This window comes from Elephas maximus, chromosome 20 (assembly GCF_024166365.1).
Source record: "Elephas maximus indicus isolate mEleMax1 chromosome 20, mEleMax1 primary haplotype, whole genome shotgun sequence".
Classification (NCBI taxonomy): Eukaryota; Metazoa; Chordata; class Mammalia; order Proboscidea; family Elephantidae; genus Elephas; species Elephas maximus.
Window position 1 is genome coordinate 54345752 of NC_064838.1, and position 241924 is coordinate 54587675.

At 47.8% G+C, this 241924-nt stretch overlaps 5 protein-coding genes and 1 pseudogene across 15 annotated transcripts; 5 read left to right on the top strand and 1 right to left on the bottom strand.

Moving 5' to 3' along the window:
• Positions 1 to 3371: 3371 nt before the first annotated feature.
• RBM6 (RNA binding motif protein 6) lies at positions 3372 to 109815 on the top strand. Of its 4 annotated transcripts, none has more exons than XM_049861755.1 (21): positions 3372 to 3456; positions 20725 to 20836; positions 24414 to 25683; positions 28478 to 28567; positions 29694 to 29763; positions 48907 to 48980; positions 91870 to 91944; positions 95330 to 95390; positions 97041 to 97310; positions 97707 to 97867; positions 98658 to 98755; positions 99437 to 99479; positions 99676 to 99757; positions 100007 to 100092; positions 100631 to 100777; positions 101908 to 102003; positions 103173 to 103433; positions 104967 to 105041; positions 105758 to 105855; positions 108636 to 108765; positions 109555 to 109814. In XM_049861755.1, the coding sequence occupies exons 2-21, from the start codon at positions 20793 to 20795 to the stop codon at positions 109678 to 109680; spliced, it is 3357 nt and encodes a 1118-aa protein (XP_049717712.1). In that variant the 5' UTR covers positions 3372 to 3456; positions 20725 to 20792; the 3' UTR covers positions 109681 to 109814. The 4 variants fall into 4 exon arrangements, with proteins under 4 accessions (XP_049717712.1, XP_049717713.1, XP_049717716.1 ...); XM_049861756.1 differs by lacking the exon at positions 3372 to 3456 and adding an exon at positions 3612 to 4043; XM_049861759.1 differs by lacking the exons at positions 3372 to 3456; positions 24414 to 25683; positions 28478 to 28567; positions 29694 to 29763; positions 48907 to 48980 and having other exon boundaries at positions 20751 to 20836; positions 109555 to 109815.
• Positions 109816 to 119411: 9596 nt separating this feature from the next.
• Positions 119412 to 141809, top strand: RBM5 (RNA binding motif protein 5). Of its 3 annotated transcripts, XM_049862454.1 has the most exons (25): positions 119412 to 119542; positions 120857 to 120946; positions 122465 to 122630; positions 123766 to 123921; positions 126623 to 126692; positions 127182 to 127255; positions 129699 to 129782; positions 130581 to 130641; positions 131081 to 131146; positions 131403 to 131563; positions 132026 to 132123; positions 132740 to 132827; positions 133004 to 133081; positions 133162 to 133237; positions 133906 to 133991; positions 134400 to 134484; positions 134695 to 134786; positions 136786 to 136947; positions 137387 to 137536; positions 137617 to 137688; positions 138301 to 138480; positions 138765 to 138839; positions 139907 to 140004; positions 140082 to 140211; positions 141151 to 141809. In XM_049862454.1, exons 2-25 carry the CDS (start codon positions 120930 to 120932, stop codon positions 141274 to 141276), a joined length of 2451 nt encoding a protein of 816 aa, XP_049718411.1. In that variant the 5' UTR covers positions 119412 to 119542; positions 120857 to 120929; the 3' UTR covers positions 141277 to 141809. The 3 variants fall into 3 exon arrangements, with proteins under 3 accessions (XP_049718411.1, XP_049718410.1, XP_049718412.1); XM_049862453.1 differs by lacking the exon at positions 141151 to 141809 and having other exon boundaries at positions 140082 to 141144; XM_049862455.1 differs by lacking the exons at positions 119412 to 119542; positions 120857 to 120946; positions 122465 to 122630; positions 127182 to 127255; positions 141151 to 141809 and having other exon boundaries at positions 123902 to 123921; positions 140082 to 141144.
• Positions 141810 to 142088: 279 nt separating this feature from the next.
• Positions 142089 to 142207, bottom strand: LOC126064441 (uncharacterized; annotated as a pseudogene).
• A 16828-nt stretch (positions 142208 to 159035) lies between these two features.
• On the top strand, positions 159036 to 202194 carry SEMA3F (semaphorin 3F). 3 transcript variants are annotated; one of them, XM_049862529.1, is made up of 19 exons: positions 159036 to 159145; positions 175770 to 175931; positions 190158 to 190318; positions 190422 to 190484; positions 190593 to 190712; positions 191454 to 191546; positions 193118 to 193211; positions 194482 to 194601; positions 194815 to 194954; positions 195074 to 195188; positions 195351 to 195420; positions 195592 to 195736; positions 196585 to 196807; positions 197410 to 197498; positions 197614 to 197655; positions 197841 to 197998; positions 198208 to 198275; positions 198544 to 198677; positions 199362 to 202194. In XM_049862529.1, the coding sequence occupies exons 2-19, from the start codon at positions 175820 to 175822 to the stop codon at positions 199770 to 199772; spliced, it is 2358 nt and encodes a 785-aa protein (XP_049718486.1). In that variant the 5' UTR covers positions 159036 to 159145; positions 175770 to 175819; the 3' UTR covers positions 199773 to 202194. The 3 variants fall into 3 exon arrangements, with proteins under 3 accessions (XP_049718486.1, XP_049718485.1, XP_049718487.1); XM_049862528.1 differs by lacking the exon at positions 159036 to 159145 and adding an exon at positions 171324 to 171826 and having other exon boundaries at positions 199362 to 202193; XM_049862530.1 differs by lacking the exons at positions 159036 to 159145; positions 191454 to 191546 and adding an exon at positions 171326 to 171826 and having other exon boundaries at positions 199362 to 201372.
• Positions 202195 to 203927: 1733 nt separating this feature from the next.
• On the top strand, positions 203928 to 208278 carry GNAT1 (G protein subunit alpha transducin 1). The gene is made up of 9 exons (XM_049862388.1): positions 203928 to 204033; positions 205917 to 205959; positions 206066 to 206207; positions 206305 to 206462; positions 206548 to 206676; positions 206924 to 207053; positions 207383 to 207536; positions 207624 to 207815; positions 208201 to 208278. The coding sequence occupies exons 1-8, from the start codon at positions 203928 to 203930 to the stop codon at positions 207812 to 207814; spliced, it is 1053 nt and encodes a 350-aa protein (XP_049718345.1). The 3' UTR covers position 207815; positions 208201 to 208278.
• Positions 208279 to 214375: 6097 nt separating this feature from the next.
• SLC38A3 (solute carrier family 38 member 3) lies at positions 214376 to 229548 on the top strand. Of its 4 annotated transcripts, none has more exons than XM_049863030.1 (17): positions 214385 to 214445; positions 222446 to 222616; positions 222727 to 222882; positions 222988 to 223069; positions 223210 to 223325; positions 223909 to 223982; positions 224062 to 224154; positions 224246 to 224327; positions 225284 to 225366; positions 225462 to 225520; positions 225710 to 225871; positions 225953 to 226032; positions 226308 to 226408; positions 226640 to 226764; positions 226852 to 226996; positions 227955 to 228058; positions 228148 to 229548. In XM_049863030.1, the coding sequence occupies exons 3-17, from the start codon at positions 222782 to 222784 to the stop codon at positions 228250 to 228252; spliced, it is 1512 nt and encodes a 503-aa protein (XP_049718987.1). In that variant the 5' UTR covers positions 214385 to 214445; positions 222446 to 222616; positions 222727 to 222781; the 3' UTR covers positions 228253 to 229548. The 4 variants fall into 4 exon arrangements, with proteins under 4 accessions (XP_049718988.1, XP_049718987.1, XP_049718985.1 ...); XM_049863028.1 differs by having other exon boundaries at positions 222446 to 222549; XM_049863031.1 differs by lacking the exon at positions 222446 to 222616 and having other exon boundaries at positions 214376 to 214445.
• Positions 229549 to 241924: the final 12376 nt, after the last annotated feature.

Below are 241924 nucleotides of genomic sequence, written 5' to 3' on the forward strand. Positions count from 1 at the left end.
CAACAGTTTCTGCTTCATACAAATATAACAACATACCTAATGTGAAGGATTCTGAGCTAATGAGAAGAATAGCCAGCTCTTCCCTGGAAATTTTGAAGTGGTCTTCTGTCTTTATCACTTTGGAGTACGTGGTAAGGTAGCTGGTGTTCCTGCTGTGTTGGAAAATTTCACCTGTGGTCTTGTATCATCTGAATGTGTCCTGGTCTCTGTCTTTTGATTTTATCTTTGATCGGGTCTATGATGATTAATTTTATGTGTTAACTTGGCTAGGCTAGGGTGGCCAGTAGTTTGGTCAAACGCTAATCTAGATGTTGCTATGAAGGTATTCACATGTGATTAAAATTTAAAGCAGTTGACATTAAGTAAAGCAGATTACCCTCCATAATACGGGTGGGTCTCATCCAATTAGTTGAAGGCCTTAAGTTTTGCTAAAACTGAGGTTTCCCAAGGAAGAATTCTACCAAGGCTGTAGACATCCTGCTGGATTTCCAGCCATCTGCTTGGTCTACTGATTTCAGACACAAGACTGCCAGAATTTCCAGCCTGTTGCCTTGCCAGCCCCAACTATGTGCACCAATTCCTTAAAATAAATCTTTCTCTGTGTTGTGTTAGTTACCATCAAGTTGGCCCCTAGATCATGGAGACCCCATGCAAAATGGGATTGGATCATTGTGATCCACAGGGTCTTCAATGGCTGGTTTTTCAAAAGTAGATCTCCAGGCCTTTCTTCCTAGTCTGTCTTAGCCTGGAAGCTCAGCATTACAACAATACACACTCCACCACTGACAGATGGATGGTTGCTGCACATGAGGTACACTGACCAGGTATGGAACCTGGGTTTTCCACGAGAATTCTACCACTGAACCACCAATGCCTCACTCCTTTACTAAGGGAGCTATCACCTGGTCATTGTGAGGATTAAACGAGATAACAAATGAAGTACCAGCACAATGCCAGGCACATAGTATGATGTTATGTGCTGTTGTGTCAGTTCCAGTTCATAGTGACCCTGTGAGTAGAGCTGCCCTATAGGGTTTCCTAGGCTGTAATCTTTATAGGAACATATAGCCAGGTATTTTCTCCTGCAAAGCAACTGGTCGATTTGAACAACCAACCTTTGTGTTTGCAGCTGAGCGCTTAACCGTTGTGCCACCAGGGCTCCTTCATTTAAAAAAAAAAAACTATTGCCATGGAGTCAGCTCTGACTCATAGCGACACTATAGGACAGAGTAAAGGGTCCTTCATGATGGGTAGTAATTTTTGTTATCCAAGGAGATTGGGCATATGGTTGACCTCTCTAGAAAACAAAGTACTGTCTGATAAGGGGAGACCTACCAATAATGGCCCAGTTTGAGACGCAAAGTCAAATTACCCATAGTTCAGAGTAGCTGCTGTTTTTAGCCTCCTTTGCTCCTTCCTCCTCTTCTCTGGAACCTCTTAGTGGTGGTGTGCCCCAGGGCTCAGGACTCAAACTCTGCTTTCCTGTCTACACTCACTCCCTCATTCCCTTGTCATCTCATCCAGACCCATGACTTTAGGTGCTTCTCTAATTCTTAATGGAGCCCTGGTTCCTTAGTGGTTAAGAACTCAGCTGCTAACCAAAAGGTTGGCAGTTCGAATTCACCAGCCACTCCTTGGAAACCCTATGGGGTAATTCTACTCTGTCCTATAGGGTCCCTATGAGTCAGAATCGACTCCACAGCAATGGTTTTTTTGTTTTTGTTTTTGGTTCCAGCCTTGAACAGAGGAATGTCATAACCTGACTTTCATGTTAACAGATTCCTTCTGGCTATTGTGTGGAGAATAAACTACTAAATACAAGGAAGGGCAGAAGCAGGGAAGCTGGTTAGGAGGTCTTTGCAATAATCCAGCCACAGGAGGATGGTGAAACAAATGAAAACAGTGAAACAGGAGGATGGTGAAACAGTGAAAACAAGAGACATGTTGCAGTGGGATGACGGAAGAGAGAAGAATGCAGGAATTGTGTTTTTTTTTTTTTTTAATTGTGCTTTCAGCAAAGTTTACAGTTAGTTTCTCATACAAAAATTTATACATACATCCTTATGTGACCCTAGTTGCTCTCCCTATAGTGTGACAGCACACTCCTCCTTTCCATGTCCATTCAACCAGCTCCTGTGCCTTTCTGCCTTCTCACCTTGGGACAGGAGCTGCCCACTTAGTCTCATGTATCTACTTGAGCTAAGAAGCACACTCTTCACAACTAACATTTTATGTCTTATAGTTCAGTCTAATCTTTGTCTGAAGAGTTGGCTTCCGAAACGGTTTTAGTTTTGGGCTAACAGAGAGTCCCAGGGCCATGTCCTCTAGGGTCGCTCCAGTCTCAGTCAGACCATTGTCTGGTCTTTTTACTAGAATTTGAGTTCTGCACTTTTCTGCTTCCTCAGGGACTCTGTTGTGTTCCCTGTCAGGGCAGTCATTGGCAGTAGCCAGGCACCATCTAGTTCTTCTGGTCTCAGGCTAATGGTTTATGTTGCCTACTGACAGGGACACCAGGTGGGCAGGACCAGCAAGCCTTTCCACAGTGCAGAAAATCCACCTGGGAGTTTGAAGCTGACCGTTTGAGCAACATTAGCTGAAAGGAGATGCTGAAAGTGAGCTACAAACTGAAAGCTGTGGTTGTCCCACTTTCCTCTAGATGGATGATTTGCAGTTTTCTTCCTGCTCCTGTGACCTTACACGTCATTCTTGGCCAGATTTACTGAACCTTTAACACAGATGATGTTCACCGGCTTTTCTTGAGCTGGGGACACCTAACTTGGAATCTTGTCAGAGAAAAAGGTGACGCGCTTCCCACAGTGCTTTTTTAGTTCAGGTGCTTCTTCTGCATTTCTTCTAGGGCTTCAGTGGAGGGTTCAACTCCTTGGGATTGGGGGGCCCCGGAGCCAGGCCCTCCTGTGGGCATACGTAGCCCCGCCCACTGACGGTTTAGGCGCGAGGAGACTCCCTTCCATTACCCTCACACTAACGGACAATAAGGAGGCTTCAAGCTAGGCAGGCCAGGGCCGTACCCGCACACCTGGCGGGGAGCGAACCTCTAGCAGGCCAAGCCACCAACAGATTGCATGCCGTGCTCCACACCGATCAGTGCTTTGGAGGACGGCTGGCCGTAACGCAGAAGCCAACCACAACCCCCGAGGAAGCTCCGCGGGCCGGGGCGGGGCGCCCTCCCATTGGACATCGGCGAGCAACGGGCCCTCACGCCCCGCTCCTAAAGCCAAGCCCCCCCCCCACCTCCCGCGCGGGGCACGGTGGGATTGGAGTTGATCCGACAAACTGCTGGACTCCATCTCCCGGCGGGCTGAGCGCGGAGGCCGCGGCGCAGCGCCTTTGTGGAGGCAGCGGCCGGCGCGGAGGAAGTTCCGGTCTCCGCGGCGGTGGATCGGTGGCGGCGGCTGAAGAGAAGGAGGAGCGGGCCTGGGGGGCTGCGCTGCCTCGGTAAGGGCTCGGGGCCGGGAAGAGGGTGTGTCGTAATCCGTGGGGGAAGAGCCTGCTGGCAGGGCCGCTGTTAACATCGGGGACCCGCGCGGCATGGAAGCCGCGGCGCGACCGAGGAGCTGCGGCTTCGGCGTCGCGGGGCGGCCGCGGCCTCGCTCGGGAAGAAGAGGGCTAAGCGGCGGTGTGATGTGGGAGGTGCAGCTCGTGGGAGGAACGCCCCAGAACGGTCACGGGCCCTGGGCGGGGCTCGGCGGGGCGGTAGAATTACCCGTCTGGCCGTCGGGCGTCCGGCCGAGGGGTCGCGGCGGCTCGTGGTTGCGGTTCGGTGCTCCCGGTCTGTGGAGTCGCAGGCGGGCCTTTTCTTCCTCCTTTTTTCTCCGGAGACTCCTGGAATGATGGCAGGCTTTGTGTGTCCCCCCCCGCCTTGGTGCTTTTGCAGGAATCTGATCCAGCCCCGAGGCGTAGCTCGAGAGGGAGCCCTTGTTGGACTTAGCGTGTAGCCTCACTGTCAGGGCTGGACCAGAGGGCGCGAGCGCTCGAAGCCGGTTCCACCGAACGATAGAACCTGGAGGTGGAGGAGTGGTCTGGTGGGTTCGGCGTCGTTGGGCGATGTAGGAGAGGGGCGTTGCTTTGTATTCACGCTTTAAATTCCTTTTGGCGTTGCAAATTTGTTTTTTCTTTTAACTTGAACGTTGACGTTCTGCTTTGGATTCAACTCTGGGAATGCATGGTTTAAAGAAAGAGTACTTTATTGTAGGGTGTATAAAAGTAAGGGTAACTGTATTTTTTGCATACTGCAGGTTTGCTTGTGAGGGTCAGAGTTGCTGGATCTAAGTGAAGGAGTTCAGTAGACTCCGAGGCACCTGGTCAACTGGCTTATTATTCCCAACTATGGATTGTGTCCTAGGTTTGTTAGTTTCCAACTTCGTGTTGAGTAATGCCACGTGTAAATAATTTATGTCACTGTTAGCACGCTTGTGAGGACTGTAGGGAAAGGTATGGAGAACTGGTGAATGGTAGAACTGACAATGTCAGAAGTTACTAACGGTGTAGTACCATTTTGTTGAAACACAGAAGTTCAACCTAAATCTTGTCTTCATATCATTTAAGTAACTGACCTGAAGAGTAGGTACCAGAGCTCTCTCCCTGGACAGCTGTAACACTCTTCCTTATAGAATTCTGTTATCAACCTTGAGCTTACTTTTGTTGCTTTTAGATGTTAGGTTCTTGTAGCTTTTTAGAAAAAGGAGAATTGTCGGGGGGAGGAGGCTATTAAACATTCCCATCTTGTGGCAGACACTTGGGCAAGTTACACTCTCCTGCCACCATATTTAAGGAGGTGTGGTGGCACAGTGGTTAAGCACTCAGCTGCTAACTGAAAGGGTGCTGGTTCGAACCCACCACCTGCTCCACAGTAGAACGGTGTGGCAGCCTGCTTCCATAAAGATTACAGCCTTGGAAATCCTATGGGGCAGTTCTACTCTATCCTAGAGGGTTGTTAGGAGTCAGAATGGACTTGACTGCAGTCAAGGGGGCCACCATATTTAAATGTATGAGTTGATGTTAATCTGATTCAGAGTTGTATTAAGATTTAAGCTACTGGAATGTTATTTTAAAGGTCACACATTGTTATTTGATGAAATATTCAAGCTATATACCAAGTATGTAGAATTATTTTTTCTGTTAGGCTCCCACAACACATTGTTTTTATCATTCCCTTAGTTAACAAGTATCTTTAGAGTGCCTTCTATAACTTCTGTCATGCTGTGAAATTCTGTATAGCAGAGTAGATAACTAAAGGAGCTCTGGAATCTGTTAAGAGTTTGAATCCCTGCCTTCTCTATTCAGTGACATTATACAAATTACAGGTAGTCCCTGACTTACTACAGGGTTCAATTCCTACAACTCCGTCATAAGTTGGTTCTGATGTAAGTTGAGTATATCTTTTTTTGGGAGAAGAGGAGTGTTCATTATTATTGCCTTTTATTATCAGTATCTGCGGTGCGATGGATCACTTTAATATGGTCTTTCTCCCCATGGTCTTGTAACTCCTACCAAATAATTGGGCTGGACTGTGCAGATAAGGTGCTGTGGCCCACCAAGGGGATTGGGCAGTTTGCTGATAATGCAGATAAGGTGCATGGCACCCTTATGGTGTTGGGACCATGCAAATAAGGTATATGGAACCCTAATGAAGGGATTGGTTAGTTTTGCCATTCCGCTAGGCTTAGAATGAGCCATCCCAGAGGTGGAAAGGGGAACCTTACTGCCACCAAGAAGATCCGGGAATGGAGTACGTCCTTCAGACCCAGGATCCTGGCACTGAGAATGAATCTCCTAGACCCAGGAGACAGAGAGAGCTGTTACATCAGAGACGGTGAGAAGCGGTGGCAGAGAAACAATGGCAGCAGAACCAGGATACTGGTGCATGACGGTATGGTTGGCTTCCTGACCCACGGAGCAAAGTAGCTATAGTGGGTGTGCCAACCCACTGAGGTAGAGAGCTGGGTGCTTTGGGGCCGAGGCTTACTGGTGGAGTGGGGCACATTCAGGCACTTATTGGCAGAGCTAGAGAGCTTTGTAACACTTGCCAGAGCAGGGCAAAGGCCAGGCTGAGGGGCCAAAGGCCAGAGAGAAGGCTGTCTGCTGGCATGGCTGAGAAGCAGTCTTGATGGAAAAACTGTATCCTGAGTTGCTTCTAGTTCTGAATTGTAACCCATTACTTCCTTAACACACCCCATAATTGTAAGTGTTGTCTGTGAGTTCTTTGTGGCCGTTGCAACGAATTATCGAACCTAGCAGAGTAGTGGAGAGTGCCCTGGTAGGGACAGCTGGTGTTAGAATTGGTGAAAAATTGGAGAGAGGAGGTATGTCTGACCTCTACCTCATAGCAGTCAGTCTTGGGCTTTTGATGCTGATGGTGATTCTCCCCTTAGTGAAGTTAGAGGAGGCCAGGTGCCCCTGTGCCATTTTTGCAGTATCTTTATAAATCCAGTCTTTATTTGCGTTTGGGGGTTGGAAATGTTACATCTGAGAATGATAATATCAGCAAGTTATCCACTGCAGCATTGTATGCAGTACATACTATTAACGATAAGATAGATGTACCAAAAAAACCCCCCAAAACCGGTGGTTGTAAGTGTGGGTCATCATAACTCGAATACATCATAACTTGAATGTATTGTAAGTGGAGGACAACCTATACCTAATCTCTCTGAGACTCAATTTCTTTATTGGTGAAATGAGGTTAAGAAATGCAGCAATCTCATAGGTTGGTGAAGTTTACATAATATATGTAATACCCTTAGAACAGTGCTTGGTGTGCAGAAAATGTTTATTAAATATTGTTTTTGTTAGTTGCCATTGAATTGGCTCTGACTCAGGGTGACTGTGTAATGGAGGTTATCTAAATGTTGCCATTACTATTACTTTTATTAGTTTTTATTTCCATAGCCTCCCTCATTAATAATTAACTCACTGAGGTTAGGGACTGTTTCTTACTCATTTTTGCTTTACCACCAGCAAGCTCTATACTTGGCATATATATGGGCATTGAATATAGTTTGAATTCAGTACAGGATATTTTTCCCCCAATGGTAAATACTACATTGTAATGGTGAAGTTGGATAGTAGTGACATTTTACCCTCATTTTCCCTTCTTGCTGTCCCTCTGCTAGATAAGTGGGGCCAATTTCATTCCTCCTTATCAAGGCCTATCTCACAAACTCCACACATCAGGCTTTTCTGACTCCTTTCTCTGACACTCCAAACTGGACCCTCCCAATTCCTCAAGTCCATTGCCTCCCCGCCCCCCCCCCCGCCACCGCCGCTTTGTAGCACTCACGTAAGTTGAATACTTCTTTCCCTTATTATAGGGTCTCTGTGAGCCCGAATCAAGTCAACAGCAATGGGTTTGGTTTCTCTTGTTACTAGATAATAAGCACCCCAAGGGGAGGGTCTTATTTCTTTTCCCACCATCTAGTGCTTTACACATGAGATCCTCCATGTGATTTAATTTCCTCACAAATTGAGGCCTCTGTTTTTGGTATGAACTAGTGCTAAAATCCTGGGTTCTGCAAAGAAGGGCATTACTGCTGACAGCGTTTTGAATATTTTTTTTTTTTTTGTACTTTGTAGGTTTACAGAGAGAACTAGTTTCTCATTAAACAATTCACGTATTTTGTGACATTGGTTGCCAACCCCATGACATGTCAACACTCTCCTCTTCTTGACTGTGGGTTCCCCATTACCAGCTTTCCTGTCACCTCCTGCCAGCTCATCCTCGCCCCTGGGCTGGTATGCCCATTTAGTCTCATTTTGCTTTATGGGCCTGTCTAATCTTTGGCTGACTTCATTACTGAGCTGTAAGGGTGTCCGGGAGCCATACTCTCGGGGTTTCTTCAGTCTCTGTCAGACCAGTAAGTCTGGTCTTTTTTTTTTTGGGAGCGAGAATTTTGTTCTGCATTTTCTGCAGCTCTGTCTGGGATCCTTTATTGTGATCCCTGTCACAGTAGTCGGTGGTGGTAGCGGGGCACCATCTAGTTGTGCTGGACTCAGTCTGGTGGAGGCTGTGGTACTTGTGGTCCATTAGTCCTTTGGATTAATCTTTCCTTTGTGTCTTTGGGTTTTTTTTTTTTCTTCATCGTTGTTTCAGATGAAATGAGACCTGAAAAATCTGTAACACGAACAAAAGATTATTCCTTTGCTATTGTTTATTCATTTATGAATTATTTCTAGTGATAATTGCAAAATATAGACCTTTAGGGAATTGGTGCCAGTGAATAGAAAATATATATTCTTTATTTTTTTAATTGTACTTTAGAGGAAGGTTTACAGAACAAACTAGTTTCTCATCAAACAGTACACACATTGTTCTGTGACATTGGTTAACAACCCCGTGACATGTCAACACTTCCTTCTCAACCCTGGGCTCTCTGTTACCAGCAGAAAATATATATTCTTACCTTCTTACCTATGAACATGTTTTCTGTTGCAGGTTTTTAAAATAACTAATTTGGAACATTGATTCCCCCCCCCCCCCGAGAATTAAATGAACGATTCTGAAATTACTATTTAAAATAAGTCAAGGGTATTCAGAAGGGTAAATGGGGGCTCCTGCACTTTAATATTGTTAAAGTAGAAGAAAGATATGTTAAGTGGTTTGATCAGGCTGGGGCCCCATCAGAGATATTTAAACAAGAGAAGAGACTTTATATATTTATTTAAGAGCATTAGCTTTTGAATCAGATGGTCTTGAGTTTGCATTGGCTTAGTTAGTTACATTGTATTGAGACAAGTTACTGAATTTATCTGAGCTTCAGTTTCATGTCAGTGAAGTGGAGATAGTAACACAATTTACTCTGTGGCATACTTGTGATGATTAAATGAGAGAACCTATGTAAAATGCTTACCTGTGGCACAGAGAAAACATTCAGCTATGCTTGTTTTTATTACTGTTATCTAGGAAGAGACATACCTAGGCGGGTTCTTTCCAGCTTTATGCTGATATTAAACACCTAGGCATAGTAGTAGTAATAATAATATATGATGCATTGTTGCTTTAAATATTTTTTAAAAGTTTTTTTTGAGGCATAATCTACATACCATAAAATTCCCATTGTAAGCATACAGTCTGATGCAGTTGTCACCACTGTTTAGGTTTAGAATATTTCGAAAACCTCGAAAAGTTTCCTGGTTCCTGTTTGAAGTCAATTTCCACTCCAGTTATAAGAAAGAGCCAGTACCCATGTTTCTTATCTTATGCATGATCTCATTTACTCCTTCTAGTAATCCCGTCAGATGGTACCATCCACTATTATCCCCATTTTATAGGAGGCATATAAAAGTTAAATAACTTACCCAGTTGAACACAGAGAAAACAGTAGTTTCAATTCAGCCCGGCAGTCTGATTCAGACACATGCACTAGGCCAGTTGTCTTGAAAGCCTCTTACTCTTGGACCCCCTAAGAGAATTAAATTTTTTTTAGAAGAATTTTGAAAAACTTGTTTATAGTCTTGGACAGTTTTAATTGACATCTTAACATTTCTATCATAAACGGCTGCATTTTCTGGCATATTACGTATTGTACATGTACCTTAAATATATTTTTGTCAAAAGTTTGGAGCTAGAGATTTAACTTGATCAGTTTATGGAAAATGTCTGCCATGTAACCTGATGGGCAAATCAGACTCCGTTGTCAACCAGTTAGCCAAACTAGACTGAATTAACAGGAATGCATGCCAAATCCCATTGATTTTTTTTTTTAATAAAAATTGGAAATAATAGTGGCATTTTCTGAGCATTTTATATATTACTGTTTTAACGATTTATATTGTCATTTTATCGTGATAACTCTATAAAGTAGAGATCTTTGTTTTTGTTTTACAGATAAGTAAACTGAGGATTTTACAGATTTAGGTAAACTGAAGTATAAAGTTAAATAACTTAAGTTCCCACAGCTGGTTAGTGGCAGAGCCAAGATTTGTCTCTGAGCGGTCTGGCTCTGAACCCAAGCAGGGTATGTTCCGAGACTGACCCTTAATCCTCTATTACCACACTGTACTGCATTATTAAGCCCACTTCTAAACTGGGGACCTGCTTGTGATTCATTGGTATAAGGGACCAGGAAGGAGCCCTGGTGGTGCAATGGCTGTAACACTTGGCTGCTAACTGAAAGGTCAGCAATTCAAATCCACCAGCAGCTCTGCAGGAGAAAAGACCTGGTGATCTGCTTCCATAAAGATTACAGCCTCAGAAACCCTATGGGGCATTTCTCTTCTGTTATTTAGGGTTGCTATGAGTCAGAATTGACTCGACAGCACACAGCAACCACCGCAACCACCAGGATATAAGAATAATTAAAATCGGGGCAATTTCTACTCATAAGAAAAAGCACATAACAATATGTATATAAATTTTTGTATGAGAAATTAACGTGAGCTGTAAACTTTGATCTAAAGCACAATTAAAAAATAGCTCTTGTGATGTATTTAAATGTCTCCCTACGGTAATAAATTCTATTTTGTACATGAGTTTGAGATTCCTATGGGGTAGCCAAGTGGAGATTTCTGGCAGGCATTCGAACCTCACAGGCGAAGTCTAAGGAGCAGTCTAGGGAAGTCTAGGCAGATCATAAGCATAGAGTTGGTAGTTGTGGTGATAAATTCCAAATGGATCAGATTGCCAAGAGATGGCATGAGGATCAAGAATGGTGCTGGGGAATAGTGTAGAGCCCTGAGGGATTAGGAGTATTTAGTGGACATTCTTTTATTCATTCAGCAGATATTTAAGGGGGGTGGTGTGTATGTTTGCATGGGAGAGACTTGAATTTGTTTATAAACAAAAAGGAAACAATCAGCAGTGTGAAAATATATGCAAAAAGAAAAAAGTGTTAAAGCAAGGTCTTCAAGGTCTTTAGGGATGTACACAAACTTTCCAGGGAGAATGTGGCCTTGGATGTTTCCAAAGGAATCAATATGCAAATTCTCAACTTCATACTCTTAAGAATGGGTCTCGTTAATTCTTTTCCACCTCCGCTTTCCTACTCACCCTTCTCCCATTTTACCAGAGAAACACACCTTTCATGAGGCTTGTGAGGTACACTGCTCCAGGAAGAGAAACTCTTGAGGACAGAGACATGTTAAGAATGTTTATCTCATCTCCGGTTGAAGAATATTTGGGCCTTTTTTTTTTTTTGCTATTATGAATAAAGCTGTTGTGAACATTTTGTACAAGTCTTTTGTTTTCATTTCTCTTGGGTAAATACCTAGAAGTGAATTACCGCGTCATAGTTTTTTTTTTTTTTTTAGTGTAGTATTAGGTCCCTACCAAAACCAAACCAAACCCTCTGCCCTGGAGTCGATTCCAACTCATAATGACCCTATAGGACAGAGTAGAACTGCCCCATAGAGTTTCCGAGGAACGCCTGGCGGATGATGCCGACCTCTTGGTTAGCAGCCGTAGTACTTAACTACTAAGCCTCCAGGGTTTCCATTAGGTCCCTAGGAAGTGCAAACTGTTTGCTCTTGACTGTTAACCTAAAAGTTGACAGTTTGAATCGACCCAGTGATATGACAAAAGGAAGGGCCTGGTGATCTATTTCCATTAAGATTGTTGTAGTTAGTTGCAGTCAAGTCTGTTCTGACTCATGGTGACCCCGTATGTGCAGAATAGACCTACTCTATAGGAGTTTCAAGGCTGTGACGTTTTGGAAATGGATTGCCAGGGCTGTGTTCTGAGGCTCCTCTGGGTGGGTTTGAACCACCATCCTTTGGGCTAGTAGTATGTTAAGATTACACCCAAGAATACCCTATCTAGCAGTTCTACTCTGTAACACATGGGGTTGCCATGAGCTGGAATAGACTTGATGGCAACTGACAGCGACAAGGGTAGTATTTGTCAGATCAGTTTCCAAAGTGATTGTACTATTTTGTGTTCTCTACAGCAGTGTATGAGAGTTCTGATAGCGGGAGATCCTCGTGCATTTGTTTTGGTGAGTCTAATTTTAGCCATTCTAGTGGGTGTGTACTGGTATTGCAGTTTTAATTTGTGTTTTCCTTGTGACTAATCATAGTGAGCTTTTGTCAGATATGATGCGTTGTGAATATGTACTCCAGGCTGTAGTTTGCCAGTTCATTTTTTTAAAAAACAGTATCTTTCGAAAAGCAGAAGTTTTTAATTTGGATAAGTTTTTTTTCTTTTTATGGTTAGTGCTTTCTGGATCCTGTCTTAGGGGATTGTTGCCTACGCCAAGCTCACAAAGATTTTCTATTTTTTTTTTAAATAAGCCTGATAGTTTTAGCCTTTACCTTTATGTCTGTGATCCATTTTTAATTAACTTTTGAGTGTGGTATGATGGTAGGCAAGGCAAGTACCATCAATAGGGAATCAGGATTCAATTCTGGAGATGAAGCTTGAGAAACTACCACATCCAAGGAAAGCAGTAGGCACACAAATTACCCATTCCAGACCTGGAAAAGCACCGTAATTGGAATGAATACACTTTAAATCCTTTAATGAGGATCTCTTGATGTGCAAGGGTATTGCTAGCAGCCACTAATTCCAGCTCCAGTAGCATATATTAAAATTGCTACAGTGAAAAAGCTTGTAGTTGCATCTTGGAAGTGGTATGTGGGCATACCCAACTACACGTATCTGTGCCCCTTGCCTCTTTCTTGGTGCCCCTTTGATGTTCTTAACTAAGTGTCCTGTGGGTCCTGAAGTATTTACTTTGAAAAAAAATTAGAATGTTTAAAGCAGGCTCTAGCTGCAGGATACTGGAGCTAAAAATATGAGAATAGGATCCTTTGTTTCTGTTTTTTAGGTTTCTGGAACTGAAGCCATGATTAAGAGGGGGTATTAGTATTGTGCCACTAGAGTTGAAATTCTTGAAACTATGCAAGATGGACCACAGCAAGAGCATTTACAAAGAATGTTTTCATTAATTAAGAATGAAAGGCAGAAGAGGTTCAAAAACCATCAACTACCGTCATAATTCCAACCATAAAGGGTGCTGACCCATGATGGGGAGACTTTATTCCCATAACTTGCTGGTTAGCTTCCGGGAAGCCAGTCTTTGGGTTCTGGGGGAGTGTGGTTGCAAAGCTGAAATTTAAGGGATTGATGGAAGGCCATTACCTGGAGTGGAGCCTACAGCATAATGTGGCATGTGACACTCACCATCTCTTAGGACCAACTGAACCGTGTTCAACTACTGTTTACATGGAATTATTTTCCGCTTCAGCCATCAAGGGTTTTATTTGAATATTTGCTACCACTCCCAAGATCTTCACCTGCAGTAGCTCCATCTGGGCCTAGGTTCTAGGCTTCAAAGCTCACCAGAGCAGCCCTTCTACTCATTGCTGTGTAGCACTTGTCGGGGTGCGGTGGTAGGGATGTGAGATCTGGGCAGTCAGGCAGCAGGCCGTTCTCACTCCCCCTTGAGTGTTAACTGCCAGCCATGGCTGTATATGGGATTGATGTTTTAGTACCATTCATTTTCAGAGCAGTTGATTTGGTAGATAAGTTATTATGTACTCTTTGTAGATTTTGACTTTTATAACCCCTGTCCTGCCCTACTGTATATATCAGCCAACACGTTTCCTGGGGTCTGATGAGCATCAGCATTGACTGCCTTGACTTGGCATTTGGTTCATCCTGCAGCACCAGTATTGCTTACCAAAAGTGGTCCTGGCTCCATCCAAGAACTCAGTGTTTATTGTCTATTAGATGAAGGTTTACAGAATGAACTAGTTTCTCATTAAACCGTACACATATTGTTTTATGACATTGGTTAACAACCCCATGACATGTCAACACTCCCTTCTTGACCTTGGGTTTCCTATTAGCAGCTTTCCTGTCCCTCCTGCATTCTAGTCCTTGCCCCTGGGCTGGTGTGCCCCTTTAGTCTTGTTTTATTTTATGGGCCTGTCTAATCTTTGGCTGAGGGGTGAACCTTGGGAATGACTTCATTACTGAGCTAAAAGGGTGTCCGGGGGCCGTACTCTTGGAGTTCCTCCAGTTTCTGTCAGGCCAGTAAATCTGGTCTTTTGTTTGTTTGTTTGTTTGTTTGTTTTTTAGTTAGAATTTTGTTCGCATTTTTCTTCAGCTCTGTCCTGGTCCATCTACTGTGATCCCTGTTAGAGCAGTCAGTGGTAGTAGCTGGGCACCATCTAGCTGTACTGGACTCAGTCTCGTGGAGGCTGTGGTAGATGTGGTTCATTAGTGCTTTGGACCAGTCTTTCCCTTGTATGTTTAGTTTTCTTCATTCTTCCTTGCTCCTTCCCGAAGAAGTGAGACTGGTGAAGTATCTTAGATGGCTGCCTAGGACCACAGCCTTCAGTGTGGATTGCACCTCAACATGACGAAAACAAAAATCCTCACAGCTGGACCAATGAGCAACATCATGAGAAATGGAATAAAGATTGAAGTTGTCAAGGATTTAATTTTATTTGGATCCATAATCAACAGCCATGGAAGCAGCAGTCAAGAAATCAAAAGATGCATTGCATTGGGTAAATCTGCTGCAAAGGACCTCTTTAAAGTGTTGAAGAGCAGAGATGTCACCTTGAAGACTAAGGTGCACCTGACCCAAGCCATGGTATTTTCAATTGCATCATATGCACGTGAAAGCTGGACAATGAATAAGGAAGACTGAAGAAGAATTGAAGCCTTTGAATTGTGGTGTTGGTGAAGAATACTGAATATACCATGGACTGCCAAAAGAACGAACAAATCTGTCTTGGAAGAAGTGTGGCCAGAATGCTCCTTAGAGGCAGGGATGGCGAGACTGTGACTTACATATTTTGGACGTGTTGTCAGGAGGGATCAGCCCCTGGAGAAAGACATCATGCTTGGCCGAGTACAGGGTCAGCGGAAAAGAGGAAGACCCTCAATGAGGTGGATTGACACAGTGGCTGCAACAACGAGCTCAAGCATAACAACAACTGTAAGGATGGTGCAGGACCGGGCAGTGTTTCGTTCTGTTGTGCATAGGGTCACTATGAGTCGGAACCGACTTGACGGCATCTAACAACAACAACAACAAGCCCAGGACCCATTTAAATTTTGAGAATAGTTTGAGATCATTTCAGTCCCAAGACCTGTAATCATTGCTTTGCCAGATTAAACTGCATGTTTGCGAGCACTCCAGCTATTCTGAGGAAAACTTTGAGGGAGCCACCTACTAGAAGGTTTGATAAGTCTTGTTCCAGATGACAGATTGTCATATGCTATAGACCTCCAAGAGAGTTTCCTCTTGCTTTGCCCTTCTCAGGAATAGTGCAACATATTTTGGATCTTAGTATGCACTTACGCTATACCTGTCTAGCACTACATGTGAAACAGAGTGGTGGTGTGAACTTGCATGGACTGGAGAGGTCTCAGGATTTATACCCTGCCCTTTACCTTCCTTGTGCAGATTTTTTTCTGGTGAGTGCTTGACTCATACACTTGTTCGATTGCTTGGGTCCTTGTTTCAAGAGGGGTGTGATGAGTAGCTGCCAGCACCTCCCCAAGCCTATGAGTTTGCTTTGCTTCATGGAAATGTGGAAAGGTGACACCACTTGGGGCTCTTTTGAGCCTGGCCTCACTTTAGGAGTAGTAGTCCTGTAGTGGGGACGGTCTGGTTCCCCCTCCACCCATGCATCTCTAGATCCTTTGTGAGCTGGAGGGTCTAGGGAGGAGAGCATACTGTGATTTCTGTCTCTCTCAGCCCCTGGATTCAGAGATTGCTGCTGTGGAGTTGGAGGGAATAAAATACATTTAGTGAAAGTGAACTCTGGTAGCAACTTGGACAGCCGTATTTCAGCATACACTCTTGCGGGCAGTGCTTTCCCTGCATGGTACCCTCATCCTCACGTTCCCTCTCCGGTACTGTTTGGGAGAAACCACAAGGTAGGTGAAGGTCAGAGGCCAAATGGCACAATGGAAGTGCTAAGATCTCTACCTAGGCAGACATGGGCCCCCTGGTGGGGAAGTAGGGTTGAGAGGGCATGTGGCTAGGTATAGGACAGGGTGGGACAGGCCCTGCCCAAGAACTCTCAGCCAAATGCCCCAGGGGATGGAGGTGGGGTAGGGATTGTCTGTCAAGTGAGGATCAGGTAAGTGTAGACCCAGGAAGAATCTGGGGCTGCAGGTTCCTTCAGGTGCTGATGTTCAGTGTTTCTATAGATCAGTTTGGGAGGAATTGGTATCGTAACAATGTCTAGTCTTTTAAATCCATGAATATGGTATATCTCTGTTTATACTTAAGATTGAGATTGCTGAGTTATACGGTAGTTCTTTGCTCAGCTTTTTGAGGAACTGCCAAACAGTTTTCCTCAGTGGCTGTACCATTTTATATTCCTACCAGCAACGAATGAGGATTCCAGTTTCTCCATAATCTTGCCAACAGCTCCTGTTTTCTGTTGTTTTTTTTTTTTTTTTTTGCCATTTGTCATGGTTTGAATTATGTCCCCCCAAAAAATGTGTGTATCAATTTGGCTGGGCCATGATTCCTGGTATTGTGTGATTTTCCTATATGTTGTAAATCCTGCCTCTATGAGGTTAATGAGGGAGGGTGGGAGGCAGTTGTGTTAGTGAGGCAGAACTCAGTCTACAAGATTGGATTGTGTTTTGAGGCAGTCTCTTGCAATATAAAAGAAAGAAGCAAGCAGAGACGGGGATCTCATACCGCCAAGAATGTGGCATTGGGAGCAGAGTGTGTCCTTTGGACCTGGGGTCCCTGGTCCTGAGAAGCTCCTTGACCATGGGAAGATTGAGGACAAGGACCTTCCTCCAGAGCTGACAGAGGAAGAGCCTTCCCCTGGAGCTGACACCCTGAATTTGGACTTTTAGCCTACTTTACTGTGAGAAAATAAACTTCTCTTTGTTAAAGCCATCTACTTGCGGTATTTCTGTTATAGCAGCACAAGATCGCTAAGCCACCATTCTAATGAGGGTGAGGCAGTATCTCATTGTGGTTTTAGTTTTCATCTCCCTAATGTCTAATGATCTAATGATGGTGGACATCTTTTCATATACTTGAGCTTTTGAAATGTCTGTTCAAGTTCTTTGCCCATTTTTTTATTGTGTTGTCTTTTTATTGTTAAATTGTGGAAGCTTTTTATATATTTTGGATATTAGAACTTTATTGGATAGGTAGTTCCCCCAAATTTTCTCCAAGTCTGTAGGTTGTTTTTTTACTTTTTTGGTAAAGTTCTTTGATGAACAAAAGTGTTTAATTTTTATGAAGTTCCAGTTAATTTTTATGAGGTCCTGTTTATCTGTTTTCTCTTTTGCTATTCATGCTTTTATTGTCATATCCAATAATCCATCATTAAAAACTGGTACCCAAAGCCATGCCCCTGTATCTTCTTCATAATATATTTAGATATTGTGGATTAACCTCTCCCTCTGACCAGTGAGGGCTCCTCAGATTATTATTTCTCAAAAACTTTCTAGCTATTCTTATTTTTTTGTAGGCTTGTCTAATGCCAGGAAAAATCCTACTCCTGTTTTTAGAGATCATATTAATTTATAGATTAACTTCGGTAGAATCCAGTCTTTAAAATGTTTTCCTGTCTAAGAACTTGATATATTTCTCCATTAGCTTATGCCTTTGGTATCCCTTGGGAAGTTTTTGAAGTTTTCTTCATTTAGGTTTTTTTTTTTAAATCGAGGTAAAATACATATTTAAAAAGTTTGTCATTTTAACCATTTTTGAGTATACAATTCAGTAGAATTAATTTTATTCAGTGTTGTGAAACCATCACTGCTATTGACTTCTAAAATTTTCATCACCCCAAACAGAAATTCTGTACCCATTAAGCAACAACTCCTCATTCATCCCCTTAACCTCCCATCCCTGCCCCCTAGTCCCTGGTAACTTCTAATCACTTTCTGTCTCTATGAATTTGCCTATTCTAGAGATTCATATTTCACTTAGCAGAATGTTTTCAGAGTTCATACATGTCCTAGCATCTATCACAGCTTCATTCCATTTTATGACTGACTAATATTCCACTGTATGTATATACTACACTTTGTTTATCCATTCATCTGTTGATGGATGCTTTGAGTTGTTTCTGCTCTTTTTTTTTTTTTTTTTTTTGACTGTTGTGACTAATGTTGCTGTGAACATCTTGGACAATATGTGTTTTCAGTTCTTTTGGGTAAATACCCTGGAGTGGAATTGCTGTGTCATATGGTAATTCTGTGTTTAACTTTTTGAAGCTCTTCATTTAGATTTAAGTTTATCTTTTGGTTGGTTGGTGTTTGTGATCAGATCTTTTCCTCCAGTGCCTTTTCACTGGTTATTGTTTGTATATTTGAAGGCTCTTGATTACTGATTTTTCTGTTTATATAAGTTTTAAATTGGTTTTATTGGAGTTTCTTGGTAAATAATCATTATATGCAAATTATAATGATTTCCCTTCTTCCTTCTGGTTTTTAATATTTTTCTTCTTTCTTTTCTTTATGTTGCCTGGCGCTGTTACGCATTGCCATTGAGTGAATTCTGATTCATGGTGACCCCATGTGTTAGAGAGTAGAACTGCACCATAGGATTTTCTTGGCCGTAATCTTTATGGAAGATGTTTGTCAGGCCTTTCTTCTGCCTCACTGCTGAGTGGGTTTGAACACCAACCTTTAGGTTGACAGCCGATTGTAAACCGGTTGCACTACTCAGGGACCTCTAGTACTATGGTGGTTTATTTTATACGTATGACCCTTTCTTGTGCTTCGTGAGTTGTGTGCCTCCTCAGTTTGTTTATGCTGAAGTGGTGATGAGGTGCTTTTCTAGACCACTATGGTTTCATAAGTGATAATGACACATCCTCTCCTAATTAGAGATTCCTAGCACTTCCACTCTAGCTTTGTCTTTTACCTTCATTTGGTTTTGACTATGATCATTTTAGTAGCCAAAATAGTAGAAGTGGTGTAGACAAAATTCCGGCTGGTTCAGTGGGCATGTTAATGGAAGAAATGAATTACTGCTTTATTTTACTAATTTTTCCTGCTTGGGAAAATAAGAAAATAAGAAAGATGTCTCTTCTTATTTTGGAGACATTTTTCATAGAGTACTGAGTAGTTAGGAGTCTTGAAGGGAATTGTTGGGTCATGTAACTGAAAAGTGCAGGGTTGGGGGATAGAGCTGGCTTCATGCGTGGGTGAATTCAGGGGTACAAACTGTCATCAATCCCTTGGCTCCTTGTTTTTACAACTCTCAGTTTTGCTTGTCTATGTGTTGGGTTCACTCTCGGGAAAAGTCTTTGCAGGCGACACATATGGTATCCTGGGCAACCACAAGTTTCTTAGGTCCCTAGTATTTGTGATCTCAGGGAAATGGCCCCTTTTTTCAGTAGCTACAACAAAGGTCCTGGGGATAACTTCTTAGCTTGGCTTGGGTCACATACTCCATCTTCAGAGCAATTACTGTAGTGAGGGTCATAGTCTGTTTTGATTGCCCAGGCTGGATGCCGTGAAATCAGCCGCATTGACTGAGGATGGCGTTAATGCCAAGATGCTGTTTCCAGAAAGGAAGGAAGAATAGGTGCTGGAAGATTTAGTAAATACTTATTTAGTAAATGTGAAATATTCGAAGTACATTGGAAAAGTTTATGGTGCCCAGAGTATACATTTTTAATTAAGGTTTATTTTTCTTTTTACACATTCATTTGTGGATGTTTAAAAGGATCTCCAAAAATAACCTTGCTGATGTGGTCTCAGATAAGCCAAGCAGAAGAAAACTAGGTTAGCCACTACTTCATATTCTAGTGTACTAACTGTTTTCCTAAATTTTACTTATTTTGTTGTTGAGAATATACACAGCAAAACATACACCATGTCAGCAGTTTCTAGTTGTACAATTTCGTGATATTGGTTACATTCTGTGAGTTGTACAGTCATTCTCACCCTATTTTTCTGAGTTGTTCCTCCCTCATTAACATAAACTCGCTGTCCTCTAAGGCTCCTATTTAATCTTTTGAGTTGCTGTTGTCAATTTGATCCCATATAGATAGCTCTTAAAAGAGCATAGTGGTCAAGACAGGCCTTTTTTTTTTTTTTTTACAAGTTAAGCTAAACTGTTGTTTAATTTTAAGATGATCTCAGGTGATATTTTTGGTTTAAGGTTTAAAGATTATCTCAGGCCAGTAGCTTCAGGGGTTCATCTACCCTCCATGGCTCCGGAAAGTCTAGTCCATGTGAATTTGAAATTCTATTTTGCATTTTCCCCAGGATTCTTCTGTGGAATCTTTGATCAAAATGTTCAGTAATGGTAGCCGGACACCATCCAGTTCTTCTGATCTTACGGCAAAGGAGGCAGTTATTCATGGAGGCAATTAGCCTCCCCCTATTCCTGACTTTCCTTCTTCCTCTGTTTCTCCAAGTGAATAAAAAAGATACCAGTTATTGTGCCTTGGATGGCCACTGGCAAGTTTTTAAGACCCCAGGCACTAAGCAGTGAACTAGGAGGTAGAACAGAAGCACTAAACATGTTATTAGGCAAATTAACTGGAACGTCCTATGAAACCATTTCTCTAAACCTCCAAGCCAAGGAACCAAATCCCATAAAGTGTTTGGTTGTACATAAGCAGCCTCAGCAGCTACCTTTTTTTTTGTTTTTGTTTTCGTTGTTGTAAATATATCTATCACACAGCCTTTGCCAGTTCAACTTTTTACAGGTGTACAACTTATTGACCGCAATTGAAATAATCAGCCGTGCAGTCCTGCCCTTAATTTGATTTTTTCATTCTAGTGTACTGATTTTTGTCTTTTGTTTTATACAGGTACAGCTATAACCAGAATTTGGTAGAACAAGGATCTACTTATTGGAGCCCTCTTGACACAGAAAGAAATGTGGGGGGATTCTCGATCTGCTAATAGAACAGGACCTTTTCGGTAAGTCCTGGAATTTGAATATTTGGATTGTCAGTATTTTAATGATAGAGACAGTATATACAAAATTTTTGGACTACCATAAAGGGAGTTATTTTCTATATGGAGAAATGCTCTGATTTTTTAAAAATAGAAACTATAAAAAAAGTTTCTAGTCATTTCCAAAGTGATCATGAAACTGAATACCCAGCATGTCAGGTTATTTTATGTTGTAACATCTTTTTAAACATTTAAAAAAAAAAAGACTAAATCTTTTCTTTTTTATATCTTGTTAGCAAAATAATACATACTTAGTGAAGAAAACAAGCAAAAGTGTACATACATGTTTATAAAAGTCCCATTAAGTTCACTAATTTATATCTGGAATTTAGAGCTGTGTTTTGCCCGTGGCAGGTTGTTAAACCATAACTACTACAAATAGTTCTGAAAAGGAAAAATGACTTGATGCAATTTTTTAAGCTGCATTTCAGTTTTACGGTTCCTAGATACAAAGATGAGTGGAGAAGGTGGTAGCATTCAGTTGTAAATGGATTATTTTTTTAAATTTGTAGGGAGTTAATTTTTAACATAGCTAACGTAATATACACTGATAGTATTTTGAAAGCTTTCGTGTTGAGTTTACATTTCATAAAATGCTATTAGGACTGATTTTTACAGTTTTACTTGGTGTAAAGAAATCTGATCTCTAAAGTTATTTAGAAATATTGCTGTAGTTGAAACTTCTATTTCTAGTACATTTTCGTTTGGATTGACAGTCTGTAAGATTTTATTGTATAAGTTCAACAGATGCTCTCATTCACTCTTCTTATCTTGGTGTTCTAATAGGAAATTTTGGGTCGAGAGCTGAGTTTAGAAAATCCATATTATGTTTAGTAAAGCTAATATTTTATAAATGCTTTTTTTTTTTAAATGATAGGGGTCTTTACTTTCTGCTCAACGATCTTTAAATTAAAGCTATGGTGGTGATGCTGGGTATGTTTTTCCTTTCAAAATACTAAGGTCTTGATCAGTAGTTAGTAAACTATGGCCCACAGTGTAGTTTTGTAAATAAAGTTTTATTGGAACACAACCACACTTCTTCTTGTATGAATTGTGTGTGGTTGCTTTTGTGCTGTAATGGTAGAGTTGAATAGTTGTTACAGGGACTGTATAACTTGCAAAGCCTAATATATTTACTTTTGGCACTTTACACAAAATGTCTGCTGATCGCTGGTGTAAGTCAGTGGATTTATACTATAACATTTTTTTTATAACATTTAGATTGTAATCTATCCTCTTACTGCTTATATTTATGGATAGTTATTTTCTAAGTGAAGCTGTTTCTTACAGGATTAACTTAAGATGACTTAAGTAAACATTCCGAAATTAGGTAAATTTAGCTGTATTGCACAGTATTTTTTCTATTTTCAGAATATTTTTTCTTTGATCCCATTTTATTATTTAAAATTGTGTATCCCCAACGTTAGTTTAAATATCAGTCTCCCTATTGCCGTCTAGTTGATTCCAACTCATAGGAACCCTATAGGACAGAGTAGAACTGCCCCATTGTGTTTCCAGGGAGCACGTGGTGGATTAGAGCTGCCAACCTTTTAGTTAGCTGCCGTAGCACTTAACCACTATGCCACCAGGGTTTCCAAATATAAGTCATTACATGCTATTTTTTTAAGATCCTTGACCAGAAGGGAGACATATTTTATACAGCGTTCTGTTCTCTTAGACTAATTTGGCCAAAATATATCTTGCAGGAAAATGATTTTGTATTTCATTTGAGTGACTTTCCATCTTAAGTTTGTTTTTATTTGACTGAAAATGATTTTTTATAGCCATTGATATTTTATACTAACGGAATTGTTTTTTGTATAAACCAACCAAAACCAAACCCATTGCCGTCAAGTCGATTCCAACTTATAGTGACCCATTCTCTACAGTCTGTGTAAATTATAGTTCCAAGAACCCTAGCACAGTACGTAACTCTAGATGTATTCAATCTCAATTTAAAAGGGTAAGATAATCCTTAGGGGAGCATTCAAAGGCACTATTGAATGTGTTCTCGTTAAAAGACATGTAGATTTAGATTTAGGTACCTCAATGCTCGTCCCACAGATACCTGATGAGGCATAAGTCATCCTGCAAGCTAACTAGGACTGGAATGATTTAATTATATTACTTGTGAAGAACACTTAAGCTGACTTCTGATGAAGCATATAAACATAACTAATGTTAACGGGAGCTTGTGGAGGTCATCGTGTTTTGAAAATTTATTAAATGCACATCATTCTAGTGTTTAGATTAATGTTGTTAAATTCCCACTATAACTGTTGCTCTTGAACTGAGTAACCCAGAATCCTTTGATTCTTTCTTTAGCGAGCTCAGAAAGGTCATATAATAGAACTGGCATGTTCTGGGAGAGTGGGAGGAGAGAACTGAGTTAGTTGGGCTTGATCTCTTTTTGTTTTACTGCTAAGTAGCAGATAGCCCCTCAGAACTCTTCATGTTTTCCTTTTTCCCTATTCTATGCCCCAAATCAGGATCCCATGTGCCTAAATACCTAAATTCCCTAATCTCTTATTAAAAAGCTGAAACATGTAAAATGGTCTTGAGATTAGGTGAAGGGAAGAAGTGAGTGGGGTAGTATGAGAGATTGGGCCAGCTTTTAGAGTCGTCCTGCTATGCTTATTTTTAAATAAATTTTATTACCATAAAAATGAGCATGTGGCATTGGAATCTGGAATATCAGCTGCTTCATTTGGAGCATGGGAATAATGCTTGAAGGCCTAATGCTCTCTCTAGGTCCCTTTCACCATTAAGTTCCTAGATGCTGTTGCTTAGTTTAGATGACTTACGCATGGCTTTGTGGTATAATTCATGCTGTCTTCTGTGACACCCTTGCGTAGTTATAATAATAGGACCCAGGTGAGAGTGGTTCTAGGCCTAGTGGTGTAGAACTGGGATTTAAGTGCAGCCAGGGCTTATGCTCAGCTGGTAGATACTGGTATATTCCTGCTGCTGATTCACAGCCTGGGTCACTTTGTTTTGGGCCGGCATCCATCCTGGTTGGGTGATGTCTGTGCTACAGCTGTAATCAAATATTTTTGAATGTCACCCTTGGATGCAGCAATGAGAACGACACCTCCTGAAACTTACTGTAAGAAATTTACAGTGCATTGATTTTTCTGATGTATAGGATTCATCATGTTGACCTTGGAATTCCAAGTTCCCTGACTGTAGGAAATGAAAATTTTTGTAGCGTGTCACCATTGCTAGCTTATCTGGTGTTGCGGATTTTCCCTGTTGCAGGACTGGGTGAAAGCTTTTTCTGCAGCAGTCATGTTGAAAACCTTGTGTTGACTTTCCTCGTGTTCTGAAATGGGATCATAAAAGTTTACTCCGCCACTTCGTCTTAAAATAGCAAAACATTGCTGTTCTCTGCAGATCTAGGACCTTGTTACAGAACTCTGCCAAAAAAAAAAAAAAAAAAAAATGTTTACAGAAGAATGTGCTGTGATTAGAGAAGAATATGCTGGTGTGTAGATTTCAAACTCTCTGGACAATATGAGTAATACTGTCTTTGTTTCTACAGTGGGAGCCAAGAAGAAAGGTTTGCTCCCGGGTGGAACAGGGATTATCCTCCTCCTCCCCTTAAGAGTCATGCTCAAGAGAGACACTCTGGCAACTTTCCTGGCAGAGATTCACTTCCCTTTGATTTCCAGGGGCATTCGGGGCCTCCCTTTGCAAATGTGGAGGAACATTCTTTCAGCTATGGAGCTAGAGACGGACCGCATGGTGACTATCGAGGAGGGGAGGGACCTGGACATGGTTTTAGAGGGGGAGATTTTTCATCCTCTGATTTCCAGAGCAGGGATTCATCACAGTTGGACTTCAGGGGTAGGGACATACATGCTGGGGATTTTCGGGAGAGAGAAGGACCACCTGTGGACTATAGGGGTGGGGATGGTACTTGTGTGGATTATAGAGGTAGGGAGATATCTCACATGAACTACAGAGACAGGGATGCGCACACTGTTGATTTCAGAGGTAGGGATGCTCCTTCTGACTTCAGGGGTCGGGGTGCTTATGATTTAGATTTTAGAGGCCGGGATGGAGCCCATGCAGATTTTAGGGGAAGGGATTTATCAGATTTGGATTTCAGGGCCAGAGATCAGTCCCGTTCAGATTTTAGGAATAGAGATGTATCTGATCTGGACTTCAGGGACAAAGAAGGAACACAGGTGGACTTTAGAGGCCGAGGTTCAGGTCCTGCTGATCTAGACTTTAGGGACAGGGATACTCCACATTCAGATTTCAGAGGTAGGCACCGGTCCAGGACTGATCAGGATTTTAGGGGTAGAGAGGTGGGATCTTGTATGGAATTTAAAGATAGGGAGATGCCCCCTGTGGATCCAAATATTTTGGATTACATTCAGCCCTCTACACAAGATAGAGAACATTCTGGTATGAATGTGAACAAGAGAGAAGAATCCACACATGACCATACAACAGAAAGGCCTGCTTTTGGCATTCAGAAGGGTGAATTTGAACATTCAGAAACAAGAGAAGGAGAAACACAAGGTGCAGCCTTTGAACATGAGTCGCCATCAGACTTTCAGAACAGCCAAAGTCCACTTCAAGACCTGTCACAGCTTTCTGGAGGTGAACAACAGAGTTCAGATGCTGGTCTGTTTAAAGAAGAAGGTGGTCTGGACTTCCTTGGCCGGCAAGATACTGATTACAGAAGCATGGAGTACCGTGATGTGGATCACAGGCTGCCAGGAAACCAGATATATGGCTATGGCCAGAACAAGTCTTTTCCAGAGGGCAGAACTGCCCGAGATGCCCAACGGGATCTTCAGGTATGTTTATGGGATGGATTTCTTTTTCCTTTTTCATAAGGCTTTTCTGAAGGATAAAATGTAGAATCCAGGACCTTTAGTCCTGGGTCTTCACGCACAACCATTGAAAAGAAAAATTGGTGTTCAGGAGTGAATATTAATCTCTAAAGAAGGGACCTTCAGCTCAGATCATTTTTCTTATTTGTGTCTCTTCACTGTTTTCTTTTATAATATTTTATTGTGGTTTCAGTGAAGGTTTACAAAGCATTTTAAGTTCCATTCAACAACTTTTACACAAGTTGTTCAGTGCCATTGGTTACATTCTTCACGATGCATTATTTTCTCATTATTTCTGTACCAGTTGTTCTGTTTCCACTAGTCTAGTTTCTCTGACCCCTTTACATTCTCATCTTTGTTTTAAAGTAATCGTTGACCGCTTGGTCTCATATCGGTGACTTTTTAAAGGAGCACAGTACTTACAGGTGATAGTCATTATTTTTTTGAGCCAGTCTTTTATTAACCTACAAGGTGATCTCGGGGGTTAGTTTCAGTTTAAGATTTGAAGAGTATCTCAGGGCAAGAATCTTGGGGAGCCCTTCAATCACAACCAGTCCAGTAGGTCTTTTTTTTAGGAATTCGAGGTTCAGTTCCATGTTTTTCTTCCATGTTTTTCTCCCATTCTACCAGGGTCCATCTGTTGTGGCCCTGAATCAGGGCATCATCTAGTTCTTCTGGTCTCAGGGGGGATGAGGCCATATTTCCTGTAGACTGTTAGCCCTATAGACTAGTTTTTTTTTTTCTGAGACCAATACTTGTATTTTAGATGGCCAGTTGCAAGCTTTTAAGACCCCAGACACTACTTACCAAACTAGGATGTAGAACATAACTTTGTGAATTATGTCATGCCAATTGTCCAAGATGTTCCAGAAGACTATGGTCCAAACCTTCAAACCCAGAAATTCAATCCCATGAGGTGTTTGGTTATGTCTAAGCAGTGTCCATAACTGTGTCACCTATGTGCTTTATTATGCGTATGAATATTTGTGCATAACCAGTTGCCGTTGAGTTGATTCCGACTCATAGTGACCTTATAGGACAGTAGAACTGCCCCATTCGGCTTCCAAGGAGTATCTGGTGGATTCGAACTGCTGATCTTTTGGTTAGCAGCCGTAGCTCTTAACTGCTATGCCACCAGGGTTTCCATTTGGGCATAGTCACATAGGTACATATACGTATGCGAACACCTATGTATATACACATATGTATATATATACACATATGTACATGCCTATACATACACACATGCCTATGTACATATATACACTGTATTTTTATGCAAACAACGCATGCCTTCTGCATTTGTTTGCTGACAGTATCCACCCCCCCCACCCCCCGTTGGTCGAAGTATTTTCGTAGGCACAGTATGCTAGTTGTTTTTTTTTTTTTTTTTAAGGCAACATGTGAAAGAGGATTGGCATGGTGGCGCTTGTGATGGTGCCTCATGGTGGGGGGAAGCGCGGCTGGCAAACAGACGCAGAAGGCGTGTGTTATTTACTTAAAAATATGGGGTGTGTGTGGATATATATATAATATATGTGTGCCCAGACATACACATATATCTCTGCGCCTTTTTTTTGGTTCCACTATTTTTTCTTTATGGTGCTGATTTAAATGAGCTGGAATAAGTTAGTTTATCTATCTTTGGGAGTTGGTTCTTGCAAGTCATACGTAGACAGGTCTTGTGGCTGTTTAGGATTCATTTTCTTACTTAAATTTACTTTCATAAACGTGGAAAATGCAGATTTTTCTAAAGGTTATACTGTTCTTCCTTTCTTATATACTTGGGGAATTTTTGAATAATTACATTATACTCATTCAACATTTTTGCATACCTGCAGACCTAGGAGTGTTTCCCTTGGGATGAGGAGGTGATTATGTTACAAGTGTCCTCTTGCAGCTAATTTAATTGACTTAAATGTTAAATTTGTTATATATGTAATCTAAGCCAGGCAGGTTATGCTTAAAAATTGGACAATGAGAATATTTTAAAGTAGATTTTACCCATCTCTACTCTGGTTTCTATTATTTTGGACAGTGATACTAAGACAGTCTAACCAGTCATGGGTTTTGAGAGTGTAGAAGTTGGGTGACATATAATTTATTGCCCAAATCAGAACACTTTCAAGAGTGTAAGAGGACACTATTAATAATTATGCCAGCACAGTAGGCATAACTGGGAGATTGTAGGAGACTTTTTCTCATAAGTTAAAGTTTTTTTCATAACTTTTGAAATGAAAGGGGATCAGTTGGAGCAGAGACTTTGCTAAATATGGAAAACATGGATTTTTCTGAATTATACCATTGTATGGCTTAGATGACTCCTTTTGCTTTTGTTCTTAAATTTGTTTATAGATGACATCTTTGATAAATGATATCTGGCTTATATTTCTTTATTTGCTATTGGTTCATTGAGGAAAGGAAAATTATCGTTTCAGAAAAATGTTTTACCTTTCATTTTAATTATGATTGGGAGGATATGTTAGGTTTTTTTTCCCCCGATTATAAAAGTACTATTCAGTGCTTTTTCTCTTAACGTTCTGATTTACTTTGTCAAAAGCCTTGGTCTTATCACACTTCCATTCTAAGGATTTGCAATAAAATTTTAGGACTCAGAACAAAGTTTGTTATTTTTCTTATTCTCATGTGATGGAAGTCATTTTCATTTTTGATCCTGAGTATCTGTATTCCATGTGCAGTTTCATTTTGTACACTAAATTAATATTTGTTTATGAAATAATTTTATCCTGAATTCAAGGATCAAGATTACAGGACTGGCCCGAGTGAGGAGAAACCAAGCAGGCTTATTCGATTAAGTGGGGTGTCTGAAAACACCACAAAGGAAGAGGTGAGGTACTTTTTTTTTTTAATCAATTAAATTTGTTTCTTTTACTTTTTATATTGAGAAATTCTATAAGTCACAGTGTGATACAAAGAAGTGTGCAGGGAAGTCTTATGCATTCTTTACCTAGCCTCCCCCAGTGTTAACATCTTGCCTAACGATAGTACAGTATCTAAATCAGGAAATTGACATTAGTATAATCCAGTGAGCTTACTCAGTTTCCACCAGTTATATACTTATTGAAGTGATGAAGATGTAGGTTATTTACATTAGTAAAAACTGGGAGCTACCTAACTGCCCAGTGTTCAAGGAATGGCTAACTAAATTATGGCTGAAGTTAACAGACGAATTGGTCAGAATATTATAACAATAAGAGCTAACAGATTTTGTGTGCTTGCTCTGTGCCAGGCATTGTGTGATACTTACAATCATTAGTTCTTTTGATTGTTACAGTATCCTATGAATAGATATTCTTCATTCATTCACTCAAAGTACTAACGCTGCTGTGTGCCAAGCATTGTTCTAGGCACCAAGTGATATAACAGTGAACATAATAAAGGTGGTACTTCCATGGATAATAAAAAGTAAGCAAATAATAATACAATTTCAGGCAGTGATGAATGCTTTTCAACTAAGGAGTTTAGACCAGCAATGGTATAAGGGCTATTTTAGATTGGGTGGTTAGAGAAGGCATCGTTGAGGAAGTGACATATGAACTCAACCCTGAATGCAGTGAGAACATTTGAAGATGAGGAAAAGAACTGACCAGGCCAAGGGAGTTCAAGTGCCATGGCCCTGGACTGGAATAAACTGAAACCAGGTACTGAAAGGTTAAGTAACCTGCCTAAGGTTATGTAGCAAGTGAGTAGGAGAGCTTGGGTTTGGAATACAGGCAGTTTGATTTCAGAGCTTGAAGGTTATGCTATTCAGCCTTTTTCATGTACATACTTGGGAAATGTTGAGTAATTACAATCATTCAACATTTTTGAATGTCTGTAGTGTGCTTGGCTTGATTTTTGCCTTTATAAAGTATTGGTTTTAAATGACATAGACTGAAAACCAGTAGGGAAAATATAATATTCAAGGTTTGAGTCTGATTTATATCATTAGTATAAACACTTTGTTCTTGCAGATTCTTAACGCCTTTCGGACTCCTGATGGCATTCCTGTAAAGGACTTGCAGTTGAAGGAGTATACCACAGGTGAGGTTCTATATTTGCATGTGGCCTTGGGTTTAGGAAGGGTCTTTATCAGATCTCTACAACATGTGCTACTCAGAATTCTTAAGAAACCACCATTAAGATTTCCAGAAGCCTCCAGGTGCCTTCAAGTAACAGCCAGCCGTAGTCTTAGCTGTGGTTCGTTGTGGATGTTTATCCACACGTGAGCAATGAGGATGCGTGTTCCAGTTCTGAGTGCCTAAGAGATATAAAGTGAGTGTTGCAGCGTTTGTCCCTGAGTATATTTTATGTACTTAAATCATTAAATTTGCTCTTTATATTCTTCATCATAGTCGCATATTTAACCCTAAGCACAGTAGGATTTAATAAACTTGCTGTATTTTTTACATTTCATTGCTTTAGAGGGAAATTGACACCTTCCCAGAGAAAAGATACAAATTACTGGCTTCTTGAGTTTTCAGTCTTGTTCCGAGAATGGGGTCCTGCTGTGGCTATTTTGTTGAAATCCATGAACAAATCCAGAAGAGCGTTCTCTTTGACCGCTGCTTTGCGGTCTGAAATCACAGGTCACGCTTTCAGAGTATTCTGCTAGTATGTCAGAGAACCAAGTTCAGTTAGCTCCTTTAACTCTTACTCTAGAAAAGGTAGTGAAAAGGGAAATGCCAAGCACTGAAGGTTTTGGTCAGTTCTTTTAGGACTCCATGATGTGAAATGGTTTTTTAAAAATCAATATATTAAGTGATCTAATTTGTAGAATTTTAAGTTGAAGAAAGCACATTATTTTTTTTCATAGAACTTGGAATTTTAGTAACTCTGTTAAAGAAATCTTCAACGAAGAGCACGTCAGTATATGCTTTTAAGCAGCTTACCGTGGAATAACATTTTTGTCTTAACTATATAGCTTCTCCTTCAGTTTGTTTCTGCAGAGGGAGATTCTCCACAAAAATAATTTTTTGTGCTTGAAAGAATCTGGTCTTCATGTTAAGCACAGATTCTTTTTTTTTTTACACAATTTGAGAAGAAACAGAAGCAGTATTTCTCAGACAGCTAATTATTTCTTTGTTTTAAAAGCATCAACTCTGAATTTGTGGAAGTATGACTAAGAGTACTTATATTCTTGTATACCTCACTTCTGTTGATTACTCTCATGCTGATGGTGCTCCCCCCCACTGGAAGTTAGAAGTACAGTAATGTACTTTTTTTTTTGCATGTGCCTCATACATACTTTATTTACTTTGGAAACTAAAAGTAGACTTTACAGGTGGGAGTTGCATTTTAACTCACAGGGTAATAGCCTCATCTTTGAGTTTGTTTCATGAACTGTGCGTTCACTGAGTATTGGTGTATTTCGGAAAGAGAGGTCTTGATGTTTAAGTAGCAGCAATCTGAACTCTTTGGCTTCTTTTAAGTACTCATTGGATTGACTTTCAGTTTGTATTGTCAGATTTGTCAACAGAGTAAAAAATATATTAATGTGTAGGGTCCGAAGAGGAGGTTCTTAAATTTGCTGGCTGTGGTGGCTGTTTGAATGGTAATTGGCAGACCAAAGACATGGATGCACATGTGAAATCTTTAGGACAGTGGTAAAAGAAAAGTACACCTTTCAAGAAATGCAGTCTTTTCTTGGCATTTTATTGTATGAAATAAAGGGTATTTTAGGTACTTAAATATATATGTGGTTATTCTTTTTTTTAACGAAAGAATTGAATTACCAGCCCCATGTTATCTATATTACATCTCTGTGCAGCAAGTAGAATGCACTTTTTGGAAATATCAGTCGGATCATGTTATTCCCATGTCGAAAATACTCTTTTTTTTTTTTTTTTTTTTTACTTTTTTTTTTTTTCTTTAATCATTCCAATTAAGGTTAACAGGGTTTTGTTTTTTTTTTTTTTTTTTTTTATAATAACTTTTATTAAGCTTCAAGTGAACGTTTACAAATCCAATCAGTCTGTCACATATAAGTTTACATACATCTCACTCCCTACTCCCACTTACTCTCCCCGTCTTGAGTCAGCCCTTTCAGTCTCTCCTTTCTTGACAATTTTGCCGGCTTCCCTCTCTCTCTATCCTCCCATCCCCCCTCCAGGCAAGAGTTGCCAACACAATCTCAAGTGTCCACCTGATATAATTAGCTCACTCTTCATCAGCTTCTCTCTCCCACCCGCTGACCAGTCCCTTTCATTTCTGAAGAGTTGTCTTCGGGGATGGTTCCTGTCCTGTGTCAGCTGAAGGTCTGGGGAGCATGGCCGCCGGGATTCCTCCAGTCTCAGTCAGACCATTAAGTTTGGTCTTGTTATGAGAATTTGGGGTCTGCATCCCACTGATCTCCTGCTCCCTCAGGGGTCCTCTGCTGAGCTCCCTGTCAGGGCAGTCATCGATTGTGGCCGGGCACCAACTAGTTCTTCTGGTCTCAGGATGATGTAGGTCTCTGGTTCATGTGGCCCTTTCTGTCTCTTGGGCTCTTAGTTGTCATGTGGGCTTGGTCGAAAATACTCTTAATAGCCTTCAGTCTCACTTAGAAGAAATTCTGAATTCCTTATTCTGATTTACAAAGCTCTGCATGAGCTGACCCTTGCCTGTTTGATCTCATCCCACACTGCTCTCCACCTTACCTATTATGTTCTTGCCACACTGAGCCTTTCTCCAGTCCTTGACCAAGACAAACATCTTTCTGTCTCAGAGCCTTTGCACCGGCTCTTCTCTCTGATCTTTACTGGTCTTACGAAGTTTTGTTCTGGGCTTCATTTTCACCTCTCAGAGGCCTTGCCTCACCATCTAGTCTAAAATCACCTCTCGCTTTCCATCTTATCCTATTTTCTCCTTGTAGGATCTGTCACTCTGATATTTTTCTCAGTGGTTTTGTATGTCTTATTCCTCCCATTAGAGAGTTAGTACCATGATAGCAGGAAACTTGTCTGTCTTGTTGGCTGCTGTTTCCCCATGCTTGACACTCTGCAGGGCACTTGGTAGGTTCCCAATATGCATGGAATGAATAAATGAGTGTATGTTTGTGATGTATATGGAGAGCAGTTGTGATCTCTTCTCAGATGAGGAGCATTAAAGGGTATTGTAGGTTTTACAGCAGTGCAGTTTTTAAATATCTCCTGAAGAATATGCCTTGGAACAATAAGGTGTACTGAGAACTTTAGCATTTACTTTTTAAAGGATTATGTATGAATTTCAGTGGAAAAGGTAAAACTATCATAAATTTAAAGTGCCCATTTTTTTTCAGTCTGGATGATAACCTGCAAAGACCATGCAGGATGGACACTGCCTGTGACATGGGGATGTTGGGGTAGAGTTCATGCTTTCATTTGATGTAATGGGGAGCTGATCTGTAACAGAGAAAAGATTAATGCCTCTTTACTGACTTGAATAATGTACTAATTTAACTTTTACCCCCACAACTTTGGTCTAAAACCTGTGAGTCAGATGAGTTTATGAAATTTTCTGATTTAGAAAGGTACATCATAAAAAAAAAAAAGTATTTTTTTTTATTCCCCCCAGTGGGAATGCATACTCAGACAGAGTAATACTTGTGCAGCAAAATATATGAACAGTCTCACTAAGAGGACTAAATAAAGATTATAAAGAGACTCTGTGTAGTGTAGGTCAGGATTTCCTTCCAAATGACTTCGCAGCAAATTTACCAAAAAGCTCTGGATATTTAAGGGCTTTTGGATTTTGAAATTGCAGATAAGGGATTGTGAACCTGCACATGTTCTTTTACTTGAGTTTTTCATTTGCCAGTTGCAAATATAACCCCAGTAGTTGTAAATTACCCTAAATTATATGATTATATTCCCGGAAAAAGGAGTAAAATGTCTTTTGGTGAACGGACAAACTCTGGTATATCCATGCAATGGAATACTTACTCAGCAATAAAAACGAAGAAACTACTCATGCATGTAAAAACATGGATGAATCTCAAAGGAATTATGCTAAATGAAAAAAAGACAGACTCAAAAGGCTATATACTGCCATAAAAAGGAATGAAGTGCTGGTATATGCTCCAACATGGATGAACCTTGCAAACAAACATGCTGGGTGAAAGAAGTCAGACACAAAAGGCCATGTATTGTGTGATTCCATTTGTATGAAATATCCACAATAGGCATATCCATGGAAACTCTGGTGGCGTAGTGGTTAAGTGCTACAGCTGCTAACCAGAGGTTTGGCAGTTCGAATTCACCAGGCGCTCCTTGGAAACTCCATGGGGCAGTTTTACTCTGTCCTATAGGGTCGCTATGAGTCAGAATCGACTCGACGGCACTGGATTTGGTTTGGTTTTGGTTAGGCATATCCATAGAAACAGAAAGCAGATTGGTGGTTGCCAGGGGCTGGTTGAAGGGGGAATAGGGAGTAACTGCTTAGCTGGTACAGGATTTCCTTTTAGGGCGATGAAATACTATGGAACTAGATAGTGGTGATGGTTGTTACAACGTTGTAAACATGCTAAGTGCTCTGAATTGTACACTTTAAAGTGGTGAATTTTATGTTCTGTGTATTTTACTACAATTTAAAAAAAGGCTACATAGTATATGATTCCATTTATATGACATTCTAGAAAAGGCAAATTTATAGAGATAGAAAACAGTGGTTGCCAGGGTGTTGAGGAAGGCATTGGCTACAAAGTGGCAGCATGAGGGAATTTTGGGGGATTGTGGGACTGTCCCAGATCTTCATTGTGGCAGTGGTGTATATCAGTGTTAAAGTCACTGCAGTTGTTAACTACTGTTGGTGTAAGAGAACATCTGTATTCTTAGGAAGTATACACTGAAGTTTTGGGGAGTAAAGTACCATGAAATATGCAACTTTCTCTCACATGACTTAGAAAAATAGATTTGATAGATACGGAGAAGGGAGTAAGAGGGTAATGATAAAGCATACAGGGCAAAATGTTATTAATAGGTGAATCTGGGTAAAGGGCATGTGAGTGTGTTCCTTGTACTATTATTCTTCTAACTTTTTTGTAATTTTGAAATTATTTCCAATGAAAAGTTGAGCAGCTGACATAAAGCTAAGGTATTGTATTTTTTTAAACAGTCGGCCAGAAAGCTTACAAGTTGAAGACCACAATGAATAGCTTTGGCCAGCAAGTACCCTGTTATAGAGCAGTGGTGCTCAAAGTAGTCCTGGACCAGCAGCATTGGCACCACCTGGGAATTTGTTAGAAATACAAATTCTTCCCCCCCCCGCCGCCCCCAACCTACAGAATCAAAAACTCTAGGGGTGGGTTCCAGGAGTCTGTGCTTTAACAAGTCCTGCAGATGATTCTGATGTGCCCTGAAATGTGAGGGCCGCTGCAGTACATTGTTCAGATGCCTTATTCTGGAACTTTTTTGCTCAGCTGGAAAGTGACTTAATAAGTAGAAAAAGCTAATGCTTGTGTGTCTTGAGAGCCCATGCCAAGCACATGCCTTGCCTATCATATCTCAGTTCCGCTGCTGTACATGGCAATGGCAGTAGCTGGAATGGTGTTATTTCATGTCCTTAGTTGTCCTTCTCTGCTTGTATAGTATACTTCTTCCAGAGATCTCAGAATGGTTGTGAATCTTCTCATTCTCAGTGTGTTTCTGTGAGATGTAAATGCAGACAAAATTGCTTTTGGTTTTTAGATAGACTTGCATGATATGTAGTACATAGCTTGCTGTGATTTTATTTTTTCCCCCAAAAGGGATTTATAGCATTTAGACAATTTAAGTAAAAATGATACAGCTTCTGGATTATGTTTCCTAATAAGTCTCAAACATTGGAAGTTATTCTGTAGTAACTGAAGTACTACAGAATTATTTCAGTACTTTTTCATTAACTAGCATCATAAAGAGGATTACTAAGGTGGTATTAGTAGACAGAAGCAATATTTTGCTTTGATTCTATCAGTGTTCACATGGTGAATGGGCACTGTGCAGCTTCTGTGGCACTGGGAAGAAAATTTCTTCTTAGGAAGTGAGTATTTGCAGATTACTTGATCGCCTACCCTAGCATTTGGGTATACTGATAGTGACATTGTGTCAGAGGCCCCATACTCTGCATTTCTTAAGGGTAAGAGGCTCATATCTTTTCATTATTCACAACTGAAATGGTCTGAGTTTTTTACCTCTGTGCTGATTAAACAAAAGTACCTTAAGAAGAAAAACTGAGAGAGAGTCTTTCAATTTAGGGGCAAAAATGCATTGTGTAATTGGAGAATTGACATTAATGACTCAAAACAGGCATAGTTTATGGCATCCCAAGTGGAGTAGCTAAGAATACAATAGCTTAACACTATTTGGAAAAAATAAAGTATAATTGGAAAATGTAAGTACACCTTTTTGCAGTGTTTTTTGGCATTTACAGAACAGATGCGTAAATATTTTTAGTTTCCTAGGAAAAACTGGCCATAGGCTGATTGGAAGATAACTCATTACTTGTCACCTCTTCTAAAACTGCAGAAGGTGCTGTTTTCAACCAAGAGTCTTATCAGGTTTGGTACCACATTTGGGGAGGATATTTACAGATGAGCCTTAAGGAAAGGTGGCTGAGCTTAAAAAAATAAGAATGTCTGGGAAGCCAAGAGGCATTTTTTAGGGCTGGGCGATTCTCATGGAGGCAGTGGATGGACCTGGTGGCTGAATGGAGACCAACACGCCCAGCGAAGAACCCCATGATGCGGTGCTGGAGGGATCAGGTGAGACTGGGGAGAAGTACTGGAATTAGGGTTAATTTTGATCACCTTTGGAATTACCTATGATTTGGCTTATTTACTTCCTTTTTAAAGTTTGCAACCCCAAAGATTTTGAGTAGAGGGTTAAAGAATATGGGTATTTTGTGACTCCCACCCTAATTTTAAGAAATTACCTCTCATATGAGAGTGCCTTGGTGTAGATGGTGAGAATGAAAAACTTGGCTAAGTACCTTGAGCAGAGACATGAGTGAGTTGCCTCTGGTCATGATATATTCGAACCTCGCTAGGTGGTGTGGCAGTTGCTGCAGAATAGGGGTTCACTGGACTCTTGGGTCCCTATAGACCCTGTGAGAGCAGTAAAGCACTAAGATATAGTGTCCAAGGGGAGTTGGAGGTTCAGTTGTGCCAGCTAGTGAGGGGAGGGACGGCCTAAGAGAGAACAAGTATCTTTCCAGAGCTTGCTGCTGCCTTTAAAGGAGAATGTCAGTACTGTCTTGAAAAGCAAGGCTTTAGGATTATTGATTTAACTTAACTCAAATAGCTCCCCCCCCACCCCCCCTTTGGGGTAGTTAGCCTTTCTGATACTTGAGATGAAACTCACTTTCTGTACTGGGAGTTTGACTTTTTCGTCAGTTTGATACTTTTTGTTGAAACCCCTTAAGTTAGCAAGAATGGCTAGTGGTAGTTTGCAGTGAACAGCTTCTGTCAACAAGTACTCTATAGAGCAGTGGTTCTCACTGATAGAGAACTTTTAATATCATCATTGACTTTTGTTGGACTATGTGCATGCTGCCTTTCCATGGGGATTTTGGATATAGAGTCCCATTCTGGATCTGAGAATGGGACATCTTTACAACCCAGGGGCATCACTATTCAGAAATGAGGACCACCAGCTTGGAAGATTTTAGTTAGTATACTATATAGCCTTGGGGGATCCCTGCCCAAACCATACATAAGATCCAGAGGTAGGACAGATAGCCATTTTGAGAATATAGCATGACAATGATGAATAAATGTTGAATAATATGTTTTTCTATTAAAATTCTTAAATTATAGACTGTTTTGGAGGATGGGATGTTTTTCTGAGTAGGAGTTCCAATGTCTCATGCATTTGATTTGAGTGTGAGTAGAGGGTTTTAGAAAAGGGACTGTCTTGTACCTTGGTATGCCCCCCTCAACATTCTTCCTTTTTCCTGTAACTTGTTGCCGTCAAGTCAATTCTGACTCATAGCAACCCTAAAGGACAGAGTAGAACTACCCCGTAGGGTTTCCAGTGAGTGGCTGGTGGGTTCCAACTCTTGACCTTTATCTACAAGAATATCCCCCGAAGTTGCAGGGAATAATTCATGTTTTATTATAGTAGTCTTGGATGGACTGTCTTAAAATACTGCTCTATTTCTGATTGCTTTGCTTGCCTTTTAGAGGGACAGAGAGGAAATGCTTAAATTCAAGAAGTCTTTTGGCCTGCAGCGGAGGATACTTCTTTCCCAGGGCCTTTCTAACATTTTGTACCATATGATGATAATCTAGGTTCTTAGAGAAGGTGGGGGGCGTGATGATAGGAAGCAGGAGCATACTAAATTTGGGTGGGTTTTTTTCCCCTCAGGTAAAATTCAACACCCATGGGCTAACCTCTTGAAGTCTAGATTTGGGGCTACACCACAGAATGTGGTACTGACCCTAAGAAACATGATTAGGGATAGGCTTCAACAGGGCTCAGGTCATGGCGAGGCATAACAGAGATGTTTTGGGACAAGATTTTGCCCCTTGTCCAGACAGAAATGTAGCAGGGAATCTCATTAAATGTAATAGTGTTTCCTGGGAGAAAAGGACTAAGTTCAGCCAACTGCCAAGGGTGCATGGTCACAGTGAAAGATGGACTGTGGGTGTTATTTAAAACAAATTCTAAGGGAAAAATTGTGTGGGTCAGCCTTACTGTTGAGGAAGACATGGCCTCGGGCATGAGAACCTTGGCAGTTGATAAAGCCAGGAGAGCACTTAAAGAAGTTTCCCTATTTTGTATCTTCTGGAATATGAATTTTGGGACATACGCAGGTTATATCCTCTTCTCCAGAACGAGTTAGCAGGAATGGGTGTTGGACTTTATCAAATGCCATTTCAGCGTCGACTGAAATGATGTTATGATTCTTTTGTTTCATTTATGTGGTAATTGCCCAAGAATGATTCAGTTGAGATGGGGTTTGCCTCTCTGAGATTGGGGAAGGTATTTGAACTCTTGTTTATAGCCCTCTTGTCAGTTCCACTGCCTTGTTGAGTTCCTTGCCCTTCTCTTGGCTTCGGTAGTTCTCTCTTGTCCCTTTTGTCAGATACTCAGGTGACTGTGGTTGAGTCTAGGTTTGATAAAGCTGCATGGAGCTTTCTGTACCTTTTGGTGGTTAGAAGAATTCACTGAAGAGTTTCCTCTGCTGGAGTAGCAAGAAGAAAAGAAAAGGGTCATTAATCAGTCTGTAGAGTATAGGGGCCTGCTTGACTCCCATCTTCAGTTCAGGGAGGTGAAGTCCTTTATGTAATTACCTTAAATGGCCAAAAGAGAGAGGCCATCCATTAAAAACTATTTGCAGGATTTAAAAAATACGATGGCTTCTTTCTTTACCCTTTTGTTTGTACCAGAACATCTGATTTGTGCTCAGTCTTTTTAGCTTACATTCCCTACCCTTAGAATGTCAACTAAAACAATTTTTACCTGCTTCTGTGGTTCTTGCTTAGGTTATCGCTTTAGTCTTCTACCTGATTTAAATATAAGTCTAATTGGAATTATCGTGGTGATGGTTGCACTACTTTGCGAGCATACTAAAAAACCCACTGAATTGTGTACTTTAAAAGAGTGAGTTTTATGGTATTTGAGCTATATCTTAAAAAAAATAAGCCTTGAAAATTGGTTGACATGTCATATAAAGATTGAATATAGATAATGTTCACAGAGGTTTAGCACAGATGTTAATGGCCTTCTGATCTGTGCTTACACCTTCCTGGTAGAGTTCATAATTGATTGTTCCTAGTCTCAGTTCATTATGCTATGCACAGAAAACGTTGTTATATTTTTATCTTTTTAATAAAATAGCAATCCATAACCTTGAAAAACTTCTGATTCATTCTTTGGCGTTACCTGCCAAATACGTTCCATTCTGATTAGTTTATGATTCTATGATTAAAACTATGGGCCAGTGTTACTGTTTATTGATTGATTCATTCAGTCAATATCTTTGTAGTATTGAGATGCTAGAGATATGTTGGTAAACATGAGTGACGTAACCTTTGCCCGTCTTAGGGGTTCAGTTTTTGTGGAAAATGGTTGTCTGGGATGAGTGTTCTGTATTGCTCTTCTGAACAGGCAGCAATGTCTTGTAATTTCATTTTTTTAAAGGCACCTGGGAATTCTCATACTTCATGAATTTTTGGGGGGTAAAATTTTGAAGAACTTGACTACTCTGGATAACCGTTGACGAAAAGTGTTTGGTCGTTTCTAATCCTAAGGTCACTAAAAAAAAAAAAAAGGTCACTAGAGAATGGCAAATAGTAGGAGACAGCCAAATTAAAAGAAAATAACACATAAATGAATGTTTGGAAGTAGTCATCGGTCAAAGATCAGCAAATAATTGTTTTTCATGTTCCCTGAGTTTCAGAGAGATAAAATAAAAGAAGCTGTGCATCTCAGGTGTGCTATAGGAAGAAGTACAACTAGAGTGCTCCTTAGAAGCAAGGATGGCAAGACTCCGTCTCACATACTTTAGACATGTTGTCAGAGGGATCAGTCCTCGAGAAGGACATCATGCTTGGTAAAGTAGAGGGTCAGTGAAAAAGAGGAAGACCCTCAATGAGATGGATTGACAAAGTGGCTGCAACAGTGGGCTTAAGCATAACAACGATTGTGAGAATGGTGCAGGACCGGGCAGTGTTTCGTTCTGTTGTATATAGGGTCACTGTGAGTTGAAACTGACTTGATGACGCCCAAGAACAACCACCTAGGAAAAAATAGGGAAGACATAATGAAAAATGCATATAGATGGATCTAGCTTATTTCGTGTGTGCTTTGGAAGAAGGGCCATTGTGCTACTGTTCCAGTGCATACTTTAAAACAAGAATAATTTCAGCCTCTAAAATGCAGTTGGGTTGCAAGAATTTGTAAATTTTCAGAGAGGAGCTATTTCGTTCAGTCTTGCTGGAGTGTGTGGTAGACCTTGGAAGATCTTGAAAGGTTTTTGTTGTTTCAGTGTTGGAGAAGGCTCCGTATCATTTCTTCTTCCTCAAAGAGGGCGCCTTTCCCTTCAGATGAATTTTAACATGACCAAGAGCACTTTGAGGTGTTTAGAGCAATCTGAAACCTGATTTCCAAACCATCTCAAAATGTACGTCCGTAATAACCAGGGCAAGGAAGAACGGCTGCGATATTTCATTTGTAGAACTTAGTTTTGACCCAATCGAAAGAATGTTAGTTTTTGTTGTGGGATTTCCTGTTCTTTTGACTGTGTCGGGCCTACTGCTAATTTTTTTTTTTTTTAAATCATTTTTTACACTACATTGGGCATGGAATGAAAAAAAAAGATATTCATTGGCTTGATCTATATCTTCAGTGGTTCATTCAGTTGCTTAAGGAGGGAGGCGGGGAGCAGGGAAACCAAAGTAAATAAAACAAAATATTCCTTTTGTCCTGTGTTTAGTTTGAATGCCCACAGGTGCTCTTGCATTTATCAGAAGTGAACGTTGATTGTCATAGTTGTCAAGTGCATGTTAGAAAATTTTCAGGTACAGGAGCTAGGGAAAGGGCAACGGAGTAGCACTTACAGCTATGATGAGAGAAGGCGACTAGATGAAGTCATTTTAAAAAAATGAATCAAGTGTCCCTTAATGATAGTGACAGGGTACGAAAATCATAGCATAAGCTTTGTGGTTTTTTTCTAGTAACCTATCAACTAGATTTGTGCCACAGACCTTAAACGATTCCCTGCCTTTGTCTCGAAGCCAAAGAATATTAGCCAGGTTATCTTACATCATCCTCCAGGCTACAGAAATTTCTGGCAGTGATGGTATTGTGTGAATTTGTGGTCAGATCATATTTGTTTAAGTATAGGCATATGCTTCTTTAACTCAAACATTGGATGAGTAGAACCTTCGAGAAATTTTCCCCATAAAGGTACCAACTGACTTCATTTTAATTTCTACAATGGTGTTATGTTGAAGGAGTAGAGTTTTTGATTCAGTTGTTCATATTGTTATGACTAATTAAAAATTCTATATCAGAAATTTTAGAAATTTCTTTTTAGCTTTTGGATTAACACGGAACCTTAGAAAGTGCTCACCTTGTTTGTCAGACAATGAACACGTTTGACAAATGTACAAGTGTATCTGATGAAATGAATTTTTTTTTGTGGTGGGGAACCTTAACAGAGGATAGGCCTGTATTTTAAAATGGCTACCTGCAAAACAAGTGTTGAGGAGCACCCCACCTTGCCTTTTTTTTTTTTTTTTTTTGGCACTCTTTGCACGAGGGTCAAGGCAACGGGAAAAAAATGTTCCTGGGCCGTATTTTTCTTTCCAGTCAAAATGAAAATAGTTCTGTGACCTATAGGGCAGGTATTCTTAGTATACAGTAGAAGTCAGTGAATGAATTTATGCTGCTAAAATGTTGATACTGGGGCAAGTAAGCACAGAGGTGCTGTGCTTATCTCATTTTCCCCTTGAAACCATCCTAGAAAAGATTTGCCATCATTGCTAGTTTGCATACAGGATAATCCAGGCCCAGAAGGAAGTGGCTTGCCTGAGAACACCTGGTGAGGTAGGTGAGCTAGCTATAGCTTATGCATATAAAGAGAACTACAGAAGTTACAGACCCCTGGTGGCACAGTGGTTAAGAGCTTGACTGGTAACTAAAAAGGTCAGCAGTTTGAATTCACCAGCCACTCCTTGGAAAATCTATGGGGCAGTTCTGTTTTGTTCTGTAGGGTTGTTATGAGTCAAAATCAACTCGAAGGCAATGGATTTGAGTTTTTTTTCATATAGAAGTTACTGGTCTTATATGCTGTAGATGTGAACATACTCATTTCATTTGATGTGACATTGACTGAGCACCATCATGGCCAGATATTATGCTAGGGTTAGGGATACAGAAATGGAAAAAAAAAAAAAGACACCTCTCACCACACATGCTCCTAATCTGGGACTCCTGTTGTTTTAGGATCACCTCTCTGTATGGGCAACTTGCTGTAGCTTTGGTGCTGCTCTTGTCCTGGACGATCCCTTCTGTCACTCCCAAGCCTCCTTTCCTGCCAGACTGGAATGTTCTTGCCTGGGCAAAGCAGATCTGCACGGGCTCTTCTCTTACTCCTGATAGTTGCACTGTGGGGTTCGTTTTGTTTTGAACCTAATCCCTTTGTATTATTTGAACAAAAATTGAATTAGATTGCTACCTCTGTAAAGAGTAACTACTCCCTTTTGCAACTTACATAGCACCTGAGGTGGTCAGTATCTGTCAGTATGTGTCATGATTCTTCCTTAGACTGAATTCTGAGGGAAGAACAGTGCCTTATACTGCTCAGATAGCACTGCTAATGCTAGTGGAATTGAAGTGAATTGAAGTTTCCTAATAAATGTTATCCTGGGTCCAGAAAACCATCATAAAGTGACCCTGGAATTGGATTTGGACTTTCAAAACTACTTGAAAATTTAACCCCCCTTCAAAAAAAAAAAAAAAAAAACTGGTTGGCACAGATAGAGAACTAATTAAAATAGAATAGCGTGCAATTTTCCAAGTAATTGTCATACGGCTTCCTTGATTCATCTGTTTTACCATAAGCTGTTTTCATCGTTGGCTGCTGTTGAGTTGGCCCTGGATTCATGGTAACTCCTTTTGCAGTAGAACCAAACACTGCCCAGCCCTTCACCATCCCCATTGTCAGTTGTGGATCAGACCATTGTGATCTATAGGGCTTTCATTGGCTGGTCTTCAGCAGTAGATCACCAGGCCTTTCTTCCTAATCTTAGTTTGCAAACTCTGCCAAAAGCTTTACAGCATTGTAGCAACAGGCAGGCCGCCACTGACAGACAGGTGGTGGCTGTTCATGAGGTGCACTGACTGGGAATTGAACCCACGTCTCCCACATGGAAGGCAAGAATTCTACCAGTAAACCGCAAAAACTAGCAGACCTTATATGCTTAGTAGGAGGGGTAGAGAATTGAAAGTGCTTATAAGGTGTCAAAGTGATGTATTTCATGTGGGCCAGTTCATCCTTTCCGGACAGTAGTCGGTGTATAAATCAGATATTTTCCTAATAGAAGCTGCCAATGTGTATTCATTTGAGGTTTTAACAGAGCAAGTACCTATTGGAAATCTTGCACACAGACCTCATTTGTTCATTTCCATTGATAGAAATTCAGATGCCTGCATCAATTCTGTTTTTGGTTTTTGCTAAAATCTCTAACTTGATGTTAATATTTTACTTTTTTAAAAACCTCTGTCTCCACTCATGGAATTAGGAAAACAGGACCTATAGAATGAAACCCTCTTGAATCTCTCTTAAGACTTTTCATGGTGCTTTTTATATTCGTAATGCTTTGTTCCTGCAGAAATAGTACTCTTTGTTTACAGAGAAAAAAGCTGTGTTTTCTTTTCCTTCAAAAATACCCAGTAAAATAAAGAAGCCCTTCCCCCTCCGCCCCTTCTGTGTCCTTTAAAACCCTGATCCCCATTTGCATTTTGTAGTGTGTATATTCTGGGCTTTTTCAAAGTCAGCCAATACTTACCTGGTAGGAAATTCAGCAGAACTTTTTTATGTGTTATTTGGGCTTTTCTAGATTAGTTTGAAAGTAGGGCTGCCCATCTTATTTGCCTAAATATTGCTGTGTAATTGCTACAAAAGCTGGGCCTGGTGTGGACTAACAATTGACTTGAACGATCTGGGGCCATGTTTGTTTGTCAGCTTGTCATCACTGTCAGCTTGTAGAGTTTGTAGGGGTAGAGGCTGAAGAGTTAGTTCTGGGATTGGGTATTATCCATAGGACTTCGTTTTCTATACCTTATTCCCCCTTAAGCACCTGGTTAGCTTCCATCACAGATGCCGTTTAGGAGAAAGGACCAACACATGGTTAGTGAAGATGGAGAAGAAATTTTAATGTTACCTTTATAGATTTTTCTTCCCTTGCTCTATTCTCATCCTTCTCAGCTACCTAAAAATGTTTAAGGACCACTCACATTTCTATGACAGATTTATATATTACAGTTAGAAAATGGAGTTAGGTATACTTTTGATAGTGATATGAATAAGTTACAAAGACCAATCTGCCTACCAGGCTTCTTCCCAGCAAATGTACAGAGCAGGAAATGGTGTTATATAGACTTTTTGTTCATCTGTTTGGGTAAGGATCTGCTAAACCCTTACCTAAGGTAAAAACTGAGTTTATCGTCTTAATGATTTCATAAAGCCAAAAAAGAAAAAAAAAAAAAAAAACAAAGGCGTTGTCATAAAGTCAACTCTGACTCATAGCGACTGTATAGGACAGAATAGAACCGCCCCATAGGGTTTCCAAAGAGCGCCCGGTGGATTCAAACTGCCCACCTTTATGGTTGGCAGTTGTAGCTCTTAACCACTGTGCCGGCAGGGTTTCCAGTGATTTCATATGGTTCCTAGCAATTCTGAACACAAGGTTGGTTGTCCATTTTCAGAACGTTTGGGTCTGGTGGACTGTCTTCTATGCCTACTAGCACTTTTTCTCTGAATTATGAAATTACATTTGGGAAATAAATTAAAAATCCTCGATTATCCCATTATAGTAATACAACCACTGTAATCATTTTTGCATACAGTTGTGTTGCATTACGTGCATTTCAGAGTTCTGAATACTCACCTGTACTTGCTTGACCCTCCGCCATCCCACATCCTGTTTTCCCTCTCACGGAGTGAGCTTGGAAGACGAGGATGTGACTGCTGCGGCTTCTGTTTCTGAGCTTCTGTAAGGGTGAGCATCCACTGTGGTGGCTGTGATCCTAGTGTTTAAGGTGATTTTTTTTTTTTTTCACACATTGTGGCCCTAAAATGCAAGCGAACCTCTTCGTCTGGTGTCAGTCAAAGAAAAGTGATCTGTTGCAATGCGAGAGGAAAAACTGCCTGTGTTGGACTTACCTATGTTAAGAGATGGTAGGTTGTTCTTCACCTTGGGGTCTTCAAGTGTGATTTTGACAATGCGTGATTTTCATCTCACATGCTGAGTTTTGTCTCTAACCTCTGAGTTAGATGTGACGTCACTGAATTTAATTCCAGTCCTTTTTCCTGTATGCATTTTACATAATTGTCTTCAAGGCTATGTTTATTTTTAAAGCTTTAAAATATACTGTATCAAGTATCTTTCCATATTGCTCCATAATTTTTTATAACCATCCTTTACTACAAGACTTTTTAGTTATTGTCTTTTCAGAAGAATTTTTTTAGCCGGTATAGTCAGCCCAAACAGTAAATGCTTTCTAACTTGCCTGCTTGGACCCACTCGTAATGGTTTTGCCATGGGTATTTTAGAATAGGAAATATTTAGAACTGTCATGCTACTAATTTCAATACTTCTTAACTATAGACGTGTTTTTGGCTGTACTCAGGCTTGTGAGACCCAATTACATAGTAATTGGGCTCTGTTGAGTGTGGAATTCAGACTACTTAAATGAGCCCAAGATCTTGGTAAATGGGGAGAAGGCTGTACAGCGTAGTCGTTAGTAGCATTAATTTGGATCTGGACTGCCTGGGTTTGAAGTCTAGTTTTGCTACTTACCGTTGAGGTGACTTTGAACAAATTAGTTATTCTTTCTTTGCCTGCTTCACTATGGGTAAAATGGGGTTAATAGTATGTACCTCATGAGGTGGTTTTGAGGATTAAATTAACATATGTATTTAAAATAAAGCCTCATACCAGCAACTGCTATATAAATGTTACTTAGCATCATTAATATTGTATGTTGGCCATTACTGAAAATCCTTACTGTAAACCATGAGTTTCGAACACACAGAATGCCTGGGATCAAGATTGGGTCCTTTAAAAAAAAAACTTTTGGGCATTAGAATTTAACCTTAAATTTCTGTTCTTGTTTGATAACTAAGTTCCAGGCAAAAGAAATTTGAGTGTTCAGCTTGTGAGCTTCATATTGAATCGGAAGCGCCTTGTTAACATATAGTACTGCAGAGTTGATGTACAGAGATGCTGTCAAATGCTCTTAATGTTTTCTGTAGACTGTATCCTTTCCCTTCCGGTGCGTTTAGTATCAAAGTCTGTCCTTGAGCGAAGTATGAGTGTTATCGTGAATCTTCTCCACCTCTGTCCATAGATTCTGTAGGTTCCTCTGAGCCACTGTAGGTACTTCTTTAAGCACAGAAAGGAAATTCAGGGCTTTGCCACCTTGGTATTAGTTCCCTGTATTTTTCATTTGGCAACTATGGAGAGGGTTTCTTTCCACACACCTGGACATTCCTTTGAGATAGTTGGCCCATTGCTCTGGGCTAGCCCTTTCTGATTGTGCACATGTATTTGAGTATTTGCAGTAGATATTTGGTGATGAAAGGCATATTAGTTGCTTCTGCTGTTCTACAGTGTTTGCCAAGAACATTCTGAGTGGTTTATAAAATTTATGTATCAGATGTTCAGAGTTGATACAAGAAAATTCACTTGAAAGCAGTTAGTGGCAAAACAGTTTCCATTGTTAGTAGGGTATATACAAATAAGTATGCCGTCTCTCTAATGTAGTTTTAATTTTTCAAATAGACTGATCCTGTGGTAAATTTAAACAGAAGTTGGAGGAATTACTTTTAATCCATGCTGGTCAGAGTTGTGAAACTAGGATAGAAAATTGGTCAGCCTAAGGTGGTGCTGAGATTTCTAGTGGCCTTCATTTCTTTTCCCCAATCAGTTCCTAAGACTCAAAGTAAGGATCAGCGTATATAATTGTAACATTCCGTAAGGAATTTAAGAGTATTTAACAGGTCTTAAAGTCAAAGATTACGATGTAATAAGGACATTTCAGACCATTCATTTCATGTGAGCAAGAAATCCAGCCTATTCACCAACTTTTTTTTTTTAAGTTTATGTTTTTTATTGCTGTGTTTTTAGTTTTTTGGGGAGGGGCTTTGATGTCTTAAGGGAGCCCTGCTGGCACAGTGGTAAAGCACTTGGCTGCTAACCAGAAGGTTGGTGGTTCAAACCCACCAGCCACTTTGTGGGAGAAAGATGTGACAGCCTGCTTCCATAAAGATTTATAGCCTTGGAAACCCTATGGGGCAGTTCTACTCTGCCCTATAGGGTCGCTATGACTTGGAATTGACTCAGTGGCAATGGATTTGGTGTTTGTTTGTTTTTGATACCTTGATTGAGTGATTCCAGTTTCCTATTTTATGTACTTTGTGCTCAGAATTGTCATAGGTTTTGTGTTGTTTCTCTTTCCCTAAGTTTTGGACGAATCACACTTTTTTTCTTGTTTTTCGTTTGCACAGTGTCACTCTTAGTAAGGTTCTTTATCCTATGAGGCAGTGGAGAAAGGATGGAAGCCACTTGTGCAGCATTGCATTGACAAGTCTGATTTTGTAGTAGTGTAGGGGCAGTATCAGGGAAATTATAGGATGGGTTAGTGTCGGAGTTCAGCAGGCTATAAATTCCATGACCTCCCGTTCTCATGGGTTGTGAGAGCTGCAGCCTGTGCTGCAAATGACATTGCTTGGGAGAGAGGTGAAGGTATTTTATAACTCTAATGGTATGTACAGTTTTTGAATGTGGGTTCATTGCTAACAACTGCTGTATCCCAGCCTACCCCGCCACCAGTCCTTGTGCATAAGCACAATTTTGGACCCAAATATTTGTACTTAATCATGCTTTTACACCTTCTTCCTTTCATAAAGATTTTAGCTGGCTTATGACTTGAGTTGAAATGAGGAAAAAAAGAGGAGACCTGAAATGGTCTGTCCCCTGCCAACCAGAAGCCTCCTGTGGTATCCAAACAGAATAGTTGCCTCAGTGTATCAGCACTTCTGTCTTTGAAGGTGGTTTCTGCTTAAAAAGTGGTGACTCTGTTAGCATAGCTTTGGGATAAATTGTTTCTCCCTCTTCTCTCAGGATATGCTTTTTTCCAGATACTTTCCTGCTCTTATTGACTCTGTTTTTCCAGAAGATTCAGCCCATGATTAAAATGTTTTGGGTCCCCACTTGAACTTTCTGTGGGATTACTCAATTCTGGGCCACCCTCGCTGGATCATCAGTGCTAAAAGAGGGCAAAGGATCTTCCTGGTTTATAGAAAAAGTCATTTTGGAATAAATCTCAAAGTCCAGAAACATCCAGACTTTCTTCATTGTTTTTTTCTATTTGGGGTAGCAGCTTTGCCTAGTGTAGGGGAGGGAGGGGCTAGTTGGGAGGGCTTGTGTTTAAGGGGTTCAGAGGCAGGGGATTTAAGTGTATCTTTTGTGTTTGCAAGGCACTAACACCACTCCCGTCTGTATTTAAATGCTGTCCCCAGGTTACGACTATGGCTATGTCTGCGTGGAGTTTTCACTCTTGGAAGATGCCATCGGATGCATGGAGGCCAACCAGGTTGCTTTATACTTCGGTCAAATGATGCTGGAAGGATATTTTTTTTATGTATGGGGAGGGGAGGTTTCAAATGATATCACTTTGGAAAGGTAGGAGAAATCTGTCTTTGGAGCATACCACAGTCCAACCAAAAAGTGGTTGTGAGGAGAAACTTAAAAGAGGCTGGGAAGGTTTCTCTTATGGAAGGGTTAATGGGTACAGAGTGTATATTTAAAACTAGAGCCCAATTGCAGTTGGACTAGATTCCAAAGACAATAGATGGGAAAAAAATGACAGATCTGGAGTGCTTCCCTTGGGGATGCAAAGAATGATCTTTGACTGTGACCCAAGGAGCTGCCTGGCACAGGGATTCTAGCTTGATACTCACACCCAAACGTAGGTTGAAGACCACTGATGGCAACTCCCATGGCACTCAGGTCCTGCCTGTGTGTGCCACTTTCACAAGAGGGCCATGAGGGAGGAGAGAGATGCAGATTGCTTGTGTCTATTGCATTTATTATTGTTCTTTGCCAATTGGAGTTGTGTACTCAAGTCCTTGGCTGCATATAGTCAGTGCTGGTGAATCTGAATCTCTTCTTATGTTTGAACCATCTAGAGGTATTCAGCTTGCCACTAGTCCTCTCATCTGGGTCTTTTATTAAACCCTGCCTGGTAGTTGCGGGAGAAGAATTACTAAATGGATAGAATCCTTCTTGTCGTGGTGTTCCCATTGAAAAATTAGTTTTCTCTCTGTTGCTTTCATTTCTCTATCTGTAAGGTAGAAAAGGAAGCTTAGTGATATAGTTGCATTTTTATGTATCTACTGCCTGTACTTAACAGTGTGAATGCAGTGAGCCAGAGTCTCAAAAGAAGGCTCTGCCAGAGAAGAGCAGTATTACTTGAAAACTCTTCCTCTTCTGTAGCTTAATGCCCTTTTCTATCCTTTGGCTATGTTCTCCCCTTATGGGCATGGAGATGACATGCTGTCAGTGTGTTGGGAGCAAGCACTAATTAGAGGAAACTTTGATGAATCCATAGCTATTGTTGGTATTATAAACACTGCCATGTCCTCAGGGAGTGTTTGGGTTGGGACCACAGCCCTTTGATTTGGTGGGCTTCTCGTAGACTGATTTACGCAGTGTACACTGAGTCAGTCGTTTAACAAACACTAATTATGTGCCAGAAACTGTGCTGCCTGCCAACTTTGGAGAGAAGAATGAAGATCCCAATCTGTATGCCTGTAACTGATTCCATTCTGACAATCTGTCCTAATTTGAGAGTGTTCATTTAATTCTTAAGCATCTTGTTCTTATCAGTTAAAGGTCATTAAGGCCTATGCCACTTTACTAAATACTGTGAGTGGTGGAAACATAAATAGAAGAGCCAAACACCAGTACTACCTCTTAACTGCCCTTTCCCTCCACCCCAGTGAAAAATCTTGCCTAAAGTATCCCTCCCTCTAGAGAGTGGTCTTACAAAGAACTTTGGCAGCCTTCTTTAAAAGCAAGGCTATCCTTAGGCAGGTCTTCTCCTGGAGCCACATCTGGGCAAATGCTCATTTACTCAAGCAGTGGAGACAGAGTGACTTATAGACATTCCTGATGCGTGGTCCTTGCCCAGTGAATGGGACATGAGAACAAAGCAGAAACGGGGCCGGAATTCTTCCAGGTGTGAGATAGAGAGTTTTACAACAAGTAGCCATCCTCATGCATAGGGTACCATGTGGCACTCTCTGCAAGAGTACAAGTAAGAGACAGTCCCTACCTTCTAGGACTTTATAATCTCAGACCAAGAAAGATGACAGCTTATATGGTACTGATGGATCACATAGGGTGTTCTCTCAAATAAACGAGTTTTTGTCTGCCCTCATTTTCAGTGTCCCCTGGAGTTATTCCTTAATAAGACACCTTACATATCCTTATTCTTATTGAGTCAACCCCATTTTCTAGATTTTTATTCTCCCCCTGGCCATGGGACAGAGGGCACACTGCTAGCATTGCCATACAACAGAACCACTCTTGCAGAACTGCACAGACTTCGTGATCCATTAAGCATTCTCTTAATAATCTTTAGCACAACTCAGGGCATGTGTAAATCTTTTTGATGGGAAGAATTTTTGAGAATGGGGATCTCCAGGGAAATTGTTTTCTTTTGTAGTAAAATATGCACAAAATAATGTTGTTTTATCCAGTTTTAAGCATATAGTTGAGTGACATTAAGTACATTCGTAGTGTTGCGTAACTGTCACCATTTCCAGAATATTTTCATCATGTTAATCTGGGAAAATTTTTGTACTTTGATAGTATAGCATAGAAAAGAAGAGTGCAGATTCTGGCATCAGATGTTACTTCCTACCTGGATTACCTCTAGCAAGTTTTTTTTTTTTTTTTTTTTAACCTCCTTCAACCTCAGTTCCCTCTGTAAGAGGGATAATGCTGGTACCTTCTTCATGGGATTCTGGTGTGGATTCAGTGAGACTATTTATTCATGAGTACCTGCTGTGTGCCAGTATCTTTCTGGGTGCTGGGGATATAACAGCAGACAAAACAGATTGTATAACTTTTGTTTTAACGGGAAAAGACAGGTCAAAAGCAAGTAGAAAATTAAAAGTAATACAATATATTATAGTGCTAAATGCTGTAAAGAAAATGAAGCAAAGTATTGAGAGAATATGTGATGAGGGGCAGTTTTAGACAGGGTAGTTCGCAAAGCTTCTTGAGAAATGACAGTACATTTGAGCAGCGACTTTTGGTGAATAATATATGTACAACACTTGAAATTAAATGATTGTCTCCTCCCCCTCCACTGTGGCAAGTAATTTCCAGTCATAATTCTAGGAAAATAAATGTATTTTTACATCTGGAGTTTATGAAAACTACTTCTTTAAGGAAATGGATGTAGATCAAACTCCCTACTACAAAGTAGTTCAGAATCTTAGGAGAGACATAAGAACGTGAGGCAAGAAGCCCTGACTCCGCAGAGTAAATAAAGCAAGTTTTTGTGGAAGATGGTTGTCAGTCTATTCACCCATTTTCCTTCCCCTCCAAGTTTTCCTTTCACATTCTCCACATTCTTCAGGCCAAATTGGTACAGATTCCCAGTTGTCAGGATTTACTGGGCACCGTGGAGTTGAGTCTACATGATTGTGTGTATACGTATGAGGAGGTTTCTTTTGAATGCTTTTGGGTTGGTTTTTTTCATAACTCTTTGTTATCGTGACTCGTAATGTGTATATATCTTTATTATTGACTGATACTTGGAGGTCTAGTGGGAAGGGAATGAAAGAGCCTCCTGCTGGCTTGGTTCATTAAATATTGTGGGTCGTGTATGCTTTAGTGAGGTTGCTTGGGACAGTAACTGAGGCCCCTCCAGCCCTTTCCCAGCACCTGTTTGGAGGTATCAGTACTGAGCATTGTGGCCAGGGAGAACCATCAGGGCATCACTTAGCCAGCAGCTGTCTGTCTGGGGGAAGTATTTCCAACAGAGGCCTGTCAGATCATATGTACACCATCTCTGACCAGGAGAAGGGGACAGCCAGTGAATGGTGTGAAGCAGAGCCTTTCTTTGTACCCTAAAGTATTTCTAGTAGTGTTGTATGCCCTTGGCATTCTTCTTTGTTGTCCAGTCCTTGGGGATTGAAGGTGAATATCATCTCCTTTTCTCTGTGTGTGCCGTTGTACTGGGATTAGAAATGGTGAGAGAAATAGAAGTATTCTATTTTTTTTTTATTAGACTATCAATTCCTTTCAGTGGTTGCCCAGCTGTGAGTACTAGGCTGGCTCTCTCATGCTATTGCCATTCAGTCTGCAGGTATGAGGCATTTTATTTTCTCCTACTTCATTCTTAAATTTGCAGGGTTGCTGTTTGTTGCTTCCTCCTAATTGGCTAAGTATTCACTAAAATGCCCTCCTGAAAGATAGCTCTAGGAGAAGGATTCATTTCTCTGGAATTTTTACTCAGCTTGCTTGGCATCAGTGGTCTTCTTTAGCTAAGGCTGAGTTGATTGTGACAAAATCGGACTGACATTACAAAGTACAAAGAAAAGGATACTGTTAACACTTAACATGAAAATTCTTTCACACACTGGCTTTTAGCTGATATGGGGAATGCAGGCTGTGGAATATTCATGAAGTTTTATGAAGTGGTGTTTTTTGTGTTAGCAAAGTTAAGAGAGTTTGGATTATTGAAGATACCAGAATTGGCAGGATGTTTGTGAAGTTATGTGAAGGAAGCCAAATCTTAAGTGTGGTTTATCCTTGTGATTAAAATTGGAGCAATAGGGAAAACTTATGTTCTTGGGGATAGGAAGACTATTTGTGAGGCCATAGTGGAAAAACTGGATGAAGACCCAGTTTGTTGGAAACTTACTCAAGTTGGTAATAATGACATAAGGCTGTATGAAATACTTCAGTACTTAAGTTGTATGCATTCCAAGTAACAAAAACCAGTAATCTTTATAAATACGTACAAGGTTGTAGTGTTGCCTGAACAACACTTATTCCAAAATTACTTCACTGAGGAGAAGTGGCATCCTGGCCAGAGCTCACTTGTGTAACTTGTGGCTTGACTTATGCCATTCTTCTTGGAAACTTCCATTTCAGTACCTCTTTCTGATTGCTCTCAGTAGAGACATTGGTGGGAAACAAAGGAAAATGCATTAGAAAATGAGCGCTCGCAAAGGGCTATTGAAGATCTCACTCACGGGAGAGTTGGGATATTCAGGAGGATTGAAGATGATTTTAAGGACTGATGATTTGATTGTGCAGTTTAGTTATCCATCCAGCAAATGACTGTGCATGATGCAGTATAACATAGTTAAACTCAGGGCTCTGGAGGCAGTGCGCCTGGGGTTGCATCCCTGCTCTGTTACCACCTGCTAACTGTGTAACTTGGCCAAGAGGCTTAACCTCTCTGTGTCTGTGTCCTCACATACCTCTGGGGATTAAATTTAAAGTGGTTAGAACTGAGTCTAGCACACAATGAATGTTGAATATATGCTTGTTATTATCATGACATCTCACCTAACTGCAACAGAGTTTCAAGTTACAGCAACTCCGATCTTGGCTTCAGGGAGCATGCAGCTGAAAGAGGATTTGGTGGGAGTGTGTGGAGAGGGGTTGTATCGACAATACTTCTCATTTAAACTGTTGACTTGTACTGTCAGGGGACTGCTTTCAGGCCTCTTTAGGGATTTCTTTTGCCTTAGTCTACAAATCTTAACACTAAGAGAGGATCTCTTAAGAGAAAGAGGAGACAGACAGCACCACACGTGGGGCATGGAGTGCGATTAGACCACACTGGAAGCCTAGCTTGTGACTTTGAAACCCCAAGCTCTGATACCAAGCCTCTGGCAAAGCTTCTCTGCGGTAATTATAAGACGTGCTCTAAACTGGATTCAAATAAAGATTTATCATTTGACAGTTTTAAGGAGACCTTCCAACATACCTCTTACGATGACGTTTATAATTATTTTTATCATACATAAACCATGGTTCATTTCTGTGAGTTGGATAATTTGGTTCTTAATTTGTGCTAATTGGAAATGTGCCTATATATTTTAACCTTGTGCTTTGATAATGTCACGTTCTTCTTTCAGCTTGTATTTTTAGTTAATGATTGACTTTGTATAAAAACGGGTTGTGTGTAGTGTTAATTTTCATAGTCTGGCCTTTTGGAACTTGATTACAGATGGTTATTGAAAAAGGATGCAGAATAGGTGTAATTCTAGTTAACTTGCTCGGGGGTTATGCAAAAATGTGATTCAGTTTGTGAATCAATCATATTTTTGCATAACCTATGTATACCTCCAGACAGTATAGGGTTGGGAGCACAGAAAGGTTTAGCAACCCAGCTTCATTAGTTCCTAGCTTTTTTGTAACTTCTTAGTCTAAGTTTCCTCATCCGTAAAATGAGGATAATCATAGTATCTACCTCAGAGCAGTTATGAGGTTAAAGTACATAATGCATGTAAAGTGCTTGGCACAGGTTAGCATGTAGTAAAATGTGGTTTGATAACACTGGTCTCAGCTTCGTTGTACCAGGTCCTCCTTTTCCTGGGCTGAGGACTGAGAGATGCCTGGCAAGTGGCAGCTCTGCTTTGGGTGGCTCTCTTGTATCCAATCAGGGGCTCATTTAATTTTTTTTTGGTAATGATTTTAGATGGTGGCAGTAGTTCTTATGGGGGAGGGGGATTCTGACATCTTCTTCCCCCTCTCCTCTACCATCAGACATTTGGTAGTGTCTGGAGCATTTTGGTTTTTATACCTGGGAAGGCGTGCTACTGGTATCTAGTGGGTAGAGGCCAGGGAGGCTGCTAAACATCCGACAATGCACAGGACAGCTCCCACAACAAAGAATTATCCAGCTCAAAATGTCAGTAGTGTTGAGATTGAAAAACCCTGGTGTAAGAGGACAAGAGTTGTGGTTAGACCAAGAGAGGATGACTCAGTTTACCATGGATTATCTTATAATGAATTGTCTGTCTCCTCACCTTTCTCTTGGTCCCAGCACAGGGGGAAGTGGTAGTGGGGTTGGGAGTGTAGTGAGAGTGGAGAACACAGCTCCTGCTAACCCCCCAGACTATCAGAGTCACAGCCTGGCCTCTGCCCTTGGAGTAGAAGCTTTAAAATGAGATTGGTTTGATGTATGAACCAAAATAAGATTCCTTAAATAGGCAAAGGTGTCAGATTGTAATCAGTCTGAGATAATCATTAAGGTAGCCTACTATCTAGCAGATGAGGGTGGGTGGGGGTCAGCAGATCCTACACATTGGGTAGCAGTTACTGGAAAAATCAAACAAGTTGGGATTTCTCAAAACAGATGGTACTTCACATGTCAGATACTTTTCTAGGGACATCCTTAAATGTGGGTGCTGGTTTTCACAGCCCTGGCTGTAGTGTATTAAACATTTGAAGTCTCTGTTGGAAGATCTTTTCATGGGTTTTATTTTAGAGGAAGGTTTCACAGAGCCATGTGATTGGGATTGGTAAAAGAAACATATATTTTATCTCAATATAGTAGTGCTTTGCTATAAATGAAACCTACATTGTCATGGAATGCTGTGTCATACTGATTGGTCTGTCTGGAATCACATTGGAAGGATGAAAACCAACTCATTTTTTTGTGATACAGTAAATGCTAAGCACCTCCTCTGTGCGAGGCCCTTGGCTAGGTGGTATGCATTTATTAATGAGTAAAATGAACATGTCTCTTAATGTTCTAGTGGGACATAACTACTTAAAATTTTTTAATTATTTTAAGACTTTTCATTTTGAGATAATTTGCCTTTAAAAATGCACAAAAATAGTAGAAAGAATCGCATATCTCTTTCGTTCTTATGCTTCATAGTACAGTTATCAAAATCAGGAAATTATCATTGATCTAATATTATTTAATTGACAGAACTTTCCCAAATTTTTCCTATTGCCCCAGTAATGTTCTTTTTCTGGTCCAGAATCCAATCTGGAATAACATATTGCATTTAGTTGTCATGTCTCCATTTTCTGTGACAGTTCCTCAGTCTGTCTTTGTTTTTCATGACCTTGGCACTTCTGAACAGTATTGGCCGTTATTTTGTAGGATGTCTCTCAGTTTGGGTTTGTCTGATGTTTCCTCATAATTAGATTCCAGTTATGCGTTTTGGGCAAGAATACCACAGGAGTGATGTTATGGCTTTCCCGATACATCATCAGGTGGCACATGGTTCTGTTCGTGTTCATTGCTGTTAACTTTAATCACTCTGTTAAGGTGGTGTCTCCCAGATTTCTCCACTGTAAAGTTATTATTTTCTTCTTTGTAATTAATAAATACCTTCTGATCTGGCTTTGAGATTATGAAAATATCCTATTTCTCAACATACCTTTTTTACTTAATAATTCTAGCATCCGTTGATGATTCTTGCCTGTAACAGGTATTACTGTAGGATTTATCTGATGGTGACTTTCTATTTCCATCATTCCTTCTACATTTTTTGGAGTTCTTCCATAAGCAAGAGCTGTCCCTTCTCCGTTATATTTTTAGTTAGTTATTTGTACCAGTGTAGATTAATGAATTTTTACTCTATGGTTTGTATCCTGGATTGAGTTGTGTTCCTCAAAAATATCTGTCAACTTGGCTAGGTTTTGATTTTCTTGTATGATTGTCTACCATTTTTATCTTCTGATGTGATATCTCTATACGTTGTAAATCCTATCACTATGTAGATTAGTGGCAGTTCTATTGATGAGGTCTACAAGACTAGATAGTGTCTTGGAAGCCAGTCTCTTTTGAGATATAAAATAGAGAAGCGAGAAGAGAGACATGGGAACCTGATACCACCAAGAAAGCAGTACCGGGAACAGAGTGCCTCCTTTGGACCTGAGGTTCCTGCTCTGAGATGCTCCCAGACCAAGGGAAGACTGATGACAAGGACCTTCCTCCAGAGCCGACAGAGAGAGAAAACCCTCCCCTGGAGTTGGCACCTAGAATTCAGACTTCTAGCCTACCGGACTGTGAGAGAATAAACTTCTCTTTGTTAAAGCCATCCACTTGTGGTATTTCTGTTATAGCAGCAGTAGGTGACTAAGACAGAATGTAACCCATTACTATCATTATGTATTCTGTTACTAAAATTGTCCTAAATTTGGCCATTGGGTGTCTTTAAATTAGCTGCTGAGTCCTGGTAGCATACCTCCATCTTTCTTTGTTTAAAGCATTTCCTTACTTCTGGCACCACAAGCTGTTCCAGACTCATTCTGTATTTTCCCTGCTCCAGTCCTTAAGTCAGCCATTTTTCCATAGATCCTAGGTTCCTTTTGTTGGAGAATGATACTTAGAAATCAAGATCTGATGATACTAGGTATACTGATTGCTACAGGGGTGTCATTGTTCCTAGGTTCTCTCAGTGGACAGAACAAGAAATATATATATACACATATACATGCTTAAACCTGTGTCTGTATCTGTGTATGTGTGTATATACAGGTAGTCCCTGACTTACTGACATATTTGAGTTATGGTGAACTGCACTTATGACCATCTTTTTTTTTTTAATCTTATCGTTAATATGTACTACATACAGTGTTGGCAGCATGTGATTTGCCGATGTTATTGTTCTCACGCCAACTTCCCCAAAAAATAAAGATCGGATTTGTAAAGATATTAGTAATGAAAGGCAATAATAATGAAAACAAAAAAAGCTGGTATTTGACTTACGACAGAACTGACTTATGATGGAGTTGTTGGAACAGACCCCTGTTACAAGTTGGGGACTACCTGTATATACTAAAAGCCACAATTTCATACTGGTATCTCCAATTCCAGTCTGACACCACAGAATTCATTCTGGCTTTCCCTGTTTCCTTATTTAATTCCTTTCTCCAACGGTGAAAAACCTAGCTCACATCCACAATATACTTATTTGCTCAATCCTAGAGTATACATTGTTTCAGAATTGTTAATTCATACCCCTATGAAAAACTAGAGTACAGTATTTGGGTATAGTTTATAGTTCTTTTGTCTTAAGGTCCCTCTGTGGCACAGATGGTTTGCCTTCTGGGTATTAACTAAAAAGGGTGACGGTTCGAACTCACCCAGCAGAACCATAGAAGAAAGGCCTGGCAATCTGTTTCCATAAAGATTACAGCCAAGATAATCCTGTGGAGCGCAGTTTTACTCTGTAACACATGGGTTCACCATGAGTTGAATTTAGCTGAACAATGGGTTTTTGTCTTTAGCCTTAGAATAACTCGTTGTTGTTGAATCAATTCTGACTCATAGCGACTCTATAGGACAAAGTATAGAACCGCCCTGTAGGGTTTCCCAGGAGTGGTTGGTGGATTCGAACTGCAACCTTTTGCTCTTAAGCCTTAGAATATATAGTCAGAATATCATTTTCCAAAGTTATTCAGGTTACTCCTTTACCACCCTACCCACTCTTCGATGTGGTTATGTTATTCGTTCTACTGTAGATAAAGGGGAAAATACAGGTTTAAAAAAAAACTCTGTGCTGCTACCACTTTGATGTATAGCTTTCCTGATTTTTCTATGTATATATCACCTGTAGTCTATATATTTACAAAATAAGACAGTCTACACAAATGATTTATAACCTTTTCACTTCAAATATTGTAGAAGTGTTTCCTTGTCATTAAATATATTTTATCACATCACTTTTAATATCTCTATAATGCTCCATAGTATAGATTACCATGCTTTATTTAACTAGTTCTTCATTTGACATTTTGAGGTTATTTCTTTACTATTTTAAACAATGTTGTGGTGAATGTCCTTGTAGCTAAATAGTCAGACATCCTTAATTACGTCTTTAGAATTAATTCCTCAAAGTAGACTTGCAAGATTGAGAGGTAGCATATTTTTATGACTTCATAAATGTAGTCAAATTGCCATCAAGAAATTTCCTGATTGACTCGTTTCATCAGCGTTGTTTTAGAGTACCTGTCTTTCCAGCATCGCAACCAGTGCCAAGTGTTATTTAACAAAATACTTGTACTGTATAATGGTACATGAGTATTTGTTGCTGTAGTCTCTACTTTTCTGTCTGTTTGAAATATGTTATAATTTTTTTTAAATATTGCCAGTCTGGTGAAGAAGGGAATGTTTTAACTTGCCTGTTTGTCTTAGGTTATTAGTGAGGTAGAATATTTTTACATTTGATTACTAGCTATTTGTATTTATTAATATATATTCAACTTGCTAGGGTTGCTATGAGTCGAAATCAACTCAACAGCAACGGGTAACATAAAGTTCTTAAAATATGTTGAACCAAAAGTGAAGAAACCATGACACCTTAGTCAGCCTGTCTAGTCTTAAGTTACAGCTCTTTGAATTGTTGAAAATAAATACATTACCTGAATATGAGATGAACTTTACAAAAATTTATCCATCAAAGAGAATTTTTTTTCCAAGTTTTTATAAAGTCTTTGCTATTCTAGAGCGTTTTCTCAGTTACTTATTTTGAACCACAAACTGTTATTTGAGGACGATACATTAGTCAGTGACCTCAATCCACGCTAGCTTTGAATGGTTATAGAAGTCAACTTTATAAACCTGTTAAAAAGGGGGGGGGGGGGCAAAGAAATTTAACACCATTTCTGTAATTATTCTGGGGTTATAATCTCACAAATAAAATGTTGGATGACATTTTAATAAAACAAGTACTCAGATTCACTTAAAGGACCAATAAAAGAGTTGGCTATCATAATACAATGTCAAAAGGTACTTATGCCTTAGGATAAACATCTCCACAATGAATGGGATTATTCACAGATTCAAAACGTGCTGTACTGTAAGCAACTTAGGTGGGAATTAAAGTGACGTGCTCTAGAAAATTGCTAGATGACCTAAAATGGGTCTACAGATGATAGTCCTGATGACAAAGCAGCATGTGAAGAGCTTGAATAAAATAGTCTCAAGGAGTATACACATGGAAAAGAACAATATTTCTAAATTATTTTTCTTTTGAAGTGTTGTATACATACTAGAAAGAGCACAGACCATAGTGTACTGCTCGTTGAATTATCACAAAGTGAGCATACTGTATCAAGAAACAGAACATTGCCAGTTCTCCAGAAGCCCTTCCTGCCCTCCTAGTTGTTATCCTTTCCATTCTTCCCAAAGGTGCTACTCTCCAAAGAGTCCTTTGACTTGCTTTTGAGCCTTATGTAAGTAGAACCACAGTTTTTATATGACTTACATAAATAGAATCACATTTGTATATGACGTTTATACTTAGTATCGTTTTTGAGATTCATTCTGGTGTAAGTGCAGTATTTTCATTTACATTGCTGTACAGTTTCCCAGGGTAGGAATATACCACAACTGATTCATTGGTTCTAATGTTGGACCATGATGGACATGTGTTATTTTCCATTTGGAACTATTTCAAATGATGCTACTGTCAAAATTGTTATTTTCTTTGGTGAATAGGTGTACTCATTTCTGTTAATATACACCTGTGAGTGGACTTGTTGAATTTGGTGTGTATCTTTAACATGTCATCTAGTAGTTCAAGCTTTTATTGATTGCTGCCTAAATACGATCATTCAATAGCTATTATTTTTTACTGTGTTTATGTGCCTGCCAGTGTGTAGGCATTGGGAATACAGCAGTAATTAAGACCAATTATTTTATTTTGTAATTTAAATGGATAAGACCAATTAATAAATTAAATACAAGGAGACATTTAACTGTTTTATTCCTATCCCTAAAAGTTTATTCATTCCAGGTGGTCAAGCAGGAAAATGGATGTACCCCTCTATTCAGAGCCCTTTTATTTTTTGGTGTATATGGTAATTGAGAACTAGAGCTTTGAGCAGAATTGAGGAGTGATAGGGAACGTGAATGTGGTAGTGGTATGCACAGTTATAGAAAAGGCTCACTAAGTGACTTTGAGGGGGGCAGGTTAAATGGGGCTCATCTGGGCCAGGGTATGGCAGAGAGGAAGGAATGACATAACTAAATGTCTGCTTTGGCAGTGATCTTTCAGACCTGAAAGCTTTTTTAGTTTGTTTGTTTTATTTGAAGTATAATTTGGTTTTCGGTTTATTCACAAAATTGTGCAACTATGATCACCGTCTTAAATCCAGAACATTTTCATCACCCCCGGAAGAAGCCTGGAACCCATTATCAGTTACTTCACATTTCCCTCCACCCTCCACCCTTAGCCCTTTGTTGTTAGCTGTGCTAGAGTTAGCCTCCTACTGAGGTCAGGGTGACCCCACACACAACAGAAGCACCAGACAACTGCTAATCTACTTTCTGTCTCTATAGATTTGCCTCTTTTGGATATTTCATGTAATGCAATCATACAGTGCCTGTGTGTCTGTGAGACTGGCCTCTTTCACTTAGTGTAATGTTTTCAAAGTTCATCCATGTTGTAATATGAATCAGTATTTCTTTCCTTTTTATAGTTGAATAATTTGTGTAGATATATCGCATTGGATTGTTTCCACTTTTGGCTGTTGTGAAAAGCGCTGCGTATGAACATTCATGTACAAGTTTTTGTGTATGCATATATTTCAGTTCTCTTGGGCATAATCCTAGGAGTGGAAATACTGGAGCTTTCTGTTTTTGACCAGGAACTTTGCTCAAATGGGAGTGGTATGTGGTATTAAAAACATGGAGTACTCAGACATTTGAAATTCCAGGTTTCAGTTCTGATTTAGAAATTCATATTGCCATTTTGAATTCTCCCTTGGGCTGTGGGGTTTTTTGGTTATTGTTTTGTTTATTTTGACAAGATGCCTTAGATTATCCAGACCTGGATCAGTCTTTGATATTTGTATTTTGAGCATATCTAGGGCTAGGTTTTGCAGTTGACAGTTGAAGAGCTACTTCTTGTTGTTTCTTTTGCTCAGAGTCAGCCATTAAATGGCACGTTTATTGTTTCTGCTTGTGTGTCTGTTATTGCCTGTGTTGTCTAGTTCCTGAGATATTTTATAGTTTAAAGCAATAGGGAAAAGGTCATTTTTTTTCTTTGACCGGATTCCGGTATACTGTGAATCCAAACAGTGCAAGATAAAATGTTGGGTTTCCTAGAAACTGGGGGAGTCTCAGCTCAGAGACAAGTTTACATCTGCTCCTGTCAAGATTCCAGGCTCAGCTGGAGCTCTTTAAAGCAGAGAGCATAAGTTTGGGCGCATTGCCTAGGAAAATTCCTTGTAGCCCTTCCTTGTTGGAACAACAATGGACTCAAACAGAGCAACAATCGTGAATATGGCACAGGATGGGGAAACGGTTCATTTTGTTATACAAAAAGTCACTCTTAGTTTTAGTCAACTCAACAGCAGCTGACAACGAAAATAAGCCTTTCTTCCTTGGTGCATGGGATGAAGGGAGCTCTTCATTATCAGGCATGGAAAGGTAATTTCAAGGTTGTATTGGAACCCTGAGAGATATGAAATAAAGGAATAAATGGCTAAACCCAGCAAGGTGACTAGGTAATGACAAGCAAACGTACAATAAAGCAGATGTGGTCACCAGATGTCATTAAATGTCACTACACTGAAAGGTTCATGACAGCAGGTACTGTTTCCCCCCTTCTCCCATTTTTTATTTCTACTTTCACTTTTTTTTTTTTCTACCATTATTTCTTTACTGGTTATAAGGTTTAGAATTGTACCTGGCAGCATATGACACACTAAAATACATACTTAACTGGATTAATAAATATTGAATAAAGTGGCTTCTGACTCCATTTCTTCTTCATAGTCCCTTAGCAATCTTTTTAGTCTCTGCCAAATGTAGAAGGCTCTGATCCTCTCAACCTGGACAACCTCCTGACTTCCCAGATTCTGATATTTCTATTAGATCTTTACCCTGTAATTTTCTATAGCAAATTACTATTTCTATTTTGGCAGAGCTGGCCACATATTCTTGTTTTGCAGTTTAGCTTCCAAATTACTCTCTGATTCTTGTCCTCATACCCTAGGAAGTAGTGATTGGAATGACTTGGAAAATTCTAGGTACGCCAGACTAGGTTGTCAAGGGCCTTGTATTTAGGTTTTTTTTTTTTTTTTGTGCTTTAAGTGAAAGTTCACAAATCAAGTCAGTCTCTCACACAAAAACTTATATACACCTTGCTACATACTCCCAATTGCTCTCCCCCGAATGAGACAGCCCACGCCCTCCCTCTGCTCTCTCTTTTTGTGTCCGTTTCGCCAGCCTCTAACCTCCTCTACCCTCTCATCTCCCATGCAGGGAGGAGATGTCAACATAGTCTCAAGTGTCCACCTGATCCAAGATGCTCACTCCTTACCAGCATCCCTCTCCAATCTATGTATTTAGTTTTTAATTCGAAGGCATGGGTGAACCACACAAAAATCAAAATGATACAGTAGGGAAGCTCCTCCTGTGCTAATGTGTGAACTTGACTAGAGAGGAGAAACTGCAGAGGAAGAGGTCCCTTGGGATCTAGGGCAGCAGTTGAAATGTGAGGAGATGACGGCTTGCACCAGGGGGTAGGAGTAAATACGGAAGGGAAAGGTCAGGTATGAAAGAGAACTTGAGCAGAGAATCTCTGGGATTTGGAAACATTGAATTTGGGGGATTAGGGTTTGGCAGGAGGAAGAAAGGAGAAGGCAGATTCAAGGGCCACTCTCAGAGTTCTTGAATTAGGAGAATGATAATACCTTCAACAGAAATAAAGGATGTGCGAAGGGAAGCCATCTGGAAGGATGAGGTGGCAACTCAGGGATACAGAATTGGAGGCTGGCAGAAAGAACACGAGATTTTTTTATTGTCATTTGTTATACCTTTTGTTCCACTGCTTAACTAGTTCATTCTTTAGCTTTCTGTTTATTTCATAGTCTTTTTGTTGTTGTTGATTTTGGTGGTAAAATATATGTAGCAAAAAAATTGCCATTTCACCCATTTTTATATGTGCAATTCAGTGACATTATTTACATTCACAGTGTTGTGTAATCATCACCACTGTTCATTCCCAGCAGTTTTCCATCACCCCAAACAGAAACTCAGCATCTCTTAAACAATCACTCCTCATTCTTCCCTCCCAGACCCTGTAACCACTAATAAACTTTTGTCATTCTTCAATGGCCTATTCTAGATATTTCATGTAATATCATTTAATATTTTTTCTTTTATATATGACTTATTTCATTCCGCATAATGCTTCTAAGGTTCATCCATGTCGTAGCATGTTTCAGAATTTTATTTCTCTTTATGGCTGAATAATATTCCATTGTATGTATGTACTGGATTTTGATTATCCATTCATCTGTTGATGAACACTTGGATTGTTTCTACCTTTTAGCTGTTGTGAATAGAGCAGCTATGAGCATTCATGCACCAGGTTTTATTTGAACCCCAGCTTTCAGTTCATTTGGGTATATACCTAGGAGTGGAATTGCTGGGTCATACAGTAATTTTATGTTTACCATCCTTTACATTCCCACCAGCAGTGCAAAAAAGAAAAAACCAAACCCATCGCCGTCAAGTCAATTCTGACTTATAGTGATACTAATAAAACTGCCCCATAGGGTTTCCAAGGAGCGGCTGGTGGGTTTGAACTGCTGATCTTCTAACCAGCAACACGAGGGTTGCGCGACTTGAAGAATATAATCACTGTTACTAAATTGTACATGCCGAAACTGTTGACTTGGTGTATGTTTTGCTGTATATTCTCAACAATAACAAACCAAATAAATTATAGAGGAAAAAAAAGAGCTATTAAGCCATGAAAAGACATAGAGAAATCATAAATGCATATTACTAAATGAAAGAGGAAACCCCGGTGGTGTAGTGGTTAAGTGCCACGGCTGCTAACCAAAGGGCCAGCAGTTGGAATCCGCCAGGCGCTTCTTGAAAACTCTATGGGGCAGTTCTGCTCTGTCCTATAGGGTCGCTATGAGTCGGAATCGACTCGACGGCACTGGGCTTAGGTTTTTTTAAGTGAAATAAGCCAATCTGAAAAGGCTACATGCTGCGTGATTCCAATTGTTACATGACATTCTGGAACAGACAAAACCGTGGAGATAGTAAGGAGTCCCTGGGCGGTACAACCGGTTAAGTGCTCAACTGTTAGCTGAAAAGTTGGCGATTCAAAGCCACCCAGGAGCACCTCGGAAGACAGACCTGGAGATCTGCTTCCGAAAGGTCACAGTCTTGAAAACCCTATAGAGCAGTTCTGTTCTGCATACACAGGATCACCATGAGTCAAAATTGACTGGATAGCAACTAACAACAACAACCTAGAGATGGTAAAAAGAGCAGTGGATGCTAGTGAAGCATAGGGAATTTTTAGGACAGTGAAACTGTGATAGTGGTAACATGACATGATACGTTTGTCAAAACCCACTGAACTATAGAATGCAAAGTATGAACTCTAATTGTAGCGTCAGTTGTAACAAATGTACCATAGCCATGAAAGATGTTAATAATAGAGGAAAAAGTGGGCAAGGGGAGAGGTGGTATATGGAAACTACTTAATTTTTCTGTAGACCTAAAACTGCTCCAAAAAATAGTCCCTTTATTTTTAAAAGCCTTACTCCTTTATCTACCACCTCCCCCTACCCTAAAATCACATTGGCTATACCAGGATATATATTCTTCATTCAAAAACAAATACTTTCTAAGCAGTTGACCAGGCATGGAGGTTTTAGCAGTGAACAAAACCCAGTCCTACACTCATGGAGATTACGTTTTAAAGTGAGAGGACAATAAAAAAATAAATAAGATGCCCATATTTCTTTCATTTTTTTTTTGTTGTACTTTAGAAGAAGGTTTATAGAACAAAACTACTTTCTCATTAAACAGTTAGTGTACATGTTGTTTTATGACATTGGTTAACAACCCCACGACATGTCAACACTCTCCCTTGTCAACCTGGGGTTCAGTATTACCAGCTTTCCTGTCTTCTTCTGCCTTCTAGTCCTTGCCTCAGGGCTGGTGTGCCCCTTTAGTCTTGTTTTGGCTGAAGAGTGAACCTGAGGAGTGACTTCATTACTGACTGAAAGGGTATCTGGGAGCCATACTCTCAGGATTTCTCCAGCCTCTGTCAGGCTGGCAAGTCTGGTCTTCTTTTTGAGTTAGAATTTTGTTCCACATTTTTCTCCAGGTCTGTCTGGCACCCTGTCTTGTCCCTGTCAGAGCAGTCAGTGGTGGTACACCATCTAGTTGTGCTACACTCAGTCTGGTGGAGGCCGTGGTAACATGCACACACTTCTGTCTGAAATTCTTACCAGTAAAAGTACAGAACAGATGAGTTCTTCAACACTGCTGAAAATGAAGAAAGACAAAAGGAGAATGAAAAACTTTATGCCGAGAGGTAAGCAGTGTTGATCACCAGATACAAAGTGTACTATGAACTGTATGTACAACGAACCACGTTAGCATCAAAATGGTTGTTGTTGTTAGCTGCCATCAAGTCAGCTGCCAACTCAAGGCGACCTCATGCACAGCGTAACGAAATGCCGCCCAGTCCTATGCCATTACCATCGTTAGTTGTGGACTGGACAGTTGTGATCCATGAGGTTTTCGTTGGCTGATTTTTGGACATTGATTGCCAGGCCTTTCTTCCATCTTAGTCTGGAATCTCCGCTGAAATCTCTTCCATGCCATAGCAGCATACAAGCCACCACTGCCAGATGGGTGGCGGCTGTGCATGAAGTGCATTGGCTGGGGGTCAAACTCAGGCTTCCTGCATGGAAGGAGAGAATTCTACCACTGAACCATCAAAATAGTAGCACTTACACAAATCATTACAGAGAGCAGTTCTCCCAGTAGACCTTGTAGGTCCCCAGCAATCTAATTCTCTCTCTCTGATAAACCAAAGGTTTAACTGGATATGACCCATACAGGAGAAAAATCATAAACCACACTTAAGAAAAATGAGAGAACCTAGATGCAAATAAGATCAAGACATAGTCTTATTCTTGCTAAGATAGGCGTGGCAGAAGTGCTGGTACTTTCAGATAGGAGGCATTACACCTCTGTCCTCTACAAATCTTTATATTTACAAGTTTCCCCTGCTATCCAAAAGTAAAGAGTTCCTATGAAACCTTTCATAAGCTGAAATGGTGTAAAGTGAAGAAGCAGTTACTGTTAATTCATACAGGAAGAATTTTTGAGTGTTCACAGACCCAAAAAATAACCTACCAAATCATACTAAATAACACATAAAATGCTTATGAGCTCCCTTAAACTTTCTGATACCTCAGGACACATCTTGCTAATGGATGCACAGAGTAAGTCGAGATAAAGCACAGATGCTCACGGGCACTGTCCAAATCTATAGTGGCTTGATGCTGAGATGCTGAGTGTAGTTCCCTGGGAAGGAGCTTGGCGATGCCACGCTTGCTGTTCAGGGTATGAGCTGCCTCTTTAATGACTTGCTGAAGGCTATTTCCGCTTTTCACCTTTTTTTGTAAAAGCGAAAATCCTCTTTGAATTTCTTTCTGTTAGTGAAAACAGGTACTAACGTAGGTCTTTTGTAGAAGCGAAGTGGTGTAAAGCAGACTTTCAAGAAGTGGGGGATACTTGTATATGTAGTAAGATTTAGAATAACTCATGCAGAAAAACTGCATCCAAAACTGCCCAGGAAAAACATGGACTTTATTATACTGTAAATTCTCTAGCTTTTGAATCATTCACCCTTCTACTGACCTTGTGTTCAAACTTGAGACATTGACACCAGTGCTGGTCTGTTCCATAGCGTATGTTTTAGCTACTAGTCATCAGTCTATTCCTATATGGGTCATTTTAAAGGATAGATACAAGTCCAAAGAATACATTTTTAATTATATTTTATTTACATATTAAAAAAACCCTGTTGCCTTCAAGTCGATTCTGACTCCTAGCGACCCTATAGGACAGAGTAGAACTGCCCCGTAGAGTGTCCAAGAAGTGCATGGTGAATTCGAACTGCCAACTTTTTGGTTAGCAGCCATAGCACTTAACCACTATGTCACCAGGGGTTCCTATTTACATATACATATATACTTTTTCATTATACATTTATTTCTTATAAGAATAACTACCCTGACAGGGAACACATCAGAGAACCCCTTACAGAGCAGGAGAGCAGTGGGATGCAGACCCCAAATTCTCATAAGAAGACCAGACTTAATGGTCTGACTGAGACTAGAAGGACCCCGGTGGTCATGGCCCCCAGACCTTCTGTTGGCCCAGGACAGGAACCATTCCCAAAGCCAGCTCTTCAGACAGGGAGTAGACTGGACAGTGGGTTGGAGAGGGATGCTGGTGAGGACTGAGCCTCTTGGACCAGGTGAACACTTAAGACTATGTTGTCGTCTCCTACCTGGAGGGGAGATGAGAGGGTAGAGAGGTTTAGAAGCTGGTGAAATGGACATGAAAAGAGAGAGTGGAGGGAGGGAGTGGGCTGCCTTTTTAGGGGGAGAGCAATTGGGAGTGGGTAGCAAGGTGTGTATAAGTTTTTGTGTGAGAGACTGACTTGATTTGTGAACTTTCATTTAAAGCACAATAAAAATTTAAAAAATAATAATGTTTGGAGAAACAAATTCTATAACCTTGAAAGAATTTGGAATCTGGTTCTTAAACTGAAAAGTTAAGAGACTTTTAATAGTCTTCTAATACCTATTTGCCTTCTTTTCCTTGGAAGCAAATCCCTGATTTTTAACTGAGCACTTGGCTGCCAGGAATAAAGAAGTTTCCCAGCCCTCCTTGCAACTAAGTGTGGCTATGACTAAGTTCTGATCAACTGGACATAAGCAGTCATGCTTGCAAAGTCCAGAAAGTGTCCTTAAAGGTTGGGCCGTGGCTATTTTCATCTTGTCTTCCTTCCCGTTGCCATTTCTACATCTCATTCCCTCTCCGCAGGCCTCCCTATTCCCTGAGACTTGATAATATTGAAATTAGACCAGTTAATAACCCTACAATGGCCTTGAAGCGTTTGAGTGAAATGAAGGGTTGCACTTCTCCAACTTTAAATCAAAATCTAGAAATGATTAAACTTAGTGAGGAAGGCATATCAAAAGCCAAGATAGGCCAAAATCTAGGCCTCTTGTGCCAAACAGTTAGCCAAGTTGTGAGTGCTTTTCCTGAAGGAAATTAAAAGTGCTATTCCAGTGAACAAATGAATAATAAGAAAGCAAAACAGCCTTATTGCTGATACGGAGAAAGTTTTAGTGGTCTGGATAGATCAGACCAGCCACAACATTCCCTTAAGACAAACCCTAATCCAGATCAAGACCCAACTCTCTTCAATTCTCTGAAGGTTGAGAAAGATGAGGAAGCTACAGAAGGAAAGTTTTAAGCTATCAGAGGTTGGTTCATGAGGTTGAAGGACAGAAGCCGTCTCCATGACGTTAAAGTGTAAGGTGAAGCAGCAGGCACTGGTGCAGAAGCTGCAGCCAGTCGTCCAGAAGATCTGGCTAAGGTAATTGGTGGAGGTGGCTACGCTGAACAGCAGACTTCCAATGTAGACGGAACAGCTTCATGCTGGAAGATGCCATCTGGGGCTTTAATAGCTGGAGAGAAGGAGTCAATGCCTGGCTTCAAGGCTTCAAAGGACAGGCTGACACTGTTGTTAGGGGCTAACGCAACTCCTGACTTTAAGTTGAAGCCAATGCTCATTTATCATTCTGAAAACCCAGGGGCCCTTAGGAATTATGCTAAAGCTACTCTTCCTGTGCTCTGTAAATGGACCAGCAAAGCTTGGATGACAGCACATCTGTTTATAATATGGTTTACTGACTATGTTAAGCCCACTGTTGAGACTTACTGCTCAGAAAAAAAGATTCCTTTCAAGATATTACTGGTCACTGACAGTACACCTGGTCACCCAAGAGCTCTGATGGAGATATACAAGGACGTTAATGTTCTGATGCCTGCTAACACAACATCCATTCTGCAACCCATGGATCAAGGAGTAATTCTGACTTTCAAGTCTTATTATTTAAGAAATACATTTCACAAGGCTATAGCTGCCGTAGATAGTGATTCTTCTGATGGATCTGGGCAAAGTAAATTGAAAACCTTCTGGAAATGACCCACCATTCTGGATGCCATTAAGAACATTCATGAGAGGAGTAAGCTACTTGGATCAGATGGACACTTGAGACTGTGTTGGCATCTCCTGCCTGCAGGGGAGATGGGAGGGTATAGGGGCTTAGAAGCTGGCAAAATGGACACGAAAAGAGAGAATGGAAGGAGGGAGCCGGCTGTCTAATTGCGGGGAGAGTAATAGGGAGTATGTAGTAAGGTGTATATAAGTTTTTTATGTGAGAGACTGACTTGATTTGTAAATTTTCACTTAAAGCACAATAAAAATTATTAAAAAAAAACATTTTACAAAAAAAACAACAAGAACATTCATGATTCATGGGAAGAGGTCAAAATAACAGCATTAACAGGAGTTTTGGAAGCAGTTGATTCCAACCCTTGTGAGTGACTTTAAGGGGTTCAAGACTTAAGGAAGTAACTGCAGATGTAGCGAAAATAGCAAGAGAACTAGAATTAGAAGTGGAACCTGAAGATGTGACCAAATTGCTGCAAAGTGGTTTCTTGAGGTGGAATCTACTCCTGGTGAAGATGCAGTGAACATTGTTGAAATGACAGCAAAGGATTTAGCATATTACATAAACTTAGTTGGTAAAGCAGTGGCAGGATTTAAGACAATTGATTCCAATTTTGAAGTTGTACTGTGGGGTAAAATGCTATCAAACCAGCATTGCATGCTATAGAGAAATTTTTTGTGAAGAGTCAACTGATGTGACAAACTTCATTGTTGTCTTATTTTAAGACATTTCCACAGCCAGCCACCCTGATCAGTCAACAGCCATCAGCATCGGGGTAAGACCCTCCACCAGTAAGAAGATTATGACTCACTGAAGGCTCAGATGATGATTAGCATTTTTAACAATAAAGTATTTTGTTAATTAAGGTATGTACATTTTTTTTAGAATAATGCTGTTGCACACTTAATAGACTACAGTTTAGTGTAGTCTGTTATGCACTGGGAAACTAAAAAAAATTGTGTGTTTCACTTTATAGCAATATTCACTTTATTGCAGTGGCCTAGAATTGAACCCATAATACCCCAGGTATGCCTGTATTCGATTTTTAGATGACTTTAGGAAATATTTTTGGTTTCAGGTTTAAAGATTATCTCAGGCAATAGTTTAGGGGTTCATCCACCCTCCATGGCTCCAGAAAGTGTAGAGTCGGTAAGAATTTGAAATTCTGTTTTGCATTTTCCTCCTTTTAATCAGGATTCTTCTATGGAATCTTTGATCAAAATGTTAAGTAATAGTAGCTGGGCACCATCCAGTTCTTCTGGTTTCATGGCAGAGAAGACAGTTGTTAATGGAGGCAGTTAGCCACACATCCCATATCCTCCCCTTATTCCTGACTCCCTTCTTCCTCTGTTGCTCCAGGCGAATAGAGACCAATTGTTGAGCCCTGGATGGCTGCTTGCAAGCTTTTAAGACCCCAGGCACTAAGCAATGAACTAGGATGTAGAACAGAAGCACTAGACACCAAATTAGGCCTTACTGGGATGTTCCATGAAATCATGACCCTAAACCTCCAAACCACGGAACCAAACCGCATGAGTTGTTTGGTTGTACATAAGCAGCCTCAGCAGCTACTGTATTTTTTTTTTTTTTTTGTCATTGTAAATGTATCTATCACACAACTTTTGCCGATTTAACTTTTCACAGCTGTACAACTTACTGACAACAATTAAAATAATTGGCTGTGAAGCCCTACCCTTAATCAATGTGATTTTTCCATCACCATTCACCTCTCCTTTCCCCTCTCTTCCACCCCCCATAACCACTGTAAAACCTTGATCTCTATACATTTGCCTCTTTATATATATAAGTGAAGTCATGCAATATTAGTCCTGTTGTGATTGGCTTATTTCACTCAGCATAATGTCTTCAAGTTCCATCCCTACTGTGGCATGTAGCAAGACTTCATTTCTCCTGCTGGCTGATTGGTACTTCATTGTATGTAGTATGTACCATATTTTGTTTATACATTCATCTGTTGCTGAGCATTTAGGTGGTTTCTGCCTTTTGACTATCGTGAATAGTGCTACAATGAACTTTGGTGTACAAATCTCTTTTTAAGTCTCTGCTTTCAAGTGTTTTGGGTATTTACCTAGGAGTGAAATTGCTGGGTCATATGGTAGTTTTATTTTTAGTTTTGAGGAACTGCTGCAGTGTTTCCCACAATGGCTGTACCATTTTTTATTTTTATTTTTTATACTTTAGATGGTTTACAGAGCAAATTAGTTTCTCACTAAACAATATATTGTTTTGTGACATTGGTTGCCAACCCCATGACATGTCAACCTTCCCCCCTTCTTGACCTTGGGTTTCCCGTTACCAGCTTTCCTGTCACCTCCTACATTCTCCTCCTAGTCCCTGGGCTGGTGTGCCCATTTAGATTCATTTTGTATGCCTGCCTTCTTTTTTTTTTTTTTTTCTTTTTTTATTAACTTTTATTGAGCTTCAAGTGAACGTTTACAAATCAAGTCAGACTGTCACATATAAGTTTATATACACCTTACTCCGTATTCCCACTTGCTCTCCCCCTAATGAGTCAGCCCTTCCAGTCTCTCCATTCGTGACAATTTTGCGAGCTTCCAACTCTCTCTATCCTCCCATCCCCCCTCCAGACAGGAGATGCCAACACAGTCTCAAGTGACCACTTGATATAATTAGTTCATTCTTCATCAGCATCTCTCACCTACCCACTGTCCAGTCCCTTTCATGTCTGATGAGTTGTCTTTGGGGATGGTTCCTGTCCTGTGCCAACAGAAGGTTTGGGGACCATGACCGCCGGGATTCCTCTAGTCTCAGTCAGACCATTAAGTCTGGTCTTTTTATGAGAATCTGGGGTCTGCATCCCACTGATCTCCTGCTCCCTCAGGGGTTCTCTGTTGCGCTCCCTGTCAGGGCAGTCCTCCGTTGTGGCTGGGCACCAACTAGTTTTCCGGTCTCAGGATGATGTAAGTCTCTGGTTCATGTGGCCCTTTCTGTCTCTTGGGCTCTTAGTTGTCATGTGACCTTGGTGTTCTTCGTTCTCCTTTGCTCCAGGTGGGTTGAGACCAATTGATGCATCTTAGATGGCCGCTTGTTAGCATTTAAGACCCCAGACGCCACATTTTAAAGTGGGATGCGGAATGTTTTCTTAATAGAATTATTTTGCCAGTTGACTTAGAAGTCCCCTTAAACCATGGTCCCCAAACCCCTGCCCTTGCTCCGCTGACCTTTGAAGCGTTCATTTTATCCCGGAAACTTCTTTGCTTTTGGTCCAGTCCAGTTGAGCTGACCTTCCATGTATTGAGTATTGTCCTTCCCTTCACCTAAAGCAGTTCTTATCTACTAATTAATCAGTAAAAAACCCTCTCCCACCCTCCCTCCCTCCCCCCCTGGTAACCACAAAAGTATGTGTTCTTCTCAGTTTATACTATTTCTCAAGATCTTATAATAGTGGTCTTATACAATATTTGTCCTTTTGCCTCTGACTAATTTCGCTCAGCATAATGCCTTCCAGGTTCCTCCATGTTATGAAATGTTTCATAGATTCATCCACTGTTCTTTATCGATGCGTAGTATTCCATTGTGTGAATATGCCACAATTTATTTAACCATTCATCCGTTGATGGACACCTTGGTTTCTTCCAGCTTTTTGCTATTGTAAACAGAGCTGCAATAAACATGGGTGTGCATATATCTGTGTGAAGGCTCTTATTTCTCTAGGGTATATTCCGAGGAGTGGGATTTCTGGCTTGTATGGTAGTTCTATTTCTAACTGTTTAAGATATCGCCAGATAGATTTCCAAAGTGGGTGTACCATTTTACATTCCCACCAGCAGTGTATAAGAGTTCCAATCTCTCCGCAGCCTCTCCAACATTTATTATTTTGTGTTTTTTGGATTAATGCCAGCCTTGTTGGAGTGAGATGGAATCTCATCGTGGTTTTAATTTGCATTTCTCTAATGGCTAGTGATCGAGAGCATTTTCTCATGTATCTGTTAGCTGCCTGAATATCTTCTTTAGTGAAGTGTGTGTTCATATCCTTTGCCCACTTCTTGATTGGGTTGTTTGTCTTTTTGTGGTTGAGTTTTGACAGAATCATACAGATTTTAGAGATCAGGTGCTGGTCGGAGATGTCATAGCTGAAAATTCTTTCCCAGTCTGTAGGTGGTCTTTTTACTCTTTTGGTGAAGTCTTTAGATGAGCATAGGTGTTTGATTTTTAGGAGCTCCCAGTTATCTGGTTTCTCTTTGTCATTTTTGGTAATGTTTTGTATTCTGTTTATGCCTTGTATTAGGGCTCCTAAGGTTGTCCCTATTTTTTCTTCCATGATCTTTATCGTTTTAGTCTTTATGTTTAGGTCTTTGATCCACTTGGAGTTAGTTTTTGTGCTTGGTGGGAGGTATGGGTCCTGTTTCATTTTTTTGCAAATGGATATCCAGTTATGCCAGCACCATTTGTTAAAAAGACTATCTTTTTCCCCAATTAACTGACTCTGAGCCTTTGTCAAATATCAGCTGCTCGTATGTGGATGGATTTATATCTGGGTTCTCAATTCTGTCCCACTGGTCTATGTGCCTGTTGTTGTACCAGTACCAGGCTGTTTTGACTACTGTGGCTGTATAATAGGTTCTGAAATCAGGTAGAGTGAGGCCTCCCACTTTCTTCTTCTTTTTCAGTAATGCTTTGCTTATCTGAGGCTTCTTTGCCTTCCATATGAAGTTGGTGATTTGTTTCTCTATCACCTTAAAAAATGACAGTGGAATTTGGATCGGAAGTGCGTTGTATGTACAGATGGCTTTTGGTAGAATAGATATTTTTACTATGTTAAGTCTTCCTATCCATGAGCAAGGTATGTTTTTCCACTTAAGTATGTCCTTTTGAATTTCTTGTAGTAGAGCTTTGTAGTTTTCTTTGTATAGGTCTTCTACATCCTTGGTAAGATTTATTCCTAAGTATTTTATCTTCTTGGGGGCTACTGTGAATGGTATTGATTTGGTTATTTCCTCTTCGATGTTCTTTTTGTTGATGTAGAGGAATCCAAGTGATTTTTGTATGTTTATCTTATAACCTGAGACTCTTCCAAACTCTTCTATTAGTTTCAGTAGTTTTCCGGTGGATTCGTTGGGGTTTTCTGTGTATAAGATCATGTCATCTGCAAATAGAGATAATTTTGCTTCCTCTTTGCCAATCCGGATGCCTTTTATTTCTTTGTCTAGCCTAATTGCTCTGGCTAGGACTTCTAGCACAGTGTTGAATAAGAGTGGTGATAAAGGGCATCCTTGTCTGGTTCCCGTTCTCAAGGGAAATACTTTCAGGTTCTCTCCATTTAGAGTGATGTTGGCTGTTGGCTTTGCATAGATGCCCTTTATTATGTTGAGGAATTTTCCTTCAATTCCTATTTTGGTGAGAGTTTTTATCATAAATGGGTGTTGGACTTTGTCAAATGCCTTTTCTGCATCAGTTGATAAGATCATGTGGTTTTTGTCTTTTGTTTTATTTATGTGGTGGATTACATTAATGGTTTTTCTGATATTAAACCAGCCTTGCATACCTGGTATAAATCCCACTTGGTCGTGGTGAATTATTTTTTTGATATGTTGTTGAATTCTATTGGCTAGAATTTTGTTGAGGATTTTTGCATCTATGTTCATGAGGGATATAGGTCTGTAATTTTCTTTTTTTGTAATGTCTTTACCTGGTTTTGGTATCAGGGAGATGGTGGCTTCACAGAATGAGTTGGGTAGTATTCCGTCATTTTCTATGCTTTGAAATACCTTTAGTAGTAGTGGTGTTAACTCTTCTCTGAAAGTTTGGTAGAACTCTGCAGTGAAGCCGTCCGGGCCAGGGCTTTTTTTTGTTGGGAGTTTTTGATTACCGTTTCAATCTCTTTTTTTGTTATGGGTCTATTTAGTTGTTCTACTTCTGAATGTGTTAGTTGAGGTAGGTAGTGTTTTTCCAGGAATTCATCCATTTCTTCTAGGTTTGCAAATTTGTTAGAGTACAATTTTTCGTAATAATCTGATATGATTCTTTTAATTTCAGTTGGGTCTGTTGTGATGTGGCCCTTCTCGTTTCTTATTCGGGTTATTTGTTTCCTTTCCTGTATTTCTTTAGTCAGTCTAGCCAATGGTTTATCAATTTTGTTAATTTTTTCAAAGAACCAGCTCTTGGCTTTGTTAATTCTTTCAATTGTTTTTCTGTTCTCTAATTCATTTAGTTCAGCTCTTATTTTTATTATTTGTTTTCTTCTGGTGCCTGATGGATTCTTTTGTTGCTCACTTTCTATTTGTTGAAGTTGTAGGGACAGTTCTCTGCTTTTGGCTCTTTCTTCTTTTTGTATGTGTGCATTTGTCAATATAAATTGGCCTCTGAGCACTGCTTTTGTTGTGTCCCAGAGGTTTTGATAGGAAGTATTTTCATTCTCGTTGCATTCTATGAATTTCCTTATTTCCTCCTTGATGTCTTCTATAACCCAGTCTTCTTTCAGGAGGATATTGTTGAGTTTCCAAGTATTTGATTTCTTTTCCCTAGTTTTTCTGTTATTGATTTCTAGTTTTATTGCCTTGTGGTCTGAGAAGATGCTTTGTAATATTTCGATGTTTTGGATTCTGCAAAGGTTTGTTTTATGACCTAATATGTGGTGTATTCTAGAGAATGTTCCATGTGCGCTAGAAAAAAAGGTATACTTTGCAGCAGTTGGGTGGAGAATTCTGTATAAGTCAATGAGGTCAAGTTGGTTGATTGTTGTAATTAGGTCCTCCGTGTCTCTATTGAGCTTCTTACTGGATATCTTGTCCTTCTCCGAAAGTGGTGTGTTGAAGTCTCCTACTATAATTGTGGAGGTGTCTATCTCACTTTTCAGTTCTGTTAAAATTTGATTTATGTATCTTGCAGCCCTGTCATTGGGTGCATAAATATTTAATATGGTTATATCTGCCTGATCAATTGTCCCTTTTATCATTATATAGTGTCCTTCTTTATCCTTTGTGGTGGATTTAAGTCTAAAGTCTATTTTGTCAGAAATTAATATTGCTACTCCTCTTCTTTTTTGCTTATTGTTTGCTTGATATATTTTTTTCCATCCTTTGAGTTTTAGTTTGTTTGTGTCTCTAAGTCTAAGGTGTGTCTCTTATAGGCAGCATATAGACGGATCGTGTTTCTTTATCCAGTCCGAGACTCTCTGTCTCTTTATTGGTGCATTTAGTCCATTTACATTCAGCGTAATTATAGATAAATAAGTGTTTAGTGTTGTCATTTTGATGCCTTTTTATGTGTGTTGTTGACAATTTCATTTTTCCACTTACTTTTTTGTGCTCAGACGTTTTTCTTAGTAAATTGTGAGATCCTCATTTTCATAGTGTTTGACTTTATTTTTGCTGAGTCGTCACGTTTTTCTTGGCTTTTATCTTGAGTTATGGAGTTGTTATACCTCTTTGTGGTTACCTTAATATTTACCCCTATTTTTCTAAGTAAAAACCTAACTTGTATTGTCCTATATCACCTTGTGTCACTCTCCATATGGAGTTCTATGCCACCTGTATTTAGTCCCTCTTTTTGATTATTGTGATCTTTTACATATTGACTTCAGTGATTCCCTGTTATGAGCATTTTTTTTTTTTAATGAATCTTAATTTGTTTTTGTGATTTCCCTATTTGAGTTGATATCAGGATGTTCTGTTTTGTGACCTTGTGTTGTGCTGGTATCTGATATTATTGGTTTTCTGACCAAACAATTTCCTTTAGTATTTCTTGTAGCTTTGGTTTGGTTTTTGCAAATTCTCTAAGCTTGTGTTTATCTGTAAATATCTTAATTTCACCTTGCTATTTCAGAGAGAGTTTTGCTGGATATATGATCCTTGGCTGGCAGTTTTTCTCCTTCAGTGCTCTGTATATGTCATCCCATTGCCTTCTTGCCTGCATGGTTTCTGCTGAGTAGTCTGAACTTATTCTTATTGATTCTCCCTTGAAGGAGACCTTTCTTTTCTCCCTGGCTGCTTTTAAAATTTTCTCTTTATCTTTGGTTTTGGAAAGTTTGATGATAATATGTCTTGGTGTTTTTCTTTTTGGATCAATCTTATATGGGGTTCGATGAGCATCTTGGATAGATATCCTTTCATCTTTCATGATGTCAGGGAAGTTTTCTGTCAGCAGAACTTCAACTATTTTCTCTGTGTTTTCTGTCCTCCCTCCCTGTTCTGGGACTCCAATCACATGCAAGTTATCCTTCTTGATAGATAGAGTCCCACATGATTCTTACGGTTTCTTCATTTTTTTTAATTCTTTTATCTGATATTTTTTCCAGCTATGTTGGTGTTAATTCCCTGGTCCTCCAGATTTCCCAGTCTGCATTCTGATTGCTCGAGTCTGCTCCTCTGACTTCCTATTGCGTTGTCTAATTCTGTAATTTTATTGTTAATCTTTTGGATTTCTACATGCTGTCTCTCTGTGGATTCTTGCAACTTATTAATTTTTACACTATGTTCTTGAATAATCTTTTTGAGTTCTTCAACTGTTTTATCAGTGTGTTCCTTGGCTTTTTCTGCAGTTTGCCTTATTTCGTTTCTGAGGTCATCCCTGATATCTTGAAGCATTCTGTAAATTAGTTTTTTATATTCTGTATCTGATAATTCCAGGATTGTATCTTCATTTGGGAAAGATTTTGGTTCTTTTGTTTGGGGGGTTGTAGAAGCTGTCATGGTCTGCTTCTTTATGTGGTTTGATATCGACTGCTGTCTCCGAGCCATCACTATAGTAGTGGTTTATTCTGTAATTGCTCACTGAGTCTTATCTTGTTTTGTTTTCTTTCAATATATGTGGATGGGCTACTAGATTGTGCTGTCTTGATTGTTGTAGCCCTTGGCTTACTTATGACCTATTATTAGCTGGTTTGGGCTGTTGCCAGATATATATGCCTGAGTCTATTCACTATTCTTGAGTAGAATCTGATTTTGGGTCATCAAGTGTGTGCCGCACCCTAACACCTATCAACTTCGAGAAGTAGTTGTGATAGTTGTGTGCACCAGATTCTATTAGCAGCTGGGGTTCACCCTCCAGGGGGGGCAGGATGCTGACAGGCTTCCCCCAAGTGTCAGTGAGGTAGGTGTGTCTCTATTCCTGTAGCACCTTGGTGGGAGGGCACTGCAGCTGTACTTTAGGCCCCCCATGCAAGTACTTCTACTGATTGGTAGGTGTCACCCTCCTTAGACCCCTAAGGCAAGAGGCTTGGTGGTCTGGGGGGAGCTTCAGCCCTCAGTTCCCTGTTGTGGGTCAGTTAGGGCTCTGTTGAAAAAGCAGAGATATCAGACCTGGGAAACTTGTTTTTCCAGAAAATCCGCTAAAAAAAAAATGCAGTCAGATCCCTGTCAGAACTGCCTTTGGATTATAACCGCCACCTTGTTCCCTGTAAGGATGAAAGTCTGAGATTTGGATCATATATGCTTGGCTGTAGCTGTTTCTGTGTTTTTAGTCCAATTAGGGATGGATTTTTGGTCCCTGGGTTTTTTGTGGTTCCTTCTCTCAGGCCGGAAGAATGGGTTAGGAAAAGACCAAAAAAAAAAGGGGGGGGGAAGCAAAGCTGCCGCGGAGCCGGAGCCGTTCTCCCTCTGGCTCGGGAAATTCCAATGTTAATGAAGCCGCCTGGGAAGGGTGGGGGAGGGTTCAGAGAAACAGGAGAGTAGCACCCCGGAATATAGCCAAAGTTGCTTATCTTGCTTGGAATGACTATTTTATCTGAGATTCCCGAGGGGCGTGTCGCCTATGTGTCCTGGCTGTGTGGAGATTGCCCCCGAGGGTCTGGCCCGCTGAAGCCACGGTCAGATCCTCCGCTGCCAGTCCAAAGCCCAGCGTCAAGGTTCCCCTGCTGGGACGCTGCACTCCCGGCTCCAAAATCAGTCGCTGCCTCCCGGGGACTTCTCATCCCGCCAGCCGCGTCGCCGTGCCGCCTCCGCGGACTGGATGGGCCCCCTCCCAGGGTTAGTTCAGGGGAGTAGGGATATGCCCTGTGCTTGCGCCATGACAGTGCCCAGTCAAAAGCCCGGCGCCAAGGTTCCCCTCCTGGGGTGCTGCACTTCCGGCTCCAAAACCAGTCACTGCCTCCCGGGGACTTCTCCCACCAGCCGTGTCGCCACGCCGTTTGCACAGACCGGCTGGGCCCCCTCCCGGGGTCAGTTCAGGGGGGTAGTGCTGCTCCCCTTGTTTGCGCCGTCACAAGATTTTGAGTTCAGCTCCCCTGGGCCCAGACCTAAGCCCGGTGCCAAGGTTACCTGACTGGGACGCTGGCTCCAGGGTCCGAAAACAGTCACTGCTTCCCGGTATTTGTTCATTCTCCGTCTCTAAATCTGTGTTTGTTGTTCAGGGTTCGTAGATTGTTATCCTGCCTTCTTTTTGGCTGAAGGGTCAACCTCAGGAGTGACTTCAGTACTGAGTTAAAAGGGTGTATGGGGGCCATACTCTCTGGATGTCTTCAGTCTCTGTCAGACCAGTAAGTCTTTTTTTTTTTTTTTTTGTGAGTTAGAATTTTGTTCTACATTTTTCTTCAGCTCTGTTTAGGACCCTTTATTGTGATCCCTGTCAAAGCAATCGGTAGTGGTAGCTTGGCACCATCTGGTTGTGCTGGACTCAGCCTGGTGGAGGCTGTGGTTGTTGTGGTCCATTAGCCTGGCTGTACCATTTTTCATTCCCACCAGTAATGGATAACGGTTCCAATTTCCCCACATTATCACCAACACTTGTTATTTTCTGTTCTTTTAAAAAAAAATCTTAACCATCCTGTGAAGCCTTGGTGCGGTGGTTAAGAGCTCGGCTTCTAACCGAAAGGTCAGCAGTTCGAATCCACCAGCCTTTCCTTGGAAACGCTATGGGGCAGTTTTTTTGTTTGTTTGTTTAGTCGTCCTAATGGGAGTGAAATGATACCTCATTGTGGTTTTGATTGGCATCTTTCTGATGGTTAATGATGCTGAGCATCTTTTCATGTGTTTGGTGGACATTTGAATGTCTGCTTTGGAGAAATGTCTATTCAAGTCCTTTGCCCATTTTATGATTGGTTATTTGTCTTTTTGTTGTTATCGAAGTTTTGTGTATATTTTATTAGATTCTTGTTGGATGTATGATTTCTGAAGATATTCCCAGTTGGTAGCTTGTCTTTTCACTTGTTGATAAACTCTTTTGATGAACAAAAGTTTTTAATTTTTATGAGGTCCCATTTGTTTATTTTTTCTTTTGCTGTTTGTGCTTTTGTCATTATGTTAGATAATCCATTGTCAAACGGTAGGCCTGACAGCATTGCCCTCTGCTTGTTCTGCCAAGAAAATTTATGGTTTTAGTTTGTACGTTTACGTCCCTAAATCCATTTTGAATTTGTTTTTTGTTTATGGTATGAGGCATGGGTCTGGTTTAATTTTTCTGCATGTGAAATTCAATTTTCCCAACACCATTTATTGAAGAGAATCTTGTTTCCCCCGTTGAATGGATTTAGCACCCATGTCAAGAATTGGTTGACCAATGTGTGGGTAGCTCATTTCTTTTTAATGCTGAATAATCTTCCATTGTATGGATGTAGTACAGTTTATCCATTCACCTCTTGAAAAATACCTTTTTTGAGTCAATTATGAATAAAGTTGCTATGAAAATTTGAATGCAGGTTTTTGTGTAACGTATGTTTTTAACTCATTTCGGTAAATACCAAGGAGCATATTTGCTGAATCATATAATAAGACTGTTTAGCTTTGTGAGCAACTGCCAAACTGTCTTTCAAAGTGGCTGTACCATTTTATATTCCCACGAGCAATGAATGAGAGTTCCTGTTGCTCCACATCCATACCAGAATTTGATATTGTCAGTGTTTTAGATTTTAGCCATTCTAATATGGATTATACCTCAACATAAAACAAAAATCCTCACAACTGTACCAATAAGCCACATCATGATAAACAGAGAAAAGATGGAAGTTGTCATGGATGTCATTTTACTTGGATCCACAGTCAACACCCATGAAAGCAGCAGCCAGGAAATCGAAAGACGCATTGCATCGGGCATGCTGTAAAGGACCTCTTTGAGGTATTGAAAAGTAAAGATGCCACCTCGAAGATTAAGGTGCGCCTGACCCAAGCCATGGTATTTTTAGTTGCATCATATGCCTGTGAAAGCTGGACAGTGAATAAGGAAGACCGAAGAAGAATTGACGCCTTTGAATTGTGATGTTGGTGAAGAATGTTGAATATACCATGGGCTGCCAAAAGAACGAACAAATCTGACTTGGAAGAAGTACAGCCAGAATGCCCTGTAGATGTAAGGATGGTGAGACTGCATCTTACATACTTTGGATATGTTGCCAGGAGGGATGAGCACCTGGAGAAGGACATCATGCTTGGCAAAGTACAGGGTCAGCGGAAAAGAGGAAGACCCTCAATGAGATGGATTGACATGGTGGCGGCAGCAATGGCATAACAACAATTGTGATGATGATCCAGGACCTGGCAGTGTTTTGTTCTGTGGTACAGAGGGTCGCTATGAGTTGGAACTGACTCTGTGGCACCTAACAACAACAATAGCAATAGGTGTGTTAAGAGCTCGGCTGCTAACCAAAAGATCAGCAGTTCAAATCCACCAGCCACTTCTTAGAAACCCTGTGGGGCAGTTCTGCTCTGTCCTATAGGGTCACTATGAGTCAGAACCAACTCAAGAGCAAAGGATTTTGAACAGGGGGGTGTTGGTATATCTTCTTTGGTGAGCTGTCTGTTCACATCTTTTGCTCATTTTCAAATTCGGTTGTTTTAGGTTGAGTTTTAAGAGTTCTTTGTCTATTTTGGATACAAGTCCTTTATCAGTTATTTGTTTTACAAATATTTTCACCCAGTCTGTGGCTCTTCTTCTCATTCTCCTAACAATCTATAAAAGTCTTGAAGACTTCCCACAAGAAGAAATAAATCTCAGTACATTGAATTGAAATCTTTTGGAGGGGAACTAGCTGTGTATTATTATGTAAATGTACATGTTGACTGACTTTCCAAACCTCAGATTCATTTACACTGCCCTGCCTGACACATAGCCTTTCAACAGGACAGAAAATGAAGTTGGAACTATTCAGGAAGATGCAGATAAGCAAGCTGTTCCCTATAATAGAAACCTCAACATGTTCCCTAATATCATTGAAGGCTGTCCCTTGTTAAACTGTTTTTTTTTTTTCCCCAAATTTTGCTTATAAAGGGAAAAAATTTTCAATTATATGATCGCTTTCATCTCAGTAATTTTGATAGCTTCAATCTGAAGGGGTTGTCAGTATTCCTTTTAATACACTGGATGGTATGTCTTAGGTGAGGGTGTCTAATGGCATCCAGGGATTACGTCTGTGATAGATTGCCCGGGCAGAGAGCAAATGTGTGCCAGATCTGATTAGGGGTTTCCTGATGGCTGTTGCCTATGCCTTTGTATCACTTTGGAGTACGTGGCAGCAAATCTAGCTGAGCATTGTTAGTGATTTCTTGGCTTTGCCTTTTCTGAAACTCCTGGATTACCACAGATTTCTGCCATGTACAGGGATCGTTCCCTTACTCTCTATATGTATCTGCAACAGTGGCATCCATTATATCATAGCTCAGCAAATGTTTCTTTCTAAATATGATTAAATTGAACGTGTCTTAAGTGTGAAAAGCCACCTCTTTTTTTATCAGGGCTGGAGTTGGATAATTCTATGTTATTCGCGTATGAGAATGAGTAGACCTAAAAGGATTAGAGACATAGACTTCTATCCCAGTGGACCTTTTCTGACTTGAAGACTCAATTCTCAGTCTCGTAGCTTCTGTCAGAGTGGCATTGGGTCTATAGCTTTTTGTCTAAGAAAAAAAGAATGGCAGGTGGTATCGTCCTAAAATGGTGACTGAACAGTATGTGTTCAGAAATCTGGCAGCTCAGTATTTTTTTCATTTTTTTCTGGGTACTGTTTCTGCAGAAAGTAAGTCAGCAGGGCTCTCTGAAATGTCTCAGTAAGCATATTGAAGCCAGAGGGGCTAAATGGAGACAGCCTTTAAGAGAACTAAGGTTCTTGGGTGGGAGGTTGTAGATAAAGAGCCAGTAGAAATATTATCTGTTTTCAGTGGTGAAGAATAGTTGCTGGTTCCTATGCAGCCTTTGTGGTGGGCTCAGCGCAGCAGCCTGTGCAGTGTCAGTGGACTTACGTGCCTCTTGGCTGTACCACCTCCCACCGTCAGTTCTCTAAGAAAGAGAAATAGTTAGATTATGGTATTCAATAAACAAAGCAAAGTAAGAAGCTTTTCATTTTCCAGTTGATTTCAGAAACTCCCTTTTTTTTCCCCACAGCGATTCCATTTAGAGACCTAGACAATGAAGCATGCATCAGTATTGAATTTAGGGTCCACCTTTACAGAAGAAGAAGGCCAGGGAAGCTAGAACAGCAGTCCTCTCAGAACATGAACGAGTGTCATAGGGATGACACAAATTCACTGCCTTGCACCTGTGGGGGAAAATGATCCTGATTGCAATAGGAGAGAAAATCTCTTTTATCTGGCACTAAAAACCCCTGCCCTGCATACCTTACAGTCATTTTAGGGTCATCTTAGGAAAGAACAAACTATATTGGTTTGTACGTCTATATTCTACTTCATGAGTATTTTGATTTAAAGAAGAAAAAAAAATAGGATGTAAGTTACAGAAACCTGAATCCCGAGGCAAATTCTGAGGATGTATCAGTAAGAAATGTTCAAAAGTAGCCTTCTACTTCTGCTAAGAATGAGGTCACATCTTTGTTTGGAGATAAATTATGATTAACCAGGATATCTTAACGAGGCAGAGGTTCTTATAAATGTATGGTGAAACAACACTCTAAAAGACTGAAATTTTGACAAACTGAAATACTTGTATTTTAGTGGGTCACAGGTTGGTCAGTTATTGTAAAATGCTAATAGATGTTATTAGGTGCTGTCAAGTCGGTTCCAACTCATAGTGACCCTATGTACAACAGAACAAAAAACACTGCCCAGTCCTGTGCCATCCCCACAATCGTTGTTATTCTTGAGCCCATTGTTGCAGCAACTGTGTCAGTCCATCTTGTTAAGGGTCTTCCTTTTTTTTTTTTTTTGCTGACCCTCTGCTTTACCAAGCATAATGTCCTTTCTTCTCCAGGGACTGATCCCTCCTGATAACATGTCCAAAGTATGTGAGACATAGTCTTGCCATGCTTGCTGCTAAGGAGCATTCTGGCTATACTTCTTCCAAGACAGATTTGTTCATTCTTTTGGCAGTCCATGGTATATTCAGTTTTCTTCACCAACACCATAATTCAGAGGTGTCAGTTTTTCTTCGGTCTTCCTTATTCATTGTCCATCTTTCACATCCATATGAGTCAATTGAAAGCACCATGGCTTGGGTCAGGCGCACCTTAGTCTTCTAGGTTACTTTAAAGAGGTCTTTTGCAGCAGATTTGCCCAGTGCAATGCATCATCTGATTTCCTGACTACTACTTCCATGATTGTTGTTTGTGGATCTAGCTAATAGCTAGAGCTTGTAAAACACTTCTTTATGTCAGTGGTGAAGGAATTTGCTGGATGCCATGTCTGCCTGGCAGTCTCAGCCTTTGTGATAAAGCCTTATCTTCTCACATGGAGAGAAAGGTCCCTTTGGCTGTTTTGATTATTTACTGACTTGCTTACCCATTTATTTAGTTTTGCCTTTTTGTTCCTGCCACAATATGCAGAGAGCCTTGTGGATCCCCTAGTTGTTGTTGTTAGTTGCCTACTCATGGCGCCCATGTGTGCAGAGTAGAACTGTTGCATAGGACTTGCAAGGCTGTGACCTTTCGGAAGTAGATCTCCAGGCTTGTCTCCTCAGGTGCCTCTGGGCTGGTTTGAACCAACCTGTCAGCTAGTAGTTGAGCAAGTAGTTAACCATTTTCACCACCCAGGGACTCCCGAATCCCCTGGTAGGCAAATCTATTCTTTCTCAGTCTCACCAGGACTGAGTTAATAGAATTGTCTCCAAAATTGCAGATCACTGGAGGCATTTTCTGGGGGAAGTGGCTTTACACTTAAGACAGGCAGGGAGTGGTGGTGGAGGGAGTGGAATATAGTCTCAGTACCAGATGCTTTTAAAATAATGACGTTGCCATATGCCAGGGCTCTGTCTGGAGTGTACTGTGTTTTTTTTGAGCTTGAGACCCTGGCTTTGGGCAGCTTTGAGCCTGGTGGGTGAGGCTCAGTGGGACACAGGCCATCCATCTTTCTTCAAAGAGCACAAATGAGGTTTTAGCAAGATGCTGGTTGTAGAAAGTACCAGATAAGCTGATGAGGTAGTTATAAATGTTATTAAAGAACATTTTTTAAAAAGTTTTTGTTGTGCTTTCATCTGGGCAAGAAAAATAGTCTCGAGATAAGAAATTTCATTTGAGAGGGCATTTGTGTCTCCTTACCCTTCAACCTTAAATCGGACCCCGAATGAGATTCTCCGATGGAGATCCCGTAGGGCCCTCATCTTGTGGGTAGCTCAGAGGGCAGCTTAGATCCTGTTGAAAGGCCAGTCTAAGCAGAGGGCATGGAAAAGGTCAACAGGCTAATGAGCTGGAGAGCTGCCAGAGAGCCGTGTGTTTCTGGCCTCTACTTCCCTCCTTCCTCCTCCTTCTCCTTCCCTCTTTCTGTCTCGTTTTGATATTTGGAAATAGTGAATTTTACACAATTTTGAACTGTAACATAATCCTCCTACCATAAAGAGTGCACCTGACTGCTTTGCAAAAGATTTCTATAAAAACTACCCTTTCGTACTAAGAGGAATGACATCGGTTTTAAACCTGTTACTTTGTTCTTGCTTCACTCTTTCCGCAGGTGCATTTGATTGTTGTGGTTATTGAAACTCCTGGTGGCAGCCATTTACTAGCAGTTCTCTTTGTCTTAGGCACAGTGCCTGGAGTAATTGTAGGTGCTTTAAGAACTTCAAGTCCACCTTTAGCAGGCCAGCTTGGGGTATTGACAATACTGTTAAGAAACGGTGCCTTGATGGCAGTCTCTAAAAACTCCCAGTGAGTCTGGTGTCTGTGTGTTGCTTTAGTCTTTACCTTGCACAGCTTTTCATCAGAAGCCTCTTTGGTGTGGCAAGTGTGGGTTGGCTGACTCCCTGAAAGTTTAAAAAAAAAAACCTGGTGAAAGGAAAACTTGGCTTTTAGTCTCACATGTGTTGCTAATGTGTGGGCTGCTCCAGATACCTCAGCCATACTTTCCTATGTGTAAATAGGTCTTATACATGCCCCGCTTGGGAGGATTGAGTAAGATGACATTTGTGAAGAATACCTTTGTAAGCTATAAATTGCTTTGTGAATTAAGACTACTGTCTCTTATAAACAGCACCAGTTCCCAGCCGTGATTAACCGGACTCTCTCATCCTGTGTTTGGAAGAAGCACAAACCTATGAAGAGGGATTACTCATTTTTCCCTTTGCTTTGTATTCACAAGGCCCACATACCTTTTCCTTGCCTTTTGATCCTGTTTCTCTCTCCTTTCCCCCTCTTCCTGTCACCCTCTCTTCGCTTCCCCTCTCCCGCCACCCTATTTTAATGGGGAGATCTATTATGTTGCATTCGCAGTAGAAAGTATAACTGTGCTTGTTAGAGATCATCCACAGATGTTGCAAAGCTGCTGGCCAGAAATGTTCTTTCTTTTCCAGTTTTTCTTCTGCCTCTCCAGTACCTTAAGAATCCTTGAGGCTTGGCTATGAGTCAGCTGAAGCATATGGTAGATTCTAAATTCTCTGACCCAAGTCCTTCTTACAAGCTGGCAGTCACAAAATAGAATCGTGATGTCTCCCGGAATAGTAGCTGAAAAGGGAAATGGAAATGTGGATGTTGAATCCAGCAGCCCTCAAGCCAAGAGTTTGCTCCTCTGTGGTATCCCTGAGGTGCAGAGCAAGAGCTTTTTGCCGTTTCACGTTAAGACCCCTTGACATGTACTTAGGAGCACCTATGTGTGACTTCGCCAAGGGAGGACTTTGGACACAGGAGAATTTTATTTAGCAGATTTTAATCTAACTTGGAAACCCTGGTGGCATAGTGGTTAAGTGCTACAGCTGCTAACCAAAGGATCGGCAGTTCGAATCCGCCAGGTGCTCCTTGGAAACTCTGTGGGGCAGTTTTACTCTGTCCTGTAGGGTCGCTATGAGTCAGAATCAACTCGACGGCACAGGGTTTGGTTTTGGTTTTGGAACCCCGTTGAGAAAGGAAGTGTCTTTGGTTTTACTTTCCAATACATGGTGCCTTATTAGAAGCCAGACTCGTGGCCTTCATGGTACCTTTGCTTTTTTTTAGTAGCTTAATAAATAATCCAGTAATCCAAATGATGAATAAAAATGAAGTTGGTAAATAGTAGACAACCACTAAAAGTGATCAGATCACCCTACCTATTTATTAATCCAACTCTCCACAGATCACTTCCCTAAGAGCCACTGGCAGAGCTCTACTCCAGAAAATCTGGAGCAAGGGCATGGAGGGGGACAGTGTATATCACGCCGGTGCTTGGTATATCTGGGCTGCCTGTGTATGGTAGCTGCTAAGGAATCAAACTGTAGATAAACCTGATTGTTTTAAGATTTTTTTTTTTTTTTTTTGGTGATTATTATTAAAACAGTTGGCTGTTCTTCAACAGTGGTGTTAAAACCATTTCATATTCTTTAGCAGTGGTCGCTGGTGATCTTATGCTTAGCCATGTGCAGGTTGAAAAGAGAAGGCCATTTGAGTTGTAGGGGAATCTGAAGAATAAGAAATAATTGACTTCGTAACATATTCAGCGAAGGTAATCTTTTCAAAATTGATATGCTGATGGGGACTACAAGCAAGGGGAATTCCCCACCCTCAATGTAAGGTCTTTTGCAGCCCCTGGAACAATGTATTTACTGTCTGAGAAGTCTAAAGTGCTCCTTGCCTTAGAAATTCTGGAATCTCCTGATGCTTCCATGTGGTGAAATCAGAATTTACAGTTTTCTACAATTCACGGTAGTGCCATGTTCTGGTGGCACTGTTCAAATGGCAGCCCACATGTTTTATGGATAGGGTACACAGATGTACAGTATGACAGCAGTACCTCCCTCTGGGGCCACTGTGTGCTAGGCACTCTGGTCCTCCAGGGATAGTTGGATCCATTCAGTCTCTTGTTCATTCAACAAGTGCTTATTAAGCTCCTTCTCTGTACCAGGTTATTGCACTTGGTGCTGGTAATTTAGCAAGATTTAGCCTGGATGCTAAGATCTGGCCCAAATCACACTAAGTGTTATCATGAAGATACAAGTTCTGACTTGCAGTGACCATTCCCTGTGAAAGCTTAGTCTTTTAGTAAATTGAAGTGGGTTATGAAATACTACTTCCTGGCAAGCAAGTGAAGTGAAATGAATGGGAATTTGATTCTGTCTAGTCTCAGCTTCTGATACCAGTTCTTTTCTAGCACTTACGGCTCAAAGTAATCATTTATTGAGCCCTTACCATATTCCACGCTAAACTCTTTACATGTATTAATTTATTGAATCTTCACAACTACCCCATGAATTAGGCACTGTTATCCCTACTCTGGACCCCTGGTAGCGCAGTGGTTAAGAGCTTGGCCGCTAACCAGAATGTCGGCAGTTTGAATCCACCAGCCACTCCCTGAAAGCCCCTTGAGGCAGTTCTACTCTGTCCTGTAGGGTTGCTGTGAGTCGGAATTGACTTGACAGCAGTGTTTTTTTATTTTTTATTTTTTTATCCCTACTTTACAGATGAGGAAGCTGAAGCACAGAAAAGTTACAGACCTTGTTGTAGGTCACAGAGGCAGGATTCAAATTCAGGGAATCTGACCCAGAATCCATGCTCTTAAATAATTTACGGTCTCTGGGTAGAAAGGGACCATCTTGACCAATCTCCTGCATGGGTCACTTCCCTGACCATCCCTGCCTGCAAAGCTTTTTTCTTTCCCAGATTGGCTCCTGAGGGCATATTGGCCATCCCTAACTCTGAGTAGGAATTGACAAATGTGGCAGGAGGTCCTGTCTCTACAGCCCCTGATGTGAATGCAGCTGAGTGACCTTTCCTCTCTGAGCTTGTTTCATTACACGTAAAATGGAGATAACGTTCCTTCATAGGATCGTTTAGGGGGTTAAATAAGATAATGTGCTTAGCAGTTTCTGGCTCTGAATAGCGCTTAATAAATATTAGCAATTTTTTATTACCATTTCCCTCTGGCCTCAAAAACAAGCCAGGAAACAGGTTCCGAGAGTCCATATTGTAGGACCCAAGTAGGCAGGCAGTTTTCCTTTGCTTTTGACAAGACAATAATTTTATTCTGTGTATTTCTCTTGACTCTTTTGGTATGAAAAGCAGAGAGGTAAAGCATTATTTGACAGATGTATGGATTCAAGCAAGAAACTGAGGTCCAATTGCAAAGAAATGCCTTGTATAACTCAGAGCCCTGTCTGAGGAGACACAGAGGACCCTAGAGGGCGGAGGACGAACACAGCACAGGGGCTAGTTCCAGAGTCGCAGCCTCGGTTAGTTTACATAGAAGTGTGGATGAGGGTCCCTTGTTCAGTAGGCAGAAGTTTTTCTCCTCTGCTCCAACAGGTATCTGCTGACTAGTGTTATTAAACAAAACTGATTTTCTTGGTATGAAATAGAGTTCATAACTTGTCCAAAGTGAAGAGGTAACTACAGGTGTGTTGAGCCCTTTTCCCCACCTGTTCTGTACCAGACCTTCCTTAAGGATTCATTTGCCACTGGTTGCTTCTCAGGTCTCAGGGTCAGCTCACTCTGCAGGCTCCAAGCCAGAGTGATGCTCCTGCCACCGCTGCTGCCACCACCACTGCTACTACCACCAGCCATTTACAGTTTCCTGCTATAAGGATGTGATCAGCTGTGAAGCTTTCAACTTTCTCGTCTCTAACTGTCTTCAGTATTGTACCTCTTTCTTCTGGTGCTTTTGCCATACAGCCAATGTTTCAAAGAAAATGTTCTGGCACCAAAGTTATAGCCCTCACTGCCTCTCCAAGGAGATGTGAGTTATCCATGGAAAAGAAGATAATTGAGAGGGCTTCTGTCCCTCTGTGCTGCAGAAGGAAGAGTTTGCTTCTTGATAGTGTCCTAGCACCCAAGCCAGACGGGAGACTTTGAGGCACTCATGAGAGAGACTGGACCTAGCCTGCCCAAAGACAGTGCCCCAACCCACAGGCGCCAAGGCTGAAGACCAGTTCCGCCTTCTCCTGTTGTCCTTCCCTAAGCTTAAGCTTGCTCTGTCACACTGCCCCAAGTCTGTGGCTTTAAACAGCCATTTCCTTTTGTTAGTGAAAAAGCTCCCTCTTCTTTATAAAATGTTTCAGCAGCTTGGGGACTGGAAAGGCCCTCTGTGCCTTCCTGTCTCTCTCCATCTCTCAGGGGTTGATGTTGATGATTTCTGTCTTTGTCTTCACAGGGAACTCTAATGATCCATGACAGAGAGGTTACCCTCGAGTACGTACCAAGCCCGGATTTTTGGTACTGCAAACGGGTAAGTGCCAAGAATTTGTTTCCTTGGAAGTAAAGATCTAGCATTATAGCCTCTCCACGTTTCCAGGAATGCCGCCTGGTGGTGTTTATTGTCAAGGGCAAAAGCCGCCTTCCTCTGTTCACTTAGATAAACCGGAGGTTAGGGCAAGATTATAACTCAAGCTTCCCAGCTGCTGCCTGTGGCCGTAGAGGACTTGGACCTACCATGGAGACACTTCACGGAGGCATGTGCTTTCTGCTGATTATGAACTAAAAGAATACTAGTCCCTTGACTTATAACCTCTTCCTGGCTACCCTTCCTAGGTGTGGTCACAGGGGGTTTGGGGTTTAGAAAGGTGGATTTGGGGAGGCTGGTTCTGTGGGCGGTGTATACTCTGGATGTTCAGGAATCCTAAAGGTATAGAACTGTAGGCACCATGGCATTTTACTTGGGAAAACTCCATATTCTCTTTTAAAATGGCATATTTAAAGATTTTAGCTCTTGCAGGTTCATTTTAATTGCAGTGAGCATGAAATATAGTTTTCATGTTCATTGCTACTGCCTAGCTTTAAAAATAATTATGAAAAACATAGAATTTCTAAAACATGATTCATTAAAAATGTTAAAGCACTTGACAAAATTCAGTTAAAAATTTAGTTTGACATTTTTATTAGTCTTAATGAAATCCAGTTTGGATAGCTGTGGTTGTCATCTAGCCAAAGCACTCACATTTCATGAGTATACTGCTTTACGAGGAGTCTCTGGGTGGCACAAATGGTTGAGCACTCAACTGCTCACCGAAGGGTTGGCAGGTCAGACCCATCCAGAGGTGTCGTGAAAGGGAGGCCTGGTGATACTTAAAAAAAAAATCACAGCCACTAAAAACCCTGTGGAGCACAGTTTTGCTCTAAAACATGGAGTCACCATGAATTAGAATTGACTCAGCACAGGTGGTTTTATACTGCTTTAATATGTTAGTTTAGGAAAACCTTTAATTTTTTATTACTATTATAGTAGAACATACATAACAAAAGTTGCCATTTTTGAATGTACAATTTGGTGGCTTTAATCACATTCACAATGTTGTGTGATTATCACTATAGTTTTTTTTTTTTCCAGATCTTTTTTATCATCACAAACAGAAACTCTATACCCATTAAACGTAACTTGCCATTTCCCTCTTTGTTCCCTCTATTCTACCTGTCTCTATGAATTTGCCTCATATAAGTGGAATCGTACATTGTGTGGCCTTTTGTGTCTGGCTTCTTTCACTTAATGTTTTCAAGTTTCATCCATGTTGTGGCATGTATCAGTACTTCATTCCTTTTAACCACTGAATAATATTAGTATCACTTTTTGTTTATCCATTCATCAGTTGATGGACATTTGTGTTGTTTCCACCTTTTGGCTATTATCAGTAATGTTGCAGTGAACTTTTGTGTATGAATTTTCACTTCAGCACCTGTTTTGAATTTGTTTGGGTATATACCCAGGAGTAGAACTGCTGGATCATATGGTAATTCTAAGTTTAACTTTTTGAGAAACCACCAAACTTTTGCAAAGACAACAGCTGCATCATTCTACATTTCCACCAGCAATGTATGAGGGTTCCAATTTCACATCCCTACCAACACTTATTTTCTGGGTTTTTTTTTTTTTTTTTAAGTAGCCATCATAATGGGTGTGAAATGGTATTTCTGTGGTTTTAATTTACATTTCCCTCATGACATTGACTTGGGGCCACAGTGTTTAAGCACTTGGCTCTTAACCAAAAGGTTGGTGGTTCAAACCCACCAGCCACTCCATGGGAGAAAGATGTGATTATTAGACACTAATCAGATTAGCATAAATTTTCTCCTCTTCTGTAGATTGTCTTTACACTTCTTGATAGTGTCCTTAGAAATACAAAAGTTTTTAATTTTGATGAAATACATTTTATCTGTTTTTTCTTTTGTTGCTTCGGCTTTCCGTGTCATATCTAAGAATTTATTGTCAAATCCAAGGTCATAAAGATTTACACTTACGTTTTCCTCTAAGAGCTTTATAGTTTTAGCTCTTACCTTTATGTCTTTGAGCCATCTTGAGTTAATTTTTGTATATGGTAATGGGGTAAGAGTCCAACTTCATTCTTCTGCATATGAGTATACAGTTGTCCCAGCACCATTTGTTGAAGAGAATATTCTTTCTCTATTGAATTGTCTTTGCCCACTTTTGAAAATCAATTGACAACAGATGTGAAGATTTATTTCTGGACTTTCAGTGATCTCTGTATCTATCCTTATGCCAGTACCACTCTGTTTTGATTTCTGTAGCTCTGTAGTAAGTTCTGAAATTGGAAAGTATGAGTCCTTCAACTTTGTTTTTCTTTCTCAAGATTGGTTTGGCTCTTCAGGGTTCCTTGCAATTCCACATGAATTTTAGGATCAGCTTTCCCAGTTCTGCAAAAAGCCTATTGGGATTTTGATAACAGTTAATATTTTAATCTTGGTGATTGCCTCAATGTCACGGGATCATGAGTAATCTCCCCTCCGTGCCAAGTATACTTAGCATATTAGCTATAACGTCCAAGTATTGTTTTTTTTTTTTTTTTTTATAATCAAAGGTCGAGAGAGTTAATGTTAAATGGAAAATTTTGAACTTTCTTTTCTATTAATGGGCAAAAGGCAAAAGTTGACATTTGATATCAGAGTTAAACAGCTAGAGCCAAGGCCATTGCTTTGTACTTTCTGAGCTTGTAAGAAAATAGAGGTGCCATCCTGCATATGCAGCCTCAGTCAGTGCACTGTGATGTAGATTGCACTTGATTTTTTGTTCACAGAGTTAAGCTGTGTTCGCACTACAAAGTGTCTCTTCCCTTGTTTTGGACTAATTAATGTTCCTTCCCCTTTAGCATAATCAGGGTACCTGCCAAAAGCACTGATTATGTATATCTTTCTCCTCCTTCCTTGCCCCTTGTTATCAATGTTTGAGAAAGGAGTTAATAATTGAATTCTCCTCAGTTCCAGCCAACTCTGAATGGGGGTTTCATAACCAGTTCAAGACCGAGTTTTGGGTGCAGAATGGTGAAGGTTTTGGTGCAATAATATTCTATACATCACTCAATGGTCCAATTTTTTTGGTTAAGTTCATTGCCTATAAAAATTCTTGTTCAGGACAAAGGAATTTTTGGCTCCTCCAAAATGCAGATGTCCTCCCTGTTAGAAGGCTGCTCTCAGAAGCTCATTAGATCCTGCCTGCCTGCCTGCCAGCTCTGATTAGTGAGAGGGACTTCAAACCCATCAGGCTTTGAGGTGTTCTGGGGTATGGCTTGTTTGTCATTTTTAGCAGGTGTTACTGTGTTGGATACGCATAAGGTTTTTTTTAGAAGTTTTGGTCAAAGTGAATTCTTTCTCACTGTCCGTTGCAGTGTAAGGCCAACACTGGTGGACTCCGATCTTCATGTTCGTTCTGCAAGGGCCCAAGGGAAGGTGAGTGGTAGTGGTTTTTTTTTTTGTACTGGGTAAAACATATTCTGTGCTTTCCTTGACTTTAAAAAGTTGTCATCCCTAAATACCAAGTCTATCTGAAAGCTTTTAAAAATGTGATGTCCAACTTCACGTAACCTGTTAGTGAACAATTTTGGGTCTCAAGAGTCCCAGCAGGGGAAAGAGATGGGATTGTGGGTTCCTCAGGTTGGGATGTTAGACTGGGGAAGAGTCTACATGGTGTCAGCCTGTGTGATGCCACCACTCCCCTCAACACACACACACACACACACACACACACACACACACACACACACTCACACACACTCTTCTTTCAAGTTACTAAGAATCATTTGCTATCCATATTGTTCGCTGATTTACACTCCACCTAAGTATTTCAGAAGGCTTCAACAAGAAAACATTTATTAAAATATAAACAAGAGAAAATAATTAGGATTAGGAGAATGTATTATTATTATTATAGAGAAATGAACCTACATGCTTTATTCTTCTATAATAATATTACAAATTTAATAATATTATTAACTGCTTGAGTACTTAATTTTAAAGTATATTTCTCCCAAGAGCCTTTAGATAGACAACTTTGAAGAGTCTATCAAAGGCATCCCTAACAGCAGTCTTGTAGCAAAGGCTATTATATGTCTATTTCTGATATTATCCCTTGAGGAAAGGTCTGGGCATGACTGAAGAATACACAGGTGAGTGCAGGAATTCAGATTGCCTTCTAAAGGATCTGTTTCATATGAGGTTAGAAATTAGTGTGCCTACAAAGAATTTCTTAGCTGGGCTTTTAGCCTACAGTGGAGATTCTACTGTAGTGATGGCTGTGAGGTAGGTATTCTGAAAATCTTTGGAGAAAGGATAAAGACCAAACCAATGTGTAGGTTGGTAAGATGAGTATAAGTGAGCTATACGTAGATAGATCTGTTTCCAGCTTCTAGCCAGAAAAGAGGGGGTCTGAAGTCTTACAAAGGAGCCCTCGTGATGCAGTGGTTAAGCACTCAGCTGCTAACCAAAAGGTCGGTGATTCATACCCACCAGCCCTTCTGTGAGAGAAAGATGCGACAGTCTGCTTCCGTAAAGATTTATAGCCTTGGAAATCCTAAGACGGAGTTCTACTCTGTCCTGTAGGGTCGCTAGGAGTCCGAATCGACTAGATGGCAGCGGGTTTGGTGCGGGTTGGTCTTACAGAATTGGAGATGGCTGTCTTAGTACCGTAACACTGGAAGAAGCAAAGCTTCAGGATATGTTTCTACCGAACCCCTAGCCAAGGCCATACCTTTGGTTATTTTGTACCCACATCTGTTCTTTCATGTTTGTAATAGGTCCAGGGTCTCATGAAGGAGTTGTTTATATTTAAATATTTGGAAAGTGATAGAAAGCTCATAAAATTAAACTTTTTAGATGTTTCGTTTCTTCTGTGAACTATTTCATGTGCTGCCTCAATAGCCTTGCTTAAAGCCTTTTGCCAGGAACTGCCAGGGGACTTTTTTGTTCCTGTATTCCTGATACAATATCAAAAGCATTTTAGTATGAGTATCTCGTGGCAGGTAAGGAGAAATCTCAGCAGTAGTGTTTTTATTGTATAAAGCCTGATGGGTCTCTTTTCTGTTTCTGTTTCCCTGGTTACAGAGGTAAAGCAGGAATTAATATCCTACCCTCAGCCTCAGAAAACATCTATACCGGCCCTATCAGAAAAACAGCCCAGCCAGCCCCCAAGGTCAGCTGATAGGGAACCTGAATCCAAGAAGCGGGAAGAAGGACAGGAACCACGCTTGGGGTACCAAAAGAGAGAAGCAGAAAGGTATCTGCCTCCTTCTCGAAGGGAAGGGCTTTCCTTCCGAAGAGACCGAGAGAAGGAGTCATGGTGTGGGGAGACACGCCAGGATGGAGAGAGCAAAAGTAAGTGATTTGTCAGGGCATGTACCAGTTGTAGCATAGATGGCCTATGTTGTGGCTAGAGGCCAGCCACTTCCCCACACCGTAATAGAACTACATTCAGCCTGACTATATAGGCCATTGCCTTCTGTGGGGCTTGTCGTACTAGTTGAAGGAATCTATACCCTCTGAATAGCAAGTGGCTGTACTATACAGCAAGTCGTAATTTTAGATTTCTGAGTATTGGTTGATGAAAAGGAAAGTATGAAATATTTGACTAGCATTTTATAGAACCAGTCTTGCTAGCACAGAGTGCATCTACAGTCACCTGTAATAAAAGATGACAGTTACGGTCTTGGGACTTCAAAAATTCACCTTTCTTTTTCCTTGCTCCTCTCCCGTTTACGCTTCGTTCATCAGCAATCATGCTGAAACGCATCTATCGTTCCACTCCACCTGAGGTGATAGTGGAAGTGCTGGAGCCGTATGTCCGCCTTACAACTGCCAATGTCCGCATTATCAAGAACAGAACCGGCCCCATGGGCCACACCTATGGCTTTATTGACCTCGATTCCCATGCGGTGAGTTTCCTCCACCTTGAAATGATCTAGCAACAACTGGCTATAGAACTCTCAAGAAGGCTTGAGGGACTTCTTTATCACTTGAATTCTGACGTATTACCTGGTAACATAACCCCTCTCGTTCTCTCTGTTGGGTTTAACCTTCACTCAGATGCAGTAACTGCCCTGTAAGTTAGAACTCTGAGTGGTTTTCCAGTACCATTTTTGTTTTATGTCATTTGCAATTTGCCTTTAAAATGAAACGAAAACTTCATTACTTGTCAAGTGTTTTAGTGCCGAACGCTTTAAAATTTTAGTGGATTTTCTAATTTCTTAGGCTTGTTTTTCCCAGTCACTGGCAGTTTTATATTTGATGATAACAGGACATTTCCTCTTCTTCCTCAAAGTATTGCTTTAATAGATTTTCATGGCTTGAATTTTTAGCTGTGGGCCCTTTTTCCGTGGAAATGAAGTAAAGATAGTAATGAAAATCCTTGGCATTTCTTAGATTTCTTGCTCAAAAATCACACGGGATTTTGTAAACCTGATCTGATTTGATGACAATTGCAGCCTAAAAGAAGAGGATTTGAATTTCTCAAATTTGTTCTGGAAACTGACCACCTGTCTACTCTCTTGTCAGTCCTTTGTTAAGAGTTGTCAGTTTTTGCCAATGTGCTCTTACTGTTAAAATTACGACCAGAACATAACATGTAATAAATTTCTCCCTCTAAAGAAAAACCCACGCTCGTTTCTCTTTCAAAGGACATGGCCTTTTCTCTCTTTGGGTTCAAGTGTGTTTTTGATTCCCCAGGAAGCTCTTCGTGTAGTGAAGATTTTGCAGAACCTTGATCCACCATTTAGCATTGATGGGAAGATGGTAGCTGTAAACCTGGCCACCGGAAAAAGAAGGTAAAGCAGAGGGCTGAGGCTCCCTTATGCTGCCCCTACTTGAGTTTTTGGAAGAAAACTCCCATTCCAACTGAAGAGTCAGACATGATGCCTTCCCAGTGTGAGGTTCTTCAGATAAGTGATTATGCATTTTCTTTGTCTGAAGGTTGCCTTGGTCTGACGCTAGATTTGTTTTGCTTCTTAAATAATGGTGGCAGTTACTTTAGTCCTTTCCTTTTTGACTGGTATCATTGGACCCCAAATGATAGTGCAGTCTTGGATGTATAGAAAATTCTTGATATGGAATCCTAAGAAAATGCAGACCTGAAATTCCACTTCCTGACCTTGTTCATACCTTCATAGCACTGGGAAATTCAGTTCCTCTTTACTCCTCCATTCATCATCCCAGGAGTGATAACTGGGAAGCAGTTGCATCAGCTTGGCTAGCTGGCTTACAGAGATTGGGCAGATCTTGCTCTGTCACCCTCCACTTGGTCACTTATGGCTCTGGCCAGTGGCTTTGTAGGAGTCTCACTGCTCTCCTCAGATGTCACCATACTTGTGTGATTATCTGGGTTTGTTCCTTTCCCTGCAAAATGGGTAAAAGAGTTTCTCAGTCAGTCTGTAGAGTTAGGGTAATTTTAGTCACTCCTTAAGTGCCTTTTGGTAGCAGGCTCATGACAGATTATGTTGTTGTTACAGAAACGATTCTGGTGACCATTCTGACCACATGCACTACTATCAGGTAAGCTTTAACAGATGGGGAGTGAGCTGTTAAAATCCTCAAGTGACTGAAGGAGTGGTCTTGAATTCCCTTCAAAAATTGACAGCAGTCAGTAGTGGGTGATTGTTGAGGTTAATGGCTGTTGGATAGTAGCTTTTTTTTTTTTTTAATAGTTGACTTTTGAGTTCCATAATTTTCACTCGCCTTTCTGTGGTAGGGCAAAAAATATTTCCGAGATAGGAGGGGAAGTGGCAGAAATTCAGACTGGTCTTCAGATACAAATCGACAAGGACAGCAGTGTAAGTGAACTTCGTTTTATTTCTATTGTTATCTTTGGCTTGACTTGCTACTCATTACTTGACATCTCTGTGGTCACAAAGTTGGCAAGAAATGCTATTGACTGGGGATACACATCCAGAGAGTGTACCACCTGTGGGTTCTTTGGCTATTTTGTTGGCCAGCAGCATTCTTGGGCTGTTCCTAGTGAGCCCTCAGTAAGGACTTCATTGGATGGGGACTAACATTACCCCTGATTTCATTCCCTCTAGCATCGTCTGACTGCTACATATATGATTCTGCTACTGGCTACTATTATGACCCCTTGGCAGGAACTTATTATGACCCCAACACCCAGGTGAGTTTTGGCCTTTGTTTATTTTGTCAATGATTCTTTTGAAAAAAGCATCCATAATTTGTTACTTCATGGATTTTTTTCCCCCTGGATTCTCTGGATGCTCATTGCATCAAAAGTGGAAAAGTTTAAATCTATGGAAACTTAATATTTCTCCATTCCAGGTAGCTGTTCTCTTGCACTATCCGTACCTCATATCTAGTCTGGTGTTTTTAAAAGCCTAGCTCTTGTATTGAGTTTTATTTATTCAGGTGGATTTTAAAGATGATGACCTTTTGTTAACTGTAGCCTATACGGAAAATCCATGCCTTGTGGCATTACAGGCAAGAGTGGTGCTGCTCTTGGAAAAGTGAACATTGGGTGGTCTGAATGTGTCCTGGGCGCCTGGAGTGAGTTTTTAGATTCTCTGACATAGACTCTTCTTCAGCTTGTGATTCGGATAGCTTTTCTTTCCCTCAGAAGGGAACTGTGTTCCTTAGACCTGAAACTGCTGGGAAAGTGAAACATCCTGTAGACTTACCTGTTTCTACCTGTACCACAGCAAGAAGTCTATGTGCCGCAGGACCCTGGGTCACCTGAGGAAGAAGAGATCAAGGAAAAGAAGCCTACCAGCCAAGGAAAGTCAAGTGGCAAGAAGGAAACATCTAAAAGAGATGGCAAGGAGAAAAAAGACAGAGGTGTGACAAAGGTAAGAAGACGTGTGAGTCTGCTGTCTTTTTACCAGATAATCACAGGTTAAAATGGAGTCATAGACAGAGGTGATCCAGGTTTGAGGCATAAAGTTGCTCAAAAAGTACTGTAATTACCTGGTGCAGGCAGTTCCTCTTGTCTTTTATGGACCCATGCTTACTCTCTCCCTTTCACATCTGTGAAAACTGTGGGGATAGTAGAACAAAGTACCTCAGCTCAATCCCTACCACCTCAGCACCACACGTTTTCATTTTCCCACATCCCCTTCTTAGTGCTTGCTTTGTATACACATTTCCATAGGTGTAATCCTTTATTCAGTTGCATTTTATTGTAAATATTTTTCCATGTTGATATAATATCCTTTACAAGTATTATTTTTAACACTTGCATTGTAAAAATCCACAGTAAAACTGTGCCTTTATTTTCTTCATCGTCTCTCTCTCTTTCTACTCTTACCTTGTCATAATGCAGCACTGAGCGTTTTATTTATGTTTTTCCTTTTAAATTACTTCCTTATATTTAAGATCAAAGATGATGAACATTTTTACATCTCCTGATATAAAATTAAGTTATTTTCCAAAGAATTATATTGATTTACCCTGACACCAGTTATACGGTATTAAAAATGGATAAATTTATGGTTTAGTTTATAACTTACCTTTGTTTTACCTTCTATTATTGCTGTTTGTTTACGTATATATGTAGAGAGAGGATCTGTGTGTATAAAAATATAGAGAGCATATATATATGTGTGTGTGTATCTCTCATCTTAGACTTTAGAGTCATACAGTCTTAATGGGTGGATTCTGGTTCTGCCACTTAATCTTTCTAACCCTATTTCTAATCGTTTGTAAAATGAGGATATTAATGCCTATCTGGGAAGATTGTAGTAAAGGCTGAAGAAGATAGTGCATATGAATGCCTCATCTGGTGACACATAGTAATCACTCAGTGTATACTAAATGTTAATTTTTTTAAGGGTTCTGTATTTCAAAATCCCCGTAGCAACATTACAGATACTTTACAGACCACGAGGTTTGGAAAATCAGCCTCATTTCAAAGGGAGTAACTCTTAACCCAGTTTTTATGACTGAATATCATATAAGAATTACCTCTGGCTTTGATCAGTTTCAGGAAAATGCCAGTGAGGGGAAGTCTCCCCCAGAAGATGTATTTAAGAAGCCTCTGCCTCCAACTGTGAAAAAGGAAGAGAGTCCGCCTCCAGTAAGCCTCTCCTGATGGCCTGTGGTAGGGGTGGGGGTGCTTACAGGTGGGATGCCTCACCCCGGTATTGGTCTTTTAGCTCCGTCTGTCTCACCAACAAGAACTCCTCTTGAGTATAAGCATGAGGTAGACGTTCCTGGAATATTATTGGTGAATCAGAGGCGGTTTTCCGTCCTCTTTCTCTTACCTGCGTCATTCCCTCCAGGGAACACTTGGCCCTTATTAAGTTACAGTCTTGGTCCTGTTAACTTTTCTCCTCTGAATGACCAAGGAAGCCTGTTTCCCTGTTCCTGATGTTTCCTGCCTTTTGATGCTCCATGAGGATCCGTTAGATGTGGAGTGCATGAGTAGTCATCTTTGTAATTTGCCTGCCTGCCCAGAACGAGTGATGCTAACATTGGTACCCATTTTTTGGATGCCTTGAAGTGATAGTCTCAACCTAATCACAAGTGATTCTGAGTGAATACAGATATACAACAATAATGACCATATTTTATTACTATTATTATATTATTTTTAAATTTGATTGCTCATAGCCCAATGACCATGCGTCATTATTTAACAGTTCCAATAAGCTACTGGTAAATTCTCTCTGCATACTCTGCATTAGTAATTCAGCTCATTGTAGCATCTGTCAGAACCATGCCTTAGAGTTTACCTTACTCAGGAGCTGGGTCTGTCTACCTAAGTGCTTATCCTTCAGTTGCTTTTAGTCCCTCTCCTAAATCTCCTTTGCTACAGAGATTCCAGTGGCCTTAATGAAATCCAGTATAATTTGACATCATCAGTAGCAGTATTATGATAGCTATCTTTCCTTCCCTCCATGGATCGTAGTGACTTAGAGGTGTTTGTTACCTCTTCCTCTGTGTAACTTGTAACTTCTTAGCTCTTTTCCTATTTTCTATGCCAATTCCCTCTTTTCCTTCTTTTGATAGAATAGCTCCTAAGGAAACCTCTCTGGCTTATCTCTCTGAGCAGGGAGCAGGGTTAAACTTGAGGCATGTTGCTTCACCTGGGAAATGAGCAGTGGATCATGGGGCCGTTTAGAACCCAGTTCTCATTCCAGCTAAAAGCAAAAAGAAATGAGATACCAAATATCAGAATATCCAGAAAACTGGCCCCAAAATACAGGTTGAGTTTGGTGTTAATCCCTGTCCTCCTTCTTCCAGCCTAAGGTGGTAAACCCACTCATTGGTCTCCTGGGTGAATACGGAGGAGACAGTGACTATGAGGAGGAGGAAGAGGAGGAGCAGACCCCTCCCCCGCAGCCTCGCATAGTGCAACCCCAGCAGCGAGAGGAGCTGACTAAAAAAGAGAACGAGGAAGACAAACTCACTGACTGGAATAAACTGGCTTGTCTGCTGTGCAGAAGGCAGTTTCCCAACAAGGAAGTTCTCATCAAACATCAGCAGCTTTCAGACCTGCACAAGGTATTAAGGGGAAGGGTTCCTGGCCTTTCAAACTTTGGAAACTTTGATGAGTATTGCAGGGAATGAATTGCTCCTGTACGTCTTGTTCATGAGTTGCTCTACATTTAGAGCTGTGCCCACCTTCAGAGAGCTTCAGTGTGTAACCCAAGGCAGGCAGCACAGCTGTGGCTGGGACACCAAACACGAAGGGTGTGCTGAAGACGGGAGAAAGCGTAGTGAAGTAGGATGCTCATGCATCTGTTGTCTTAGCTCTGCCATTAGCCTAACAATTTAACCTCAGATAAACCCCTTCTCTTTGGTACTTGGTGCCTTACATGGTTTCATCCAGCTCTGATGCTGTGCAAAACCCTGGAAACCCATTGCTGTCTAGTCAGTTCTGACTTGTAGTAACCCTGTAGAACTGCCCCCATAGAGTTTCCAAGGAGCAACTGGTGGATTCGACCTGCTGACCTTTGTTAGCAGCCGAGATCTTAACCATTATGCTACCAGGGCTCTTGACAGCATGCGGTTTTCCCCAGAGGTAGGTCAAATTCTGCCATCTCTTCACAATAGCTATTCTTGGGGAGTCAAATTGATATACAGTGGCTCTCCCCTGCAGGCTGCTAACCAAATGGTCGAATCTACTAGTTGCTCCATAGGAGAAAGATGTGGCGATTTGTGTCCAGAAAGACTTACAGCCTAGGAAACTGTATGAGGCAGTTCTACTCTGTCCTCTAGGGTCACTGTGAGTCAGAATCATCTCGATGGCAATGGGTTTGGTTTTTTGGTTTAACCAAGGAGCGAAATATGGACAGATAAAGCCCCTAGATGAACCCATGTTCTCAGGATAAAGTAATTTGTTTCATACTTACTCTTCAGCAGATACTACAAGAGCAGGGGAGGGGATTGGATTTAGGCTTTCTCTCAATACAGAAGCCAAAGTCTTATGGAGCTAAAAAGCTGAGAAGCTCTGCTTTTGGTAGTATGCATACCTCTTCTCTCCGCTGCCTCTGAGGAGGCTCTGCAAAGCTTCTGGGACTCTGCTAAGATACTCCTGACAGTCCCTGGAACAGACTAGTTGCCAAATCCCTTTGACCTTCTGTGATTCTCAGTCATCAGACTGACATATTTGAGTTTCTGCTTTCTAGAGAAAATGCTGGTAAATAACTAAGGAGATAAAAGATAGTTGTCAGAAAGAAGGAGCCAGAGATCTGGTGAATCCACAAACTGAATTAGCCCTAGGACAGTGGGAAATGGACTGTAGCACTTTTCCTTTCCTTGGAGTGATGCAGTGCAAAGAATCACCTCACCATACAATAGCTGCTATGGGCTCCTAATCTGTGTGACAAGCTAGCATTAGAACCTGGGCTCCCACTGGTAAGCCTAAAGCAAGATCAGTTGGGAATTGTTGCTTGTAGGGTACAGGGATTATTTAGGAGGGTGGGTCAGTGAAAAGAACTAAGTACCTAAAGCAGCCATCAGGAAAAGTCTAGAGGCATTTCTAGGACCTGTTTTTTTTTTAGATCTGTACTCATAGAACCCCTCTCTTCTCAGCAAAACCTGGAAATCCACCGGAAAATTAAACAGTCTGAGCAGGAGCTAGCCTATCTGGAGAGAAGAGAACGGGAGGTAAACCTTGGTAACCTGTTACTCTCTTGACCCCAACTCCTTTTGCCTCCTGGTGTAGAGTTTACAGGCTATGCTAACTCTTCCTCACAGGAAGACAGAGAACAAAGAAGCCCCAAAGGTGGTGTATACATTTCTCAAAACTCATCAAACACTACATTAAAATGGGTGCATTTTATTGTTTGTAAGCTATACCTCGGTAAAGTTGATGTTAAAAAACATGGCATTGGGTTCTCCAGGTGGGCCCAATAAATAGCAGTCCTTTTTCTCAGCTTTTGAATCAATTGAGAAAATCAAGGAGTAGCATGGAGTGTTGTCGGGAGGATATTGGCTAGGGTTGCTGAAAGACAAGTTTGAGGGAGTAGCTTAACGTGACAGCCAAATGAACTTGCTACCTAGACTACACAATTAGGCAGACACACCTGCCTGATCACAGCTTGGGGGAGGTCTTCTGTGATGGTGAAGAACCTGCCTGTTGGAGAGCCTGCCTCTCAGTGGAGGATAAAACAGCTGAGTCAAGCATGCCAGCTTATTCTTCCCAGTTTATTGGAGAAGTCACTGGTTTCTCAAGAACAGTGCATGAAGGGGCAAAAGATTCCAGTAGTTAGACCAGTTGAGCTCCCTTCATATTGAAAGAAATAGCAGAAATGGGTTAAAGCCTCCACATCCCTGCCCCTTGCCAAAGGGAAGCTCAGGTCTGCTCTTCTGCTTACCAACAGGGTAGGTTTAAAGAAAGAGGAAATGATCGCAGGGAAAAGCTCCAATCTTTTGATTCTCCAGAACGGAAACGGATTAAATACACCAGGGAAACTGACAGGTAAGCCTGGAATCTTCACTCAACCTAGGCCTGAAGGCCTAATGGTGAAATCATCTCCCTCTCCAGCTGTACTACTGCTTTGTCCCTTGGGGAGATAAGGTTAGCAGAAACAGGTTCTGACAACTCCTTGAGCATGAGGTCCACCCCAGCCTTTTAACTACCTGTTTTTACACAGGGAATGTGTGTGTAAAGATTGGCTGGCTGGTTCAGCTGCCCAGAGTCAGGGCTGGAGTGGCCATAGTCCGGAACCCTTTCTTTCCTCATTGGTAATGCTGTACCCTCCTATAGGGCTGATAAGAACGTAACACTTCTGGGATTTTTTTCTAGCGAACCTCCATTCTCACACAAGGGTGCTGAATCCACAGTTGGTGCTGATACAGACATGTGATCTCAAGCCTCCTGTGCTTATTTCCAGTCAGACAGTTCCCAAGTGGTGAGCCCAGAGTTAGGTAGAATCTGTTGATAACCCACTGCATGCAGGCACTACACTAAGTGTAAGGAATACTTAGGTATATGAGATCTAGATCATCTTTGAGCGCAGAATATGGAAGGCTTAAGTGATGCTGTGTCTCCTAGGACAAACATAGAGATCCAGTGGGGAAGGGGAGAACATTTCAATTAGCGGGAACTACATACACCGTGGATGAAAGGGAGAGCACTCCAGACACATTTGAGGAGTTGCAAGTAGCTTGATTGGGCTGAAGGTTGGGGGTATGGTCCAGCAGGCGGGGCTGGTTTGTGAAGCTCATACACCTCGAACGACATGCTGTCATCTTGAATACCATGCTAAGACTATTTTAAAGGCAGTGGTGGCTCATGGAATGATTTTAAGCTGGGTAGAGATCATAGCTTCACATTTTGGAGAGACTAGTAACCGTGGGGAGGACAAATTTGTAGAGAAACTAGTTGAGGCAGTTTTGGTTGTGATTCATTCAAGGGAGAGAGCGTGATTACCTGAGGGAAGGCTGTGAGTATGGGAAGGAGAGTGGTTTAGAGAAAGTTATCTAATTCACCAGTCTTGGTGGTGAGTTAGTTGTCTAGGGAGAGGGAGAAGTCACTGATGATGCCCTGGTTTCTAGTGGGTGACCAGGAGGATGGTAACAGGCAATAAAGGCCTTGAAAGGAAGAAACAGGCAATGAGAGAGTGTAGAACAGGAGGAGGAGGTGTGATAGTTCACAATGAGAGGACTTCAGTAGGTTTACATTTTGATGAGCCAAAGAACCAGTAACCAGAGGAGTTTGTACCTGTGGGGAAGGGGGAATGATTGAGGAAGCAAGGCCCCGAAGGAGGCTGGACAGGGTCTAGAGCTCTGGCATCCCAACTGACTTGACCACAGCCCACAATAAGATATATTTTTGTTTCATGGCCCAGTAATCAAGTGTGTGTGTGTGTGTGTGTGTGTGTGTGTGTGTGTAAAAGTCTTCATGAAATAATAACTTTCTTACTATGTGAAATTAATTCTGTTATTTCTATTCTAATCTAGTCTATTTTCATTTTTAAGAAGTGCTAGGGTGGGACTACCGAATTGCTAAAACACCCTGTTGGGGCATTTTTTGTAATTTGACAGACACTCAAGTAAGGCAAAGGTGCCTTAGGAGTCAACCATAGGCAGGAGGAAAAAGGCTACCTTAACCCCCGGTCAGTGGGTCGAGGCTTAGGCTGGATGCAGATAAAAGACCCTTCTCCATTCTCAGCATCCTTCACAAGCACTTCTTCTGGCTTTGCTCCTTCTCGGTTTTCTTTCCTGCTCCTCTTCCTTTTCTGGGTAAATCCAGGTGTTCACCAAGACTCTGCCCTCGGTGCTCCTTTGTTCTTGCTGCTGTACCCTCTGACCTGGACTGTGTAAAAGACCTGTCACCAACAAGCTAACAAATCCTGTGGTTCTGTCCCCATCCCAAACCAGATGTATGTTTTCTGAGCTCTCAGTCTGTTTTTCCATTTGCCTCCTGGGAATCTCCTCTTGGAGTCCAGACCTGCTAAACCTCTTAGGTTTGTATTTCAGATAAGTGACATCATAGCATCACTGCATACCTGGTCTGACCCAGTCCTCCTCCTTTCTCTCCTATATCCACTAAGTGGCAAATCCCTAGTTAGTTTCCTTGCCCCCCATTCTAGCTTGCTTCCACACTGGGCTTTTTACTCCCAGTTTTTACTTGCTCTGTTTTTCAGTTCATTCTCTGCCCTGCCACCAAAGCCTTTGTAAGCAGAAATCTGATCCTGTCACTCACCTCTCGTGCTCGTATACCTTGCCTAGAGGGAAGCCTGGGCTCCAGAGTTTCTTTGCCTGAAAGATGAAGTCCAGAGGCATGATTTGCCTTGTTCGTCCAGGCTTTTCACAGTCTGGCCCCAGGCATCCTTACCTTCTTCAGTTCCTCTCACTCCTTTCCTGGACAGATCGTGTTCTTTCATTCCTTCTTGCCCCTGTCCCCATTTCTTCCCACTCTTTTTCCTGCTCACAAACTCCTCATTTGTCAAGACCCAATTCAGATGTACCCTCTTGTTGGAATTCCTTCATCTTTGGTAATGTGCTTCAGAGTTTGTGTTCCCACTGCAGATACCCACTGTTCTGAACATCCTTCCCCACAAACAGGACCAAGTCTTGGTCATCTCTGTATCCCCAGGACAAAGCCCAGTACATAGTTCGCAGGCACTTCAGAGGTGTCGTTTAATATACCTTGCAGGAGGCAAATCTGAACCAAGAGAACAGAGGTTTTTATTAGGCTCACAAGTAGGTCACTTTGAAAGTGATGGTATCTAAGTATGTCTGCTTCTTTTGCAGTGATCGTAAACCTGTGGGTAAAGAAGGTATCGACAGTAGCAGCAAAGGAGGCTGTGTCCAGCAGGCCAGTGGCTGGAGGAAGGGTACAGGCTTGGGATATGGCCAGCCTGGCTTGACTTCAGCAGAGGAGGTGAAATGGTTTCCATCTTGTTGGGGGTGGCATGAACCTTGAATATACTTTTAACTTCTCTCATTCCGTGGCCTAGGGCAGTGTAGCTGGGCTTTTTCCACTGAGAGTATAGGATATGAAAGCATAGGAGTCTGCTGTCTGTCTTCATTACTGTGTCATAGCTAAGCATGTGCAGTTTGGTTGGCCGTGGTGAGAGGGAGGAAGAAGTTAGAAAGGGGCTCCCCTTATTCTTAAAGAGCAAGCATGGGCAGTGTGGGATTCAGGCAGATTGAGACTGAAGAATTGTTTGGTAGAAAGGACCAGGAAACCAGCAACAGAGGTGATAGCTAAAATTTGAGGAGCATAAAGCTAAAGCTAGTCTGGGATTCCAGGAAAGACTTTGCCCCTCATATTTCAAGAAGAACCTCTAGAGAAGATGATAAGGGAGAGATTGGTTTCTCTCTTTCCTACAGACTTTCTCGTATCTTTGATATTGAAGCCTATATCCTGTATTCATGGTGTCACCATTCCGTTTACTCATCTTGGGTATTTGTGTAGTAATTAAACATTTCAAAAATTTCTCCTATAGGAGAGTAATTGGGAGTGTGTAGCAAGGTGTATATGCGTTTTTGTGTGAGACACTTGATTTGTAAACTTTCACTTAAAGCACAATTTAAAAATTATTTAAAAAAAAAAAAAAATGCTCCTATATCCTGATCTTTATTGGTCCAGAAATGCTTGCGACCAAAGACCAGCCCCGAGGCTAGTTAATACATAGGGCCCACTTCACTGTTTGTCTTTGTTTTTCAGAATGAAGGCCGAGTGAAGGGGCCCAATGTGGGGACCCCAGGAAGAACTAGCAAGAGACAGTCCAACGAGACTTACCGAGATGCTGTGAGGAGAGTCATGTTTGCTCGGTATAAAGAACTCGATTAAAAAATGGAGACCAGTCCCACAGGACACAACCTCCTTCTTGTTTTGTTTGTCCGTCTCCTTTTGTTTTGTTACTGTTCTTGCTGCTAGAACTTTTTTAAATAAACTTTTTTTCAATGTGATAATTTTTTGTTAAATTTTTCTCCCAAAGATGGGTGGGAGATGAAGCTGATGGTGGGAAAGAGGGAGTACCTTGATATGGGTTATTTGCATTAATGCTGAAATGGCACCAAGTAGTACACTGTGCCCTGCTGTCAATGTGAGTGGTTGGGTTGCAGTGACCTTTGAACCCTAGCTTTTGTGAATGCTGTCAGATTTTTTTTAATTATTTTTCTAGTCTTAACAGTGAAAATAGCATCTCTTTATTGTTTGTTTTTATTTCTTTGATAACTGCTGGGGTTGAACATGTTTCCATGTTTGGTTTACTACTCATTAGACCTTTGAAAGTCCTCTTCTGACATCCCTATTGTTATGGGGGCAGTGGGACAACTTTTCCTGAGTGCCTGCTGAGTGCTCAGTGCTTTTACACATTGTGATCATGGCATAGTAGGCTTAACCATTCCCTTCCAGCCACTGCCCGAGCTCCTCCTCCCTTCGTAGCTAAAACTCTCTAGAGGTGTTTGTGCCCTCTTTCTCAGTTTCCCCACCATCATCACGCATACCATTTTGCAGAATTTCCTTCAAGGTGAGGTTTTTTTTTTTCTCTTTGCAATTAAAAGGACCGTATTCTGTGAACCTATTATATGTATATTTTCCAGATAATTCCTCAAGGTAACGTTACAGTAGTGAGAACTGTACTTTGCAGTTGTCTCAGGAAAAATGTTTCTTAAGAAGAGAACTGAGTGTTTAGAAGAGCATCTTGATGGTGTAAATTTTTCTCTAAAGGGCCAAAAAGTCAATATTTTGGGCTTTGCGGGTTAGATGATCTCTGTCACAACTACTTAGCTCTGCTGTTGTAGTACAGAAGCAGCCATAGGCCACACATAAACAAGTGGTTGTGCTCCAGTAAAACTTTATTTATAAAAAGGGATAGCAGGCTGGATTTAGTTGGCCAACCCCTGGTCTAAGAGCATGATCTAGATACAGAAAGGCAGGACTAAGGATTGAATTGTACTCTTAAAAAAGAGAAGGAATCTTTGGCATTTTTGGAGGGAGATGGGTGGGGCAGTGAGGAGTGGGAATATGCCAAGGGGAAAACGTGGCCAGTGAGATATTTCTAGCAACAGGAATGACAAATGTGTATTAAATTGTTTACCATGCCCAGATATAATCCTTTTCTCTTAACCTTTAATAAACTTGTTCGCCCCTCAAAAAGGAAAAGAAAACCAAAAAAAAAAAAAAAAAATGAGAGCACATTGGCTTGGAATTGAGAGCCTCAGGGGGTCTGGGCTAGCTACAGCTAGTGCAGCCTTGCAGAAGATGGGCCATTTGAGCTGCTCAGCCCCAGACAGGTGCACTTCAAGAGTCCTTCTGGCTCTGATCGATGCTCTGCAGGTGCATTCGTGGTGGTCTTCTATCTCATTACTTTCTGTCTGCCCTTCACTGTGTAGGTCAAAACCCTTTTTGGAATGTGGTCCAGTTTTGTACTGAACCCAACAGTCTAGGTTTTTCTTCTAACCCTGTGTCACCCTGCTGGGCCTAGAGTGAGCTCTGGGATACATTCTTGAAGACTCCTGTAGAGGGTACTTAGTTGGCCCAGGCTATTGGCAGCTCAGCAGAGGTACCATCAAATTATTAAGTGTTAATTCTATAAATGTTTTGAGAGCCTTCTCTGTTTCTCACTGGGGTTTATAGTAAGGTCACTGTTTGTCTCTGTGTCTGTGGGACTCTGTCCACTGGGGAAGATGGATATTGAACAATTATTGACGTGATGGGAGCCTTGAGGAAGAAGTGCAGCAAGCTATTAAGATGGCATGATACAGACTTGACCTTGTTTGATGGCAGCAGCGTCTTTCCTGAAGGAAGTGTTTAAGCTCAGACCTCAGAGACTGAATTGGCCCATTGCCTAGTTTTTTTCCTACTTTGGTCTTAAAAGTTTAATAAGAGATTTTGCTGTTGCAAATAAGGTCTAAAGTAGGAGTGGGTGTATAAAAAGTGTGTCACCCTATGATGTCCTTGGTAGTTCCTTGAGGCCTTTGATCAGAAGGCCAGCTACATGAGGGCAGGGATCTTGGGTTGTTTTCTTCACTACTGTATTACTAGGGCCTGGCACCGGGTGTAACATGGTAGGTGCTTAATAAATGAGTTAATAATGCTGAGCTCATATGCCTATGGGAAATATTTGTTTAAATTTAGATTGTATATCTATTTCAGTTCATCAAAACCCATCTATGAGAGAAGAAATTAGTTTATTGTACAGGTAAGAGTTCTTTCATCAATCTTGTTTCTTTATATTCTGTAGCAGTAATTTCCAGCCTGGGACCAAAACATGTGAACCAGTTTTTTATTTTGCCAAATGGTGGGAGGTTTTTTTTTTTTTAAGACCTATAATCATTTTATCCAAAAAAAAAAACTTTTTTACATCAAAAGAGTTTATTCTATATTGAACATACATGGCTTCATTAAAACACAAACCAAAAAAAAAAAAACCCTCATTGTCTTTGTTTTTCTTAGTGAGGGGACTTGTTACGCTTTTCCAGACCCATATCAGCCCCCATACAGATGTTTGGGAGCACAACTCAAGCACAACAGCTTTTCCTTGAGGTGCTTGAGCACCAGGGCCGTGTCCACACAGAATTAGCAGCCAGAGGCAGTTTGGAGGATGGCACTTCCCTCTGGATGAAGGCCATCCTTTTTTCTAGGGGCCTCCCTGAAGTTTGTTTTAGGAATGATTTTGTGCCATTTATGAACAGCCATATACCTTTTATAGCTGGTAATGAGACCAGCTCAGCAAGCAGTGAAGGGCTGCTCAGAAGTGCTTGTTGAACTGCTTTGGGGAACAAGATAGTCAACTGCTTTTCGCTGTTCAGTCTAGTGGGTTCTGGATTCTTGACATCTGCATCATCCACTGTTTAACTTTTTTCTTTAAAGAGTTGAGTGCCTTCTGTGGTCAGATACATGAACTTTTTTCTGATTATAAAAGGTTTACATATATATACTTCAAAGTTGTGTACTCCCTTTATAGATAGACAAGTGATACAGATGAAAAAGTGGAAGTTTGTATAGATAGAAAAGTAGGCGAAAATACAAATATATATACATACCAAACCAAACCCGTTCCTGTTGAGTCAATTCTGACTCATAGCAACCCTATAAAAACCCGCTGTCATCCAGTTGATTATGGCTCATAGTGACCCTATAGGACAGAGTAGAACTGCCCCAATAGAATTCCCAAGGAGCGCCTGGTGGATTTGAACTGCCAACTCTTTGGTTGGCAGCCATAGCCCTTAACCACTACACCAGAGTAAAACTGTCCCATGGGGTTTCCAAGGCTGTAAATCTTTACAGAAGCAGATTGCCACACCTATATCCCATGGGGTGGCTGGTGGGTTCAAACCACCACCCTTTCAGTTAGCAGCCAAGCTCTTTAACCACTGCACGGCCAGGGTTTATATGTGCATACAGGTAGAGAAAATAAATTACCTATCATTCCAGAATGCAAAGAGATTTCTACGTTTCCATCTAGTGTCATGTGTTAGTTTCTATAAAAATGGTGTGGCAGAGGCGTCTGATTTCTAACTTCGTGAGCGGGAGAGAATCAGCATCAACAGCCCAAGGCTGAATCCTGTGAAGGGGAGATCAGATATAACTCCTCTCTCCAAACTTTTACCAATTTCAACACCAGCTGTCCCTCCGTGGTTCTCTCTTCTTCTCTGCTGGATTCAATAACTCGTTGCAATGGCCACATAGAACTCACACAATATGATTATGGGGTTAGGGAAGTAATGGGGTACAATTCAGGATCAGAAAAGACTCAGGATACAATGCTTTGATCAGGGCAACCTCCTCTCAGCCCTGCCTGCAAGCAGGCCTCTGGCTCTTGGCCTCTTGGCCTCACGGCCTCGCCTCTGCCCTGCTCAGGAAAGTGTTAACAAAGCTCCTAGTTCTTGAGTCAGCAAGCCTTATCGCAGCTGTCTCCCATTGGTTTCCTGGTTCCTGTCATCTTGTGCAGCTATCACTTGCTACTGCTGTGCCGCCATCTTTGACTGTCTTCAGTGTCCTGTTTCCTGCGTTTAGAAAGTTCTCAGCACAGGGACCCTGGATCCAAAGGATGCCCACCGCTCCTGTCTCCTCTTGGTAGTAGTCAGGTCCCCTACCCCCCACCTCTGGAGTGGCTCATTTTAAGCCTGGTGGGGTAGCAAAAACTGACCAATTCCCTTGTTAGGGTTCCATACACCTTATTTGCATGGTCCCACCTCCATAAGGGTGCCATGTGCCTTATTTGTATTATTAACAAGCTATCTGTCATGAATTGTGTCCCCAAAAAAATATGCGTCAACTTGGTTAGGCCATGATTCCCAGTATTGCGTGGTTGTCCTCCATTTTGTGATTGTAATTTTATGTTAAAGAGGATTAGGATGGGATTGTAACACTGTTACTAAGGTCCTGTTCCTGATCCAGTATAAAGGGAGTTCCCCTGGGGTGTGGCCTGTACCACCTTTTATAAGAGATAAAAGGAAAGGGAAACAAGCAGAGAGTTGGGGACCTCATACCACCAAGAAAACAGTGCCAGGAGCAGAGCGCGTCGTTTGGACCCGGGGTCCCTGCATGGAGAAGCTCCTAGTCCGGGGCGGGGGAAGACTGATAAGAAGGCCAGCAGAGAGAGAAAGCCTTCCCCTGAAGCTGACCCCCTGAATTTGGACTTTTAGCCTACTTTACTGTGGAGAAGTAAATTTCTCTTTGTTAAAGCCACCGACTTGTATTTCTGTCGTAGCAGCACTAGATGACTAAGACATTATCCAGTCCCCCTTGGTGGGCCACAAGCACCTTATTTGCGTAGTCCAAGTAAGTTACAAGACTATGGTGAGAAACACCATATAAAAGCGATCCATCACACCACAGTTACCCAAAGAGTTTCCAATGTCAGACATTTAATGCCCTTGATATGGAAGAATAAGCCATAGTTAGGAACACGTTTAAAAATGCTTTTCCAAGAAAAAGATCTTATGGAACAGTTGAAACTCCTGATTTGGAATCTCTTCACTGTTTTTCTTTCACTTCTTGAGAGGTTTCTTCTTATCTAGAAAGAAAGGGAAGAGAGCAGTATAGGTGTGGTTTTCCATGACATCTTTCTGCCCTGTCATGGTCTAGTTTTTCAATCTGTGTGACCTGAAAAATCACTTATTAAAATAATTTAAATAATAAATTATTAAGTTGATAAAGTTATATTTATAAAATCATAAATGTATATAATGTCAGAGGGCAAATTATACTAGCTGGATGCATAAGAAAACCACCAATCTCACTGACCAGTCAGGGTCCAAAACATCCAAGGGTCCTTACTTCTTTACACCACAAATGTTAAACTTTCAGCTTTGGTAGTAGATTCATTTGCTCATCACATATTTATTGAGTGCCTACTATGTGCTACGTACCAGTAGAGGCACTAGCAATATAGTTGTGAACTAAATTGCAGTGCAATGGGTCACTTTTATGTGGCCTTCCTCGCCATGGTCTTGTAACGCCTACCCAAGTGTTTGGGTGGGACTGTGCAAATAAGATAATTGTGACCCACCAAGGGGATTGGTCAGTTTTGCCATTCCACTGGGCTCGAAATTTCCCAGTGGCAGGAAAGAGAGGACCCCACCACCACCAAGGAAAGACAGCCAGGAGCCAGCATGTCCTTTGGACTCAGGAATCTGTACTGAGAAGCTCCTGGAACCAGGAGAAAGCTGTAACACTGAAGGCAGCAAGAAGCAGTGGCAGAGACCTGACAGCTGAAACCCGGAGGCAGGAGATGGAGTCTTGGGCTTCCCAACCCACGGAGAGAGAAAACAGAGTGCCTTCAGGCAGAGGATTAGGGCCAGGAGAAGAGTGCCTGCGAGCATGTCTGGGAAGAGGCTGTCTTGTTGGAAGGACTGTATCCTGAGTGTTCCTGAGCCTGAATTGTAACTGTTACTTTCCTAATAAACCCCATAATCATGAGTATTGTCTGTGAATTCTATGTGGCGATTGCAATGAATTATCCAACCCAGCAGAGAAGTAGCCAGTGCCACGGAAGGGAGGGTTGGTGTCAGAATTGATAAGAAAAGGTTGGAGAGGAGGCATGTCTGACCTCTGCCTCATCGGAATCCACCTTGGGCTGTTGATCTTGATTCTTCTTCCCCCTTGTGAAGTTAGAGGAGGTCAGATGTCGCCCCACACCATTTTTGCATAAGTAAACAGACAAAAGTCCTGCTCTCCTGGAGTTTACATTCTAGTGGCTGAGGGCCCAGACTGAAACCAGATTTACTGTGGTCATGTGCTCCATAACATCCATTTGGGCAACATTCAGCTGCATGTACAATCGTGCTCCTGTAAGGTTATAATACCCAAAAAAAAATCAAACCACACCCATTGCCGCCGAGTCGATTCAGACTCACAGGCACCCTTATAGGGCAGAGTAGAACTACCCCATAGGGTTCCCAAGGAGCAGCTGGTGGATTTGAACTGCCAACCTTTTGGTAAACAGCCATAGCTCTTAACCACTGTGCCACCAGGGCTCCAAGGTTATAATAGAGTCCAGAAGTCCCAATCAGAGAATGGGACAATGGGACGTGGCAAATGTAACTGGACATAGCGAATGCAGCAGCTTTCTACACGCAACATGTGTACCTCATGTCTCTTGTATACAAAACGATTGTGCTGCCAGGAGTATAATGGTTGTGGTGCAGTGAATTACTTAACATGGCCCTTCTAGCCCATAGTTTTTGTAACTCTCACCAAATGATTGGGTGGAATTATGCAAATGAAGTACTTGTGGCCCACCCAGGGAGTTGGATAGCTTGCTATTAATGTAAATAAGGTGCATGGCACCCTTGTGGGGCGTGGGACCATGCAGATAGGTGTATAGAACCCTAACAAGGGGATTGGTCAGTTTTGCCATCCTGCTAGGTTTAAAAGAGAGCCAATCCCAGAGCAGAGGGGGAACTAACTATCACCAAGAAGAGGCAAGAGCCAAGTTCATCCTTTGGACTCTGTATCCCTGCCCTGAGACCCTCCTAGAACCAGGAGACAGAGAGAACTGTAACATGGGAGAGAAGGCGGTGAGAAGCAGTCACAGAGAAACAGCGGCAGCAGAGGCAGCAGAATCAGGGCACCAGCAGGAGACAGCATGGTGAGCTCCCAGCCCACAGAATGAGAAAGTTGAGTGCCTTTGCACAGGAGGTTTGCTGGCCGAGTGGGGTGCCTCTGGTGCCGTGCCAGAGCTATGCTTGCCGACTCAGAGCAAGAAAGCTGAGCACCTTTGGGCTGAGGCTTACTGGCAGAGTGGGGTGGCTCTGGGCACTTTTGGCAGAGCTAAAGAGATTTGTAAGACTTGCCCAAGTAGGGCAGAGGCCAGGTCAAGGGGCTGAGGGCCAGAGAGAGGCCTGCCTGTGGGTATGGCTGAGAAGAGTCTGTCCTAATCGAAGAACTGTATCCTGAATTGTAACCTGTTACTTCCCTAATAAACCCCATAACTGTGAGAATGATCTCTGAGTTCTGTGTGGCCATTGCAATGAATTCTTGAACCCAACAGAGAAGTAGAGAGTCTCATGGGAAGGACGGTTGGTGTCAGAATTGGTAAGAAGGTTGAAGAGGAGGCATGTCTGACCTCTGCTTCATAGCAGTCAACCTTAAACTATTGATCTTGACTCTCCTTCCCCCCTTGTGAAGTCAGAGGAGGTCAGACACCTCCTCCGCCACACCATTTTTACAATGGTACAGGACATATATAACCTGTGATACCTATGTCTTGATAATCATAATAAATGCCTATGTTGCTGGCTTCTGTATGTACTGTACTTTCTATTGGTATTTTAATGTGAATTTTCCCTACTTACAAATAAAAAAGTTTACCTTATAACAGCGTATGCTTTGACTCATAGACAGCAGCATCCAATCTCGTGTATTATGCATGTCTTGAGTATTGTAGCATTACCTATGTAATTTTCTTTAAAAAATGTGCTTACCGTGAAGTGCGTCGTGGCTCCCCAAAACAGCAAAACCAATCCTGGTGATAGCAGCAGCAAAAGGCAAAAGAGAAGTATTGATTTGGAAGTGAAACAAAAAGTTATTAAACACATGGAGGTAGAAAATCAGTGAATGTTATTGCTTGCAATTTAGGTAGGTTTGTACAACATCCGAATCACATAACATCCTATTGCACAGAATGTATCATGGATATTAAGGGACACATGCCTGTAGTTCATATCCCAGCTCCACCACTATTAGCTATGTGACTTGTTTTTGTAAAACTAGTAATGATGGCTTTAACTAGGGTGGACAGCAGTGGAGGCAGCTAGAAGTTGTTGAATTCTGGGTATCTTGGAGGTAGAGTCCACAGGTTTTCTGGCAAATTAAGTGTGAGAAAAAAGGAGTCATAGATGACTCTTACGGTTTTTGTCCTCAGTCAACTGGAAGCGGGGAGTTGCCATTTTTTTACTGAGCTAGGGAAATCTATGGAGGGAGACATATTGGGTTCGGCTGTGTTAACTTTGAGATGCCAATTCAACTTCCAAGTAGTAACTGTTAAATTGTTGCCGTTGTGTGCCATCATGTCAATTCTGAATCATAGCGACCCTATGTGACAGAGTAGGCTGTAATCTTTATAGGAGCAGATCACCAGAGTCGCTGGTGAGTTCGAACCTCTGACCTTTGGGTTAGCAGCCCAGAGTTTAACCATTGTGCGATCAGGGCTTCTTAAGTGTTAAATTAACGCTGGAAAATTACTTTCCAGAGCCCTTTCCTTAGAGATGGAGCCCTGGTGGCGCAGTGGTTGAGAGGTCGGCTGCTAACCAAAAGGTCGGCAGTTTGAATCCACAAGCAGCTCCTTGGAAACCCTATGGGACAGTTCCACTTTGTCCTATAGGGTCGCTGTGAGTCGGAATCAACTCGACGGCAGCGAGTTAGGTTTTTTTCCTTAGAGATTATCAATGGAAAGGGGCCCAGACACTCTGAAAACCTGGCTTCAAGAATTGTCTTTATTTTCATACACCTCAGTTTTTTTATCTGCAAAATGGGTTTAATATCCATCTTATAGATTATGAAGATAAAAATAAATGTAAAACACCTAGTACAGTAAAATCACCTGGTGTCCAGTAACGCAATAGGAAATAAACGTTCCTTCTCCTGAAGCCGGATTAAATGTGTTTAACATTGTGTCAGTGAAAGTAAAATGTGCTGTCTAAGGTTCTTACAACAAAGGCAAAGAATTACTCTGCCTAATAAAGAGAAGCTCTCTTCAGGGTCTGCAGAGGGCAAATTGCCAACTCTGTCCTGGTTCGGAAACCCTGGGGGCGTAGTGGTTAAGTGCTTCGGCTGTTAACCAAGAAGTTGGCAGTTTGAACCCGCCAGGCGCTCCTTGGAAACTCTACGGGGCAGTTCTGCTCTGTCCTGTAGAGTCGCTATGAGTCGGAATCGACTGGAGGGCAGTGAGTTTTTTGGGTTTGGTCCTGGTTCAGAAGAGAATAGAAACATGCAAGAAATAAACACTGGGCTTAGTGACAGGACGCCTTGACGACCACACTTCCCGGCAGCCATCGCGCAGCCAGGCTCCTGCGCTGATTGGACGCCTTCGACAGGAGGCGAGTGGCGAGGGGTGAGGAAGAGGAGGGAGGTGCGAGGTACTGTGGGTAGGAGACGGCCGTCGGAGGCGGCGCCATTTTGTGGAGCGGCTGAAACCTGCTGGAGGTTCCGGGACGCTACTGGAGAATCGCTCCTGCTGCTGCTTCGGTCCCTCTCGGGGGTAAGTGCGTCGGCCGCCCATAACGACCGGCGGCTCTTGCCATTGTGGCAGGCCTTTGGGTTGCCCTGTCAGCCGCGGGCGGCGGCCGACCAAACCCAACCTAGTCTCTAGGGGCTATGAGACCCAAGGCGTTGGAGGGTTGCGCCCCTTCTCTCCCCCAGTGCTGTCAGTTTCCGGAGGGCGCCTCCAGCCCGGCCCCGAGCCCGCTTCTTTTCGGGCTCCGAGTCTGCCCCTGCCGGGACACGTCCCTGGAGGCCCAGCCCATCTGAACAGCGGAGCCGTCGCCCGTCCCTCGGGCACGCCTCGGGGGGTGTCCCGGGAGTCTCTAGCCGCCATTGCCCCGCAGCTGTGGCTGAATCCACTCTCTCCGGAAGGCTGCTTGATGAAGGCGGATCTGCGGGCTGCGAACCTCTGGGAGGGGTGCGGGCGGGTGCAGGAAGAGAGGGCGGGCTGGACGCTCAAGTCGGGCGCGCAGGCCGTGGCGCCGCCATCTCGACCGCGACACCCTACGGAGGTGGGTCTGCCCCCCTCTTGGGGCGACAAGGGGAGGTACTAGCGATTCCGCCCAAGGCCTTGTTTCCCCCGATAGTTCTCTTCCATTTCTTAATTAACAAATGTTCGTTAAACGCCTACCCTAGACCAGGCGCCGGGAACGGCTGTTTGTGGTGACTCTGTTCTCGCAGGCATCAAACGCTGTTGAACTGGGCGAGGTTTTATCACCGCTAGGAAGCGGCGGGGCCCAGGCTGGCCACCATTTGGTGGACTGTGGTGATGAGGCCTGGCTCAAGACGGGGTGGTTATTGTTACCGAGTAATTAAAATCCTGTCTGGTGGAAATAGGTTTGAAACAGCTGATGTGTTTTAAATGGAGTAGGTTTCAGTTAGCTTAATATGCCGGTTTCTAAGAGATTGTAAATTTTTCATCAGAAATTTTTGGATGTTGTGTTGCTACTTGTATTAATAAAGACACTGTGATTAATGTTTTAACTGTCAACTACCACAGCGGGGTTGCTTTGATTTAAAACGCAGAGAACTGATTGCAGCTCTGCCCTTTTTTGCTTTGTAATCCTAAAGAGCAAGGAAGGAGTCTTCTGCCTGCACCCTTTTACTAGACACTATTGAATATAGTATCTACTATTTTCAAGTTTTTCATCTTCCTGCCGTGCTCTTTGTTTTTAAAATGATAGCATGGTTTTAATATTTACTGACAGTCCCCGTTCACCCCCCTCCCCCACCTTCGTCACTATGAAATTTAGTCTTCAGTAGTATCCTATTGTATAGAACGATTGACTTAAGTGATTTCTCAAATTCACAGCAACCAGTCTTATCTCCCAGAAAAAACAAAATTTGAGCCTTTTGGAGCAGTGTGCTAGATCTTCAGCAGGACAATGGGTTCAGACAAACGGTAAGTAACTGCAGTACATGTTGATGTCAACATTTCAGGAGGATTGAACTATTCGTTCAAAATTGTTAATCAAATAAATATTTGAATGTGTTTTGTGCCAGGCATTGCTAAACACTAAGAATTAAATAATGAGGGCCTTTATGATCCTGCTCTCACAAGCTTGCTATCTAGTGAGAGAATCAAAGTACTCTGTGACCTGTGCTGTAATGAAAGAAGTGTAGGGTGCTGTTAGAATACATAAGAAGCATTTGTTTTCCTGAAAATACCCAGAAAACCTTCCTGGATAATGTATTCTCTGAGGTGAAACCTGGAAAATAAGTTAGAATTAAGCAGATGAGTGAGTTGGAGTGGGTTACTAAGGGTTCCTGGTGTGAACAGCAGCCTATGCAGAAGCCAGGAGATTGTTCAGTCTAGCACCTAAGTACAGTACCTCACTATAGTAAGCACTCATGAATGCCAGTTCTTGTTATCATTCCCTAAATAGCAAGACAGTTCAGACTTAACGGATCTGAGAAGCATAAGACTACGGGTTACCTGGTAGGAAAAAAAAAGAAACAGAAAAAGTGTTAGAGTTACTGGGGAATTGAGGTGAGAGCATTTGGATACTCCCTCTCAGACCGTGTGATTTAAACACACAGCCTTTACTTATCTATCCACCTGCCAGTTTCAGTGATGGACCAAATTGATGGCCCAGACTTGGGAAATGTCTAGGTCATGTGGTGTTATTGTTTTAATGCAATATCAGCTGTCTGTGGTTTCGTATTACTTATTAAATTAGCATTTACCCTTTTAGGATGTCACAGCCACATACTGCGTGTCATCGTGTAGTTCTAAACTACTTGTTTCCTGGTTTATTTTTATTACATTTCATTTTTATACTCTAAATGAGGCCCTTATAAGCCTTTTCTTTGTCTTGTCCTTGCCCAGTAGTTTTATGAACCTGGTAAACAGTTTATGAAGGAACTATTTGTACCTGTGGTGAAATGGGTTTAGCCTCTTGTTATTAGATTTTTGGATGACCATCAAGTTATTTTTAACAAGTGAAAAAAAAATTAATTTAGCTCATCCAGGTTGTTAGTCCATTTCCCAATAGGTGTACTCTTGAGGGTGGATGAGCCAGGATGCTCTGTCTTGTGAAATTCAGCTAACTGCTTTCTTCCTGTCTTTGGTCACTAAGAGCTGAATCGGGAATGAAAGGGGTGATGTGTAGACCACCAGCTTGAGGAAATGCGGGAATAAACTTGGCCAACCTGGCCCTTTCTCAAAACTATTTGATAGCTGTATTTTCAGATTCAGCATGAACTTCCTGAGAATTATCTTTGCATTTAGGGCTGTGGGTGTTTTCCCAGTGATTGTCTTTGTAAACTGGAATTTGATAATAAATTGTAAGAGGTACATTAAACTATTTGGATATATCTTATAAAGTGAGCAGTGAGGTCTGCGTATTTGCAAACATGTTTTCTAAAGGTACAAAATATAATTTACTTTAGATTAAATGAGAATTTTTTTCCTTGGCAGAGTAAGTAGAACAGAACGTAGTGGAAGGTACGGTTCCATCATAGACAGAGATGACCGTGATGAGCGTGAATCCAGAAGCAGGCGGAGGGACTCAGATTACAAAAGATCTAGTGATGATCGGAGGGGTGATAGGTATGACGACTACCGAGACTATGACAGTCCAGAGGTGAGTGACCAGCATCTGTTTATGCAGTCGTTAGAATTATGAATTTCATGCTGAAAATCTGCCAGCATTCTTGAAATAAGTACACCAAGTGTGGAAATCTTTTGCAGATACGCAGATTTTTGTCTCATACAACTGTTAAGATTTAGTTGACTTGAGTAAGTGACCCCCGTTCAGCATTATATTCAAACGCTCTATTATTCTGAAATATGTTTCAGTTGATTAATAACCCCCAAGGACAAACTGAGCCTTATAATAATAGAAATAACAGCCAGCATGTATGCTGAGCACTTGATTTCCATGAACTCAACCCTGGTGGCATAGTGGTTAAGAGCAACAGCTGCTGACCAAAAGGTCAGCAGTTTGAATCCACCGGGCACTCTTAGAAACCCTATAGGGCAGTTCTACTCTGTCCTATAGGGTCACTATGAATCGAAATCGACTTGATGACAATGGGTTTGATTTTTTTTGGTAACTCTACAAAAGAGCCCTGGTGGTACAATGGTTAAGCCCTAAGCTGCTAACGGAAAGATCGGTGGTTCGTACCTACCAGCTGCTCTGAGGAAGAAAAGATACGACCGTTTGCTTCCATAAAGATTACAACCTTGGAACCCTATGGGGCAGTTCTACACTGTAGGGGAGCTATGAGTCAGAATTGATTGGGCCGCAGTTGGTTTGATTTGGTAACCCTACAAGGTAGGTGTGACTTCTATTTTAAAGATGAGATAGTGGAGTCATAATAATATAAATATAAGGTATAGTTCCAGTCGTCTTAACATAGCTTTTTTTTTTTAATTCCTTTCCATATACACACGTAATTTTGTTTAGATGTAATTGTTCTGCCCATTAACTTTGCACTGCTTTTTTTTTCCTTTGTCCACTTAATCGATGACTTTTTTCTGTGCATGTAGTCTTCATAGTGTAACAGGTAATGATATTTCATTGTGTTTTGGTATACTGTACAGTGACTTATTAAACCATTCTTTGAAATAAATGTTACTTTTTTAAAAAAATAAATAAACACTGCAAACATTACCGTAAACATCACCAAAGGGTAAATTCCTAGAAGTGGCGGGCCTGGATCAAAAGGTATAAACTCAGTGTGATTTTAATTGCAGTTTTGTTTGTTGTAAATCAGAGGGAGCGCGAAAGAAGAAATAGCGACCGATCAGAAGATGGCTACCATTCAGATGGTGACTACGGTGAGCACGACTACAGGCATGACATCAGTGACGAGAGGGAAAGCAAGACCATCATGCTGCGCGGCCTTCCCATCACCATCACAGAGAGCGATGTAAGGGGAGACAACAGTGTTAATGAGGAGTCAAGTAGGGACAACAAAGTTCAAGCTGCTACCATTATTTTCTAATGTTACTGTTTTACTTCAAGCTAATATCTCAGCCAGTGTGGTGTATTTCTGTCCTTAGGGTAGAGTTCTCTCAAGTTGGTTCGGAGTAAATTCCCATTTATATTTAAGCCTTGAGGGTCATGTAGGGTTTTCAGAAGTTCCTTGAATACAGGGAGTAGATCTTATTCTTTCAGGAGCCTGTAGAAGGAAGTCAGTACATTTTTATCGAATTGATTACTTACTAGGTGGAGATGTATTGATTAAAATACAGCATTCTCCAAAACCTGGCCACACTTTGTTTTGATGATAATTATACTGTCCATTTGAAACCTCTGAGAAATCCATTTGAAAAGGAAGACTCATTTCCTAGCTCCGCTCTCCTCAGTCTGTCATTGAAGTCGTTGGTTTGCTGGGCCCTACCTGATCTCCAGCAACATCTCTGGTCCTCATCCTTTCCTTCTAGCCACGTCCACTGCCTGCTTGCCCTTTGGGCCACTTTGAGTGTGTCCATCATTCTTCCGGCATGCCTTTTTCTACTTGGAGGCTCCTTTTACGTAAGGCTTTTCTTGATCTACCAGGCAGAATTTCCTCTTCCTTATTCTATTTCCAAAGCATTGTATTCATGATGTTCATTGTATTCATGACAGCTCACCATGGTTGTGTACACACAGGTCTTATTTTCTCCACCTGTCATCTTTGTGTCCCCTAACCCCTGAACACAGTAGGCTGCTCAGACTAGGCAGGTTTGAATTATGGAGGGAAAGAATGATAGTGGGTAGATGGGGAGGCCAGAGGTAATGAGAGCTGAGCTTGGGTAGCAGCAGCAGTGAGCATGTGGAGTGGAAGAGGTAAGGAATCCTGCAGGTGTGGATTCAGGAAGGCTTGCTGGTTGATGAATTGTCCCATTGAGGAAGAATCTATTAGGCATGTGGCCCTGGGAACCCACAGAGGAAGGGGTGGCATAAGGACAGCATCCTAGCTGACTTTTGGGGGCTACCCTGCCGGTAATGAAGCAGAATTACACTGCTTGCCTATTTTAGGCTTTCTTTACGGAAACAGAAGTGCCTATTCCAAGTAGAATTTCTTGTCAGGATGTTAATATTAAAACATTTTACAATTACAGTATTTAATCTCCTGAACTTCAGTACAGTTGGTCCTCCATATCCGTGGGTTCCACATCCGCAGATTCAACCAACTGCAGATTGAAAATATTCAGGGGAAAAAAAAAGTTGCAAAAAGCAAAACATGAACTTTCTGCGTGCCATGCACTATGCTGAATCCACGCGAACAAAATGATATGTAGGCATACCCTGCTGTAGCCTCCCACCATTTCACAGATCCTTCATCTCTCTCCAGCACTCATAGGTAGGCCTGTGATGGTTGTGTCTGTACTGGATATGTTTAGACTTTTTATTCTTTTCCCTAAATAATACAATATAACCACTATTTATATAGCATTTATATTGTATTAGGTATTATAAGTAATCTAGAGATGATTTGAAGTATTCAGGAGGACATGCGTAGGTTACATGCAAATATTATGTCTTTTTGTATAAGAGACTTGAGCATCCGAGGATTTGGGTATCCACAGCGGTCTGGAACCAATTCCCTGTGAATACCAAAGGAGGACTGTGTATCACCTTTGGTATTGTTTCTTCTTTCAGTTTAGTCTTCCACTGACCTATAAACTCTTAGAGTAGCAATCTTTAGTTATTTTATTACATGTTTATATATGTGTGTATATGTAACTTGATGTATCTTACTGTATTACTACTCTTACAGTAGCTATCTTTAGTTACTCTGGCAACTGTCTCTTTTAATTAGTATGTTACCAAGCATGAGCATCATCTTCTGGTGAGGTTTGGCTCAGTGTAGCACTTATGTGAGAGGAAATGGGTACATAACCCTGCATCCTTTGCATCTGACTATGGAAATAGGGTGCTGTTAAGAATCTCTGTTTCACAAATTTGGCCCTGTTTTTCCTGGGTGTAGTGGTGCCTGCTGTGTATGATTGGTGAAGAGACAATATGGGCTTAGTCTGACATCCACAACAAACCTACTAGCCAGGATACTTTGTTCTAGGCCCAGTTAATGTTTATTTTTATTATTAGGAGCCTAAGTATGTTAATGCATTTTGTTAATTTCACCATTAGTGTAAATGTGAGAGAATTGTCTTAAGATGTTGTGCAGGAAATGTGTATCTTCAGGGAAGCCCTCATTTTTTGACTTTTGATTTTCGATCAGATGTACTTCAGAGGTCAGTGACAAATCCTCTGCCTTTTTTAAATTTCATTTTCCGGCTTAGTCCTTTAGAACAAAAGAACCATAAGATTCAACTGAAAGAGAGGCTTGCGGGACCTCACACCATGAGCAAGATCATGTATCATAACATACAGACACTTGCACCTGAGGGAAATTCCCAGGTGGCGTATAATGAATGCCTTCAAGGCTGTGGTACATTAATTTTTATGAGAAATGTTTCCTCTTTCTTTCCATTTATAGGATAATTGTATTTGGTGATAGAAGTTAAAAAGTAGAAACATGACTAATTAAGCAGTTGGTATAATCTCCAGTCCTTCAACTTTCTTTGGTGTGGAATAGCATGTGGCTGAAACTTTTAACTATAAATGTGTAAAACCCTGTGCAGATTCGAGAAATGATGGAGTCCTTTGAAGGCCCTCAGCCTGCGGATGTGAGGTTGATGAAAAGGAAAACAGGTGAGAACTTGATTAGTTCCTGCTGCTCTGGTTCTCTTCCCCATTCCCACCTCAGTCCCTAAAGAACATCCTGATCCCCCCAGTCTTCAAGCACATGAATCAGAATGAAAGGTTTGCCATGGCTAAGGAATGTGACTCTTTGAAAACGATGTTAGAGAGCATCTGAGGAACTTTTTAAAAACTTTGTTTTTAGGGACTTTTTTTTTTTTCCCTTCGGTAAGTAGTGGTATTATAAACTACTTGTTTGACTGTAGTTGTTTGCATGGTTACTTTTTAAGCGTGGAATCAGATGGCGTGGCATTTAGTTCAGGCGGCTTGGTTCCTTGCCATGGCAAAGTATCAAGAAGATCCCCAAGTCAAGTCACATTTGTAAAGCTGCTTCCCAATTGGCTTTGTCATGCAGTGTTGAAGCAGTGGGAGAGAGATTCACCTGTTATAAAGGAACTGACTAACACGAGTATCCCGTCTATATCTGAATGCTGTCTCTAGGTGTAAGCCGTGGTTTCGCCTTCGTGGAGTTTTATCACTTGCAAGATGCTACCAGCTGGATGGAAGCCAATCAGGTTGCTTCACTCACCAAGTCTAGATATTGATGAAAATGGAACAAGTCTGTACAATTAAAAAAAAAAAAAAAAAAAGGTTGAAGGAGTGGTTTGTTCCAAAGGAGTGACTTAAAAAAAAAAAAAAAAGCTTTGTATATATTAAAATTGACATTACTAGACAGTACCAAGGACTGGGTTGCAGAAATTTGCTCTGCCTTTAAACATGGCTACCTGGCAGGGCTGTGTTAACCACTGAATACCTGTCTGGTAATTACCAAAACATCTTGATGTTCCCCTTTTCTGTACCTGATTATATTGTATTCATTATGTCCATTGAGAGTAAGCTTGGAATAGCAAACTCTGTTTGATAGTGAAGAGACCATAATGGAAGTTTGTGGCAGACTTTTTTTTAAAGTAATTCCTTATTTCTGCCTGGATTCCACCAGCCTCCTGGAGGCACAACTGCTCAGATGGACTTTAGGAACTTTGTAAGGAACTAGTGGAATTTATGAACAGTAATTCCGATGAGCTTAGCCTGGGAGCCCATCCGCTTCTGACTTTAATCCAGTTAGAGTGGCATTAACTTTCTGATCTCCCTGAGAATGCCTTCTAAAGTCTCTTCAAAGCAAATCATTGATGGTTCTTTGATGTAGCATTAACTGAAGTGTTCTTCAGTTTGCCAAGATAATGTTCAGTTCTTGGCACTTAAATAACATTTTTTGCAAGGACTCTAACGCACAGTATTGAATGCCCTAAACCAAATGCATCTAGAAAGTTTACATAAGTCATTATGTTGCTTTTCTGCAGCATTTTATGATGTGAGCAACCCAGAAATAAGAGTTATATTTGATTTGTAACAAACTGCCATTTACAAGGGACTCACTAATGAGGGTATCATTTTGATTGACCTGTCAGATTTTTAGGCTTCTCATTTTCTTAACCCACAACCTGGGTAGAGCTTTCATTCATTTCATACTGCGGGCACCATCCTAGTAAATACACAAGTTTCATGTCAGTTAAGTTCATATACAAGCGTGAATTAAATTCATGCTTTCTTAACATGGCAGCGTCATTTGATGCAGTGGATGTGTCAGAATGACTTGCTTGGGAGTTTAAAACTCCTAAGAATTTAATATTTATAAAACATTAAAGATCTTCACAATTTTAATGTATACAAAGCTATATTGATGTATAATACTTTATTACAATTCAAATTCACTCCAGAAATAAAAGACCAATAGGATTAGGGATTCAGTGGTAGTTTGGCATCTCCCCCAGCACACATCCCTACTGGTGGGATGACCTATTGACATATATCCCAGCTACTTTATTTTTGCTTCTGTGCATCACAGTGAGTGGATGGCCCTTCAGCTTTTTCCCTTTTGGCCAGACACGCAGTCTTGCCTTTAGATACTACAGAGACAAAATGCAGAGCACATCTTAAATCTAGGATTTGCAAGAACCAAATACTCAACAGTATGTATGTTTAAAGGGGTTAGGCGCCTTTTAAAAATGTAGATGTCTGATCTCCTATTTAAATCTGTTCTGATAGTGTCAGACTACCTCACACCACCCCCCCCCCGCCAAAAAAAAAGCTGATCCTGTTAAAGCTTTTGGGGGGAGGTGCTAAATATACTCTTGGCTAGATTTAGCTCAGAGTCTTCACCTTTTAAAGTTGAGTCCCTTTTAGTCACATAGTTGACTTGAAAGGATGAGGTGGTGTATGCATTTATGAACTTTTCCAACCCCCTTGAAGAAACTTCATTGGCCTCCTGGTTACTCATCTTCAGGGTACCCTCTATTTCAGTGAAAAACACATCTGTCACCTAGGACATTACATGGTTGCCGTAGACAGGAAGAAGTCTCATTTAGCTGTGTTAGAGTTGGTGGCATTCAGAATAGTGCCTCCTGAGAAAGACTTGTAACGAGCTTCCCTTTAAAAATGAGCTCCCCTCCCATTGTCCCCCAAAAGATGCATCCTGAAGCAGGAGTTCAGGGAAGGGGAGATTTTAAGGTCTTTTACTTTGCATAAGGATGGGGAATGGGGGAAAAGTGAAGCGAAGCCCAAGGATACCATGCTAAGGGCTAAAGTAGGAGACAATCAGAACTGGGAGAACTGTGTCTTCTGTTTTTGCAATAGACTGTCACTCTCAGGCAGCCTGTCAATGCTGAATGTTAGGACTTCTGTCTCTGCTGGAGACACAGCCTGGTGCATGTCAGTGTTTGGCAGCTTTCTCAGCACTCCCTGACTCCGTTTACCTTTACTCCGCATCCCATTCTCTTACTGCCTATCTGAAGGATTGGATGGGCAGAGTATAGGTGGCGGTGGTTGGTCCTCCCCGTATGTTGTCCATTTAATTCCAGAGCACTGATTTTTCCGAAGTGTGCTCTGCCCTGGGAAAATGGACACATGTTCTTCACAATGAGAATAACTAAGTACTTCTTTTTTTTTTTTTTTTTACAGAAAAAGTTGGTGATTCAAGGAAAGCACATTGCAATGCATTACAGCAATCCCAGACCTAAGTTTGAAGATTGGCTTTGTAACAAGGTAAGCATATTTTCTTTCCCAGATAGACAAAACTTTAGAGTTCTGTTTTTCTATTTGTTTGACTATCCAAACAAGAAAACTAGGAAGTGCATAATCACCAGATTTTATCATAAGATGATTTTTGTGTTTTGTGACTTTCTTTGGTCATTCTGTGCTGGCTAGAATCGCTAGAACAGTAAAGATTTTATTTTAGTAAAATCTAGATTTTGTTTAATAAGATCATAAAATTTTAGGTTCATTTCACTTCACTGTGAGCTCACAACTTTTGACAGTCTTTTTAGCTGCGTTGACAAAAATCCTTGTGATCTTGCTCAAGTTATGTAAGGTCTGTGATGGTCCTGTCACCCCCACATGGTTTTGAACTTGGGTGTTGACATTGACATTTTGAGAGTGCTCCAACTATTTATTCTGCATGTGTTTTGTGTCTAATGGGAGGAGTGGACCATGTTTGGTTCATGTTGTGTTTGTATATGTGGAATGATCGATAAAGTACTTTTCTGATTTAAGGGAAAACTTTGCTGTAGGATTTTTGAGTGAACTAAAACTTTTCCCAACTTGATAAAAATGTAATTCTACTTCAGAACATCTCAAGATTTTTTTTCTTGGAAGAATTCACATGACGTAACATTCTGAATTTTTTAGGTTATGTTCCTTTGTCTTGGATACTTGGTATAACTTTTTGCTTTTTTGATACTCGTTACTTAGATTTACCCATAGCCCTGTTGCTCAAACTCATGTTTTTACTAGAAAGCCTGGCCTAATGTGAGAAATAATTACATGTAAAACTTTCTTTTTCAGTGCTGCCTTAACAATTTCAGGAAAAGATTAAAATGCTTCCGATGTGGAGCCGACAAGTTTGGTAAGCCTGGATTTGGCTGTTTTGAAATATGCATTAAAACCTGACTAATTGGGCTGTTGTCTGTGAACTGGAAGAAAAGTATAGTTGGTAGAACATTTAAACAACATAGATATTTCCCTTAAACCTTTTAGGTTAAGTAGATGTTGACGAAGATTGTGAAAGCTTTTTGTTCTCAAAATTGTCTGCACTTGGTTTGCATTCTGTGGTTTTCTTTAGTGCAGGAGTGAGGTCAGTCCTGTGCTGGCCTGACTTTTGCGTTTCAGGTTAATTATATCAGATTTAATGAAGTTTTTGCTATAGCCACAAATGCTTAAAAAAGAAAAAACAATGCTGAATGTGCTTAAAAACTTTGGGGGTTTTAATGTTTTATTTTGTTTTTGCTAAGAATACATTTTTCCTTGTCTTCAACTATTGTGCGTCCCCCTCTCCTTTTCTTTAGACTCTGAACAGGAAGTGCCCCCTGGAACCACAGAGTCAGCTCAGTCTGTGGATTACTACTGTGACAGTAAGTTCAAGTGTAGTCTTTTGTCATTTGTGTTAGAAGGTGACCTCAGTTATAAGTTTTTGTTCTCTTACCTTTTTTTAATGAGCAGCAGCAGCTTTAGGTTGTCCCATAAAAGTTTAGTTTTTAGAATCTTCTCAATGTCAAAGTGAAAGTTATGCTAGGAACCTCCCAAAATGGATTTTGTTTGTACTTGAACTTGCCTTGAAAAGCATTGGTGATGGGAAACATTTATGTCACTTGTCTCATTCACCTCTAGCGATCATTCTTCGGAACATAGCTCCGCACACTGTGGTGGATTCCATCATGACAGCGCTGTCTCCCTATGCATCCTTGGCTGTCAATAATATTCGCCTCATAAAAGACAAACAGACCCAGCAGAACAGGGGCTTTGCGTTTGTGCAGTTGTCTTCTGCAATGGTGAGATGTTGTTTGAATCTTTTTCTTTAAAAGAAACACAGCTTTAAGAGGAGAATGTGGTTTGTGGTTAGTCCAATTGCAATACTAAGTCATGAGGCTTCTGGACACCCCCCACTCCAGGTTCAAGACTACATAGTAACAGTTATTGCAGTGCTAAGTTATGGGACCAATTAATAAGCATTAAAAATAATTAATATACTCATAGAGAACTGGCAGAACTGATGTTTAAGCCACAGTTCAGCCTTTTTTTGTTATTTTAGATTTAGCCCTTTAATAATACTGGAGCCCTTCATGTCCTGGAGGAGAGAGATATTTCTTAAGGTTTCATATCTGCAAACACAGTAATGAATCACTGCTCTTTTTTTCCCCCCTTTTAATAGAACTGTTTCTTTCAGTGGGGTTGGTGTTAGGGAGAGATTTTAATTACACAACAAACTTGTTTTTCTTCACATTCTTCTTCAGGATGCTTCTCAGCTGCTTCAGATATTACAGAGTCTCCATCCTCCTTTGAAAATTGATGGCAAAACTATTGGGGTTGATTTTGCAAAAAGTGCCAGAAAGTGAGTGGCTTCATTATACCTATTTTAAACTGTCGCGTCTGCATACTTGTCCAGAGATGCTTTGCTAACTACTCGAGCCTGTGCTCTCTACCCTGAGATACTGTCCTCTTTTGTTCCCAAGGCCAGGAGGGAGATGTTTGTCTTCTCTTAAAGCTTATTCTCTGCTGTCTTCTATAAACAGCTGATGGCAGTTACCCGAAAACTCTAGAGCAGGACAAAAGGAAGCTTTGCAGATGGATTGAGAATATCTTATACGCAAGCTGCTGCAGTGTAGTGCGAACCCATCTGAAAATAATTCTTTCCTTCCAGAATGGCGTGCTGATAGATTAATGTATGTAGTGTTTCAGTCCAGTACTGTAAATTTCCCTTTTCTAGTATTATTGCTCATCTAACTTACTCCTTATTAGATGGCAGGGTATTTGGTAGGAATGCTACAGGGACACTTGTCCACTGAGGAGCTTGTCTGTGGAGACCCCTCCTTCCTCTGAAAAGTGGCCTTGTTGGCATTTGAGATCTACCAACAGGCTGGAGTGAATTGCTTTTTTCATGGCAGTGTTGGGGCACTGATCGGGGTGGACTGAGGTAGAATCAAATAATTGGATCTTTGTTGTTTCAGAGACTTAGTCCTTCCTGATGGTAACAGGGTCAGCGCCTTCTCTGTGGCTAGTACAGCCATCGCTGCTGCTCAGTGGTCGTCTACCCAGGTAAGATGGAGGATCTTTTTCCTCAACGTGCTGTGGTGATGTGGCGCATATTCACAGATAGTGACCTCTCTTGTCGTGCTTATGTCTTAGAAGATGTCTCAGGACATTTTTAGGGAATGCTTCCTTTTTACTTGATGTTCACGAAGTTTGTTTCCTTTTCTGTTGGCATTTTGCAGTCTCAGAGCGGTGAAGGAGGCAGTGTTGACTACAGTTATCTGCAGCCAGGCCAAGATGGCTATGCCCAATATGCTCAGGTAGGTAGACTTGACCAGCATCCAACTTTTTGTCTCTAGAGTATGGAAACTAGCAGCTTTAATGGTGAACTTTTCTTCAGTACTCACAGGACTACCAGCAGTTTTATCAGCAGCAGCAAGCTGGAGGATTGGAATCTGAGGCGTCATCTGCATCAGGTAGTAAACTTTCTCTCTCTTAACTTTTTGTTTAAGCGGCTACAGTTGAGGAGATAGGACCACATGTTTTAAGTAGACCCAAAGCTACGCGTTCGTTTCTCTGCAAGATTCATTAGGGTATGTCACCATTTATCTAAGGTTTTAGGGGAAGATTATGGTTGTGTACACCAAGAGCTGGTACATATCTCTTAGATACCATGTTACAGTCAGTTTTTATCCTTGGAATTCAACTCTGTGTTTCCCCTCTCTGTGGTATTAGAAATCACGGGTGCCCACAGGTGCAGATGAGCAGAGAGGGTGGTGTCTGGTGCCCAGACATCAGTCAGAAGGGTAACTATATAATTGGCTTTGCTTCCAAATTTTGTTCCAAAATAAAGCCAAAATAGTTATAAAGCCTTATAGTTAAATCTTTTCTCAGCCTCAAAGGGAGATATGGATTCTTTTCTCTTCCTTCTTATCCATGATGCAGAACCCCTAACTTTGAATGTCAAATTCTAATAGGATTATAAGAAAATTAAAATGTTATAGGTTCAAGGGTACTTAGTGGGGATTAGGTTATTAAGAACTGACATATACAAAGACAGAGGCTAGATTGGGCATTACAGATAAAGGTGTTTGGCTTAGAGGTCGGTGCCCTGGATCTCCCTAATCCCTGTGTTTATCATCAGGCACAGCGGTGACAACCACCTCAGCGGCTGTTGTGTCCCAGAGTCCCCAGCTGTATAATCAGACCTCCAATCCCCCTGGCTCTCCGGTAATCCTGATGTCCTAATTACAGAACTCGTGATTGTTGGGGAAACTTTGTTTTGCTGTACAAGTATTATCCTTTCCTGCCCTGTAAACCAGGAATGAATAATACATACATTCTATGCTTCCTTCTCTACGAGTCTGGTAGTATTAGATAGATAATAGAGTAGTTTTATTCATATGTATATATTTTAAATAAAAGATTCCAAGTATTTGTATGTATTTATACTTCCTGCATGCTTTGACTTGACCTTTAGGGAGAAAGCTGTCAGCATGTGTTTTGCTCAAAAATTGCTTTAGATTGTGGCGGCAGTGTGTATGTCAAGGGAGCCCTTCCTCCTGGATGATTACAGTGATTTAGTTCTCTAAAGAGGCATTACAGTTGAAATTATATTGAAGCTGCTGTTCTTTCCAGACTGAGGAAGCACAGCCTAGCACTAGCACAAGTACACAGGCCCCAGCTGCTTCCCCCACTGGTGTAGTTCCTGGTACCAAATATGGTAAGCCAAACCTCATGGGGCTGTTGACACTTGGAAGGTCCTAGTTGTTTTTATTTAATATGAGTTCCTCTCCCTTTGTGGGTGCCAGAGGGACACTTGGGGATGCAAGAGAAAGAAGAGCATTAAGGCCTGCTGCATCTCAATGGCTTAGAATTGGAAGTAAAGCCAGTTTCTTACCTGGAATGACTGTATGCTGAATTATTTTTGCAGCAGTGCCTGACACGTCCACTTACCAATATGATGAATCTTCAGGATATTACTATGATCCAACAACAGGACTCTACTATGACCCCAACTCACAGGTAAATGCACTGTTTTCCTCCTTGATTTCGCTGGAAATATCTTAATTTCACTTAGTCCACTTATAAGGCATGAAATTAAATATTTCCCACAAAAGAGCAAGTGATGCTGAGCACTTTCCATTTGATTTTGCTTTCTTACGTGTTGCAGTTTAGTTTTAACTTTATTAGAACCACCAAAATGTAATTTTTTTTGTTTTAGGATTTAAAACTTAATTTTAGGGTTTAAAAAAAAATGTTTTGAGGTATATAACATACATACAGAAAATGAACAAAAGTGAAGTGTACGTTTTGAGTGTTACATGTATACATACTCATGTAACCACCGCTCAGATACAGCATGCTTAGAAATTCCCCCCTGCCCCTTGCCAATTAGCCCCCCCTTCAGTAGCTACTGTTCTAACTTCTATGACCATAGATTGTTTTATCCAGTTAAAATTTATAGGTGGCTGTCAACCTGTATGTAAAAACCTAGATAGAAGTTTTAATTTGTGATTTTTCTCTCTATGTATTTTTTTTAATTGAGATAAGATTCATATAACATAAAACCATCATTTTAGAGTATACATTCAGTGGTTTTAGTACATTCACAGTGTTGTGCAACCATCACCACTATCTAACTCCAGAACATTTTCATCACCTGAAAAGAAATCCTGTTCTCCTTAAGCAGCCACTCCTCACTCCCTCCCTCCTGCTGCCCAGCCCCCAGCGACTACTGATCTACTTCCTATCTTTATGGATTTGCCTGTTCTGCACATTTTGTATATAGAGGATCACACAGTACGTGGCCTTTTGTGTCTGGATTTTACTTGGTGCATTCTTATGTATTTTGAGGGTAGAATTTAGCAGATGTGTGGAGTGCCGTTTTATTTTTGGTGGAGGAAAAGCAACTTTAATGCTCCATAAATAAATAACTATTTATGACCAGGAGCTTTATATATAGAATAGTAAAATAAACACTTTTAACAGGAACTTGGAATTTATAGCTGCCAGATCTGAGCTGATTCTGAGACCTGTGGTTTCTGAGAGATCGAAGTGTTAAGCCCTGTACGACCTGCCTGAGCAGGCCAAGCCTCTGCACAGTTCTTCCACTTCTCTTGTTTGTGAAGTTGGGTCGTTTCCCAGGCAGTTCTCATTGGCAGCTATAAAGGTTGTGACCCGTGTCTGTTAGCGTACAGCACCTTCTCTGGAAGGGACGTAACAGACCCTTTCTCCTGGGTTCTTATTAAGCACGTAGAGTGAGTAACTGGGAGATAAAGAAGAAAAGAGAATCGGCGCTATCCTCTGTTGTAATTCCTTCCACACTCTTCAGATCGGGTTCCTTCACCATCACCTCTTTCCAGGCTCCCAAAGCTAGTGTTTATGACCCTATATTTGGTTGCCTAGGTGTCCCACCCAAACCCAGTTGCCATCAAGTCGATTCCAACTCATAGTGACTCTATAGGACAGAGTAGGGCTTTCAAGGCTGTAAATCTTTACAGAAGCAGACTGCTACATCTTTCTCCCAAGGCACGACTGAGCACTTTAACCACTGCACCATGAGGGCTTCTCCCCTGGGTATACAGAGGGCTCTGTATGGATGAGCCTTCATGAGGAGCCATTAACTGGTTGTCATGGAGGATATGTGATTAAAAGGTCTTCTTCAACCACCTGCTCTGACCACCTGGTTTGTGTCAATGATTTGTCAGTAGAAAGGGGTAAGACACATTACTCTTTAGGTGTCTTTAGGCCCAGAGATTAAATTCATGGTAACTAGACTCTTGAGAAGAAACCATATCCTATTTTTCATGGGGAAGTTTCACACCTCTTGGCTAGCTAGTTCATCATCCTCACCTATACCAAGGTGTCCAGGGGGGTTTTTTTGGCAAGAAATACTAATTGGTCCACAGCATATTTGTATGTTTGTATATTTGTAGGTTAAACCACAGACTTTTTTGACAAAATATTTCAAGATAATGGCTTAACATAGCACAGAGTCCTCATTAATTGTATCTTTTTCTAGTACTACTACAATTCGTTAACCCAGCAGTACCTTTACTGGGATGGGGAGAAGGAGACCTATGTGCCAGCTGCAGAGTCTAGCTCCCACCAACAGACAGGCTTGCCTCCTGCAAAAGAGGGGAAGGAGAAGAAGGAGAAACCCAAGAGTAAAACAGCCCAACAGGTAAGAACGTGATCTACCAGGGGACCCATATTTCTCTGCTTGGAGTACTGGGCCTTATTTTTAGGTTTTGGGCTGTGGCACTTGTAGTCAGCCTTATTTGGACTCTTAAAAACTGAGCCACATGTTTTATGTACGTTAAGTTCTTAGAGCGTTTTGCAGTTTTTTGGTGTTACCATACACGGTCTATCAGTTTGCCTGTAAATTTAGAGAAAAAAAAATCCTGGAAGTCTCAGTGGCTTTCTAGCAGTGTTCATTATGTCTTAAGTGATACCCTCTCATGGAAATACTTTTAGGTAGAAGTAAGAGTCCAAAGGTTTTGTTACAGGGCATGTGGTTGAGATAAGATCCTTAACGGCTCATTGTCACGGCACAGGGGTTTGTTTTCTAAATTCCTCTACCTAAATGTTTTTTGGTTTTGGTCCTTGTTGTTTGACATTAGATCGCCAAAGACATGGAACGCTGGGCTAAGAGTTTAAACAAGCAGAAAGAAAATTTTAAAAATAGTTTTCAACCTGTCAATTCCTTGAGGGAAGAAGAAAGAAGAGAATCTGCTGCAGCAGATGCTGGCTTTGCTCTCTTTGAGAAGAAGGTAACACTAGCAGGAATGGCCATATTTCAGAACGGGAGCTTAAGTAAAACTTGAGGCTTACGCCTTGTTCTCTTTCCCAGGGAACCTTAGCTGAAAGGCAACAGCTCATCCCAGAATTGGTACGAAATGGAGATGAGGAGAATCCCCTCAAAGTAAGGAAGTACCACCAGTGTTTTAAAGATCATATCTGTGGTTTGTTTCTCACTTTGAATCTGACCCACATGTTGTCTAATGTGATTCCTACTCAAAACTGGGTATGGTCACTGTGGGTGGGCTTTTGGAGCATCTTCTCCATGTAGAATCCGGGTTCAGGGCTTTGTTTTCCATGCATGAGAGCAGGTGAGATGGAGCGATGAATGTGGCCTGAATTCCTAAGCTCAGCTAATTGGACTTCATTGCATCCGTAAATTGAGAGTTTTAATGATCTGTATAGAGAGAATTGAGATAAGAAAAAACCTTATTTTACTTGTTAGATACTGGTCTGGATGGGCCATTATTCTGATCTGCTGTATTGGATTTTCATTTGCGGTTGGTGGTTTGAAAACAGTCATGCAGGAACCCATTTTTTGTCTCCAAGAGGCTGTGAGGCCAAGCACTTGAGAGCCTGACTGCTCTGTACAGTTGGATGAAATGTGATTCACTGCTAAAGCGTGAGAGTTACAGGGTTCTCACACTTTGGGTGAGGCATTACTTTACCCAGGTACATAACCATTGCTATCATCGTGTTGCACATTTCCAGTGACCCGTTCCCCTTTTGTCTCCAGAGGGGTCTGGTTGCTGCTTACAGTGGCGACAGTGACAATGAGGAGGAGCTAGTGGAGAGACTTGAGAGTGAAGAAGAGAAGCTGGCTGACTGGAAGAAGATGGCCTGCTTGCTCTGTCGGCGCCAGTTCCCAAACAGAGATGCCCTGGTCAGGCATCAGCAACTCTCGGACCTGCACAAGGTGGCGATGTTTCTCTGAGCTGATCTGGGGTGGGGAGGGGAGGCAGCAAGGTGATGGGAGCACCCTGACTGTGGGCAATGTTCGGTAAATACCTGGTGCTGAATGATTGCCTTTTAGGGTGGAAAAGAGCATGGCACTTCCACACAAACCAGGCTCTGGTTTTCATGCCACAGTGTATGGGATTGGGCTTTGGCTCTTAGAGTATGTTAGATACTGCTGATGTCGTGGCATTTCAAGTTAGGACGACCTGAATTCTTACTGCGTCTATAAAATCTTTTGCATAGCAAAACATGGACATCTACCGACGATCCAGGCTGAGTGAGCAGGAGCTGGAAGCCTTGGAACTGAGGGAGAGAGAGGTGAATGGGGGACATTGTGCCACTAGAAAGAGCATCTTGGGATATCTGCCTTCTAGCTTTTATTTGCAGTGTTTAGTTCCTGGTCCCAGGGCAGGGTGGAAGGGTTTGTCACATCCTTGTCTCCCAGTCAATGTGGGTCATTGTAGACTGGACCCCAGCCTATATGTGCTTTGTGAGCCCTGCACTGTCCCTTCCTGAGGGTGTACAAGACAGAGGCACACTGTCAAGACTGTTTATAGATTCTGAATGCCACTCACTCACTAGATTTTAGAGTAAGAACTCCTGGCTGGCCTGGTCAGGGAAGCCTTCACAGGTGATGAGGGAGGATTCGAATTAGGCCCAGGGAACAACTGGGCATGAGGTGATCTGGGAGGAAAGGTGGGCGGGGCCTACGGGCAAAGGCAGGAGAAACCTGTGAGGCCAGTAGTGAGCTGCCAGTTGGTGCTAGTGGCTGATACAGCAGGTTGAGGACCAGGTGAAATGAAAATACAGGCCTGTGAGTTAAAAATTACCTTCAGTGGGTGCTGGCTTACAGTTTACAATAGGCAGGTTACTTGAAATTTCCCATTCTGGAATAATTGAGGGGTTTGTAGTTAGGACTTTTGCTGTCCTGTTTCTTTCCACTCTTATATGGCGCCATCTCCTCAAGGACTGTAGAACAGGTCTCTGGATGTTTCCTTGGCGCTGTCTGTCCCTGGAGGTGGGCCTATCAAAATGCTGAGAGGAATGGGCAACTCTGCCTTCCTCTTTACAATGTTAGTAGGCTGTACCTATGGCCCAGCAGGCTGGGCGAAGAGCTTGATAAGTGGTGGCTAATTAAGTAAGACTGTTAGACAGATAGTTCTGGTCCAAGTTCCGTGCACAGTTCACCTCTACAGAACCTGACATTTTAGATATGACTAAGTACAGTGAGGGAAACAAAGGAATTTGGTATTTCAGACCAGTCTAAAAAGCCAAACTCCAGATTAAAAAAATACGTGAGGCCTTAGTCTTGAAGTATTGGTGCATTAGACTATTAGGGATTGAAGTCTGTGAGTATCTCTAGCAGTGTTTGTTCTCTCACGTAGATGAAATACCGAGATCGAGCCGCAGAAAGACGGGAGAAGTACGGCATTCCGGAACCTCCAGAGCCCAAGCGCAAGAAGCAGTTTGATGCTGGCACTGTGTATGTGTTGTGCACGTTTTCCAGTTTGTTAGCTGGAGCTCTGGCTATTTAAATAACTGTGTGTTTGCCACTGGCAGGAATTATGAGCAGCCCACCAAAGATGGCATTGACCACAGTAACATTGGCAACAAGATGCTGCAGGCCATGGGCTGGCGGGAAGGCTCAGGTCTGGGGAGGAAGTGTCAAGGTATCACAGCCCCCATTGAGGTAAGCAGTAGGGTTGGCCTTCAGGTGGCTGCTGGGCTTACAGGCTTGTTCTGGAGGTTAGAAGAGATCAGAGTGCCCAGAGGTCTTGGGACCCAGGGGCAGCTTCACCGGACCACCAAAAGGCAGCCTCCTTGGCCAGATGATCTCATCACCACCAAGTGGGATTCTTGTTCCCTGCACGTTTCCCTCATTGACCTTCTTTAATATGTCAGTTGGGAGGAGTGGGTGTGGTACCCCTAATTGAAATTTTTGGTTATGTTTTTTGTATCTTTGGGTAAAACGTATTTTCTCCTAAGAACTGTGTATTTCTGTTTCCTCTGTCGCTGAGAATACTCACTTTTCCTTAACAACAGCTCAAACCCATGTAGCTTAGATTGGATTTAATAAAAAGTACTGTGACTTGGCTTCTTTCTAAGTGATTTTAGTTATATACAGAACAAACTAAAATTGGTAGGAGTTTCTTCCTTGATAATCCCTTAGTTGGTCAAAGCTCGGATTGAGACATAATCTGAGGATCTCCTAGCGAGAGCTCTGCTAGTAGTGGCTCCAGTTGTGCCCGGGCAACACAGCTTAGGCTAGACTTTCAGATCATGTTTATGCTGTGCAAGCTCTGCTGACATCAGGCTGACCTGGCAAATGCAGTGATCTGTGCCTGCAATTACCAGACCTTCCTCACCTTAAGTGGGGTGCCTTGGGGATCCTTACTAGGCATGGATGCTTGCTGACCAGACATTTGAGGGGGAAGCATTTGTGGCTCCATCTTCCTGTCTTCCTTTGCCATTTTGTTTCCAGGTCTTCCAGTGTAGAAATCCTTGTTTTCATATAAAACGCCTGTCTTCTGGTGGGTGGTCGTGCTCCGTAGGAGAGGGCTTGGTAAGAGGGAGTGAGAGCAATCTGCAGCCTAACTGCAACCTGCTGACAACATTTTTGTCCCCTCAGGCTCAAGTTCGGCTAAAAGGAGCTGGCCTAGGAGCCAAAGGCAGTGCATATGGGTTGTCAGGTGCTGATTCCTACAAGGATGCCGTCCGGAAAGCCATGTTTGCTCGGTTCACTGAGATGGAGTGAGACTGTGAGGGAGAGAGCGAGCTGATGAGGAGCTCCAAGAAGTACAAGAAGTGGTCATCTCCTGAATTCACTCTTACTGCCTGTCTCTTTCAGGGCACACCTGTGCTATTAATAATTTTTAGGGTGAACTACTTCATTCCCTGGGGTTCTCCCTGCCACCTTAAAGGAGCCCCATAATGTGGATTGTCTAGTAAATGGCTTCCTTCCTGCCAGAGGGCTTGTAGCAGGCCAGAGGGGTCAGTGGATCTTTTATACTTCGTTGTACATAGTGTAATGTAGTGTGTTTTACATGTGCAGCCTACGTTGTGGTCCATCAGCCCTCACATTCCGGGGGGGTGTTGAGGTGCCCTAGGTGGTATGTGACACCAAAGCCACCTTTGTCATTTTCGTCATGCTGTCTTTTCTCGGCAAAAGCCTTGTATATTTGTATATTACACATTTGTACAGAATTTTGGAAGATTTTCAGTCTAGTTGCCAAGTCTGGCTCCTTTACAGAAGAAATATCTTGAAAAATGATACTGTGTCTCTCTATTCTTGGGTGAGTGGGTGGGCAAAGCACTGAGTCAGCCAGCCCTGGTAGTGAAATCAGTTTGTTAAAAGTTACTTGTTGTTGTTAGGTGCCGTCGAGTCGGTTCCGACTCATAGCAACTTCATGCACAACAAAATGATCCTGTGCCATCCTTACAGTCGTTGTTGTGCTTGAGCCCATTGTTGCAGCCACTGTGTCAATCCACCTCATTATTTACAAGTAGTATTTTATGCTATTTTCCTTGCCACCATCATCCATATTCAGATTTTTTTTTTTTTTTTTAAGCCAACAGCACCCATTATTCCCAGGTGGTATCCTATCCAAGTACTAACCAGGCCTGACCCTGCATGGCTTCCGAGATCAGACAAGATCAGGCACGTTCAGGGTAGTATGGCTATAGACTGGCCATGTCCAGATTTTAAGTTCAAGAGTTTGTTAATATATTTTATAGCTTCAGGGAAACTCAAAACCATAATGGAGTCAGCTTTTCCTTCCAGTTTCAGAGGACCAAGATGAGTGTGAGGAGTTTGTCGGGTTTTCATGGACTCTATTCCAGGTGTGCAGGGAATGGGGATGTTACGGCTGTGTGGGGCAGAACTTCCCTGCATTTGACCACAGTACAGATGGCACCTGGTCCACCCTCTGTGGGATGGAGGAACAGAGAAGGCCATCTCTCTTCCCCCCTGCAGCACTCCATTACCTCTCTCTTACCATATCTGCTGAAGAGGTACATTGCAGGGTGTTCTATTCTAAATGGGGACATCCCATCCTTGTCTCTGTCACTGGAGATAATGTTTTTGGCCAGCAAGACCCTTCTTGATGTGGGCAGGAAGGGGTGTTCCTGGGACCAGGTGAGGTGATGGGTACCCACACTGCCAATCCTGGGCTCTCCCGGTTGGCGTGCAATCAGGGAGGGTGGCATTGTTGTCTGGGACTTGTTCTTAAAGCTAGGACTCCACAACTTATGTGGATGGTCTCATTTCCCTAGTTTTAGGCAGGCCTGGCCCTCATAAAATTGGGGTGGACAGTGTCCTCAGGAGGGGCTTTCAAGGTAGTGCTTAATGACAGAGCCTTGCCGGGGAGAGGTGGAGGCAAATGCAGAGGCCCCAAGCTTGGGTTAAGGCTTGGGAGCCTCAAAAATTACAGCCCAAGTTCCTGAAGCTGGGGTGGAGAATGTGGCTCCCCAACAGATTTGGCTCTTCCAGCATTGGTAGCCTTTGGGAGAGGAGCAGCCCCTCCTCCAGGCACTCACAGCATCAGGGAGATGCTGGGGCTCCTCTGCCTGAGCAGTTGCAAGTGGCCTAATTAGGCTCATCTGACAGCCAGCCTGGAAGTCGCATCCAGGTGAGTGCACACATAATGGGATCTAGGCAGCTCTTACATGTACCCAGCTCATCAAAAGCTGGGTGGGAACTTTTTCCCTGGGGAAGCCACAGTCAAGTACTGACAGGAGAACCCTTCATCAGCCATCTTGAGCCTTGAATTGACTGTTCCCCAGTCTAACAACGGCACTTGAAGTGCCCTGTTGGGTACCGACTGGGGGTCTTTCCCTCAGCTGCTCAGGGCTCCCTCAAACTGCTACTCTAGACCATACAGTCAGCTGTTGGCACTGGCATGGGCTTTCCTGTGCATGCTCTTAGAGGTTTGAGTTAGCCCCTCAGAGAAGCTGGAGGCACCCTTTCCTGTTTCTAGTCTGCTCTTCCACAGCAGTATATGTAGATAGCTGGGTGACTGCAGCCCTCATTCCACATCTGGACCAATGGCCCGATTTCTCAAGGTTTGACAGGTCATGGCTGGGGTCCCTCCTGCAAGATCATATCTGGGGGAATCCTGCCAGTGCCAGATGGCTCTCACCCTCTGTAGACCAGAGGCCGAAGGCCCAAAGACCCAGGCATCCCCCACTAGCCCATCGGATTGCTCCGCCCCGACCCCAGAGCTAAGTGTATCCTGCCCACAGGGCTGCCGCTCCAGGCGGTGTCTAATGAGATGCTGCAAGAACAGTACAAACTTCCTGATCAGTGAGGTACCAAATTTGGAGGGGACTCTTGCTGAACTAGAGGGAGCTTCCAGTCTTCTAGGTCCCAAGTCCAGACTGCCCTTGGCCTGGACAGCTGCTGTAATGGGTGGGGCTTTGACGGCCATCTGGGAGCAGCTGTCATGGCTGTGCATCAAACAAGTTTCAAAGCCCAGATGAGCGGCCAGGCCTGAGCTAAGCTCCCCAGGCATGCATAGTCTGGCTAGGAGTCTCAAGGGCACCCAGAGCCCAGCCACTAGGATCCTGGAAAGACAAATGCCCTTAGGGACAGGTGGCGTGCACGTGTGTAGGGGGGTCCTCTAGAGGAGGGATGGTGCTGTGCCGCTGGTGGCCACCAGGTGGAAGCACTCCATCATCTGAGAGGCCCGGGTGCCAAGTCTGGGCCCTGCACACAGGTTCCTGATAGTCCACTACCCTGAGGAATGCTCCCCACCCCCACCGCTGACTGGCTAGAAAGGGGAGTTATTCCCATAGCACCCAACCGTGGGGCAAGGGCCAGGCTGGCCCTGTGCACAAAAAGTACTTCAGTCCCTTCTCAATTCTTTCCGACCCTGGTAAATAATTTCTGCCTCCCACCCATCTGCGTGGCTGTTGACTTTAGTAGAAATACTCTCTTGGCAGAGCTCACGTCAGACCTCTGTCTCTGTGGCCCAGGGGGAGTTGGGGCTGAGCTTGCTGGGGCTCCCAGATGGAGACAAGGGATGCCCACAGGCTCTCACCCCAGCCATCAGAGGGGTGGGTGGGGAGGGGACCTATACACTTGTGTTTAGTTCAGAACCCTGTTGAAGGAGGACCACATCTGGTCAAAAGGAGTGTTCCAGCAAGTGGCATGCACCCATTCTGCTTAATTCCCAGCACCAGCTCCATCCTAGTTTTAAGAGAAACTAAGGCTCAAAGAGGGCAGTTACCACAATTCCCAGGCCGCTGAGTGAGGGCTGAGCTGGTTCCCACGCAGGTGCTCTCACCCAGCTGGCCTCTGGAGGTGGACCCCTGGCTGTAGGCACAGGATCAGGCTAGGGCACTGGCAGGACATGCTCCTGACAACATAGCAGAGACAGAGTGCGAGGCAGTGGGCCACATCCAACCCCCTCAGGAGAGAAGACAGGCAGGGAAAGAGACAACTAGAGACAAAGAGCGAGGCCAAGAGGATGCTGGGAAGAGAAGCAGGAGGAGGCTGTGGGGGCAAGATAACATGGAAGGGGTTGGTGGGGTCTGGGGGAGCCTGTTCCGCTCTGCCAGCAGCCGCTGAGATAAAATAGCCGAGCATTGAGCAAATCCCGAGTGCTGATGGGGGAGGGCACAGCAGTAGCGAGTAAGAGAGGAGGGCTTGGAGACTCCAGGAGTTAGGCACACCCAGGCTGGGATCCTAGCTCCTGACAGGCATTACTACCCTCCCTTCCCCCCACCTCACTGGACAGGAGCTATTTGAGAATGATTCATGGAAGCAATTAAGCCTCCCACCACCATCCACTGGCTCGGGCCCAGGGGGCTGCAGGTGTGGGAGCCCGAGGGTTGGGTTCAACCCAGGACCCCAGGCCCAGCGCAGCCAAGCACCCAAGGATACCCAGGGCAGAGCTGGACCCAAATCCTGGAGGGCACCAAGGCTGGGGCTTCCTCCACTTCTCCCGGCCCTTGGCTGGGCCGAGGGGCAACCCTCTGCACTCACAAGCACAGCAGTGTGCACACGCGCACACACAGGCCCCCATAGTCATCCAGCCTTAGGCAGCATGCATGTTTTCATGTTTCCCCAGCCCCCTCAGCATATGCTGAGTGCAACACGTGGACACCTGAGGACCCCAACCCCCCCTATATGCATGCAGCATGCAGGTACACGCAGAACTACCTCTGGGCCTCCAGCACACAGGCAGGCACGGCGTGGGGGCAAAGGTGTGCAAGCTCACTCCTGCTCACATGTGCTTCCCAGCCCCTGCCAAGGAGGCAATAACCAGACGTTCTTGCTACCCCTAAAGGAAGGAAGCAGGATCTGGCAGCCAACTGGGAGCTGGGTAAGGGGAGGGGGCCCCTAGGGCTGCGGTGTGGCTGGGCCCAAGCCTGCCAAAGCACAAGCACACCCCTGTGCATGCAGTCAGTTCAAGGCTCCCCACTTCCCAGGGTTCTCATCCAGAACAGACTCCTGAGCCTGAGCTCAGGTGTGGAATAGAGCCCTAAAAGGCTGAAAGTCAGAGGTGGAGGGGAGAGGGAGGCTGAGGAATGGGCATAATAATCCTAAAATGGATTGGCTGGAGGCTCAGTGCCTTCCCTTCTAATATCTACAGCCACACCTGGGAGGGAGGAGAGGTAGCAGCCTTCTCAGCCAGATGTAAGCTGAGACTCAGAGACAGGCAGCAGCAAACCCTGGCTAAACCGCCTGAAACCCAGGGCACCAACCCCTGTCCCTGGTAGTTTCCATGCGTTGGTGTCCTAGTCCACCCAAGAACTGGGTTTGCCATCCTCTTGGACTGAGAGCCCCTAGGACTAGCTTGGCTCCGTCATCACCCCCCTCCCCTTCAGACTAGGAGTCTCCTTGAGCAGCTGGTCCCTGCCTCCCTTGTCAGACAGAGATCTCCCAGGACCAGATGGGCTCTACCTACCCCCTCAGTCTAGGAACCCCAGCACTGGCTCCTCCGAGATCAGGGGCCCCAGCCTGAGCCGCTCAGCCTCCACCAGACTCAGATGCAAAAAACTTGAGCAGCGGCCACTCCCACCACCCCCCTACACTCCCCACCCCACCCCCACCCCATCCCGCAGATTTTTCTGGTTCTTATTAATGTAAATGAAATCTGCTCTGAGCTGAGCTGTCCTTAATGGAAAGCGTTCCTGGAATTTGCCTGCACACACGTGGTTGGGGGGGGCACCCTGAGATTAACCCTTGTGCACCCAGACAAAATTTAGTCAGCCTCCAGTGATCCTCAGGATCTTTGGACTGAGGTGGCGCTTGGCAGGGACCAGGACAGTCGCTCAATTCCTCCCAAAACTATATCCTGACAGTGTAGAGTTGGGCGGCAGAGGCAGAGTTTCATCCATATTCTACCCCCAGCCCTGGGGCCAGCCGGGCGGAACCACACATTTCTGGAGAGGGCCGTCTCCAGTCTCCAATTCAGAGCCTGAGGAGGGTGGCTTCAACAGGAAATGGGGCGCCTAGAAGGTCATTTAAGGAACCGTGGGGGCACAGTGGTTAAGCAATTGACTGCTAACAGAAAGGTCAGCAGTTGGAACCCACCAGCTGCTCTGCAGGGGAAAAATGTGGCAGTCTGCTTCAGTAAAGATTATAGCATTGGAAACCCTATGGAGCAGTTCTACTCTGTCCTATAGGGCCACTATGCGTAGAGTATTTTTTAGAAGGTCATTAATCAGGGAGAGGCCAGGCCAAAGACTGGAGAGTTGAGGGGAAAGGGGCAGCTGGCAGGCTGCCTGTCAGGTCCTCATTAGTTAGGAGGGGGGACCCAGGCAACCCATGTCTCTCTGAACCTACCTACCCTGCATGGAGAATACCCTGCCTCTGAGACGCCCCCCTGCCCAGCCTTATCCCTGAGAGAGATCTGGGATCTTCAGCCTGGCTGTGGGGACAAAGTAGGGGAGCTCAAGCCCTGCCTGGACCCCAGAGTAGATGCCCAGGGCCAGGCAGCTGCAGGGGACGGGGAGCAGAATAGTGCTGGCCTAGAGCCCACGACACGCCCTCCCGATTCTCTCCCCCAAACCTGGATGCTTGTTCTGGCACAGCCCTTGGCTGGCCCCCGTGGAGCCCTGTTTTACTGCCTTTCAGGGCCAGGACAGGGATGGCTGCTTCATTGGCGGGGGTGGGGGAAGAGTCTAAGATTTCAATTTCTCCCAGGTGTGGCTCAGTCTGGAGGATGTCTTGGGGAGGCTGGTGGAGGGGCCAGCACGGGGGTGGGGGGGGGCGGCTACTCAAAGAGAGGGAGGGGCTCAGGAGCAGGGACTCCGGGAGGGGAGGAGTCCAAAAAAGGGGTCTCAGGGAGGGAAAGGGGCCCAGAGTGGGCAGGCCTGAGAGGCAGTAGGGGGCCTGTGATGGGCAGGGAGCTCAGTGAGGGGGGTTGGAGGAGAGGGAACTTAGGGTGGGACCAGCTTCAATGGGGGAAAACAGGCTGACAATCCTCCCTCCCATCCACACCTGTCAGGCAGGCTGCGAGAGGGAGACTGACCCACTTAGCTGCCTCTCCTATGGAGGCTTCCACTAATGACAGCCCTGGGCTCCAGAAGGCAGCCATCCCCCCTAGGCTGTGCCTGAGGCTGTCCCTTCTCCTGAGGCCCCTCATTATCCTCTGGGGGTGTTCACTGGCTCAAGCTGCCCCCTCCATCTACAGCTGTGCCTGACTGTGGCAGTGAGGAGGAGGCTCTAGGCCCCAAAATGGACCCTCTCTGCCCCATCTCCCCTACTTCCCCAGGACCTGGGAGACAAAGGAGGCTTCCCAGCGCCCCACCGTGTAGCTCTGCTCTGGGCAAAGAGTTTGATTCCACCTGTGGGTCCTAACAACATGTCAGTGAGGGAGTTTGGGGGGCGGGGAAAAGGCACATGTAAGGACATGAGGACAGGGAGAGCTGGAACTGAGATGCTGGAAGTACCCCCCATGGGCCATCTCCTCTGCTCACAGGAGGGGTTCCAGCCCCTGTGGTCAGAGTCCCACCTGACAAGGAGAGGGGTTCATGGTGGGTGGAGGAGGCTCTGGAATGTGTTGGGAGCACAGCTCTGGAGGATAGAGAATGGGGAGTAACATTTGTGGGGGGGGCACAATTCTGGGAAAATGGGAGTATGGTCCAAGGAGAATGGGGGGTATATGCTAGGGTACTAGGAGGAAGGTGTGGGGGTTAGGAGGGACGGAGAGTGGGGAGAGGAGGCTTGGGAACAGTGTACGGGGGAGCACAGCTCTGGCAGGGCACAGTAGGTAGGAGTAGGATGAAGGGAATAAAGGGTGTGAGATGCACAGTAGAGATCCATCCTGGAGGATTGTGTGGGGAGCACTATCAGGGTAGGAGCACAGCCTGGGGGGACGAGGAGCATGGGACACCAACTCTGGGAGGGTGTGTATAGAGACCATAGCTCCCAAGGATGCTGTCTGTGTACGGCTGCCTCCTGCAGCCTTGGCCTCCTCTGGTTCCTCCTCCTCCACATTCCTGGGGTGCAGGGGGAGGTGTGAGAGCCAGATCATGCCCAGGTCCCTCAGGCTTCCCCTGACTGTCCCGCTGTCCATCTGTCTTCCCCCCTCCCCAAGGCTCCCAAGGCCCAGGTGGCACTCTCCCCTCCCAGCACCCTCATTAGGGGAGGGCTTTTTGATCGATCCTTCTGCAGCATCTGCCCCCATCCCTCGCCCCCCCCCCAGCCAGCTGCAGGCACAGACCCCTCAAGCCTGATAAATATTTATGAGAAGATAAGCAGGCTCTGTCAGGTCCCAGCCCAAACCTTTGTCCTGGGAGCAGAAGAGAGAAGCATCCTCAGAACAGGACTTGAGCTTCTGTGAGCAGAGCTGGGCCTAGGGTGTGGTGGGCTCTGGATAGGGGCAGACCTGACAGGGTAGGCCTCCTGGGCCCCATGCTGGGGAGGGGGGCTGGGCAGGTTCAGGAAAAAGGGTGCTGGGAGGGGAGGGGTTCAGGAGTAGGGGGCGAGGGAGGGAGTCACACTATCTGATGTGCCACACTGCCAAATGCCGCCCCCCTCTGCCTCTCACTGAGTCTGTGGCCACACTGGCTGTCCCCACCACATGGCTGGATCTTTGGGGACTAGCACTGTACTTGAGCCCCACCACCCATAGGCCCATGCTGCTGCCCTGGCTTCTGGCTTTCTCCATGTCCTGATGACTTCAGCTCCCCTCCCCTACCAAGCCAAGGCTGCACTGGCCCATGGGATGTCAAGGAGGCTAGCAGGAGACCAAACTCCACATCCCTCTAAGGGGCCATCCAAAGTCTTTCTATCTGGGTGCCAGGAACAAAAGCAAGCAGAAGGGTTTGAAAGTTCCAGGGGCAGAAGGGCAAAATTGCTGGGTAGGGGTAAGTATTGTATTCAGTATACCTGAGTGTGGGCAGATGCTGTACCTGAGTTTTAGTAAGCACTGAACCAGAGTGTGGGGTAAATACTGGACCAGAGTATCAGCAGATATTGTATCAGGGTATAGGTAAATATTGTACCTAAGTGTGGTAAATACCGTACGCAGTGTACCTGAGTGTGGGTGAATACCGTCCCTGCCATGTGGCTAAATAATACTCTCTGGGGATGGCTAAGAACTGTACCCAGAGTATGGATAAATACTATACCTAAAATGTGAGAAAATAAAGCAACACAAAGTGTGTGGGTAAAGACTGTCCCAAGTTCATGGGTGTATGCTGCACCCACAGAGGAAAGACATGTACCTCTCCCAGGCTGTAGGTAAGTATGGCACCCCAAATGTGGGTAAATACTGATGTTCTAGGGGCATAAATAAATATTTTCCTGGGTCCTATGACATCTAGAACCTTATGAAATACTATACCCAGGATGCGAGTAAATATCGTTTTGGGTTGTAGTAGCAAGTCAGGCTGGAGTTAGATCTTGTACTGGCGGGTGGGACATGGGTACACACTTGGCACCCACTTGAATCCTGCTCCAGTCTGGACAACTGCTGTACCCAGGGTGGGCTTGAAGCCACATTTAGGGGCAGTCCTCAGCGAGGGCATTAAAAGCAGCCTTGACATGGAAAGGGGACCATCATTAATGATGAACCCAGTGAGGCTCCAGGCTTTCCTGGTCCAGGGGTGAGGTCCAGGGTGGCCCATGGGGTGTGGAGCTGCCCCAGGTTCCAAACCCCTCAAAGGATGGGACTCAGCTCTGCCAGACTGGCTCAGGGTTGGCAGTGAAGGGATGGAGGCAGCTGAGGGAGGCCTAGGGAGGAGTCCCCACCTCCCTGGCTGCTCTCTGGCTCCTGCCTCCTTGGCCCCCCATTCTGCCCTTCCTGCTCACTGGCATTGGCCCCTGGGAGCCAGGTGATGAGGCCTCGAAGAGAGTCAGCCAGGCTCCTTTTGGTACAGAGCTGGGTTGTCTCCTTCATCAGATAACGCCCCCGGGCGCGGTGGGGCGCAACTTGTAGACTCTGGGGCTGCAGCCCAGAGAGCTGCGCCCCCACATGGTGCAGCTCAGGGCAAGGGGTGGGAATGCAGGATCCAAGGGGTCTGTGATCCCTGCTTGCATGCCCAGGAGTGAGAGAAAGGCGTGGCCCGGGTGCACGGAGCCCTTATCCCAGTCAGCAGACAGTTCTGCACCCCATGCCGGCCAGCAAAACTCCAGTCGCAGCGCTTCCGAGCCACCTTCCTGGGGCGGTGGAGCGCCCAGGGCCCTGGTGATTAACTCCCCACCTTGCAGTCCGTGGGGAGAGGCGGGGCTGACGCCCAGGTGGTGGTTGTATTTAGCAGAAGCCCTGTGGCCGCAGGCGCAGGCAGGCCGTGGGGACCTCCAGGCTTCCTTAACCTGGCGCGACCTGGGTTAGTGGGAAGGCAGGATCCTGAAGTGTTAGTGGGAGGGCTTGATCCTGAAGGAACAGCCCTGACCCCCATCCAGCTGGGTCTTAGTCTCCCAGGGCTGGGCCAGAGGAGCTTGGGCAGGTGTTGGCCCCCTCCGGTCTCAGTCTTCCTAACTGAGAGAGGGGCTGTTGGGAGAGGCAGTTGGAGGAGGCAGCTGGGAGGGGCTCCATCTGAGGGGGGCCATCGGAGGGGAGCTCCATGTAAAGGGGCTCCATCTGAGAGGGGGCCCACCTGAGGCACTGATTTGTCCTTGGGCTAGAGTAGCCCTCCCAGAGAATGCTCTGCCTCCCTTTCAGCTATTATCACACAGCCTGTTGGAAGAATAGGCTCAGGCTGCATCTTGAGGGTGGGCCTTCCTGCCTGAGTGCTGCTTTTCTCTTTGACCCTGACATGCTTCCTCCTGCAGGGTAGCCCCAGGAATTATGCAGCCTGCCTAGGAGCCCAGGAGGCCCCAACCTGTCTGCTGCTCTAGTGTCTCCTCAAAATCCTGGTCCCCAGGCCATGCCCCAGGCCATGGTAGTCTGGGGTTGGGTCTGGGAATCTACATTTTAACAAGCCTGCTGGACCTCCTCAGGCTGGCAGACTGGGAGGGTAGACACCTCTACCTCCTTCGCTGACTGTCCTCCCTCACACATACACACACCACCACTACCACCAAGGCCACAGGCAGTCCATCTACTCTCTGAACCTCCGCTACACTAATGCATTAATGGAAAAGTCTGAGACTCCAGGACCCGTGATGATCCCAGGTGTGTCTAACAAGTGTCTTGTGGCAACACTGGGTAACCCAAGACACTGACTCTGATGGTAGACTGTCAGGCCATGGGGCCAGTAAGCCTGGATATCCAGCCCCCATCGTGGGGCATGTGGGTGTGAGATAGTCAGTTGGAACTGCACGGCTGCACAGGTCAGTTCTGAGCCTACACCAGGATCTGTTGAATGTGATCTGTGGCCCTGGCTGCCATAGTGTCCTGGGCTTCCTTCAAGTGTCCTCAGTGGTAACAGAGCAGAAGTCCTCTTGCCCATCGCTGGACTCTCACATTAAAACAGGGTCCTAGTGATCAGTCTCCTCCTCTGTGAAGGAGATGACCACCACCTCCATGTGTCTGTGACCATCCTCCAGGTGCCTGTGGCCATCCTCCAGGTGTGTATAGCAACCCTCCACGTGTGTGTGTAGCAGCCCTCCACGTGTGTAGCAGCCCCTCCGGATGCTGTGTAGCTGTCCTCGATAGGTATTATAGAGTTGCCCTCCAGGCATCATGGAGCTGGTCCCTAGCCACGCACTTCTTGCCCAGGACCAGTGATGGGTGATAGTGACTCCCAGGCTGAGACTCCCTGAGGTCAGGAGCTGGGTTGGATTGTCTCCAAGCTCCCAGGCTCTGCTGGGCTAGGAGCCAAGTTAAGCAGGCTCAGGGTCCTGCCCTTGACTCTAAGAGACAGTATGAGATACAAGTAGGGAGTGGGGAGTGGGAGGGTTACTCCTGACAATCCTTTCTCCTCTGACCCCACTGCCAGGAAAGAAGCACTTAGCCTGACCTCCCAGCCCACTTGGAAAGGTGGAGATGGGGCCTCCCAGGTTGGGTAGCCCCCCACACCTCCACTGCTCTAGCCCAGGCCCAACCTTCTCCCCCGACCTCCTCCAGCCACATCCCAAATCCCCAATCCCAGCAGCAGACCTCGGGTGTTTGCCTGTTGCCATGGCAATGGGATGCACCTTTCTGTTACCATGGCAACCAGCCAGGGGTTTTTAAAATTCAGTTGAGGTAATTTCCACCCCTCGATCCTCATCCTCAGACACTTCTTTCTTCTCTTTTCTTCTCTGAATCTTAGAAGGTTGGGGGGTACTCACAGCCACTGGCCGAACGTGGTGGGTCAGAGGGGCTGGTGGGAAAACTTGGCCCTCATTCCTCCCTGACTCCTCCACCCAGACCAGACTAGAACAGCCTCCTCTGCCCATTCCTCCCCAGCCTGAGGTCTATGGTAAGACCATGAGGGCTTCCATGGCTGGGCAGGCACAGGCCAGAACCCCTGGGAGGCCTGATTAAGGGTACAGGCTGGGTAGTCATGTGCCTATGCAGGGGCAGAAGAGTCAGCAGGGGTCCTCCCAGGCCTCCCCGACCCTGCTGTGTCCCCAGGGCTCATCTCAAGATGCCCTGGACAATAGGGGACAGATGTTGTTTATGTTGTGTCCTGGTGCTAAGGAGCTTACTGGAACCCTGCGCTGGCTGGATTTGGGTGGAGGGTGTCTGAGGAGAAAAATGGAGGGAAGGGGGATGCAGACACTGTCCAATCCCTGCCCCTTCCCCTCCCCACTAGAACCTTCTCTCCCTAGGCACCTGCTTCATTAAGTCTGGTCATTGTGAATTCATGATGACCAGCATCCCCTCCCTGCTTCCTGGCTGGGAGAAGAGGAGCTGACTGCCAGGGACAGACAGGTGAATGCTCCCCGAACAGAACGGAGGAGTCTGGGGGATGACGACGGGGCCCTCTTCTGGCCCCAAGCACCATTGCCGCCTGGCCCTGCCTCATCTGCCTGTAGCTCTTTCGCACCTTGCCTTGTCCGTGCTGCAGTCTGGCGCTGTCATAGGTGGGGTCTACCCCAGAGTAGAGGCTTTGAGGAGGGAGAAGTTGGGGAGGAGCACCCCCACTTCCCCACTCAGTTCTGACCTATACCTCTTCTCCCATCCCATCAGTCAGTTGGCTGTGGGCATCGCTATAGCTCCGGCAGCTCAGGCCTGGTTCCCCAAAGCCGGGGACTGCAGAACCACCAGGTAGGTGCCAAGGCCAAAGGGAAGTGGATTCCAGTCTCCCTATCCATTGGGCCCAAGCCAAGATTCTACAGAAACAATCCTTCGAGGGCACAGGTGGGCTGGTTGAACTTGGAGGGCTACAGAGAAGCCCTGGCTTCAGGCTCAGGTGTCTGAGGCCCTGCCCACTCTCACTCCTTTCTCACCCAAGACAGGGAAGTCCCAGATTCCAGACAGGTTGTTTAAGGTAAGCACTGCCCTCACTTCATTAGAAAGCCACCCCAGCCCCAGAGCCCACCCCACCTGGAGGAGGGGCTCCCTGCTGCCCTGCCCCCCAGGACCCCCAAGGCCCTTATAGTGCCTGAACACCTGGCTCTGCGGCCCCCCACACGCAGGATAATAAAGTCTGTGTTTGACACTTTTTGTAAGTTATTACTCCCACCAGCCCTGTAGGCTCCACCGGCCCAGACAAAGCCACATGCTTCTCAATGACAGGCATTGTTAACTCTTTCCTGTCCTCCTGCCAGCTGTTGGGAGGGGTAGGAGAGGAGAGGTTAAGCCAGAGACCTCTAGTGAGAAGGCGGTGGGCCCAGGAAAGGGACAGGGCTGGTGGAGTGTCAGGGCCCACCCACCTACCATCTGCCCACTTTTCTTTCCTTCCCCTGCTCCTTCCAGGCTTCCACACCAGAGAAGCCCCAGACTAGGTAGGGCGTGAGGGAGCCCAAACCCAGCCCTAGGCAAGAGTGGGGGTCTCCTAGGTGGGGGGACGCTCTGGTCCCTGAGCCTTTCCTCTATAGTCAGCAGCAGGCAGAGGGGGATGCTTATCTCCCAGGTGCCTGCTCTCTGTACTTGCCACCTCCACCCACAGTTAGCAAACCCAGTAGGGCCGAACACCCTCTCCCCTTCAGTACCCTGTGGCTCCTGGGCTCCCCCAAAGAGGCCCTCAATGTCAGGGAACTGGTTTCGAATCATGCTACAGTTCCACCAGGGTCTCCACACTTGAAACTATGTCTCATGTCCTGGGGGCCAGGGTTGAGGGAGGCTCCTCATGTGGGCAGTAGGTATCTGGCGAGACCTATTAACGTGACCTGCTTATGAGGGCTTGGTATCAGCTAGAGCAAAGTCTGGCTGCACAGACCCTCCAAGAAGGCCTGCTGGTCCTGGCAGGCTTGTCCAACAGCAAAGCCCCCACCCGGAATCACCTGAGGGGCACAGGGCAGGGCTGATTCAAGGACTGATCCCTTTGGGCAGGACAAATGGGATGGAAATAGAGGCAGCTCAGTGCAGATACCTGACGGCCTAGACTCTGGGCGCTGCCTAGATTTCTGGCATCTTCTCTCCTCCAGGGTCAGAGCCAGCACCCACCCCACACACCATGTGCTCACACATCTCAGAGGAAGCAACCCTCAAGCTCCACCACGGGTATCCCTTGACTGGCCCAATCCCTGAGGCTCAAGAAACCCGAAATTTCTCTGCTTCAGTGGAGAAGGGTCCCTGGGACCAAGGGAGCAGGAATCAGGGCTCAGAGGTCTGCCTCACCAGGGAGCATTTAAAAGAGAAGCTGAGGAAATGCCAAAAACTATTTATAGCTGTGGGATGAGCCAGCCCAAACCCAGGATATGTGCCCATGTTCTGGTGGTCATCTGCCCCCCGCCCCAGGGGTAAGCATCTCTGCTCTAAAGCTGGGAAGCCTTGACGGTTCAGAAAGGGCAGGAGACTTGTAGGCAGTCCCACAACTCATGGTCAGGACAGCCTAGGGAGCTGGACACTGTGTGTCAGGGAAGGGCATCGGGATGAGCACATTGACTCAGATTGCCAAGGTAGGACTCTCCGCTCCAAGGCAGGGTGAGCGAGCCTGGTCAACAGAGAACTGTGGTTGAATGAGCCTCCTGGTAGGGGAGTGAAGGATCCAGTCCCCCCACATGAAGCTGAGCCATGTAGGACCATCTGTGGGTTGGTGGTGATTACTGAGGAGTGGAGAGCATAAATTGTCCTGTTGGCTGCTCAGGCAGCCCAGCCACAGGGGCAGGAAGCAGGTCAGACCTGGGGAGGAGCACTGGGTGGATGCTGAGGCTGCCCCCTGCTGGCTGACCAGGCCAGAGCACAGAGGAGGCTTGAGAAGCCCTCCTCACCCACCTGATGACAGTGCTCTTCCTGGACCCCCTGCACGAAGCACCCCTGACCTCAACAGCCCACCCAGTCTCCTGATGTCTGCCAGACTGCCCCTTCCAAGCCTCTTTCTGGGGTCCAAGGGGATGACACCCCTCTCCTCAGTCCAGTCCTGTCCTCCAGGAAGGTTCTGTGCTCTCTGCAGCCAGAAACCACACCTCCCCACCCCATGCCCATTCTAGGAATGAGAGAGACGCCCAGGAAAGAAAGACACACAGACTCATCCATGTGCCAGGCAGGGAATGAATTTGCCTTAAAGCCTTGGAAATGTACCTGTACTTTGTGGTCACTCAGTCAACAAACGTTGACAAACGTTGACTGAGCCATTACCCACAGTGCTGCCAGGACCTAGAGACAAGGTGACTGAGAAAGATGCAGCCTCCACCATCCCAGAGCTCACGGTCCCATGCAAAAGGCAGGCAAAGGAAATACAGAGTAGTCTGAGCTGTGATGGGGGCCACAAAAGCCAGCAGGCACCAAGGAGGCGCCCTTCCCAGTCTGGGGCCAGAGAGGGCTTCCTGGAACAGGTCCCTGAGCTGAGCTGCAGCCCAGAGGAAGAAGTTGTGTCAGGACCTGGGCAGAGCTCCCTATGGCTGGAGTTGTCTTGGCAGCCTTTGTCTGAGAGCAAGTCTGAAGGAAAGGCAGTGGGAGGGGAGGTGCTGGAGGCACCTCTTGTCCATGTTGGATAGCCTGGGGGGGCATGGAACCAGGCCAAGGCCTCTGGTCCTTGACCTAAAGTACAGGTCCGCTCAAATCTCGCCGGCCGCTGATCCCACTGATCCAACTGAAGACTGAGAATGTAACCAGGAAGTGAACAGGGAATATTCAGGTCCACGGGCCGGTTGGGGCAGGCTGTGGGGGGTACCTACCTCCCCAGCCTTATGGTCTGTACTCTGCCATGTACCGCACATCTGTTGCTTCAACAGTCACTCCTTTCTCAGAGACTCATCTGTCTTCTTCTGGGGCCTTCCAGGGTGACCCTTGATGCCCTTACTAGATGTATACTTGCCCCAAAGTTTGCCCACCCTCCCAGGGACCCAATGATTAATTCTCCCACATCCAGACAGGTGAAGACCATTTTTCACCAGCCACCAGACGGAGCTCACCTCCTTCCTAGAAAACTGTTTGCCCAGCTCAGGTTACATGAAAGGGGCACCAGCATCTGAACAAACAGAGCTCTGCAGTCCAGTGGGACTGGGGTGTCGAGGGGAGGCAGCCTCCAAGCCCTGCTCCAGAGCACACAAATTCCCACAACTCCAGTGCCCCAATCTTGCTCGGTGAGTATACCGACTCCCACTCTCAGCCTCATGGCTGACCACTCCCTGCCCACGCTTAGACAGACTGACATGCTGTCCGTGCCCCATGGCTAGGCCCTCTCCAGACAACCTGGTACACAAATGGCCTCTGCTTCTCTCCAGGAAGACTCCTCCCCTGCCCCTCCATTCCCTGCCACCTTACTGATTGTGCTGGGCTGTCCTCCTCAGTGTCCCAGTGCCCACCACTGGCCCCAATGTGTGGGTGTTTAGTAAGTGTTGGTGGGTTAACTGAGGGCCAGGGCAGTCACCTCTGTTCGTGACTTTCCAGGGTGGGTGCTCCAGGGACAAGGCTTCACCGATTCGGACCTGCTATGCTCCTTCCCGCTCCTCTAGCCCTGGCTCCAGCCCACGTGGCTTTACCAGGCCCTGAAGTCCTAACTTGCACTCAGAGCTGGGCTGGTGCCCCAGGAGGGGGCTGTCATGACCCCCTCCTCACTCCCCTGGCATCTGGAATTGGCCTGGAGGGAAACCTTGTGATCTGGGATGGGGCAATCTCTCTGGGCCTCAGAGTTCTTATCTGGGAAGTGGGGATGATAGTTCTTCAGGCCCTCTTTGCCTGGCTGTCCCTCAGAACAGATCACCCCTCCATATTTCCTGCTTGTAGGGAGCAGGGAGGGGATCTGTTGACCCTCAGTACACTTCTCCCTAGATGATGAGATCTCTCCCAGACCAGTCAGTGCTCTCTGTCTCCTGAGTGGGTAGTTTCAGACAGTGGAGGGTAGGGGCTGTGGGGTCCTGGGTGCCTATAGGACTGAGCAGAACCCCCCAAGGACCTAAGGGCACATGGAGTCCCCAGCTGGCCTGGCTGTGCCTTGGCTATGAGACCTTGGGCCATGGATAGTGAGAGGTGTCCCAGCCCCTCCCTCTGGGCACTCCAAAAAGCAGTGAGTCACTTCCTGCCCTCCTCTCACCTTGCATCCCCAAGGTTCATTTCCAGTTGGTTGAGTCTCAACCTGACAGGCATCCCCCTCACCTCCCAATCATCATTTCCTCCCACTCGTCTCCCCCCAACACTGCCCCTTCACTCTTGAAGAGTAATCAGAATCTGGCCCCCACCCCCACTGAGTGGTTTCCCCTCAAGCTTTGCATTCCCACAGCTAGAAGGGGGTTCAGAGAGGCAGGCCATCACCGTCAGCCCCTGACTCCCTGCAGGCCCTGTCCTCTCCCTTCTGCCCTTCAGGAAGCCCCCGCATCCCGAAATACCCCACCCTTCTGGGTTCCAGCCCTCCCCAACCCAGGGTTCAGTGTCCTGGGGCCCCCACTCCCAGCAAACTTGGCTCCTTTCAGCTCCCCTCCCTCGCGGGCAGAGGCAGGGCGTTCAAGTCCATTTAATCTTGGCAGAATGCAATTTCCTGCTTCAGGGAGCTGGCGGGTTTGGGAGGCTTAATGAGGGGGAGGGGGGAGATGAGACTCAGAAGAAGAGAGACTGAGACGGGGCTGGGAGATGGAGACAGAGGAGAGTCCCTGAGAGGGGTGGTCTCAGAAGCCTCAGGGATATTTGCATCTGAGGGTTGCCTGAGAGGTTTTGGGAATCAGACAGGGGTCAGCTCTTCAGCTTCAGCTACCACTGGTATGTCAGGGGCCATCTGCAAACCTCCCCACCCCCAGATTTGTGGGGTGGAAATGGAGGAATGGGGAGGGGCCTCAAAGTGGCCCACTATCAACAAAATTGGGGAGATGGGGCGGGTTGGGGGTAATGAGACCTTGTGTGTGTGTGTGTGTGTGTGTGTGTGTGTGCACCCTCCCATGAGCAGTACCCAGGGGATTTGGGGTGCAAGTCCAAGTATACAGATAAGGGGGTCCCAGGGAAAATCTGTGTGTGGGGGGGGATTCTGGGTAGATCTCTGGATGGGAACTGGGGAGAATCTGCAGCTGGGGAGGGGGTGGTCTGGGGAGAGTGTGCAGCTGGTAGGTTCCAGACTCCTGGGTGGGGAAGCGGGCATCTAGGCTGGAATTTCAGCCCCAAATGGGATGCTTATCTGAATGCTGCCACCAAGGACTTGGAGAAGATAAGGGACAAAGGGGCCTCTTAGCTGCCGGAAGCCCCACACCTGGTGGGGGCAGGGCAGCCAGGAGCCCCTCCTGATCCCCTGAGCACAGACAACCCCTGGGGGTGACAGGATGGGCTCTGTCTTCCTGTGGGCCTCCCCACTGTAACCCCACCCCAATCTGTCTCTCCCCAGACGTGGCTCAGCAGAACCACCTCCCTGAGAAGCCCTTGGAGGAGCCATAGCCCGTGGAGCAGGGAGTCCCTACACAGGGCTGGCAGAGAGAGGTGGTCAGGGACTGGCCCAGGACCTCTCTCAGCTCACAGGAGGCAGACAGTAGGGGCCTCCAGGAGTAGGGAAGCTCTGCTGAGCCTGGGGCCCCCAGGAGGGGACACAGCAGGAAGAGTGGAGCAGCGTTTGAGGGCCCTGGAAGGCAGGGTCGAGGCTTCCAAGGACACCTCAAATCCAACTTTCAGCCTGAGCCGACTTTTCCTCATTTATGGGAGCCTGGGAGAAGGGGCTGATGGAGATGATGGAGGGCCGAAGCCCTCAGCCCCTTGGTACTTTGGGCAAGTCCTTCTCCCTCTGGACTTCAATTTCACCATTTGTGAACAAGGGTGCTAGGGTAAGGTCTCTGAGGAGTAACCCATACCTCCAGGGTATGCTCTTGAATGGCAGCCAGGTGCATAGAGGAGGGCACTAGAAAACCTGGGAGGGTGGCAGGTGTGAGCGGGACACCACCTATGTCAAGGCTCCCCAACTCCCTACCCTTCGTGAAAGCAGCGTGTCCTGCAGAGGCAGCTTCTTGCCCCTCAATCTACCACCAAAATCTGTACTTTGAAGTGCATAGATCCTACAGGCTAGGGGTCTCCAGGAGCTCCCACCCCAGCCCCACGTGCAGGGTTGACCTCATTTCTTGCACCACTGCTTCCACTTCTGACCAGTCCCACCAGCTTCCCTGGTCTAGCTGCTGCCTCCTCACCTGGCCGCAGCCTCTGGCCAGGGCCTCCCCAAGGACAATTCCAGGGCCCACATCTACCTTTACTCCACCTGTTTGCCAACCTCAGCCCTGGCCCCTCCTGGCCACTGCCCTCTCACCCACATCACTAGTGGAGCCTGCCTCCACTGTCTGAGTCCTGCTCAAGGTGGTACCTGTGCCCTGGCCTCCAGGACACACCATGCCAGGTCACGCCTCCAGCCATTGCCCAGGCTGTTCCCCTCATCCTTCAGAATGGAAGATCTTCGACTGGTCCTTTAGGGCCTAGCACCAATGTCACCTCCTCTAGGCAGTCCTCCCTGAGTCGCTCACCCCACCCCCATCCCTCTCTCCTCTGTCTACACACCTGCCAGGACACCTCCCTCCTGACCTAGAAGCCCTTCATAGGTCAGGCCTCATTACCTTGCCAACTCCCACAGCCCCAGGTTTATAAATGTTTGGAGAAATTGTGAATGGGATGTTGGGGTCAGGACCAGAGTGGGGCTGGCCTGTTTAAGGAGAGGGTCAGGCATGGGGCCCAGGAGTCCCAGGCAGCCTACTTTGCTGGCACCGAGTTCCCATGGCAACCTGAATGCAGGCCCTCTCTCAGGGAGGGGGAGGATGGTGAGGATGCCTTTGCCTGTGAGGCATAGGGCCACTGTGCTGCATGTGAGATTGTGAGCCGCTGCGCAGGGCCTGGATATGACAAACAAAGACAGCAGGAGATGGAATCAAGGCTGTGTGGTTGTGGGTTGCCCTGGCCTGAGTGGAGCCTTCTGCTGGATGAGAAGACAAACAGCCACCCACCTTCCTGGGGCCCCAGCCTGTGGCAGGGCAATTCCTGGCAGGCTCTTGTGCTCCCAGCTATGGGTCTGGGTCTCCCTGTCACCCCCTAGGGAGGGATGGTGAGTCACAAAAAGGTGACAAGTAGAGTGTGTCCTACGTGCCAGGTGCTGCTCTCAACAGTCTGTTCTTGGTGGCTTGTTCAATCTTGCCAGCACCCTGTGAGGGAGGGGCTTATTCTTCTCATTTTACAAATGAGGAAACTGGGGCCCAGAGAATGTACATGGAGGGGTCTGTTGGTGGCAGAAGAACCTCCTCAACATACACACCTACGGCCCAGCCTTGTTGGCCCTGACATTTGGGTAGGTAGAGTGAGGCACAATGAGGTCAAGGAGCTCCCAGGCCCCCTGGCCAGCTTGGTGGCCTTGCTTACATCTGCCCACTTACCTACTTCCATGGAAGCTACAGTGGATCTGTGGACATGGATACCATAGCTGCAGGGCTTCCCGCTCTGCCCAGGCCGCACACTGGTCTCCACACTTCTCTAGATCCCAGGTCCTTCTTCCACCCCTCAAGGGCAGGAACTTGCACAACACCAGCCTTGTACTATCTTCCTGAAGTGGCCTCCACACCCCAGCTCCAGGCCTGTAAACCTGGACTGCCATTCCTCAGAGCCAATGTTTTTGAAATTCAAGCCAAACTTAGGTGGAGATTCAGGAGTTGAGGGGGTGGCGTGGGGCATGGGTGCCCACTGAGAACTGGGCAAGAAGTTGGTGGCTCTTTGCCCACTGCCCGAAGGAGCTCAAGGACAGTCTTGCACATTTTACCTGACCTCCCAGAGCCAGCTCTGTACCTCTAGCTGGTGGAGGAACTGGACCAGACCCCCTGGGGCTCATGGCACAGGCATAAGGCAGACACAATATCTGCCAAATTAATGAATGAATGATATTTGACCAAGACACAGGGCAGAGTGAGTGGTCTCTCCCCACCAAAAGCCCAGAATAGAGACCTCTGCACTAGCTGGGAAATAGACGGAGGGTTTTGGGGGGAAGTAGCATTTGAGTCAGGCCATAAGGGCCAGGAGAACCTCCCTAGGGAGTCAGGGAAAGGCAGTCCTGGTGGCAGAATAGCCTGGGCAAAGACCTGGGAGCAGCATGGTGCTAGGCATGATGGGGCTGGGGACCTCCAGGAATCTTGGAGTGACTTGAGGACTTGTCCAGCCAAACCATGGCGACCTGGTCTCTAGGCACTGAGTTTGCCAGGAAGCCCTCCAGAGACACATCCGACTGATTGCCGGGGCCACATAGTAGGCAAATGGCTTTGTTGGTTTTGACTCAGACTTTCCATGGGACTCATTTAAGACCCTGGTTTCCCCACCTGCCAAGTGCCACCTTGATCTGAGGTCTGTCCGGGTAGAGGTAAAGGGTGCCAGGTAGTGCGCAGATGAGACCCCGTGGGCCCCTGGTATGCGAAGGTGCAGAGACCCCATTCTTGGGTCCTGTGAGGAGAGCAGAGAGGGAGGGATGGGTTCTCTAGAGCCCAGGACCCACAGGCCATGAATTTCTCTCTGCCCTGCGGGGACTGCCCTTAATCAACAGACAACAGAGGGGACAGAAGCTGGCACCTGCCTAGGCAACTTGAAGCCCCAAGGTATCTGCCCAACAATCTCCATCGTGAGCAAACATCAGGGCGAAGGGAGCAGCTCTGGGGAGGTGTAGGGGGCTCAGGGAAATTAAAAATTATCAGAATTTCTCCCAAATCCTGGACAGTGTGGGGGCTGTCACGCCTTGTGTCCCACCCTCAGCCTAGCCCCTACCTCCTCTTCTGGGACCACTTCTCCACCCAAAGGCCCTAGAATGATGGAGTACAGCCTGGACTATCTTGTGTTACTGAGGCCACAGGGCCCGAGACCTGGGCAAGCTGATGGTCCAGGACTCGGTCCCCTGCTGGGTGACTCTGCCCCAGCTAGAAATGCCAGTGTTATTCAGAGAATGAGCACCAGGCAGCCGGTCCAGCTCCCCCTGGAGAGCAGGGCCCACGTGGCCCAGCCTGGACCCAGACCCAGACCCCAGACTGGGAAACGTGGGCTTCCTGAGGCTCTGTGTCAACTCAGGGCTTTGGGTCGCCACCGAAGATACCACTTTTGGACCACTCCAGGGGGCTAAGACCTCTCTCAGGCTGGGGTGTAGATGTCCTTGACTGGGAGGTGCTAATTGTCAGGGGTGTTCAGCTGGTGGGACAGCCACAGTGGGACAGGAAGATGCTTGATACAGTCCATTTCTCAGGGAGGAAAGCTGAGGCTGAGAGGGGTGATCGATAGGACGTGTCCTCCGGTGAATCAGACAAAAACTAGGTCGGAGATCAACAGACCTGCCCCTGCATACCTGGCTCCATCCCAGCATGGGTGTACTGAGATGTGGGGTAGTTAACAGAGGAGTTTCTTTCAGGTTCTAGGCACCCAACTTTCTAGGACCCAGGATGTGGACACACTGCAGCCCTCAGTTTCCCCTCAAAGGTTATGAGGGGCCCTGCAATCAGTGTGGGAGTTAGCTGCCTGCTTTTGGGCAAGCAGTGGCCCCCATGCCCCTCTACCAATGTCCAGGGGAATCAGGGCCTGTCCAGGGATGGGTGGGTAGGGGGTGCTCCAGCCACCCCCTCAGGGTGCTGTTTGAGTCTCAGACATCCTCTTCCCTGTGGGCTGCATGACCATGACTAAGGCGGAGGTGGCACACAGTAAGGCAGGCTGTGAACACATGAATAGATTCCTTTGGGTGGCAGGACAAGTTTCTCTACTAAGTTTGTCTGGGGGTGCTGTAGCCTGGATGGAATCTGGATTTTTCCCCATGCAGGCCCAGCCCCCCTCCCTCCCTCTATTCCTCCCCCGGGCTCTTATCCCTCCATCTAGGCTGGTCCCTGCTCCTTCCAGCAGCGAACATGAGCTTTGCAGAAACATGTCCTGGGATTAAAGCTTAAACCGCTGTCTCAGAAGAGGGAGGGCAGAGGCCAGCCAGGTGTGGGGTGCATGCGTGAAGGGGGCCTCTCTCCCCAGCCCAAAGTTCCAGGTCAGGCCTGCTGGTTGAGCTCTGGGGGAAGGAGGAGGGGACCCTAGTTCCAGGGTGCCCAGTGGTGCCCCCAGGGTGATTTAGTTGGGCACCTGTCCTCTCCCTCCTGGATGCCTATAGCTTCCGCTCTGGCCCCCAAGTAGCCAGTGGGATCCTTTAAAATCTTAAATCAGACTATCCCATGCCCTGCCACCCTCAGGCCAGCCCTTGTCCTTAATCTTGCAGAGGCTGCACCCCAACATTTCGGAGGTTCCTAGTTCAGAATCCCCAGAGGGGACTGCCCAGATCCCTGCTCTTCAACGTCTCAGTATTCCTCTCTATTAAATAGGTACACAGTGACAATCTGGCAAAGGTGAGCCAGAGGACTCAAAAATACAGTTAGAGTCCTCAATACCTAGGGTGCAGGGTCAGAGGCCAGGCACAGGCATAGCCTCACTGCCCTGCCAGCCACAGCACAGGGAGCAGTGAGGGTTACCATGCCGGGTGGAGTGCTCAGCAAGCACCAGAGCCAGACCAGCTCTGCATCCGCCTGGCACCAACTCTGCTACCCCAGCCCTCACTCCAAAGCACTGAAGCCACAGCTGTAAAGGGGAGATTCTCCGGAAGGAGCTTTTCTCGTTGGCTGGTCCCTACACCAGTGCTGCCTGGGACCCTGTTTCCTGGCTCAAGGAGGCTGGTTACTTAGATGGGGTGCTCTAGCTGCAGATCTCTGGTCTGAGGGCAGAGATGGTGGCCTCATATTGCATCCCCTCTTCAGGGGGTGACCCGGAGCTGGGCTTGGGGAAAACAGAGGCCAGGCCTCAGTAGGGAGAAGGGCCAGGCTGGCAGGGTACCCATTGTCTGCCCACTAGCCCCTCCCCTCTTCCAAGCGGACTGCCTTCATCTGGGCCCCACTCCCCTGCTGGGAGTTGGGGACCAGAGGAGGCCACACTGTGGCTGTCACGGAAGGGACATTCCCCAGTCATTTGGAACTAAGTAAGTCCAGATCCCAGTTTGCAGGCCTGGTGCAGGAAGCTCCTTGCCTTCCCCTCCAAGAACCATGGCCACACACACATGGAGGGGGTGTGTGCAGCAGATGTGGGCCTGGGAGGCAGCCAGAAACCCCACAGGATCAGAGCCTGTCCCAGTCAGTTTTGTGTGTGTGTGTGTGGCAGGGGTGGGGGGCTGGGGGTGGTGCCCAGGTCTTCCCTGGCCTTGAGGTAGCCTTTGCCTAAGGGAGGATGCTTACTCCTGGAGAGGTCATAGCTGGAGATTTACTGCTTTCTGAGTTAAGGCAGAGTCTATCCTGAGTACATGCTGCTGCAGTTTGAGACTCTCGTCAGCCCAGCTCTGGAGGGAAAATTGAACAAAAGAGCATTCTTCCCTACCCTAGCCTCAGCTCCAGGTGAATGTGAGCAGAGGCCCTCAGATGAGGGTGGAAAGGAGTTCACAGCCTCTGCTCAGAGTAGAGAGGGGCCCTGGGCTGGGCTCCACCCCCACCCCATTCAGCCCCATTCAGTTATTCATTCAGCACCTACTGTGTGCCAGTCTCTGAGTACTGAGGACAGCAATAGACCAAAGAGACAAAACCCCTCCCCTCTTGGAGTAGGCAGTCTTGCATGAATGGGGAGATGGACAATCAAAAACAAACATCAAAATTAGTCAGTGATACAGGACATTGGGGGGAGAAAAAGAGAGGAAGGAAAGAGGAGGTCAAGAATTGTGGGGTGGTGGTCAGGTAGTATCTGAGCAAAGACCTGAAGGAGGGGAGGGAGAAGCCATATAGGTGATTGTGGGAAGGTCCTCCAGGCAAAGGGAACAGTCAGTGCACGGGTCCTGAAGCTGGAGTGTACCTGGTGTGGCAGCTGCAGAGTAAGGAGGCTATAGCAAGGAGTGGGAAGAGTCAGAGAGGTAATGGGGTGGGGGAATAATGGGCAGGGCCTTGACGGCCACTGTAAGGACTTGGCTTTGACTCTCAGCCAAGTAGGAGCCATGGACGGCATTGGGCAGGGGAGAGACATGACCTGACTTCTACTCTAACTGAGTCCCTCTGGATCCTGGTTGACTGGATTATAGGAGGCAAGGGCAGAAGTTGAGCCCAGTGAGGAGGCTCCTGTACTCATCAGGCAAGAGACGAGGGTGGCCGAGGAAGTGATGGCCACATAGGAAGTGGCTGCAGAGCTGGTGGCCTAAGAGAAAGTGAAAAGTAGACACCTCATATGTTACATATTTTGAAGGCGAAGCTGAAAGAGCTTGCCGATGGATTGGCTGTGGATGTGGGAGAAAGAGCAAATCTGCACTGACTCCAAGGCTTTTTGGCCTGAGCAGTTAGAAGGATGGAGCTGCCCCAGCTGATCTGAGGAAGGCCAAGGAGGAGTTCATGGGGTGGCTCCCAGGTTGGGCTTCAGATCCAAGGTCTTTTCCACACAGGCCTGGCCTCCTCAGCTTCCTCTACTCCACTGTGGCAAGGGTTGCCCAATCATTACTGACCCAGGGCCCTACTCACCTAGAGAGAGACAAGGCCTCTGCTACAGGGGTAGAGAAACCCCAGAATTCTCACCCCTAACTGTTCCTCAGGAGGCCTTTCACAAAGCCAGATAAGGATTGAGCTCCAGGCCCAGGACCTGGGCTCCCCGGCAGGGGCTGGGCAGGCCCAAGAGGGTGAGAGATGGCTGTGTCTGGCTTCTGTCTAAACAGGATGTGCTTGGCTGGCCGACGGTCATGGGTCACTGCAAATCCAGCCGTGCTCGGGCCCACCCAACTCCCACCTCCCTCACCGCGCTCGCGTATGCGCGCGTATGCACGCATGCACGCGCACACACACACCGGATAAGAGGGTGTGGGGTCACACGTGAGAGTCTTGGAGCCTTGTGTACCCCTCTCTATTATTTACTCTGAGCTCGTTTTTTTTTCATGTGAGGAAGAGTTGCTGACAGGTCCATGTGGGCCTGGGGCCCAGCCAGGGCCTCTTAGTGTTTGAATGGTGGTGCAGGACCTGCAGGGCCTAAGGAAGCCCCAGACCCAGCTCTTAGGATTGGCTTCCTGGGAATAAGATGTCTGCTCAGAGGCTTGAAGGATCTAGAAGGAAACAGGAAAGGTATCTGGGCAGAGAGGAACAGCATGTGCAAAGCCCAGAGATAAAAGAGCACAGAGCTCCTTCGAGAGGCCTGGGATGCTTGAGAAGTTTAAGTGGGGAAGGGGAGGATGAGGCAGCCTCAAGGAGGAAGCCTGGGCCTCTCATGCAGAAAGGGGCATCTTTTGTGGGTAAAAGAGGAGGTGGAGGGTTGAGATCTAGAGGAAAGACAGGGTTTACACTGGTGGTCTAATGTCTGGGAAGAGCATTTCTGATGGAGGGAACAACAGCAGAAAAGACCTAAAGGCAGATTTGGGGAGCAGCCAGGGAGCCACCAACATTTGGTGGGCTCAGAGCCAGCCCCAGGGGCAAGCTGGGCAGGAAAAGCCTGAGCTGAAACCCATCCTGGGTTTAGGCCACGAGCGATTCCTCACTGCCTGCCCCCTCCCTGTGCCACTGAACCAGCAGCCCCATACCCCCTCCCTGGCCCCTTCCTAACACTCCCCCTCTCTAGGATCCAGTTCCCGGCGGGTGGGGGCAGGGCAGAGAGCCAGTGGCGCCTGGGGCAGGGGAGATGAGAAAACCAGAAAGTGGGAAACCTGAGCCTGCAACGCTGGAGCTGGGCGGGACAGGGCCTGCTCAGCCTGCTAGGCCCGGGAAACAGGTTCCCCCGAGACTAGGCAAGGGAAGGGAGTGCCCATATAGCTGCCACTTCCATCCAGGGGCATGGGGGGCGGGGTACTCTAAGGCCAAGGCCTTCGAGGTACATACAACCCTCCATGTGTGCAGAGACCAGACCGTCAGGGTCTCCCTCGAGGTCACCTAGTACATCAGTCTTCCGTCCACTGAGACAGGCCAGGGATGACAGAGGATGGACATGAGGCCCAGAGGCTGCAGTTCAGCCCCCCACAACACGGCCAGGAACAGCCAGGAAGAAAAGAAACAGGCAGGAGCTCTGCCAGAAACAAAAACTGGGCCAGGTCCGAAGGGCCGAGGGGTTTGGGGAGAGAGCCTTCAAGTTCTTCTGCCTGACGCCAGCACTATCACAGAGTGGGGGCTGGACTCAAGGGGGCTAATTCCTTCTCCATTGCAACGCCCACTGTTGGGCTCTGTGGCACCTCAAAAGGTCCGAGAGGCCTTGCTATGAACCCATAGTCACATAAGCAGGATGCCACCCTAAGGGCCAATCTGGGAAGAGGGAGGGGGCTACCCCAGGAATAAATTCCAGAGGCTGGGGTCACTGGGGAAACCAGACCTGGTCTGACCAACTCTTGCCTGTCCCCCCATCTTGTGTGTCTAGACTGGTAGCAAGGTGGGCCATGGAGGAGGCAGAGAAGAAGCATGCCAGGGAGATGGCTGGGAGCTGAGTATTCTACAGAGAAAGGAGAGGAGCCTGGCCAGTGGGAATTCAGCCTGGCTGTCTCCCATCACACCATCCCACAGAGAATCCTGGGTGGCTCTCAGGTGGAGCTAGAGCAGCTGAATGGCTTTTGGAAGGGAGGACAGGACTGTAGGTGGCAGAGGAGCTGGGTAGGAGGGAAGGGAGTTGGCTCTCTGATCTCTTGGCCCCTTGGCTCATTCAGTAAAGATTTATTGAACTCCATAAGTGCAGCATGGGCTCTAGCACTCATCTCTAGCCCCTCCTACTGCCTGTCTGGCTTGCAGGCCCTGGCCCCATGAGGGTCTCATGGTCCTTCCCTTCCCTCTTAGAGTCTTTCCACATCTCTTGAAAATGTCTCCTTCTCGAGGTGCCACTCCCTGTTGGTTACAGGCCTCACCCCACTTCTCCCAGTCTCCACTTCTTCATCTGTACAATGAGGACAATAGGTCTTACCTCTCCCCTGGTTGAGCCTGGGGGAGAATAAACCCTGCTGGCATGAAGGGCCTCCAAGCCCAGTGCCCAGGGCTGGCTTCAACGGGCCTTTGGGCCCTATGAAACAGAAGGCAAAACTGAAAAATCATGGGAGACTGTCCAATATTCTTCCTCATAATATGTATCATATATAGAATAATACTGTGTATGTATCTATATAAATATCAATGCCCAGCCCAGCATTGACCCAGAGCAAGGGTGCAGTGTGGGTTCTCTGTTTTTATTTATATTGCTTATTCAGCCATCTCAAATTGCTTAGAAGACAATTGGCATCCCACTGTATGTAGCCATGGCTCAACTCTAGCCCTCTTCCCTCTGAGCGGAGCTGCATGGACAGGTCAATTGTGTCTCTTTTGTTCCCAGCCCAGCACCCTAGAGTCTTTGGTGAGTCTTGAGTTCTCCCTTAGTGATGGTGATGATGATGGTGCTAGGGGTGATGACAGAGGTGGCTTGGAGATGGGGAGGCCAGAATGGAAGGGATGGTGTTGGAAACCATAGTGATGGTGGTACAGTGGTGGTGGTTTCAGGGGTGGCCCTGGTGCAGGGGAGTGAGGAAAGAGTTTCACAGTGTTTTAAATAAGGCATTACAGAAGGGAGAGACGCAGTCACGGTCAATGCAGCCACTAGAACTCCAGGCTGGTGTTTCCTGACCTCAAATGCACAGTCTCTGGAGCACGTGGGCAAACACTCTCAGTCTGGGCCAGGAGACCTTTGGCAGGATCCCTAACCCCCACCCCCAGCCTACACTTGCAGTCAACCAGTCAAAGGGTCAGAGGAAAGATGTCTCCTGGGGGTCTTGTTAGGCTGAAAAGAAGAGGCAGGGAAGAAGAGGAGGAGTAAGAAGAAAAAGAGAGGGAGGAGAAGGGAGAAGAGTGGAGAGAAGAGGAAGAGAAGTGGAAGAGGCAAGAGAGGGAGGACAAGGGAGAGGAAAGGAAAGGAGGAGGAGGGAGAAAAGAAGGAAGATTTCAGTGGAGAAGAAGGAGGGGGAAGTGGTGGAGAAGGGAGAGAAGAATAAGGAGGAGGAGGAGAAATGGAGGAGGGAGGAGGAGGAAGAGGAGGAAACAGGGGAGAGGACAAAGAAGGCCAAAGTCCCTGGGACCTCAGGAGAGTGCATGGGGCAGGGTTGAGACTACGGTCCGGCTGCTGTGGCTGTGGCCTTGGGAGTGGGGATGGGGGAAGGTCCCTTCCTGGGGCAAAGGTAGACCCACGCTCAGTTGCTAGGCCCTGGGACCATCACCGGGCCATTTGAAAGCAAATGACCCTTTTAGGAGAGACACTCAGCCCATTTGGTTTCTCCGGGATTTGGAACTAAAAGTGTAGTATTTGCTGGGTCTGTGGGGGCTGCTGGCCTCAAATAGGGCTGCTGGTTGGGGACGTCTCTGGGAACCCTTGGGTTGTTGCACAGAACTGTGCGGCTAAGCTGCCACGGCCTGGCCTGGGCTGGAGGCAGAGGCCTCGGGCAGGTCCAGCGGAGCCAGCTGTCGCAGGGACTGCACCGCCACCTGCTGAGCGTCCTGGGCAGTTCTGGGGCTCACGCCGCGGGGCTCACGCGCGGGTCCAGGGGCGCCACCCGCAGTGAGGGGGAGGAGGGAAGCAGCAGGGGGTGCGCAGGTGAGCGCAGGCTTGTTGCTTTCCAGCGCGCTTGTCCTTTCCGCCGGGGAGTTGAGTGCCCGGGTAAACACCAGGCGTGGTGTATCCACGGAGAGACAAAGCCGGAGCGGGGCGGGGGCACCACCTACAAGGCGGGGGCAGGGGCGCGGCCGCGGAGGGCAAACTAGCCTCTCTCGGCGAGTGGGACCCCAGGGTGTGGGATCCCCGAGCCCAGCCCGCGGACAGGTGGAGCGGGGGCGGGAGGGCGGCCCGGCGGGTCCCGCCCAGGGGGTGGGGCTGGGCGGGCCAGGCGGGGCGGGGCCGCGCTATGCAAATGATGCCCACGGGCGGCCAATTGCTGGCGCTCCCCGCGCGACTGTGAGCTCCCTGTCCCGCCGGCGGCCGTGAGACGAGAGCGAGCGAGGGAGCGAGCGGCCGCGATCCGGCGAGCCCCCAGCGCAGCGCAGCGCAGGGCCACCGCGCGCCGCAAGAAGCGGCGCAGCCCAGCGCGGCCGCCCGGCACGGGTCCAGCAGCCAGTAGAGAGCAGCGCCACTGGGCCAAGCCGGGCGCTGCGCCCCAAAGCCAGACGCGCGCCGCCGCCCGCGCCCCGGGCGGGGGAATGCTCCCTTGGCGCGCCGGCCAGGGGGCGCCCGCAGCCCGCCCCCGGGGAGGCGGCCCCGAGCGCCCCTGAGCCTTCCCATGGCCCGGGCTGGGACCCCGGGCCTCGGCTGCTGACACGCCCGGATCCTGTGCTGCCCACCTAGCAGCGGTCGCGGCGCCACCCCGGCTGAGGCGCAGCGGCAAGAGGGCGCGGGCAGGGCCATGGCCCCGGGAGGCCGCTAGCGCGGGCTGGCGAACTAGAAGACGCTCCGCTACCGCTGCCGCCGCCGCCTCCCGGGCGCCCAGGCCCCGCCGCTGCGGGAGAGGTAAGTGCCACGGGAACCGGGAGGGAGCGGGCAGGCGACTGGGCCACTCTCCGCCCCCCCCCCCCCGCCCGGCCCCTCTGGGACCTGCGGAGCTGCAACTCCACGGAAGTGTCCGGGGCGCGGAGCTCCGCGAGCCGGGTGATTGCTCTCAGACGCAAGGGCAACAGGACTGTGATAGGCGCCGTACCTGTTCTGGCGGCCCAGACCCCGTACGTCTGGGACTGGCCTGGGGATGTGTGGGAGATGTGGCCTGCGGGTTCACCAGTGTGCAAAGCAACTTTTTCCGCAAGGCCCTGGGTGGGTAGGCGTTCCTACACCCCACCCCCACGCTCCTGGAACTGGAGTCCAGAACTCCCTTCTTGCACAGCTTTCTCTCCCACCAGCGCCTCAGGTAGCCCTCCTCCACTGCTCTGCCTCAGTGCCCACACGGGTCTACCCGAAGAGAAGCACTATAGTGGCACCCCCCCACGTGTGCTAGGTAGTAGGAACGTCAGCCCCTGGGGACTTGTCGCTGTTTTGTGCCGGCCTGGCCCCCAGTTGCCAGCTTCTGTTTGCTTTTCCTGTTCTGCCTGGATTAGGGGCTGGCTGCCTGTGGGGTGTAGGTGAGCTGGGAGAGCCTGTGTGTCTTCAAACTCCAGTCAGGGCAGGCTGGGGACCCTGACGTGAAGTGGGCAGTTGACACCAGGGGCTTGTTGGTCTGGCCCCGAGCAGGTGGACTTGGTAGGTGTTGAGGTGACCCAGGAATGAGGCAGGGCTGGCAGGAGAGGTTGGTTGGAGCCAGGGTCATGAGCCTGGCTGAGTAAATAACTCCTAATTCTTGAGATAGCTTTGTCGCTGCCACCAGCCCATTAAAGTCTGGGCTAGGGGCCATAACTGAAGGCAGCTGTGTGTCCGCCCTTGAGCTGCGCCAGGTTGAGGGCTCCTGTCCACCTGAGTTTACCCAGGTTATCTCCCAGCAGCCCCGACCCTAGCTGCAGAGATGGTGAAACTGAAACTGCACCCAGGGCTTGGACCCAGCTTAAGAGGTTGCATGGATCTAGGGCCTCTTCCCAAGCTGCCCAGGGGGTGTGCCTGGACCCCATGGGGGTACAGGCTCTAGGGCAAGGGGAGGAGCACAGGCTGGTGTGCCTACCCCTGTTGCTGTCCCCAGCTCTGACGGAGCCAGGCCCGGAAGTGAGGAGGGGAGATGAGGAAAGCCAGCAACCCAGCCTCTGCCCACCCTGCTTTGCGTACCTTAGGGGGAGAGGATGGAGCAGGTGACCTTGACTGGAACACCCTGGCAGCTAAGGGGGTTTCAGTCCTAGCCGTGCTGAGGTGGCTCTGCTTCCTGGTCCATGGGGTGTTGGGGGAGGGGCTGGTCAAGGAACCAGGAAAGACCTCTGGCCTGAGGGGGGTATCTGAGGGACTCAAGAGGGGGTGGGGGGCTGTTAATAATTCCCTCCCGGTGTTCCCCTGCAGCCCCTGCTTCTGCCTGACTCCCCACCATCTAGGCAGTTCTTAGCTCGTTGGAGCCAACCTCCCTTCCCTGAGGCAGGCTGTTCCCCATCCCCCTTCCAAGGCTGGGAAGTCCGGATTGGGCTGGACAGTTCGACCACCTGGCCCTCTGCCCCACCCCCAGGTGCCTCCGGACCCCCTCCTCCAGCCGCCCCTTTCCTGTACCCCTTGTCAGCCCCAGCTCCTCGTTTCTTTGTTTGAGCGTCTCTCCTCCGTCCCTCCCTCTCTCCTCCCTCACTCCTCCTCCCTCCCTCCTGCCTGCCTCCCTCACTCCCTCCCGCCAGCCTTCCTTCCCTCCTTCCAGACTCTCCTCCTGGTGGGCTCCCAGGTGGCGGTGGCTGTTCCTCCTCTGTCCGCCCACCTCAGCTTGGCCAGACTTGGGGGCACCTCTGGGGCTGAATGGAAGGCATCTAGGGGCTGATAGATCTGAGTGACTGTAGACAGTGCCCTCCCCTCCCCCTCTCCTTCCTTTTCCTCCTCTTCCTCCTTCCTTCTCTTTCTCTCCACCACCTCCTATGCTGCCAAAGAGAGAGACTAAGGACCCATTAGACTTCAGCGTCCCCCAATTGACTCCTTTAAAGGGCCAGAGAATTGTGGGAGGTCCCAGTGGGGCAAGTCTCTTCACCTTCTTGGACACCTTAGAGGACTCCAACTATGTCCTTGCTGACTCTGACCCTGTCACCATGAAAGAGGATGCAGGAGAAATGAGAACACAGGGTGAAGTGGTTGACCTGAGCTCCCTGATAGTAGGACCAAAACTCTCTGAGGGGCTCAGGCTGCATTGCACCCTCTCCAGCCAGGACACTCTTTCACAGCTCCTCTGAGCCCCACCCCACTAGCAGGTCAAGTTCTTGAGCAAATGCATGCGTGTGAGGACGTGTGTGGACATGCAAGTGTGGACGTGTGTATATCCACGTCTGTTAGTGGGGGCCTCCCAGGTGCACCCTGAGGGTGATGGTGGCTGTGCAGTCCTATCTGCCACCTGCCCCCTCATCAGAGCCTGCCTTGTAGTCTGCAGGAGCTTTGTGCCCCACCACACTGGGGCAGGGGCTGGCTCTGACTTTCCTCTCCCTCAGCCAGCCTCTCCAGGAGAGAGCATCTGGGATGAGAGATCTTGAAGGAACACAAAAGGTGTGCCAGGCACTCAAGACAGGGTGTTCCCAGCAGAGGGCATCACATGGGAAATAAGGCAGAAGGCCTAAAGCCGCACGTTCTGTCTGAGAAACCTTGAGTGGTTTGCCTTGGCAAAGAGGCCAGGGCGTGGGGGAGGTGAGTCTGGGGAGGGCATCAGGGCCTGACGAATGGGACCTGAGAGTCAGATGTGGAGTCTGGGCCTGGCCTCAGCATTGAGCAAGGTTCTCAGCAGGGGAGTGACAAGCCATAAAAACCCCCACCCCCACCCCAGGGTCCTAGGGATGGGCCTGGGGTCCTGCCTCCCATGGGAGAAGAGACTAAACAGGGCAAATCTGGGGGATGGGGCTCTCATTGTCATACGTGGTGGTGCCCCTACCCCAGCACATCCCAGTTTGTGGGGGTGGGGGGTGGGAGTTGGCGCTGATTTGTGCCGGGAGGGAGCAATATGTTCTGACAACTGGTGCTGGGCTGCGTTTATCCAACAGCCAGCCTGCCTGAGGAGACAATATTTGAAAAACACAGAATCAAAACTTGGACCTGCTGAGGGTTGGGGGCTCTGCAGGGGTGACCGATGTTGGCTCAGACACTGCCCCAGGCTAGCTTCCCTTCTTCATCCCTCTAAGAAGGGCTGAAACTTTTCCCTGGCAGGAAGTCCTTCTGTCTATCTAACCTGGATCCTTCCTGCTATGATTTCAGCAGAAGTAGACCCTGCTCCTCTGCCTCTCCTTCTCTGCCCAGTGCTGTCTCTTGTTCACTTTGGGCTGTCTGTGTATGTCTTGCTCATCCTCCCGCTCTCTCCCGTGCCCCACCTCCGTCCTAATAATCAGGTCCAGATTTCTCTGCACTGGGAGGAGAGGTTTGGCTGGAACAGGCAGGGAAAGACCCCATTCCTCGAGGTGGGGGAGAGAAGGAGCAGTCCCCTTTGTGGGAATGGGTGCAGGGGAGAGAGCCTGTTGGGGGCTAGGGGAGGGCTCCAAGATAGCCTGCTGGAGCTGGTCTCTGTGAGTGGAATTCAGGATGCTGGTGGGGTGGGGAGGGTTTGGCCCTCTGGAGGCCCTCTTCAGCCTGGTGACCGTTGCCTGGTCTTCGGGCCCATTGTTGATACCTCCTCAGACAAACAAAGGCAAAAGAATGTATATGAGGTTTGCACACTGTGGGGCACTCATGGCGTTAGGCTGGTGGTATGGGCAAGGAGGCACCTACCATCCTTCTTGTTCAGGTGGGGAAACTGAGGCATCTTGGGCATAGGAAGATGATGGTAGGATGGGACTCCCTCATCTGCATCTTACATTCACCTCTTGGTTCCCCCTTCCAGGTGTCCGGAGAGAACAGAGCCTGCTTCCTGGGCCCTAGGCCCCTCCCACAATGCCTGTCGCTGGTCTCCTCCTCTGGGCTTCCCTACTGACTGGGGCCTGGCCAGCTGCCCCCATCCAGGACATCCTGCAGGCCACGCCCCGGGTCCGGCTCTCATTCAAAGGTAAGAGGCTGCCTCGGTCTTCCCCAGGCACCATCCTCTGCTCATAGCACTTGGCCCTGTTGTACGGGAAAGAGGAGAAATCGCGACAAAAACAGACAAATTGTTATTTCTTAAGCTGGATGATATCCACGATGCTGCTCTACGTCTTTTTTCGTATGTGAAATATTTCATAATAGTTCTTAAACTAACAATAAAAAAAAGACAAATTATGCAGCTGTGTGGGTTGCCCTGGGTGTGCGTATGTGCAGGGAGGGGGGAATGGAAAGCCTGGAGTCTGGACCACTTAGGCATTTTGGGGGAAGGGTCTTGACTCTCGGTGCCTTCCAGGGTTGAACTGCAGGGTTCTGGGCTGGGTTATCTAGGGTCTGCAGGTTGTGTCCCTCTGTGTAACAATTCCGAATCTGTGTTTGCTAAGGCCCTTCTTTCCCACTGCTATGCACCTGGTCCTGCCTTGGGCAGCTCAGGCCAGAGGGACAGACAATCAGGCAGACCCTGGTGCCTCAGGAAGTCTGAGGACCAGAGACCTGCTCTCTTGGGGTGTGGGTGCTTAAGGAACCTTCGTTATGGGTCTACAGGTGGGAGGGATTCCCAGAAATCAGGGAGGATGTTATCGGCTGAATGGCTGGTGGGTGGGACACCTGGTGGGTTAAGGGACAACGCATCCTCCTGAAATTTCCAGTAAGCACCCTGCCTGGGAAGTCACGGGAAGGTGTTAATGATGGAATGGGGTCTGCAGAGTGAGGGGCTGGTCCCTCATCTCCGTCACCTCTGCACTTCCTCCTGGGCAGGTGAACACAGGTGGCACCTTCCCAGGTGTATAGGTGGCTCACTCGCCAGCCACTTCCTCAAGAGTGTTGTCAGAAGAACCTACCTTTGGCGCTGGGGCCCAGGGTACCTAGGATCACTGCTAAGTCCTTAGCCTTGGCCCCTCTTGGCCTGAGGTAACTTTGTCCAGCCGCCTGCCCAGGGCGGGGCCGACTTAGTCCTGGCTGGCCAGGTTTCCGGGTGGCTGTATTGGGGTGAAAGGCTGGACTAAACTTTCCTTCCTCAGGCTCAGCCAAGGCCCAGCCCCCACCTCTGCAAGTCCCCCTGCAGGCCCTTCCCCTGGCCTTATCCCACCCCTGCCACTCATTGGGAGGAGAGGGAATGAGCTCTTCCCAGTCACCAATTTCTGGGGATTTCTGAGGATGTGCTCAGAAGGGGTATTGTGGAGGACATGAGAAATGTGCGGAAAAGAGTTAATCAGTTTGGGATGTTAACGTATCCCCCACCCCCGCCCCTGCCGCCAATATGGCCCCAGACCTGGGGAGGTAAGATATTTATTCTGCTGATACCTCCACCCTCCCTTGATGGAATTCCTTAGAGCAGATTAATAAATCTTGAAGGAGCCAACCCCCCACCCCGATGCTCCACCCCCTCCCCAGCCCAGGGTGAGTGCAGCGCCCCCCCGCCATCCCCCCCCAGCCCCCCCACAGTGGAAGGGAAGCCTGGCTCAGCCTCCACACCCCTGGAACCCCTGGGGCCCAGGCTTTCACTCAGGGTGTTATTTTTGTCGTCATCCCTGAGAACTGTGAGAGGGAGCAGGAGAGACAAGACAAGACATAGGGAAGTTCTCTGCGTGCTACTTTTAAACCTTCTTATACCTCCAGGGGCAAAGGCTTTTGTTCCTGTTTTCCAGAGAGAGAAACCAAGGCTCAGGCAAGGACAGGGCCAAGGTCAGGCAGGAGGCAGGGAGGCCAGAAATAGAACCCTGGCGTCCTGGCTTTCTCAGCGCCCACAGTGCGTCGGGTCGATTCCCTCTCAATTAGCTCTGAAGCTGACACCCGCAGTGACTAAAAGCCCAATTCACCTCTTAGGCTAGCATCCAGCCTGTGCTGCTGACACAGCCTGGGGTGGGGTTGTAGGATGCCTGGGGCTACCCCCTCCCAGGAGCTAGTGTGTGTCCGCACACACAGGTTCCTTTGTCCGGAGTGACCCTCCCTGCTCCCCACTTGACTTTGTGTCCTAGTTTTATCTTTAGATGTCACTTTAGTTCAGCAGGTACTTGAGTACCTACTACGCGCCAGGCCCTGTGCTGGATACCAGAGAGTCCACAGTGAACAAGATGGGGAGCTCACAGTCAAACTGGCTGAAAGGACAATGGGCACTCAGCTGGTCAGTGTCACCTGGGAGCCCAAGACCTACTATGCACCAGGCCCTGTGCATTGCCCCCATGCTAGTTGTTCTCAGCTGGGTCATGTGCACAAAGTGGCCCTTAGTAAGCAGTAGGCCCTCACCAAGTGTTTGTGGGGTAAGAACAGAGACCAACACCTAGAGAAACAAGAATCCCACAGCCAGGACAGATGCTGAGAAGCGAAGCCTCTCCCTCCAGGGTAACCACAAGGAGCACAGAGAGGGCTGCTTGCAGAAACACTGGTGCTCACTCTGGCTGTACCTCAGTTTCTCCATCTGTACTTCAGATGGATATAGTAGCTGGCATACAAGGCCTCAGGGGCTCACGTTAGGTATCCCCTCCCCCTGCCCTGGGTCCTGCTATAGCTGGGAGGTGCCAGTTCCGGACTGGGTTGGGCCAGACCCTCTAAGCCGGAAGTGCTGGCGCGAGGGGCCGTGCTGCCCAGGCAGATAAAGGAACAAAGGCAGGAACTGGGCCAGGCTTGGGCTTACTGCCCACCCATCCGCCTGGGCACCCTGGCCAGGTCTAGAGCTGCGAGGGCCTGAGGGAGATGGGGCCCAGGGTTCAGTCAGATTTGGAGGAGCTCCTATGGCCCCATCTCCTAAGCTTCCATCAGCAGCACACCCAAGGTCAGGTAGAAGTGAGGGGTCAAGTGAGGAAGATCTTGGATCTTCCTCACTTTCAGGAGCAAGTGAGATCTTGGATTCCCGGCTCCTGAGAGCTTGTGGATGCTTGAGGCTGGAGAGCCTGGTCAGTGGGCCCTTCTTTCCTCTACACATCCGTGGCTGGGCCTGGGGTCCCCTCCACCCAGAGCTGCAATCCAAGGCAGAAAAACTCCCCTTCCCCTCCACCATGTGACCCCAGGCAGCATGGCCTTGCCCCTGGGAGGGTGGCTCCAGGCTCTGGGCACTACCTCCTGGCAGCAGCAGAGTGGTGTAAGTGGCACCCCTACCAGAACTTTTGCTCAGCTTGGAGAGTGTTTACGTTTTTCTGGGAAACCCTCTCCCAGCACACACCTATGCTGGCCTGGGCTGGCTTGGCCAGGACTTGAGGCCAGGAGGTGTTTGGTGCGGGGAGGGGTCTTGTGATCACAAGAGGGGGGACTGGACTACTGTGGAAACTGAGGCAGGAGTATGGACAGAGAGTAGACCTTGCCGGGGGAGGTCAGGAAAAATGAAACAGAAATAATGGTAGGTGTCTGCTGATAACCAAACGGTGGCCCCCGCAAGGCCTGAGGGATCTCCCTGAGTTTCTGGTGAAGAATGAGGCTCAGAGAGGTTTAGTGGCTTCCCAGATTACTCAGGAGCAGAATGAGATTGAGCCTAGTTCTGCTGGTGTCTGGTCTTGTCCTGGAACTGAGAGCGTGGAGAGTGAGTGAAAGGCCCAGGGTTTCAGATTCCTGTGATACCAGCTTCAGTCTCCCAGGCTCATTTCCAAAGGAAGGAACAGGGGTCGCACTGGGCGGGCTCCCCGTGTCCTGTCTGCTAAAGCAGCAGCACTTGGGTTTGCTTATTTCTAGGCTGTAAATCCAGCCCTTGAACACCCTAGCCCCTACACTCAGTGGGTCCCCTAGGAAGCCCCCTCACTTCAGAGATGAGAAAACCAGGGTCCAAGAGAGAAAAGGGTGCCTATGTTCAGGTCAGTCCACCATAACTGGCTTGCTCAGTGGCGAAGGATGTCTGCAGGTAGGGGTGAATGGAGTGGGCACCCGTCACTGCCTTCCCACCTACCTCAGCCTGGCCTTTGGGGCTAATGGCCCAGAACAGTACCATCACTTGCATCATTTGCATGTGGCAGCAAAGGACCGAAGTCACCAGATCTCCTTGTTTGGAAATGATATGAGAGGTTGGGAGGGGTCATAGCCTGTTTACTTCCCCAGTAGAGGGGGTGAGTATGGGTGGAGAAGGGAGGGCCTTTACCAAGCCTTGAGGGACTGTTGGCCCGGGCCTAGCTCGGGGGAGAGGGGGGGTTTGTACAACTAGAGGGCTGACCCTGGCCCCCGGGGACTATGGGACCAGCCAAATGAAGGCGTCAATTGTTAGACTGCACAGGGTGGGGGAGGAGGCCCGGGAACTTGAAGACCAGGGATCAGGCCAGGGAGCTGGGCAGGGGTCAGGTGAGTTTGACAGTGACATGGAGTTTGGAACTGGTCAGCCTAGGAGGGGCGAGTGTTCCCGGATGAGCCATGATGAGGGCAGAAGGAAGACCCATGAACCTGAGTCCAAATTTCTCCATCTGGGATCTTGCTTTTCCAGGAAATGAGAGCCACCTCGCTCCTAAAAGGGGCCTTCAGAAGTGGGCACTTCGGGAGTTGGGAGGCCCAGGGTGCTGCCTTCTCCCAGCTGGCCAGGAATCGACCCTTGGGGGAAGTAGAGACAGGATCCTTGTGCTTGCTGAGAACCTGCCTGAGGTCCGGCCTGAGTCAGCCAGGCCAGGGGCTGGGGCCTTCAACTGTGGCCCTTCCAGGTCCAGCCAAGCTTCAGATGGAACCGCCACCAATGGGGCCTCAGCAGCACAGGCCTTGCCTCTGGTTCCCTGGCATGCTGCCCGTCCCTCCCTCCCTGGCTCCAGCTTCCCTTGGCACCAAGCAAGGAGCCGGTGCATGCTCAAGGAGTAAATCATGTTCCTTGGCAGCCCCCACTGCTTCGTAATCGTAAAGAATTTAAAGAGAAACCGCCAAGATAAAAATCTCACCCCGCCCGTAAAGGCATCTTTCACCCTGTGGCTCAGAGGCAGTATGCCTCTGAGTAGGCCCTTGACTGTCTACACCTGTGTATGTGCACCCTCTGACCCCGTGACCCCTCCCGAGGTGGTAATGGCTCAGGGGGCGTCTGCATGGCTGTGGGGACCTGGCCCCTGCCTGCCAAGAGATCTCCAGCCCCTCATGGGGGCAGAAAGTGGGGCAGTTGGTATAATGTGGAGGTGGAGGTGGTGGTGAGAGCGCTAGCCCGAAAGGAAGACAAACCCCGGTTCTACCCTTGTCAGCTCTGTGACCTCTGACGAGTAGCTTTGCCTCTCCTAGCCCTGGCTCCCTCTACATGAGGTGGGGGTGCCAGTGGCCCTGTGCTTCCCTGAAAGGCAGATGAACCCCGGTTCTACCCTTGTCAGCTCTGTGACCTCTGACGAGTAGCTTTGCCTCTCCTAGCCCGGGCTCCCTCTACATGAGGTCGGGGCCAGTGGCCCTGTGGAAGCAGCATCTTGAGAACTCTGGCTGCCTTGCTTGCATTCTGGCTGTGGTTTTATGTTGTTTTTTCCCATCAAGTCGATTCCGACTCATGGCAAGCCCATGTGTGTCAGAATAGAACTGTGCTCCATAGGGTTTTCAATGGCTGATTTTTTAGAAGTCAGGCCTTTCTTCTGAGGATCCTCTGGGTGGGTTTGATACTGTATAACCTCTTGGGTAGCAGCCAATTTAAAATGTTAACCATTTGTTCCTCCCAGGGACTCTTTAGCTGTGGGTAGACTTTGGATAATTAACTTCTCTCTATATTCCCACTGCCTCGTCTGTAAAATGGGAAGAATAATAGTACTGACCTCATGGGTTTGTCAGGATGATTGAGTGCATTAATCTGGTTACTGGCCTGGTAAAGGGAGTCTCAGCAACCAGGAGCTACGTGATGGTAGCTGACCCGTGAGTGCTGATCCGGGAGGGTACCCCAAGGAGTCCCACACCCCTCCAGAATTCTAACATTTGGTAAGAAAGACATTTGGCAAGAGGTGCAGTAGGGACCCAAGGCCTGTGGAGTGGGGTCAAGAGGTGAATTCCTAACAAAGGCTTCCAGGCAGGCTTCCTGGAGGCAGCTGCATCCAGCAGGGAAGGGAGATTGTGGGAGGAGAGAGGCTGGAGCTGAGGCAAGCGTAGGCGTGTGGGTGGTGCAGCGCCTGTGGGGAAAGGTGGGAGGCTGGATCTTGCTTTTGGTTATAGGATGTGGAGTTTGGACTTTCCCTTTGTGGTTTTTAAGCTCTTTTCTCACAGCAGAGGTAGTAAATACATATAGGGAAAAGATCCAATGACCAAGATACATTGGTGGGCCCTCTCTGAGAATGCTGTGCTGGTTCTTGTCCAGGGGTGGCAAGATCTGGCCACTTGCGTGGGCACCTACATGGCTGGGCCGAGAGCATGTTTTCCTGACCAGGCCTGCTGCTGTCCTGGGAATCTGAGCCCCGCCTCCAGGGAGCCCCTGGAGCCTTGGAGAAGCAGCGGATTCCTGCTGCATTTTTCTTAGAAATAGCAAGAGGGCCTTTGCCAGAGACCTGGATGCCAGAAGGCTGCAGTCTGAATCCAGAGCCCTGCTCACGTGGGTGCCTGAGCTTGGCAGTCCTGCGGGCCCCCCACCCCCTTGCCATGCCGTTGATCAGGGAGAGGGTGGAGGCCGCTGGAGTCACCAAGGGCCTCCTGCGCTCTGGACCCTGATCACTGGGCTTGTCCCAGCAAGGGGTAGGGCCTTGGCTGGAGCTGCTGGCCTAGGATCCAGGCCCCCTCCCCTACTCTTTTCCTTCCTTCCTTCCTTCTCCTACCCCCTCTTCTCCCCCAACCCCCCCGCCACCCTGTCCCCTCCTTAGCTTCCTACCCGGACATGCTCTTTCCTCTAAGGTTTCCTAGCCAAGGGCCTTGTTCCTTCCTACTTGGAGCTCAGTGTGATGCCCTTGCTTACCTCCGTGGGCCGAGTCCACTGTCTGTGTATCTGCTGGTCAGTCAGCATGGCTGGCTCCTGGTGACTTCTGTGGGTCACACTCTACAATTGGCAGAACAGAGGCTAGAACACGAGAACCTCATGGGCTCGCTGCAGCACCCAAAGTTGAGTGAGTGGCGCTTCAGGGGGTCTCTGCCCAGGGCTGGTTGAGCCTGTTGTTTTGATCAGCACTTCCTGTCCCAGCAGCAGGCCTGTGTGGCCCTCTCACTGCCTTCCCTTAACCACTGAGTCTTGGGCTCCTGACCTAGCTGCACTGCATCCTGTGAGCTGATCCTGAGCATACATCTTTCTGCTCTATGCCTCAGTTTCCTCAGCAGAATGTTGGGGAGGGGGCTAAGCCTGTCTGGGACATCCTGAGAATCTCCAGGTGGATGGTGTGCAGGGGTTGCAGGGACCTTAGGAGTCCAAGGAGGGCAGCAGAGGTGGGGGCTGGACCCAGGGGCAGCGGGGGGAAGATCTCGACACCCATTGGCCTGTGGGTCCCATCCTGGCCTGTCTGTCTGGGTGATTCATGAGCCATGGAGAGTTTGTTGTCTTTTACAGTCACGGAGAGAGGAGGTGGTGGTGGAGGAAGGAGTGAGGGGTTTCCGGGACAGGTCTGGAATGTGGGAGGAGGGGTGGGTCCCCAGGCCTCTGGAGCTGGAGAATCTGACTGGCTGTTTCCCTCTCCCCACCTGAGAAATGCACCCATGCAACCCTCCCCCTCGGCACCACCCCTCCAAGCTTCCTTGGGGGCACATGTCTATGTGAGCTGCTTGCCTGACCAGGACACCCCTCCCATGGCACTTGGTAATCCTGCAGGTCCCTTAGTCACACTGTGTCCTTCCAAGCTAACTGGAACGCTGATCTCTGCCCTGCCAGTAAAAGCTCAAAAGTATTCTCTCAGCCAACCATGAGTGCCACTGAGGGTCACGTAGAACCTCCCCAGCCCCTGAACCACCAGCCCTGACCCAGAACAATCAGGTGCCATGGGGGCACGGGGGGAGGGGGCAGGGGTCAGTTGAGGCCCCGAGGTAGGAGTGAACCCCACCTGCTGGGGCAGAGAGGCCCAGATCCATGGGCATCCTTGGGGGAGGTGTGGAACCTCTGGTTCCGGGCTGGCGGTGTGCCATGAGTGACCTGCTGCTCCTTCCCTCTGGCTTCTCCTGTTTGAAGAGCGTGCCCCCAGTCCGTCCCCTCCGGGGCGGAGCAGGTGGTGGCCACTGGGGCGGAACGGGCGTGGGAACAGCATGCCTGGGCCTGCCAGCTCCAAGCCCCCAGTCCCCAGCCCCCAACCCCCAAAGTGGGAGGGAAGCATCCCAATCCATGGAGCTAAACTCAGTGGGCGGCTGCGGCTTGCTCAGCTCGGGCTTGGTGTTTACTGAACAGCTGGAATGTTTACAGTAGTCCTTAAGAAGGGGCCCCTTGTGCCAGAGGATTTCCCATCTTGAGGGTCCCACTGGGGGTTCTTCAGACCTCATCACCTCCCCACACCCCTGCAATAGGCGTGTCAGGGATGTGGGGACTGCAGCCATCCCCACCCTGCTCAGTGCTGTTCCAGACACCAAGGCTGGGCTGGCGCCTGCTCCTCTACCCTGAGGGACCAGGCCAGGGTCTCTTTGCTGCCTTCTCCCCATCCCATGGATGTCCCTTGACTCTGGCCTTGGCTCCCTTTCCTCTGGAGGAACAGACATGTCCCAGGAAGTGGCAGTTCTAGATAGTGAAATACGGTAACTGGGTCCCCAGTTCAGACATTTAAATTAAATTCAATCAGAGCGGTTATTGAATATAAACACGCAGAGTCATTTACATGTTAATTATGTTGAATGGGCTACGAGGCCATAATTAGTTGCTAATTGGGTGAGAGCAGCTGTAATTGGTTTTGTTGGCACAGACCTGGCTCACCTGCAATGGGGATGGGGTGGGGCTCGGATGGCTACTGGGGAGGCCTCTGAGTCTCCAATCTGGAGAGCCAGGCCCCAGGGGTGGTGATGTTGGAGGGCAGATATTGAGGGACTTGGGGCCAGAAGAACCTGGATCCTACTCCACAAGGAGGGGCAGCTTAAGCCTACCACAAAACTCTGGGTCTGGTTTCCAGGGAGGTCTTATCCAGAATATCCAACTGGGAAAAGAGACTGGGGGATCCTGGGTCAACAGTGACAACCTCTCCTGCCCTAGTGGGACCTGGGTGTGAATAGATGGTAAATGTCCAGGAGAGGGTCCACGAGGGCACAAGGCAGGTATCACCCTGGTATATCTTCCTGCAGATGCCGGGGGTCCTGAGTTGGCCTGGCCAGGGGCTGGGGTCTTGGGCGTTGGGGCATGAATGGGGCTGATGTGATGAACAGGGGAAAGGTGCATGCAAAGGCTTTGGGCTGCCCTGCCCCCAGCTCAGCCTGGCTGGGGCTCCCAGAGTTGCGGGGCTGCGGCCAGGGGCTGAGGCCTTCCGGCTGGCCGCTCATTAAAAGGGGATTAGGCCAGGAGCCAGGGGGCCAGCCCAGTACCGAGGCCTTCATCTGAGGCCCCTCACAGCTTTGGGGAAGTAATAAAGAGGCTGGGGGGCCACCCCCCCGCAGAGCCTGCGAGGGTGTCTAGGAGGGGTTGCTTGAGCCCTACCACTGCCACAGCCACAATATCCTTATCTACCTCAGTTTCCCTCCTCAGAAGGGCAGGAGGTCCGTCTTTCCAGAGACCCTGACAAACACCCTGGCCAGGTAGCCCCCACTCCATGCATTTCTCTTCAGCTCAGGGATTAGGGCTGCACCAGCCCACACAAGGTCAGAGGCCAGGGCTGGGCTTCAGGGGCCTGTCCATCACCCCCCCAGTACCCAGCACAGCTTGGGGAGGTGATGCTGTCAGTCAGGGCTTGCTGCTTTGTGGGGCTGTAACCAAGGAGGGGGATACCCATCTCTGCTCCAAGGCCCCATTTTTGCAGCAGTCCCTACCTCACTGACAGCTGACCTGGTGTCCTGGAGACAGGCAGCAGGGGGTGGGGGGTTGCCCACTCTGAGATCTGGAGGTGAGGGCTGTGGACCCGCCTCCTCAGTGCCCATGTCCGCCCACCACCTCCTTCAGACTAAGGCATCATCTGCTGCTTCCCAAAGATGAAAAAACAGAGACCCCCAGGACTAAGCCCCTACACACTGCGGATGTTCCTGCCCGTGGACCTTTGCCAGGCCATTCTGGGCCAGAACCCTGAGTGTCTAACAGCCATGGGGGACTGCTAGAGGCTGGGAACAGCTACGGAAATGAGGTGTCTGATACTAGAAAAGGCTCTTCCTTCCTGCTGACGGGAAAGGCCTTCCTGGATGTCACCCCACCCAGCTTGTGCCTAGTTTGGGTGAGGATGTGGGTTCCTTCCCAGGAGGCATTACCCAGGCACATCCCCCCACTTGAGGGCCTGGAGGTCAAAGTTTATCCGGACCTGAGTCCTGGCACCTCCCAGAGCCCTCACTTGTGCACATATTGCCATGGAGGTGAGGGAGGGGCAGCACTCCTTTCACCATAGCCATGCCTGGGACAAGTAGGGCAGAGATAGGGACAGGCCTGAGGACATGATCAGACTGGGTTCATGACAGCCCAGACCTCCCCTCACTGATACCTCTTTGGGCCTCCAGGTCCCCTTGGCCCAAGTCCCTGGCCCTGAAGGGAGCTGGGAACCAGTGGGCTACGGCCCCTGCAGACACTGAAGGTGTCAGAGGAGGGTACTCAGGGCTAGCCAAGGCTCCAGCTCACTCATTCACCCCCTGCCCTGAGTCAGGCATCCAGAGGAATAAAGATCCCCAGTTCCTGGTGGGGGGGGGGCGGGACAGGATACCAGTTGCAGCCCTCACCCTGTGACCTAGGGTGATCTCTACTCTCCCCTGGGCCTCGGTCCTCCTACCTGGAGCTGGGGGTACAGCGCTGTCAAGTTTCAATTCTTCCCCATGGTCTGACATGAGTGAGGTTAACCTTTCTGGCATGAATTGGCAAGGCCAGAGCCCTATACCCAGTTTGCTCTGTGATTCTGGAAAACACCTACCTCTCTTTGCCTCAGTTTCCCCTTCTGTAAGATGAGTGAAGGTGAATGATTTGGGATTTAGCTCTGCTCCTATAAGCCAGGGGATGGTGCAGGCAGGTCAGAGTTGGGGGGTGGTTGGGATGAGTCAGCTGAAGCCCCTTACTGCTCTCTCTGCTCCCCTCCCCAGCTCTGGGAAGTGGGACAGCAGGGATGGGAATGGGGAATCGTTCTCTAAGAGATGATGACAGCTGGGAATTGCTTCCTTGGACAAAGAATTTGGAACCCCATCCCTTTCCCTTCTCCCTCCCCCTAAAGGCAGAGACCACCCATGAAGTATGGGTGGGAGAAGGACCCAAGGAATGGCCAGCTGTAAGCATATCTCTAAGATCAGAGCAGGACACTCACCCCAGGATCACTTTGAATGTCAGTACTAGAAAGGCCCCAAGAGACGGCCTAGACTGGAAACTGAGGCTCAGAGAGCCAGAGTGCCCCAACTGGGGTCATGAAGCCCAGGCCAGAGCTCAAGGCATTGCTGGGGTTTCCTGACCCTTGGTCCCACCCCTTTCCCACCCTCACACCCTCGTGAGACCCCCCCCGCCACAGTTTCCACAGTCTGTGAAACATCATGTCCTGTGCCAAGAGCCATTGACGCCACATCCTGTGGCCACTTGGAGGGGTCCCGAGGGTCCTGAGTCATGCGAGTCACCTTCCTGCCATGGCCCTCCTGGAGAGGCTCTCTCCAGCAGGATTGCCTTCCCCTGTGTCTCCCCTTCTTCAGCTCAAAAGGCCAGTGACCTTGGTGGGAGTCCCACGCACATCCTTGCACCTTGGCATGTCACTTCCCTTCCCTGTGCCTGATGTTCTCATCTGTAAATTAGATATTGCAAACACAGGGCTTCCCACAGAGTAGGTGCTTGATGACTGAATAGAGGCTCCCCCTACCCCCACCTCTGTCCAGGGACAGACTGGGGAGGACAGGGCAGAGAGGCAGGATGTTGCTCAAAGCTAGTCTCCTGCCCTCATCTGTTGATGAGATCTCAGTTTCCTCATCTGTTGAGTGATCCCTGCCCTTCCTTGCTCACAGAAGGATCTGGAGCTGGAGAGTGCTGGGTCTTTGGGCCTCAGGCTGGGGGCTTGGACCTGGGGCTTGGCTTGGGCTCTGGGAGTCATGGCACAGCAGAGGGGGAGGGTACAGAATATGGACACCCAAGGCTGGGAAGGGGCGCAGGGTAGGAGTTATGGCTGGTTGGGTCCCTGGGGGCTAGATATCTGGAGCTTTCCCCCAGCCCCAGTTCCTGTGTCTGAAGGTACCTTATGATCCCCTGCCCCCACCCCTTCTGCCCCCAAAGTGTCCCTTAGTCCAATTGGATGGGTAAGGGCCCCACCAAGGCCATGCCCCCAGCCAGGGTATAAATAACCCCTGGCGGGCCATCCCAGCCTGGGGGGGCTCCGCTGGCAACCCTACTTCCTCTCTGGCCACTTCCCGGCCCTGGGGGTGGGATAGTGTTTACTTTCCTGTTGTCACTATGGCTGGGTGGCCAGGCAGGGGACTCCAAGTGGCCCAACAACAGGTGCAGGACAGGTGCCTGGACTGCCCTGCCCAGGACTTCAGAGGCGCCGCCGGACAGGCGGGTGAGGCCGAAGCCAGGCAGGGATTGGCCCTTTGATCATTTGGCGTCCCTGCGTCCCAGTGGTTGGCCAAGGTCATCACCTGTATTCTCTTGTTGCCACAGGTCAGGAGTGGGGAGGGCAAGTCCTCTTCCTGCCCCCCAGCCCTTTGAATGAGGTCCTGGTACCAGACATGGGCTCTGGGGCTGCTGTGGGAGCCCCCTGGCCCCAGCCTACCTTGACTACCGCATGCCCATCATTGGAGTTTCTGTTTGAAGCTGCTCCTGCTCCCCGGGAAAGCTTCTCTGATCTCTCCCTCAGGTCCCCAGCACACAGCAGGGGTCGGGGTCAGCCAGGCCAGTCAGGGACAGCTGCTCTGAGTGGAGGGTGACCTCAATGGGTGGGATGGGGCCACCTGCTGGTCCTGCCTTCAGGCTGTCCAGGGCCTCAGACCCCAGCTGTTCTCCCCTTCCAGGTGCCTTGGGGCCTGGCCCAGGCCTCTCTCTTGATTGCCTCACCTGTGAAATGGGTTACCAGCTGTGGGGAGGGGAGACGGAATATGTGGGATCCCTTTGGTGAGCACTTCCTCCGATGCAGGACATGCAAGTACACGTGTGCATACCTGGGCCCTGTGTATCATACATGTGCTATTCTGTGCACTGCCATCCTGAGCCTCCTGTGCTTGTGATTATTCATCCCCCTCATTACAATCCTCCCTCTCCTGCTGAGCTAAAAATAGCTGGGGGTGGAGGAGGGGCCCTCTACACCCCCTTGCCACCCCTACCCCCGCCCTACCAGAGACAGCTTCCCAATCTCCCTGGAGTCCCAAGTCTGCCACTGGCCAAGCTCCCTCTTGTCCTTCACCCTAGGAAGGAGGGCTTTTCCCCAACAACCTGGGGGTGGGAGGGCCAGGGCTGCTGGGAAGTGCAGGCCACGAAAGAGAAAACAGAGGACCCAGCTGGACCCTGCCCCCAGCCCTGGGGACTCTGCACACAAGGTGGAGGGCCTCTTCCCCGGGAATGACTGCTCCTGGCTGGCTTAAAGTGGCCTGAGAACTCTACCATTAGCAGCCCAGTGGGCTCAGCACTGCTCTGCCAGGCTCTGGAGCCAGCCTGGTCTGTCTAGGTGGAGCCACTAAGGGCCTGTGAGTCCTGGGGCCCCTCCCCAGGAGTCCCCTCCCTCCATCCCCAGGCCTAGAGGAAGTGGGAGGTCTGTGGGGCAGCATGGCTCCAGCAGGGGCTTCCGCTGTCCTGTGGGGGGAACCTGCTGTGCGCCAGCTTTGCTCTCAGCCAGAAGAGGGCAGCTGGGGTGAAGACAGGACAGCAGGGCCCCATGCCAGTATCTGCTGGCTGTCCTGGCGATAACTGCCCCCCAACCTCACCTGCTCATTAACCCTTTTAAGCCCCTGTGGGGAGCTTGCCCCACCCTGAGCGTGGGAGCATTAACCCACCCCTGAGCCTAAAGAGTCTTTGATGCCATCATTCGCCCTGACCCGCACCCACTGCCTTTTCACTGGGACTCAGAGACTGGCTGGGCTGCTGATGAATCAGGAGTTTAGCTTTGCGTGTGGCCCCTTCCCTGGCCCACCCACCTGTCCCACTTTCTCCTCCCCAGCCTGGGCAGGGACTGGAGAGGGGCCACAGTGGGCCCTTGGAGGGGACCTGGGGGCTTAGGCTGAGGGTGGAGTGGGGGCCGGAAGGAAAGCCACAGGCCTCTGTCCCCCCTCTGTCAAAGGGTGGACTCTGAGGGTGCTAATTGCTTCTCACCCACAGAGCTTAAGGCCACAGGTACTGCACACTTCTTCAACTTCCTGCTCAACACGACTGATTACCGAATCCTGCTCAAGGACGAGGACCATGACCGCATGTACGTGGGCAGCAAGGACTACGTGCTGTCCCTGGACCTACATGACATCAACCGCGAGCCCCTCATTGTAAGGGCAGGCATAGGTGCAGGGCGTGGGGATGAGGGTCCTGGGTCCTGGGGTCAGGTGCCCTGTCCAGCAGGTGTACCATCTGACCCCCCATCTCTGGCAGATCCACTGGGCGGCCTCCCCACAGCGCATTGAGGAGTGTGTGCTCTCAGGCAAGGATGGCAACGTGAGTGCTGTGGGGCCCACAGGGGGGATGGGGGGCCCAGGTGCCCCCAGGGAGGGCATGAGACCAGGCAGGTACAGGGCAGCTCCATGGCTCTACCTCTGGCCCCAGGGCGAGTGCGGGAACTTCGTCAGGCTCATCCAGCCCTGGAACCGAACACACCTGTACGTGTGTGGGACAGGCGCCTACAACCCCATGTGCACCTATGTGAACCGAGGCCGCCGTGCCCAGGTAAGCCGCGTCCACCCTGGCCCTGTGCTGCTCCCACTGGTGACTGTGTTCCGAGGTCCTGATGGGAAGATGGACTTGAACCCCAGCCCTGCCACTTCCCAGCCCTGTGACCCTGGGCAAGTGACTTCGCTCACCTGTCTGAGCCTCAGATTCTCACCTGAAAATGGGGCTGACAGCTGCCTTCCTCATAGGTCGGTGTGAGGAAGAGGCAGTGAGCTAATCCTCCTAAAGCTCTCAGCCCTGTGCCTGCATGCAGTGAGTTCTCACTCCATATGGGGCAACAGTTCTCTTGGCTATGCCTGAGGACCGTACCTCTGTGGCCAAGCCAGAGAGTCTGGCGGGGCCTCAGCATCAGGAGGCTAGATGCCTGGGTCAGCGTCCACTGTGTGGTCTGGGGAGAGGTGCCTTCCTCCCCTGCGTCCAGGAGGTTGGGGGAGCTGCCCTGCCCAGCTGCGCCCTACCCTGCCCGCTTCTGCCCTTTTCCATTTCCACATGAGTGTGTGTGTGAGCTGATGTGACCTCATAGGGCACGTGTGAGCGTGACTGGACCTAAGGGGCACATGTCTGTGCAGGCGTGCACTAAGCCTGTGTGTGTATGCACACGCACGTGCATATGCGTACTCTGGGACCCATGTGCTCATGTGTGTGCCTGGCAGGTGTGGTGTGAGAGGCTGGCAGCCCGAGCCCGCTCCCCCAGCCCCTGCCCCCCGCAGCTCTAACCCCTGTTCCTCGTCTCCCCAGGCCACACCGTGGACCCAGATGCAGGTGGTAAGAGGCCGCGGCAGCAGAGCCACCGATGATGCCTTCCACCCGACGCCCAAAGCCCCACGCCAGGTGGGCCTCATCCCTCAGGCCCTCACCAGACAACACTGCTCTGAGCTGAACTCATCCTGGGCCTATGGCCAGGAGCATACACCCCAGGCCAGCCTCCCCGGGGTCTTTCCCGGACCTCAGTGCCTCTCCCCTTCCCCTGAAGTGACCTCAGGCTCAGAAGGCATTCCCTGGGGACCCATATCGGCCTCAGTGCGACCCCTGTAAGCAAGAAGTCATGGAGCCACCACGTAGGGACGATAGGAGCCCTGGGGACAGCTGAGCCTCCGCCACTCAGAACACACGTGTGTAGACACACATGAGTACATGCCAGCACAGACTTGGGCACACACATGTGCAGTCTCAAACCCACACCTGACTGAGTGCCCAGAGGGAGCCCGTGGCTCATGTATGCCATCAGACACATTGTTCTCCGGGGTTCATGGCCACGCCTCCCCCGGTCACCTAGTGGACACAGGCCCTCTTCCCCTGGGATGGGAGTGGCTGAGCTGTCTGTTCACTAGCTGTGCCCCGTGACCAGGCTGGGGGAGCTGGGGCTGGGCAGGGGCGGGCAGAGGGCAGGGGCTGCCATAAGTGATGAGCAAGTGGTCGCTGGAGCGTGTGTTTGTGTGGGGAGTGCTGTGGAGTGGAATGGGCCCAGACTCAGCGTGTGTGTGCAGGGTGTGAGCAGTGGTTCTGAGTGCTGGCCACGATGTGTGCTGAGCTGTGTGTGCAGCCCCTCTGTGTGCAGAGTGTAACTGGAAGCAGGCCTGTGTGCGCCTTCCCATCACCATCCCTGCCGCCAGCTGCCTCCCTCCTGCCTCTGTGCTCTCTCCTCGCCCCTCTCCCTCCCGTCTCCTCATCTTTTCCTCATGGCCCCATGAGCTCCTGCTGGTCCTGCTGCCCTCACCAGCCTCCCTCCTAGCATCTTCAGGGCTGGGCTGGGAGGCACAGGGGACTTGGGGAATTCCCTGTAGTCCAGTCTAGACCCCTCAACTCCGACCTCCTGGGGAGAACTGTGGAGCTGGGGGCTCTGCCAAGGGGCAGGGAAAAATCCGTGGCCTGCTGGTCCTTTCTGAGGCCCACAGGTAGGGCATAAAGCCTGGGGACACAGTGACCTCAAAGCCCCCTGGCCGAGTCGGACCTGGTGACAAAGGACAGAACCCCAGGCCCTCGGTCAGTGCCCCCTGCCTTGGTCAGGTCTGAAGCCCTCCTTGGCCCAAAGAATTATACCTCTGTGCCCCGAGAGGGCCCTGGGCAGAGTCTTCCGAGCCAGTTGGCGGGGAGGGGCTTCAGTCCAAATAAGCCCACCTCATGCCCCTGTCTTGGCCCCTGAGGCAGACCCGTCCAAGACCTGATTCCCAGGTCTTCCCTGAGACCTGGGACCAGGAAGGACCTCCCTTGGAACTCACAGCATGGCCTTGCCCTGGGAGACCTGACTGGATGGAGCTCAAGCCCAAGGAGATCTGGGGGATGCGAACAGGACCTTCAGGATGTCCCCAAGAACTCACTCTTGCCCTGGGCGCCTGGCAACCCTTGCCCTTCCCGGCTGTGGGAGCAGCTTGGACGGTGCTGAGCCGCTCTCTGTCCTGCAGGATTACATCTTCTACCTGGAGCCTGAGAGACTCGAGTCAGGGAAGGGCAAGTGTCCGTACGACCCCAAGCTGGACACGACCTCAGCCCTCATCAGTGAGTGCCCCCACCCAACCCTGGTTCTACAAGCTGAACGTGTGGCCTCTGCCTCTGGAGTGGGGGGAGGGCACCAACGCTTACTCCAGGGCAGAGAACATGGACCAGACCCCAGGTGTTGAACTGAGGGGCAGAGACCAGGTGATATAACCATCTATCCAGCCCCTCCAGGTGGGGAAGCTGAGGGGCCAGGCCCTGCCCTGTATACACATTGTAGCCTAGAGCCCCCCAGGTCACACACTGCCTGGAGAAGACAAGCCAAGTCTGGATTGGGGGGAGTGTGAGGGGTGTCCCAAAGCACGTTCTCAGTGTGTCTGGGAGGCGGGAGAAGCCCACAAGGAAGCACCAGTGGGGATTTCTGGCCCTGTGATCAGCTGAGGAGAACACGTTTCTGGTCTGAGCAGGTGTCTGGGAGAGTTGGGGGCTCTTCTCTGAGGAGAGGTCCTGCCTCAGGAGCATCTGCTGCCCCCATCCCCAGGTCAGGCAAGCCCCATTGATCCTGGCCCTTATACTCTGCCTGTTTTCTGCCTGCTCAACCCAATCTGCCTTTCAGAGCAGCTGCCAGGCACTGTGCCACTCTGAGCCTGGGAAAGGCCCCTGAGCAGGAATGGCCATTATCCTCCCCCTCTTGGCTAGGGAGGTGACCTCAGCTTGATGGCAGAGCCTAGGACCAGGCATAGCACAGGGAGTCTGATAGCAGAGACAGAGCCGGTCCTGGGGGAGTCTGAGAGGAAAGACAGAGTGCCATGCTGGAGCCAGCTCAATGGTTAAATTTTCAGGAATTTTGTAAGCCAATTGTTAAGCACAGATATTATTAAAAATTATATAAATTTACAACTAAATAAATTATATTAAAAACAAAGGTAACAGATACTCAAAACTCATTACTTCCTAATAATTTTTACTACACTTTACTATTTATGCTCCTGAAATTATTTACATCTATTTTATCTGTTTTTTTTTTAACTGTGGGGTAGAAATACTATACAATGGGCTTAGTAGCTCTTCCCAGCTTTCAAAGAGCTCAGATTACTACCTTGAAATGGGCCATGATGGGAGATTTTACACCACAGGAATTGGCCATTGTTACTAATCAGGGCTTCCCTTACCCAGCCCCACCTTCCAAGCAGTTGTTAAACACTTACCTGCACACCACTGGAGATCTTGTCCTAGGGAGTATGAGGGAGAAGACAGGGCCCTGCCCTGGAGTCATTCAGGCTATGCCTTAGCAAAGGCAAACCCCCTAACTGACCTACCGACCCACTCACAGATGAGGAGCTCTATGCTGGTGTGTACATTGATTTCATGGGCACTGATGCAGCCATCTTCCGAACGCTTGGAAAGCAGACGGCCATGCGCACAGACCAGTACAATTCCCGGTGGCTCAATGGTGAGCGCAGCCCGTAAGACCTTAGGTGGACGGTGTGTCTGGGAGATCGTAAAGAAGACTAATAGGGAAATCTTCAGCCCTGTGACTAGCTGGGGAGCGGGAGTTTCTTGTCTGGGGAAGAGCTGAAGGTGTTCCTGTCCCCAGGGATTCTGTTGGGTAAGGGGGCACTGTGGGAGGAGGGGTTTGCCCAGCTGATATCCTGCTTGCCCTCAGACCCTTCGTTCATCCACGCCGAGCTCATCCCTGACAGCGCAGAGCGTAATGATGACAAGCTGTACTTCTTCTTCCGGGAGCGGTCAGCAGAGGCCCCTCAAAGCCCTGCCGTGTACGCCCGCATCGGGCGTATCTGCTTGGTATGCACAGGTGGAGCGCCACACCAGGCTTTGCTAGGTCCAGCCCTGGCTCCCATCAGCCGGACCCACTAGGGTTCGGGTGTGAGTGAGCTGACCTGACCCCTGCTCCCTCCCTCTAGAATGATGATGGTGGTCACTGCTGCCTGGTCAACAAGTGGAGCACGTTCCTAAAGGCGCGGCTGGTCTGCTCCGTGCCGGGCGAGGATGGCATCGAAACTCACTTTGATGAGCTCCGTGAGTACCTGGCAGGGAGGCAGGGGCCTGTGGCTACTGCCGGAGGGATGGAGGCCAGATAGGTGGGTGGGTGCCTTCAGTGGACCCCCTGGGCAGAAGTTGACAGGGCTTTGGGGCTTCTGGCTAAGGCACCCTCTCAGCTCCTTCTCTCTCTGCCCCCAGAGGATGTGTTTGTCCAGCAGACCCAGGATGTGAGGAACCCGGTCATTTATGCTGTCTTTATCTCCTCTGGGTGAGGCCAGGGCCCAGGCCAGCAGGGGCAGGTGTGGCCAGACTGGGGGGCTGTGAATTGTGGAAGACCCCAGCCTGGTGGTGTGGTGAGCTGTGGGGTGGGAGCAGGCTGGATAGGGGCCCTGGGTCGAGGGTTTGCCCTGCCCACAGCAGCGGCCGGCCCCACCCACAGCTCCGTGTTCCGAGGCTCTGCCGTGTGCGTCTACTCCATGGCTGACATTCGCATGGTCTTCAATGGGCCCTTTGCCCACAAGGAGGGCCCCAACTACCAGTGGATGCCCTTCTCGGGGAAGATGCCCTATCCTCGGCCTGGCACGGTGAGGACCCAGCTCACCCCTGCCTCTCCCCTTTTCTTCTGAGAGCCCTGATTCAGGCTAGGCTCTACAGACACGGTCCCCACCTCCATGGAGCTCACAGACTGGCAGGGGATGAGGAGATTAACGCACAAATAAGTAAAGGTTCCTGAGACAAAGATGACAGGCTGGGTTGGACGGGCTGCTCAGAGGGCCCTCCTTGGTGGTGTTTCTGAGCTGAAGGTCAGCAGGGTGAGCTGGGAGGCAGGCTGGAGTTCATTAGGCAAGGAGGTGGGCAATGGACAGTGGTCAGGCCGGCAGGGCCTCTGTGGCCAAATGAGGAGTTTTACTTTATCTCGGTGTGATGGGGGCTGCTGCAGGGGTCTAAACAGGAGAGCAACATGATCTGGTCAGAGGCAGCAAGCGGGCACAGTTCCATGTGGTCAGCATCAGCTGAGGCCCAGGCAAAGGGAAGAGCGTCAGGGAAGGGGGGAATGCCTGGTATGTTAAGGGAATCTCAGGACCTGTAGTTCAGCTGAGCAGGAAGGAGAGGGTTGAGACTGGGAGGAGCAGCCAGAGAGGAAGAAGACAGCAGGGTAGGGTGTGAGGACTGGAAAGGGAGTGGTCAGCTCCGCCAAATGCCGCAACAAGGTCATGGCACTTGAGGCTGAGGAGGTGGTCACGGGATTTGGCCACCATGGGACCAAAGGCCAGAGGCTGGGGTGTGTGAAGGGAAGCCTGGATGGCGGGTTTTGAGGAGAGGGGCATGTGGAGGTGGTGGGGGCAGAGAGTGCCGAGGTATCTCCCGAAGCTAATGGGTTCAGTGTGCCCCACCAGGGAGGGCTGGCACTGACATCACCACCTGCCCACAGTGCCCTGGCGGAACCTTCACGCCATCCATGAAGTCCACCAAGGACTATCCAGACGAAGTGATCAACTTCATGCGCGGCCACCCGCTCATGTACCAGGCCGTGTACCCACTGCAGCGGCGGCCCCTGGTTGTCCGCACAGGCGTTCCCTACCGGCTTACCACTGTCGCTGTGGACCAGGTGGATGCAGCTGATGGGCGCTATGAGGTGCTTTTCCTGGGCACAGGTACCCGCTGCTGCTCCCAGCCCCTCCCACGATGGGCCCACTGGGTGGGGGGTGATGCTTCATGGGGGCTGGGACCTGCCCTACTAGGGGTGCTGCAGGCTCATCCAGGTCAGCTCTGCCACCCTTGTCCTTTGGAGCCTTCTCCCTATTGCCATGGTAGCTAAGGCTGGGGTGGAGAGACTCCATTCCCATCCTGAGGCAGTCAGGAGAGCAGGGGCACTGTTGGGGTACCTGAGGACCCATGTGTAGACAGGAAGTGGAAGAGACACCCGCAGGGTGCGCAGATCCACAGACTAATATGTGTGTGTGTAGAGGCACATCTGCCACAGCTCCAGCAGCCCCAGCACAGGGGAATACCTCTCGGGTCCTGTTCACATCAAGGTCCAGAGTAAGGGCCTGGGTTGGGGGAGCAGACCCTGATCGTGGCTCTTCTTTCCCTGGGCCAGTCCCCCTGGACCACTGTCTGGGCGAGACCCTTCAACCTTGGCATAGAACCCCTGCTCTGCTACCTTCAGGGGGTTTGGGCCCTGGTAGGGGAAGGGGCTGAGGCTGGTGCCCCTCCCCCCGCCAGCCCCACTGAGGTCCTGCCTGGCCCGTTCCAGACCGCGGGACAGTACAGAAGGTCATCGTGCTGCCCAAGGATGACCAGGAGATGGAGGAGCTCATGCTGGAGGAGGTGGAGGTCTTCAAGGTAGGTGTGCCACCACCCAGGCCTGCCCTCCTCATCTGAGCCCCTGACTTCAGACCTCAAGGGCAGGGAAGGGAGGGATCCCCAGAGTGCCAAGCTGACCCCTGCCTTCTTCCAGGACCCGGCACCTGTTAAGACCATGACCATCTCTTCCAAGCGGGTGAGTCTTTGTCAAGGTGGTCTGGGGGTAGGTTGGAATCTGCATCCCTTTGGGGTCATGTCCTTGGCACAGGGGTGGAGAAATCGAGGAACAGAACAGGGATGGGAAGGAGCCTGGGCCTTGCAGGCTGCTGGTGGGGGCTGGCTGTGGGGAGGGAACTGACAAGTCCCTGCCCTCACCCTCAGCAACAACTGTACGTGGCTTCAGCTGTGGGTGTCACACACCTGAGCCTGCACCGCTGCCAGGCATATGGGGCTGCCTGTGCTGACTGCTGCCTCGCCCGGGACCCCTACTGCGCCTGGGATGGCCAATCCTGCTCCCGCTATACAGCATCCTCCAAGAGGTGTGGATGCTGGGATTTTGGCCACCAGACCCCGGGCCCTGTTCTAGGCTCTGGAGGTGGATATGGTATTACCCTGGGGGAGTCTATGGGCAAGACATCACCACTCTGCCCTGGGGATATAGGGCCCTGCCCTGGGTCTTGGGGATATGGGGATCAGGGAGGGGGCAAACTCCCCTTGGTGCACTCCTTCAAGAGCTGTCCTCATCCAGACGGAGCCGGCGGCAGGACGTCCGGCACGGGAACCCCATCAGGCAGTGCCGTGGGTTCAACTCCAATGGTGAGTATGCTGCACCTTGCCACTGGGTGCACCTCATACTCTGGGGCCCAAGCATCCCACGTAGCTGCTCGCCGGGTCCCCCACTGTAAGGATTCCCAGATCCTCCGTGGGTGGGAAGGGGACTTGGGGTTTTGGAGTGGGATGTCTCCAGCCACCCCCTTGAGGAACGATGCCCAATAGCCCAGCCTTTTTGGGTGGGCTCCCCTTGCTGGCCTGCAGTCTGCCCAGAGGCAATGCTGCATTCACTCAGCGCCTTCTTGATCCACAGCCAACAAGAATGCGGTGGAATCTGTGCAGTATGGTGTGGCAGGCAGCGCAGCCTTCCTTGAGTGCCAGCCCCGCTCGCCGCAGGCTACGGTGAAGTGGCTGTTCCAGCGAGATCCCGGAGACCGGCGCCGAGAGGTGAGTTCCCATGCCCACGGTCCTGTACCCTGGGTACGGATGCTGGAGTCCCTCATACAGTGGAAGCTCCACATGGCTGAAATGTGGTGAAGAGCCAATCTGGAGGAGCCCTCCTTCTAGGAAACCCCTTCCAGGCTCCCTCCCTGATGTAGAAATTATTTGGGTAATCTCATTATATGGAAACTCCATGGGGTGGGCCTCTTTGCATGGAAACCATTTGTAGGCATACTCCTTTGCATGAAAATTCCATATGTTACCCCACGGCTGCATAACTTGTTGTACGGAAATGTCATATGGGTAGGCTCCAATAGATGAAAATTCTGTAAGGTAACTCATTTTATGGAAATGTCTTATGGGCATCCCTCCTTATATGGAAATTCTCTGTGGGTGCCCCATTTGGGTATCCTTATTAAATAGAAATTCCCTGCCTGTGTGCTCTGTTATATGGAAATTCTCTCATGAAACCCCCTTATGGTCATCCCTCCTGACATGGAAATGTCTAAGGATACCTTATTCAGATGCCTTTCATTCTGTGAAAACCTCACGTGGGTTTCTCTTGGGGTATAGGAACTCCACATGGGTGCCCTTACATGGAATGGCTGCAGAGGTGGTCTGATCTGGGAGCTGGCCAAGGGGCAGCTAGTGATCACACAGCCCCTGACCCCCTCCTTTCTGCCCCTGCAGATTCGCACAGAGGACCGCCTCCTACGCACAGAGCAGGGCTTGCTGCTTCGCGCCCTGCAGCTTGGTGATCGGGGCCTCTACTCCTGCACGGCCACAGAGAATAACTTCAAGCACGTCGTCACACGGGTGCAGCTGCACGTCCTGGGCCAGGATGCCGTCCATGCTGCTCTCTTCCCACCGCCAGCCGCGAGCGCCCCACCGCCCCCAGGCGCAGGCCCCCCGACAGCTCCCTACCAAGAGCTGGCCCAACTGTTGGCCCAGCCAGAAGTGGGCCTCATCCATCAGTACTGCCAGGGCTACTGGCGCCATGCGCCCCTCAGCCCCAGGGAGGCCCCAGGGGCACCGAGGCCTCCTGAGCTCCAGGACCAGAAAAAACCCCGGAACCGCCGCCACCACCCGCCGGACACATGAGGCCAGCCACTTGAGCCCTGCAATGGACCAGCCTAGTCCTCGTCCCTTTTAATATAAAAGATATATATATATATATATAAAATATCTATATTCTATACACACCCTACCCCGCAAAGACAGTATTTATTGGTGGGTTGTATATAGCTTGCCTCAGTGGCAGCATTGTCCAGAACCTGGACCCATGCTGATCAGAGACAGCAGAACACAGAGTCCACCTCGCCTGCCAGTGGAGAGGACTGGGCCAGCACCACGAAGTCCCCAGGCTCCGGTGGGAGTCTACCTGCTCAACAGCCACCACCAGGATCTGCAGGACACGGGGAGGGACAAAGCCCTGCCTGGACAGGGCACAGACTGCACACCTGTGCCAATAGGTGTGGTCAAGCTGTGCTGTGGCACAGACATGGATTTGAGGACTGTTTTGGAGACTGGGGGTGGGAGGGGTGGGCTCAGGTGCACTCAGAGAAGGGAACAAGGGGCCGTCACAGGATGCCAGCCCCTGCCTGGGAGGGGGCGCTCAGCCCGAGGGCAGCCCCTTCCTGGGTATTTATTTATTGGGGACAGGAGGAAAGGAGTCCTGCCTGGGTGGGGCAATACCTCCAGGCCCTCATACCCTGCCTGTCTGGCCAGGACAGGGCTGCCCCATCTCCTCTTAACTTTTCCTGTGCCCCCCTAATTTGGGGCTGGGGGAATAGCAGAGGGGCCAGGCACAGGCAGGGCTGAGGGGAGCACCCCTGCTCTAATGGGAGGGGTGCCATGGTGGTGGCCTGAGGCCTGCAAGGGCCTCTCCAGGGCTTTCCCTCTGCCCACCACTCCAGGCAATGGGTGTAAATAGCTCTGGGGGGTGGTCGGGTAGGTGGGTGGGGGCTCCTGGCAGCCCTCTGCTGTCCAGGCCATGGCACCCTGGGGTTCCATCTTGCTAATAAACACTGGCTCTGGGACCGGACTCTGGCTTCTCTCCTTGAGGGATAGGGAGGCAATGGCTTAGTCCAAGTCCTAGGTCCTGCCCTTCCAGTTCCTGCCACCTCCAATATGGCCCGACCACCAGTTCCCAGATTTTGCCTTGGTTTCCGTTTGCTTATTTAACAGTTCAGTCGTTTATTCCACCACTGCCCTCTCATCCATCTTTGGGCCCAGCCTTGTGTGGACCACCAAGGACTTGGAATTGGCAAGACAAAGCAGAAACCCTCCCAGTCCTCCAGGTGTCCCAGCAAAAGAACCTAATTCCCTCCCTGTCCTTCCAGACCCCTCCCACAAGGACCCAGCATGAGCAAATACCCAGAGGTGGGAGTTGCTGGAGAGGAGGAGGTGGGGCTGGGAAGGCCCATAGACCCCCACCCCCAGAGCCACCAGCAGAAGATTGTGAGTTGGCCCCCACTTTAAGCAAACCCAATATGCAGAAACCAGGTTTTGGTTGGTTGCCTAAGCCCTGCACCCTGGGCACTGTAAGGGACTGCAGAGACCACCACCCCCTCTGGCCCCCTCACAATGCAGGTGTCTGGAGGGTGAATGGAGATAGAAGGCTGAAAGTGACACAAATGAGTCTCTCTTCCAGATAGATCTGCCCTCACTGAACAAGGTGCCAGCTAGCCCATGGTATCCCACTGATGTCGAGTCTATAGGACAGAGTAGAACTGCCCCATAGAGTTTCCAAGGAGTATCAGGCAGATTTCGAAGTGCCGACCTCTGACCTCTTGGTTAACAGCCAGGGTTTCCAAGCCCATGGTAGGAGCCAGTATTCCACTTGCCACATGATCCCCTATGGTCAGCCAGCCTTTGATGCTCCATGTCTGGGGCCCTGGCACCCCCTCGTGGTCTCTCAGGTCTGCTGCAGAGTTGAGTGAAAAAAAGCAGCCAGGTTTCTGGGGAGGGAGTCCATCCAGAAGACACAGGGGCCCCAGGAGAGGCCTTAATAGCCCAGAGGTTGGGTCTTATGATGGGGGGATGGTCTTCAGAGCCTAGGAGCTCAACATTGCATGCTCAACATAAATCACTCCTGCACAGCGGTGCACCCTGGCCCACCTGAATATATACCTGGAAGCCAGACTCCTTGGGTGAGGTAGGCAGGCTGTAAAGGTACTCCCAGGCAGGCTTCAGGGGACACACGGGACAGAGCAGACCAGGTGAACCCCGCTCTTCCATGCCCTTAAGAATGCCTGACCTGCTCTGGGACTCAGTTTCCCTATCTGACAACAAGCCTCCAAAATATTCTCTGGAAGAGCCTGGCCACCTCTGCAGGTCAGAGATTTTGTTGCACCCAACTACTCGTGTACACATAGGCATGGGCACGAGGACACACATACACACAGGCAAAAACGTACATGCACACAGGAACATGCTTGCATAGGCTCACTCATGCACAGGCACACACAGGAATACGTGCGTACACAAACATTTCCACATGCACAAGGCACACACACATGCAAGTGAACGCTCATCTGCACTCACACATTGCACATATACATGCATTTGCATGCTGTGCACACACATGCACACACATGAACTCTCACCAGCCTGTGCAAAGTATGCATACAAGCACATATGCCTATGAAGAGAAATGCATAAAAGCATGCCCACACATACAGTTACATGTGCACACACAGGTATACATACACAGGCACGTGCACACACTGCATGTAACAGCACACCTGCATGCACAAACATACAGGACAGGCACACGTGTACACACAGGCATATACCCACAAATGTGTCAAGTCATTGCCTTGTTGATGCCAGTGAAGGACAAACACACAGGGGCCATGCACATCCACTGTTCTTCCACCAGGAAGCATTAGAGTCCCTACCCGGGTCAGACCTAACCCTAGGCACTGGGCAGAAGCAGTGCTGCAGTGCCCACATTTTTCCTCTTGAGCTCCTGCAGGATACGGAACCCTGGTGCAGAGTCATCCAGCCCAGCTCAACCACCTCCCGGTGTGTGACCCCCTGTACATCTACTTCCTCATGAGGAAAATGGGGCTGATGATACGGGCACATGTTCCCCCAGGGTTGGTGTGAGTAGGGCTGAGCCCCGTGCTGGGCAGGCCACAGGTGCTCCATGCTTCACCCTCTTCACCCTTGTAATGGTTAATGTTAAATGTCAACTTGGCTAGGTCATGAGTCTCAGTATTACATAATTATTCTCCATTTTGTGATCTGATGTAATTATCCTCAGTTTTGTGATTTCCCATAAGTAATACTAATAGAATCACCTCTGTAATGTGATCTGATACGATCAGCCAATCAGTTGTAAAGGAGTTTCCTCAGGCATGTGGCCTGCACCATATATATATATAAAGTTCTGGCAAAGTTTGTTTTCCTTGCTCTGGATGCTGCATCCGGCTCGTCATCATCTGACCTTCAGTTCTTGGAACTTGAGCCAGCAGCCTGCCGTATTGCCTGCCAATCTTGGGATCTGTCAGCCTCCACAGCTGGTGAGCCAGTAGCCTGGCTTCTTGCCTGCTGATCTCAGATTTGTCAGCCTGTGCCACCTATGAGCCAGTGGCCTGCCATCTGACCTGTTGATCTTGGGTTTGTCAGCCCCTGCACCTACATGAGTCAGGAGAAGTCTCCAGCCTGACTCCTGACCCATAGACTTAGGATTTGCCAGCCTCTACAACTGCATGAGCCATTTCCTTGAGATAAATCTCTCTCTATATATATACATGTATATATATATTCACTTCACTGGTTTTGCTTCTCTAGAGAACCCAACCTAAGATGACAATCCTATTGCTAGCCCCCATCCCCTGGCTCAAGGGCCTCTCCACCCCTTTCTCAGGTCTGCACATGTCTTCCAACTCTGGGGTGGGGGCAGAACTCTCTCCAAGGCCTCTCCTGGAGGGTTGAGGTGGGGCACAGAGGGTGCAGAGTCAGCAGTTAAGGGATTGGGGCCACGCCAGCCCGATTAGAAAGGTTGGGGGGCTGAGCTGGATTCACCTGTCCTTGTCTCTGGTTGGCTCTTAGGCACCCCCGCCCCCAAATCCCACTAAGCAGCCCCCACCAGGGCTTGCACAGGCCTGTGGAGAGCCAGGTGGTTGCCAGCCCTGGACCAGAAGGGCATCTGGGAAGGCCAGAGGCTGGCCAGAGCCTGGCTCTGGGGATCCCCTCCATACAGAAGAGTCACCTGCCCACCCTGTCCCTTCAACTGCTTCTGGGGCCATGGGGGCTGGAGCCAGCGCTGAGGAGAAGCACTCGAGGGAGCTGGAAAAGAAGCTAAAAGAGGATGCTGAGAAGGATGCTCGAACCGTGAAACTGCTGCTTCTGGGTAGGGGCATGGGCCCAGATGGGGTCATGGCCACCAGGTCAGTGGCCTGAGGGAAGGCAGGCAGCCCTACTGTGAAGCTGGGATTCCTTGGGAAGCAGAGGAGCCTGTGACAGGGCAGGGCACAGTGTGGGAGTCCCGGCCAGGCAAGGCCAGACCTGACCCACCATGCTTCCCAACAGAGGGCCTGGCCTCAGGCAACCTCCCCTACACAAAAGTGTGTATGTTTGTACAAGGTACATTTCTGCCCTGGCTGGGCTCCCTCAAGCTCCAGCCTTTGGCTTGATGAGCCTGCTAGGCAGGGACTCAGAAACCGGGGACCCCATAGGAGCCCCACAACATGGCTGCTCCCTCGGGAAGGAGAAAGTCACAGTCCTGGGAGTGGGGAGTCTCTAGGACCACCCGGACCCACAGACAATGGCCCTCAGGTGCCACAGCTTTATTGGTGGTTGACCTTCAAAGCAGCTAAACGAGGGGAAGGGCACTGAGGCCCAGTGGAGAGCAGCTTAAGCCATTTCCATGGCCCCATGGGTGATGAGAGAAGGTGATGCTGATCCAGGCCTGCCTCTTGGTCACTGTCCGACCCCCTAAGGGAAATAGGAAGCTTTTTTAAGAGGGCCAAGCAGGCTCCACCCAAGCTCTCCAGGGTCCATTTGGCCAGGTCGAGATGGGCAGAGGGAAGCCAAGGTACCCCAGGGAAGCCAGAGAGGTTAAGCCAGCAATCCCATTAATTGTGACCAGTGCTCACAGGGGCAAGGCGTTCAGTCAACTCTGTCCTCCTCCCCACCCAAAGGCGCTAATTCCTTCTGAGCCTTTTGGATATGCCCCAGCCCCCTTCCGATGAAAACCAAGCGTTGATCCGGTTCAATCCCATGTTGCAATACCAGATCCTCCCACAAGGTGGCACTCCAGGATTTAGTTCGGCCTCACAGACGAAAGACTGCCGAGCCCTGGGTGGTGTAAGCGGTTAAACGCAGGACTGACTGCCAACCCACCCAGCGGCTTCCCGGGAGAAAGACCTGGAGATCTGCTCCTATAAAGATTAAAACCAAGCCAAACCCACCGCCATCGAGTCAATTCGGACTCATAGTGGCCCTATAAGACAGAGCAGAACTGCCCCATAGGGTTTTCAAGGCTGTAAATCTTTATGGAAGCAGACTACCACCTATTTCTTCCGCAGAGCAGTTGGTTTTTTTTTTTTTAACCCTCCAACTTTCCTTAGCAGCCAAGCGCTTAGCCACTGCGCCACCAGAGCTCCTCCTGCGAAGATTACAACCTAGAAAACTCTATGGGGACATTCTACTCTGCCACATGGGGTTGCTATGAGTCAAAATTGACCCAATGGCACCTAACAATAGCACCAGGAGTCCCTGGGTGGAGCAAATGGTTAACGTGCTTGGCTGCTAACAAAGGCTGGAGATACGGGTCCACCCAAGGGCACCTGGAAAAAAAGCTCTGGTGACCTACTTCGGAAAATTCAGCCGCTGGAAACCCTGCGGGGCACACTTCTGCCTGACTTGCGTGGGGCCCCCATGAGTCAGAATCGACTTGACAGCAACTGGTACTGGTATAGCAGGGTCTTAGGGCAGGGGTGGGGCTCAGAGGCAGAGTTGAGGATGCTCATTCCCCTCGTTAGTCGTTTCTGTGGCTTTTCTGACATTTACAAATGCTTTTCCTCCAGGGCTGTCAGATCTTACTTTGGATGGGGTTGGGGCAGGTGTGACTGGGGATAGGACTGGCACCCAGGCCTCTTCTGCTAAAGATCTGCCCACTGGCCCTCAGCCCACCCACCAGACCCAGGCTGGTTGCATCTCCTGGGGCTCACTGCTGGGGTGAGAAAGGATGGGTGGTCACAGGGTGACTCTGAGGCCCGGCTTCCCTTCCAGGTGCCGGCGAGTCTGGGAAGAGCACCATCGTCAAGCAAATGAAGTGAGTGCCCCTGCTCATCCTGAGGCCCCTGGGGGCTGGTGCGCGCACGGGGCCTGCCCCTCCCCACCGGCCCACAAGGCCTTGACCCTGCTCTGCCGTTCTGCAGGATTATTCACCAGGATGGGTACTCATTAGAAGAGTGCCTAGAGTTCATTGCCATCATCTACGGCAACACGCTGCAATCCATCCTGGCCATTGTGCGAGCCATGACCACACTTAACATCCAATACGGAGACTCTGCGCGCCAGGTGCGCAGGGAGGCGGGCTGGGTGTGGACTCTGGGAATCAAAGGGACAGGGCAGGGCCGCGGGCCACGGTGATCACTATCCTTACCTTCACCTCCAGGACGACGCTCGGAAGCTGATGCATATGGCAGACACCATCGAGGAGGGCACGATGCCCAAGGAGATGTCGGACATCATCCAGCGGCTGTGGAAGGACTCGGGTATCCAGGCCTGCTTCGACCGCGCCTCAGAGTACCAGCTCAACGACTCGGCTGGCTAGTGAGCGCGCAGGTGGGGCGTGGGGGCGCGGGCTGGGCCCTGTCACGCCCCCACCATCTAACTCACATCCCGGGGTCTTCCGCAGCTACCTCTCGGACCTGGAGCGCCTGGTAACCCCGGGCTACGTTCCCACTGAGCAGGACGTGCTGCGCTCACGAGTCAAGACCACTGGCATCATTGAGACGCAGTTCTCCTTCAAGGATCTCAACTTCCGGTATGACTCCGCGCCGTCGCTCCCGGGGCCTGCCCGGGCATCACCTCCCCGAGGCCCCACTCCCACTGCGTCTGAGAGGCCTCATCCCTACCAGACGCCCGGCCACCCCGGGCCACCCCGCTCTCAGAGAGGCCCTGCCCCTCCAGATGCCCGTCCCATCTACGTCTGACCATGGGGAGGCGAGGGCATGCCGCTGGGCGCATGCAGGGGGCTCAATGCGTGGGTTCAGGCCCCCACGGCCCCGCAGGATGTTCGACGTGGGCGGACAACGCTCGGAGCGCAAGAAGTGGATCCACTGCTTCGAGGGTGTAACCTGTATTATCTTCATCGCGGCGCTAAGCGCCTACGACATGGTGCTGGTGGAGGACGACGAAGTGGTGAGTGCCAACCGGGACCTGAGTGTTCGAGGGGATAGGCAAGGCTACTGCCCACTTTAAGGGAGAGAAAGTGCTGCGGGAGGAGGAGTGTCTGAGAGGGGAGGTCCATTCCAGAGCCTTCCCAGGAGGCAAGGAAGCAGCCAGCGGCCCCCACCTGACCTGACGGGGGCAGACCACCCTGGAAGTGTCCGGTGGGGGAGGCACTTTTGGAGCTGTCTGGGGAGGCCCCGCGTGCTCAGGAGACTGGGGAGGAGGGCTCGGCCTGTGGGACGGGGCCCGCCTGGGGCGGCTGCCTGTCCCCGGGTGCCCAACAGTCCCTGCCCCCCTAGAACCGCATGCACGAGAGCCTCCACCTGTTCAACAGCATCTGCAACCACCGCTACTTCGCCACCACGTCCATCGTGCTCTTCCTCAACAAGAAGGACGTATTCTCCGAGAAAATCAAAAAGGCTCACCTTAGCATCTGCTTCCCGGACTACGACGGTGAGACTCCCGCCCAGCCGCCAAGCGACGCCCCTCACTCTGGGGGAAGGGTTTGGGGCAGGGAGTGAGAACCCCCATCCCCGCCAGGCCCCAACACGTACGAGGACGCGGGCAACTACATCAAGGTGCAGTTCCTGGAACTCAACATGCGGCGTGACGTGAAGGAGATCTACTCCCACATGACCTGCGCCACCGACACGCAGAACGTCAAGTTCGTCTTCGACGCGGTCACCGACATCATCATCAAGGAGAACCTCAAAGACTGCGGGCTCTTCTGAGGTAGGGTTTTCACGACCAGGGGCGCTCCGCTGTCCAGCGCCTGGCGCCTTCATCTCAGTACCACAAGTCCCGCCCCCAGGTCCCCGCCTCACCTCACTACTGCAGACTCAGTCCCAGATCACCAGGCCCTGCCCTGGCTCTCCGACCCTACACCGCTGAGGCTTCGCCCCCAACTCCCAGACCCCACCCCGGCTTTTCAGGTTCTACCCACTGCCACATTCCCTCCCCTGACTCACAAGTTCCACTCATTTCATTTATTTCGACCCAACTCTTCCCTCCCTCTGGATGTCACAACTTCCAGCCTACCACCACAGTGCCCCTCAGCATAAACCCACTTATCTTGGGGCTCAGGGATACTGACTGGGGTTCCCTTTTCTTTTCCCAGGTACCTGAACTCATGTGCTTCCCTGGCCCTGAGCTCCTATAGCCCTAGCTGCCTTGTAGCCCCAGCCCCCATGACCCCATCACTTACCCAGGACTTCTGGATGGCAGCCTGTGGCCCCAGCAACCACAGACCCGAAGTCCTGATTCCTACCAGCCTTGAGACCCAGACCCTTCCCTGTAGTCCCCAGGTGCCCCAGAGCCCAGTGCCCCCAACTCCAGCCCTGCCCTTCACGGCCTGTCAGTGCTGGCCTTCAGAACCTGCAGCTACCAGTCCCAGCTAGGAGCAGGCAGGACTTGGGGCAGCTGGGGCTCACTGTGACTCAGCAGGGCCCAGTTGACCAATCTCTTGCAGCTCTCCCCACCCAGGGGCCCCATGATTCACCCTGGGGTGGTGGGGGGGGGGCCTGGGCTCAGCAAATAGCCCTCCCTCTCAGCATTTCATGAAGAGCAGGGGGCAGGCAGGGATCTCCCCTCCAGGCAGGCCTACTGCTTACCATCAGCCCACTCCAGCCCTGCCTCTTCCATGTGACAAGACTGACATCTGTCTACCCAGTAGCCAGTGGCTCTCCCTCCCAGCAGCTTCAGGGGCTCAAAGTTCAAGCCAGCTCTGGCATGTGCAGCCCCCACGTAGATGAATTAGTGAGTAGGGGACAGGCCTAGGAGTCCCTGGTGCTAGGGAGAAACTCAAACCGAACCCCTACCCACATGCCAGGCTCATAGTAACCCCCAGCCCTTTCCCCCACAGGCTCTGCCCCCTCTGTCCTTGGATACCAGATCTATGCCCATCTCTGTTGGGGAGGGTAGTGTTGACACCAACTGTGGCCAATGGTTAAGCAATCCTGAGGGGTGGCTGGGGCAGAGTCCGGCTCTCATTGATCAGACCCAGGCCAAGGATTCAGGAGAGGATGGAGGCCCAGGCTGTGCCCAGAGGGGCCTACCTCAGGTGGAGCCACAAGCAAACCCAGGTGACCCTCTTGTCCTTGCCAGTGGCTTCTTCCACCCTCTATTCAGGGCCCGTTCCCTGGCAGGGAAAACTGAGGGCCATGCCTGAACCATCAGAGACTGAAGGACCATGTCCCCCACATCCCTGCTCCCTCCTCCTTCATCAAGCACCAAGTCCTTGCTGGTGCCCTTGGACTGGAGTCTGTGCTGCAACTGGGGACGAGGAGCTTCTATCTGGCAAGGCCAGGGCACGATTCGCACTCCCTTCAGCTAGATGTACAGATTCAGCAATAAAGCTTTGCTTCAGGCCCCAGTTGTCCTTTCTGGGGGCAGTTGGGTGGACAGTTAACTATCATGAGTCATGGGCATTTATTAAGTGCCCAGCGCTGGGTTGGACATGAGGTAAGAAGATGGCACCTCCCAGGGAGAAGCAGCTGGCCTGACTTGGTGGGGGCCACCCCTAGGGGGCATGGGACAAATTTGTACTTCTTGAGGGTGGTTCATGGAGGGAGAGGAGCCACAGGGAAATGTTCACAAGGACAGTCTTAAATCAAGGCGGAGCTTTGAGGCCAAGGCTCAATCAGCAGGAACTGTGGGTGTACAAATAAGGCCCAGGAGCACAGGGTTGTGGGCCATACGAGTTTAGAGGAGCAGGAGCTGGGAAGAGTTGGGGCCAGTGGACAGGTCCCAAGTGCCAGGCTGAAGGTCTGGGCCTTCTCCAGAAGATGATGGGGCATCATGGAGACCTTTGAAGCTGGGACATGATTGCATGACTGGGATTGGGGTGCAGCACCCACATTTTCTTGTGGGTGGTTGTGGGCATGGGGGAGGAGAGGGGTGGTTCTGGGTCCAGGAGGCAGAGGCTTAGGTCCTCATCACCCCCCTGGCAGCCAAGATCTGCAAACCATGAGGCTCAGTGGCAAGGGTCGTGGTCTGTGCAGTTGACCAAGTGCATGCGACACCCCCACCAAGCTGGTACTGCAGAGGAAGAATCCACTTGGAGGGGAAGATTCTCGAGCATTGGACAAGCTGAATTTGTGGGATCTGTGGGCACCTGGGGAAGATGTCCAAGAGGCAGACAGATACTTGGGACTGGACAGAAGGCAAAGCATAGACAGCATCCTCAATGACCAGATGGAGGGTGGAGCTGGGAGCCTCGGGCAGGAGGAGAGTGAGGGAGTCCAGATCTTAGCATGGGACAAACACTGAATGGGTTAGGGGGTGTCAGGGAGCCCAGGACGGGTTTTGGCAGCCACACTGGTGCTGCTCAGAAGGATGGGGCTTGGACCTGTGGTACTGGATAGTCTAGGCTTGGCTGAACTGGGAGGGTTTGTCTCTATGGATCCCCTACCTGAGTAGTTTACTACAGTAGGTGGGGCAGGGGGAATGAGAGCAGGATTCAGTGGGGAGAGACTAGGCAGAGGGCAGGAGGTCTTGAGAAGCTGGAGGTAGTGGGCTAGAGAGGGAGGAAGTTGTCAGGAGGGGTGGGTCAGCAGGGTCTTAGAAGAAAGGTAATGACTTCCCCAGCCTTTCTGGGCAAGAGGCAGAGAGTAGCCTGAATACCATACAGTGGCTGGACACCACCCTTTAGGAATCCCCTCTCACATATGGTTCTTACCCCAGGGTCTGGGATTCAGGACCAGGCTAGGGGTGCTGCCTGACCTTGAGCTGCCTTGTCCATAGCCAGCAAGTGAATCCCCCAGCCTGAAGCATCCTCAGCCCCACCCACTACACCAGTATAATTATACCCTAAGGAGCAGGATCAGTGGGTGCCCAATGCCTGATTCACAGCCCAGAGCAGAGGATCAGAGAGCACTGGCCCAGAAGTGGCACAGCGGCCACTCGTAGGTGGGATCATTTATTGTGGGCACCTCCATCCATCACCACCCTTGCCTGACCTGCAACCTCAAGGTGCCCCTGAGGGTCCCCCACAGCCTTTAGATCTGGTCCTGGCAGGACTAACCTGGCCCGGCCACCAACCAGAGATTGGACAAGCCTGGCGAATAGTTAATGCTGCTGACGTCAGGGCCTCATTGGGTGGCCACTGGGGGCTTGGGCTCTCCCCACGGGCAATGGCACAGCCCATGTGACCTGAGCTCCTTAAGCTGCTTCGGTGGCCAGAGGAACGGGGGGGCCGGATCTCAGAGGAGATCAAGCAGGTGGGCCAGGGCTGTGGAGATAGGTCTCAGCCAAGGGGTCACCTGCTCTGAGAAAGGCTAGACAGGAGGGTTGCCTGTGGGTTCCCTCCACACTTCTACAGTCCTGTGTTGTGCCACTAAACCCACACTCATGCTGAAAACGAGCCTCCCAGGCACCAGGAGCTGTGGGCATCAGTTCTCATACCCTGCAGGTGGTGTGAAAACCACCCTTTCTTGGAAGGTCTTCATGCACCCCTCCACCTGCCCCAGCCTGACTCTGACCAAGTGCCCTCCCCTCCCCTCACCCCTCATCTATCAGTGCTAATCCCACACTCAAGTTTTCTACCTCCAGTCCTTTGGCCAAGCTGCTTTCTCCATCCAAAGTGCCCTTTCTGTTCCCCACCCTGGCATGTGCCTTCTTCCCCCTTAGCAGAGCCAAGCCCACAGGCTGCTTCTCCCTCCATCTTTTTCTGATTCATGCTGCTCCAACCTGGCAGGAGCTTTTCCATCTAGACCACCTAATGATAGCACTTGGAGACACTGAGGCTGGGGCCATGTGTGCAAGATGGCAATAGGCACAGTAAGTATAGGGATATTTGGGCAGAGTTCTTAGAGGTGATTCTCCATTTGGCTGTTGAAGGACAATTAGGGGTTTGCCAAAGAAATGGGACAAGGTGGAGAACCTCAGGCCCTGGGAACCGCCAGGGCAGAGACACAGGGGTGTGAAGGCCATCATGTTCTGGGAACTGCAGAAATGCATGTGTGGCCAGCCAGCCAGTGGGGGAGGTAGATGGGGAATATCAGGGCCAGCTAGGTGTGAGGCAGGGGTCTGCAGGGTGTCAGAGAGCCAGTGAATACAAAGGCTGGGCTCCAGGAGAAGGAAGCTGGAGGTGAAGATGGGACATGGCAAGAGAGCACTGTGTGAACAGTGGGCCTGCAGAGGTGGAGGCATGGTGAGAGGGGCTGCCTAACTAGAAACTGAGCAGATGCGAGCCAAGAGCAGAGAGCTGCCTGCAGGGACTGTGAAGGGAGGGCCTGAGGAATTTTGGGACCCTAAGTTCTGCCCCACTGTATCTGGCATTCTCTTGGGCCTATGTCTCAGTTTCTGGAAGACCAGGGAGTAGAGGCAGAGGCTGGGACAAATGGCCTGAGATAAAGCTCCCCAACTCACCACTCCAGGCGGCTGCCCTGAATGCTGTGACTTCATGGATGGACATTCCCCCCAGTTCTTAGAGAAGGAGTCCAGCAGCTCTCAGAGCCCCATCCTAACTACCCAGCTGTCCAGCCACTGCAGGCTGGGCTGGGAGATGCAGCAGGTGGTAGGAAAGGCCTCAGAGCCGTGTTTGCCCTGGCCTGGGCCCAGGCCTAGCAATAACAAACAGCCCCTCCCCCAGGTTGGCCACAACTGGCCTGGCCCGGGGACCCTACAGCATGCCCGCCTCTGGGCCTGCCAGAGCAGCCCAGCCCAGCCAGACCCTGCTCCCCCCAGTCTGGTATGAGGACCCTAACACCCACATGTTGGGTGACTTTGAAAGCAGGCCTGGCCTCTCAGGCCTGGAGTTGCCACTGGGGACATCCCACTCTTTGCATATGGTTTCTGTGAGCATCCAGGGTGTCTGCGAATAGGAATAGGAGGTGGGGACAGGCCTGAGAGACCCCAGTTAGCACCTCTTCTATTTGACTGTCTCATGGACAGCCCTCAAGCCCCTTTGGAGGGTGGAAATCTGAGGGCCTCTATAATGAAGGTAAGCTCTGATCTGGACAGGAGGAAAAGCCAGTTTCCTCCCTCCCTATGTCCCAACCCCCAGGAGCAGCTCCTGTGGTCAGAGGTTTGGGGGGGGGGCACTGTCCCAGTGTCTTTCTCTTTAGCCCTCCCAGCCATAGCTGAGCCCCCTCCCCTTCCCTCACAGCTTCCTCTTCACCCACTATCCCCAGATCAAAGAAAAAGACAGAACAATTTCCTTGTGACACAAAGGGAAACTGAGGAACAGTGGTGCTTGGGTGTGGTGGTACTGTGAGTCAGCAGGAAGAGAATCTGGGAGTCCTGACTCCAAGCCCAGGGTTGAGCCTGTCTTCTGAGGGCACTCCCCCAGCACCAGGAAGAGGGACAGATATGACACAGAAGTGCAGCTTGGCTCGGAGCAGGAGCAGCAGAGGCCATGAGATTAATCCAATCAGATCCAGTGGCCAAGAAGCAAGGGAGACAGCTGTCCTGGAAGCCCCCTCACCAGCTCACCCCAAAGATCAGCACCTTCCCCAACTCCCTGTTGCCTGAGCCCGGGGTCTTGACACCCACCACCCACCTTGAGCACCAAGGCCCTGGGTGGGATGCAGGAAGAAGTAGGATAGGAGATTCCAGCCAGAAACCAGGTCACTCAAAATCCCCTCCCTCCAGAGCACCAAATCCCATCCCCTATTTCCCATGGACAGGCTGACAGCATCCCCTACACATCAGCGGTAAGGAAATGGGGGGGGGGGGCGGCATTGTCAGGGATGTCTCAGGCAAGACTGAGCACAAGCCAGGCTTTGCTCCGCTCCCCCCCCCCCCCCCCCCGCTGCCGTCTTCATTGCCCTTGCCCCTGTCTGCTTCAGACACAATCTTGCCTGGGTATGTGAGGTGAAGACAGAGGGATTGTTGAGGCTTCCACCCACACCATGTCTCTGGTTGGGATGGGTGAGGTAGGCAGAAAGAGTATTTTTTTTTTTGTCTTGAGTGCTGTCTGCAAGTCCATTACTCAATGCATTCCATCTAGGTTGAGCATTGCCCTGGTCCCACTCCTCTTGGCTGAAAATCCCCCTCAGGCTGCAGGAAAGTGAGGGCAGAGAATTTCAGAGGTTAAGGGGCACCTAGAAACCTCAGAGAGAATCTGCTTGGGACTGAAGCCTCTCCCCCAACAAGACCCAACGGAGCCCCTCCCGGAGCAGCTGTTCTCCTGCCTAGGGGCTCCTTAGCGCTGGGGCTGCCCTTTTCCTCCAGGCCTGCCCCGGGTCCCGCCCCCGCTTCTCCCCGACCAGCCCCTCCTCCCGCGGGCCGCCAGGGATTGGAGGGTTGGGGGCGGGCCGGGGGCGGGGCCGGGCGCCCTTCTTCCCGAGACTCCGCTGTAGCGGCTGCAGCTCTGCGCTCAACCGGGAGCAGAGCGGACCGCAGGGGCCTGAGCAGAGCGCGGTAAGTCTCCACCCGCGAACCCAGGTACCGCTGGGGGTGCCGACCCGCCGACCCAGGGGCGCTCGGCGGGCCAGGCCGTGCTATCCACTCTCCAGTCGGTGGCTTGGCTCTGGACAGCTCCCCTCATCCGCCTCCACCCGGGTAGGCGCCCCCGCCTCCAGCGAGCCAGAGCTCGGTGCGGTCCGGGAGCAGACCTGGAAATCCACTAGTTGGGACCCAGCCCCAGGCCTGAGCCGTGGTCCTGGGAGGAGTACCTCCTTTTCTCTGGGCCTCTCGGCCGGGCCGGGAGGGACACCAGAAAGTTGGCAGCACCAGAAGCTGGGACCACAACTTGTGGCCGATTAGAACGCCTTGTTGCGGGCGCGGGGCACCCGAGGGCTTCCCGGGATAGGGCCCGTGGGGGCACACTGGAGAGGGGCCTGGAGGGGGGCTCAAGAGGGGGCTAGGACTGGCCCTGGAGCGTTGCCCCGACGGGCGCCTGACAGAGCAGCCAGGCTGGCACGCCGGGAATCCGTGTATATTTATACCGGCTGCGTTGGGCAGGGGCTTGAGGGTAGATCCGGCCGGGCAGCCCGAGGAGCCGCGGGTTACATGCTGGCCCCAGAGCCCGTGCCATTCGCAGTGGGACCAGTGGGGACGGTAGGTTCAGGGCGCGCGTCGCTTGCCAGCCTGCATGCGGGGAGCCGCTGTGCGCCCCCCCCCCCCCCGCCGGGTGCCCAGGCCGGGTGTAAGAGCACGCACCGCGTGGGACTGGAAGGGACGCGGACTTCGTTTGCATGAGCCTACCCCCATAGGACTGGCCCCTCCGATTGGCCGCAGAGAATGCGTGCATTTGTTTACACCTGGGGAGGGGGAGGTCGGGGGCGGAACCTGTGAGAATCTGCCCTCTCCCCCCATGGTGACTTGATCCCTGAGGGCAGCTATGGGTGGGCTCCCTGACAGGACTGAGGAGGGCTAAGTCAAGGCCCTGGTACCCTAGGGACCATCTTGGAGGACCCTGTCCTCCATCTATGGCCATCTTTCCTTCAGCCTGACAGAGCTGTCCTTCCTTCCACTACTGTCTCCAGCCACTGTGCTGCCCTTCCAGGGGCCCTTCCACTTTCCATCCCCTCTTCAACACGGCCTGGGTGGGGGCTCATTTCTTCTGAAGAGGAAGCAAATCTCTCCAGGGCTCTCAGTCTGGGGCACAGAAAGCTAGAGGGATCAGAACTATTCCATTAAAAAATAATAATAATAATCTTTTATTGTTTTAGGTGAAAGTTTACACATCAAATTAGGTTCCCCTTTAACAATGTTTATATAAATTGTCCCCTGCCATTGGTTACCATTTTTACAATGTGTCAGCATTCTCATGACTTCCATTCTATTTCTTCTCTTTCCATTGATCTAGCTTCCCTTCCTTTTCTTGCCTTTTCATCTTTGCTTTTGGGTAAATGTTGACTGTTTGGTCTCATATAGTTAATTGTCTAAGGGAGCACATTACTCAAGGTTGGTATGGTTTGTTTAATAAGCCAGTGAGTTATTTGACTGAAAGAGGACCCACTCAAATAGCTTCAATTCCAAGTTCAAAGGTTATCTTAGGGCAATAGTCTTGGGGGTTCCTCTGATTTCTATTGGTCCAGTAGGTGTGGCCTTTTTTAGGAACTTGAGTTTTGTTCTACATTTTTCTTCCATTCTATCCAGGACCTCCTATTGTGTCTCTGATCAGAATGGTCAGTAGTGGTAGCCAGGTACCATCTAGTTCTGGTCTCCGGTTAGAAGAGGCTGTGGTTCATGTGGGCTATTAGTCCCAAGGACTAGACTCTTCTTTGAGCCTTTAATTTCCTTCATTCTCTTTTGCTCCATACTAGGAGAGCCAATAGTTGTATCTTAGATGGCCACTTGCAAGCTTTTAAGACTCCAGACACTACTCACCAAACTAGGATGTAGGACACTATCTTTATGAACTATGTCATGTCAGTTGACTAAATTGTCCCCTGAGGCTATGGTCCCAAGCCTTTTAACCCAGTACCAGTCCTGCAAGTTGTTTGGATATGTCTAGGAAGCCTCTGTAACTGTGTCCCCTATGTGGTTTGTTATATATGTGGTGACATACACAGCACTCAACAGAAAAGAGCTGTTTCTTTTTTGCGGGAAGGAGCTGCAGCATAGCCACTGAGACTTTCCTGCAAGAAGCACCACTGGTGCTTGAATGAAGCCAGGTGATGAATGGAGCCAGGCCCAGCTCATCTCCGAGAGGGCTGGATTGACTGCCATCAGGAATGGGAGTCTCTGACTCCTCGATACTGGGGGCAGGGACTGTGTCTCTAGAGAGGGTATGGGGGGGAGTGCCTCAGAACTGACTTCTGCCTGGGCTGCTGGAGCCAAGGCCCTCACTACCCTCTCAGTGCTGGTTCTTCAATGCTGGTTCTTTGGGCCCACATCACAAAAGCCCACCAGTCCAGGGTGGGCTTGGAGTCCAGGGCTCCAAGTGGTGGGACCATGACAGTTGAATGCTCCTGTCCTGTGCCTGCTGTCCTAGCTTTAGAGCCCCACGCAGGTGGAGAAACTGAGGCACAACAGGACAGGCTGGGTGGTTCATGATCTCTGGGCTGGATCACAGAAGGATTTGGAGCTAAACTGAGCAGCCCGGGCAGTCTGGGCTGGGTGTTGGGACAGGCACTCAGTTTGCAGGGAAAACTTGTTGTGGGAGGAGGGGGCTGGCCACAGAGGAAGTGCAGTGCTGGCATCTGTGGATGGAAGGCGGTCTATTCCGTGGCAGGATGGGGACCCTGGGGCAGGATATTCCAGAGTGGACACTTGGAGCAGCTGAGATGAGCTGGGGGCTTGCAGAGAACCTTGGACCCGTTCCATTTATTTAACAACATTTACTGAACACCTACTATGTGCCCTGTGCATGTTCAGTCTGGTGGGCAGAAGGCAGGCCTTTGATACTGGATGGGAGGACAGATGTGGGGGGGTGGGTACTCTAGAGGACCAGGAGGCGCTTCAGGAACCAAAAGGAAGGACCAGCTGCTGGGTCAGGAGGGGCTTTCCGGTCAGCCGCCTGGGGTGGCTTGGTTTTGAATTTCCGCTCTGCAGGCCATGTCCTGTACCCAGCCCCTCAGCCGGCACGTCTGCACACATGCATAGTTGCTGAGGATGAGGATCACCCCAACTGACCGTCATCTCCATAGGTCTTTCCCATCATTCAGTAGACAAGCCAGGAGCTCTGAGCTTTCCATCTAGACCTGACCTTGTGGCCCTGGTGAGCTCAGCCCCACTTTCTGGATGTCCCTACACCTGGTCAGTAGGGGAATAGACTGCCCTTGTGGGGACTTGGGAGTAAGGTGGCAGCCTTCTTGTGGAGCCTTGCCTGGCCATCCCTGTAATGCCACTGGGCCGCCTTCCCCCTTGCCTGGGTCTTCTGACTCCCTCTCCACTTCTTGTTTCTTCCGGGTCTTTCTCTGCTTTTCATTGGCCATCATTCTTTGTCTGACTTGCTGTCTCTCAGTCTCTTCCTCCATCTGGCTATCTCTGACTGGTTGGTCATCTCTTCATGTCTATCTCTCACCCTCTCTGGTTGTCTCTGTCTTTCTCTGTCTCCTTGTCTGAATTTCTATGTACCGAAATTCCTGTCTTTCTGTGTGTTTTTCTCTGTCTGTGTCCTATTCTATCTGTTTCTCTGTCTCTCTGGATCAGTATGCATGGACACCTAATGTGTGTATATGTATTCTCTCCCTTCTTCCTCCCTGTCTATCTTTCTGCCTCTCTCTTCTCCTCCCTGACATTGGATGATGCCCTCCTCTAGGCTGGCCTTGCCTTTAGCCCCCTGTGGGGGTCTCCAATGAGTCCTGAGCTACCCCAGGCCCCTGCTCCAGTTTTCTTTGGGGCCAGGAGTCCGGCTGTCCAAATATTTGGCTGCCTCCAGGGAATTCCCAGTCAGCAGGAAAGAGGATGGGCTGCCTGGCTCAGGGTCTCCCTTGCTCCTGGGGGTCACAGACACGTGATGTCCTGTCCTTTGCGTTCGCTGGGCCTTGGGCGGCACGTTCTTCTCAGCAGGCTGGCAGTTGGGGGAAGGGGCTGCTGCTGGCTCTGGCCAGCCATCAAGAGGTTCTGGCTGCAGACTTTATTGGGGGTAACCTGAGCAAGGAGGATCCAGGGCTGGTCCAGAGGGTAGGCCAAATGACTGGGACTAGGCCCAAGTCCGAGCACCTCTTGGATGTCTGGAAAATGTTCCCTGCCACAGGAAAGTCCACCTTCCGGCCCCAGCTGTGGGCCTCTCAGATCCTCCCAGATACTCCGGATGCCCGGTACACAGAGGTACAGACCCCAGATCACAGGGCCAGGGAGCTGGAGGGCTGGGATGGTCAGTACGCCAATCTCTGGGCCAGCTGCCTTTCTCTAGGGTGGGCTCCCTCTTGCATGCCCGCCCCTCAGTACCAGCCTGGTATGGGCCACATACTGGCCCCTCAGTGTTGTTGATGGTGGTAAGGGAGTAGTGGATGGGGGACTGGCCTCTACTAGGGTCAAAATCTGGAGTTCTGGATCTTGGGAGAGGTAAGGGGTGACTTTTGGTACCTTCCCCTGTTCTACACACCCTTCCACAAGCCTTAGACCTCAGACCTGCTATCAGCTCCCCACAAAACCCGTGGCTGTACCTTGAGTACAGACAATTCGAATGTGTCAGTTGAACCTGGTTCCCCATTGACTGATCTGTCCTCTGAGTGGGGCTTCCCTTTGAGGCCTGGGGACACATGTGTGCAGAGGAGCAGTGATCTAGATGGGTGCCAGGGTGGGAGGGCACCCTGTCTCAGCTAAGAAGGGGAGTGGTGACGATGGGCTAAGCTAGAACTGGGGTTATCCCCGAGCCCCCGGAGATAACCACAGGGGACCCTCCAGCCAGACCAGCTGCCCCTCCCCTGAGATCTGGCTGAGGTTAGGGATGCCCAGGCTTAGGGTGTCTGGGGGTCACAGCAACAAGTTCTGCTGGATCTCTGCCCCCACCAGTGCATGCAACAGTGTTGGTACCTTCCTGTGGCCAGCCCTCTTCTGCAGACCTACTCATGTCCCTGAGCATCGGGAAGGAAGCCACAGCTCAGACCCCTGGGGATTCCAAGGACCTTAATCCCGGGACAGAGAGCTGTGCTTCCCCGAGCTGCTGACAAGAGAAGCCGCCCTCGGTGGCCTGGATTCCTGGGCCCCGAAATCTTTAATTAGCCCAGCCCAACACCTGCCAAGGTGTGCCTGATGAAGTCTCACCCTGTGATGCCCGCGTGGGCGGGCGTCACCTGCTGCACCATCCGTGTGGCTCCTGGCTCCCTCCTGGTCCTTATCTCTCAGCAGAGCAAACAGGCCCCAGGGCAGAGGCCTGGGCCATCGATTTACTGCCCTGACCCATGCTGCACCCATAAGAGATGTCATTCTGATGACTCACCCAGGGTCACAGTGATCTCTCTGCCCTGGTGTCTGACTCCCCTCTGGAGGTGAAGGCCTTGGAGAGGCTCCTCACTCCACCCCCAGCTCCAGCCAAGTCTCAGAGGGGACAGGGGGACACTGAGGTCTGGGGGGGGGTGGAATATTCTGCCACAGCCACACAGCAAGGTAGGGCTGGGCAGGGCCTCAGACTCAGGGTGTTTGCTCTGGGTTTTCCTCATAGTGGGTTAGGATCTGCTGGCAGCTTTCCTTATATAAGGGGTCCTCGCCTCAGTCTACCCTGAGTCCCTGCTACAAAGGAGTCTGGGAAGTGACAGGCCTGAGGGGCTGAAGTGGTTGAAAATGGGCTGACAGCCCCAGGGAATGGCTGGGGCCTGCATGCCAGGCTAGAGTAAACCCCCAACACAGCCCCCAAGCCCTCAGCCCTGACCTACGGTGAAGTCAGACTGCTCGACTTCACCTTTAAGGCCTTGTCAGGCTTGTCTGTGGCGTGGAACCCTCAGTGAAACTCATTTCACCCTCACAGCCTACCATCTACATTCACACCACACCACAGGGCCTTTGCCGGTGCTGTGTCCTCTACCTGCAGCACTCTTTCCCCATTTCCACATATCGGGGCTCCCACTGGAACTTCAGGACTGGCTCCATCACCACTCCTCCTCCAGGAAGCCTCTTTGGCTCCTTCCTCTCCCCTTTACTGAGTCTGGGTGCTATGTGACCCACACTCAGTTACAGCAGGAGCTATAGAGTGGGGGATGTGTTTAGGGGTCTTGTCCTTTCCAGACTGGAGGTCATTGGAGGATGGGTATGTCAGGTCGTCTGTGGGATCTCAGGCCAGCCAGAGACCCAGCAGTGACTAGTGATGAGTAATAGCTACCAGGCCCTGAAGGTCTAGAACCAGGTCCTCCTAGGGGGTGGGGAACCTGGATCCAGGACTTCAGGTACCTCCCAGCAAGCCCATGCTATAGGCTGTAGTCTCCCTGGAGGCAATGCCTGGCTGCTAGGGAAGGATATTAAGGCAGAGAAGGGTGCTTTGTCCAGGCTGCCGACTCAGCACACTTTGAGGGCCTGTCCCAGCCTGTCCAGGGCAGGGGGCTGGGCGAGGGCAACCCCAGCTGAGTACCAGCCTGGAAACCAGGCACCGGCATCTCCACACCCAGGTGGGATCCTTGGCGGGGTGCTGATGGTGAGGCTTATGGCAGAGGCATGAGGAAAGGCTCACCTCTGGAGCCCTGGTCTAGAGGATGAGGGTTCGAGAAGAGATGGTAACATTGTCATGGTCCTGAGTGCGAGGGGAGGGGGTGCTGGTTGGGGAAGAGGGCTCAGACACAGGCATCAGGGGAGGGAGAGCAAGTTGAAGGGGTCCAGCGGTTCCAGTGTGGGGTCCCCAGGCCAAGGTGCCTGGGTTCTGAAGTCTGACCTAGGGCTCCCTGGGACAGTGGAGGACTATCTCTGATTAGTGATGTGTGTGGCTCTGGTCAGTACTGTGTGGCCTTCCCTACCCACTCCTACCCCCAAGCACTAAGTCTGAGTGCTAAGTCCAGGTTCAAGAGCAGACCTGAGACCACCAGAGCCTGGAGTGGGGATGGCAGATTCAGAGCAAGATTTGAGGTTTTCAAGTGGAGGGGGTTCCATGGCCTCAGGACCAGTCTCTGGCTGACCTGTCTGGCAGTGTTACCCCCTCCCTGGTCTCTCCTCTGGCCTTGGTGCTCCTGCTGGCAGGTCTGGCCTCCAGGATGTCCTCGCAGAGCCTGGAAGCAGTTTGCCCAGGCACCTTCTGGGCATGTGGTAGGTGGCACCAGGCCCCAGTGATGGGAGAGGGGCCATGAGTTGTCTGGGCAGTGGGGTGGAGGGGCAGCTAGTTCCTTCAAGGCCAAGCAGAGCCAAGCCCAGAGAGCAGGGAAAGGGGGCCTGATCCAGTGATCCAGTTCCCTCTCCAGCTGGCCGAGGCCCTGAACTCCTGGCCAGGGCTCAAGAAAATGGGGGGGGTTGCTCAGAGGGTCTGCTTCTGGAGGGTGGCACCTGCGGGTGGGGGTCCCCTGGCAGGGAAGGAGAGCCTGGTAGGATAACATGACCCTGAGGCCAGGGCTATGTGAAGGGTAAGGCCTGTGTGGTCCAGGGAACTGGGCCCTGGAGCACCCATTTCCTGGAAGGCCCACCAAGAGCCCTTCACAGCTAGGCGGGAAGGGCCCAGGTGTCCAGCCACCCAGCACTGCCTCAGGCCTCCTGGCTCGGGGGGGGGTTAGTCTCTGCGCCTGCCGTTCCCAGCGCCAGCTCTCAGCCCACAGAAGGCCTTTTGTTCTGGCTGCCAACAGTGCCCGCCGGGCGGCTGGGAACAGGGCCCACAGCCCTCACCCTGTCCCGAGGCCTCCAGCCATCGGGCAGTATCATTCTAGGTTGGCCAGGAGGCCCCTGGCAAGTGAGACCAATGCAGGAAACCATCTCCCAGTATTAATGTCAGAGAGGGAGAGGCAACTCAGGGCCCACCTCTAGAGTGGGGCCTGGGGGCCTGGGACTCAGTATCTGGGGGTCCGGGTGCCCCTGAGCTCTGAACTCAGGTCATCCAGCTGACGCTTACTTCACAGACAGGGAAACTGAGGCCCCAAGGGCTTGTCTCGGCTGCTGTGTGTTTGAGGAGGGAGCCACATACTGGCTGAGGTGTCCCGCCAGGATAGCCTGAGAGACCCAGGTATGGCAGCTTTACCCTCCTGAAGGCAGGTCCCGGGGAGGCAGAAGATGGAGCCACAAATGTGCACGTATGTTGTGAGCGCCCCCCAGGGAGGTGCACCATGGCTGCAGGCTCTACCTGGGAGGCTAGGCAGTGGGCCCAAACAGAAGATAACCAGAGGGACCGTCTGCTCTGCAGACTTCTGACCTGTGTTGGTGTGAGAGCTAGTGCTCCTGGTGGTGGTGCCTGAGCCATGGAGGCACCTCTGCAGACGGAGATGGTGGAGCTGGTACCCAATGGCAAACACTCGGAGGGGCTGCTCCCAGCCACCACCCCTACGGCGGACAACCAGAGGTGAGCAGAGGAGGGACCCAGCCATGGCTCAGGACAGGGCAGAACAGGGCAGGGGTACAGAGCAAGGGGCTAGAACCAAGCCGCCTGTCCTGCCTGTGCCTGCAGAGTCGAGGGCCCCAGAAGGAGCTATGTTGAGGGCGAGGACTTTCTGCAGAAAAGCCCAAGCAAGGAGCCACACTTCACTGACGTGAGCCGGGGCAGCAGTGGGGGGTGGGGCACTGTTGTCAGCATGGGTGATGGGAGGCCCAGGGGCAGTGAGGGAGCACCACGGTGCTCAGGCCGTGCTGACTATCTCCACCCCTCCTCATCCCACTCTGGTGCCCGCAGTTCGAGGGGAAGACATCGTTTGGGATGTCAGTGTTCAACCTCAGCAACGCCATCATGGGCAGTGGCATCCTCGGGCTCGCCTATGCCATGGCCAATACAGGCATCATCCTTTTCCTGTGAGTGCCCTCAGTGAGTCTTCTGTTAGATAGACTCAGGGGCTGGGAGCTCAGCAAGCTGCCAACCATGACCTCCCAGGACCTGCCAACTCCCCATACCTAGGCCCAGCCTACAGTGGGTGGGCACTTCTTACACTCAATCCAAACCACAGCTAAAAAAAACAGCCAAGGTCGGACAAATATACCTCACTGCTGAGCAAACCCTCTGAGGTCATGACACCGGGCCAGCCTTACAGGCCTGAGTCTTTCCTTCCACCATGTCCACGTGTGGTGGCCAAATCCCCATGGCCGGCCTCGTGTGGGTACATGTGTCATTCACCTGGGGGCTCTGCCCTGCAGCCTGAATGGAAAACCTGTTTATTCCAAGGCCTCAGCGGCAGGAGGTGCTCAGAGGGCCCACTTCTGGGTCATGTCCCACCCTGGTTCACACAGGGGGTGTTCACCACCTCTGGGGCCTGCTGAGCTTGCACTGCACCTGTTTGGGGTCCAGGCACCCAGGGGCTGCACAGCCAGGTCTCCTGGAGCCCACTACCCCCTGCCAACCAGGAGAGCCCCAGTGGCCTCTTGTCACCCATCTTCCCAGGTTCCTGTTGACAGCCGTCGCCCTGCTCTCCAGCTACTCCATCCACCTGCTGCTCAAGTCCTCGGGGATCGTGGGTGAGCCTCAAACCAGGCCTTCAGCAGGGGGTGTGGTATTGAGGAATGCCCCTGACTGTCCTGACCTCTGTATCCACAGGCATCCGTGCCTATGAGCAGCTGGGCTACCGTGCCTTCGGAATGCCGGGGAAGCTGGCTGCAGCCCTGGCCATCGCCCTACAGAACATTGGTGGTAAGGCCAGGGGCAGTGGTTGGTGGGTGGACAGGTCTGAAGGTTGGCTGGTTTGCCTAACCCCAGGGTCTGCTTGCCCTTCTGCCCCCAGCCATGTGCAGCTACCTGTACATCATCAAGTCGGAGCTGCCTCTTGTCATACAGACCTTCCTGAACCTGGAAGAGAAAACTTCGTGAGCCCCAGGGTGGGGAGGGACTGGGTGAGGCTGGGAGGCCCTAGTCCACCCCTCCACATCCACCCACTGGCCCTGGGGCCTCACACTGGGCGAGTGGAGGGGATGGAGAGCTGCTGGTGAGCCAACATTCAGCACACAGTTGTCATGAAACACCTAGGGGAACCCCCAGGGAGGGGACGTGTATGGGTTGGGGTGGGGGATGGTGAGGCTGAGAAAGCTGGGCCACCTGGCCCTAGCCTGTGAGCGTGAGTGGGGGTGAGAGCCTCCAGGCTTAGCTCTAAGCACCTGCTATTCCTGACCATGACTTGGGGGTTAGCACCCCCACCACCAAGAGCTTAAGCCCAGGGTGTCTCTGTTGCCCATCACTTTAGCCAGCCCTGCCTGGACACCAACCACATTTTGTGGGTGGGAAGGAGAGAGCAGACAGCTAGGTCTACCCTCACAGCCCAGCCTGGGCAAGCAGAGGGGTTGAGAGGCTAAGGGCAGCTCCAAGAGGAGAGAAACAAGCTGGATCCCTTTCTCAAAGAGTTGGCCTTCGGACTTGCCCTTGAAGGATGGCCTTGTCCCTTATCTCCCTGTGCCCCATGCCTGTTCCAGAGGCCAAGAGGGACCACAAAGTTGGCAAGGCTCTGAGACCCCCTTGGAAAACGCCCCCCTCCAGAGCCAGGTCCTTTTATCTCACCCATCTCTCTCAGCCCCTTGGGTCCTCTACCTGTGTGTCCTGAGCAGTGACATAATCGTAACAGTTACCAGGCCAGTGCCTCAGTCCACCATGAGGAGGATGCTGGGACGGTACCTATTTTGCAAATGGGGAAAGGGACACTCAGAGCTGAAGACAAGTCTTCTCCAGAGGTCACTCAGTGGCATCACTGGTGACTATGATTGGGGGAGGCAGGTAGCCCTGCCCTGGACAGAGAGGGCTCTGACTCTGGCTCCCATTCCCATCCCCACAGGGACTGGTACGTGAATGGAAACTACCTGGTGATCCTAGTCTCTATCACCGTCATTTTGCCCTTAGCACTTATGCGGCAGCTCGGTGAGTGGTGTGTCAGGGTTAGGGACCCTCAAAGGGGATAGTAGAGGGAGCAGAGGAGGGGCTCCCCAGTCTCACAGCCCTCCTTCACTTTGTAGGCTACCTGGGCTACTCAAGTGGCTTCTCTCTCAGCTGCATGGTGTTCTTCCTAATTGCAGTGAGTCACCCTCTACACCAGTTGAGGAAGAGGGCAGATCTCCCAGCGGAGCCCTCTGTCAGAGGGATGGGCAGATCTCCCAGGGAAGCCTGGATCAGAGGACAGCACCTCCGTTTCTGATCTAAGTGTGGCCCTATGGTGACTCCCCAGGTAGTCTAGCCCAGCCCTGATACCCTCGTCTCCACCCAGGTCATCTACAAAAAGTTCCATGTGCCCTGCCCGTTGCCCCTCAACGTTACCAACATCGTGGGCAACTCCAGCCACGTGGTCATCGAAGAGGAGGCACAGCTGCAGGTGGAGACTGAGGCTGCAGCCTTCTGCACCCCGAGCTACTTCACACTCAACACACAGGTACTGACAGGCTAGGGTGGGGGCAGGGGACCCAGCAACGGTGGCGGGGGGCACCGTAACCCAGTCCCCATGTTTCCCCAGACGGCGTACACCGTCCCCATCATGGCCTTCGCCTTCGTCTGCCACCCTGAGGTGCTGCCCATCTATACAGAGCTCAAGGAGTAGGTGTCCATGACTGGGAGACAGCGCGGGGCAGCCTTGAGCTGTCTTGGAGAGAATGGATGTGGTCCCAAGAATGGGGGTGATAGTGACAGGAGCCAAGTAATTTTATCAGAGATCTTGCTGATTCCCATGAGGTGGGGTTGGGAGCAAGAAGGAGGCTCCCATGGGTGTGGGATGGTGAGAGTGTGGTGCCAGAAAGATCCCAAGGGCAATGGGGCTCTCCCAATGTGGCCCCTATGGCACCAGCCCTCTCCCTCACCCCACTACCCCATAGCCCCACCAAGAGGAAGATGCAACACATCTCCAACCTGTCCATTGCCGTCATGTACGTCATGTACTTCCTGGCTGCCCTCTTCGGCTACCTCACCTTCTACGGTATGGCTGGACCGGTGGGGGCAGAGGCCAGGCTGGGGGCAAGGGACTGGCCAGTGGCCATGGCACCCCGCATACTATAGGCGCTCATTAGGTGTGTGATACCTGACTGTGCTCTGCAGCTGTGGAGGTGAGTCTGAGCGCCACTCACCACAGTGTCAGGATTGGCCCAGCAGCACAGGGCCCAGACCCCTCCCTGGGTCACCTATTGACCACCCTCCCTGCCCGCCACAGACGGGGTGGAGTCGGAGCTGCTGCACACCTACAACAACGTGGACCCGTTTGATGTGCTGATTCTGTGTGTGCGAGTGGCAGTGCTGACGGCAGTCACACTCACAGTGCCAATCGTTCTGTTCCCGGTGAGCCAATGGGCAGGTAGCCAGTCCAATGAGCGGGTAGGGCTGATGGGACTGATGGGCTGATGGCTCTCCACCCCCACCCCTCAGGTACGCCGGGCCATCCAGCAGATGTTATTTCAGAACCAGGAGTTCAGCTGGCTGCGGCACGTGCTCATCGCCACCAGCCTGCTCACTTGTATCAACCTTCTGGTCATCTTTGCTCCCAACATCCTGGGCATCTTTGGGATCATTGGTGAGGGTCTGGCCCTGTTGTATGTGAGGGAGGGCATTTCCCCAGAGAATTTCCCTTCTGCAAATCCTGGCAAACTCTTGAGCTCACACCCTATATTTAAGTGATGACTGTTGGCCATGTGCACGCTTAACCTCCCCCTGACCTTTTGTCCTTAAGGCTATTTTAACCCCGTTAAGGGCTCAGAACCACCGAGTCAGGGGCTAGACCAGCCCCCTCCGGGGGGTAGGGGGAAGCCCAAGGGTCAGGGGCCTCCCTACAGGATCTTATTGAGTCTTGTTCCCATTTTGCATATGGGGAGACTGAATTTCAGGGTTATTAAGGGAGAAGCATGGCCACACAGCTGGCAAGTGAGAGAGGCTTGATTCCCAGGACCGCTGGACTCCATGTTTGGTGCTCTGTCTACTGCCCCATCCCAACTGGGGCTTTGAGCTGGAAGGTCAGAAATTCCTGAGGCATCTTTAGGGTGACCCAACTGAGGAAACTGACTCCCCAACACAACTCCTCAGGGATTGATGCACGGACCTGGGGGCTAAGCCTCATGAAGATCATGGCCAGAACTCTTAGTTCTATGGATCTGAAATCCAATTCAAAATGAGTTAAGCAGAAAAGAATCTATTGGTTCGAATAATGGGAAAGCCTTCAGGAATAGCTGTATCCAGGAACCCAAACAAAATCCTCAAAGCTCTGCCTCTGCCCATCTCTTGGCTTGGCTTTTCTCTTTGTTAGTTTCATTCACCGACAGGTCCTCCTGACATCAACGGCATCAGCCTTCCATCCTGGTGGACAGAGAACAAGGAGAGGGGATGGTGGGTTACTTACTCAGAATCAAATAGAGCTAGGGACAATTCCCCCATGCTCTGGGACCTTGATGAGACTCCCCTAACAAGAGATGTTTGATCTAAGCCTTAGCTGATAGGTGGACATTAGCCAGCAGTGGCCATGCCTTGTTCTTTTGCAGGTGCCACATCTGCCCCATGCCTCATATTCATCTTTCCTGCCATCTTCTACTTCCGCATCGTGCCCACTGAGAAGGAGCCTGCGAGGTCCACCCCTAAAATCCTGGTGCGAGGGACCTGGAGGTTGGTGGGCTGGTGTGGGGGGTTAGGGGGCTGCCCTGACCTCAGACCTGACACTAACCTCTGACCCCTCAGGCCCTTTGCTTCGCCATGCTTGGTCTCTTGTTGATGACCATGAGCCTGAGCTTCATCATCATTGACTGGGTCTCCGGGACCAGCCAGCATGGAGGAAGCCACTAGATTGCCCCTGTCCTGCCTACTCGTCACAGCACCCCTGCCCAGACTGTCCAGCCCCTACTCCCATCCAGTGGCCAGTCACAAAGCAGGAGAAGGACAAGTTAACATGATGACATTTGGCCCTGCCCCACATCCTCTCTGTAGAAGTTCTTGTGTTAAAGAGCCAGAACCAAGGCCTTTGGGCCACCACCATGCTGCAGGGGCTTCCTTAGTTGGAGGTTGGGGTGGAGATGCACCCCTTGCCCCCTTTTGTCACCTCAGATCCTGCCAAGCTCCTCATCTTCCTTGCACAGATGTATATACTAAGGGCCAGCAGCTGCCTCTGAGCTCACACAGCCTGTAGGGACACACAGGCTGGAACGCAGGCCTGCTGCCATCCCCCACCCTGCCACTAGGGCCAAGGTCTGTGCCCTGAGGCCTCATCTCCCCCAGCACCCTTGCCTTCCCTCCTTCAGTTCCCCAGGCCCCTTTCAGGACCTTGGGCTCAGGCCCTTGAAAACCTCTGTCCCTTTCTCCCATCCCCCACCAGGAGGAGACCCTCCACCCCACAGCTGGAGTCAGTGGGTTCTGCTGAGAGTGGAGCTAGTATGGGCTCCCCTAAGGGACCCCTACCTTGCCCTTCACCAGTCCTGGGGAGACTGAGGCTTCCCCTACCCCCGTCCCACCCCCAGCCTGGGTCCTGGGCCACAGCTCACATTCTGCTGCTGGGAGAAGGGAGAGGCTGAGCTCAGAGTGTCCCTATACCTGGGAGGCCAAAGATCCCAGGGGCCAGCCTGAGGCTAGGGTGGGGAGGCTGGTAGCCCTCTTTTATAAATATTAGACATAAGACCAGCTGTGTTTTATGTTCTTAGGCTGTATGACTTCGGGGTTCCTGGAAGGTAGAGTGAAGGCCAGGGTATGATGGAGGCCCTCCTGCCCCCTTCCCTGGGGTGGGGATGGGGACAGACCACCCCACCCCACCCCCTGCCTCCCAAACCAACCATCAGTGCTCAGACCCGGCTCTGGGCCTGGGCCAGGCTCAGCACAGACCTGCTTTCTCACGGGGTGAGGTGGGGAGGAATTAATGAGGCCCTAGGAATTGGGACAGAAAGAGGCCTCCGGAAGGAGGCAACGTGAGGTGCATCCCCAGCAGCTTCAGGGAGGGTCTGAGTTGGGGGCAGCTGAGCTGCAGAAGCCCCAGGAAGGGCCCCCTATCCTACCCTCCCCCGGCTCCCAAGCTGCCTTGTCAACCCTCTGTCAAATCCCCAAGTCTGGGGACAAAAATCCAGGGATCCTGTGCCCTGTTGGGCTGATCTTTTTATTAACAGTAAAATCCACTGTGAATAAAGGTGGGTTAGTGAGTCCCTGTGTGTGAGCAGGGTTGGGAGGTAGAGGGTCAAAGGCAGGCTGGGGGCTGCAGGGAGTCGAGGCAGCCCCAGGTGCCCAGGCCTGGTGGGACCGGGAAGCTGCCCGCTGCCTCCGGCAGGCCTGAACCAGCTGGGGCCCAGTGGGATGGAGCTGCCTGGGCTCTGGCACCAAACTCTCATTAGGAGAGACCCTGCACCCAGCTAGACCGCCAGCAAAAGGACAGCAGGAAAAATCCAGTTTGAGCTTACTATGTGGCTGCCAGCCCTGGAAACCCCTGAAGAAAGAACTTCCTCAAGCTGGTGGTTGTTAGGTCCACGGCAGTGCCAGCTGGGCAGAGGGAGGCTTCCTGAGTTCGGCTTTCCTCAGCCCCAGGTGCCTGACTCCAGCCTGGAGACTCATAGAGGAGCCCCGTGGCCCCAGGAAGGAGGCTGGACACTAGCCTACAGGTGGCTATGGCCCAGGGTGCCCTGGCAGGAGGAGTTGCCCTCTGGGGTTCTCTGGCTTTTCCCCCATAAAGTGTGGCCATAGCCCTTTCTAGGCTCCTTGGTGCCTAGGGGTAGGAGTCAGTAAAGGGTGAGGTCCATCCCACAAGCAGACCCTAGGGGTCTTCTTTAGCACTCCATCCAAAGAAGGCTGCAGGTCAGAGCAGCAGCAGGACTGGTGGAATCCTGTTAAGATGTCAGGCCTGCCTCAGGCCTCTTGGATCAGAGAATGTGCCGACAGTGTCCACCCCAACAACACACACAGTGTGGAGAGGGCCATCAGCCCTGAGAGGCCACCCTGGCCTGCCCAAGTAGTCCTCCTCCAGCTGCACTGGTGGGCGGCAGGCTTCAGAGGTGGGATGGTGGGGCAGGGTGCAGGTGAAGTAGCCGATATACTCAATCCACTGCCCACATGACTGTTGATTGAAAATTAGTGTCCTTCATCCCCAGCTGTCAAGCTCCAGCCACTCAGCCTCCATGTGGATGGGTCTGTAGGTCCTTGGGCATCATTAAGCATTTTCTTTTTTAATTTTACTTATTTTGTTGTTGAGAATATACACAGGAAAACATACACCAATGCAACCGTTTCTACATGTACAATTCAGTGACATTGATTACATTCTTCAAGTTGTGCAATCATTTCCACCCTCCTTTTCTGAATTTGTTTCTCCCCCTTTAACATAAACTCACTGCCCACTAAGGTTCCTATCTAATCTTTCCAGTGGCTGTTGTCAATTTAATCCCATGTAGACAGAGCTTAAAAGAGCATAATGCTCAAGGTAGACTTTTTTTACCAGTTAATTTAAGGTATTGTTTGGCTTTAAAAAGAACTTCAGGGGGTATTTTTGGTTTAAAGTCTTTAAGCATTTTTGCAAGCTTTGAAGAGTTTCCCAGGTTGTTTTTTCCCCTTCTTTTTTGCCCTTTAAAATGTGCCCTGTCTAGAATATAGACAAGTTAGAGCAGCTGGAAAGTTTTTCTAGAGCAGCTGGAAAGTCCACCACAGAGGTCTTCTATATTTCTATTCACTGTTTTTTCTTATGGATGCTTGTTATAGAAAAATGGCAATATGATCAGGATAAGGGGCAAAAGCATGGGCTTCAGACTCCCTGTTCAGCCTGCACCCTCCTCTCCCTGGGCACATTTACACACTCCCTATCAACTAAACAGGGATTCACTCGTTCACTCATTCATTCAACAAGTGTTTATTGAGATTTCCTACATGCTAGGCAGTCTTCCAGCAGCTGTAAATAGAGTAGTGAGCAAAGGGAAGACACCCGCCTTGCTTGAATTTGCATTCTAGGTGGGTGATTCAGACCAGAAACGTGAAACCTAACCACTAAGTTACATCATTTGTTAGAAGATACTCAGTGCTATGGGAAGTAAGAAAGGTAGGGTAAGGTGATAGGGAACATGAAGGTCGGGGGAGGGGAGAGGTCAAGGTGGGCCTGACCACTGAAAAAGAGCTGTCTGATCCGAGATTTGGAGCCGGAGGCAGCAGCAGCCATTTGGATGGTTGCAGGGGAACTTCCAGCCAGAGGGATCTGCCAGAGCAAAGCCCTAAGGCAGGACACCCCTTGCATGTGAGGGGACAGCCAGAGAGGCAGAAGAAGGTAGAAGGGGCAGGTGGGAGCTAGTAGGGGGCAGATGTTGTGGGGCCTTGTCAGCTACCATAAGGACTTTGGGTTTTTCTCTTTGTGAGATGAAAGCCCATGCCAGGTCCTGAACAGAGAAGGTGGCAGGACCTGATCTGACAGTAACTCCAAGTTCTAAATGGGTTATCCTGGTTGCTGCATTGAGACTAGACTCCTGGGTGAGGAAGACGGGGGATGAAGGGTGACAAGAGGCTGCTGCAGTTGTTCAGGACAGACGTTACTGGGCGGCTCAGCCCAGGTGGCGGCAGAGCTGGGATGAGACGCTGGGCTTTTTCAGAAGGTGGGGCGGCAGGGTCTGGGCATGGGTGGAGGGGCAGAGAGGAATCAAAAGTGGTTCCAAGGCTGTGTAGCCTGAGCTACTAGAGGAACGAACTGCCATTCCATCCACTGAGGGAGGCTGGGGGAGGAGCAAGCTTGTATCAGTTATGCACATGAAGAGTTTGAGATACTAACTGGCTATCCAGTGGAAATGCTAATACAGCCACTGACTGTGTGACTCTGAAGTTTAGTAGAGAGGCCAACACTGGAGCCTTGGATGAGGAGGCAAAGTGAGTGGATGGTATTTAAAGCCATGGGCCTGCGGGGATGAGTTTAGTCAGAGGAGGGCAGTGGTCAGGACTGAGTTCCAGAACACTCCACAGTTAGGAGATGGGAGAGATGAGAAACAACCAGCAAAGGAGCTGAGCAGGAGCAGCAAGGAGGTGAGAGGAAACCAGGAGAGTGTGAAAACCTGGGAGCCAAGCGAGCATCAAACAATGCTGAGGAGGTGAGGGTGGAGAATAGACCACTGGCTTTGGCAATGTGTTGGTCACTAAGGACCCTAACCACATCAGTTTCATAGAGGGAGGGTGTCTTAGTGACCTAGTGCTGGTGTAACAAAAATACCAGGTGGGTGGCTTTAAAAACAGGGATTTACTATCTCACAGTTTTGGAGGATAGGAGTCTGAATTCAGGGTGTCAGCAGGACTATGCTCTATTTGCTCTAGGAAAAGATCATTCCATGTGTCTCTCAGCTTCTGGCAGCCCCAGGCACTTCTTGGCATTCCTTGGCTTACAGACAGATCCTCACATGGTCTCTTCCCCTGTGCGTGTGACTCTTCATGTCTATTTTCCCTTTTTACAACACAACACTCAGAAGGATTAAGTTTAGAACCCACCCTACTCCAATATGACCTTATTAATGTAAGAAAAGAAAACCCTATTACCAAACAGGGTCACATTCACAGGCACAGGGGTTAAGACTTCAACATATCTTTTTGTGGGACACAATTCAATCTGCAACAGAGGGACAAGCCTGACTGGAGTGTATAGAGGAGTGAGTGGAAGGCTGGAACTGGAAAGAGTGAGTGTAGCCAACTTGTGTGAAGTGACAGGGGACCGGGAGTGACAATGGCGAACAGAGGCTTTTAAGGTGGACTGGGGAGAAGACAGGAGCCCTGGTGGTGCAGTGGTTAAAGCACTTGGCTGCTAACCAAAAGGTCAGTGGTTTGAACCCACCAGCTGCTCGGTGGGAGAAAAATGGGGCAGTCTGTTTCCATAAGGATTTATAGCCTTGGAAACCCTATGGAGCAGCTCTCCTCCAATGGGGTAGCAGCTATGAATTGGAATCAACTAGACGGCAGTGGGTTTGGCTTGGTATAGTTTGAGGAGAAGAGAGGAAAAGAGATTGGAAGAAGCTGGTAAAATGGCGGATTGGAGATAGATGAAGAACTTTTGGGATCAGGCCGGAAGACAGGTGGACATTGGACAGTGGGGCCTGGGCATCGGGGAGGTGTGCGGGGTGGCCACTGACTAGCCTGGCCAAGTGCTAGTGGCTAGGGACATTGTGTGTCCAGGATCCAGCCTGGGGCAGTTAGGAGCTTGTGGGGGGACCCAGGAGTCTCATCCAGGCTTCTGTCCTGATCCCGCTTTAAAATCACCCAGCAACTGACCTTCTTTCATACAACTTGGAGCAGTAATAATTGACTGAAAGTTGCTTAGGAAGAAAAAGTAGCAAAAGGGCCCTGGAAAACATCTGAACGAACAAATCTGCTTTCAAAACCGCACAAGGCTGCAAGCCCGCGGGGCCCTGCACAGCCGGACCTGGACAGGATTATCCGCGACCTAATCCCCGGAGACCGGCGGGAGGCGGCCTCTGCTGCCCCCTGGCGGTCAACGGCTGAGTCTGGATTAGGCGGAAACCCACCCGCACGTTGCTGGGCCGAGCGGCTGGGACGGTCAGCCAGAGGCCTGCAGCTGGGCCTCAAGGCTCCGAGGCAGTCTAGGAAGGCTTCCCGATTGGCACATGGGAGGAAGGCAGCGAGACTTCATGCTGTGTACAGTGGCAGGTGAACGGGGCACTGCCAGTCTGTTCCTCACTGGGTTGTGTCCTCAGCGAGTCAAGCCCAAGCCTTCCACCAGCTGCCTGACCTTGGAGGGGTCCCAGAGTGGAGGAAGGGGTCTGGCCCAGCCTTCTGAGAGTCCCTCCAAGTATTTCCCAGCCCCTCTGCCTATCATGCTGGTGTCTTTGAGGTCAAATTCAGTCAGGCACCGGGAGCCCCCAGAGCACAGCCGACCCTTGGGCTGGATACGGCAATGGGAACGGAAGCTGCCCGGCCCTCAGGAGAAGAATCACCCGAATCACAGTTTAATCTTCCCTTTATGAAGAGGGAGGCCGGGGAGCGTCCTGGAATGGAGCGTCCAGCAGAGAAAACGGCGGGAGTGAAGACCCCACAGCGCGAGAAGCAGAAAGGCGGGTATGATGGACACGTGCTGCCACGGCCTGGCGAGGGCCTGGCGGGCTGGGGTCAGGCTGCGGGTGAGGGCAATAGCGGGGTGACGGAGGGCTCCGGGCTGGAGAGGATGCAGAACGGCTGCTATCCGTGGGGGGAGGCCCTCGATAGCCCAGGAGGGGCAAGTACGCGGAGGCGCGGGTTAGGGCCAGAGGCAGGACCGGGTGGGAAGGTAGCCGCGAGAGGAAGCAGGGAGGAGAGGAGGTGGCTGCAGGGAGGTGGGGGCTGGGCTGGCCGCGACTGCCGCGTTGCGCCTATGGCCCACTAGGAGGCGCCGCTGCCTCGCGAAGCCGCGTCCCTGCCTCCCGCGGCCACCGAGATCCACGCTCCGGCCTAGAAAAGCCCCGGAAGAGGCGGGGGAGCGCGCCCCGAGGCTGCTTCCGGTTTGAGCTCGGCTGAGCGGGCCTGCGAGGGTGGAGGCCCCCGTGGGCGGGGGGGAAGTAAGAACATGTTGGGGAGAGGGGGCGGAGTGTGAGGACTGAGGGGTGCCAGGTGGCAGCCAGGGAGAGAGGTCGAAGACAGGCGCGGTTGCGAGGGCAGAGGGTGGGGATGGATGACAGGGGCAGGAGGTGCAGGTCCCCCTGTCTACAAGGCTGCACCCTGGAAAGATCAATGGCTACGCCTGGACCTCTCCCGCCTATCCCTTTGTGTAACGCAGTCCTGAGTCCATGGGGACCTCAGCGCAGGCCTCGACCTGGGGCAGCTTAGGAAAGGTTTCCTAGAGAAGGCGAAGTGGGAAGGACACTCCAGGAGAAGGATACAAAGGCGAGGAGGCAGGGATGGGGGCATCAGGAGCCCCCTTTAGACCGACTTTCTGTAAAATTTGGAAGAGAGGCTAAGCCTTCTGGTGAGGCTGAAGAGCACTGGGGTCAGCCCAAGCCCTGTTCAAGGAGGCAAAAGCTTGGCCCAGTTACATGTAGCCTTCCCTGTCTTCAGTACTCTTCTCTCCCAAGGAAGGGAGGACACCCTTGTCCCTATAGGCCTTCACTCCCATCACCCCCACCTCCTGTACTGCATGGTGGCCACTCCCAGCATCCCTGCCTTCACTCTTGTTCTCAGGGGCCATTCTCCATATACCAGCCAGAAGGAACTTTAAAATATCAGATCGTGTCTCTTTAACCTTCACACTTGGAGTAAAATTTAAACTCCTAGCCCCATGGCCCTGATGATCTGGCCCCGGCTGACCTCCCACCCCTGTCAATAGCCCACAGCCTGGTCTGTTACTTCAGGCCACTTCATTGGTCCTCATCTCAGGGCCTTTGCACTGGCTGATAGCTTTTCAGAAGCTTTTTCTCCACCAGCCTGAAGCAGCCCCCAACCATACTGGTCCCTTGGGTTGCGGCGTTTACTCCCTGCAGTCCTGCAGAGCAAGGCCCTATGCTCCCAGGGTTCAATGACCAGCTTCCCCTCCTAAGACAGGAGACCTCTAACCCCCACCCCCTAATCACTATCTACAGGAAACCCCTGAGCTCAGGTGGCTGGGCTTTGGAGACCTTGCTGTGCACCTCACTGGGCCGTTTCTGTTGCATCACCTTCATTAGGGCTGTTTTTGCTCCTTCATTAGATTAAATTCCAGGAAGCAATGCTAATGAAGGCCATAACAAGCCGCAGGAGAGGCTACCAGCCCCAGCTGTTGAACAGCATGGCAGGGAGGGCTTGGCAACAACTTGAGCAAAGCAGCGGCTCCTGAGGTGGGGTTGATTATTGATTCCTGGGCCCTCGAAGGACCCTGGAGCTCCTGGGGCAGGGGCCTTTAGAGGTTCTGTATGCAGCGGGCACGGTGGCAGGCACGGTTGCAGGTTGGACCATGAGCTCTTTGAGGACAGGGAGAGAGGCCTCACTTAGAACTTTTCCCCGAAGTTCTGAGGGCTCCCTGGGCTCCCTTCCAGCACCCTGGGCAGTGCCCCGCACACACACACACCCACTAGGAACAGAGCCAGGACCGATTGGATTTGCAGGGCCAGACATGCTGCAGGCTCACATCCAAACCCTACCTCAGCACCTCCTGTGGACTTGGGAACCTCCTGCCTGCCCCACTCTCCCATGGTGCCTCCCAGAGCTCCAGGATGAAGCCCAGAGTCCTCACTGCAGTCCACAAGGCCCTGCATGATCATCCTGCCGACTGCTCTGGTCTCTCACAGCACTGTGCCTCTTGCTCTCACTCTTCTGGCCAGGCCGGTTCTCTTTCTGTTCTAGGAACATCCAACTCCTTCCCACCCCAGAGGGCCTTTGCACTTGTTCTGGCTGCCTGTCACTCGCTTCTGGCTTGCCATACCATTGGTTCCTTCTCATGATTTAAAGGACCCCTCCTCTCACACTGTTCCCTCTGGCACCCACACCCTAGTAGCTCTCAAAACCAAAACCAAACCCATTGCTGTCCAGTCAATTCTAACTCATAGCAACCCTATAGGACAAAGTGGAACTGCCCCATAGGGTTTCCAAGGAGCCCCTGGTGGGTTTGAACTGCCAACCTTTTGCTTAGTAACCGTAGCTCTTAACCACTATGCCACCAGTGTTTCCAGCAGCTCTCAAAACCAAAAAAAAACAAACCTGTTGCCATCGAGTTGATTCCGACTCATAGCAACCCTGTAGGACAGAGTAGAAAAGACCAATAGGGCTTCCAAGGAGTGCCTGGTGGATTTGGGCAGCCAAGCTTTGGTTAGCAGTTGTAGCTCTTAACCACTACACCACCAGGGTTTCCTTGTTGTTGTTGTTAGGTGCTGTCGAGTCAGTTCTGACTCATAGTGATCCTATGTACCACAGAACGAAACACTGCCTAGTCCTGCACCGTCCTTACAATCGTTGTTATGCTTGAGCACGTGGTTGCAACCACTGAGTCAATCCATCTCGTTGAGGGTCTTCCTCTTTTCCGCTGACCCTGTACTTTACCAAGCATGATGTCCTTCTCCAGAGACTGATCCCTCCTGACAACATGTCCAAAGTATGTAAGACACAAAGTCTCGCCATCCTTGCCTCCAAGGAGCGTTCTGGTTGTACTTCTTCTAAGACAGATATGTTTGTTCTTTTGGCAGTCCGTGGTATTTTAAATATTCTTTGCCAACACCACAATTCAAAGGCATCAGTTCTTTGGTCTTCCTTATTCATTGTCCAGCATTCACAGGCATATGATGCAGTTGAAAATACCATGGCTTGGGTCAGTTGCACCTTAATCTTCAAGATGACATCTTTGCTTTTCAACACTTTTTTAAAGAGGTCCTTTGCAGCAGATTTTCCCAATGCAATGCGCCTTTTGATTTCTTAATTGCTGTTTCCATGGGTGTTGATTGTGGATCCAAGTAAAATGAAATCTTTGACAACTTCAATCTTTGCTCCATTTGTCATGATGTGGCTTACTGGTCCATTTGGGAGGATTTTTGTTTTCTTTATGTTGAGGTGTAACCCATACTGAAGGCTGTGGTCTTTGATCTTCATTAGTAAGTGCTTCAAGTCCTGCCCACTTTCAGCAAGCAAGGTTGTGTCATCTGCATAACACAGGTGTTAATGAGTCCTCCTCCAATCCTGATGCCCCGTTCTTCTTCATATAGTCCAGCGTCTCAGATTATTTGCTCAGCATGCAGATCGAATAGGTATGGTGAAAGGATACAACCCTAACACACACCTTTCCTGACTTTAAACCACTGAGTACCCCCTTGTTCTGTCAGAAGAGCTGCCTCTTGATCAATGTACAGGTTCCTCATGAGCACAATTAAGTGTTCTGGAGTTCCCATTCTTTGCAATGTTATCCATATTTGTTATGATACACACAGTCGAATGCCTTTGCATAGTCAGTAAAACACAGGTAAACATCCTTCTGGTACTCTCTGCTTTCAGTCAGGATCCATCTGATATCAGCGATGATGTACCATCGGTTCCTGATCAGATGATACCTCTTGAAACAATTGTCAGTTTGTCGTACTGTGGGGGCTTGCGTGTTGCTGTGATACTGGGAGCTATGCCACCTGTATTCAGATACAAGCAGGGTCACCCATGAAGGACAGGTTTCAGCTGAGCTCCCAGACTAAGACAGACTAGGAAGAAGGGCCTGGCAGTCTACTTCTGAAAAGAATTAGCCAGTGAAAACCTTATGAAGAGCAATGGAACATTGTCTGATATAGTGCCGGAAGATGAGCCCCCCACTCCAGGTTGGGGGCCACTCAAAATACGACTGGGGAAGAGCTGCCTTCTCAAAGTAGAGTCGACCTTTATGACGTGGATGGAGTGAAGCTTTCAAGACCTTTTTTGGTTTCCTTAGTCACCCTGATTTCCCTGTTTACTAGCTTGGTGTACCCCGCTCCTTACTCCTGAAGTGCAGGGTCCTGTCTGCCTCACTCACCCCAGGGTTCTCAGCACATTAGCACACAATAGATTCACAGTAAACAGTGGCTGAACAGACGAACCCTCCCTGCAGGTCATCCTGCTGATCCCGCCTCAGGTGGGGGCCCCTAGCCCATTCAGAAACTTCTGAGTGAGGAGTTCTGGGGCATGATTCCCCAGGCTAAAGCCAACTATCTGTGAATGGTGCTCGGTGGCTAGGAAGGGGGTGCTGGATCCTGAGGGTCCCCAGGCCTGGGACTGTTCCTTTTTGGGGAAGAGAGGCCTGGCGGGGAGGGGGAAGGGAGGGTAGGATGGCTGACTCCAATCTCAGAGCTGCTACTGGGCCAAAAAGCAGGAAGGTGAAGCCTGGCTCAGGGCTGTAGGGAACAAGCAAGCGAGCTCCCTGTCACTGAGGTCTGCAAACAGAAGCTGCCAAGAGAGGTCCTGCCAACAAGGCTGTGATTTGGTGGTTACAGGGTCTCAGCCGGCCAGGGACCCCCTGCCACCTGGAAGCCATGGAGGTGGCATAACCGAAATCCCAGACTCTGGGCATCCCGGTGGGATCCTGCCTGTTTCTAGACTCTGGGCAGGAGGGGTGAGGCAGACACACCCACCCGAAACTGCCTTTGGGGAAGTGCTGGCAGCTTCCTCTTCCTGGAGCCTGTGGGTTATGGGGCCAGCCCACTGAAGGGGTCTTCATTCCTCACCCTGCTTAGGGATGTGCACAGTAGGAACTCAGGACAAGCTGGACCTGCCCTGTGGCCTGTGGCGAGCCCCCTGGCTGTCCTAGCTGTCCCAGATAGCTAGTAGCAGCTGTTGCTTCTCCAGTCCTGCTGGGGTGCTGCCCTCAGCTCTGCTGGATGTCCTATCACTGTCCTTTATGGTCTAGTTTAGGTGGTGCTGGGCCCGTGAGAGCAGGGACGAGGCATACCTCTTCTGGTGACCATGAGACCCTAGCCAGGCAGCAATATCCCCTGCCCCCAAAACAGACTTTCTTGGAAGGAGCCCTGGGTTCTGAGGTGTGAAGGAACCAGCATGCTGGCAATGTCCCTCGCTGGTGATCGTGGATAGTTCCTGGTCCCTCTGGGCATCACTTGACTCAGCTGCAAAGCAAGGAGTTTCTCCAGCTCTGACCCTTGATTTTCTTGCTGACCCTTCCCCAAACCCACCCTCTCAGTTCCACCTGCTTACCTTTGCATGTACTGTTCCCTGTTCCTGGAATGCCCTTCCTCATTGCTCTTCTCCCTCTGTTGTTGTCGTCATGTGTCATTGAGTCCGTTCCAACTCATAATGACCCTATAGGACAGAGCAGAACTTCCCCATAGGGTTTCCTTGGCTGAAATCTTCATGGGAACAGAACACCAGGTCTCTTACCCTTATTTTCTCTCTTAGTCCTAACCTCAGCCATCCAGCGGGTTAGGCCCATTTTATGGGTGAGAAAACTGAGGCACAGGGAGTTTCTGATACTTGTCCAGAGTCATGCATCTGGCAAGTTTGCAGACTGATCCCTAGAGTTCTTGCTGCCAACAGCCACTCTACCATCTCTTGTGTAGTCCAGAGCAGTGTGTATGGGCTTTATCCTCAGGGCACTGGGGAGCCATGGAAGATTTGTGAGCAAGGGAGTGATGTAATTTGTTTCAGCAGGATCCTCTTTGCTGCCATGTGGTGGATAGATTGTAAACCAAAAAAACCAAACCCAGTGCTGTCGAGTCGATCCCGGCTCATAGCGACCCTATAGGACAGAGTAGAACTGCCCCACAGAGTTTCCAAGGAGCACCTAGAGGATTCAAACTGCCGACCCTTTGGTTAGCAGCCGTAGCACTTAACCACTACACTACCAGGGTTTCCAGATAGATTGTAGGGGAAACAAAAGAGCCAGGGAGGAGGCCGGAGGAGGCCTATAATGGGGGACAGTGGGGACAGAGAACGGGGACAAACTTGAGGGTGAATTGAGGAGAGGAAGAGGCTGACAGGATGTAAGGGTGGGGAGAGGGGTTCGTGGCTCTGGCTGGTGGGAGGGGTCATGAAGGGGTATAGGGCCCAGGAGCAGGGCCCAGTTGGGGGGTGGGACGTACCCAGTACTGGACAACATGGGTTTGAGGTGTCCAAGGTGTCTGGGGGAGGCTTCTGAACAATGGTGGACATGGACTGGCAGTCAGGTGAAAGGTCAGTCTAGAGATGTCCGGGTGGGGTTCTGAGTCCCTGGAGTGAGAGGTGTGTGACTGGAGTGCTAAGCAGAGGTGTAGCCAAAGCCCTGGGGACCTCATGGAGGTGGAAAGGTGCACCCATTGGGGTGAGGGGGTGTTGCTGGACTCCCTGGGATGAGCACATGGCTGGAAGGGGGTGGCTGGCTGGTGCCAAGGTGCTGGGAGATCCAGGGACCAGCATGGCCACAAGACCAGGACATTCCCCTCAGTGGCCCCACCCTGCCCCGCCGTTTCCGTTGATTGGGGTCTGTGTCTCTCCCACCTCCGGAGAGCTGGGCCTCCAAGAGGCTGACAGGTTCTCCCTGTTGCCCGGCAACTGTGAGAGCTGTTGGCTGTTGCTAGGAGCAGGCTGGGGAGGCCTGAGGAGAGAGGATCGGCTCTCAGGCATGGGGCGGGGCTAGCAGGGAAGGGGCCCGCCTTGGAGCTGGGTTTGTGGTCTGTGTGTAGACAGGCTGTGTTCTTGGCTGTCTGTACCCATCTTTATAGTGTGTTCCGTGGACTCAAGGCACGTTGGAGGCTGGGCCTGGGTGTGAATGTATAGGGCATACTTTGGGCTGGGTCTGTGTCCAGGTTTACATTAGAACATATCCCTGGGTGGGCCATGTTTGTTGCTTGCCTGGGGCAGGGCCTGCTTGAGCTTTGACTCTTGGCAGGAGGGAGTTGTTGGGGAACCACTGGAGGGCCTACAGTCCAATGCCTCCTGAAACAAAGGAGCCGTTCAAATAGTGATGCACAGGCACTCGGGGGTAGGGGACAGCCTGAGGACTGGGAGCTGGAACAAGGAATGTGCTAGGGTGGGGAGGAGGGGGTTGGTGATCAGTAGGGGTTTGGGGTGGCCAGCTCCCCCATGTGACTTTATGGACGTTCCCTCTCTCAGAACCCAGGCATCCCAGGCTTATGGC

What these genes read in the sequence shown, in the direction of transcription:
- GNAT1 (XM_049862388.1), top strand. Translation starts at nt 203,928, where the DNA reads ATGGGGGCTGGAGCCAGCGCTGAGGAGAAGCACTCGAGGGAGCTGGAA. An exon ending in CGTGAAACTGCTGCTTCTGG is followed by an intron (nt 204,034 to 205,916) that starts GTAGGGGCATGG and finishes CTTCCCTTCCAG; the next exon opens with GTGCCGGCGAGTCTGGGAAG. An exon ending in ACGGAGACTCTGCGCGCCAG is followed by an intron (nt 206,208 to 206,304) that starts GTGCGCAGGGAG and finishes CTTCACCTCCAG; the next exon opens with GACGACGCTCGGAAGCTGAT.
- SEMA3F (XM_049862529.1), top strand. Translation starts at nt 175,820, where the DNA reads ATGCCTGTCGCTGGTCTCCTCCTCTGGGCTTCCCTACTGACTGGGGCC. An exon ending in CGCCCAAAGCCCCACGCCAG is followed by an intron (nt 191,547 to 193,117) that starts GTGGGCCTCATC and finishes TCTGTCCTGCAG; the next exon opens with GATTACATCTTCTACCTGGA. An exon ending in AACTCACTTTGATGAGCTCC is followed by an intron (nt 195,189 to 195,350) that starts GTGAGTACCTGG and finishes CTCTGCCCCCAG; the next exon opens with AGGATGTGTTTGTCCAGCAG.
- RBM6 (XM_049861755.1), top strand. Translation starts at nt 20,793, where the DNA reads ATGTGGGGGGATTCTCGATCTGCTAATAGAACAGGACCTTTTCG. An exon ending in ATTTTTGGTACTGCAAACGG is followed by an intron (nt 91,945 to 95,329) that starts GTAAGTGCCAAG and finishes TGTCCGTTGCAG; the next exon opens with TGTAAGGCCAACACTGGTGG. An exon ending in ATTATGACCCCAACACCCAG is followed by an intron (nt 100,093 to 100,630) that starts GTGAGTTTTGGC and finishes CCTGTACCACAG; the next exon opens with CAAGAAGTCTATGTGCCGCA.
- RBM5 (XM_049862453.1), top strand. An exon ending in GCTGGATGGAAGCCAATCAG is followed by an intron (nt 127,256 to 129,698) that starts GTTGCTTCACTC and finishes TTTTTTTTACAG; the next exon opens with AAAAAGTTGGTGATTCAAGG. An exon ending in CTCAGTGGTCGTCTACCCAG is followed by an intron (nt 132,828 to 133,003) that starts GTAAGATGGAGG and finishes GGCATTTTGCAG; the next exon opens with TCTCAGAGCGGTGAAGGAGG.
- SLC38A3 (XM_049863031.1), top strand. Translation starts at nt 222,782, where the DNA reads ATGGAGGCACCTCTGCAGACGGAGATGGTGGAGCTGGTACCCAATGGC. An exon ending in CGCCCTACAGAACATTGGTG is followed by an intron (nt 224,155 to 224,245) that starts GTAAGGCCAGGG and finishes TTCTGCCCCCAG; the next exon opens with CCATGTGCAGCTACCTGTAC. An exon ending in GGGCATCTTTGGGATCATTG is followed by an intron (nt 226,997 to 227,954) that starts GTGAGGGTCTGG and finishes GTTCTTTTGCAG; the next exon opens with GTGCCACATCTGCCCCATGC.